General features: G+C 42.7%; 33 protein-coding genes and 1 long non-coding RNA gene across 61 annotated transcripts; 15 read left to right on the top strand and 19 right to left on the bottom strand.

Annotated features, from left to right (window-relative positions):
• Positions 1 to 27,641: 27,641 nt before the first annotated feature.
• Hr4 (Hormone receptor 4) lies at positions 27,642 to 44,600 on the top strand. 5 transcript variants are annotated; one of them, XM_070218154.1, is made up of 7 exons: positions 30,618 to 31,069; positions 32,753 to 33,189; positions 36,430 to 39,232; positions 41,952 to 42,100; positions 42,170 to 43,507; positions 43,576 to 43,697; positions 44,511 to 44,600. In XM_070218154.1, exons 2-7 carry the CDS (start codon positions 32,946 to 32,948, stop codon positions 44,589 to 44,591), a joined length of 4,737 nt encoding a protein of 1,578 aa, XP_070074255.1. In that variant the 5' UTR covers positions 30,618 to 31,069; positions 32,753 to 32,945; the 3' UTR covers positions 44,592 to 44,600. The 5 variants fall into 5 exon arrangements, with proteins under 5 accessions (XP_070074257.1, XP_070074255.1, XP_070074256.1 ...); XM_070218155.1 differs by having other exon boundaries at positions 30,619 to 31,069; positions 43,579 to 43,697; XM_070218156.1 differs by lacking the exons at positions 30,618 to 31,069; positions 32,753 to 33,189 and adding an exon at positions 27,642 to 28,291.
• LOC108056776 (Hormone receptor 4) lies at positions 44,595 to 47,557 on the top strand. The gene is made up of 2 exons (XM_017140754.3): positions 44,595 to 45,429; positions 45,505 to 47,557. Exons 1-2 carry the CDS (start codon positions 44,595 to 44,597, stop codon positions 46,206 to 46,208), a joined length of 1,539 nt encoding a protein of 512 aa, XP_016996243.3. The 3' UTR covers positions 46,209 to 47,557.
• Positions 47,558 to 49,802: 2,245 nt separating this feature from the next.
• Positions 49,803 to 51,795, bottom strand: PIG-K (Phosphatidylinositol glycan anchor biosynthesis class K). Its single transcript, XM_017140755.3, has 5 exons — positions 51,143 to 51,795; positions 50,963 to 51,080; positions 50,251 to 50,361; positions 50,030 to 50,190; positions 49,803 to 49,976 (listed from the first exon to the last, which is right to left on the bottom strand). The coding sequence occupies exons 1-5, from the start codon at positions 51,715 to 51,717 to the stop codon at positions 49,886 to 49,888; spliced, it is 1,056 nt and encodes a 351-aa protein (XP_016996244.2). The 5' UTR covers positions 51,718 to 51,795; the 3' UTR covers positions 49,803 to 49,885.
• Positions 51,796 to 57,095: 5,300 nt separating this feature from the next.
• east (enhanced adult sensory threshold) lies at positions 57,096 to 66,753 on the top strand. The gene is given in 7 exon segments (XM_017140760.3): positions 57,096 to 60,276; positions 60,341 to 60,476; positions 61,218 to 61,451; positions 62,268 to 62,740; positions 62,805 to 62,974; positions 63,038 to 65,603; positions 65,605 to 66,753. Coding segments are annotated over 7 exon segments (6,861 nt in total). The 5' UTR covers positions 57,096 to 57,126; the 3' UTR covers positions 65,737 to 66,753.
• Positions 66,754 to 68,361: 1,608 nt separating this feature from the next.
• Actn (alpha actinin) lies at positions 68,362 to 87,488 on the bottom strand. Of its 6 annotated transcripts, none has more exons than XM_070218328.1 (10): positions 87,344 to 87,488; positions 79,829 to 80,076; positions 75,047 to 75,463; positions 74,828 to 74,981; positions 74,456 to 74,607; positions 72,315 to 72,407; positions 71,897 to 72,247; positions 71,662 to 71,840; positions 69,401 to 70,535; positions 68,362 to 69,329 (listed from the first exon to the last, which is right to left on the bottom strand). In XM_070218328.1, the coding sequence occupies exons 2-10, from the start codon at positions 79,940 to 79,942 to the stop codon at positions 69,171 to 69,173; spliced, it is 2,754 nt and encodes a 917-aa protein (XP_070074429.1). In that variant the 5' UTR covers positions 79,943 to 80,076; positions 87,344 to 87,488; the 3' UTR covers positions 68,362 to 69,170. The 6 variants fall into 6 exon arrangements, with proteins under 6 accessions (XP_070074429.1, XP_070074428.1, XP_016996241.1 ...); XM_070218327.1 differs by having other exon boundaries at positions 87,281 to 87,482; XM_017140752.3 differs by lacking the exons at positions 74,456 to 74,607; positions 87,344 to 87,488 and adding exons at positions 73,238 to 73,323; positions 81,269 to 81,353.
• On the bottom strand, positions 83,985 to 86,561 carry usp (retinoid X receptor ultraspiracle). The gene has a single exon (XM_017140753.3). It carries the CDS (start codon positions 86,106 to 86,108, stop codon positions 84,540 to 84,542), a length of 1,569 nt encoding a protein of 522 aa, XP_016996242.2. The 5' UTR covers positions 86,109 to 86,561; the 3' UTR covers positions 83,985 to 84,539.
• A 13,862-nt stretch (positions 87,489 to 101,350) lies between the features above and the next one.
• On the bottom strand, positions 101,351 to 106,573 carry LOC108068604 (uncharacterized). The gene is made up of 3 exons (XM_017158270.3): positions 106,321 to 106,573; positions 104,008 to 104,943; positions 101,351 to 102,731 (listed from the first exon to the last, which is right to left on the bottom strand). Exons 2-3 carry the CDS (start codon positions 104,873 to 104,875, stop codon positions 101,815 to 101,817), a joined length of 1,785 nt encoding a protein of 594 aa, XP_017013759.2. The 5' UTR covers positions 104,876 to 104,943; positions 106,321 to 106,573; the 3' UTR covers positions 101,351 to 101,814.
• A 1,418-nt stretch (positions 106,574 to 107,991) lies between these two features.
• Lint-1 (l(3)mbt interacting protein 1) lies at positions 107,992 to 112,325 on the top strand. The gene is made up of 4 exons (XM_017158342.3): positions 107,992 to 108,433; positions 108,513 to 108,548; positions 109,754 to 111,191; positions 111,863 to 112,325. The coding sequence occupies exons 1-4, from the start codon at positions 108,296 to 108,298 to the stop codon at positions 111,997 to 111,999; spliced, it is 1,749 nt and encodes a 582-aa protein (XP_017013831.3). The 5' UTR covers positions 107,992 to 108,295; the 3' UTR covers positions 112,000 to 112,325.
• A 417-nt stretch (positions 112,326 to 112,742) lies between these two features.
• On the bottom strand, positions 112,743 to 114,343 carry rtv (QVR superfamily protein rtv). The gene is made up of 2 exons (XM_017158315.3): positions 114,190 to 114,343; positions 112,743 to 113,252 (listed from the first exon to the last, which is right to left on the bottom strand). Exons 1-2 carry the CDS (start codon positions 114,248 to 114,250, stop codon positions 112,861 to 112,863), a joined length of 453 nt encoding a protein of 150 aa, XP_017013804.2. The 5' UTR covers positions 114,251 to 114,343; the 3' UTR covers positions 112,743 to 112,860.
• A 167-nt stretch (positions 114,344 to 114,510) lies between these two features.
• Dlic (dynein light intermediate chain) lies at positions 114,511 to 126,205 on the top strand. 7 transcript variants are annotated; one of them, XR_011419851.1, is made up of 10 exons: positions 114,511 to 114,725; positions 115,083 to 115,273; positions 122,096 to 122,286; positions 122,346 to 122,746; positions 122,807 to 123,036; positions 123,098 to 123,209; positions 123,272 to 123,457; positions 123,992 to 124,256; positions 125,356 to 125,565; positions 125,682 to 126,205. XR_011419851.1 is itself a non-coding variant. In XM_070219341.1 (9 exons), the coding sequence occupies exons 2-9, from the start codon at positions 115,182 to 115,184 to the stop codon at positions 125,406 to 125,408; spliced, it is 1,530 nt and encodes a 509-aa protein (XP_070075442.1). In that variant the 5' UTR covers positions 114,511 to 114,821; positions 115,083 to 115,181; the 3' UTR covers positions 125,409 to 126,205. The 7 variants fall into 7 exon arrangements, 5 of the variants coding, with proteins under 5 accessions (XP_070075442.1, XP_070075443.1, XP_070075441.1 ...); XR_011419852.1 differs by having other exon boundaries at positions 125,685 to 126,205; XM_070219341.1 differs by having other exon boundaries at positions 114,511 to 114,821; positions 125,356 to 126,205.
• LOC108068632 (armadillo repeat-containing protein 2) lies at positions 116,785 to 119,962 on the bottom strand. The gene is made up of 7 exons (XM_017158317.3): positions 119,571 to 119,962; positions 119,306 to 119,504; positions 119,013 to 119,150; positions 118,345 to 118,955; positions 118,104 to 118,287; positions 117,786 to 118,016; positions 116,785 to 117,725 (listed from the first exon to the last, which is right to left on the bottom strand). The coding sequence occupies exons 1-7, from the start codon at positions 119,960 to 119,962 to the stop codon at positions 116,901 to 116,903; spliced, it is 2,580 nt and encodes an 859-aa protein (XP_017013806.2). The 3' UTR covers positions 116,785 to 116,900.
• A 60-nt stretch (positions 126,206 to 126,265) lies between the features above and the next one.
• Positions 126,266 to 128,601, bottom strand: CCT6 (chaperonin containing TCP1 subunit 6). The gene is made up of 2 exons (XM_017158343.3): positions 128,342 to 128,601; positions 126,266 to 127,965 (listed from the first exon to the last, which is right to left on the bottom strand). Exons 1-2 carry the CDS (start codon positions 128,476 to 128,478, stop codon positions 126,501 to 126,503), a joined length of 1,602 nt encoding a protein of 533 aa, XP_017013832.1. The 5' UTR covers positions 128,479 to 128,601; the 3' UTR covers positions 126,266 to 126,500.
• Positions 128,602 to 128,962: 361 nt separating this feature from the next.
• LOC108068628 (uncharacterized) lies at positions 128,963 to 133,520 on the top strand. Its single transcript, XM_017158308.3, has 4 exons — positions 128,963 to 129,816; positions 130,008 to 130,364; positions 131,291 to 132,964; positions 133,041 to 133,520. Exons 1-3 carry the CDS (start codon positions 129,154 to 129,156, stop codon positions 132,434 to 132,436), a joined length of 2,166 nt encoding a protein of 721 aa, XP_017013797.2. The 5' UTR covers positions 128,963 to 129,153; the 3' UTR covers positions 132,437 to 132,964; positions 133,041 to 133,520.
• Positions 133,521 to 135,753: 2,233 nt separating this feature from the next.
• Positions 135,754 to 136,821, bottom strand: LOC108068629 (DNL-type zinc finger protein). The gene has a single exon (XM_017158309.3). It carries the CDS (start codon positions 136,623 to 136,625, stop codon positions 136,047 to 136,049), a length of 579 nt encoding a protein of 192 aa, XP_017013798.1. The 5' UTR covers positions 136,626 to 136,821; the 3' UTR covers positions 135,754 to 136,046.
• A 412-nt stretch (positions 136,822 to 137,233) lies between these two features.
• LOC108068601 (required for meiotic nuclear division protein 1 homolog) lies at positions 137,234 to 138,772 on the top strand. Its single transcript, XM_017158267.3, has 2 exons — positions 137,234 to 137,304; positions 137,361 to 138,772. The coding sequence occupies exon 2, from the start codon at positions 137,411 to 137,413 to the stop codon at positions 138,662 to 138,664; it is 1,254 nt and encodes a 417-aa protein (XP_017013756.2). The 5' UTR covers positions 137,234 to 137,304; positions 137,361 to 137,410; the 3' UTR covers positions 138,665 to 138,772.
• Positions 138,773 to 139,189: 417 nt separating this feature from the next.
• Arp6 (Actin-related protein 6) lies at positions 139,190 to 140,556 on the top strand. Its single transcript, XM_017158333.3, has one exon. The coding sequence runs from the start codon at positions 139,311 to 139,313 to the stop codon at positions 140,505 to 140,507; it is 1,197 nt and encodes a 398-aa protein (XP_017013822.1). The 5' UTR covers positions 139,190 to 139,310; the 3' UTR covers positions 140,508 to 140,556.
• On the bottom strand, positions 140,546 to 142,308 carry MagR (Iron-sulfur cluster assembly 1 homolog MagR). Of its 2 annotated transcripts, none has more exons than XM_017158338.3 (5): positions 142,126 to 142,308; positions 141,955 to 142,008; positions 141,103 to 141,178; positions 140,964 to 141,038; positions 140,546 to 140,905 (listed from the first exon to the last, which is right to left on the bottom strand). In XM_017158338.3, the coding sequence occupies exons 1-5, from the start codon at positions 142,207 to 142,209 to the stop codon at positions 140,802 to 140,804; spliced, it is 393 nt and encodes a 130-aa protein (XP_017013827.1). In that variant the 5' UTR covers positions 142,210 to 142,308; the 3' UTR covers positions 140,546 to 140,801. The 2 variants fall into 2 exon arrangements, with proteins under 2 accessions (XP_017013827.1, XP_017013826.1); XM_017158337.3 differs by having other exon boundaries at positions 140,964 to 141,041.
• A 396-nt stretch (positions 142,309 to 142,704) lies between these two features.
• Positions 142,705 to 143,769, top strand: LOC108068645 (uncharacterized). The gene is made up of 2 exons (XM_017158335.3): positions 142,705 to 142,999; positions 143,458 to 143,769. The coding sequence occupies exons 1-2, from the start codon at positions 142,706 to 142,708 to the stop codon at positions 143,767 to 143,769; spliced, it is 606 nt and encodes a 201-aa protein (XP_017013824.3). The 5' UTR covers position 142,705.
• LOC108068644 (uncharacterized) lies at positions 143,768 to 144,833 on the bottom strand. The gene has a single exon (XM_017158334.3). The coding sequence runs from the start codon at positions 144,812 to 144,814 to the stop codon at positions 143,777 to 143,779; it is 1,038 nt and encodes a 345-aa protein (XP_017013823.2). The 5' UTR covers positions 144,815 to 144,833; the 3' UTR covers positions 143,768 to 143,776.
• Positions 144,834 to 145,020: 187 nt separating this feature from the next.
• HUWE1 (HECT, UBA and WWE domain containing E3 ubiquitin protein ligase 1) lies at positions 145,021 to 169,171 on the bottom strand. 6 transcript variants are annotated; one of them, XM_070219003.1, is made up of 19 exons: positions 168,930 to 169,171; positions 167,450 to 167,941; positions 166,436 to 166,675; positions 166,161 to 166,382; positions 165,821 to 166,092; positions 165,235 to 165,728; positions 159,444 to 164,449; positions 155,776 to 158,614; positions 153,739 to 154,224; positions 153,102 to 153,460; positions 151,909 to 153,033; positions 151,707 to 151,842; positions 148,474 to 150,999; positions 148,008 to 148,412; positions 146,985 to 147,173; positions 146,596 to 146,917; positions 146,368 to 146,533; positions 146,102 to 146,292; positions 145,021 to 145,887 (listed from the first exon to the last, which is right to left on the bottom strand). In XM_070219003.1, the coding sequence occupies exons 2-19, from the start codon at positions 167,714 to 167,716 to the stop codon at positions 145,785 to 145,787; spliced, it is 15,348 nt and encodes a 5,115-aa protein (XP_070075104.1). In that variant the 5' UTR covers positions 167,717 to 167,941; positions 168,930 to 169,171; the 3' UTR covers positions 145,021 to 145,784. The 6 variants fall into 6 exon arrangements, with proteins under 6 accessions (XP_070075104.1, XP_070075103.1, XP_017013786.2 ...); XM_070219002.1 differs by having other exon boundaries at positions 155,776 to 158,632; XM_017158297.3 differs by having other exon boundaries at positions 165,235 to 165,731.
• Positions 169,172 to 169,488: 317 nt separating this feature from the next.
• LOC108068607 (uncharacterized) lies at positions 169,489 to 170,729 on the bottom strand. The gene is made up of 2 exons (XM_017158274.3): positions 170,276 to 170,729; positions 169,489 to 170,214 (listed from the first exon to the last, which is right to left on the bottom strand). The coding sequence occupies exons 1-2, from the start codon at positions 170,606 to 170,608 to the stop codon at positions 169,663 to 169,665; spliced, it is 885 nt and encodes a 294-aa protein (XP_017013763.2). The 5' UTR covers positions 170,609 to 170,729; the 3' UTR covers positions 169,489 to 169,662.
• Positions 170,730 to 171,681: 952 nt separating this feature from the next.
• Positions 171,682 to 176,771, top strand: LOC108068639 (ATP-binding cassette sub-family F member 2). The gene is made up of 5 exons (XM_017158326.3): positions 171,682 to 171,920; positions 173,439 to 174,107; positions 174,169 to 174,674; positions 175,282 to 175,818; positions 175,879 to 176,771. Exons 2-5 carry the CDS (start codon positions 173,447 to 173,449, stop codon positions 176,008 to 176,010), a joined length of 1,836 nt encoding a protein of 611 aa, XP_017013815.2. The 5' UTR covers positions 171,682 to 171,920; positions 173,439 to 173,446; the 3' UTR covers positions 176,011 to 176,771.
• A 325-nt stretch (positions 176,772 to 177,096) lies between these two features.
• Positions 177,097 to 179,225, bottom strand: Hap40 (Huntingtin-associated protein 40 kDa). The gene is made up of 2 exons (XM_017158268.3): positions 178,917 to 179,225; positions 177,097 to 178,189 (listed from the first exon to the last, which is right to left on the bottom strand). The coding sequence occupies exons 1-2, from the start codon at positions 179,075 to 179,077 to the stop codon at positions 177,331 to 177,333; spliced, it is 1,020 nt and encodes a 339-aa protein (XP_017013757.2). The 5' UTR covers positions 179,078 to 179,225; the 3' UTR covers positions 177,097 to 177,330.
• A 252-nt stretch (positions 179,226 to 179,477) lies between these two features.
• Pis (phosphatidylinositol synthase) lies at positions 179,478 to 182,218 on the top strand. Its single transcript, XM_017158321.3, has 5 exons — positions 179,478 to 179,663; positions 179,908 to 180,042; positions 181,041 to 181,194; positions 181,250 to 181,401; positions 181,468 to 182,218. The coding sequence occupies exons 1-5, from the start codon at positions 179,612 to 179,614 to the stop codon at positions 181,647 to 181,649; spliced, it is 675 nt and encodes a 224-aa protein (XP_017013810.2). The 5' UTR covers positions 179,478 to 179,611; the 3' UTR covers positions 181,650 to 182,218.
• A 250-nt stretch (positions 182,219 to 182,468) lies between these two features.
• LOC108068636 (mitochondrial inner membrane protease subunit 1) lies at positions 182,469 to 184,450 on the top strand. Its single transcript, XM_017158322.3, has 2 exons — positions 182,469 to 182,671; positions 183,723 to 184,450. The coding sequence occupies exons 1-2, from the start codon at positions 182,573 to 182,575 to the stop codon at positions 184,131 to 184,133; spliced, it is 510 nt and encodes a 169-aa protein (XP_017013811.2). The 5' UTR covers positions 182,469 to 182,572; the 3' UTR covers positions 184,134 to 184,450.
• A 211-nt stretch (positions 184,451 to 184,661) lies between these two features.
• LOC108068633 (uncharacterized) lies at positions 184,662 to 188,202 on the bottom strand. Its single transcript, XM_017158318.3, has 4 exons — positions 188,047 to 188,202; positions 186,802 to 187,147; positions 186,611 to 186,732; positions 184,662 to 185,809 (listed from the first exon to the last, which is right to left on the bottom strand). Exons 2-4 carry the CDS (start codon positions 186,969 to 186,971, stop codon positions 185,127 to 185,129), a joined length of 975 nt encoding a protein of 324 aa, XP_017013807.2. The 5' UTR covers positions 186,972 to 187,147; positions 188,047 to 188,202; the 3' UTR covers positions 184,662 to 185,126.
• Positions 188,203 to 188,674: 472 nt separating this feature from the next.
• On the bottom strand, positions 188,675 to 193,536 carry LOC108068606 (SRSF protein kinase 3-like). 2 transcript variants are annotated; one of them, XM_070218789.1, is made up of 4 exons: positions 193,331 to 193,536; positions 191,637 to 192,768; positions 190,289 to 190,913; positions 188,675 to 189,596 (listed from the first exon to the last, which is right to left on the bottom strand). In XM_070218789.1, the coding sequence occupies exons 2-4, from the start codon at positions 192,482 to 192,484 to the stop codon at positions 188,784 to 188,786; spliced, it is 2,286 nt and encodes a 761-aa protein (XP_070074890.1). In that variant the 5' UTR covers positions 192,485 to 192,768; positions 193,331 to 193,536; the 3' UTR covers positions 188,675 to 188,783. The 2 variants fall into 2 exon arrangements, with proteins under 2 accessions (XP_070074890.1, XP_017013761.2); XM_017158272.3 differs by having other exon boundaries at positions 188,676 to 189,596; positions 190,274 to 190,913; positions 193,331 to 193,535.
• Positions 193,537 to 201,772: 8,236 nt separating this feature from the next.
• LOC108068597 (eukaryotic translation initiation factor 4 gamma) lies at positions 201,773 to 205,965 on the top strand. Its single transcript, XM_070218940.1, has 5 exons — positions 201,773 to 201,911; positions 201,974 to 202,873; positions 203,119 to 203,907; positions 203,973 to 204,113; positions 204,177 to 205,965. Exons 1-5 carry the CDS (start codon positions 201,888 to 201,890, stop codon positions 205,758 to 205,760), a joined length of 3,438 nt encoding a protein of 1,145 aa, XP_070075041.1. The 5' UTR covers positions 201,773 to 201,887; the 3' UTR covers positions 205,761 to 205,965.
• Positions 205,966 to 206,229: 264 nt separating this feature from the next.
• On the top strand, positions 206,230 to 213,010 carry LOC138913861 (uncharacterized). Of its 2 annotated transcripts, none has more exons than XR_011419730.1 (5): positions 206,230 to 206,498; positions 210,537 to 210,823; positions 211,207 to 211,623; positions 212,433 to 212,564; positions 212,623 to 213,010. XR_011419730.1 is itself a non-coding variant. In XM_070218941.1 (5 exons), the coding sequence occupies exons 3-5, from the start codon at positions 211,599 to 211,601 to the stop codon at positions 212,633 to 212,635; spliced, it is 180 nt and encodes a 59-aa protein (XP_070075042.1). In that variant the 5' UTR covers positions 206,230 to 206,498; positions 210,537 to 210,823; positions 211,207 to 211,598; the 3' UTR covers positions 212,636 to 213,006. The 2 variants fall into 2 exon arrangements, 1 of the variants encoding a protein (XP_070075042.1); XM_070218941.1 differs by having other exon boundaries at positions 212,613 to 213,006.
• Positions 213,011 to 214,398: 1,388 nt separating this feature from the next.
• Positions 214,399 to 216,314, bottom strand: LOC108068612 (uncharacterized). Its single transcript, XM_017158280.3, has 2 exons — positions 216,198 to 216,314; positions 214,399 to 215,693 (listed from the first exon to the last, which is right to left on the bottom strand). Exon 2 carries the CDS (start codon positions 215,636 to 215,638, stop codon positions 214,460 to 214,462), a length of 1,179 nt encoding a protein of 392 aa, XP_017013769.2. The 5' UTR covers positions 215,639 to 215,693; positions 216,198 to 216,314; the 3' UTR covers positions 214,399 to 214,459.
• A 3,482-nt stretch (positions 216,315 to 219,796) lies between these two features.
• LOC108068611 (uncharacterized) lies at positions 219,797 to 224,502 on the top strand. 2 transcript variants are annotated; one of them, XM_070219058.1, is made up of 2 exons: positions 219,797 to 219,880; positions 223,296 to 224,502. In XM_070219058.1, the coding sequence occupies exon 2, from the start codon at positions 223,351 to 223,353 to the stop codon at positions 224,500 to 224,502; it is 1,152 nt and encodes a 383-aa protein (XP_070075159.1). In that variant the 5' UTR covers positions 219,797 to 219,880; positions 223,296 to 223,350. The 2 variants fall into 2 exon arrangements, with proteins under 2 accessions (XP_070075159.1, XP_017013768.2); XM_017158279.2 differs by lacking the exon at positions 219,797 to 219,880 and adding an exon at positions 221,593 to 221,814.
• Positions 224,503 to 228,920: 4,418 nt separating this feature from the next.
• On the bottom strand, positions 228,921 to 229,780 carry LOC108068616 (uncharacterized). The gene has a single exon (XM_017158285.3). The coding sequence runs from the start codon at positions 229,676 to 229,678 to the stop codon at positions 229,001 to 229,003; it is 678 nt and encodes a 225-aa protein (XP_017013774.3). The 5' UTR covers positions 229,679 to 229,780; the 3' UTR covers positions 228,921 to 229,000.
• Positions 229,781 to 231,146: 1,366 nt separating this feature from the next.
• On the bottom strand, positions 231,147 to 232,270 carry LOC138913925 (uncharacterized). 4 transcript variants are annotated; one of them, XR_011419807.1, is made up of 3 exons: positions 232,015 to 232,270; positions 231,391 to 231,649; positions 231,147 to 231,322 (listed from the first exon to the last, which is right to left on the bottom strand). It is a non-coding gene; the product is annotated as an uncharacterized lncRNA (long non-coding RNA). The 4 variants fall into 4 exon arrangements; XR_011419808.1 differs by having other exon boundaries at positions 231,147 to 231,489; XR_011419806.1 differs by having other exon boundaries at positions 231,147 to 231,517.
• A 15,977-nt stretch (positions 232,271 to 248,247) lies between these two features.
• Positions 248,248 to 248,970, bottom strand: LOC108068618 (transcription elongation factor S-II). Its single transcript, XM_017158289.3, has one exon. The coding sequence runs from the start codon at positions 248,856 to 248,858 to the stop codon at positions 248,370 to 248,372; it is 489 nt and encodes a 162-aa protein (XP_017013778.1). The 5' UTR covers positions 248,859 to 248,970; the 3' UTR covers positions 248,248 to 248,369.
• Positions 248,971 to 257,738: the final 8,768 nt, after the last annotated feature.

Here is a 257,738-nt window from a genome sequence, read left to right on the forward strand (position 1 = left end):
CGCGCATATGGAAAAGGTGCCGACAGGAGTTAGACTCCTAACCTCCCACCAGAGTTCTTGAGAGTTTGGAGTGGGAAATGGGGACAGTGCTACAAAACGTGGTTAAAGCAATACGTTTATAGGAAGTGTCCTTGCGGTTTGGCCTATAACCCATTCAGAACTGAAGATTTTTGAATAATTACCATATTGTTTAGTATGATCGTTTTGTAGTCCACTTATGTTAGATATTGTTAAAAACTGAAGAGTAGGGTAGTTCCAGTTCGTGGCAACTCTAATTTAAATCCCTCACCTCACCGATGCTGCTTTGGCTATTTTCGTTGCGCGTTGGATTTTCTCACGAACTGCATTCGTGATGCGATGCGAATTGAATCGGTTTTTGGGGATCGGATCGGTAATATTGTTTATGCCTTTTTTCTAGTTTCGGTGGCTGTTCGGGCGCCATTGACTCGTTGACCGAGCGACTCAAATACCAGCACCAATGTATCATTCTGTGAGCGAAATCGAAGGTTCAATAAACTTTGATGTAATCTGTGAGATACGTTTTTCAGAAGCTTTTATGATCTGGGGGGAGATCTTTACCATGGGCAACGGTATATGCGATATAACTCTGATTATTTTTGCCTCTTTCGCGGGCAAAGAAAGTGAATGGTAGAAAAGGGCAAGTACCATAGAGAAAGAAAGAAAGAAAGACAAAAATGAAATGAAATGAAAAGAAATTACATAAAAGTAACAACGAACTGTTTGCGCATGAACAAATCCCACAACAACAACAGCAACGACAGAAACAACATTAACATGGAATGCCAATCAACAAAAGCAACAACAACAACACACTGTTAGAAGCAACGAAAGCGGCAAGGAGCGAGAGCGAGCGGGACAGAGCGATCGCTCGGTGAACTTGCATTATGCTGCGTTCTGCTTAGCTGCTCTATAGCCATCTCCCTCTCTTGGCTTTCACAACACACATAACACAACAAGAACAACAACAACAACCACACACGATTCCCGTTCGTTTTGATGACTCCACTTCTCTCGCTCCCTCTCTCTCTTCTCTTCTTGGCCCCCTCTCTTTCACGCTTTTGTGGATGAAAAATTGGGTCAGCCATTGAACCCGTTGCGTTGACGCCGACTGCGCTGCCTCAGTCGACTGCGCTGCCGTTCTGCCGGCGCTTTTTCTCTGCCTTTGCTTGTGCTTCTGCTTCCTCACGTGTTCTTCCTCTTCTTTATCACCGATCAGCCTCCCAAAAAAAAAAAACAGCTGCGATCCCGCTCTCTCTTCGCCTCCCCCCGCCCCCGAAAACGAACAAAAAAGACGAAAAAAAAAAACTTAAGGTTATGGTCAACTCGTAATGACCGTCAGATTTTGACCCCTGTCCGAAAAGCCGAAAAAGAAAAGAGTGAAAAGTAAAGTGACGAACGAAATAAGCCAAAAACAAACCGAACAAAATTTCACTTTCACATCAATTACGTTGAAACTCAGACGGCTGAAAGGCTTTTTTGTTGTAGGTACTGTACTTACGAAAACGAAATTAATACACATCATACGGTATAATACCATCCAAAAAAAGGGGGGTTTACTTGGTTATTCTCAAGCGTAGGGTTGACTAATTTCAGACCAGCACCTTTTCGTGATCTATAAAAGATATTTTTCTATTTATACCCGTTACTCGTAGAGTAAAAGGGTATATTAGATTCGTGCAAAAGTATGTAACAGGTTGAAGGAAGCGTTTCCGACCCTATAAACTATATATATTCTTGATCAGGATCACTAGCCGAGTCGATCTAGCCATGTCCGTCTGTCCGTCTGTCCGTCTGTCTGTCTGTATGAACGCTGAGATCTCGGAAACTACAAAAGCTAAAAGGTTGAGATTTTCCACGCATATTCTTGGGCTTCCTACGCAGCGCAAGTTTATTTTAGCCGAGTGCCACGCCCCCTCTAACGCCCACAATCGCCCACTAACGATTTTAAAATGTGTCTGGCGCCCACACCTTTTAAGATTTCCGAGAAGTATAAATGCAATTTTGTTGTGCATATTTATACCTATCGAAATGTAGAAGACATTTTTCAAATCGGACCATTCATTAAAAAGTTATACGCAATCAAAATTTCTATATCTATCTCTCTCGCACTCCCTTTAGCTGAGTTAGGATTATTAGTCGGGACACCAACCTGACTAGTGAGTGACGGGTATTAGATAGTCGGGACACGAACCCGACTATAGCGTTCTCTCTTGTTTAGTTTAATATTTTATGCACTTTCCTTATGGGAATATCTCTAGAATCCTCAGGATTCATATTTAGCTTAGGGAAATAAATTTACAAGGTTCAAGTACATACATAAGTATTTTTCATTTAAAACTATTTTTATTGGGGGGCATTGAACAATTACCGTTAACTGCGATCGTTAACTCTTTGGCGCTAATCAAGAAATCGATTATATGTGCCGCTCTTTTCCCTTTTTTACGGCCCTGCAATTGCTGCCAAAAACAAAAATCGGTGGAAAGATCTTCCACTGGCACTTTGGAAACGCTTTTTGACCAGCTCGTACATTCGACGGTGTCAACGAACGTTTAATGGCCCAACAACAACAACAACAACGACGAAAACTCGTCGCCCTTTTTGCAACAACAACGGGGCAAACATCGAGTTTACCCAAAAACTGGTAGACAACCAAAATGTCAAGGGAAAGAGACAGAGACAGAGTGAGATAAAAGTGATGGGTGAGGGTGAGGGGGTTGGTGAAAGGAGGGGAGCTAGTCAAGTCATGGTCTGCATACTCTTTCTGGTTATAATAATATAATATAACTTTAGAATCACTTTAAAGAATAATTCGAAAATCCTACAATTCAACATGGAATGCTTTGATATGGTATAAAAGTATTATAGTAAAAGCCTCTAACTAGATGAATTTTAAATGCTTTTGATGAAACAAAGAATCGATTCCAAGAACTAGGTTGTTCTACTAGTATTTCTTATAGACTAAAAACTTTGTGGAGAGTAAATAGAGGCACCAACTTTTCCTTTGGGACCATCAATTATTTAAAGCAAATGCCTTGGGTTAATGATAGATCCTAGCTGAAAGCAGTTTGCTCTAAACCGTGTCAGCATTTAAATATTTAAATAGAGTACTCAGGAGTTGAGTCGTCGCAGACTGTCTGTTTTCTGATGGCTTTTCTAGGGGCCACCTACCACCTACCACCTCCCACCTTTACCAACTAGACAGAAAAACCGGTTACAGTTACAGTTCAAACATCTTTGGCTTCGTCTCATTTCGGTTTTTTCGGGGGTCAAGCCCAAGCTCGCACACACACACGAGATGATGACTTGCCACACCTTGGGGCTCCCTCCCCCCTCAAACCCCCCCCCATTTTTATCTCTGTTTCTGTCACCCTCTCTCGCTTTCTCCCTTTCTCTTTCTGGCCCCCCCTTTTTTCGTCATTCTGACGCCCTTTATTTGTTTCTTATTTTTTTTCGGGTAGCTTAATTTTTGTGCGTTGTTGTTTCTCCAGAAAATAAACTTGAACTTGCCCGTTCACTTTTACTCCAAAAAACTTGGGGAGTGTGTGCGTGTGTGTTATTGTTTCCCATCACAGTTAAATGGTAGCCCCCCCTTAAAACCCCACCCCCTTTGAAGACACACCGTCCATGCGCTTGCAGATGCTTCAGCTTGATTACTAAACGGATGAGTCTCCTCTTTGTTGTTTCTGTTTTCTGATTTTTTTTATTTTTCGGGGCCTCATCATGGCCGTTGATCATGAAAATTTTCAATTCAAGTTTAGGTGAAATTTAATGCGTCACCAGAAGAAGAAGAGGAAGACAGAAAGAGCGAGAGAAAGAAAGAGGGAAGCCAAGATCAGAGCGAGGAAAGTTTTGAAGAATTGAACCATCGCTTATTCTGAATCTTCTTAAGATTTAGGAACTCGTATTTTCTAGCTACCATATGGTAATCATTTTACTTAAATGCCTAATAGAATGGCCCCCACAGGGTGCAATATGTTCTCCTACAGTTGGGAAACGAAAATCCCATTTGTCCCGATATTAATTTCCTTGAAAGCTAAATTTGGCCTTAACGCATCATTCACTTTGCATTGAAACTGAAGTTGTAATTGCATATTGCCATTACCACATGCGGTTAAGTTACCGATATTGAGTGGGTTGCCCTCTTAGAGTTGCCACCCCATGGCGACTGCATATGGGTTCTCCCCCTTCGGATGGATGAAAGTAAAGTTTATTACTTTTCTAGTCCAAATGTGCGGAAGCAATATTTGGCAGTGAATAAACACGGTAGAATTGCTTTTGCTTTTGCATTTGCTGTGACCCACTGAAGTTATGAGGCAACTTGCCAGTGTTGTCGCTACATCATTACATGTCTTTGCCCCCAGAGTTACCACCCACATGTGGTAAACATTAGGCCCAGTGGGGTTGCCATCACCCCGCCTCCTCGGGAGTGTATATGCACATATGCTTTATAGAGTTGCCACCACATGGTGTCTGCATATTTCGCATTTGTAGCAATTTATTGGGTTTCTGTTTGCACTGCTTCGCTGCTCCCCGACGACTTTCATCCCCATACCCTGAACATATAGGCAGCGAAAGTTTACTGGGACTATGACCGCTTAGAATGTCTACACAAATACACCCACGTCCGCACAAACACAGACATGTGTACATATGGGCATTTCCAGGGTGACGGACGCGACATTTTTTCAACTTAAACTCTAAAAATAAGAGTGACGCAGTGTACATTTATTACTTTTTAATTTTTTGTTGGATAGCTTAGACGCTCTTGTATTTATGCTAAAAAAAATTAAGATTATCTGTCCAGCCAGTTCTTAGAAATAAAATTAAATAAGTGAAATACGGACGCGACAAAAATAGAACTGCAATTTTGAAAACTTTCGAAAAACCATAAATTCTGAGAAACTAGAGGGCGAATTTTTTTGAATTTTTTTTCCAGTATACCTGCTGAGTAACCACGCACATCAAAGCAAGTTCGGTGGCAAAACATTCAGCGGTTTTTTTTTCTAAAACTAGTGCAAGAATACGGACGCGACAATTACGGACGCGACATGTTGCTACTTAACAAAATATTGCAACTTTTTATTTTGTCAAAATGTTGCAGAGCTATTTTACGTGTTACTAAAGTCCCTACTTTAAAGTTTGGTTAAAATATTTTAGCGTTATCCACCTCTTTTTAATTGAAACATAGTTTTTATATAGCTCGTTCTATGAAAGCTATGTGACTAAGTGGTTAGAATTAAATTAAATTTTTCTAGTAAACGCAGAAATTTAATCAAAATACACCTGCTAAAGAATATATACCTATCTTTAAATAATAAGTTTATTTACGAATTATGTTGCACGTTTAGTATATTATATTAAATTTTGTTTTTTGTTGAAAAGGCTGTGACACCCACAAAAATGTCTAATTCTCTGTTACTGGATGCATAGTGTATTTTTCTTATTCCTGGAATCTGTGCAACATTTTTCCATTTTTCTTGTAGTGGTAGTGAAAATTCCTCCACTTCCTTGGCGCCAATGTAGATAAGGTTTATTCCGTGTAAATTTTCCTGAGCGCATTGAAAAAATTCAAAGGGACTTGATAATATTTTATTTTGGGACTTAGTTACTTGCCAAACTTTTCTTTTAATGACTGCTCCTACGCCATCCACTGCTCCTTTTCCATGGGACGTGGCAAAATAGTTCCATTCAATTTTGACGCATCCAAAATAGTAAACAAAATCTACCAAACTACGGACTATAAATTTATTTTTAAATTGCGAGCTGCTACCATCAGAAAATATAAATATATTTTCGAATGTGCCGGCTTTCTCCTTGATCACTTTTAAAAGTTTGCTTAAGAAGCAGACAACGTCAAATTTATTGTGGCTTAAATTTTCACTAATTATTCCAAATGATAAAGTTTTGTCGCAAAGCCAAGCTACGCAAGTAAATATCGTAACCTGTTTATAGTTAAAATGTGCGCTTTGGACTTCGTTTTGAGAGATCAGCCTGTAATTTTCGGCAAAATCAATTTGGATGACTACTTCCCTTGAATCTATATTCGCTTTCTTAGCCTCAAAATAGCTTTGCTGAGATCGTTTTATATAAAAGTGGGTTTTAAACTGAGGTAGAAGCGCTTGAAACTCATCCAACAGAACCGAAAAAGGAGCAGTTGTCATTGTTAATGCTAACCTGTCGTCTACTTTACGCCACTTTTTCCACACTATATCTTCATCTATTTTTTTGAGATAGCTAATCGGAATAAGTTCCTCGACAATATCTTTTACACATCTCAGGCATTTGTTGAGCATGCATTCTTCATTCTTTATGTTACAGCAAATAGATTCCAGTAACGATTCAAAGACACGAGGGAAGGAAGGTATAACTTTAGTACATCCCTCCAACAAAAATCCAATGTTAGCATGATACATACACACGCACATATTATGAGGCAGCTTTGATATTAGTTGAACTTCCGGTGGTCTGTGCTGGAAAAATGTTGATTTACTCACTAAATCTGGGGACTTCGATTCTTTTTTATAAATTTCGTATGCTTCCGACACGGTCAAAATCATGAAACGTTTTGCGACAAATTTCCCATTAAGGTTTAAGGTATGCTTTCTGCCCGCAGCTTGAACACTAATGTCGTCTTTCAGGTAAAAGTCTCTAAGCATTGAAAATTTCTGAAAATCAGCAGACGTCTGAGCTCGATCTTCAATCCTGTTGCAACTTAAATACTTTTTCCCTACCGCTTCTAAAACAGCCTTCTTCTTTTCCATGTCGTTTGGCAACGATTTTTCCATTTTCTTTACTGCCTTTCCCAAGGACTGCTTACTCCTATACGCTGTATGAAAGTCGATTGCCATATTTTTTTTCTTCTCACGAAGTTTTCTTTGGCGGAGTTTATCCTTTTCCTTTTTTTTTAAGTGCAACTCAGGGTCCGTCTCCATCATTTTCTTTAGTTTCAGTCGGTATTCTCTCTTCCGGGATTTATCTTTTTCTTTGAATTTTTCCAAACGATCGGGATTTAAAGACAATTTCTCCCTGTACTTTCTCGCGCTAGCTCTATTTTTTTCTTTTTTTTCCATCTTAAAAATCTTAAAAGTATCTAAAAGAAGTGCTTTCTCTTCGATAGCAAAATTTGTTGTGAATAATACAAATATTATTATATAAAGTAAATGACAAGGAAAAGCAAGGCCATCGACGTTTTTCATAGCAGCAAATAAAACAATTAGCTACACAAAAATTATGATCAATTGTTTTTTGGAAATACAAAATATAAATTACGGACGCGACAGACTTTAAAATTTCTTTAAAAATATCAACGCGCTAATTTTTTTTTCAAAAAATTATAATTAATTTGTTCCAACTATCCTTGCTTTAGGCATAAGAGCTGGTTTATAGGTGTCGCAAATTGATCGAGTGAAAAGAAAAAATTTGGTTTTTTGATTACGGACGCGACATTAAAAATGTTAAAAAACAAACTTCAATTAAGACATATAATCCATTAATATTAAAGAAGTCTTAATTTTTTCCTGATAGCATTTGCCTTAAACTAATTTATAGTATTGGTTGCTTGATCTTTAGACTTCCACAGAAGGCGTAGCAATATTACAAAAACGCAACAAAATGTTGCTGAGATATACAGTATGTGTTGCTCGTGTTTGAAAGCCGCATATCTTCGTGTAAAAAATTAATTTGGAAGGAAATGTTATTGATTTACAAAATATAGATACCAATGCTATTTTTAAACCAAAAAAGAAAATTTTCCGCCAACATTTAATATTTGGGGTTTGGTTGACTTTTTCCTGGAAATGCCCATATGTATATGTGTGCAGGAACCAGAGTCTGGAACTTGAAAGCACCATGTTTTTTTTTTTTTACGTTTGTGTGCTTTGCCCCCCAACATTTGGATGCCCCACAGAAGTGTCTGCCAGTTGAATGGCAGTGGCAGTTGCGTTGCACCACCCACCCACTTCCCACTGCCCCACCCCCTGTGCGAGTGTGTGTGTGTGTGTGTGAGTGTGTGTGCTTATCTCAGAGTCGTTGCCTTGAATATAGGGCAGTAGTCGGCACTCGACAGTTGCAGTTGCTGCAGTTGTTGTTGCCAGTTGCTAGTTGCAGTTGCAGACGGCAGAGGGCAATGCAACGCAACAGAATGCATTGCAATGCAGGCCCCAGACACACACAAATACACAAATACAACAACACACACACACCCCACCCCTAATCGCATGAAAAATGCATGCAACCGCACTTAATGATACCCTGCACTCCCAATACCCTGCAATTACAATGAAGGATAGCCAGTGGTTATTTCTCACCATGAAACATGAATATTTCTACGCTGAAATCTGAAGGAAGAATATAAGTATCACATCGTAGAGATACAGATAATACTTGACATTCAATGTCCAACTTTTCGTATACACGATCTCTAAGTTTCAAGTGAGAAATTATAGAATAGATAAGAATAGTCCATTATGAACGGAAAAGAAGTTAGGAACTATTTGGGGTATTATTAGTTGTTTTTCCACCAAAAACTGTAGGTTGTTTTCACTTGAGTTTTACTAGTGTTCTCTAAATTTATGAAAAGCGATAAATAAGTGAGCAAGAGGAAAGAGAGTTTAAGATAAGGTTGAAGTGCAATGGCGCGATTATTATCGTAAAGTTAAATAAGATAATTTTTTTTAATTATACATTTTAGGAGAGCGAGAATTTAAAGTTTTAACTATAAGTTTAAATTCTTTTTTTTAAGGAATATATATATTTTTTTTTTTTTATAAATTCATAAGTGACTACAAAAGTCTTGCTAGCCCATCCAGTCGCGAATATAGTAGTTCTTGTTAATTATTTTGTTATTTTCTGCGCTCTTCTTTGATAACCACTCCAAGGAACTTGACACGAAGGCTTATATTCAAAATGATTTATTGAGTTGCCCACATATATATTTCCCATTAGAGGATTGTGCCATATATTACAAAGCCGTTAAGGAGCTTACATTTTCCAATGGTTTTAAAAATTTCCTTTGCCATTTTTAAGCTCTTTTTCGCTTTCATAATTTTTCATCCGCAAAATGTCAGTTTCTCCTCCTTTTTTGTTTCTATTCCCTTGGCCATATCTTCTGCTCGTTTGGGCTGCAGTTAAAAATACAAAATTAATGGAGAAAGAAAAGCACTTCGAACTGCATCGAGCCACATAAATAACAAGCGCCAAAAGTATTTTCAGACGGGTGGGGGGAAAAACGGAGCGGAAAAGCGGTGGAAGTAGCCACAAGAAAAAGAGGAGGGCATGAAAATAAAGTCATCGCCGTCTGTGTAAATAAGGCACAAGAATTGGGTTAAAAGTTTATAGAGCAATGCGGTGATTTGTCGCTATAGCTATCTCTCTCTCTATCTCCATTTCTATCGCTATCGCTATCTCTATCGCCCGTCCACTGGCTCCCTCTGCCCGTCTCTTTCTGCTCTTCTGCTTTGGAATTCTAAAGAGCGTGTGTGTGGTGTGTGTTTGGTGTGTGTGTCATATCAGTTGAAGTGGTTACATGGTCGAAGGCTGCGCCAGTTTCAAATGGCCGAGACAAGTCAACGTGCTTCACCTGCCTCGCCTTCCCCTCCCACCCCCTTTTCCCCTTCACCTGACACCCACGACCGGCGCTTAACCCGTGAACAGGAGAGGGGTTAAGTGTGACCCACCTGGCCATTTACCTTCTTTTAGGGGGGGTTAAGCCAACAAACTAGCAGGCAAACAGGAAGAATGCGGCTCTGCTTTATGCCCAACAGCTCAGAGGAGGAGAAGGGGGTTTTTGGGGCTAATTCAGAAATGCAAACAGGCCAAAGAAAAGGGAAGAAAGGCAGGCTGAGACAAAGCAGGAGCCGCCAGAAGACGGAAGAAGGAACCAGCTGGGTGTGCAAACTAACCCAGATCCCGAAACCGAACCCAAAACGACAATAAAGGAATAAAATAGTAAAAATGTAGAGACCTCACAAAAAGTTCCTGATAAAAAAGATATTCTGATGATGAAGATTAAATATACCTACCATAGAGAACAGACAAAATAGATATATCTGCCTTAAAAATATTGAATAAAACAAGGATTCTAAAAAATGTAGAATATTACAAATGAAGTACAGTTATATTTATGGTTATGTTTAGTGCTAAAGTGGCTTCCATATAGAAAATAAGATCAGAAAACAGGCGTTTTTTTATGAAAAAGTATGGTTACCTAGATAACATAGAAAAATATATTGACTAAGAAACTTACGGAGATTAGTGATAAATTCAAAAAAAATATATCATGAAAAACCCGGAAGTGCGACCACCCACACAACACCCACCCACGGACCCCAAAAGAAACCGGAGAAGCCCGAGGATCACACAGATGGCCAGTGGACCACCCAACCACTCGGCCGAAAATCCATTTTCCACACATGAAAAACGGAAAATGGAAAACCGAAAACTGAAAACCGAAAAGCCAAGGAATTTGTGCCTGAAAAGCGAAGAAAACCCCGAAAAAGACACATCAATAGAAAATGCAAGTGGAGAAATGAAAATGGAGAGAGAAACGGAGAGAGGAGGAGAGCCAATAGCAAGGCAATAAAAAGCAACAACAGCTGAGGGAAATAATAACAACGTGCAAATGAAAAGCTGAACGTCAGAAAGGGATGGCTAGAAGGGGGGTGGTGCGAGAGCGGAGAGAGCGGGAGCGAGAGAGAGAGCGCTCAGCAGTGGGTCAAAGACCTGTAGGAGGTCGTTTCAGCCGTTGCAGTGGCAATAGGCAACGTACAATACCATGGCAAAAGCCCCATGTGCTTGTTGTTTTTGTTGCGATGGCGGCAGATACACACACAAGCACACAGATCTATTGAATAACCCAGCGACGTCAGCAGCGCTGCATTTGCAGAGCTTTTCGCTCTCACGCTCTCTCGCTCTCCCTCTCTCTCTATTGCAAGCCAGCTGTAGCTGCTTCTTCTTCCTGCACGAAACACGACCGTCGCACGAAGTTCAGCCGAAGCAAAAACGAAATCAAGAGTGAAATGCAATTCTAGAAAAAAAATAAAAAAAACGAAAGAAATAGGAGAAGAGCGGAGGGGGTGGGGGTGGGGGGATTAACTGCATATGGCACGTAAACATGCATTTCAATACAGCCATCCGTCTCTTTCGCTCTCATTGCAGACATGCCAGGCGGAGGAAGGACAAAGTTCAGCAGGATCACACTATACAGGTGAGTCGATGAAGGACCTTTTCCCTTCCATCTGGTATCAAATATTTGGGTATTTCACACGCCTATATCGATTACTTTCATTACAATGCATTATTATTCATATTTAAGGTTTTATATAATACGATTAGGTTCAAAAGTATGTTACTTTATTCATTTCCCTTTGATATTTCTTTACATTCGTTAGCATAATATCATATGTATCTTGGGTTACTAATGAGGGTTTTAAAAAAGAAATTACTCATACGACGCGTTGCACCGAAAGTTAACCACTTTCAAAGGAACTTCTAGTCGTCCGTTCCAAAGTATAAAAACATGAAAAAAAACACCTTTTTTATATAACAACCTACATATAAAATATTTTAAGCAATGACCACACTGCGTATGATTGTTGTGCAGAGCTGTGAGAAAATTATTGATATTTATTTAGAACTACAGTGATTTTTCGTTGATAACCTTACATAAGGAAGTTATTCTCTTTTAAAGGTTAGGTTAGCAAATATGATTTATTGTGAACTAAATTGAACAATATTTACATGCACAGCTTTTCCTTTTCATTGAAAATCCAGGAAACTTATGCTGAATCTGCCTGCCCACATATCGTTTTCATTTCGGTAACCTCCTCCAATCAAATGCTCGTGGGCTTTTCTTCTTTTTTTTTCTCCATTTTTTTTCTCTGTCGGCATATCATTTTCCTTTCGCGGCGAATGCTTTATGTGCCACAAGAGCTGCTGCAAAACTTTTCCGCTTTTCACGTTCAACGACGACGATCGCCGTCACCCAATGCCCCTGCCCCAACCCCCCTTCCCCTTCCCCCTTCCCCTTGCCACCCCTCTTGCCACCACATCCCTGATATCTTGTCGTCGATGTTGTTTTCCTTGTTTTCCCGCCGCAGTCGTTTTTCCACAGCTCGTTTTCTTGCCTGACTCCATTTGCGCAACACATTTTGCGGTGTGGCAAGGGGCATGGGCGGGGGGGTGGAGAGGGGGCTGCACCGGAGGCAGAGGGGGGTGCATCATATGATTTGCAATTTCCATTGCATTGCTGCATGGGCTGGTTGCGTAACCCAAAAGTTAATGCCACATAATCATGGCTGAAGTTGCAACAAACGCTGGCCGCAATGGGAAATGGGGAAATTGTTGGCGGAGACGGGGGGTTTTGTGGGGGGCGAAAGGGGGTTTTGCGACTAACACGCCATCTTGCCGATCGTCGCTTGCAGTTTTTTTATTTCTCCTGTTTTTTTTTTTTCGAATGCAACGCTATTTTCCTGCCACTTTCTCTCTATTCGCGGCGATGAAGTAATCGACTGCCCCAGCAGCAGTACCGCTCCCTCCTCGCGATTCCAGTTGCACTTTGCTGTTGCTTTTTCGCATTTTTTTTTTTGCCGGTGACTTAATTTTTGTTTTGCCTTGCTTTCCATGGAAAACGGGTTTCGCATTTCGCATTTCGCATTTTCCTCCCTGCTGCCATGCCAAATGTTAATGATGCTCGATGTCTGGTGCAGTTTTTCGGTTTTTCACTTTTTTTCTTTAAGATCGGCTGGGACTTTTGGCCAAACTTGGCTTACAAGGTGATTACGTCGGCAGGCAGCTGGTTACGACTCGGATTCGCATTCGGGGTAAATGGTCATGATTAGCGTCGACTTTGGGAGCCCTAGACCTCTTGGGGGTTGGCCAGGCAATAGATGGCGCTTTTCCATGCAATTGGGGGATGTTAGAAGAGGGTTTCGGTTCTCTATTATTAAGTGAAACTACTTTACTTCACATCCAAGGATCGATTCATGACTGGTAGAAACTTCTTCTATATTATTATTCTATTTAAAGTTTTAATATCCATTTATGCTCCTTTTATTTACTAAATCTTAAAAGTACTCTTTTTTGATGCCTGTTCTTAAAAGAATTTGTTTGTAACCAAACGAATATATATTAAGCTGACTTTTTTCAAAAAATACTCAAAAAATATTACAAAATTATTTTAGAATTATTTTTAATGAAACTAAAAATATTTTTTTATATTTACTTAATGTTAAAAGTATTGTTTTTTGATGCCTGTTCTTAAAAGAAATTGTTTGTAAGCAAACGAAAATATATTAAGCAGACTTTTTTCAAAAAATACAAAAGAAACATAACAAAATTATTTTTAATTTCTTTTAAATGAAACTAAATAAATACATTTCTAAAATTCTTGGTTATAACCTATGTTATTAAGATCCATTTTCAAAGGTGGCCTTATTCTTAGAAATATTTACTTGCAGGAGATCGTCAATCGTATTTTCGTCATTAGAGGTTTTCATGTTAAAATACTATTACTAGGTTTTACGTTTTTTATGCATTTTTAAGAGATTCAAATAATGAAATATTAACCATAAGCAAAAGTAGGATGTTCATTGATGGTAATATCATTTTAATTGGCCTAGCACGATTGAGGAAATGCGAAAATGCGATTGCAGCGAGCGATCTTCGATTCATGGCATCAATTTACGTATTTGTGACTGTGGCTGTTTCGAGCTGTTTTCCCCCACGCTTTTCCCCATTTTCCGCTGCCTTATGTGGCGTGGAAAAGCCGAGTTGAAGGGGGAGCGGGGAGGGGGGAAGTTGATCGTGGCGCTTCCTGCTTCGCTGGCTTGCAACCATTCGAATTTGATCGCCATGCAACAGTTGCAACTCCTGCTTTTCCGCCCCTCTTCTTCACCCTCCCCCTCCGCTTTTCTGTTTGGCTTGTAACGGTAACATTGCCTGCTAACACCATTTTCCTTTTGCTGCTGTTACGTGAGGAAAAACGAAAGTAAAACTCGCAATTTGCAGTTGCCGTTGCCGTTGCCGCGAACGATGACGATGACTTTGGTGCAACGTTGCAATGTGCTTTTGCTGTTGCTGTTGCAATTGCAGTTGGCATTGTTAGTTTTCATTTTCACATTATACTCTTTTGCCAGACGGCGCAAAAAAAGCGAAGCCCACTCGACCAATTGTTGACTTGGTCATGGTTCGGAAATAGTTTTGTACTTTGTGTTGAATTAATCATGGGATGTGGGCATCATTAAAACGGCATCAACGTTTAGTGATCACAAAAAAAATAGTACTGAAATCCTAAATCAGTAGGGAAATTTAAAACCAATTAAATCATTAGGAACTTGTGCTTACTGGGAAAATATCTTATAATAGATACTTCACCATTGTATTGGTATTGGAATTTATTTTTTATTATTTATTGCTTTATTTAAAATTTAAATTTAAATTTAAAACCAATTAAATCCTTAGGAACTTGTGCTTACTGGGAAAATTTCTTATAATAGATACAATAATAGAAAAGGTATTGGAATTTATTTTGTATTATTTATTTAGTTTTTTTTTGTATTTTTATTAAACACTAATATGAAAAATCAAAGGGATATAAATAATAATTAAAATATTTTAAAGATCCTTTTCCTTTTAGCCTCTTCCATATTCCTGATATTCCTCCTAACTTTAACGATCCTTAGAGTATATGGGCTTTCGGCCTTAATTTATCACCCGTTTTTCCCCCCTCACAGTTTTTTTTTGTTTCTTTCCTTTTGATTTTCCATTTTCATTACGCCGCCTGATCGAATCAGTGAATGGGAAAAACGGGATTTTCCAGCCAAAAGCTAGCAAAAAACTGGAATGTGGCACAAACACTGGCCCAGTCGGTTGGGCTTGGGAGGGGGGAAAGGGGGATGCAGGGGCGTAGAGGGGGGCTTACACCTCGCTCTATTCGTGGAGGTAAAGATCGCCTCCGTTTCTCCGTCCCGCCGCTCTCTGCTTTTCTGCTTTTCTGCCTTTCTGCCCACCAGTTGGCTTGGGTTAGGCGATTGTTATGTCATACAAGGAAGCGAATGATGGCCAACAATGGGTGGTTAGAGGGGGGTTAGCGGGGGGTTGCCTTAACGTTGGACATTGGGAAATCGCTGTAGCAGCTGGAGTTTGGGTCTTGAGACTGAAGACTGGAGTCTTGAGGACTTGCAATTGGCACATGGAGAAAAGAGGAAAAATATGGTAGCTTATTTTATAGATTATATATATTTCTCATTTCCAATATCGATGGTGTATAAACTAAATATTACAAAATAAGAAAATAACACTACAAAAATAAATAAGATCTTAATTTATTTTTTTTTATGTTATTTTATTTTCTATATTTTTCGAGTGCAGATATTTCTCCCCTCCCTCGGGTTGTCCTCTCATCGATGCAGCATAAACTTCGTGATGTTTTCACATTTTCATTTTGTTTTCGTTTCGCTGGCTTCGTTTTTCTAGGTTTCCTGCTGCTTTTAGCGTTAGTGGGTAAATGTTACATAATCTTAGCTGGCTCCCAAAAAGCCAGAAAAAAAAAAGTAAAGAGCCGGGCCCATGTGACAACCCATCACCCCCCGTATTATTACCTTGCTGTCCCTGCAAGTCAATGAACTTTGCTGGAGGTGAAACGGTTTTTTTTTTTTGTCAGAAATTGTTGTGATATTCAATTCGATTTTCGGTTTTATTTTTTTGCGTTTTTCCCTCTTTTTAGAGGGAGTTTTCGGGAGTGTTGCTAGTTTTTTTGGTTTTTGGAGGTTGGGCCTTTGTTGCCTTTGTCTTCGGGGGATCTCTTCGTACTTGTAACCCCTGCATCCCCTCCCCCGCCATCGCCCTCTTCCGGATAATGGGCAAAAAGCAATTAAAATGTCAAAAGCGTGCACAAAAGGAGAAAGTGAGAAAAAAAGTGCAAAAAGTGTTGTGCTGAGCGTAAGTTTTATTATTTTTGCTGTTTGCATTTTAACAATTACATTTTTAAAATGCGAGACAGCCGAGCAGAGGGCAGCTGGAAAAAAAGGCAACAAATAAAAATAAAGTTATACACAAAGTGACCATGGCAATGGGTAAAAAAAAGCAATGGGGAAAAAAAAAGAGTTCGCTTGGTCTCCGGCTGTTAAGTAGGGATTTGATTCCTTTCCGCCTCTCAAATAAATTATATGGCCAATGAGGTTCATCGTCGTGTACATATATATCGTACAACTGTATGTACATCACACCCTGTAATAGCAGAAACAAAAACACTGCATAAATAGGAAAAAATAAAATAAAGTAAAGCAAATAGCAACAATAACAGCGAGTACCTACAACAATAATCATAATAAACATTTGAACAACTTTCACTTGGCGCTTGAATTCAACGCACGACAAATTCAAACGACAACGATCAAAGCCCATTGTGCGTGTGAGTGTGTGGGTGTGGGTGTATGTCTGTGCCGCACACACACACACACACACACACCCCCGCAAATTCATCGAGAAAGAGGCGAAAATGCGAAAATGGGAAAGACTCCGAAATTCGCCCATGCAAAAAGCTTGAAAACGGCGGTGAATCGAAATTGAATGCGAATTGATTTGATTTGATTCATAAAAGTGTTAAGTGCATTTCGAATGATTCGATAACTCGATTAAGTTAAGCTCGATAAATCGATTATTTTGTATTTTTCAATTTTGAATTTTTTTTATAAATTTGAATTTTTTCTTTATGTTTTTTTGCTGTAACTTGGCCAAAAATGGTCCTACACCAAAAACATATACTGTTTTGAACAGATAACAAAATAATAAATAAATCCATGACACTTTCCGGGTGATTTTATAAAAATAAATTTTTTGTCAATTTTCAATTTTTTTATAAGGGGGTACATCATGACTTTTTACAAAAATTGGCAAAAAAATAAAATCTCCAGGTTTAAATGCCAATCGATTGGAAATTTAACAACGAGTTCAGAAAGGTATGACAATCCACATTTGGATCAATATTTCCATTGTTATGGTCAAAAAACGAATATTTTTTTTGTGAAAAATTTGGATATGGGTTTATGGTACAAATAGGAACTTTATAATAAGTAGAATGAAATTAACATTACAGAGTACACACTTTTTTTATTTGTTTCATTATTTTTTATACAAACACAATTGGAGGAATTTTACTTATGAAAACATAAAATATATTAGTTTTCTGTGGCAATGAGATGCCCCAAGCTGGTTAATTCGAAACCTTTCTTTTTTAAGATATCTTCCAAGGGAGTTTGAATAAAAGTAGATTCGATCACGACTCCCATCTTCGCCCACGAGGAAACCGTGGATGTGGATGGTGGATGGTGGACCGGTCCTAGCCAGACTTCCTTTCACCTGGAGACTGGATGTTGGATGCTGGATGTTGGATTTCGGAGATTGGCGACTGGAGTCGCGACTTCCGCCCGGGCAGGTAACCGCCTTCAAGAAGAGGGGGCGGTATTTTCAGTGGGCAGATGTATGTTTTTCTTGGCATTTCGCCTGAAAGAAGGGAGGGGGACTTGGATCCATGGATCCGTTTGCGGACTTGGTGCCTGTCAATGCCAGTGACACACTTACGCCAACAGCGTAATCACATGTGCAGCCTTTTGGCATATGGCATATACAGATATACAGATATATATATATTCGTTATAATACATACGATTATGGCCAGGACCCGACTCGGCTGGCCTGTCATGTGCAGCAGGCATTGTCGGAGGAGCCAGCGTATCGATGTCCTTGGCGGTGCGTTGAACCTTTTGCCTTTGCTTACGTGTTGCCTTGGAATGGCCTGCACAAAAGTGGGTGGTTGGGTTGCTTTTGCGGCACCTGCGCAGTGGCAAAATCAGCCGAAAACTTGGACAACGCTCGAATCGTTGCGGCAGGTCAGTTGGCAGTTTTCAGCGAGCTTTTCCTCCTGACCTGACCTACCCCAGTTGATTTTCGCTTGTGCAGACTGCGCTGCAAAGTGGCGTCACCTTGCCAGCGAGCCACCCACTTTGCAACGCCCCTTTAACTCCCCCTTTCCGCTCCCCCTCCCCCTTCGAATGCTGCCGCTGCATCCGCAGCTGCGTGTATATGTGTTTGTTTTGCGCCCAAGTGCAAGTTCAATCTATAAATTTGAACGGATTCTGCTCTCGGCCCCGACCCTGCTGCTTTTGATGCTGCTGCTGCCTCCCAGCCACCCCCTTTCATCCCTCCCCCTTTCGCGCCACCCCCTTGCAGCGGCGTGTCCTTGCCAAATTGTAAAGTTCATGCCTCGCTGGGAGGAGCAAACATCCTGCATGCATATATGTATATACCATGCGAATGGATTATATTTCATTGCCTTGCGTTAAGTACATAGTATTTCAAAATCGCAATATTATTTATATTTATATTTATTATTTATATTAAATAAGTCTACGAGTGCTAGAACAAAATGAATATATTTTTAAAATAAAATACTGAACTCAAATTGGTAAAATCATTGAGAAAAAGAAAACATTCCACTCACTTAAAACTTTAACAATACTTTCGTGATGTGCGGCACACGGCGTATGAGTAATAAACAAAAAAATTAAATAAAAGCCAATCAAGAAAATGTCATAGGAACTTGCGAGCGATTGAATCCTGTAGTAAGATATATTTTATTTAAGGTCGCATCGCATCGTTAATAACACAACTATGTTTCATTTAACGATTTCAGCTCTTAATTGTATTTTCATTGGGCTGCGAAATGCCTATTGTTTTCGAATGGTGAAACATAAATCTGGCATTAAAACGAGAAATGCCAAGGATATTATAGCATAACAGTGCCTTGAAAATGTGCATGTGGTACAACGCCCAATAAAAAAAAGAGATCATTTTCATGTGATCATTTTGGAAACATTCACTGTTAGTTTTAATAAAAATTAAGAAAAATAGGAAATTATTCTAGGTGTTTTCTGGTCGCATTTTGGCTACATTTTTCTGAGTACAATCTTTGTTGAAAATTATTCAAAAAGTATGCCACAAAATCGAAATCCTGACTCCAATAGACTTATTGTTTTTAAGAGGAGCTCTTCTTTCCGCTGACCTTTAACTTGGGACTATCCCCACTTCTATCGCATGAAGTCCAAACCAAAGCAGCCACGCGGCAAAAAGAAAAATAGGGAACACATAAGTAGGAACCAGATCAAGATCAAGATTCGAAGCGAATCAAGTTGAAATTCTTGCGGGGATTTGTCTGGCTGGCCAGTTGGCTAGGTCTAGGCCATAGTTACTACACAACCGTGCCCACAGAGCCATAATTGCAGCCACGATCGTACACTGTGGGAAAAATCTATACCTAACTAATCTAACTTAATTTTTTATTAACTATTGTAGTGTTCTTCTTTTGAAATCGTTTTTAAAGCTTTAAGTATTTCCTATATAATTTTTAGAAAATTTGTTAAATATATAAAATTAATAATTTCTTTCTGTGCATCCAGAGGCTTGCCTTTCGCCAGCTGTTCTTGTTGTTCTTGGGCGACTTTTGTTTTTGTCTACCTGTCTGGCATTCCCGCCGTAAATATCAGTTTCCCACTCAATAGATATCCCCCCCCCCCCTCGCTTGCTACCAACTCTGCGGTTCGATGTTAAGTTCAATGCTGAAATTAGCATAAACTACCGTTAATTGCATTAGCATTAGTCTGGCCCGGAATCGCCCCCGTCGTCTCTACGAGAATTTATATATATATCTTACATTTACCCGCCACATACTCCCCCGATCTAAAGCGATCTAACCGATCTAACCGATTCCATACGATCGGCAATAGCCGGCTGTTCTCGGCACTCGATTGCACTTTTTATGGCGCATTCTTGGCGCATATGTCACGGCATATCGGCGACAGCAGTTATCCTTGAGCGGCGAACAGCCGACATTGCATTGCGCATACGCTCCGTTGGCCGTCGCTTGGATCGGTTGCAGTTTCCAGGTATTCACGCGGTGAAAAAACCATAGAAAAAAAAACCAAATAGATAAATGAATACGGAGAAGCAACTCTAAATTAAAAATGGCCCATTAGAAGATGGTATTTGGTTTATTTGTTCGAACGAGAGAGTTACTCATCAAAGAAAAATATTAAATATGAAGTATGATTAAATATGTTAAACATTTTAAATATATATTTCATATAAATTAAAAATAACACTGAAATATATGTGAAATATTTTCGTTTTTCCTTTCATTTCCGACCAGTATACTAACTATAAGAAAGCTCTATAGACTATCGGATCGAACAAGAGAGTTACTCATCAAGGAAAAAATATTAAATATGGAGTATGATTAAATATGTTAAATATTTTAAATATATATTTCATATAAATTCAAAATAACACTGAAATATATGTGAAATATTTCCGTTTTTGCTTTCATTTCCGAACAATATACCCCGACTAAATTATAGACGATCGATCGGCGATCATAAAATATGGTTATGGTTGCCGTTCTTGTTGTTCCTATTGTCGCTGCGAGTAGTTCCGTTATGCGCAGTTTAAGATATATATATAACAACGCAGATCGGAGTGCATATAGAACTTAGAACCCGGCGATAGCCAAGCAGAGTTTGCTTAACATTGACTTGGAAGCTTTAGCCCTGACCAGAGAGAAATACACCATGGATTATGGATAAGAGTATTAGCTACCCGAAAGATAACTAGGATAGTATTAACGAATAATAATTTAATTATTAAATAATTTCTAGAATAAAATAAATGGAAATCTAAAGAAGTACAAATAAGGCTGTTGTACTCTCTCTTCAGAATTAGAAAGACTCTCGAGCAATTATGGTTAATAATAGCGGGGAGTACGGACGTAGACTGTAGACTGTAGACCGTAGACCGTAGACTGGGGACTGAAGAGCGAAGAACGCGTAGAGATAGCTACGCAAATACACGTAAAAAAGTTTGACCCAGATTCCGAGAACGGTGTCTGTATTGGTACTTATTTGTCTATAAGTATACTTTTTGTTATTTCCCTCTATCGCTGAAAAATATGTATTATTATTTGGTGCGTGCGGGTGTGCGTACGTCTGTGTGGGGGCCTATATGTATGGCGGCACACTCTCTCTTCCCGTCGATCGGGAATATCAACTGCTGGAAGCCACTTGATCATTATAATAATATATCATATCATATATTTAAGTTCTTGACATGCAAACAAAAGGTTTTGATATTATTTCGACTTTTAAAAGTATTTTAAAACCCTATAAAATTCGTATACCAAAAAAATCTGCTGAAAGAGAATTGGAAATTCGTCTTTCCACTCCTTTCCTTCTTTCTTCTATTTTCTTCTTTCTCCGTAGATGTTTTATGCCGGGTGCGAAGAATATGAACAAACATACACAAAAAACGAAGAAATAATTTTTTGTTTAAACATTGTGAGTTTTTTTTTTGGTTTTTTTCGGGGGGGAATAGAACTCAAAAACCGATGACTACCGATAAGATAAAGCCAAAAGAACTACAAGGAGGGGGAAGAAGGGGGGAAGGGGGACCTGAGAAGAAAGGAAAAAAAGTGGAAACAACTTTTTTCCTCTATTTCGAAATGCTGGCGACCTACTTGTTGGATGTGCGGGCGTAGATCGAGGGGGTGGTGCGGTGGAAACGGAGGGGGAGGGGGAGGGGGAGGGGCAGCGGTACAACGGCCGTGTGCTGCTTTCGTTTGTGTTGTTTTTGTGCTCCGCTCATTGTTAGAAAAAAGCAGCAACAACAAAATAAACCGAAAAAAAAATGATTGTAAACAAAAATAAACCTTCAACTTGATACGCGTCCAGGGATGTGTTGAAGGTGTCGCCCGATAGAGATAAATAGTGGGGGCTGTGCTAGGGGGTGGGGTGGGGTGGAGAGGGTGGTGGGTGGTTCTCAAGTGTATGTGTGTGCTTGTGCAGGGCTAACAAGCATAGAAACTGACGCAGGCATTAAGATCTTTCAATGCCTCATATCTACATACATACCTGTACGCAATTAAGGGAGCGGTTCGGGGGCTTCGAGAAAGTAGGGGACTTTTCAGGGGGGGAGAAACATATATAGGTCACCAGCTAAACATAAATAGAGCCGGCCGAAAGCATGACGAACATTGCCACAGTCTCCCAGGCGAAAGATCGATGGCTTCCACCTCTCTTTCTCTCTCTCTGGGGAAAATTCGGGATCAAGGGAATTTGGATTATTGGTTTTCGGAAATGGTCTAAAAATAGCAGCATTACCAAACAGCTTTGGGCCATTAATGAGCCATTAAGTTGTATCTAAAATATATGGTAATTTTTTAATCAAATAAAAACACCTCTTAACGAGGTAAAAAACTAGTGACGACCGCACCTTCAACATACAAAAGTTCTGATATCAACATTTGTGACGAAAAATTATTACACTCGTCATTAAATAGACTTTCTAATATTTTCTCATTCGGCCCGCCCTAGCAAACTATTCCAACCTTTTTCCCTTCACAGGCATTTTCTATTGCAGCGTGCCGAATGAGAAAATATTAGAAAGTCTATTTAATGACGAGTGTAATAATTTTTCGTCACAAATGTTGATATCAGAACTTTTGTATGTTGAAGGTGCGGTCGTCACTAGTTTTTTACCTCGTTAAGAGGTGTTTTTATTTGATATCAGAAGTTTTTGTTTGTTTACTTTTGCTCTCATAGGAGCTAATATATACATTTAAATTTAAATTGGTCAATCATAATTTTTAAACTATTGTATTTTAACAAATTGAGTTAAAAAGGCGTTGAAGTATTTCAAAATACCTTTTAAACGAGGTATAGCACATGTCTGTACCTTTAGTAGTGTAGAACTTACAAACTAACGAAATTTAGCTATTTTTAGCTCTTTCCCGCTAAAGTAGCGGCTTTTTCCAAAAGTCGTAGAACAAAAGATTCCTATATGGAACTCTTAAGTGCAAATTTACTGATTCCATGACCCTAAAATACAGTTCGGATACCCTCCCACAAAATTCAATACTCAGGGAGCGTTAATTGTTCGAGCTGGCAACAGTGGCTATTTTCGTATAAAAATAACTATTAAACGTGACTTTTTACAGTAATGTGTTATATACCAAAATTTAAGGAATCTCAAGGGCTATACAGTTTAAGGTTTTAAAGAAAATCGTTAGAGCCGTTTTTGAGAAAAATAAAAAAAAGCTAAAAAAAAAGTTTTAAAAAATTGTCTTTTGTTCATATTTTTTTAACTATTACATTTACACAAATTGCATATAGAAGGCGTTTATAGCATTTCAAAATACCTTTCAAACGAGATGCAGCACAAGTCTGTAGCTTTAGTAGTATAGAAGTTACGGCTTTCCGAATTTTAGCTATTTATAGCTGTTTTCCCGCTAAACTAGCGAGTTTTTCCAAAAGTGGTAGAACAAAAGTTTTTTATATCGATGTGATGAACGTCATATCAAATTTTCAGAACTTAAAAAACATGTTTTGGACAAGTGGACAAGTGGACAAGTGGACAAGTGGACAAACTGACAAACAGAATTAAATTTTCATTTTGGGAAGAAGAAGAAAATCTTATTTTGGCTATAACTTTTGAACGGAGCGTCGGATTTTGACAAATGACCCCTCATTCGACGGGTATTTTCAAAAGGAATACAAGTAAATCATTGCGAGGGGGCACTTATCCCCACCGGCCCCAACAGCTCCAAATTTCTAAATTTTTACTTTTTCACTTTCACCGCTCTCTCTCCCAATCCAATTGATTTTCTTAAAGTCTTGGTATGCAATCCTTTAAGTTTTTGCAATACCTTTCGATTGGTGTATTACTCATTACGATCTGACTATCACAGCAGATTTTCATTTCTTCGTGTATATATAGTAGTCGCCTTCGCACACTCTCCTGGTGCGCTTCGTCACTACATGGACTGCCGTCCATAGTGATGACTATCAGAACTAGCAAAATAATCATATTGATTATTTTAATTGTGTTTTTTAGGAGAGGTAAACTATTATCTCATTTAATTGTTACAGTTACAAAGAAGTTTAATTATTATCTTTATTTATTATCTTTAGTTTTAACCTATAACCGATAAAATATTATTCATTTTCCTTCTTAAAAAAAATGCATATCGATTATATTAATTGTGTTCTTTGAAAAGGAACTCCATTTACAAAGGAGTTAAGTTTGTTTGTAACTGGGTAATATAATTTTTAGCACCCGGTTAAATTACTTTTTCATTTCCCTTCTTAAAGAGGGCAGTTCTCCCTTAAAATCTAGAAATATTCAAATGTGGAGCACATAGATTCATCCAAAAGCACAGCCCACACAGATTTTCAAGTTCTTGGCCCAGCGCCCGTCGTCCATCAAATCCGTGGAGGTTCAAGGGGCGTGGAAGAGGAAGAGTGGGAAAAACCAATGCGGGGGAGTGGAAAATCATCGATGCTCAGTCAAATTGTGACCGCCTCAAATCGATCCCCGGCCAACAACTGCAGTTGTTGTTGCGCCGCCTGTCACTTACTGTCAAAATTGACCTAAAAAACAAAACCGAAAGAACGAAGAAGAAGAAAAAACAGTAAAATAAAATAAATACCCAAGAAGAAGAATAAGAAAATCTAAAGCGAAATGAGAATTTGAAAAGCGGTTTGGGAAAAAGGGGGCTACTGGGGGAGGGGTAATTTGATACACCCCACACCCCCTTTTTTTTTGGGGGGAAATCCGAGATAATGGGTATCGCTGTGCTGCCCGTGCTGCCATATAGAACACACTTCACTTGACCGACAAACGCTCACCCAGTTTGCCCGAAAGACTATATAGAATATCTGCCTTATGCAAGACTATCGTCTCGAAACAGAAACAGAATCGGAACTAGAACAATCTATGGAACATATCTTGAGATGTACTGAAAAACCCTTTAATATAGCTAAGATTTTATACTTATTACTCATTATAATCTTACGTGAGATACCTAAAATATTAATGATAATCTAAAAATTATTACTGATTCTTTATTTTATCTATTAGGATATATTTTTAATACTAATTACCTATTTTATTTCCAATTACAGTTCTTAGAGGGAATGACGCAGGCATTTCTTTTGCAGCGTTGGACTTTCGTTTTATAAGGTGAGTGCATTTGCAAAGGAGCAGCTTGATTTATGTGCCCCATAGATGGCTTTGATTTATGGCCAAAATGCAGGAAGTACGACGATTATACGGGATTTTGTGGGCCGCCAACAGGTGAATTCGATGCGTCTTTTTCGAGTCTCGAGTTCTCTGTAGGGCACCGAATGTATAACTAGATATGTATTTATTTGCATACGAGCGCATATAGAGATATATGTATGTACGTGTGACCCAGAAACATTATGCGAGTAAAACAGAAGCAAACAAACAACAGCGAAAATATTGTCAGCATTTTGCACTTTTCCAGACAGACTTTTCTCACTAGCCCCCTCTCTGTCTATCGCGGTGCAGCCCTCTCTTTCCATCCCCCATCCCCCGTCCCGTTCTGCGCTTGGCTTCTCATGAACTCTGTGTTCACTTGACATTCGTTGCCACAATATATGTTTGCTCAATTAAATCAGAACAAATAAATCGAGTAAACTAATCATATGGAAAAGTGAGAAATAAATAGCGAAATCTAAGAAATTCTAATAAAATAAAATAATAGAATATAACTATTCATAAATAATTCTAGAAATTCTTCTAAAATAAGTAGAAAAAAATAAATACAAGAATGAAGAACGTGCACGGGTACAGGTAAATAATCAAGTGCCATTAACTTTGCCCTCAATAGTTCGTTTTTCAGTTCACAAAAAAAAGCAGAAAACAAAACTATAAACTTTTGTTGCTGCCCAAGTCCTCGTCCTCTCCCTCTCTCTCTATTTCCATCTCCCTCGTCTGTTGCAATGGTGGCGTATACGTAATCTCGTTGTTTGCTTCGCGCCTCCGTTGTTATTCTTGTTATTATTATTATTATTTTTGTTGTTGCTCAGCTTGCAGTTGGGGTTTTTATGCAAATGGCGTTCAAGGATTTTTGTGTGAAAGTTGTTGAACCTCATGACTGGCAATTAGAGTACGGCACTCCATATAGCTCGATATAGGCGCACACTTGTAGATACTCATAGTTGGTTTACTGGTTAGTAAAGCCCATAAATGGTAAAAATGGCGCACAAGGAAGTGGTTAGAAATTATGAAAAAATATAGCAGAATATTCCAGTAACCAGTACACAAAAATAGAATTGCCTGGTAAATGTAATTGATACAGAGTTCTAATTAATCAAAGGACTTTGGGACTTTATAATAATCTCTGTTTGTAGTGAACTGAAACTAATACGTAAAATTCCTGGCTAATTGGCAGGGCACAAATGTACGCAATTAGACAGGATAGCCAGGATATTGCAGGAAGATGGAAGGCAATGTATGTATTATGAGTTTCATTCCTCCTGCAGCGAACAGCTTCTCGTTTATTCCCTGGCATCTACTTACATGGTATCCATGACGATGCTAACAAGGTGCACTGAAAACCCCCTGAAAACCCCTTAAAACCCCTCCCCACATAATAAACCTGGACAATTGGCCCAAGTCGATTCCTGTAAATAAACTGCATAGAAAGTGCACGCAATCCACGAATGCCAAACAAATAAACAAACGAACGAGTGTGCATATAAGCTATACGCTATATGCTATACGCTATATATGCTATATGCTATATGCATTTCCAATATCAGCCAAGGATATTCGGCTGCGCTAAGTCCACATGACCTTCTAAAGTTGGTTGACTCTAGATGCCATGCAGGCACCAGGCGTCTGCAAAAGGGGGTGTGCTTTTTTCGGGGTGTGAAAGAGGGGGTGGCGTTTATTTTTTTTTTTTGTTTTTTTTTTTCTTTTGATTAAGCAACTGCGAACTGCAAAAATTGTGCAGTGCGGATTGTGAAGAGCCTATGATGCAAGCGTTTCAGCGACACGGAGAGAAACTCTCAGCGAGAGCAAAAGAGAGGGGTAGCGAGAGAGAGACGGAGAGAGCAAAGCTCTGAGCCATGTGCACTTGATGCACAAGTGTTAGATGCCATTCGTGGGCCAAGAGCAGCCGAAGCAGCAGCAACACTCGTAAAAACGGCAGCAACATCGCAAGACAGGAGCAACATGAGCAACAAAGTGTTGCAACATTAAACCAAATGTAGCTTAAAATTATGAAATACCTTTTATGTACTTTACTTTTACTTTAAAAATAGAAACAGAATATTCGGAAAATTAAAAAAATCGAATTCTTTTTAATATTTTACTATTATTTTAATAAAATTAAGTATTCTATCCCAAAGGCTTGTTTTATATTACCATAAAATTTCCCAAAGATTAGGCCCCATTGTTTTTCCGAGTGCCGAGACAGTAAGCTTTTAAAGGCAGCCAGGAAAACCCACATAACAATCTATATGCTGCCGATGTTGCTGCCGTTTTTGCAGAGCTCGTGGGCTCTTGTTTTCGATTTCTGTTGCAGTTTCTGTTTCAGTTTCGATTAGTGTGTTAGTTGGGTTTCTGTTTCTTGAGCAGTGGCTCTCTTTTAAGCTCTCCGCTGTTCTCAGGGTCCCAGTTCTCGATTCTCAGTTCTCTGGGTCTGCTTGACAATTTTGCTACGCGGCTGTTTTGGTGGCTGCCAGTTGCACATTTCCGTTATATCCGTCAGCCAGCCAAAGCGCACACACTGCGTATGAGTAATATTCGCACTACGAAACCAAACAACCAAGCCAAAAAAAAAATCAAACAAAAAATCTAGCAAAAAATCCCCAATTAATCACGCAACAAGAGTAAAAAAAAAAGAAACAAATTGCAATAATCAAAGAAAAGTCAAAGCCAAGTCAAAAAATTAAATAAATAAAATAAGAAAGAAAAAAAAGAGCAAGGTGAGAGGGGAGAGGGGAGCAAGTGCAGCGCTGCCAACGGCGACGGCGACGCGGGCAGCGGTACGGGCTTTGTTTTGGCTTCAGTTTTGGCCCAGCAGCTTCGACTTCAGTTCGATTCGTGATTCGTGGTTCGTAGCTCTTAAGGCGCGCAAAGAAAATCCCAAATCGAAAATCGAGAAAAACTGCAGTACAATAGATCTAAATATTTTTTTGGAGTGAGTTCTAGACTTGAGTGTTGAAAACGAAACAATGTTGCACTTGCAATTACCACCCGCAGTGGGGGGAAATTGAAAAAAAAAAAAGAGTTCAACACCGGGGGTGAACAAAAAAAGTTGACAACAAAAAAAAAACACCGAAAAAAAAAACAGGAGCCCCCAAGACGTCACGCAAACAACAACAACCAGCTATGCCTGGCCCGGCTTTGTGGTCCGGTGAGTGTTTTCCTACTTTTGTTGTTTGTTTTTTGTTTTTTTGTTGCAAAAAAGTATAAATCTCATTTTAAGCCAATAAGCAGGGAGAGTAACCGCTCTCTCTCTCTCTCTCTATATCTGTCGATCTCTAGCGATCGCTTGCCGTCTCTTTCGGGAGAGAGATCGGCGAGAAGAGAGCCAAAGCGAGTCACTCTGCAAATTGCAAGTTGCAGCATTGCATTTCCGCATGCCGTCTCTCTCTCGCCGCCGCGATCCATGAATCAAGAACCCAGCAGCAGCAGCAGCAGCAGCAGCGGCGGCGGCAGCAACAACAATAAACTTTCACTTTAGCAGAGCGCGAAAAGAAAGAGAAAGAGAAGAAAGAGAAAGAGACGGGTGCCATAAGCCGTTGGCCAAAGGCTTCCTGGCATTGCAACTTGCAGCAGCAACTTCAGGTCTTAACACATTTGTTGCTGCTGCTTTTGCCGCTGCCTTTGCTCATTATAAAGTCGTAAGCCATTTACGTTGTCTGAGTGCGCAGTAGTGTGAGTGCGAGGCAAAATGTCAGTGAGCAATAAGGAAATGAAATGTGCGCCAAACAATTATTGTGTGTTGTTGTTGCCTAGCTGCTTTGCTGCCTTACTGCCGCTGGCAGCGGTTGAAATCGAAAGTGCTTTCAGACAATGGTCAACGAACGTATGGAAAGGGCATTAGAGAAATGCTGCTGTATGTGTGGGTGCAAATGCAATGCGAATGGCACAGCGGAGTGAAGAGCAAAGCCGCATTTCTTTTTGGCCATTTCGCAATTCATGACATTGCTTCTGGTTTCGAAGTTAAGCTCCGTCTGGCGTTTTGTCCGCCAAACTTTTGTCCGTTTGTCCGCTCAATTAATTATGTAGTTGTCCGTTTGTCCGCGAAACTCTTGTCCGTAACATAGTAGTTGCTTTAGGGAAACTCTTGTCCGTACTCTGGGTTTTTTATTCCTTTTCCCTTCAATAGATTTGTCCGTTAATCCTTTGTCCGTTTAACCTGTACTTCCTTGTCCGGTTTTTTGAAGCAATTGATCAGCATGTTGCTATTACTTCTCATGTTGCTGCTTTGCTTTTCCCCTGCTTTGCTGTGTTGCTGCTGTGCTTTTTGCTCTCGACGTTGCGCAATCGCTTGTCATTGTCCATTGTTGAGTTGCTGTCGTTGTCGTTGCTCTAATTCAAATTAACTTTTACCTTTCCACACACATTTTCACACCCTCTCTCCGTCTTCTTCTGCCGCCGATCGTAGAACTCCATTGTCAGAGAGAGATGGCGAGAAATAGATAGACAGAGAGAGAGAGGGAGAGGGAGCGAGCAGGAAGCAACAATCTATGCTGCAACTGCAACGACTGATGTTGCTACAGTTACTCAGGAAAGTGTCTGCTGGGAAAGAGCTTTTGCTCAGCAACCCCTCTCTCTGGACTCCTGCCCCACAGACCGCCACCCCACCCCCTCCCCTCCCCCTTTGGTGGGAAGTGCAATGGCACAGTTTTGCTTCAAAAGCAAGGAAGAAAAGAAAAGAGAAGAAGGGTGGCAGCCCCGCCTCTTCACAAAATGGGAGTTGAAAGTTTGGGAGCTTTTTTGAGGGGTGGTAGGGGGAGGGAGAAAGCTTTTCACTAATGCCCCCAGCCTACCCCTCCCCCTGCTAACCCTCCCCTAAGCTCGCCGGTCAACGTCCACACCAATACACCCACACGCAAACACAAACACACCGACAACATATGCAACTGTGAATTCTAATTTGAATGCATATGCAGTGCTTAGATAAGGGAGCGACAGAGATGGAGCTAGCAAGGCGAAGGGGAGAGAGGGAGAAGGAGAGAGTGAAGTTTAGTTGCAGCTAGAATTTAGTTGCAGTTGCAATTGCAATTGCAATGAACTCCAGCTGGTGGGTGGTAGTTGGGGGGTGAAAGGGGTGCAAGTGAGTGGGGGAGAGTGAGAAAGAAAGAGAGGTGGACAACAAAAAACGAGCCTAGTGGCTCTGCCGACGTCGACGTCGCAGCCAAAGCATAACTATGACGTCGCTGCTCGCTGGTGAGTGTGTTAGTATGTGTGTGAGTGTGTGCTTTTTTTTGTACGTTTTGTCTATTGGTTTTCATTTTCGTTCGCTGCCGACGTCGACGCTGCTAATGCCCCGATCGCGATAGACAGAGCGAGAGAGAGAGAGAGAGAGCAAGAGCGGTGGAGCTGTGGAGCATTAGAAGCGTAGAGAGAGGGGAGGGGGGAGTCCACGCCTGCGCCGACAGCGACGCCGGCAGCAACAGCAGCAGCGTTTCGTGGCTGCTGCTTTCTTTCGCTCGCTTACTCCTTTCATTTCACTTTATTTCGTTCGCATGTACGCACGTTGGCCGCGGAGCAACATCTCCCCGAAACAAGCAACAAAAAAAAAAACAGAAAACAGAAAAAAGAAACAAACAGAAAATAAAACAAAACCAAAGGCACTGAAATTAAACAACAGCAACAACAAACACGGCAGCAGCCGTCGCTCAGACGCGGAAACTTGGCTCGAACTTTAGTTTGGTTTCAGTTGCCAAATGGATAGTGGCTAGAGTGCGGCGGTATCGGTTGAATCGGTTGAATCGGTTGAATCGTCTGAATCGGTTGAATCGTCTGAATCGGTGGAATCGCCTGTATCGGTTAGGCACGCGCCAAAAACCCTTTTTTTTAAGTTTCTTCAAGTTGTTAGTGGTACTCAAAAAACAAAACAAAAACAGCATACATTATACATGTGTTTATGTAAAGTATAGGCAAGAATCGAAAGCCAAGAGTGGTATGTGCCCTTAGTTTTGACCCAAGACCAAGACCCAAGATCTAAAAATAAAGACCCCTGACACACACACACATGCTACATGCTACACCCATTACACCCACCCACCCACACACAGTCTCATTTCTCAATCTCAATCTCAATCTCATTTCGAGGATCAGAAAAGCAGGAGCAACATCAATCGATTCATTATGTTTATGTGCATTTTTTTTGTTCGAGTGACCTAACTTTTTTGGCAATGGACGCAGACTTCTTTTTCTAAACATCGCAATCGAAATCGAAATCATAATCATAGTGTTAGAAGAAGAAGTCCACGAAAAAAGAAATGACAAATGGTTGTTGTGATCGAAAGTGTGTTTTCTAATTGTTCGATGAAATGTGCTTGATGAGAATCTGTATCGATATCGGTGTTTGCCAGCCAGCCACAAAGATGGCCAACCATCATCACTCGTTTATCCGTCTGTATCTGCCCACCTAGAGGAGATTAGCCCCGATTTGCCGCCCAAATGAATGCCCAGCAGCCGCTGATCCTGGAGCAGCCAAAGGCCAGCAGTGTTGTTGTTGTTGCTGCATCGCCAGCTGCGGAAATTGAGGCGGCAACGAGCACGGAAGCGGTGGCAAGTGCATCTGCAACATCGCCGGAATCGATTTCGAATACCCAAAATGGTAGCGGAATTAATGGCAATAATCATGGCTGCCGACGGATCAGCCAGGAGGAGCAGGATCAGCAGGATCAGAAGGATCACAATGACCAGGTCAAGGATGTGGTGGCCAATAAGCTGACCATTATCAAGACGCCGTTGAACAAGACGCTGCTGAAGAAGTGCAACAGCAATGGCAGCCTGCAACTGCAACTGCAACCGCACAATAATGGTAACAGCAACCTCAGTAGCAACAACAACAATAGCACTCGCAACAGCAACAACAGTGCGAATAGCGACAACATCGAGATTGGCGCCTGCGATTCCGGTTTGCAAAGCGGAAATAGCAATGAACAAGAACCATTTGCCAACAACAATAATGATCGCCATCATCACATTTACCACCACCACCATCATCACTATCATCATCATCATGGCGGCGGCGGCGGCGGCGATGATAAGGGCGAAACAACGAGCGGCGATGTTGCATCCTCATCCTCGGCGGACTTGAGGCAGGTCAAGGAGGAGCCATCGCTGCAGGATAATGACAATCATGTGAAGGCAACAGCAGGAGAAGAAGAAGCTGATAAAGGAGGAGCAGCAGCAGAGGGAGCAATTGGAGGAGCAACTGCAACTGCAACAGCAGCAGCAACAGCAGCAACACCTTGCAATCCCAGCAAGTGCAACAAGTGCAATTCGCACAACAACAACAGCAACTGCAACAACAACAATAATACCATCAGCAATAATAATAACAATACCAACAACAACAACAACATCAACAACAATAACCATTACAACAATTACAATAACTATTATAAGAAAAAGTCTCGTATGCCGCCCATTTGCCGTTAGTATTGCATCCATCTATATATATATACTCTATATATCCCCCAAAAATCATACTTAATCATAAATGCGTAAGAACACCAAACCGAAACCGAAACCACCAGGCACCACCCCCTCACCCCCTGCTACCCTCTTGGTATACCACCCACCCCTTATCACACCCCTTACTTATGATTTACTACCCCTTCCCCTCCAGAAAATTCCAGTCAAACGTAAAAGTGCAACCAACAATTGGCCAAGACTATTGAAAAAACGAAAAAAGACAGAACAAAACAGAACCCCCACCCCTAAAAAAAAACACAAACAAAAAAACCAACCCTACAAACCCACTGGAATGCATGCTGCCACTGCCACTCTGCTCTGCAGCAGAACCAAAAAAAGCAGTCTAGATGCTTCCCGAACGAGTCACAATAATACCAAAAATCCAAAAACATACTAAATCCAAAGCCAAATCAAATGAAAAAGCAAAAACAAAGAAACCACAGGCAAACACACACAAAAGCAAGGCAAGAAAAGCAACGACAGCAACAGCAAAAGCAAAAACAACGATCGGCAAACAAGAGAATTTTTTGTTTTTATCAAAATTTGAACAATCGGCAAAGACAAGAAAAAACGAAATTATGACATCCATAGGTAAATTTGTGACTATATCCCAAAATCAAAATTTAAATTATAATCAAAACAAAAAAAAAACACTAACACACACACACATCCAATTGTGAGACCCATCCGCTCGAAAGGATATCTTTGGAAGTCTAAGAATCGGGGAGTTTCCAACCCCTAGTTCTTAAGACCTCCAAATTATCCTTGCGACAACCGCTTTCCCCACTTCCCAAAATCACCATAATCGATTAATACTGAATCTATCTATCTAACCACCTAATAAAATAGTTACGAATAATACAAATCTTAGATATAGATACTATAGTACTTACAACTGCTTATCTCACCACTTTCAATGGCTTATCTTCAGATCATTTTTCTTTTTTAACTACTTGGGGCTTTCGGATTTTAAATTAATCTCTGTATCAATTTAAAATAATTTCTCAGTTTACATACTCATTAAGTATTTGTTTTATTCGAAATCTTAAGATTATTGAAGGTTAATCAAATGTTAAAGCTTTAGATAAGCTTTTCAAGCAATTGCATTGATAGCTTATTGGATTCCAATGATTCTTCTTTTTAAGTCTACTCTTGGTACCAGAATTATATTATCTTCTATGAGGGGTCATAAAAGTCTATCAATAAATTTTAAAATCGGGTATTTAACAAATGTTGTATTTAGGCTATCCTTATTAGCAGCTCTCTGGAATTCCAGTTGATTCCAGATCAAAATTTACACGCACACACTTGCAGCTTTCCATCAAGTCAAGAACTCTTTCCGAAACTTTCTCTCACTCGCTTTATTTTTCTACTACATATCCCCACTTCGATCATGACTTAATCGCTATTTAGTTAGCCCAGAGTTAAGATTAGATGCGAATCTGGTTGAAACTATCGTAAATTCTGGCTTGTTTTTGTTTGCCTCGAATGCAGTCTCCTTTTGACTCTGTTGATCTGGGATCTGCGAACAGAACAGGTACATCATGCCTCCACCTTTATATATCTGTATCTGAACTCTAGTATGTATACAGTTGCGTGTAGAAAAGTCGGCTCCACGCGCCCACACACACACACACGCCCCCACGCACACAGAGGCCAAAAGATATAGACGCAGAGAGGCACGCATGGTTTTATTGTTTAGAATAATCTTGCGCTTGATAATGAAAATAGGTCAAATTTTAAAAATACACACACAAACGACATTGTCGTCGCTGCTGCCGAGTGAGTCGAATGAGTCGTACACTCGTACGAGTCGCCCGCCGACGAGAGAACTTTTGCCGCTATATAGTTTATCTCTCGGCTTCAGTGTGTGCGTGTGAGTGCGTAAAGAGATCGCCATTGGATAGATAGAGAAAAAATGGGGAGTTGGGAATGGGAATGGGAATGGGTATGATCGGAGGGGCATGGGAATGGGAATCGAAATGAGAGATGGAAAAGTCGTTGCTGGGCCAACGCACCAAGTGACCGAATCGGTCAGATAGAGAGGGAGATAGCGAAAGGGACGGAGGGAGAGGAGGTGGGAGAGGGACAGGGAGATATAGAATAGAATGGGCAATCGAAAGTTCAACTATCGCAACTAAACTGAGAGAAATTATTCATGTTTTCAAAATGTTTTTTCACTATTACTAATATTAAGATTAAACTTAGAATGAAGATATGTCCGTATTATAAAAAAATCAATAAAATATAAAATATACTATGGCGAATAAAAAAACCAACAACTTGGTGAAACATTTACAATAGTTTAAATGTAACAAGTCGAGAACTCATTTTTATATAATGTTTTTAATCTTTTAAAAATAGATGGAGGATCCAGGATGCACTGAACAATTTTGTAGCATACTTTTTTAGAGCGCATTAAAGCGCAAATAGTTAATAGTTAGGCAAAAAAAATTCTTTTTAATTTGATTTCACCGTCTAAGATATTTACCGATTTTTACAAATTACGATCATATTTTTTTCTGTGTACCAAAAACGCCTTGCAACATGTACTTATTGCATTGTAATCTGTTGATCGCAAAGCAACTTTAGCCGACAGCAGCAACATCAATACCCAACAGCAACATCTGCAAAAGGCAAAGAAAAGAGTAGCGAGCAAAGAAGAAGCTTTGACCCATTTCGGTGAAAGAGTTCTGCTTTTGGGGGAAGCGACCATATATCATTTATCATACCCCTCAGATCTGAGAGTGCTGATCGATCGAGCTCATGTAATTAACCGAATTCCTCACATCTCGGCTTCGTTTTCGACCAAATCTTTGGCTTTTTGCTCGCTTTAACCAGTTATTCGCTTCTTTCCGTTTATTTTTTTTTTTTGGTTTCTTACCATTTAGCCGCTGTTGCTCAGTGGGGAAGTAAATGCAAATTGATCGGTTATTTGTTTATATTCCATCAGCGAATCAATGCAAAGGCAAAAACAAAATTCGGAAAGAAAAGAAACTTCCGCAACAAATTTATGCGAACTTATGTATTTATGCATACGTAGTATCCACCCATGCGGCGTCTGAGAATTTCTCAAGATGTAGGAATTTATTGTTCATCTTATTATCTATCTGATTTTTGACTTTACAAGCCACTCCGTCTCTTTGGGGAAAACAGTCGTACTTAAAAACTATTTATTGGCAAAAATTTACTGCTACACTAAAAAAATGTAGTATGGAGATAAGTTCGTTCCCAACTGGAATTTGTTTACCATTTTTCGGTCGAAACAATGGTAATAATGATCCAAATATGGATTGTCATACCTTTCTGAACTCGTTATGAAAATTCCAATCGATTGGCATTCAAACCTGGACATTTTATTTTTTTTGCCATTTTTCGCAAAAAATCATGGTGTACCCCCTTATAAAAAAATTGATAATTTGCGAAAATTTTATTTTTTTAAGATCACCCGGAAAGTGTCATGTATTTTTTTATTATTTTGTTATCTGTTCAAAGCAGTATGTATTTTTGGTGTAGGACCATTTTTGGCCAAGTTACAGCAAAAAAACAAAAAGAAAAAACTCAAATTTTTACCAAAAATCCAAACCCCCATTTTTCACGAAAATATAATTCGTGTTTTGACCGTAACAATGGAAATATGGATCCAAATATGGATTTGCAGCTTTTCTTTATATCAGTGTACAGAAGATTTAATATTTAAAATATATATTGGGATATTTAAACCGGACTTTTAGTTACTTAGTTACTTAGTTAATCTCGCACCTGTTGGCCAATAACTTAACCTGATCCCTGGGATCTTCTCCCCTCTCCTCTCGCCCCTTTCTTCCGCAGGAATTATGACACTGAGCCGTGGCCCGTACAGCGAGCTCGATAAAATGAGCCTTTTTCAAGACCTCAAACTCAAACGGCGGAAAATCGATTCGCGATGCAGCAGTGACGGCGAGTCCATAGCGGACACGTCCACCTCGTCGCCGGATCTGCTGGCGCCCATGTCGCCGAAGCTCTGCGACGGCGGATTGGGCCCAGGGGCATCGTCGGTGGGGGTGGGGGGTGTGTCCCTGAACCTGCCCCTGCCGCTGCCCATGTCGCTGCCCCTGCCCCTGCCCTTGCCACTGACTTCGGCCTCTTCGGCGACGGCGGCGGTCACCGTTTCGCTGGCAGCGGTGGTGGCGGCAGTGGCCGAGGGATCCGGTGGAGGATCGGTAGCCGGGACGACAGTGGTGACGGCCTCGGTGGCGGGACCCTGCGTCTCCACCTCCTCGACGACGACGGCGGCGGCGGCCAGCTCCTCGACCCCCTCCTCGCTATCGTCCTCGCTATCCTCCTCCTCCTCGTCATCGTCGACCAACTCCTCCAGCAGCAGCAGCACCTCCACCACCGCAGGAGCCACCTCCTCCACCACGGCCACCTGTCCAGCCAGCAGCAGCAGCAGTAGCAATAAAAGCGGAGGCAGCATCAAGCAGGAGCTCCACACGGAGATCCACTCCTCGAGCAGCGCGATTTCGGCGGCAGCCGCCTCCACGGTGATGTCACCGCCGCCCGCAGAGCCGGCGAGATCGAGTCCAGAAACGCCCACAAACGAATCGGGATCGGGAGGAGCAACAGGAGGATCAGGAGGATCAGCAACTGGAGGATCTGCAATCAATGAACACCAAAACAATGGCAACGGAAGCGGGGGCAGCAGTCGCGCCTCGCCCGATTCGCTGGAGGAGAAGCCCTCGACCACGACGACGCCCACGAATGGGGTGATGTCATCCGGAGGAGGAGCAGGAAATGGAGGAGGAGCCACCGGAAGCAGCGCCAAGCTGAGCGAGGCGGGAATGAGTGTGATACGCTCCGTTAAAGAGGAGCGTCTGCTCAGCGTCTCCAGCAAGATGATGGCCTTCCACCAGCAGCGGGAGCAGGAGAGCAAGGCGGCGGGACATGTGACGGTTCTAGTGACGCCCTCGAGGATCAAATCGGAGCCACCGCCACCCGCCTCGCCCTCCTCCACATCCAGCACTCTAAGGGAAAGGGAAAGGGAGAGGGAAAGGGAGAGAGAAAGGGAAAGGGAACGAGATAGAGAGCGGGACATCAGCTCCTCGCAGCAGCATCTGAGCAGCAGGATCTCGGCCAGCGGTTCGCCGCCCACTCAGCTGGGACACGGACAGGGCGCCATGGGAGCCACCATCGTCCAGACGCACCATCTCCACCAGCAACTCACCCAGCCACTGACTTTGCGCAAGAGCAGCCCGCCCACGGAGCATTTGCTCAGCCAGTCGATGCAGCATCTCACCCAGCAGCAGGCCCTCCACCTGCACCACCTGCTCGGCCAGCAGCAGCAGCAGCAGGCGTCGCATCCCCAGCAGCAACAGCAACAGCAGCAACAGCAACAGCAGCAACAGCAGCAGCAGCAGCAACACTCGCCGCACTCCTTGGTGCGCGTGAAGAAGGAACCGAATGTGGGCCAGCGGCACTTATCGCCCCATCACCAGCAGCAATCGCCGCACCTGCAACAGCAACAGCAGCAGCAACACCTACACCAGCAGCAGCAGCAACACCTACACCAGCAGCAACACCACCAGCAGCAGCAGCAACCACAGGCGCTGGCCCTCATGCATCCCGCCTCGTTGGCGCTGAGGAACAGCAACCGGGATGCGGCCATTCTGTTTCGGGTGAAGAGCGAGGTGCACCAGCAGGTGGCCGCCGGGCTGCCGCATCTGATGCAGTCCGCCGGCGGAGCAGCGGCGGCAGCAGCGGCGGCAGTGGCCGCCCAGCGGATGGTCTGCTTCAGCAATGCGCGGATCAACGGGGTCAAGCCGGAGGTGATTGGCGGACCGCTGGGCAATTTGCGACCGGTGGGTGGAGGTGGCAACGGAGGAGGCGGTTTGAGTGGCGGCGGAGGAGGAGGGGGCTCATCCGTGCAATGCCCCTCGCCGCATCCCTCCTCCTCCTCCTCCTCGTCGCAGCTGTCGCCGCAGACGCCCTCGCAGACGCCGCCCCGCGGCACGCCCACCGTCATCATGGGCGAGAGCTGCGGGGTGCGGACCATGGTCTGGGGCTACGAGCCACCGCCGCCAACGGTGGGTCAGTCGGTGGGGGGACAGCAGCAACAGCAGCAGCATCCCCAGCAGCAACAGCAGCAACAGTCGCCGCACCACCAGCCGCAACAGCAGCAGCAGCAGCAACACTGCCTCTCCTCGCCCTCCGCCGGCTCCCTGACGCCCTCCTCCTCCGGCGGCGGCTCGGTGGGCGGACCCCTGACGCCCTCGTCCTCGGTGACGCCGCAGAACAACGAGGAGGCCGCCCAGCTGCTGCTCTCCCTGGGACAGACGCGCATCCAGGACATGCGGGCCAGGCCGCATCCCTTCCGCACGCCGCATGCCCTCAACATGGAACGCCTGTGGGCGGGCGACTACTCGCAACTGCCGCCCGGTCAACTGCAGGCCCTCAATCTGAGTGCCCAGCAGCAGCAGTGGGGCAGCAGCAACTCGGGCGGCGGACTGGGCGGCGGAGTGGGCGGAGGACTGGGCGGAAGGGGCGGAGGCCTGGAGGCGCCGCACGAGCCAACCGACGAGGACGAACAGCCGCTCGTCTGCATGATCTGCGAGGACAAGGCCACTGGGCTGCACTACGGCATCATCACGTGCGAGGGGTGAGTTTCTAGGATCATTAATATGGGATTTTTAATATATTTTAATACTTTAGCCGAAGTAAAACTTAGGCTTTTAAATTATACAAATTTATTTGTTTTTTTTAACGGGTCACCAACTTAAAGTACATAATTATATAGATAATTACTACATTAGATCGATTTGACATCTAAGATCAATTTTAATTTGATATGTGGCCAGGTAAATTTGACTTGGTCGAAAATAGTATTTCATGTAAAAGTGATATGGGTTTTTTGTTGTGTGTAGTAAAAGTAATAATAATTTTAAATATAAATAAAAAATAATTGTATAATTAGCTGTCTAAATATTAGTAAACGTTCGCTTACAATTTATTCATAATTCAATTCCCTTGATTAAATTCACTTTTAAAAAAACATAAAAAAAAGAAAAATATATATAGAATTATTGTTAGCACGAGAAATACATTTATTTTCCTTTAAAAATGAAATAATCTCTAGAACCTTAATTAATTACACTATGCAGCATCAAAAATTAACCTCGATGAATGCTATTTTTTTGGATTCGTTACGAATTCCCAAGTTAAACTGCGTTTTCCAAAGAGTTCCCCGACGCAAGGATTCTTAGCAAAAGGACCTCAAAGTTCGAAAAATGCTGAATTTGACCAACTTTGCGGAGCTCTCAGAGGCAAATGGATGCATGGCTTGGTTCGAAGTTAAAGTTTTTTAAAAGATACACCCTTTATCTTTTAAACCCCATACATAAAATAATTTTAGGATTTTTTTTAAGGCAGAAATAAATTCCAAAAATCATAGTCAAAAAACTGAAAAACATACAGCTGCGGTCAAAATAGTAGCAGTGTTGCCGCCTTGTGTTTTTAAAAGTTTGATGTTGTAATTTTTGCTTATCCAATTAGTCTAATAGTAAAATTATAATCAATACAATATTACGAGGAAAAGATCAATTACAACAACAAACTTTTAAATACACAGGGCGGCAACACTACTACCATTTTGACCGCTGCTGTATACTTTTATGTTTTTTGACTATGTTTTCTAGAATTTGTTTCTGCCTTAAAAAAAATCTTAAAAATTTTTTAAGTATGGGGTTTAAAAGATAAAGGGTGTATCTTTTAAAAAACTTTAACATCGAATCAAACCATGCATCCATTTGCCTCTGAGAGCTCCGCAAAGTTGGCCAATTTCAGCATTTTTCGAACTTTGAGGTCCTTTTGCTTAGAATCCTTGCGTCGGGGAACTTTTTTGAAAACGCAGTTTAACTTGGGAATTCGTAACGAATCCAAAAATATAGCATCCATCGAGGTAAATTTAAAAAGCACTAAAAATGCTGCACAGTGTTATTTAGCGATATTTTTAAAATAACATAACTAAGAACTAAGGCCATTTCTTCATGCTGGGATTTCTATAAAAAACAAAAATAAAAAAAAATAAAAAAAATGGAGAAAATAGGTTTAGAATATTATGGATTATGCGTAGCTTAAAGTTAGGATTATAAAAGTGCCATAGATAACAGGGAGATTAAAAAAAAATATATTAAATAAGAAATAAATAAAAAACAAGAAAGGAAGCTAGCTTCGGCCAGCCGAAGCTTATATACCCTTGCAGATCATTCCTATTAATTAACAAATCGCAAAAATGTTAATTTTCTAATATTTCTCATTTATTTTCCGATCGTTCCTATGGCAGCTATATGATATAGTCGTCCGATTTTGATCAAATTAAAATTGAAATTCGGAAATATTTAAAAAGAGTCATATCCTAGAGTAGAAGATAATACAATAAAAATCAAAGAAGCTAGAATTTATTTCCTATTACTTTTCCATTAATTTTCCGATCGTTCCTATGGCAGCTATATGATATAGTAGTCCGATTTTTTAAATAATTAATTCGAAATTCAGAAATATTTAAAAAATAACATCCCCAAAAGTAGAAGGTAATATTTCAAAAAACACCGAAGCTAGAATTTTTTAAAGTTTTTTTCTTCCGATCCTTCCTATGGGAGCTATAAGATATAGTTGTCCGATCCGGTCGGCTCCGACATATATACTACCTGCAATAGAAAGAAGACTTTTGCGAAAGTTTCGTCCCGATAGCTCAAAAACTGAGAGACTAGTTTGCGTAGAAACAGACAGACGGACAGACGGACAGACGGACAGACGGACAGACAGACAGACGGACAGACGGACAGACGGACATGGCTAGATCGACTCGTCTTGTGATGCTGATCAAGAATATATATACTTTATGGGGTCGGAAACGTCTCCTTCACTGCGTTGCAAACTTCTGACTGAAATCATAATACCCTCTGCAAGGGTATAAATATAAAAAATAATTAAAATAAATAAGTGGAACAAATAGGTTTCGAATATAATGGATTATGCATGATTTAAAGTTAGGATTATAAAAGTGCCATAGGTAACAAGGAGATAAAAAAATAAAATAATAAAAAAATAAATAAAAAAAAAAATAATAAATTAAAAAATAAACAAAAATTTCAAAAAATGGAGCAAATAGGTTTCGAATATTATGGATTATGAATAATTTAAAGTTGGGATTTTAAAAAGCCATAGGTAAAAGGGAGTTAAAAAAAATATAGTAAATTATTTAAATTGAAGAGAAGTAAAAGTAAATGTTGATAAGTTCAGATTAGACACTTAGACACTTGACAATGCTTCGCAGTTTCTAATCTTCTATCCCTATCCTATCCTATCCCATCCACCAGGTGCAAGGGCTTCTTCAAGCGGACGGTGCAGAACCGACGCGTCTACACCTGCGTGGCGGACGGCACCTGCGAGATAACCAAAGCACAGCGCAACCGTTGTCAGTATTGTCGATTTAAGAAGTGCATCGAGCAGGGCATGGTGCTGCAAGGTGAGTGGTCTTACTAGGGACTTGTCGTAGATCAGCCCCTCCTAACCAGGATTCCTTCTCTCCCTTTAGCCGTTCGCGAGGATCGCATGCCGGGCGGTCGCAACAGCGGCGCCGTCTACAATTTGTACAAGGTGAAGTACAAGAAGCACAAGAAGACCAACCAGAAGCAGCAGCAGCAGGCCGCCCAGCAGCAGCAGCAGCAGCAACAGGCGGCGGCGCAGCAGCAACACCAGCAGCAGCAACACCAGCAGCAGCAGCAACATCAGCAGCACCAGCAGCTGCACTCGCCGCTGCACCATCACCACCACCAGGTGGGTCACCAGTCGCACCACCCGCAGCAGCAGCACCACCCGCAGCTGTCGCCGCACCACCTGTTGTCGCCGCAACAGCAGCAACTGGCCGCCGCGGTGGCCGCAGCTGCGCAGCACCAACAGCAGCAGCAGCAACAGCAACAGCAGCAGCAGGCCAAGCTGATGGACATGAAGCCCATGTTCCTGGGACCGGTGCTCAAACCGGAGCTTCTCCAGGCACCGCCCATGCACAGTCCGGCGCAGCAGCAGCAACAGTCGTCGCCGCATCTCTCGCTCAGCTCGCCGCACCAGCAGCAGCAGCAGCAACAGAATCACCACCAGCAACAGCAACCAGGTGGAGTATCTGGGGCACAACTGCCGCCGCATCTCGTAAACGGAACGATACTGAAAACGGCGCTGACCAATCCCAGCGAGATTGTGCATCTGCGCCACCGCCTCGACTCGGCGGTGAGCTCCTCGAAGGACCGGCAGATCTCCTACGAGCACGCCGTGGCCATGATCCAAACGCTGATCGACTGCGATGCCATGGAGGACATCGCCACGCTGCCGCACTTCAGCGAGTTCCTCGAGGACAAGTCGGAGATCAGCGAGAAGCTGTGCAACATCGGCGACTCGATTGTGCACAAGCTGGTGTCGTGGACCAAGAAGCTGCCCTTCTATCTGGAGATCCCCGTGGAGATACACACCAAGTTGCTGACGGACAAGTGGCATGAGATACTCATCCTGACGACGGCCGCCTATCAGGCGTTGCATGGCAAGCGGCGGAGCGGCGACAGCGGCAGCAGCAGGCACAGTTCACCAGCCTCGACGCCCTCGACGCTGGTTACCTCGCCACCGGGAACGCCCAATGCCTCGCCCGCCGCCCAGCCGCTGCACAAGGACGATCCGGAGTTCGTGAGCGAGGTGAACTCGCATCTGAGCACCCTGCAGACCTGCCTGACCACGCTGATGGGTCAACCGATTGCCATGGAGCAGCTGAAGCTGGACGTTGGCCATATGGTGGATAAGATGACCCAGATCACGATCATGTTCCGGCGCATTAAGCTCAAGATGGAGGAGTACGTTTGCCTGAAGGTCTACATACTGCTGAACAAAGGTACGTGGTTTGCCGCTCTATACAATCTATACTTTATATATATTATATTATATATCTTTACAATCCAGCAGAAGTGGAACTGGAGAGCATCCAGGAGCGGTATGTCCAGGTGCTGCGCTCCTACCTGCAGAACTCCTCGCCGCAGAATCCGCAGGCGAGGCTCAGCGAGCTGCTCTCCCACATACCAGAGGTAGGTTCTTGGATCTACACTAGTGCACACGGCATAATTATTTTGACAGATTTGAATGTTAGCTGTACTCACCAGGGACCGTAAATAATCATTATTTGAGATTTTTATTTTAAAAAGACTACTGTGATATTTTGTTTTAAACGTCAAAATTAACGTTCCTTTTACTCTTGTCCACAAAGTATATGTATTTCAACAAATATGGAAAGCAAATTAACTATTATTTGTTCATGTCTATAAAGTGCATAAAAACCAGTTAAATTGTTGATTAAAACTTGTAAAAACCTCAGTAAGCCTTTTAAAATAAAAATCTCAAATAATGAATAATTACGGTCCCTGATAGAAAGAGCACTTCAATTCCGTTTAAATGACACAAAAGTGTTCTTAACCCATTAAGACCCCTTTGAAAAGTGAGCAAATTTTGTGAAAGTCAAAAATGTTTTGATGCAAACTTTTTCCCCAATCAAAATTGATTATAACTGCAAAAAAAAATATTTCAAAATATTTTTCCTTGTATTTTTTATGATTTTTTGAATGGAACGATCTCAGTAAAATGTTGTATGAAAAGTTGGAAAAAGCGGCTAAAATTTTCATTTTTAAAAATATTTTGAATTTTTTCTTTTTTGTTCAGTTATTATTAATTTTGATTGGGGAAAAACTTTGCATCAAAACATTTTTGGTGCCAAAATGTTTCTTTTATAAATTCAAAATATGAGAAGATTTAACTTAAAAATTTGTCAAAATAATTATGCCGACCAGTGTAGAGGATCACCCTTCACCCCTAAAACTCTCCCCATTCCTTAACCCACCTTTTAGATCCAGGCTGCCGCCAGTCTGCTGCTCGAGAGCAAGATGTTCTATGTGCCCTTCGTGCTCAACTCGGCGAGCATAAGGTAGCAGATGCTTGAGCACGGCCTGCTGCCAGATCCTCCGGGTTCTCCGGGTTCTCCGGTTTCTCCGCTGCAGGAGCGCCGGCGGCTGAGGCAGCAGCAGCAGCAGCAGCAACAGTTGCTGCGCGATCTGCCCAAGATTAAGATCGAGATTGGGCAGGCACAGGAGCAGCCAGAGGAGGAGGAGCAGCCAGAGGAGGAGCAACAGGAGGAGCCATCCCGATCCACGTCCATTTTAAAGACTTCGCTGCTCAGTGGAGCGGCGGCCACTTTGGCCACCTTGACGGCGGCTGCCGAGCAGATAGCCCGATCCTCCCACAGCAGCAGCAGCAACAACAGCAGCAGCAACAGTTTAGAAGAGAGCAAAAGACTTGAGCATCAACAACAACAACAGCAACCACAACAGCATCAGCAGCAACAATATACATCAATACTACACACGGCCTTAATGTCACAGCGTTCGATGCCAGCAGCAGCAACATCAACAGCAGCAACAACAGCAGCAACATCAACAGCAGCAACTACATCGCCCACGCCTGCGCATGTGCTGAAAACAGCGGTGACCTTGGCCAGTCTAAGTGAGATAGCCACTGCACGCCAGCAGCAGCAGCAGCAATTGCTGGCGTTGCAGCAGCAACAGCAACAGAAACTGCCCAGAAGGATAATCAACTTTGGCAGCAGCACTGCCACCAAAGGATTGGGAGCAGGAGCAGCAGCAGCAGCAGCAGCAGCAGCAGCAGCAGCATCAGTGGGCATGGCAACAGCAACAGCAACACTTGGACGCAGCAGCAACAGCAACAATCGCCAGCAACTGGTCCCCAGTCAAGTGGGCCAAGTGGCGAATGGTAAGCAGAAAGACTTGTGAGCCCTGTGTTTGCGATAACGTTTGTGTACCCCTTGTGTTACCCTCGCAACAACAGCAACAGCGCGTCTGCTCAACGGCAACTGTTGCGGCCGATTGCAGGCGACCGGCAGCAGCAACAGCAGCAGCAACAACAGCAACAACAGCAACACGGTCAACATGGAAACCCAGACCGACGAGGAGTTGCTGCCACAGCTGCTAGCCATGCCCCCACAAGCAGCAACATTATCATTATCGCCATCAAAATCACCATCACCATCAGCAACATCAACGATTTCATTAGCAATGCAGCAGCAGCAGCAGCAGCAGCAACAACAATGGACTGCCGTGTCGACGACGCCGGCAACAGGAGTGATGATGACGACGACGACGACACAATCACAAGCAACATTAGCACCACAACAACAGCAACAACCACTGCCACAACCACAACAATTGAATACAGAAATCAACAGAAAAACAAAAAGAACAACCAAAACCAAAACAACAACCAGAACAACACACAAAATCAGCAACAACAACTTCAACTTCAACAATAACTATAACAATATGAATAACAACAATAATATAAACAACACTGCCAGAGAATCTGCCTCTGCCTTCGCCTCCGCCTCCGCCTCAGCCACTGCCACGCCCACTGCCAGAATAGCGCGACACCAGCGACCGACAGCCACGCCCCCAACGCCCACGCCCACGCCCACAGCCACCACCTCAGCTTCTGTTACTGTAGTTGTGTTCAAAACAATGTTACCTGATGACTGAATTATTTTAGAATCGTACACGTAGAGCATGTTTTATTATGATTACCACACTATGATTACCACTTACGATTTACAATTTACGATTTACAATTTACGATTTACGATTATGATTACGATTATGATTACGATTACGATATGAGTATGTCTGGATATCATTACCTATTAACTATTCATTAGTTATGGCTTATCGATTATTACTATTATTACTATTTACTATTTACTATTGCTACATGCATAATGTAGAGCCTAATTGATCTATCGTGTATTTTAGTTTGTCTAATTGTTGGATCCCTGTACTATATCCCACACACACATAACACATAAACACATAACATATAAACACCATATTTGATCCTCACCCCCAAACACACACACAAACTCACACACAATCATTACTAAGGAAGGATACGCATATATGTGCAAAGTTGAAACATTTTAACCATGTAATTCTTTTGTGTTCTCGCTGAATGGAGAAGGAGCGATTAACAGAGAGAGAGTGTTAAACGAGTAGGATTATGAGTATGTAGCGAGTACGTAGCGAGTACGTAGCGAGTATGTAACGAGTATGTAATGAGTATGTAATGTTTACGTAGCCACAATGCCACTTACAGCTATAGCAAGCATTTAGGATGCGTGCATATGTCAGTTATCTATTTTTTTTTTTTTAACTAAAGATCTAAAAATCTATATAGAGTAACGAGGAGGAGGAGAGCGAAGCAGGGCGGGAGATTCAACCACATAAAGTATAAATAGTAGAGTCCAAGTAGCTAGCTTAGTGTACATCCGTTTTTCGGGGCAGAGGAGTAGAGCAATTTGTCAATGAGAAAGGGGGTGGTGGGGTGAGCGGAATAGGAAACGGAAACGGAAACTGGACTGCCAGATCGGAATCACACATCAACCATTAAGAGAACTTCGCTCGCAACTATTGCAGAATTATACTGTTAGATACTGTTAATTATCGAACCCAAAAGCCCCAAAACCCCAACCCCCCCCCCACACACACACACACTATACCTAAGTTAAGAACGCATAATCACATACTACACATAAATTACGCATAGTACATACAAGAAACAGAGATAAGAAAATGAAAAAAACAAAGATAAGAAATGAAAGAAACGAAAGGATTTTTTTTTTTTGTGTAAGCCCGATTGCGCAATTGTATATCGTAATCGTGTTGTCGTCGCAACCCCAAACGCCTATCGCCCATGGCGGTATTGATGCCCGGATTGTTATCGATATCGTCGTACTACGTTTTATTTTGTAAATGTATTAATTTTGTTGATTTTTTTGCTGTCTGTATACATTTTTTTTAACAACATTTTTGAATAAATGTAATTCTTGAATATGCTTTATGTTTTTCATTTATTTTTATCCCCCCCTCCGCCATCTTGTGCTCCAAAACTTTTCAGTTTCAATTGGTTTGTATAAAGAACAGAGAGGAGTCCTTTCATTTGTTGAGGTTACGTTAAGGGAGTTTTCCATTTTTTGTTTTCAGACTAAAAACTTTAAGTTGTTAAACACTATCCGTAGTTAAGCAGGATATATATTTTTTGTTGGAAAAAACCTAATATAGAATCGAATATAAACTCGCCCTCAAGCTAAATTTCTACACGAATTTTACGCGCTTCTGTTTTTCTACTTGGAAATTCCTCAGTGGCGCCACCTGCATTTAGAGGCCCGAAAATGTATGCACCGGAAATGGCAAATTGGTTTTTAAATCGGCTTGAAAGGAAATCGAAGAGGACCTCTTGTGAGTAGCGAAACCCGATCACAAGGTCCTCGAATCCCCAGTCCTGTAACTCAAACCCTCCCGATTCGCGCTCTTTCGAACAAGGGGCGAAAACGGAAATAGAGAAAGTAAGCTAAATAACAAAAAAAAAGAAGAACACGAAAACAATGTTTTTCGATCAAAATCGAAGAACAGAAGATGAGAAATAAGCAAGAGTCTGACATCAAATTGCCTTCAAAGTGTTATTTTCGATTTTTTTTCCGTAGAGAGTTTTTTTACGAGAAAACGATGCAAAAACCAATACGAAATACCAAATAGCAAGCAAATATTTAAAGTACATATATATATGTGGATTTATATAAGCGATGACATATAATAATCATATGAATATGAATATGAATGTGGAGAAAAAAAAAAGAGAAACACAACAGACGGCAACAGACGGACGGCTAAAAGGATTAACATTTTTTGTAGAGTAAAAGCGGAAGAAACAGCATCTGGAGGGAAAGAGTCAAAATAAAATATTTTTGCACAGCGTGTTATCGAATAAGTGTTAGACTTTAAACGTAACTGTAATCGAGATTCAAATCAATCAAAGCAACCCTTCCTTAACCTCCTTCCTATCCTTCCTATCCATCCTTATAGATATCCGGTAGCCCCCAAAACCCAAACCCGCCCATTTGATTATTAAGGCTAGGGTCAGATGGAGGATGGCTCCCGCTCCAGCAGGAAAAGCAGAAGAAGTGTCTTTGTAAATACATGAGAATAGAGAGTGGGACTAACCCGACCCAACCATCTGGCGGCGTCTCGAGATATAACATTAGTTAGCTAATTTTAACGACTTACACACTCCCGGATTAATCACCTAACCAGCTACGCCTTGCCGTAGATAAAACTGTTGTAGCCCCAAAACCCAAGCAAAGCAAGTACTTAAATGCTCAACTCCAACACTTCAACCACTGGAACCACTTGACCCACTCACCCACAACCACAACCAACTCACTCCGCTTGCCTAGATCCATTTGCATCCCGGGCAGACCCATGTCCACTGTCCACTGTCCACCATGTCCCCATAGTGTATAGCGTGGATGCAAATGCAATATGAACTTCTTATGGTGCTTAATCTGGATCTTGATCTTGAGGACAACCCAAGCCTACAACTCAAATTATGGGACTGATGCAATGAAACAAAAAGTAAACAAAAATTATGAATAACAAACGGGAAGGGAGGAAATCTAATTAAACCCATATATGTATACTAGGTGTATATGTGTATCGAGATTTAACGATTCAATAATTAAAACGAAGTAGATCCTTCCATATGATAAAAAGCAAAAAGCAAAAAAATAAGACGAAGAGTAAAGATCTCGCTTCTGAGGTTATTGTTATACTCTTTGAATTTGTGTATACCCCAAATTAGAAAATTGTGAAACCAAATCCAAAGAAAACCGAGGAAACATAACGAATCGCCGTGGAAAATTATAGAAATAATGTTTTTTTTTGTGCATTTCTAATTCTACATAGCGGTCGCCAGCGACTTTTACCTTTTATATAATTGTATACAATATGGTTTTTGTTTCGTTTTGGATTTGATATGAATGTTACACGATGGATTGATATTGATTGATTGATTAGTGAACGTTTGATGTAGTGGTAACCAAAAAGTATAATTTAACTGGTACATTGATGTAATGCATAAGAGATGGAAAAACAAACGGCAGCAGAACCGAAAAATGATAATTTAATGAAAATGAAATGTTAGCAAATATATAAAACAGATAACTAAGACGAACTAAGCCCGTAATTGAGAATTTTTAAAGCACGATTCGAGATCACATATAAATTTAATAAATTACACATGTATTAATAATGAAATGATGTATTTACGAATAAAATTAATATTATCACATGAATCATATACATCTATATATAAATAGTCGGCCAGTCTATTTGAAAAGCTCGGACGGAAACTGTGACTCCATCACGATTTTGAAGGGCTTCTTGGCCACCATCTCGTCCTTGTCGCCAATGAAATCGCTGTAAGAACCAAGAGTAAGAAGGGGTCCGCTTTTTCCGAGCCAAGTACTTACTCCTCGTTGGCCAGGGTCACGTTGATGCGATCGGTGGAGACGCGGGTGGGTCGTATGGCCCCGAAGAAGTCGGTGATGGGCACCTTGTGCGGATCTCGGCGGTACAGATCCTTGCGCACTCCCACCGTCGAAATGCACACCCGCTTGGGGCAAACTTGCAGCTGTGTGGGCGGTGTTTAGAATTATTAATTTGTTTGCAAATTTTAAAAGGGAACACTTACGAATTCCCCTATGGTCCGTTTGCTGAACGGCTGCACCTTCTCCAGGAACTCCAAGGCGTAGTATGTGTAGCGATCGATCATGTAGACGCCAATCGAGGGATCCACATGGTGCTGTGGATAGGATATGAATGATGAAATTTCAATTTTACTACATTTTTTCCAGGATTCGATTGAGAACTTAACTACTTTAGACCAAAATTAGGGTTTTTTTTGGTTTTTCAGTCGTAATTTGAACAAATCAAGTCCGACAGCTAAGCGACCGGCTGTTTTGAGCAGCTAACAACCTAAACTAACGATCCCCATCACTTTTGGGAAAATTACATTTTTCACCAATTTTCGCATGTTTGATAAGGGGTACCATCATAATTTTTTTGCAAAAATAATGGCAAAAAAAAAAAAAATTTCCAGACTTGAACGCAAATATATTCAGAATTAAGCTACGAGTTCAACAAGGTATGACATTCCATATTTAGGCAATTATTTCCCTTGTTTCGGGAAAAGAAACTGATATTTTAGGGACTTGAAATTTTAGACCAAAATAAAGGTTTTTTTTTTGGTTTTTCAGTCTTAATTTGAACAAATCAAGTCCGACAGCTAAGCGACCTACTGTTTTGAACAGCTAACAACCTAAACATTTTGTGAAAAGTTAAGATTCTTCAAGTTTTTTTGATGTACCAAGCAAGGACTATTTACAGACTTTAGAATGGCTTACCGATAGGGAATCCTCGCCCACCAGGCTACTGGCCACCGCCAGGACATTCGGCGAGGTGAATTTCTCGTACAGCGAGGCCGCTTGGCAAGTGTCCACCATGAAGAAGAGCTCATTGTAGCTGGAAGAGCAGGTTAGATCCATTATGACTAAAACAGAGATTATGAGGATCAACTGACGCACCGCTTCTTCTCCCACATCTGCTGGATGCCGTCGGCCAGCTCCTGGCTGGTGATCTCCTCCGAGTCCTGGAACTTCAAGAACCCATCGCCGCCGTGTCCGGTGAGGTAGATGAGCACATTGCTGCCCGCGTCCGACAGCAGCTTCTTGGACCGCGCCGTGCCGTTCTGGGTGCGGCCGGTCAGCAGGCGCACGAAGTTCTCCACGGTCACCTCGTAGCCCCGGTAGTCCACCTCCACGTCGTCGCCATAGACATTGATGTGCTGGTTGGCATTGTTGTAGACCTGGCCGGGACGCGGGTTTCGCGCATTGCAGGCCATGTCGTCGGCTATCATCAGGATGATCTGCGAGTCGGGGATGCCCAGGCGCTTCACCGAGCGGTAGATGGACAGCACATTGGCCACATGCCGGTAGTTGAACCAGAATCGCGAGGCGTCCACCAGCACCGCCCAGTTGTTCGTGTGCGTCGACCGCTGGGCGGCGTCCACGAAGCCCTCCGGCAGCACCGAGGTGTCCTCCGCCTGCGCACGACAGCTGGCGAGGATTAGGGCCACGGTGACAGCGAATTTAACCAACATCTTGCGGCCGAATATTAATCACCAATATCGAAAATATAACGCCTCCTGATATCGACTGCTCCGCCCGATAGCACAAAAACAGCTGTGCAGTGTGACCGCGCTCAAAAATATACTACACATACCACTTTCAAATATACCATGTAAATGGAAGCCTTTGTTTTTATAATTATAATTTATTAATAGTGCAAAAAACAAGGAATTAAATATTCAATATTAAATAGTGATATTTTAGTTATTTACAGTCAACAAATAAGCCAACTTACTGAAGCCTTTTGCCCTTTCCTAATACATAAGCTGGTTAATTCTTAAAGATCAATTAATTTCTTTTATTTATTTATTGTAAAGCAAAAAAGAAGTAAGAAATAAATAAAATTAATGTATTTTGTAATGTTTATAATTACATAAATTAAATTGTTTTGCACAAAAGTTCTTTTAAGCATACATAAATAGAATTTTGAATTTCAGAAGACTAGCACTATGCTTATGAAATGGAGTGTACTAAATAATTAAAGAAATATACCAAATATACCGAAAGTATACCAAACGGTCATACACAATGCGAAGCATGCCCAGACGGGGTGGATAGAATGAGGGGGAGAGGGAGAGAGAGGGGGGCATGCCAATGCCAATGGGCCAATTTTCCACCTCGATTTTCTCCCCCTAAACCCCACGAAACGCCATATTTCAAACATAAAACAGTTAGTACCCGGCGAGTACGATCGAATGCAGCCGAAAAATCGGGGGTTTAAGGGGCGCCTGTGGGTGAAAAAAGCGTCCGAAAATGGCTACAAAAGCAATATGGCGGCCGTTCGTAACGAAACGAATGACGCTGCAATGACGAAGAGCGAGGCACAGGCGGACGGCGCAAATGTGCCATGTGTGTGTGTGCGCTGGTGTGCGTGTGCGGGGCCGCAAAAGCCTTGTTTGCGTGTGGAATTTAACTGTTTTCTCGCCGTCTGCGAATTGGGGGGCACACACACAGACGCGCACACACAGCCGCACACCTGGGAAAATGGGGAAAATCGTGGCAAGACGACCACAAATGCGGGGCTTCTGAAAACTCTGCCAATTCGCCGCGATCTTCTCTCTCTCTCTCGCTCTCCGCTGCCGCCGCTCTCTGATTCACGTGGGTTTTCATATTCACATGTGTATGTGTTGCGTGCTTCATTTTACCGTACTTGCACTTGTAGTTGTAGTTGTAGTCGTTCTTTTTGTGAAGCTTTGGGGCTGCTGCCGGAAGTTTTCTTTTTATCCACATATCGCCGATTGCGCTTTGCGCACTTCGTCTATCGCTGCTTCTGCTTTGCTGCGTGGCGTTTTCGTTTTGTCGGCCATTACGTTTTCCAATTGCCTTTGGCGCACCAACACACACATTCGGAACGAAAACACACAAAGCGTGTGTGTGTTCGCATGTAAATGTGGGGTCGCACAGAAAAAAACGTTTTCTAGGTGAAATTAATCGAGTGGGCGTACTGCGAAAGCGTTTTCCTGGCCCCAAACTGGTTTGGGAGTGGGAAAATGCCTTCGATTGCGGCCAGGATCAAAGGGGAAGGCCGAGAAAGGGGCAATTAACTAGGATAATCGATCGAAGTGGCCTTCGATAGCGAAACCAATTGCGATGATGTCAATGGCGACGGAAATGGAATCCTGGCCACTCACTTGACCCAGTTCGCGGAAAATCGCCTTTCCAGGCCCTCAAATGGAAGGCGAGCGCAGAAGCGATGCGAAAAGCTATTGATTTTCCCTCATTTTCATTTTCATTTTCATAGCAATTAAGGCTTTTTTGCCTGTAACCCAGTTACACGTAATCGCATTGGTCCTTGGGCGGGTGGGAAAACAGCGGGAAAACTCTCGGCTGTTGGGGGGTGCGGGCATTGGGCTAAGGACGCCGCCTGACACTTGCAGGATTCAGCAGGATTTCATCCCCCTTCCTTGGGGGGAGGTGGGAAAACATGCAACAACCTACGCCACAGCATCGCAGGTTGAGGGAAAACTGGGAAAATCCGCAGGACAACCGAAAAGGAGTTGTGTTGTTGCTCCTGCTCTCGTTGCTTCTGCCCCTTCCCTCATCCCAATTACCACCCCCGATGCCGAGTCCTTTTTCGCTTTTTGCCGACGCAACAAAAGACGCATCAACAGCAGCAGCAGCAACAACAACAACAAGCGACGTCGCGGCGAAAAGAGCGAACAAACATTTGCCAAAAACAACACGTACACCGGGCGAAAAACGCACGTCGACCTGTGAGTTACCCTACAAAAGCGAACAGATGTTCCAAGTGGAAGAACAACGGGATCTAATTTATTCGAAACGTATACTTGTTGTGTTATTTTAGTTGATATAAAGTTCCTTTTTTAAATTATAATTCTAAGCTGGTTAAAAAAATTGTGGATTAGTTATAAGACAGTGTCAAAATAATCTAAGATTGCCGTTATCGAATATGAAAACGAAATTACTTGATATTTTGTAATATTTTGGTAGCTTAGTGGACATATTTTTGAACAAATAGTATTGTTTAAAAAACTATATTAATTTGGCGAAATTCTACAGAAATATATATGAAGCAAAGTGCACAATTCATAAATTCTTTGTTCAAATATTATGAAATTTAAAGTGGAAAATTATATTGTGGTTGTAGTATATTAAAGGTAACATTCCCCACCTGAACATTCGAAATATCATTCAATAAAAATCGAAATGTACCCTATTTCCATTTAAAGTAAAAATTTTATTATGGTTGTAGTATATTAAAGGTAATATTCCACACCTGAATATTTGAAATATCATTCAATAAAAATCGAAATTATACCAACAATATATGACCTCGCTTAGAGAGGACACCTAATCCTGGCAGCAGGACTGCCACCCCTCCCGGGCGCCCACAAGCAGGGTTGCACCAAAGGCAGAGACATACCGGGTGCGATAGTGCAGTATATCGGGCGGCGAAGAGTCGCGGCGAGCGGCGGCGAATTCACACTTTTCGCCGTCGGGCCGAGCGTCGCTCTTTTGCTCTCCATTTTGGCTCGTTATTTCGCTTCGCACCGTGTTTGCGTTCACAACTCTTGTTCGGGTTCTGCATTTTATTTTATTATTATTTTTTATTTTTGTTTGTTGCTATTCGGTGAGTACCTGCGGAAAGGAAAGGCAAGGATGGAAAGGGTTTTCCTCGCCCGCCCGCGTCTGTGTGCGTGTGCGTGTGTGTGCCAGGTGCTTGGTGAAAAGCTGTACTCGTTGTACTGCCAAATGGAAAAGACACAGGCATTCGTTTATTAATGCTCGCGTTCGTATTTTTTGCGAAAACCTAGTGAAAAAGAAATTTTCTGCGCTCGCTGTCTGCATGTGTGTGTGTGTGTGTGCGCGCTGGTCGTGTCTGTGAGCGCTCGCTTTGGGTGTGCTTGTACGTCACTGCCACCCATTTTTTGTGTGTGTGCCCCACTGTTCTGGTTCTTCGTCTCGCCTCGCTTTTCCCCCCGCCCCCTGCCGCTGCCCCATGGCCCCCGTTCGGTTTTTGTTGCAACCTAACGCTGCCGAAGACGGTAGTTTCCACCGGATTTTCCTTTTTGCCGAACGAACGAACGAACAGGCGAGCGAGCGGCCGAGAACGGGCGATGTTGGCAACTCTGCCAATTCTTTGGCAACTTTTCCGCTTTGTGAAAATTGTGCGGCCCGTTTCCGTTCGCTTCTGCTTGCTCCGTCTGTCCGCTGTCCGTGTTTACAATCGCGGCGTTTTTGCACACTGTGCCGCCCGTGTGTGTGTGTGTGTTCTACTTGGTGGTGTATATACACACATCGATACAAATACAAATCTTCATTTTGTTATTCGCCATTCTCTTTCACTTCCTTTATTCGTCTGTTTTGTTGCCGTCGCCGTGACAGTTGCGCTTGGTGTGCGTGTGTCCGTGTGAGTTTTCCGCTTTTCTTTGCCGGTGCAAACTGCAATTTGAAATCTCGCAGCGCTCGCGCTCTGGTCACACTAAAATGGCGCCTGTCAAAAATCAAAAGCAAATTCAAAAGCAAAAGCCATCGAAATCAGACGAAGCAGAATAAGAAGAGGAGACAGGATACTTTACTTCGAAATTTGAGGATTATTCAACATCAATTCTTCAGCTCCTCCTCGCCGCTCTCCTCTGCTTCTTCTGCTTGTTTTCGAGCTCCTCTCTCTCTCTCCCGCTCTTCTCGTTTCGCTTTCCTCGCATTCTCGCAGCTCCCAGCTGCTGCCAAAACTTGTTTTTCAGAATCGATCAAAGGGGAGAGGGGGAAGAGGGGGAAAGGGGAGCGGGAATGGGCTTTCTGGCAACCGCAAAAGCATGTTTAATGTTCTAGTCGCATTTTACTGGAGTCGGATTGTCCTGGGAATTGGATTGGATTAGCCGAAAGAAGCTAAGAGAGCGGTTTGCCAGGTGAAAGCCAGGGCCATAAAACTGCGCTTGGAATTTCGCTTCGGTTCGGATTATAATAATTATGATCTATCAGTCCTGTGAAAATCTCAAAAATCTCCTTGGTTTTATACCTGTGCTACCTGTTAATAGATGATAAACAAAGCAAAACTTAAAGTATACCAATATTTTATAGTTGCTAATTGGTTAACGATAAATTAAATTCCAATCATAGAGGTATTTTTCACAATTTTCATTAGTTTTTATCAGAGCGAACATAATCTTTTGAGAATGCTTATCAATTAGTGCATTTCCAAGCACTTATCAGCGTTTTCCAAATGGTTGGGAAATTTTCCGAATTTAAATTTAGAAGATAACAAATTTATTTAAATTTAAATTCCTAGCACTACAAGTTAAACTTATATATTAATGTGCTCGTCACGTGTATTACAATACTTTTTTTTTTTTATCAGAATAATTTGGAAAATAATTAAAAAAAAAAGAGTTATTTTAAAGACAGTTACAAAGTAAAGACACAAAATAAATAAAAAGACTATATATAACATACAAAAAATCAAATAAAGAAAATTAACAAAATGGGATACAAATTTTGATTGAAACATGTAGTTTTTACAAATTTAAACTGATGTTGGGGTACTTAAACTAATTTAAACTAATTTCTCTCAATAAAACTAAACTAATGTAAACTAATTTCTCTCATTAAATTTGTTTAAATTAGTTTACGTACACCAATATCAGTTTGGGTATAATTATATTATTTTATTATTTTCGGGAAAGGGTTTACTTATTATATTTTTCCCACACGGCGGATTAGTAATGTTCATTTTTCCGCCTTTCAGGTAATCCTTCACATCACAGTCAACCAATGGGACCAAATCACTGCGACTCGAACTGGACACAATCAGCATCGGATCGCAGGGAGCAGCAGCAGCAGCAGGAGCATCAGAAGGCGACGGGGGAGCGGCCAACATAGGAGCAGCAACGTCGGCAGCAGCTGCCCAGGGCCCCTCGAGGATGTCTAGCCGGAAGCCGCCAGGAGGCTCTGGAGGAGCTGATGAGGCCACAATAATAACAGCCTCCTCCCTGGACGACAATGCCAATGCCAGCGTGGAGATTCCGGCCAGCAGCGAGGAGCCATCAGCGGGCGAAGGCGAAGGAGCAGGAGCAGGAGAGCTGGCCATCAGTATCAAGGCGAGCACTCCAACGCCGCCAGTGGAGGCGGCTGAGGAGTCGCCAGCAACAGAGGGGGAAGCTGAAAAGGAGCTGGAAGCCAAGGATATCCAAGCCAAGACGCCCACGTCCAGCACCAGTGATGCAGTGGCGGCCAAGAGCCTGAGGGTCACCCGGCTCTCGTCGCCGCTGCTCCTGCCCAGCTCGCCCACGACCAGCAGGCGTGAGGCCGGCGACGCAGCACTGGACATAGGCGAGGAGCAAACATCATCGTCGGCCGGCCAAAGGAAGAGCTCTGTGGAGCGATCCATGGCGCCGGTCATACGCGGACGCAAGTCCATCAAGGATCTAAAAGAAGCCAAAGAAGTCAAGTCCGAGGAGGCGCCGCCAGCAGAAGCAGCAGAGGAGCTAGTCGGCGAGGGCAACGAGTCCCTGGAATCCCCGCCAGCCACGGACAAAAAAGACCACAAAGACACAAAAGACAAGGAGGAGGATAAGCAAAAGGATGTCCAAGATGCAGGAATAAAATCTGCAGAGAAGGAGAAATCTGTGGAGAAGGAAAAGGAGGCAGATAAAGATAAGGAGAAGGACAAAGAGAAGCCCAAGGAGGCAGTAACTCCAGTAACTCCAGTGACTCCCACTTGCAACCGCGTCACCCGCAAATCGCATGCCCAGGAGCAGCTGGTGGTCAACACGCGGGTCACGCGCAACCGTCGCCAATCCGCCACGGCGGCCGCCTCCTTGGCAGCCACATCCTTGGCGGCCACAGTCGCCGAGCAACTGCCTCCCGCCCGCGGTCGCCGGAAGAAGCCAGTGGCTCCGCCAGTGGAGCCTGCGGTGAAACGAAAGCGATCCCAGGACGCAGACGCCGATCCGGAGGCCACCAGCAGCGCCAAGTTCAGCAAGGTGGAGCAGCTGGTGAAGCTGGAGGAGGTGGAGGCGCCAGCCGACGAGGATCCAGTGACCATCAAGCAGGAGCCCCTGGATGCGAGCGAGGTGGGCCTATCCCTATCGCCATCAGTCACGCCCGCTCCGATTTCGGGCAGCCGACGGGGACGCGGGCGGCCGCAGAACAGGAACTCCTCCTCGCCGGCGGCCACCACGCGAGCCACGCGGCTCAGCAAGGCGGGATCGCCGGGCATCCTGGCCCAGGCTCCCGAACCGGCGCCTCCAAAGCGACGACGAGTGGGCTCCAGCACGCGGAAAACCGCCTCGGCCAGCTCGCTGGGCGGCGCCGCCGGGGACGAGGACTCCAAGGACAGCATGGCCTCGTCCATGGACGACCTGCTGATGGCCGCCGCGGACATTAAGCAGGAGAAGCTGACGCCGGACTTTGAAGACAGCCAGCTGCTGGTGGCAGAGGGCCTGCCCTCCACTTCTGGTGCCTCTAATGCCTCCGCCAATGGTCATTCCTGCATCGAACCGCTCACCGTGGACACGGAGAGCGTGGAGAAGCCCGCTGAGCCCGAGGCGAAGCCCAAGGAGTCGCCGGCGGCGGCCGCAGTTGATGAATCCGCATCCGCAGCGGCGGAGAAGGCGCCTTCCCTCAGTCCCGAGATGATCAGCGAGGGCGTGAGTGCGGTGAGTGTGCGCAAGTTCTACAAGAAGCCCGAGTTCCTCGAGAACAACCTGGGCATCGAGAAGGATCCGGAGCTGGGCGAGATTGTCCAGACGGTCAGCAGCAACGATGTGGAATCGGTAACTCCGCAAACCGAAGAGCACAATGAAAAGGAGGTGGATCAGAAGGAAGAAAAGGAGGAGGAGCAGCCAGAAAAGCCAGAAATTGTAACCGAAGATGTCTCCGAAGTTCTGGCCGAAGTTCCACCCGAAATTCCACCCGAAATTCCCCTCGAAATTCCAGTGGAAATCACAAGAGAAGCCGCCGAGGAAGAGACCTGTTCGAATTCCTCCCTGAAGGCAGGGGAACTCCGGCTGGAGGAGAGCACGGAGGAGCCCGAGCTGCTGCTGGACGATGGCCTCGTGGTCAATGGCGATGAGATCGCCTTGGAGCAGCAGCAGCAGCAGCAGCAGCCGCCGGCGGAGGAGGAGGTGCGCATCTTCCACTCGGAGGAGTACGATGACTTCGAGCACGAGATTATGGAGGAGCTGGCCAAGGAGGGTGTGCTGGACGCCAGTGGCAATGCGCTGAGCCAGCAGCAGGCCGAATCCAAGGAGGCTCCCTCGCCCGCCGACGAAATGGTGGCCATGGAGGTGGAGGAATCCTACGTGGACATCAAGCAGCCGACGGATCAACTGGAGGAGGAGCCCGAGGACAACAAGGAGAACCTGTCGGCGGTCAGCACGGCGGCCGAGGCTCTGGACATCCAAATAGAACTCAAGGAGAACGTCGACGACGAGGAGGAGAAGCCGCTGGCCGAGCTGATGGAGGTGTCCAAGGAGGCGGATGGCGTGGACGAGAAGCCGCCCAATGGCAAGCAGGAGGAGGAGGAGGAGGAGCCGGAAAACCAGCTGCAGAGTCTGCGGCAGGAGCAGGAGATTCACCTGCAGAACCTGGGCCTGCTCACCCACCAGGCGGCCGAGCAGAGGCGCAAGATTCTGCTGGAGGCGCAGGCTAGACAGGCGCAAATGCAACTGCAGCTGCAGCAGCACAATCAGCACAAGCGACAGGGAGCGAGGGGAGGAGGAGGCAGCGGAGGAGGCAGTGCCACTCATGTCGAGTCCAGCGGCACTCTGAAGACGGTCATCAAGCTGAACAGGAGCAGCAACGGCGGCGTGGGCACAGTGATCCACGGCGGCAGTGGCTCCTCCTCCGCCTCCGCCGCCTCCTCGACGTCCTCCTCCTCGGTGGGCAGTGCCACGCGCAAGTCGAGCGGCGTCCTAAGCTCGGCAGCGGTAGCGGGAGCGGGAGTGCGCCGCCAGTCGCTCAAGATGACATTCCAGAAGGGTCGGGCTCGTGGTCACGGAGCCGCAGACCGATCCGCCGATCAGTATGGCGCCCACGCCGAGGACTCGTACTACACGATTCAGAACGAGGTGGGTTTTTGAGCTACGCCTTCTTTAAATAGATTACTAACTTAATTTTCCCTCCTCTTTACAGAACGAAGGTGCGAGAAAGCTTTATGTGAGCTCGGGTAATCCCGGCCGCAAGACCAATAACCGTTTCAGCTCGACTAACAACCAACAATCCTCGGTAGCAAGCAACCTGCACGGTAGCAACTCGGCGCTCCAGTACTGTGCGTATAGATTAGAGCCCTGCGTGAATCATTCAGTTCTTGTTTTATCATTTCATGGCATGAAATTTCTGGGTTGTTCAATTCAATTCTATGTTAAATTAGTTGAAGGTTTTTCTAATTCATTTTTTAAATTTGCCTGATTTTCTTTGTGCTTTCTTTTGAGAACAAAAACTGCATAGTAAATAAAATTCAGGCAGATTTAATCACAATTATTTCGGAATTCAATTCAATAGAATTGAATGAATGAATGATTTGTATACATTTTTTTAATTTGCCTGATTTTCTTAGTGCTTTCTTTTGAAATCAACAAGTGGAAAATGTTAAATGTTAAATGATTAGTAACTAAAATTCAGGCAGATTTAATCACAATTATTTTGAAAATCATGCCATTTATTCATTCAATTCTATTAAACTCAAAATTCGAATTAATTCATTCATATAAAACAAAGAATTCAAAATAATTCATTGAATCCATTCATGCAGGGCTTTAGTTTTCACTCCATAGCATCAAACCGAACGAATGGAGCCCAGATTAATTCTTTATTTAGTTAATTTATGCAACACAGCAGCTTTGAGCTGCTTTAGAAGATTCTTCCTTATCGGAAAAGTGGTTCGGTTTGATGGCACATTCATCTTCTCCATGTTCCTGCACTCTGTACATAAGGCATTCCCATTAACCACACCCATCCCTCATTCCCCTGTACACAAAAAGCCATCAACTCACCCAAGGATCTTCCGCAGATTCCTCGCATTCGGAGAGCCAGGGACAAACGGAGCACGGCTTCTACCAGACGGTCAAGAAGGACGAGAAGGAGAAGATCCTCATTCCGGAGAAGGCCTCCTCGTTCAAGTTCCACCCGGGGCGGCTGTGCGAGGACCAGTGCTACTACTGCAGCGGCAAGTTCGGGCTCTACGACACGCCCTGCCATGTGGGCCAGATCAAGTCTGTGGAGCGCCAGCAGAAGATCCTAGCCAGTGAGTACAATGCATAATATTTATACCCTTGCAGAGGGTATAATGATTTCAGTCAGAAGTTTGCAACGCAGTGAAGGAGACGTCTCCGAGCCCATACAGTATATATATTCTTGATCAGCATTACTAGACGAGTCGTTTGTTTGTCCGTTTGTCTGTCCGTATGTCTGTCCGTCCGTTTCTACGCAAACTAGTCTCTCAGTTTCTAAGCTATCGGAAAGATCGGAAAAGAAAACGTTAAAAAAATTCTAGCTTCGGTTTTTTTTTAATATTACCTTCTACTCTTGGGGATATTATTTTTTTAATATTTCTGAATTTCGAATAAAATATTTAAAAAATCGGACGACTATTTCATATAGCTGCCATAGGAACGATCGGAAATTAAATGGGAAAGTAATAGAAAATGAATTTTAGCTTCTTTGGTTTTTATTGTATTCTCTTCTACTCTAGGATATGCTCTTTTTAGATATTTCCGAATTTCAATTTTACTTTTATCAAAATTGGAAGACTATATCATATAGCTGCCATAGGAAAGATCGAAAAATTAATGGGAAATTAATTGGAAACAAATTATAGTTCCGTTGGTTTTTATTGTACTCTCTTCTACTCTAGGATATGATTTTTGTTTAATATTTCCGAATTTGGAATTAAATTTAACAAAAATTGGACGACTATATTATTATAGCTGCCATAGGGAACGTGATAAAATTTACGTTACGTTGTCTATATATATATATGTTCGCTGGAACTTTACTGATACCGCCACCATCATCTCTCTCTGCCTCCTCTGATGTTCGCTAGTTTCCTTATCATTCGCAGACGAGGAGAAGCTGACGGTGGACAACTGCCTGTGCGACGCCTGCTTCCGCCACGTGGATCGCCGGGCGAATGCGCCCTCCTACAAGAAGCGCCTCTCCGCGCCGGGTCATTTGGAGACGGGCGTGGGCAGCTCGGCGGCGGCGGCTGCTTTAGAGAAGCACTTTGACTCCGTAATTCCGGAGGCAAGCGGAGAGACAGCGGCGGTTTCAGCGGGAGAGGCATCCGCTTCCGGATCCGCTGGCCCGCATCATCGCTCCTGTGCGGTCAAGGAATGCTTGGAGGCGGCCGGACACTCGCTGCGGCGCAAGTGCATCCGCAAGAGCGTGAAGAAGTTCCAGCTCAGCCTGGAGATTCCCGCCGGCTCCTCGATCGTGTGGCTCTGCGAGGCGCACTACAACACGGTCATCCAGTTCTCCGGCTGCGTTCTCTGCAAGCGGCGGCTGGGCAAGAACCACATGTACAACATAACCACGGTGAGTTGATTGGGAGTTCACATTTCATCCGAAGAGAGCGTGTGCTAATTGATATCCTTTTTAGCAGGACACCGATCGGCTGGAGAAGGCGCTCGCCGAGATGGGCATCCCGGTGCAGCTGGGCATGGGCACTGCCGTCTGCAAGCTGTGCCGCTACTTTGCCAATCTGCTGATGAAGCCGCCGGACAGCACCAAGTCCCAGAAGGCGGAGTTTGTCAAGAACTACAGGAAGAGGTGAGTGTTTAATTAGATTTTGCCATTAAAATGTTACTCATTTATTATTTTTGTAATTAACAGGCTTCTCAAGGTGCACAATCTGCAGGACGGCAGCCACGAGATGTCCGAGGCGGACGAGGAGGAGGCCCCCAAGGCGACCGCCGAGGGGCAGGAGGAAGAGGATGCCGAGATGCCCCTGGTCGTGGACTATGACGGGCCAACCGACTCCAATTCGAGCAGTTCTTCTTCCACTAAGCAGATGTCCAAGCTGCAGGCCATCCTGCAGCAGAATCTGGGAGCAGAGGGAGCGACAGCAGGATCAGGAGCAGCTCCTCCAACCGGAGCCAGCGGATCAAGCGCAACTGGAGCTGATATCTCGAACGTGCTGCGCGGCAATCCAAACATCTCGATGCGCGAACTCTTCCACGGCGAGGAGGAGCTGGGCGTGCACTTCAAGGTGCCGTTCGGATGCAGCAGCAGCCAGCGGACGCCGGAGGGCTGGACGCGGGTGCAGACCTTCCTGCAGTACGACGAGCCGACGCGACGCCTCTGGGAGGAGCTGCAGAAGCCGTACGGCAACCAGAGCTCCTTCCTGCGCCACCTGATCCTGCTGGAGAAGTACTACCGCAACGGGGATCTCGTCCTGGCGCCGCACGCCTCCTCGAATGCCACCGTTTACACGGAGACTGTTAGCCAGCGACTGAATTCTTTCGATCACGGCCACTGCGGCGGATTGGGCAATCCTTCGGCGGCCCCTTCTTCCTCCTCCAGCAGCAAGCGCAGCGGAATTCCGCAGCCCGCGGGAGCCAGTGTGCTGGCCACCGCCCTCACAACGCCCTCCTCATCCTCATCCTCCGGATGCCTTTCAGCCGAACAGCAGGCATCGGTGGTGGATCCCGTCATTCCGCTGGTGGAGCTAAACGATGACGATGATGGCGAGGAGGGAGCGACAGCAGGAAAAGCGGTCGATGGAGAGGAGTCTTCGGTGGACAAGCTGACCAAGCAGCTCAGCTCGAATGCGGTGACGATTATTGCCCGCCCGAAGGATAAATCGCAGCTCTCCTCGAACAGCGGATCCTCGACATCCCTTTCTAGTTCCTCCTCGGCCATTTCTTCGCCCGAGGAAGTGGCCGCCGCCGCTGCACCCGCACCACAGTCCAAGGAGGCACCGCCACTGGTGCCCGCTGCCGGCGGCAACAGTCGCAGCATCCTGAAGACCAATCTCCTGGGCATCGGCAAGGCCGTGGAAATTGTGCCGCTGACCCCCGCCGCCGCCGCCTCAGCCCCCTCGGCCTCCTCAGCCCCAGTCAATGTGGAGTCCATGCTCACATCCATCATCTCGAAGACCAGCAAGTCGACGGCCTGCCATATACCCGAGATTCTCGAGGCGGCCAACTTGGCCAGCGACTTTGCCAAGCTGCAGGGCCTCCAGGCGGCCATCAGGCTGCAGTCCAAGCTGAAGCCTCCCATGGGAGCGGGAACTAGTGCCCCACAGAAGCCTCCGAATCTGGCCCAATTGCAAAGCTCGCCGCCGGAGCTAATCAGCCTGCATCGACGGCGGACGAGCGGAGCGGCAGCGGCGCCGCCGGCAAACAGTCTGCTTGGAAATCCTCCCGGCAAGCGACTGCAACTGGCACGAACTGGAGCAGGGCCTTCAGCGGGAACGGGAACGGGAACGAGCGCCGCAGGAGGACGCGCACCGCCGCCCAATGTGGTCATACTGCCGGACACGCTAACGCCCCAGGAGCGGCACGAGAGCAAGAGCTGGAAGCCCACGCTGATACCGCTGGAGGATCAGCACAAGGTGCCGAACAAGTCGCACGCCCTCTACCAGACCGCCGACGGCCGCAGGCTGCCCGCCTTGGTGCAGGTTCAGTCCGGCGGCAAGCCATACCTCATCTCCATCTTCGACTACAACCGCATGTGCATTTTGCGGCGGGAGAAGCTGCTGCGCGACCAGATGCTCAAGGCCAACGCCAAGCAGAAGCCGCAGCAGCAGCAGCAGGCGGCTCAGGGATCGGGATCAGGATCAGGGTCGCATCACTCGGCCGCATCGGCGGCTGCCTTCTCCAACATGGTGAAGCTCGCCCAGCAGCACACGGCTCGCCAGCAGTTACAGCAGCTGCAGCAGAAGCAGCAGCATCAGCAGCAGCAAATGCCCACTTTGCAGCCAGGTGGCGGAGGAGGAGGAGGAGCCGCCGGAGGAGCAGCGGGCGTCAGGCTGGCACGGCTGGCGCCCAAGCCAATGCCGCCGCTGACCAATCCGCAGATTGGCAGCCAGGCGCCCAGCTTCCAGCCGCTGCTGCCCAGTCCGCTGGACAACAGCAACAGCTCCTGGCTGTGGAAGAACTTTCCCGATCCCAATCAGTACCTGCTCAATGGAAACGGAGGAGGCGGAGGAGGAGGAGGGACTTCCGCCGCCAGCAAGTTGCCACATCTCACGGCCAAACCGGCCACGGCGACGAGCAGCAGCAGCGGAGGAGGAGGAGGCAGCAAGTCGGCAGGCAGCCTGTTCGCCCTCAAGCAGCAGCAGCACCAGCAGAAGCTCATCGAGAATGCCATCATGTCGAAGATACCCAAGAGTCTGACCGTGATACCACAGCAGATGGGCAGCAATGCAGGTGGCGAGATGGGCGGCGGCGGCAGTTCCTCCGGCAAGGACTGATGACGGCGGAGGAGGCCGTGGCCAGGAGGAGCAGCGGTGGCCACCCGGCGGAGCAGCAGGCTCAACAAGAGGTGACATGGATATCACAAACTCCACAATTCCATGGCTGCACTAGAATAAGTGATACACTAAAAAAAACAGAACAGAACAGACGGACAGAGAGATGAGAAACCAAGATAATTGTAAGGATTACATAACGTTGTTTGTGTATAAACGAGATACGGTTACGAATACGACTACACTATAAGTAAACCCCACTAGTTAGGCCCGTGAGCCGAAACCACAGATGCATGAAATGATGGAACAGATGGAGATGATTAAGTTCAGATACAGATACCGATGCCGATGCGAATGCGAATAAGGATACGGATATGGATAGTTAGAGATACCGATACACCCTACTCTAAACTATGCTACTCTATTATCGTAGACTTAAACTATATTTTTTTAATTAGATGTACGGGCATATTAACTTGCGATTCGTGTATTATAGATACCAAAATTGCTAGAGCTAAACGGTTTATAGATTTATAAGCGACCCCAAATCACACACACACAAACACTCCTCCTGCTACACCAACACACTCACACACACTCTACTTTAAGAGAGAATGCAGCACAAACAGAAATTGTGGCCAGGAAGATATACCAACCTCAGGCTGCTGCTGATCCCAGGACCGGAAACTGAATCCCGGATCCCGAAGCCCCAGTTTTTTTTTGCATAAGCCCCACAAGTCACCAGCCCAGGAGCATTTTCAGCACACTTCACAATCCAATCCCGCACATAGAATACGATTCGTTTGATGTAGCCTCCTAATTTATAACCATTTTGTATTTCCATTTATACATCAACTCGCTACAGATACAAATAGAGAAACAGAAACCGAAACAGATATATTAACTCTTAAACTGTAAATATTTCGATGGAAAGAACAGATAAATACAAAAACTATAATACAAAAAATACAAACTAAAATGCTAATTTAAAAAGTGGCCTCTGTTCCATTCCAAGGAATTCTAAAACCCAGATCGTTGGTAGTGAGGGGCAATTAATTTGCAAATTTCAAATGACAAATTGAAAAGCTTTCTCCACAAAAATATACCAATAAAAATATACTTAACACCCAGCATACATACGCATACATATATGGATTTATATATACACACACGATATAGATATTTTAGAGCGATGGCGAGAGATACAATTGTAAATTAGTCCGTTAAGCATAGATATATTTATACACATATGAGAATTCAATTGTTGTTGTTGAACATTGAAAATGTATTTATAAAGCGGAAGTTGATTGATACCATACAAACCTACAAGAAGCGCGAAAGGAAAACAGACTTTGGCCAGCCGAAGACTATGTACCCTTGCAGTGACCATGAAAATTTAATCCCGATCCCTAGGAATAGTCAGCAAACAGTGTACAAAACTCCAGGAAAGACGACAATCTTTTGTTTCACATACGATACCTTAATACAAAGAAGTTAAGTCAGCTATACGGTCTTCCGAACTTCACACGATGCACACGATCTCCCAATAGCCGTTCCAAACGACAACCTATCAAGTTTCATGTGATGAACTTTAAAAGCAGTTGCTGTAGTCTTAGGATATAGTTGTCCGATTTCAATCTTACAGATAAACCATCAAGTTCCAGTAGTTATCTTAAAAAACGAATGTAGCAGTCTCAGTCTTATGAATGATATTCGATAATATAATTATAAATGCCTCTGCAAGGGTATATAAAAAGAATGCTTCGTTGGTGCGGATGCGAATCGGAGCTGGATGAGGAGTAGAGCAGTTCCCAGGACTTCTCTCCGATGACCATGATGAACATAGATTGCCTTGATCGAACCTGGCTTTGTGAAGCCGCATGGAAAATCGTGTGCCTGTGGGTGAATCAGCGCGTGCGTGTGTTTGTGCTGTGTTTATGTAGTACTTTGTAGCTGATAGATCATTCGATCCAAACACATCTTACGATTACAACTTATTTATGCAATTATTTTTAAAAGTTTAACAAGAATCAAAATTTCAACGAATCAAGAAATAAATTTCCCCATGTCCAGCTAAAACATCCGATGGTTTTATTTATTCCTTATCCGCACAGTGAAGTCTCGCCATGCGCGGATTCACGTGGGGTGATATGGGTGATGTATCACCACCACTAAAAAAGAAGAGAATTTAGCTATCTGCTATGCAAAAAAATGTTGTATGATATCACCCCCACAACAAAATTCTAGATCCGCCACTGATGAAACCCCTTAAAATAAATTGAAAATTGGCGAAATTTCAAGATCACCGGAAAGTGGAAATGGATTTATTTATTATTTTGTTATCTGTTCAAAACAGTATGTATTTTTGGTGTAGGACCATTTTTGGCCAAGTTACATCAAAAAAACAAACAGAAAAAAAATTCAAATTTTACCAAAAACCCAGATCCCAATTTGTCACAAAAAAATAATTCGTTTTTTGACTGTAACAATGCAAATGTTGATCGAAATATGGATTGTCATACCTTTCTGAACTCGTTGTTTAATTATCAATCGATTGGCATTTAATCCTGGACTTTTTTTTTTTTGCCATTTTTCGAAAAAAATTATGATGTACTCCTTATAAAAAAATTGAAAATTGGCGAAAATTTCATTTTTTCAAAATCACCCGCCACTGGGTCGCACAGTGGGCATTGGAGACCCCAAGTCGACAGAATCGTGGCAATAGCTCTACGAAAACACAATGTCACCAAGAAATCGCTTTATTCATCATTCGTTATCTGAGTTGTGTAAAATGTTCTGAAAATGTGAATATATTCGAGATAAGCGAAAGCTAATGTTCTGAAATTGTCGATGAATAAATAGCTATAGTAATTGTGTGAATATAGAACAGAACTCTTTCTTTCGTGTAGTGGTCTCTCTCTATCTCTCTCTGTCTCTAGCAGTATTGCCGTCTCTGTCTATCTGGTTCTTGAAGGTTCGTAAACGGAAGCGGAAGTAGTCTCAAGTTTCGCCACTTTGTTTGGCTATCTCCCTCCCCCTCAGTATTTATGTTTTTATTTCAAAGAAAGTAATCTCTTTCGGATTTGGCGATTTCATTTGTTTTTGGTTTTTATGTATGGATTTTGTTTTTATTAACATAAATTTCAAAAAATAATGTTTTTAGCGTTTTGTTGATGTTTTTGTTTGTTTGTTTTGTTTTGGACTTGGTGTTTAGAATTAGATTTAAATATTCGATATGCACTTGATGGTTGCCTTGCTGTTTTACAAATGTATTTGATGTACGTGTGTGTTTCATTTCATAATTTCTTGTTTTTCACTTTTGTTTTTTGTTGTATGTTGTATGTGTGGGTCGCATACATCGGCTCGAGACGGAAATTAATAAATATATTCATCCTCACATGATGCTCTGAAGTTCTTCTGCAGCTACCGTTACGAGTGTAGGTATAATAAATCTATGTTTATTAATATTATTATTATTAAAGGTTATCATTATTATATGATCTGGCTCTGCTCGGATCCGGGTGGTGCCTCGATGCCCAGGCCCAGGTGCTCCTACAAGTCGGTCTCGCCGTAGAGAGCTGTGCTGAAGGACATGTAGTCCAGGGCGCCGGGCACTCCGTTGGGTCCCTTGTAGGGCGGCATGCGCTGGATGCAGTACTCGGCCTGGTCTGGGGGCAACTCGCGGCGCAGTTCGTCGGGCAAAATGTATGGCTAAAATAGGAGGGAAGTGATTAGACTCTGCAGGTAATTAATATCCCTTCATAAGTAGCTAAATAACCCACCTTATCGGCTGCCAGGATTCGGAACGAGTCGATCACTTGTTCGGCAGTGTCGGTATCGGTGCTCTCGCGGGTCATGAAGTCGAGGAAGGCGTCGAAGTGCACGTAGCCAGTGTTGTTCGGATCGACGACCGCGAGGATGCGCTGGAAGTCGAGGTCGCCCTGGCGATCCTTGCCGATCGAGTAGCCCAGCGAGACGAGGCACGACTTGAACTCCTCGGGCGACAGGCGGCCGGTGCGGTTCTTGTCGAAGTGATTGAAGCTGCTGCGGAACTCGTTCAGCTGCTCCTGGCTAATGCCCTTGGAGTCGCGGGTGAGGATCTGGTTCTCCACCTCGTTGATGTTGCGGTTGATCGAGGTGAGCAGCTGCTCCCAGCCGACGCGCAGCGTCTCCATCGTGTAGTTGGTGTAACGGTTCTCGAAGATCATCGACTCCTGCACCGCCTGGTGGATCTTCTCCAGCTCCTCGATGTTCGGCTTGTAGGCATAGACGGCCTGCTCGTACTCCTTGAGCCGGTGCAGCTGGTCCTCCAGCGATCCCTGCAGTCCCATGCCGATGGCCGTCACCGCGTCCATCTGCCGCTCGATCCAGGGGCCGACAATGTTGGCCTTCTCGGCGAACTGGCGGCGCAGCATCTCGTTGTTCTGCTGCTTGCGCAGCTCGTTGGCCAGCGTCTGGTCGCGCTGAGGGACCAGCTGGCGGACGTCGCTCCACTTGCGCGTCATATCGTTGGCGGTCAGCGTGGTGTAGGGGTTCTCCAGGCCGCCGGGGATCTGGTGCTGCTTCACAATCGACTCCACCTCGCGGACCAGGTTCACGATCAGGTTGAACTCCTTGTCGGCCTCGCCCAGCGTCGCCTTGAACTGGTCGTGCGCCTGGATCAGGCCCTGGATCTCCTCCATGGTGTGCACGATGAACATGTCGACCAGATCCTCGCGCGTCCCGTCCAGCCAGTTGTTGAACGGCGCCGCCCGCTTCGCGAACTCCAAATGCAAGATGTCGATCTTCTCCAGAATGCGCTCGGCCTCGTCCAAAGCGGTGCGCCTGCGCTGGGTGAGGGCGCCCAGGCGGTCCCACTGGTCGCAGATGCGCTGGCACCTGGCGTTCACCGACACGCAGTCATGGTACTCCAGGGTGCTGTGAAGGTAGGTAATCGGGGATTAGTTGGGGGTCTCTCATGCTCGCTTACAGGAGTGAAAGAAATGTGATGGGATGGGATGGTCGATTGGAGGGTGTTGCCAGTTAGTCTACTTTAAGTCGGAGATTCCATAATAGTAACTAGTAATAACCTGAACTAGAGAATATCTTCTGATATTGTAATATCTTCTACATAGGAATTATTTTATTTTATTTATTTATTTTTTTTTTTTTTTGGCTTATTGAAACTAGTATAGATTCCATAATAGTAACTAGTAATAACCTGAACTAGAGAAACACCTTGATATTGTAATATCATCTACAGAGGAATTATTTTATTTTATTTTTTTTTATTTATTTATTTTTTTTTCGTCTAATTAAAACTAGTATAGATTCCATAATAGTAACTAGTAATAACCTGAACTAAAGAAACACCTTGATATTGTAGCATCTTCTACAGAGGAATTTTTATTTTTTATTTTTTTTTTAATTTGGCTAATTAAAACTAGTATTCAATACTACATTTAATGGAAAGAAAATGGCACTGGAAACAGAGGCTAGTGTTTCAGAATTTATATAGAATTTACTCTTACAATGATCATCAATTCTTCGGAAGATGATTTATATATTTCCTCATCTAACATCATCATTAAATGCGTTTTATCATTATTAAATCAGAGATTCCATAAAAGTAACTGGTAATAACCTTAACTAAAGAAACACCTTGATATTGTAATATCTTCTACAGAGGAATTATTATTATTATTTTTTTTTTTATCCATTTAATGGAAAGAAAATGGCACTGGAAACTGAAGTCCTTCTGCCGGACAGAAGCTAGTTCTTCAGAATTTATATAGAATTTACTCTTACAATGATCATCAATTCTTCGGAAGATGATGCCCATTTATATATTCCCTCATCTAACATTTATATCTACTTGTCTCTGGCAAACACCGGTGTCTAGATGACTAGATGACTGATCGAGGAGGTGGAGTTCTACCTAACCTCACGCTGGATCACGCAGATCGGGGATTATATAGATCGTATCGACCGTATCGGTGGCAGCAGGCGGGATAATCGGATAAATCGAGATTAGCTAATGGGCTCGCTCGGGGCGGACACTTACTTCAGCTCCTGGGCGATGGCGGCGATCTGCTCGACGCGATCCTGGTGGGCGGCCAGGTCAGACTCAAAGGCTTCGTGCTTCTTCTTGAGGGCCTTCAGCTCGTTGAGCTTGCACTGGCGGAAGTCCTGCGACTGCAGCATCTCCTCCTTGCCGCGCGTCCAGTCCTCGTGGGCATCGGCCTGTGCATCATGATATTTAATATATATATATAGATGTAGCCATAGCTTGTGCTCACCTTGTGCTTGAACTTCTGGGCCAGATGCTCGAGGCGCTCCAGGCGCATGGTCTCGGCGAGCAGCCACTCCTCGAAGGCCTTCTCGGCCAGCTCGAGGCCCTTCCACGAGTTGGAGATGTCCGAGACGGTCTTGCCCTCGGTGGGCAGGTAGGCGGGCCGGTTGGACAGGCGCAGCTTGGTCTGCAGCGTGTTGAAGTTCGTCTCCAGCTTGGCCTTCTGCTCGACGCGTGGCGGCTTGTGCTTGCGCCGGTAGGTGCGGTACTCCTCCAGCTTCTTCTGCACGCCCGCCAGCGAGTTGTCCGCCTGGCGGGAGTTCAGCCACGGCATGGTGCGGCGGATCCACTCCAGCAACTATATGGGATTTGGGGGTATATATTAGTATACGTTATCTATCCTATATATAATCTGGTTTACTCACATCACTGGCCAGACGCTCGTACTCCTCCATGAGGCGCTCGTTCTCCTGGTTGACCTTGAGCACCTTGCAGATGCGGTTGGCAGCGGTTTCCGCCTGGTTACATGGTTGGATGGGGGTGGAAAAGGAGGTTGCACATTAGAAGGCTTCAATCGTTTCGCTCTGAGTGTGCGTGTGTGTGTGGGCACGGAACGAACTCAGATTTGGAAAAGCGAGAACAAGACGAACAGGAAACGGAAACAGGAACAGGAACACCGGGCGCCGCGGCTCAGTCCAACTCAGCTCCATGCCAGCGATTCGATTCCGATTCGAACTGAACTGAACTGAACTGTGTGCCCTATATATATATTCGTATATAGAGAACGTTGCAGAAAGTAAAAGAAACGGAAACGGAGGAAGCAACAGAAAACGGGGCAAACAGATGCCATTTCAGTTAAGCGGTCTAGGGATTAGGATGCTCTGGCAAATCTGCAGTTAGCATAGCGATCTGTGTTCTTTGTAGGTGTTTATGGTATGATATGATGTGGCCAGGAGAATCAGTCAGTCGAATCTTGGAGATTTCAATTGGAAAAGGTGAGAGATGGTATTTAAAGTGTAATAATTTAATGAGAAAGAAGGATAGAAGGACAGTTTGGATAGACCGACTGATAGGAGTGTGATCTATTATGATCACTTGATACATATTAAGGATCCCTGTTCGGGCGCCATGTGTATGAAATGTGGAATGGTATTTAAAGTATAATAATTTAACGAGAAAGAAGGATAGAACGAAAGTTTGGATTGACCGACTGATAGGAGTGTGATCTATTATGATCACATATTAAGGATACCTGTTCGGGCGCCATGTGTATGAAATGTGGAATGGGTGTAGTGTTCTGCTTTTTTCTTTTTTTTTTTTGGGTGACTGGATGGGTTGTATAACAGACCTTTTGGGCGCCACTGAAGCAGTGATAGTACGAGGACACATAGGTCATCACCGCCCGCTCATCGGGCAAAGCTGTATTCTGCAGATCTGTGATCGAGTGTGTGTGTTTGATTTAGCATTTTTGATTTTGATTTTTTTCAGGAGGGTTGTTGTTGTTGTTGTAGTTGTTGTTGTTGTGGCGATTGCAGTTGCAGATTGGTTAATGGCAGTTGTTGGTTTGTTTGTTTTGATGAGCGGAGCGAGCGCGCACACAGAGAGATAATCAAAAAGAGAGAAAGAGAAAGAAAGCAACAAACATACAAATGGTGGTTAGTCTCAACAGGCATCGAACGGTATTACAGATATTCTGGGCTTAAACTAAGTTAGTTAATCATCTTAAAACATGCCGGCGCTCAAAACTCGATCACTTATTTTCTGGGAAATATATCAGGGATCGAGTTTCGGTTGCAGGCGCCAAATTAAACACTTATAAATATGGCAAGCTCAACATGGCAGCATTGCAGATTATTGGCAGAACATGCAGGGCGCACGGAACGGAGATATGTGGAACCTACCAACTGGAAATAGGCTAACCTGGGGTTAGAGACTCGGTTATTAAGGGGTTAAGGTTGTTAGAGGAAGGAAGCTTTCTTCTGCGTTATAAACGCTTTCTGAACAGTTGGGATCGAATAATAGATCAAGTATCCCGGCTTTATCGGAAACCCTAGCGAGTTTCGAAGTTAGCTTCATCATAATCTCCGATATCTTTGCGAGCGCAGTTAGTGGGGCAATAGTTAGCATCTGGCGGATGCGGATGCGAATGCATATGCGGATGCAAATGCGGATGCGGAATACAGGCCAATGCAAATCGAATCAAGACAAATCCAGGCGATTCAAATTTGATATAGGAGAGGGCGCAATTTCGTGGCGATTCAGATTCCCGCTGCCCTTCTGGTTGCTGTGTGACTCAGCCAGTGATTTTGGTTTGACCTTGGCTCGACCTTGGCCCCATACCGCTGCGACCTTGGCGCTTTCACGCGGCGCATTTGGTCAAGGTCTCCGCGGCGGCTAAAAACGGAAGCAACATCAGCAGCAGCAGCAGCGGCAACATCGCAAAATCGCATAAAAATATACTTAGAACGAGGAAGGCATATGGCTCATATATAGATATAGAGATATATGTATATCGATATGCCGCTAGAGCTAGATATTTAAGTGTATCGTGGTGAAGTTTAGTCACATTGTAATTATTCGGGACGTAGGTGTATTGTCTTGTGGGTTCGGGTACATGCGTCACATTTCCAACCTGTTGGGCTCCCTGGAAGGCGTGGTAGTAGCAGGAGACGTACGTCATGATGGCACGTTCATCCGGTTTCGGAGTGTTGATCAAATCTGTCGTTGTTCACCAATCGCAGTGATTAGAGCCGGAGCCCAGTAAATGGCTTATTAACTACGCTATCATCTCGAGTAGTGGGAGGAGTTGGAGTGATAATATCATTACTTTACCAATTATTAATTACTCGAAACTTTCCAAGGATCTCCTCCCATTACTGAGCCCATTACTGAACCCATTACCACCCATCTTCAGGCAATCAGTCCCCGGCAGACTTACCATCTGGATCCAACATGCGCGGAATATCCAGATACTTCTCGGCCACATCGAAGGCAGTGTTAAGATTCTCCAGAGGATTGTCTTTGGACAGCTTGGCGTAGTCGATAAGATCTGGACGATGGCGATGGATGAGGGCGCAGAAGGCCAGACCATCCTACAAAATAAAACATGGTTATTTAGGCCAGGCAATTAAAGGCTTAACCCATCCAGTTAACCCACCTTGAACGACAGATGGAAGTTCTGTACGTTGACGTTCTTGTAAGGAGCCGTCTTGCGCTGGCACCACAGCAGCAGACCCTCCTTGGCGGTCATCTCCTCCACGGAGATGTCCTGGATGGCGAAGCGCAGGATGATCGTCCAGATCATGCCCAGGGTCATCTTCAGGTTGCCATCGACGATCTCCTCGGCGCCAATGGACACCAGGTGGACGCCCTTGGAGGCGATGAAGTCGAGAGCCTTGTTCACGTTGGCGATCTTGTGGAAGCGCATCTTGCCGCGATCGGGCTTGGGCAGCGTCTCGCCGGAGATCACCTCCAGCAGCAGCATCAGCTTGAGGCCGTTGCGGAAGTCCTCCTCGATGTTGTCGATGGCGGTGCCGGCTTTGCGCAGATGACTGTTACACCAGGCGGTAAATGTCTGTGGATATGGGATATGTTTAATTTGTTAATGTTTTTAAAAGGGTTAAATATAAATATTAGTGGTTCTGTTTGAGGAAATAAGATTTAATGGAGAGTTAAGGGAAGGTATATAGCTTTTTCTTTATTATATATTATTATTATATATTTATTTCTAATAATACTAACATGTTAAACACTTGTATTAAGAAAGTATTGTATTTTGCTTTGGTATGAGTGGAATATATTTAAAAAGAAAACAAAATCGGAATTAATTAAAGAAATACCAAGATCGTAAAGTACCTAAAGAGGCCCCTTTTTGTGGGCGTGACACCCTGTATGGGGAAGGAATATTGCTTTTTCTTTATTATATATTTATTCTTTTACTAACATGTTAAACACTTGTATTAAAAAAGTATTGTATTTTGCTTTGGCATGATAAATATATACTCAAAAAGAAACAAAATCTCAATTGAATGGAGAAACACCAAGATCGTAAAGTACCTAAAGAGGGCCTTTTTTGGGGGCGTGACACCCTGTATGGGGGACAGCTGATCGCCGCCAGCTGTCCCCGAGTCGCAGTTCCTGTTTTTGTTTCGCCACCCATTTAGGGCAGTCCCAGCCCAGAGATCTCCCCCCTCCCCCTCCCCTTTTTTTCGCGACCCACTGTTGTTGCAACTGCGGCTGACAGTTGCAGTTATTTTTCACCGAATGGGGACAGACAGAACAAAGAGAAAACAAGAAAAGACAGCGGGCACATGTGTATGTATGGGTATAAACCAGTTCTTTTTTGCGCACACTTCATTATTTTGGAGGCCCCACCCCCTCCTCCTCCTCCTCCACCCACCCAATGGGTATATGGGTGTTGCTTACAACTCGGAATAGGTGTTCAGTTGCCTGGGAATATGCAGATCACTCATAAAATGGGCTTTATTGATTGGGCAGACCGGAACAATCGAAAAGGAAAGGAAGAGAAGGAGGAGGAGGAGGAGGAGTGGACCTAATCGATTGACAAATGGGCTGCATTTACGGCCTTATATGCATCACAATGGATCACCGCTAGAACGGGATCAAACATGCATAGCTTGTATAGAATATCGGGGGGACTCCACTTTATTGGCCATTAGCTTACAGTTAGGTGCGTGAGATCAGAGCGAGACAGAGAAAGGAGATAGAAAGGAGATAGAAAAGAGAGAAGATCTAAGCTGAGAACAAGAAATGCAACTGTTAATGCAAATGCCCCTCTCACGTAACGATCAAAACGGTTGCCGGGGACAGATTACACATTACCCACTCGAACAATAACAACTTGAACTAGGCCAGCAGCCGGAGAGCGCCAAAACAAGTCGCTCCGGCTTACCGCTAGGCTGCAGCTCGAGTCTCCATCTCGAGTCTCTGCCATGCAGCATCCAGTGTTGCCAGCAGAATGCAGGCATTCCCGTTAGATCTAGCTCTTTTCTAATAATACGTAATACCCATTTCCATAAATCTCTTTTATTTGTTTTTAAAAACATTCGAAAGCGGAAGTGAGTGCTATTTTTGACATTTATCGTCTTTCTCACACTCAAGTGTCATTTAATTGGGGAGATAGACAAACAGACGTCATTAAAGCGGCCTCAAAAGGACGCACTTAAGTGGGTCATCAAAACATAATTTAATTATAATTTTTGTTAAGGGATTTTTTTAAAACTGTTTACATTTTGGAGTTTTCCCACCGCCTTTTCCCCCTGAAAATCTAAAAATCTGGCAGCTCTGATTGTCGCAGCCTCTCCCTCCTTCTCTCTCTCTCACTGTTGCATTCCGGTAACCCGTTTTCGCCTCTGATCAATTACCGTTATCGGGCAGCGGCGGCGGCGGCAGAGGCCAGTGGCCTGCGCTTGCAGCGAAGCGCCAGAGTTGCCTGGACCAGCTTGCAGTCTCCATCTTCCAGATCTATGATTGAGCAATCTTTTTGGCCGGTCAAGGCGCACGCGCCAAGATCGAGAAAAAAAAGCAGCCAAACGAACGACGTCTCTTCCTTAGTTTTGTTTTTCTTTTTTTTTTTCTTAAAAAAAGCTTTTTTGGGGAAAGCTCTCTATTGGCAGAGCAGCAGAAGAATCAGCAACGCACTCGCTCTTGCACACCCATTTTTAGCCGAGTGTAATTTGAGCGGCCCCATAGCATGGACTCATTCGCACATGGCCAGGCGACCAAGCAGCCAAGCAGCCAGGCGGATGAGAATGGAGGAGGGTGGCAACCCTGGCCGATGATCCTCCTCATTCATTCACACCTTTCGCACACCCATGACTCATGAGCCCCACCACCCACACCCATGCAAATGCCCATCCCCTCTCTTTACACCTTTTGTTGCGCTGTTGCGATCAATGTAAACACAAAACAGAAACAATTTTATTTCAGTGGCTGTTTTCTTTCTTTTTTCGGCACTCATTATTCAGCAGCTGACGAATTCCGTTCGGTAATTTACGGTTACGAAATACATATATAGAGAAAGATAGAGAGAGAAAGAGAGATGCCACGCATACATGTCCGAGCATGTCAAGCTCAAGTCATCTGGCGACCGCCAAAAATCTTCATATTTTCGCTTTATTTTGCATTTATGTATTTTTCGACTTTTTTTCGATCTGTGTTAATTATTTTCAGTTTCGTTTGTGCGCCAGCGATTTGTCATTGCATTTTCGCCATGCTTTACGAGTGTGGGTGGCTGATGAATTTCGGATGCTCGGCCACAGATACAGCTACAGATACAGCAACAGCTACAGATACAGCCACTGAAGAGATATTCTGAATCCGAATCGCGTGGAAATGTGGTGCATAGGAATGCTGTCTATTTATAATTGTCAATTTCATTTCACCACCTAGGCGGCGTGTCAAAAACACAGCCTTGCACTAAATTTTGGCTGGCAATTTATAGAATTATGTATATAAATAATATATCTGTGCGGTTGCAGGTCTCTAGGTTAGAGCTCTTGGGGACGCAATGGGATGGGATCTGATAGGATGGAGTGGTTCTTTGGTCTCTGGGATAGTCACTTTTCACTATCTTTCGTTCTTTTTGGCCTTCTGGCTCTTATCGAGCACGACCTTCAGGTTTTTCTAGTTGTCCCCACCTCAATTGCCACCTACTTATGGATCGATGTTTCCAGCTTTATCTAAACAGTGGCAATTAGTTGCTGTTCTTCTTTTGACGCCACAGGTATAACGGTATGCTTCCGCTGGCTGCCAGACAGCGACAATCGACAATCGACAACCGACAGACAACAAACAAACAAACTAAGCGATGAAAAAGTGAAGATCAAAGGGATGCCAGGGGGTAATTGAGTGGAAACTGTATGGAAAATGGGTAGCCCAATGGAATGTAACCTTCGATTTCGATAGGGTTGGGTTGGGGGTTGGGTATCTTTCCCATGACGATCAGAGCAACCTGTTGGGTGGCTGGTGGATCGAAGACCATCAATTGGCATCCAATTGGATCTTCGATTTTCATAATCATAAGAGATCGAAGGCTCTTGGATATACGTTCTATATATGCCATCCTATATGTATAGTTCCTGAACAGCAACAAACTATTTTCGTGCTATCTTCAAACATTGCTCGAACAACAAGAGCCATGAAAATCAAGAAAGAAGAATTCTATTTTTAAAACGGCCCGCTGAGCTTTTTTTTGTAGTTTTTGTTCTGGCTTTTTTTTGTGTTAGTCCTATGTTGTTGTTGTTGCGGTGGTGGTGGTGTTGGTGTTGGCTCGGTAAAATATTGAAACATAATCGAAAAATATAGAACCCAGCCAGACCAAAGAGCATATATCCAATACATACGAACTACGGATACAGTAGTCATTCGAAAAATTGGGCTACAATATTCGAGAAGTTTTACAAAAATATGACAGAGTGAATCATTTTTGACCCCTTTGAACTCAATTGCAATATCACTATTTTACGTTTAGCTTAATTAATTCCTTGTAAAGTTTTGAATAGGAAATTTATGCTTTAAAAATGATAGGTAAATCCTGAAGAACTTTTATATTCTGACCTAGGGGGTGGGTATATTGTATGATATTTATGAAGTGTTGAATATAAAGACTTGAAGACTTAAGCTTCTTCGGCATAAATTTGCCATGACCCAGAATGCGATGGCATCGATTCCAGAATGTCTGACTGAGGGTTTTAGATTTGAATTGAAAATGGTTTCTGGTATTCGGTTTTAGGCAGGATTACTGGTGTTATAGATCAAAATAGTAAGGCTAGTTGGTTATAAAGATCTGATAGCTCATGAAAGGTAAGATTATCGGTAATTTAGAACAATATCCAAGGTTTCTTTGGGAGGCGGAACTGTAGTTCCCAGGATTACTAGTATTTGTGGGTTGCCTAGCACTATCTCCCCTCTCACTCACCTTCTTCTGTTGCTTCTCCCACGCAGGGTCGAGAAGGCCCTCGCGCTCCCACTCCTCCTCCTGCTCCATGTACCCATCTCCGTACTCCATGGAGAGTCCGTTCTCCATCATCATCTTGTGGCGCTCTCAGAAGTCCCGCTCGCTCGTTGTATATATCTAGCTCGTTCCCTGTCCCGCTGCACTCTCTCTCGCTCTCGCTGCTTCTGGTGGTGGTGCTGCTGTTGTTGCTGGTGATCCAGTTGCTGCTGCTGCCGAAGGAAAACGGAGGTTGTAGGTTGTTCGGTTGTTCTTTTTGCCGCGGCTCAAGTCGTTCGATTAGAATTGGTTTGGTTGGGTTTGCTTTTGCTTTTGCTATTGGTTCAGATTCTGGACAGTCTCTATATAACTGTGCCTGTGTGTGTGTGACTGAGTGCTGACTGACTGACAGACTGATTGATTGATTGATCGATCGATGGCGCAAAGCTGGCCCGAGTGAGTCCTGAAAGCTCTCCTCGAGAGACACAACAACGACGACAACAACAACCTGCCACAACAGGTGGTTGCCTTGCCGCCTTACCCGATCAACCCGATTAACCCGATTAACCCGCTAACCCCGCTAACCGTTTCCCGCTAATATTCCGAGTTGAAAAAACAATCGTATTGAATCATGAATTTGGACTGGCTAAATCGTTGTATAACACGTTAATTTGCTGCTTAATTATTTTCGCGTTTGCTTTGCTCGTTCTTTTGTGTGTTTTCCGCGCTCGTTCCGTTTCGTATCGTATCGTATCGGTTAAAAATAGTATGTTTTGAAAAAGTTTTATTTTCGGCGTCAACGTCAACGCAGCGAAGGGAAGTGGGCGGGGCCGCGGGCGGGGGCGGTAGCGGAGAAGGACGGTTCGGGATTGGTACATATTTGAAATAATTTTGAGAAATAGCGCGAATTCGGATCGGAAATCGGAACTGATCCGGTAAATATAGATCGATATACTCGCGCGGTGGGTTGCTCTCGTTCCCTTTTTTAAATTGTGTGTCTTATTTTTTATTGGTAGCACTTTGACTCTCTATATAGATCATATATATGCACATATTGTTCGGATATATATAGAGATATATGTGGTTAGGCATATATAACCATCGCACGCACACACACACACACACACCTTACACACATGCACAGTTTTCGTTACTTTTTTTTTTTTGCTTCGCTCATTTGAATTATTTTTTGAATTTTTTGTATTTATATTTATTTTTCAACGAGTACCAAAAAAAAAAAACCAAAAAAAAAGAAAATAGAGTATAGCGAAAGCAAGTGAGTCGGTTAGCCAGAGATATATATATGCACATATATAGATATATATATAGTATATATCTATATCTATTCGTGTGTGTGTATTGGAACCAAACAAAAACAAAAACAACAAAACAATCTGTGTGGACAGCAATTGGAGCAATATCTACGTGTGTCGCTTGCGAAGAGAAAGACCCGCTCGCGTTGATAGCCAACTCAAAACTGATGTCGCGCCAGCCAGCTGCCAACTCTGAATACCGTCGCAGTCGCAGTCGTCGTCGCAGTCGCCGCTGCTGCTGCTGCTGCCACCCGCACCCCTTGCCCCCATCCAACCGATCCGCCGCCCCACCTGGCCCACATCACATCGCCCACCGCACCACATCCACATCCACTACATCCACCACATCCACAGCAGCCGAAGAAGAAAAGTCTGGCGTGCAGCGGGAGCATCGGATCGAATCGGATCGGTTTGGATCGGTTGCTTTGGCTTTGGCTTTGAATAGCCGAAGATCCAAATTATCCGAAGATCCCAACATCCGAACATCCGAAGACCCGAACCTCCAACGACCCAGAGACGCAGAGTGTAGAAGGCAGAGAGTGGGAGTGGGTGGCAAAAGAAAGTATGAATTCGGCCAGCATAAGCGTACGAGTGGTGGGACCCTATAGTTTTGATCATGATATAGGGGTATGCTGTGCGCTGGTTATCTAGTAATTATCTGGTAATCTATGTTTTTCCAAAAAAAAAAATTCCCGTAAATAGGTTTATTTGTTCGTTCACGAGGTATCCTGAAGATAGGGTTCGGGGACCCAAAAATATTATTGTAAAGCTGTGGAAATATGTGTTATAATTAGCTAAATATTTCACTTACATTATAATTATATAATTAGAATTAACCTTTTCAAGTTTCGAAGACCTATTATGTTGTACTTCTTAATCCATTAATTTTTTTAGTTATGTGAGTTATTTAAGATCCTCAGACTAAGGGGTATCGCAAATATTTTACTTGGATTATAATTACAATTATATAATTATTACAAAAACATTTTTCAAGTTTCGAAGACCTCTTCTGTTGTAACTCTTAATATATTTATTTTTTTAAACAATTTTTTAGTTATGTGAGTCATTTAAGATCCCCAGACTAAGGGGTATCGCCAAGTCCACACTCTTTAGCCGGCGATCTTTCTTGTTTTTGCTCATTTGCAGCTGCGGCTTGCAGCCTGCTCCCTGTTTCGTTTTTTTTTTGCTTGGTCTGCGGCGAAGAAGAGAGCTCTTGGACCCCCATTAGTGAAATTGGTAGGAAAATGCAGTTGCAGGCGACACACGAGGAAAGTAAGTGGGGTCTGGGGGAAGGGGAAGGGGCACCCTGTATGCGATACATGCGAATGCGAATGCGAGACGACAACAACTTGTTGGCCCCCACGTCAGCTTGTCTGTCTCTCTGTCTCCCCACCTCCTCCACTCCCCCCGGGACCCTCCTGGTTTTTAGTTTTCAGTTTTCCGTTTTTCTCCTCGTCTGTCAGCGAGTCAGCATCAGACATCCACCAATAACCCCCCTTCCTGGGTCTTCGGAAAACGCCCCCGCATAACTACGAAAATAGCAAATTGTTAATTTCGCTTCGAAAACTCTTTTCCAATACACACACGCACGCAAATCGCGAATCGGCGAAGGAGAAGGGTTTTTTTTTGTTGGGGGGGAGCACATGATTTTATTGGCATGCTTTCATGGTTTTTCCGTGCGAAACATTTCATTTTTCATTCCACATTTCACATTTTTCAACACGCTGCTACATAGGTTTGCCTTTTTAGCGGGGCGAACGAGAGAGATGATATTTATGAAATTTATTAAATATGCTCGCAAGCCACAAAATCAAGGATAGCGATTAGCTAGACCAATAAAAACCACCCACAATAAGTGTGGACATTCGGCCGTCTCCCTCGCACACTACATGCATCTCGCTCGCTCCGAGTGGGAGCTTTCGAAAGCTCCAGATGTAGGATCCTAAGATCTCTAGATTCGATTTGAATGGAGAATCTGGGAAAACGTTTATTCCAAGAGAATAAAGGATTCCAGCAAGGATTCCCGAGAACACGTCGCTTTGTCCCAATTTTAAGCTATTCCTTGGCCTGAGATATAGCGATAAGATAGAGAGAGATATATAGACAGAGATAGAACCCAAATTCGGCTATTTATAGATCATAATGTGCGTCGTCAGCAACGAGTTTTGTTCTTTTTTCGAAAACAATATCTATTCTTAGTCGCTGCTTGTGCGTTAATACCATATTTTTGTAAATACATACTAACATACATTCCCGCTGAGACATAAATTGTATAAAAATTGACCAAATGCCATTTGAAAGGCAGCCACATCAAGGTGAGGAGTGGGGCAAGCACGACACCCGAATACGCATGCAACAGGTACAGTGCGGTTCGCGAAGAGCAGGCGATCCTTTCAAGGACCAGAACTCTGGTTTCATTTTGAAATTTGAAAGGAAAGTTTAACGGATCTCAAGATCTTTCTAACTGTATTAAGTACAACCTAAAAAAGAACTACTACTATCATGCATTTAGGAGACTTGAAGGATTCGATTACTGGTGGGTAAAAATCGGGCTTTAAATAGAGCGTCTATTTTTGAACAGTTTGCACTGTGAAATTTATTTATTACCTCCATCTAATTATATCACACATATATTTGGAAGAAAGCCAACTATTGAAAGGCCTTTAGAATAAATCAATTAACTATTAATACAAAAATTTTATTAGCAAACGAAAAGATTCTTATAATTCGAATTCGACTTACAGTCCCGAAACGCACCGCTCGTGTGGACAATTGGATTAATCGCAGATCCCGCGATCCGAATATATCCAAGATAAAACGACAATATATCTTGTTATGCAGTTTATATTTTATACATAGATAATTTTTGTTGCTTTTCGTCTGTTTTGTATCTCGCATGTAATTAATAACGCCTGGGTACAATTATGTTAAAAAGTAATTACAATTGATTTAGAACGGGGCCAGCACCGCAGAAATGCGCCTGCCGACATATATGCATATGTATACCGAACTTGTATGTTTACATACGTCTGTAGATCGTAACTATTCATTAATTTTAACCTTTATATATTTAGCTTTAGTTTAACTTTTACTTTTAACTTTTACTTTTACTTGCTTGTGTGCTTCTTCTCTTTTTTCGTGTTTTGTGTTCTTTTCAAGTTTTGGATTTTGTTTGTTTTTCGTTTACGGGGACATAAACGTCGAGGAGGCTAATCTTCATCTTAAGGAAAACATTTTCTACATCAATAATAATAATATTAGGTAATAAAAAAAAATAAACAATTACATACACATTTAGCGTAATATTAGAGGGGCTTTTGGAGGATATCGTGGGGGGGAGAGGATATAGAGAGGAGAAATGCCAACAAACGCAATCACAATGCCTACTCCAGTTTCATTGCCAGCCCAGGCGGCGGCGGCGCCTCCAGCTGCTCGAGGAAGAGCTCCTCCAGCGGCCGGTCGCTGGTGATGCGGAAGAGGAACAGGTGGTCCTGGCACTTCAAACTGATCGAGCGCAGCGCGGGCAGGCGCAGCAGCAGCTGCGCGAAGCGTCCGTCGTCGCCGGGGTGCTCCAGACGACAGTGCTCGTCCAGGCAGGCGTACACCTTCTCGCGGCACATCTCGATCTCCGCCCGGTTCTTGATGCCGCGTATGTCCGGGTTGTACAGTATGATCGCCTTCAGGCAGGCCAGCTCGCGTCGGTCCAGATTCAGGCGCTTCATCTTCACGCTCAGCTCGGAGAGGATGCGGTCGAAGATGGCCGAGACGCCGGCCTTGATGGCGCTGTTGCGATGGTACGAGAAGCTCTGGTTGAGGAACAGCTGCTGCGGCTGCAGCCCCGGCGAGCGCCGCTCGAAGGAGCCGTCGTGGCCGCCGCCTCCTCCTCCTCCTCCTCCTCCACCGCCATCGTCCAGCGAGACGATGCTGCACCAGGCCACGTTCGCGATGAGCAGCTCGATCCAGGCGGCCTTCAGCAGGATCACCTGGTCGTCCAGCGGCACCTGGGCGAAATGGGGCATCAGGCGCGCGTACTCGACCATCTGGAAGAGCTGCTTGTTGACCACCTGGCACAGGGCGGACACGGCGCCCTTGTAGTCCGGCTGCACGGTGGAGTAGGGGCCGACGCGCAGGAAGGTCAGCGCCCGGTCGCCGCTCTGCGTCTCGGCGCGCTGCTCGGCCTCCAGGATGCGCTCGATGGAGAAGTCCCTGGCCACGCCGCTGTTGCCCATGAAGTCGGCCTCGGAGCCGTTGCCGCTGCCAGGGGGCATCCCGGATCCTCCGCCGCCAGCTCCTCCTCCTCCTCCTCCACCGCCACCTCCGCTGGAGCCGCCCAGGGAGCCGGTACCGCTGCCCCCGCCGCCTCCTCCGCTGGCCGCCAGCCTGCCTGCCGCATTGCGGGCGCCACGCTGACGCTCCTCCTGCACCGCCTCGCGCTTCATGCCGCAGGTGAGGCACTTCTGGTAGCGGCAGTACTGGCAGCGGTTCCGCTGCCGCTTGTCGATGATGCAGTTGCGGTTCTCGCGGCACGCGTATGTGAGATCCTTGCGCACCGTGCGCTTGAAGAAGCCCTTGCAGCCCTCGCAGCTGTACACGCCGTAGTGCTTGCCGCTGGCCCGGTCGCCGCAGATGGAGCACAGGTGCTTGCTGCCGCTCAGCGGATGGTTGGGCGGATACTGCTGCTGCACTGCAGCGGCTGCAGCGGCGGCGGAATTGGGCGCCTGCGCCATCTGCGAGTCACCGCCGCCACTGTTGTTATTGCTGGAGCCTGAGCCTGAGCCTGAGTTGGGCAGGACGTGGACCATGGACATGGCCTGCATGAAGGGACCGGGACTCTCGGCCTTCGGCGAGAAGCTGCTGTTGTTGCTGTCGTTCAGCTGCGAGATGTCCGGCTTGACCTCCTCCTTGATGTGGCTCAGCCGGAAGCTGGCGTCCTGGTCGCAGTTGTTGTCCATCGTGGGATGCGGATGCTCCTCCTCGGGGTTTCTCTTTTGCTAGCGCTCTTCTTCGCTTGCGAGTGCGAGTGTGTGTGTGCTTTCACCTCCCTCTCTCTCTCTTTCTCTCTCCGTGTGGGGGTTTCACTTTGCCAACGCCACCGTGTCCGTTCCGTCCGTCCGTCCGCTCGCTTTTTCGACCAAGTGGATGGGGCCAAGTGGAGCAGAGCAGCTCGCTTTGCTTGCTGTTTATTTGCAGTTCGCCGCTGGGGCCACGGGCTGCATTTACATAATCTTGGGCCGCTGGAGCCGCGCACTGGTCTCGCTCGCCGCCAAAATGCCAAACAATTGCGCTTTTTAGTTTTAGCAACAAACTAAGAATGCCAGACTTTCTGACTAATGCATTAAAACCTTTTTTCGCGTCGACATTTTTTCTCAACAAAGACTAACTCACCACGGCGGAGCAACTCACCATCGTGGAGATGGGCGCGTGACACAGGTTGCGCAGTCACGGTCACGACTTTGGCCATTTGTGATAGGATGAATGGCATTATCTCGTGGTTAGTAAAGGGGAAAATATTAATATTACAAGTTATTAAAAATTAGAGTTACTATCTTTAACACTATCTTAATTGGGATAATATATTATCTGCCTAAAATGTAAACATTCCCGTATGACGACTCGCGCATCTCTATTTCACCAAAACAGTGGATAGAGTTGTCCGCTCACCTGCTTAAACTCATTTCAGTAGGCGTCTGTGCCCCAATTAAGGCGCCAATTACCATTGAAGCTGCCCAAAATGAATCATCTTGGCTTTCTTAGCCCCCAAGTAATGCTTATCAATCAGTCAATCAATCGAGTTGAATATGCGACAGCCCTGGCAGCCATTGCAAAACTCACCACACGAATGCAACACTGCGTCTGTCTGGCTCCCCACACCCCTGCTCACCACCCCACCCCGCCAACCACCCACACACTGCCACAGTGCAAATAATTTTGCCCCGCTGCAATTATGGGGAAATGCGAAATGGAAACGCGACTGTGCGCCAATTTCACCGCTGCCGGCGGCAGCCTCGACCCCAAATCGCCGTCGCCGAGAATCGAGCGGTTTGGCCACTGAACTGGAACCGCGAAGCCGACGGCAAGCCAAACCAAAACCAACCGAATTAGGCGAAATGCAAATGCAACTTACTTGCAGCCAGTGGCTTTGGATGCGCCGCAAGGTGACGCTCAGCGCTCACGGTTGTTTATTTACCTTTTTGTTTGGCTATCGGCTATCAGTGCTCGCGGGCACACACACACACACGTTTACGGACACGGACGCACGACGCTGATTTAATTTGTTGCAATCGCTATTGTAATTGTAGTAATTGAGTCCATCATCACAAAGAGACGCGGTAATTGGCGAATGCGAAACAACAGCTGACGAGTGGTGAGAAAGCCCGTTTGAAGGCGGGGTGAATAACTGGTTTGTCCGTGGTGAAGAAGATGAATTTGAGATGGGCAAAGAATCGTTTCTTCCAACGGCCGGTGACTGTCTCCGGTATCGCGGTACGGTGTATTCGCTAGGGTGGTGGGTTAGACTTGGGTTGTGAGCTCGGCTAGATGTTTAAACTACGCGCCGATTTCGATGCGCATGGCAAGATGCAAATTTAACAATTTTAAAATTTTAGTAAATTAATTACAGTATAAAAAATGAATGTTACAGCAAAAAACAAAAAAAAAATTCATATTTTTGTCAAAAACCCAAATTCCTAATCTCCAAAAAAAAACAAAACGGGTTTTTTCGCTAAAACAAACCAAATACTGATTCAAAGTATGGATTGTCATACCTTTTTAAAATCTCTATTAAATTTCCTAAAGGTTGGCATTTAAACCTTGACATTTTATTTATTTTTAATTTTTCGAAAAAAATCATGGGGTACCCCCTTATAAAAAAATTAAAAATTGGCGAAAATTTTATTTTTCCAAAATCATACGGAAAGTTTTATGGATTTATAGCAAATTTTGTTATCTGTTCAAAACAGTATGAATTTTTGGTGTAGGACCATTTTTGGCCAAGTTACAGCAAAAAAACCAAAAGAAAAATTCGAATTTTTTTCAAAAACTGAAATCCCGAATTTCCAAAAAAAAACCAAACCCGTTTTTTCGCTAAAACGAACCAGTTTTTTCGCTATAACAAAGCAAATACTGATTGAAAGGATGGATTGTCATACCTTTCTGAACTCGTCATTAAATTTCCTAACGATTGGCATTTAAACCTTGACAATTTATTTATTTTTAATTTTTCGAAAAAAATCATGGGGTACCCCCTTATAAAAAAATTAAAAATTGGCGAAAATTTTATTTTTCCAAAATCATACGGAAAGTTTTATGGATTTATAGCAAATTTTGTTATCTGTTCAAAACAGTATGAATTTTTGGTGTAGGACCATTTTTGGCCAAGTTACAGCAAAAAAACCAAAAGAAAAAATTCCAATTTTTGTCAAAAACTGAAATCCCGAATTTCCAAAAAAAAACCAAACCCGTTTTTTCGCTAAAACGAACCAGTTTTTTCGCTATAACAAAGCAAATACTGATTCAAAGTATGGATTGTCATACCTTTCTGAACTCGTCATTAAATTTCCTAACGATTGGCATTTAAACCTTAACAATTTATTTATTTTTAATTTTTCGAAAAAAATCATGGGGTACCCCCTTATAAAAAAATTAAAAATTGGCGAAAATTTTATTTTTCCAAAATCATACGGAAAGTTTTATGGATTTATAGCAAATTTTGTTATCTGTTCAAAACAGTATGAATTTTTGGTGTAGGACCATTTTTGGCCAAGTTACAGCAAAAAAACCAAAAGAAAAAATTCCAATTTTTGTCAAAAACTGAAATCCCGAATTTCCAAAAAAAAACCAAACCCGTTTTTTCGCTAAAACGAACCAGTTTTTTCGCTATAACAAAGCAAATACTGATTGAAAGGATGGATTGTCATACCTTTCTGAACTCGTCATTAAATTTCCTAACGATTGGCATTTAAACCTTGACAATTTATTTATTTTTAATTTTTCGAAAAAAATCATGGGGTACCCCCTTATAAAAAAATTTAAAATTGGCGAAAATTTTATTTTTCCAAAATCATACGGAAAGTTTAATGGATTTATAGCAAATTTTGTTATCTGTTCAAAACAGTATGAATTTTTGGTGTAGGACCATTTTTGGCCAAGTTACAGCAAAAAAACCAAAAGAAAAAATTCCAATTTTTGTCAAAAACTGAAATCCCGAATTTCCAAAAAAAAACCAAACCCGTTTTTTCGCTAAAACGAACCAGTTTTTTCGCTATAACAAAGCAAATACTGATTGAAAGGATGGATTGTCATACCTTTCTGAACTCGTCATTAAATTTCCTAACGATTGGCATTTAAACCTTGACAATTTATTTATTTTTAATTTTTCGAAAAAAATCATGGGGTACCCCCTTATAAAAAAATTAAAAATTGGCGAAAATTTTATTTTTCCAAAATCATACGGAAAGTTTTATGGATTTATAGCAAATTTTGTTATCTGTTCAAAACAGTATGAATTTTTGGTGTAGGACCATTTTTGGCCAAGTTACAGCAAAAAAACCAAAAGAAAAAATTCCAATTTTTGTCAAAAACTGAAATCCCGAATTTCCAAAAAAAAACCAAACCCGTTTTTTCGCTAAAACGAACCAGTTTTTTCGCTATAACAAAGCAAATACTGATTCAAAGTATGGATTGTCATACCTTTCTGAACTCGTCATTAAATTTCCTAACGATTGGCATTTAAACCTTGACAATTTATTTATTTTTAATTTTTCGAAAAAAATCATGGGGTACCCCCTTATAAAAAAATTTAAAATTGGCGAAAATTTTATTTTTCCAAAATCATACGGAAAGTTTAATGGATTTATAGCAAATTTTGTTATCTGTTCAAAACAGTATGAATTTTTGGTGTAGGACCATTTTTGGCCAAGTTACAGCAAAAAAACCAAAAGAAAAAATTCCAATTTTTGTCAAAAACTGAAATCCCGAATTTCCAAAAAAAAACCAAACCCGTTTTTTCGCTAAAACGAACCAGTTTTTTCGCTATAACAAAGCAAATACTGATTGAAAGGATGGATTGTCATACCTTTCTGAACTCGTCATTAAATTTCCTAACGATTGGCATTTAAACCTTGACAATTTATTTATTTTTAATTTTTCGAAAAAAATCATGGGGTACCCCCTTATAAAAAAATTAAAAATTGGCGAAAATTTTATTTTTCCAAAATCATACGGAAAGTTTTATGGATTTATAGCAAATTTTGTTATCTGTTCAAAACAGTATGAATTTTTGGTGTAGGACCATTTTTGGCCAAGTTACAGCAAAAAAACCAAAAGAAAAAATTCCAATTTTTGTCAAAAACTGAAATCCCGAATTTCCAAAAAAAAACCAAACCCGTTTTTTCGCTAAAACGAACCAGTTTTTTCGCTATAACAAAGCAAATACTGATTGAAAGGATGGATTGTCATACCTTTCTGAACTCGTCATTAAATTTCCTAACGATTGGCATTTAAACCTTGACAATTTATTTATTTTTAATTTTTCGAAAAAAATCATGGGGTACCCCCTTATAAAAAAATTTAAAATTGGCGAAAATTTTATTTTTCCAAAATCATACGGAAAGTTTAATGGATTTATAGCAAATTTTGTTATCTGTTCAAAACAGTATGAATTTTTGGTGTAGGACCATTTTTGGCCAAGTTACAGCAAAAAAACCAAAAGAAAAAATTCCAATTTTTGTCAAAAACTGAAATCCCGAATTTCCAAAAAAAAACCAAACCCGTTTTTTCGCTAAAACGAACCAGTTTTTTCGCTATAACAAAGCAAATACTGATTCAAAGGATGGATTGTCATACCTTTCTGAACTCGTCATTAAATTTCCTAACGATTGGCATTTAAACCTTGACAATTTATTTATTTTTAATTTTTCGAAAAAAATCATGGGGTACCCCCTTATAAAAAAATTAAAAATTGGCGAAAATTTTATTTTTCCAAAATCATACGGAAAGTTTTATGGATTTATAGCAAATTTTGTTATCTGTTCAAAACAGTATGAATTTTTGGTGTAGGACCATTTTTGGCCAAGTTACAGCAAAAAAACCAAAAGAAAAAATTCCAATTTTTGTCAAAAACTGAAATCCCGAATTTCCAAAAAAAAACCAAACCCGTTTTTTCGCTAAAACGAACCAGTTTTTTCGCTATAACAAAGCAAATACTGATTCAAAGTATGGATTGTCATACCTTTCTGAACTCGTCATTAAATTTCCTAACGATTGGCATTTAAACCTTAACAATTTATTTATTTTTAATTTTTTGAAAAAAATCATGGGGTACCCCCTTATAAAAAAATTAAAAATTGGCGAAAATTTTATTTTTCCAAAATCATACGGAAAGTTTTATGGATTTATAGCAAATTTTGTTATCTGTTCAAAACAGTATGAATTTTTGGTGTAGGACCATTTTTGGCCAAGTTACAGCAAAAAAACCAAAAGAAAAAATTCCAATTTTTGTCAAAAACTGAAATCCCGAATTTCCAAAAAAAAACCAAACCCGTTTTTTCGCTAAAACGAACCAGTTTTTTCGCTATAACAAAGCAAATACTGATTCAAAGTATGGATTGTCATACCTTTCTGAACTCGTCATTAAATTTCCTAACGATTGGCATTTAAACCTTGACAATTTATTTATTTTTAATTTTTCGAAAAAAATCATGGGGTACCCCCTTATAAAAAAATTTAAAATTGGCGAAAATTTTATTTTTCCAAAATCATACGGAAAGTTTTATGGATTTATAGCAAATTTTGTTATCTGTTCAAAACAGTATGAATTTTTGGTGTAGGACCATTTTTGGCCAAGTTACAGCAAAAAAACCAAAAGAAAAAATTCCAATTTTTGTCAAAAACTGAAATCCCGAATTTCCAAAAAAAAACCAAACCCGTTTTTTCGCTAAAACGAACCAGTTTTTTCGCTATAACAAAGCAAATACTGATTCAAAGTATGGATTGTCATACCTTTCTGAACTCGTCATTAAATTTCCTAACGATTGGCATTTAAACCTTAACAATTTATTTATTTTTAATTTTTTGAAAAAAATCATGGGGTACCCCCTTATAAAAAAATTAAAAATTGGCGAAAATTTTATTTTTCCAAAATCATACGGAAAGTTTTATGGATTTATAGCAAATTTTGTTATCTGTTCAAAACAGTATGAATTTTTGGTGTAGGACCATTTTTGGCCAAGTTACAGCAAAAAAACCAAAAGAAAAAATTCCAATTTTTGTCAAAAACTGAAATCCCGAATTTCCAAAAAAAAACCAAACCCGTTTTTTCGCTAAAACGAACCAGTTTTTTCGCTATAACAAAGCAAATACTGATTCAAAGTATGGATTGTCATACCTTTCTGAACTCGTCATTAAATTTCCTAACGATTGGCATTTAAACCTTGACAATTTATTTATTTTTAATTTTTCGAAAAAAATCATGGGGTACCCCCTTATAAAAAAATTTAAAATTGGCGAAAATTTTATTTTTCCAAAATCATACGGAAAGTTTAATGGATTTATAGCAAATTTTGTTATCTGTTCAAAACAGTATGAATTTTTGGTGTAGGACCATTTTTGGCCAAGTTACAGCAAAAAAACCAAAAGAAAAAATTCCAATTTTTGTCAAAAACTGAAATCCCGAATTTCCAAAAAAAAAACCAAACCCGTTTTTTCGCTAAAACGAACCAGTTTTTTCGCTATAACAAAGCAAATACTGATTCAAAGGATGAATTGTCATAACTTTCTGAACTCGTCATTAAATTTCCTAACGATTGGCATTTAAACCTTGACAATTTATTTATTTTTAATTTTTCGAAAAAAATCATGGGGTACCCCCTTATAAAAAAATTTAAAATTGGCGAAAATTTTATTTTTCCAAAATCATACGGAAAGTTTAATGGATTTATAGCAAATTTTGTTATCTGTTCAAAACAGTATGAATTTTTGGTGTAGGACCATTTTTGGCCAAGTTACAGCAAAAAAACCAAAAGAAAAAATTCCAATTTTTGTCAAAAACTGAAATCCCGAATTTCCAAAAAAAAACCAAACCCGTTTTTTCGCTAAAACGAACCAGTTTTTTCGCTATAACAAAGCAAATACTGATTGAAAGGATGGATTGTCATACCTTTCTGAACTCGTCATTAAATTTCCTAACGATTGGCATTTAAACCTTGACAATTTATTTATTTTTAATTTTTCGAAAAAAATCATGGGGTACCCCCTTATAAAAAAATTAAAAATTGGCGAAAATTTTATTTTTCCAAAATCATACGGAAAGTTTTATGGATTTATAGCAAATTTTGTTATCTGTTCAAAACAGTATGAATTTTTGGTGTAGGACCATTTTTGGCCAAGTTACAGCAAAAAAACCAAAAGAAAAAATTCCAATTTTTGTCAAAAACTGAAATCCCGAATTTCCAAAAAAAAAACCAAACCCGTTTTTTCGCTAAAACGAACCAGTTTTTTCGCTATAACAAAGCAAATACTGATTCAAAGTATGGATTGTCATACCTTTCTGAACTCGTCATTAAATTTCCTAACGATTGGCATTTAAACCTTGACAATTTATTTATTTTTAATTTTTCGAAAAAAATCATGGGGTACCCCCTTATAAAAAAATTTAAAATTGGCGAAAATTTTATTTTTCCAAAATCATACGGAAAGTTTAATGGATTTATAGCAAATTTTGTTATCTGTTCAAAACAGTATGAATTTTTGGTGTAGGACCATTTTTGGCCAAGTTACAGCAAAAAAACCAAAAGAAAAAATTCCAATTTTTGTCAAAAACTGAAATCCCGAATTTCCAAAAAAAAACCAAACCCGTTTTTTCGCTAAAACGAACCAGTTTTTTCGCTATAACAAAGCAAATACTGATTCAAAGGATGGATTGTCATACCTTTCTGAACTCGTCATTAAATTTCCTAACGATTGGCATTTAAACCTTGACAATTTATTTATTTTTAATTTTTCGAAAAAAATCATGGGGTACCCCCTTATAAAAAAATTAAAAATTGGCGAAAATTTTATTTTTCCAAAATCATACGGAAAGTTTTATGGATTTATAGCAAATTTTGTTATCTGTTCAAAACAGTATGAATTTTTGGTGTAGGACCATTTTTGGCCAAGTTACAGCAAAAAAACCAAAAGAAAAAATTCCAATTTTTGTCAAAAACTGAAATCCCGAATTTCCAAAAAAAAACCAAACCCGTTTTTTCGCTAAAACGAACCAGTTTTTTCGCTATAACAAAGCAAATACTGATTCAAAGTATGGATTGTCATACCTTTCTGAACTCGTCATTAAATTTCCTAACGATTGGCATTTAAACCTTGACAATTTATTTATTTTTAATTTTTCGAAAAAAATCATGGGGTACCCCCTTATAAAAAAATTTAAAATTGGCGAAAATTTTATTTTTCCAAAATCATACGGAAAGTTTAATGGATTTATAGCAAATTTTGTTATCTGTTCAAAACAGTATGAATTTTTGGTGTAGGACCATTTTTGGCCAAGTTACAGCAAAAAAACCAAAAGAAAAAATTCCAATTTTTGTCAAAAACTGAAATCCCGAATTTCCAAAAAAAAACCAAACCCGTTTTTTTAGCTAAAACGAACCAGTTTTTTCGCTATAACAAAGCAAATACTGATTCAAAGGATGGATTGTCATACCTTTCTGAACTCGTCATTAAATTTCCTAACGATTGGCATTTAAACCTTGACAATTTATTTATTTTTAATTTTTCGAAAAAAATCATGGGGTACCCCCTTATAAAAAAATTAAAAATTGGCGAAAATTTTATTTTTCCAAAATCATACGGAAAGTTTTATGGATTTATAGCAAATTTTGTTATCTGTTCAAAACAGTATGAATTTTTGGTGTAGGACCATTTTTGGCCAAGTTACAGCAAAAAAACCAAAAGAAAAAATTCCAATTTTTGTCAAAAACTGAAATCCCGAATTTCCAAAAAAAAACCAAACCCGTTTTTTCGCTAAAACGAACCAGTTTTTTCGCTATAACAAAGCAAATACTGATTCAAAGTATGGATTGTCATACCTTTCTGAACTCGTCATTAAATTTCCTAACGATTGGCATTTAAACCTTAACAATTTATTTATTTTTAATTTTTCGAAAAAAATCATGGGGTACCCCCTTATAAAAAAATTAAAAATTGGCGAAAATTTTATTTTTCCAAAATCATACGGAAAGTTTTATGGATTTATAGCAAATTTTGTTATCTGTTCAAAACAGTATGAATTTTTGGTGTAGGACCATTTTTGGCCAAGTTACAGCAAAAAAACCAAAAGAAAAAATTCTAATTTTTGTCAAAAACTGAAATCCCGAATTTCCAAAAAAAAACCAAACCCGTTTTTTCGCTAAAACGAACCAGTTTTTTCGCTATAACAAAGCAAATACTGATTCAAAGTATGGATTGTCATACCTTTCTGAACTCGTCATTAAATTTCCTAACGATTGGCATTTAAACCTTGACAATTTATTTATTTTTAATTTTTCGAAAAAAATCATGGGGTACCCCCTTATAAAAAAATTTAAAATTGGCGAAAATTTTATTTTTCCAAAATCATACGGAAAGTTTAATGGATTTATAGCAAATTTTGTTATCTGTTCAAAACAGTATGAATTTTTGGTGTAGGACCATTTTTGGCCAAGTTACAGCAAAAAAACCAAAAGAAAAAATTCCAATTTTTGTCAAAAACTGAAATCCCGAATTTCCAAAAAAAAACCAAACCCGTTTTTTCGCTAAAACGAACCAGTTTTTTCGCTATAACAAAGCAAATACTGATTCAAAGTATGGATTGTCATACCTTTCTGAACTCGTCATTAAATTTCCTAACGATTGGCATTTAAACCTTAACAATTTATTTATTTTTAATTTTTTGAAAAAAATCATGGGGTACCCCCTTATAAAAAAATTAAAAATTGGCGAAAATTTTATTTTTCCAAAATCATACGGAAAGTTTTATGGATTTATAGCAAATTTTGTTATCTGTTCAAAACAGTATGAATTTTTGGTGTAGGACCATTTTTGGCCAAGTTACAGCAAAAAAACCAAAAGAAAAAATTCCAATTTTTGTCAAAAACTGAAATCCCGAATTTCCAAAAAAAAACCAAACCCGTTTTTTCGCTAAAACGAACCAGTTTTTTCGCTATAACAAAGCAAATACTGATTCAAAGTATGGATTGTCATACCTTTCTGAACTCGTCATTAAATTTCCTAACGATTGGCATTTAAACCTTGACAATTTATTTATTTTTAATTTTTCGAAAAAAATCATGGGGTACCCCCTTATAAAAAAATTAAAAATTGGCGAAAATTTTATTTTTCCAAAATCATACGGAAAGTTTTATGGATTTATAGCAAATTTTGTTATCTGTTCAAAACAGTATGAATTTTTGGTGTAGGACCATTTTTGGCCAAGTTACAGCAAAAAAACCAAAAGAAAAAATTCCAATTTTTGTCAAAAACTGAAATCCCGAATTTCCAAAAAAAAACCAAACCCGTTTTTTCGCTAAAACGAACCAGTTTTTTCGCTATAACAAAGCAAATACTGATTCAAAGTATGGATTGTCATACCTTTCTGAACTCGTCATTAAATTTCCTAACGATTGGCATTTAAACCTTGACAATTTATTTATTTTTAATTTTTCGAAAAAAATCATGGGGTACCCCCTTATAAAAAAATTTAAAATTGGCGAAAATTTTATTTTTCCAAAATCATACGGAAAGTTTAATGGATTTATAGCAAATTTTGTTATCTGTTCAAAACAGTATGAATTTTTGGTGTAGGACCATTTTTGGCCAAGTTACAGCAAAAAAACCAAAAGAAAAAATTCCAATTTTTGTCAAAAACTGAAATCCCGAATTTCCAAAAAAAAACCAAACCCGTTTTTTCGCTAAAACGAACCAGTTTTTTCGCTATAACAAAGCAAATACTGATTCAAAGGATGGATTGTCATACCTTTCTGAACTCGTCATTAAATTTCCTAACGATTGGCATTTAAACCTTGACAATTTATTTATTTTTAATTTTTCGAAAAAAATCATGGGGTACCCCCTTATAAAAAAATTAAAAATTGGCGAAAATTTTATTTTTCCAAAATCATACGGAAAGTTTTATGGATTTATAGCAAATTTTGTTATCTGTTCAAAACAGTATGAATTTTTGGTGTAGGACCATTTTTGGCCAAGTTACAGCAAAAAAACCAAAAGAAAAAATTCCAATTTTTGTCAAAAACTGAAATCCCGAATTTCCAAAAAAAAACCAAACCCGTTTTTTCGCTAAAACGAACCAGTTTTTTCGCTATAACAAAGCAAATACTGATTCAAAGTATGGATTGTCATACCTTTCTGAACTCGTCATTAAATTTCCTAACGATTGGCATTTAAACCTTAACAATTTATTTATTTTTAATTTTTCGAAAAAAATCATGGGGTACCCCCTTATAAAAAAATTAAAAATTGGCGAAAATTTTATTTTTCCAAAATCATACGGAAAGTTTTATGGATTTATAGCAAATTTTGTTATCTGTTCAAAACAGTATGAATTTTTGGTGTAGGACCATTTTTGGCCAAGTTACAGCAAAAAAACCAAAAGAAAAAATTCTAATTTTTGTCAAAAACTGAAATCCCGAATTTCCAAAAAAAAACCAAACCCGTTTTTTCGCTAAAACGAACCAGTTTTTTCGCTATAACAAAGCAAATACTGATTCAAAGTATGGATTGTCATACCTTTCTGAACTCGTCATTAAATTTCCTAACGATTGGCATTTAAACCTTGACAATTTATTTATTTTTAATTTTTCGAAAAAAATCATGGGGTACCCCCTTATAAAAAAATTTAAAATTGGCGAAAATTTTATTTTTCCAAAATCATACGGAAAGTTTAATGGATTTATAGCAAATTTTGTTATCTGTTCAAAACAGTATGAATTTTTGGTGTAGGACCATTTTTGGCCAAGTTACAGCAAAAAAACCAAAAGAAAAAATTCCAATTTTTGTCAAAAACTGAAATCCCGAATTTCCAAAAAAAAACCAAACCCGTTTTTTCGCTAAAACGAACCAGTTTTTTCGCTATAACAAAGCAAATACTGATTCAAAGGATGGATTGTCATACCTTTCTGAACTCGTCATTAAATTTCCTAACGATTGGCATTTAAACCTTGACAATTTATTTATTTTTAATTTTTCGAAAAAAATCATGGGGTACCCCCTTATAAAAAAATTTAAAATTGGCGAAAATTTTATTTTTCCAAAATCATACGGAAAGTTTTATGGATTTATAGCAAATTTTGTTATCTGTTCAAAACAGTATGAATTTTTGGTGTAGGACCATTTTTGGCCAAGTTACAGCAAAAAAACCAAAAGAAAAAATTCCAATTTTTGTCAAAAACTGAAATCCCGAATTTCCAAAAAAAAACCAAACCCGTTTTTTTCGCTAAAACGAACCAGTTTTTTCGCTATAACAAAGCAAATACTGATTCAAAGTATGGATTGTCATACCTTTCTGAACTCGTCATTAAATTTCCTAACGATTGGCATTTAAACCTTGACAATTTATTTATTTTTAATTTTTCGAAAAAAATCATGGGGTACCCCCTTATAAAAAAATTAAAAATTGGCAAAAATTTAATTTTTTTAAAATCACACGGAAAGTTGTATGGATTTATTGCAAATTTTGTTATCTGTTCAAAACAGTTTGTATTTTTGGTGTAGGACCATTTTTGGCCAAGTTACAGCAAAAAAACCAAAAGAAAAATTCGAATTTTTTTCAAAAACTGAAATCCCGAATTTCCAAAAAAAAACCAAACCCGTTTTTTCGCTAAAACGAACCAGTTTTTTCGCTATAACAAAGCAAATACTGATTCAAAGGATGGATTGTCATACCTTTCTGAACTCGTCATTAAATTTCCTAACGATTGGCATTTAAACCTTGACAATTTATTTATTTTTAATTTTTCGAAAAAAATCATGGGGTACCCCCTAATAAAAAAATTAAAAATTGGCGAAAATTTTATTTTTCCAAAATCATACGGAAAGTTTTATGGATTTATAGCAAATTTTGTTATCTGTTCAAAACAGTATGAATTTTTGGTGTAGGACCATTTTTGGCCAAGTTACAGCAAAAAAACCAAAAGAAAAGATTCCAATTTTTGTCAAAAACTGAAATCCCGAATTTCCAAAAAAAAACCAAACCCGTTTTTTCGCTAAAACGAACCAGTTTTTTCGCTATAACAAAGCAAATACTGATTCAAAGTATGGATTGTCATACCTTTCTGAACTCGTCATTAAATTTCCTAACGATTGGCATTTAAACCTTGACAATTTATTTATTTTTAATTTGTCGAAAAAAATCATGGGGTACCCCCTTATAAAAAAATTAAAAATTGGCAAAAATTTAATTTTTTCAAAATCACACGGAAAGTTGTATGGATTTATTGCAAATTTTGTTATCTGTTCAAAACAGTATGAATTTTTGGTGTAAATTTCCTAACGAGTGGCATTTAAACCTTGACAATTTATTTATTTTTAATTTTTCGAAAAAAATCATGGGGTACCCCCTTATAAAAAAATTTAAAATTGGCGAAAATTTTATTTTTCCAAAATCATACGGAAAGTTTTATGGATTTATAGCAAATTTTGTTATCTGTTCAAAGCAGTATGAATTTTTGGTGTAGGACCATTTTTGGCCAAGTTACAGCAAAAAAACCAAAAGAAAAAATTCCAATTTTTGTCAAAAACTGAAATCCCGAATTTCCAAAAAAAAACCAAACCCGTTTTTTCGCTAAAACGAACCAGTTTTTTCGCTATAACAAAGCAAATACTGATTCAAAGTATGGATTGTCATACCTTTCTGAACTCGTCATTAAATTTCCTAACGATTGGCATTTAAACCTTGACAATTTATTTATTTTTAATTTTTCGAAAAAAATCATGGGGTACCCCCTTATAAAAAAATTAAAAATTGGCGAAAATTTTATTTTTCCAAAATCATACGGAAAGTTTTATGGATTTATAGCAAATTTTGTTATCTGTTCAAAACAGTATGAATTTTTGGTGTAGGACCATTTTTGGCCAAGTTACAGCAAAAAAACCAAAAGAAAAGATTCCAATTTTTGTCAAAAACTGAAATCCCGAATTTCCAAAAAAAAACCAAACCCGTTTTTTCGCTAAAACGAACCAGTTTTTTCGCTATAACAAAGCAAATACTGATTCAAAGTATGGATTGTCATACCTTTCTGAACTCGTCATTAAATTTCCTAACGATTGGCATTTAAACCTTGACAATTTATTTATTTTTAATTTGTCGAAAAAAATCATGGGGTACCCCCTTATAAAAAAATTAAAAATTGGCAAAAATTTAATTTTTTCAAAATCACACGGAAAGTTGTATGGATTTATTGCAAATTTTGTTATCTGTTCAAAACAGTATGAATTTTTGGTGTAAATTTCCTAACGAGTGGCATTTAAACCTTGACAATTTATTTATTTTTAATTTTTCGAAAAAAATCATGGGGTACCCCCTTATAAAAAAATTTAAAATTGGCGAAAATTTTATTTTTCCAAAATCATACGGAAAGTTTTATGGATTTATAGCAAATTTTGTTATCTGTTCAAAGCAGTATGAATTTTTGGTGTAGGACCATTTTTGGCCAAGTTACAGCAAAAAAACCAAAAGAAAAAATTCCAATTTTTGTCAAAAACTGAAATCCCGAATTTCCAAAAAAAAACCAAACCCGTTTTTTCGCTAAAACGAACCAGTTTTTTCGCTATAACAAAGCAAATACTGATTCAAAGTATGGATTGTCATACCTTTCTGAACTCGTCATTAAATTTCCTAACGATTGGCATTTAAACCTTGACAATTTATTTATTTTTAATTTTTCGAAAAAAATCATGGGGTACCCCCTTATAAAAAAATTAAAAATTGGCAAAAATTTAATTTTTTCAAAATCACACGGAAAGTTGTATGGATTTATTGCAAATTTTGTTATCTGTTCAAAACAGTTTGTATTTTTGGTGTAGGACCATTTTTGGCCAAGTTACAGCAAAAAAAAAAAACAAAATAAAAAATTCCATTTTTGTCAAAAACTAAAATCCCGAATTTCCAAAAAAAAACCAAAACCGGTCCGAGTAAATTTTGCCGCCAAACGGTAAATTTAATTGAATTAAAATGGCAATGCGGTCGCATTTTACTTTAGCTTACAATGTATGTTATTCGTTCGATAGTCGGGAGGAGGCATATGTACAGATATTTACAAGAGCCGTTCTTAGGGCTACAATTCGGCAAGTCGAGGGCGTTGGGCGGTGGATATCGTCTAACTAGAAGTCTACGCTAGGTCTACTTAGTAGGTGTCTAGGGTCTAGGATCTAGAACAGGGGTGCTCAAAATTGGCTCACGCAAGTAACTACTCACACACAATCATGAAAAAGACAACAGCACTTTGCACAAAAAAAAAGTTCAATGAAATTTGTTGTTGGCTTGGCTCGATCTTATCTATTACGGACAGCGACACAAAGAGGACTCGGGGTGTGCATAGGCAAGCATTGCGAGTGCACTGCCGTATGCTTATAGGAATGAGCACCTCTGATCTAGAAGCTGGAATTTCGAGTCTAGACGAGTGTGGATAGCTCGTGCAGCAGGACGGTGATGTTGCTCATGTCCAGCGTCGGCGGGATCCCGGGACTGACCGATCCGCTGGCCTCGCGGCCCGTCGTCAGGCAGCTGCTGTTCGCCAGTGTCCTCGGCGTGGGCGTGGGGGGCGTGGCCGTGGCGGGACGCACCAAGAAGGATGAGTTGACGGCTCCTGCTCCTCCTCCTCCTCCTCCTCCTCCTCCGCCGCAGCAGCCATTTCCTCCTCCTCCGAGGAGCAGCGGATTGAAGCTGCCATGCGAATGATTGGGTGAGACCGCCGTCACGCTGGGCGGCACCAGGTGACCGCCGCCCTGGTGATACCCATGGTACGGACCCCCCGGCGGTGGCAGTGGCAAGGGCATAGGCATAGTCATAGTCATAGGCATGGGCAGCTGGGCGGCCGAGATCACCGACAGGCTGTGGGCCGCTCCACCCCGATAGCTGATGGTCTTCTCGCGCTGCCACACAAAGACGTTGTGCACCATGGCGCCGCCGCAGAAGACGATGCCCACGCCGATCAGCAGGCTGGTCACGATCGCCGGCGTCGAGTGGAAGTGGCTGAAGGTGTAGAGGATGAGGCCGGTGAGGAAGACCGGTATCGAGATGAAGAACCCGCTGACGGCGCACGTCCGGCTGGCACTCGACTTGGCCAGGTACTGGTTCTCCCGCCCCTCGAACGCGGGTTCGCGCAGCTTCACGGCGAACAGGAACTGGATGGCGCAGACCAGCAGGCAGCAAAGGTTCAGCGACAGCGACAGGGCGCCCAGGGCCAAGGTCACGTCGTAGACGACAATGAAGTCCTCGCCGCCAGCGCCACGACCCACGGCGTCCTCGCGTCCATTCGGCGAGATCCTCAGCAGGAAGATCAGCGAGAGCAGCGCCAGGAGCAGGGAAACTGCAGGGAAGGACCAGAAACAATGGTTACTAGATGATCTTTCATCTTTTCTATTTATATGTAATTTATGGGTATTTCCTATAGAAAATATCTTAACAATCTCCAAAACAAGAAATCTACTTTCCTTTAAAAACTAATAACTAAAATATATAACTTCAAAAAAACTGTAGTAAATCCATTCCTCTCATTTTCATTGTTTTTAGAAAATCTTAAATATGAAAATATTACATTTAACTATTTGAGTTAGTTTGAGTATTTTACATTTTTATTTTTAAATCAAATTTTTTTTACAAAAAAATTAGTTTTTTTGTACTTACAAAATTGTTAACGTTCTTATTAATATTTTGTATCTTGAATTAAATATTTTTAAATTGAGTTATGGAACTATTTAATTATATTTATATAAAAATAGACTTTATTTTTTAGTTAACAAATTGTAAAAATTGTAATAAACATTTCCACTTTGATTTAAATAGTTTTTAATGAAATCAGGGAATTTAATATGTTTTCGATATTAAATAAAAGGTATTAAAAAGGATTTATAGGCCATCCATTATCACTAGAAACTGGATGTTAATACAATGACTTTCCATATAAACCTTACTCAAAAAACTGTTAAAGTATTAATAATTATTTTTTACCTTGACTTAAATATTTTTTAAAAAAATCAGGCAATTTAATATGTTTTTAATATTAAATATTTAGTAAAATGTTATAAAAAGGATTTATAGGCCATCCATTATCACTAGAAACTAGATGTTAATACAATGACTTTCCATATAAACCTTACTTAAAAAACTGTTAAAGTATTAATAATTATTTTTTACCTTGACTTAAATATTTTTTAAAAAAATCAGGCAATTTAATATGTTTTTAATATTAAATATTTAGTAAAATGTTATAAAAAGGATTTATAGGCAATCCATTATCACTAGAAACTAGATGTTAATACAATGACTTTCCATATAAACCTTACTTAAAAAACTGTTAAAGTATTAATAATTATTTTTTACCTTGACTTAAATATTTTTTAAAAAAATCAGGCAATTTAATATGTTTTTAATATTAAATATTTAGTAAAATGTTATAAAAAGGATTTATAGGCAATCCATTATCATTAGAAACTGGATTTTAATACAGTGACTTTCCATTTAAACCTTACTTAAAAAATTGTTTAAGTATTAATGCTTATTTTGTACCTCGATTTAAATATTTTTTAATGAAATCAGGGAATTTAATATGTTTTTAATATTAAATATAGATAGATAATACTTACTCAGACATAGCAATCCCAGGCTGGTGAGGGCCTCGCGGGGCGAAGGACCCGACTTGGGCAGCTTGTGGCGCGCAGGATTGGGCGTCAGGTGGCTGTAGTTCCTGCTGTAGTTGGGCGCCACTTGGCTGAGACTGTGCGCATGCGCCGGCGCATGTGGCAGCTGTTGCTGCTGTTGCTGCTGCTGCTGCGGCTGCTGTTGCGTCTGCTGTTGCTGGCCACCAGCACCACCGCTGCTGGCCAGGATGTGCTGGTTGGTGTAGGTGTGGTGGTGCACACTCCCGTTGCCCAGAAAGTGTCCGTTGGGCGTCAGCTGGGTGAGCGGCGTGAGCGGGGTGAGCGGGGTGAGCGGCTTGAGCGGCGTGCTGGGCGTGGCGATATTCAGCAGCGTGGAGGAGTTGCCCCTGTGACCTCCTCCTCCTCCTCCACCTCCTCCTCCCTCGTTGAGCAGCGTGCTCGAGGCGGAGGCATTCAGGGCGGATATATTCAGCGGCTGCGGCGGTCGCAGGTGGATGTTGCGCGCGGTACTTGCCACCGCAGCTGCTGCGGGTGTCGGTGAGCCGCCATTGGTGGTTGCACTTCCATTTCCAATTCCACTTCCAATTCCCGCTTCCGCTTCCACCAGCGGAACTGGGGGTGTGTTGTGGCCACTGCCGCCGCTTCCAGTTTGGTTGTTGCTGCTGCTGCTGTTGGTGTTGCTGTTGCTATTGCAATTGCTGTTGCTGTTGCCATTGCAATTGATGTTGCTGCTGCTGTTGGCGGCGGTGCGCAGCAGCTGGCCGCCCAGCAAAGTGGACAGCGGGTTGATGGCCACCGCTGCCGTGGCGACGGCCGCAGCGGTACTGCTCGTCGTCGAGGCGTGCTTCAGCATTTCCGGTCCGGCGCTCCGGTCACATTCTGCACTGGCTGCCCAGGACCAAGTGCTATTGCTGAATCAATCTGCGAATTACAAAAGAAAATTATTATACATATTTATTTCATGGATTAAAAAGGAATTAAATGCTAGGGTGGGGTGAAATCGCCCTACAAATAAGAAATTTATGCATTTAAAAATTATCAGAAGAACGTAAAGCTGAAATAAAATTAAGATTTCCTGGCATTTTATATAACTATAGATACTAAAACAAAAAATAAAAATTTAATAGCTATTCCTTAAACAGAACTAATCGACCTGCGAATTTGTGGGCTACCCTATGGGTTATATACAATTAAATGCTAGTATGGTATATAAAAAAGAATAATAGATCAAAAGATCATAAAAAATATATGATTTTTTGCATTATTGATGATTTGATCTTTTTGTTAGAACTAAACAAAGGAGTTTTAATTTTTTAGGTAGTATTTATAGGTAAGTTTCTAACGCACATTAAGAAATAAAAAAACCGATGATCAGATCATCAGTACTGTATATTGACTAACTGCTAAGTGCAACGGTAGTTGACTGTTAAAATCTAAAAAAAAAAACACCGCCTCATGGGCACTTTCATTTCGCCACTGGCCGCTGCGCATGCGCAAAAGAAAACTTTCCCATCAATTATGAGTATTTCGCCTCGCATGCATTGTGTAATTAGCGGATGGTGAAGAACTTTTCACCAGAATATGGGGATAAAAGCAAAAGCAACTGAAGAGTAGATAGTGAGTTCAGGCTTAAGCAAGAAAGATTTGCATTTTACATATATTTTTGTGAAATTATAGGATTATTCCCACAAAAAAGTTTTAGGATCGGTAGATATATGCATTCTTAAGTAAAAAAAAAAACTAAAATAATGAGAGTTTTGTTGAACATAATATTGTTTTTGTTAATTTTCTTCATACAAACGGTTAATCCTTATCTTCATCTAATTTATTTTATAGGAAAACGATTCTATACTATACTTTCTTCAATAGAATCTAGTTTATATAGTGTATCATATACATTTTCAAGGACCCAAAGTACGATAGCTTGGTTCCCATGGTCCCAGACAAATTCCTCGGAAATCTTTCGGTTGCTTGGAAACTCTTTTTTCGCTGAGCCAACGGTTTTTCACAGCACAAACAAAATTAAAGTCAAAAGGTGTCAACCAATTAAAAATGATTCTTTGATGTTTCAACATTAATGACAAACTTGACCTGGTTTCAGTCCACTTTAAGGGAACGGTATCTATATTTTCTGGGTTTTCAATGCACTTCCCTTGCAATCTTAATGTTTCTGATATACAAATATCAAAAAAAAAAAAAACACCTGGCTTTGCCGCGCATTCCAACCAAAAGCCAATAAACCGAAACCGAAAAAAACGAAAGACAAATTGCAATTGGCAGGTTGTAAAACGGGTTTACCTCCGGATTCTTTTTCGGTACTTTAATTTCCGTTCTTGACCTGTGACCTTTACATGGTCGTCGTGAGATCGATAAAGATCGATAATTGGCGGATCAATGGGGCGGCAGCTCCTTCCTCCTCCTCCTCCTGCTCCCCAGCCTCATCCGCACTGGACGAGTCCAGCTCCCAAGTTCCAAGCAATCCAATCCAATCCGATCTCAGAGAGAGCGGGCGACAAGTGGACGCGATGACCGATCGAGTGACAAAATACGACTAATACTATATCGGATCTCGAACCTCGGTTTCGGATACTGGCGGTTCGTTCGGTTCGTTCGGTTCTGGCCGCCGGCCAACCAGTTAGCAAGTGAAGGGATCCTCTCTCTCTCACTCTCTTCACCCATCTCTTTCTCCTTTTCCCGCTCTCACCCACTCAGGTGGGACAGGTGAGCGAGCTGAGGAACGAGCCAATTCCCATTCCAAACGCCACTTGCCACAGTGGAACTGCAAAGGGCCAAAAAATCGAAAACGATCGATTTTGACCAGGTTAAATAGATACCTTGTTTATAAGGGGATTATAAACTACTAAGATACTATAGTCATATCATTTTAAGTTGACCGGATAAGGAAAATCATCAAAATAAAAAACAGGGAAATTTCATTCAATTATTTCTCAAGTAAAACTAAATTTTGGGTTTATAGAAAATAAAATTCAGAACTAAAAATACTTTCTAATATTTATTATATTGCAAATTATAATAGTAATAGTCTCCTACAGAAACCTCCAGATTCGATATTTTTTCTCGCTTTTATAGTAAACTAAAAGTAGGTTTTGAACTTTGAAATCGTATGTGTATTTAAACTTCATAACTTACTTTTAGTTTAACATAAGGACAAGTAAAAGGTTCTACAAATTATAAGGATAAATGCCGAAAGATGATACTAACTCATTTTCAAGAATTTTAGAACCTCAAAAGATTTGCATTTTTTTTTGTAGGTTGATTTTTTGATCCTGCCACCGATTTTGCTAAGAAAGCAAGCGATGCAACCCACTGTGCCGCAAACCTGCTCAACTCACAAGCACACGCAACACACGCGATGCGGCGGCTGCTGCTGCTGCTCCTGCCTCACTCCACAAGATACAAAACCACAACAACACACAGGTAAAGAATGGAAATGGAGGCAACTTCAACGGCAACGGCTCCAACTTGCTGAGCCGCATTCCACGAGCTCCGAACTGGAAGGTTGTTGTCGATCGTCGATCGTCGACTGGCGGTTATTGCTATTTGCCTCGATGCTATGGGGCTGCTGTTTCGACACTGGGCCAGCGAAATTGGCCAGAGATTACGAAGGAGTTAGCATTTCGCCTTTCCCGAGTCGCGATTTAATTCAACCTTATTTAATTCGAATTGGCGCTTGTCGACTTGCAATTTCCTTCGGTTGGAATTCAAAAATAAAAAAGGCGGCCAGTGCTGCCAGACTGGTTTGAACAATTAGCCAGTGTGGGTAAACTATGGGAATGTGTGAATTACAGCATATCGATACAGCAAACTTTAATAATCGATAAAACAAAACAAAGTTAGCACACATATTTAAAGTTAGTAGATGTTTTAACTTTATTTATTTTATATTTGGCGCTTGTCGTTGGCAATTTCCTTCGGTTAGAATTCAAAAATAAGAATGGCGATATTATTCATATCGATATCTTAATATCGAGGTTCTTGCATCGCAGATCTTAACACATTTGTTTTGAATATTAAATTTCGAGTGATTCCCACGACCCCAGGCGTGGTGCAGTGCCGAGAGATCGGCCAGAAATACGTAATACCCATAGTTTGACCCCGCACCCAGTTGGGGTAGGATTTTCCCCTCCGGAATCGCAGCCAATGAAATCCCACAAGTGAATCGCGACGAGTCCGACAGTCGCGTGCGTGATTCGTTCGACATCGGTCGTTATATCTTTTATATAGCCATATAATCGGGAGGGGACTGGCCAAGATGAGCGCAACTGGGACGCACAAGGAGTACGCCAAGTTCAAGTACTACATGGAGAAGTGCTACGTGCTGCCGCTGGAGCTCAAGAACGACATTATCTACTGCCAGCGTGCGATGCGCGACTTCCTCAAGGTCCACGGCGTAAGTTTCGATTTGGGGGCCTTTACCTCAGCGCAACCTAATTCCTTTGTCTTCTTTTATTCTTCATCTCCATCTCCAGTTGGTCTCGGACGTCTTCAAGGAGCAGGCGGATGCGGTGGGTTAACGACCAGAGTCCTTTGTTCCGCGGCGGGAGCAGGGTTGCCTAGCCACCTGGTGGACCCATGGGCTTGTATAGGAATTAACCCCTTAGTAGCCCCAGAGTTCCATTTCCCATTGAACACAAAGAGCTGTATGTAGAACGTATTTCTAGATGCCTGATGGGAGGATATTCAGTTGGAGGGTTCGGAATTTAAAAGAAATTTAAGCAGGGTTGCCATCGCCACTTAGCCTAGCCCCTGGTGGACCCATAGGCTTGTATAGGAATTAACCCTTTAGAAGCCCCAGAGTTCCATTTCCCTTTGAACACAAAGAGCTGTTTGTAAAACTTATTTCTAGAACGCGTTACTGAAAAAGCTCTATTACAATTTATGTAGTATTACCCATCCTGAGATCCCTGATGGGAAGATAAAATAGATATAATCAATATATTATTGCCAGTAATTTAGTCAGAGATATCGGTTTCCGAGGGAAGCACATGTCTTTAGTAGAAACCTACAATACTTTTCATATGTAGTAAATTTTCATTGTCTCATGTAAACACTTTTTAAAGAATATATGTATTGCACATATTTAGTATAACAAGCAGATCCACATACTTCACAAGGAACCACGTTTCCAATTTTCAGCACTTTGTCTTACTTTCACTTTTAACCTGTTTTTTTTTTTAATTTAAAAATAAAAAATGCAGGGTATTTATATATTTTTATATAATATACATTTTATATATTAATTAATTTTTAAAATATATTAATATATATAAATAAATATGAAATACATATATTAATATACTTTAGAAATACATGAGATTAAAGATAAATATTTCCCAACTATTTGCTAACTTTTGCTCAGTGTTTTTGGCCATGACATGTACATACTTAGTATTACAATCCACTTAATTTACAAGGAACCACGTTTCTAATTTTCTACATTTTGTATTACTTTCACTTTTAACCTGTTTTTTTGTAACGCAGATTATTAATATATTTATTTATATATATTATATTTTATATATTAATAAATTTTTAAAATATATTAATATATATAAATAAATATGAAATACATATATTAATATATTTTAGAAATACATGAGGTTAAAGATAAATATTTCGCAACTAGTTGCCAACTTTTGCTCAGTGTTTTTGGCCCATTAGCACCTGCAATACTCTTAATGTAAAACTCATCCAACCATCCACCCCCCAGGATCCCGTGCAGATGCGCCGCATCCTGGACGAGCTGGAGGAGGAGGTGTACGAGATCAACGCCGAGCAGCAGTTCCTGCTGCTGCGCCTGAACGACGACCTGGAGGGCTTCTGCCTGAAGCTGAAGGAGAACAACATCGCCACGCAGCCGGACCTGGCCAACGAGTTCGTCTCCGGCCAGATAGTGCCCCTGATCGCGGACCCCAACTACAAGATCTGTCCGCAGTCGGTGATGAGTCGCGACAACGAGGAGATGCTCATCCGCAAGCACTTCCTGCTGAGCCAGGACGACGAGGCGGGCGTGCCGCCGCTGAAGCTGAGCGACCTGGACGAGAACATCCCGCTGATGCTGGCTCCGCCGGTCAGGGGACTGGGTCAGCAGATCGCAGCCGTGCATCCGCAGGTCAAGTGGCCGCTTAAATCCGAGGAGCCACTGCAGTCGCAGCTGGAGATGATGAAGCGCTCGCTGGATGCCCAAGCGATGCCGCCCAAGCGCAAGAACATCACCTGCAGTTCGCCGCCGCCGCTGGCGCCCATAACGCAAACCCAAACCCAAACGGTGGTGGCCGCCGCACCGCCGCAACCAGCGAATCCGCCGCCAGACTTTGAGGTGGTGGCCCAGAGCAGGAAGAACCTGCATCAGGCGCTGAAGCGGGCCCGCAAGACGAAGCAGCAGCCGCGCCTGTGCGACGAGGAGGAGGATTTGGAGATCAGCGGTCTGGAGAACAGCCGCAAGAGCAAGTGCAGCGAGGGCAGGAAGACTCCGCCGCCGCCACCGCCGCTGGAGCCAACGAATGCTGCCGCCTTGAACAAGGGGCCGTCGGAGAAGAAGAACAGTTCGCAGAAGACCAGAAACACGCGCCGGAAGTCCTCGCCGACGCCCCCATCGAATTCCCAGCCGCAGCCGCAGCCAGCGGGTTCGCCAGGTTCCGGCGGCAGCTCAGATGATTCCAGCGCGGAGCTGCAGCAGGAGCAGCAGCGGCTCTGCGCATCCGCCGCCCAGTGGCGCGACGAGCCGCGCGAGAGCCGCATCCTGCCGGCGGAGTACGGCCAGGAGACCTTCCTCGGCCTCTTCGGCCTCTACACGCCCGAGGTGCTCAAGAAGCTCAACCAGCGGCATTCGAAGCGCAAGCGGCGCACCGTCCAGAATGCCAGCGGCGTGGACTTTCACTACGGCCAGCAGCTGAATGCCATGGACACGCTGGTCCTCGGCGTTCGCGGGCACAAGAAGGCCAAGGACAAGCCCGAGTTCCTGCTGTCGCCCAAGGAGAAGCGGCTGCAGGCCAACTCGAAGAGGGCCTACACGCGCAAGAGCAAATCGCCGGACAAGATTACGGATAAGGGTGCTGGATCTGCAGCTTCACCCTGCCAGCATGGCGAGGGCGGCGCCTCAAAGTGCCGAAAGTGCCGCGAGTGCAGGGAATGCAAACGCCGCGTGGGTGAGTCAGCGTCCCAGTATTTTTATGACCTCAATTTCGTAAGATCATTTATGGAGAGGCGAGCGAAACTGATGACGAAATCACTGGCTAATCGGAGTTCGTAGTCTTGAGTTTAAAGTCGTTTTAAATGTATTTAAGTGACTCAGATGAGCATAAAACCAGAAAGAACGATTTAGTTACTCAGTTAAAGGGAGTGCGAGGGAGATGGGGATATGCTATGGTATGATATACTAGCGCCACCTAGCGACTGTTTCAATTTTTGCTAATAACTTTTCAATGATTTGTCCGATCTTACAAATTTTCTTTCACATTTCAAAAGTTATTAATAGTATTTAATACACACGACAAAATGACATTTACACTTTTTCAAAATCGGTAAAAGTTTATTTTTAATATATTTTAAAGCGATTGTGGGTGTTAGAGTGGGTGTGGATCTTGGCTGAAACAGCAGTGCGCTGCGTAGGAAGCTCAAGAATATGTGTGGTTAATCCCAACTGAAAAACTTTTGTAGTTTCCGAGATCTCAGCGTTCAAGAATCCTTTTGCCCGAATGCAATATACCCTTTTATGTACGACTAACGGGTATAAATAGAAAGCATTAATATAGGCTATTTAAATATATTTAATTTTGCCTTTAAAACCTTTTCTAATTCCCTGCTTTCGCTTTTTCAGAGCCCGAAGCGATGTACTGCCATTTCTGCAGTGGCCTCTACCACCTCGACTGCCACGAGGCCACCAAAAACCGCCAGCAAATGCAGCTCCAGAACTCCCGCTGCCCGCCGTGTTTGCGCGAGCAAATGGATAAGTAGCGTCGTGATACGAAGTCAACGGACATTGGATACTTATCTTACTATTTTCGCCTGTTTTCCAAAGGACACCAAAAGTTGTTGGATGAATTGTTTGCCTCCTCAGTCCAATGGACATGGGCACTTACTTCCCTTCGTTTCTTTCTTGGCTCCGCTGTTTTAAGGGTCCTGAACCCATTTTTTTTTTCTATTTTGGAGCAAGGGCGGGGGATAACATTGATTTAAACTTGATTTCCTACATTTTCGCATTAAAGAAAGTTCTCTTAGTTAAGTTTGTATGTAAATGTGCATACGCAAAAGTGATTAAAATAAATATATATGAATATTGAGTGGCTTCTTTGGGAGAATAAACGGGCACAAGGCATTTCCTTTGGCGATTCGCTGATAGCTGATAGCCGATCGACCCTCATTTGGAACTTGGGGTGGGGGTTTGATTACGTTTATAAAGCGTGGTTTCAAGTTGTTCCCATTATCAACCTTTTCAATGTCGATAGGCGTGGTTTTCTTTTTCATTTCTGCTATATTAAAGGTAATTACATATGTAAGTAGGTAGAAATAATAAAAATACTACCTATATAATATATTATTTTGTTGTTTTAATGAGCGAAAAAATATAGAAAATTACTAATTGTCGAATAAGAAATTCTTTTTTTTACTTTATATTTTAAAAATATTTTTATCCAAAAGGAAAACCTTTCAAGTGCCCTTAAAATATAACAAATAAATTCTAAAGCGAAGCCAGAAAATACATTTTAAATATTAACAAAAAAAGGTTTTTATTTTCGAATTGAAAGTATTGCATTTCGTGTTGATTGAGTATTATAAAATGTATATACATTGCAGGCCAAAGGCCAAAAAAGCAGTCTAGGCTCGGAAACACTTAATCAATCCGCCGATTAAAGGCAGCATTAGGAGGAGGATCATCGGAGGCGCACTGGACCAGCTGCTCGTTCCGTTGCACAGGTCGCCCTGGCAGAAGCACATGTACACCTTCTTGTAGTTGTAGATGGTGTCCGCGCAGCGGTCCATGTTGTCGTCCGGACCGCGCTGCACGCACATCCGCTGGATGGCCAGGTCGTAGTCGTCGATGGCATAGGTGCCGCCGCCCTCGATCACCTTGCCGCACCAGCCGCTGGCGCAGGGAATGGCCGCCACCCCGGGCTCCTGCTCCACGTCCGTCGCGTTGAAGGCGAACGGGTCCTTGCAGCTGCCCAGATCCCCGCGGGATCGGCACTGGTAGCAGCGACGCAGGAGGCCTGAAAGCGGATAGGAAATCAAACAAACTTTAATAAATAATATGATATGATAGGTTAGAAAATAAACGTTTTAAATAACGAATATCTAAATAAAAAATTACACATTTCCAAAGAAAAATAAATATATTTTAATTAAAATATGTTATATTAAAAAAACTGGATTTTATTGGTATTGTGAAAGGATTATATAAATCAGTGTCGTAGCTATTCGATTTTGTGTGCGGAGGTTAAATATATAAAACTTTTTAAACAATGGGTGATAAGTTAGAAACTAAACGTTTTAAATAAATAATATCTAAATAAAAAATTACACATTTCCAAAGAAAAAGGAACATGTTTTACTTAATATATTTAATATTAAAAAAAAACTGTAATTTATTGTAATTGTGAAAGGATTATATAAATCAATATCGTAGCTATTCGATTTTGTGTGCGGTGTAAATTATATTTAATTACATAAAAACAAAAAATAAATATATGATATGTTATGTTAGTAGTTATTTTAGAAACACATGAGAGCGTTCCTTTTCCTTATATAAAATTAAATTGATATTATTTATAAAAGAAATGTAATTATAATTAAATTGCGATTATAATTGGAGAAAATAATCCATGTTTGTTTACTTGAATGTATTTTTAAGAGAGCAATCCGATTCATTTTTACACTGAGTCATTAAGTTTTTAGTTTTACTTTTTTCATACCAAAAAGAAATACAAAAAATTATATAAAAGCTAAAATTAAATGAATACATACAAAATAAGAATTTCTTAAAATAAGCTAAAAATGCAGATTTGCACAGAAAATAAGTCAATTTATAATCAATTTGACCGCTTTATTTTGTTAACTGATTTTGGCCGTTTTCCCCGTGTGAAAGCACGCACACCAATGCAAAACACACAACTGAAACAAAAGACTTCAACGGGAACACGAACTCACCATCGATTTGGACAAAACTTATAAGGAAAATCACAGCCAGAAAAAGGCTAGTGGATTGCATGTTCCCGACTTTAAATATTAACTATATACAAAACAACTGGTGGTAAAGTAAAAAATATAAATGTTAAGATCAAGGCAGACCGTAAATAAAATACCGTGAGATAGTATTACCAGGCGATAGTATTCCAGTTGGAAACTAGAGATGGCCAAAAAAACAAGCGATAGGTGTGTGTACTCTCTAATTTGGTATGACCGTTTATGGGATGGGGATGGCCGATTAATCGATAGGCGATCAAACACCGATGACCCCAAAACATCGATCCATCGCTGCTCCACCACTACCGCACGGTCACACTGCTCCTGTCGTACAAAATATTTTTTCCCAGCGAAAAAACTGAATTTCCTCGCTCGCGTTGATATTTTTTTGTTATTTTTTGTCGGCCACAATTGGAGCGATCGAAAGGAGGCCCAGCGGACGTGCGTGAAAATCCAGGGCCGCGAGTTTTCACCGGAGAGCGAAGAGCGTGAGAAACTGCGTACGTACGAAAGGAAAAAAGTGGGCAACCCAAAAAAGAAAGACGGAAAAGAGAGAGAAGAGAAAAAAATTTGCGAATTCGAATTTGTCAGCAGCTGTGCGTCGTAACTAAAGCAACAAAAAGCGAGAAAGACGGACAGAGCGAGAGCGAGAGAGCGGTGACACACGCAGGGAAAAACAAAAAAATAAGAAGAAAAGTGCAACCTTGCAGCGCCATAAACAAATAAAGTAAAATTATTTAAATAGACTGCAAAATCATATGCAGCCGACACCTGGCAGCCGTCTCGCTCTGTCGCGCATGTGTTTGTTTTTGTTTGCCAACTGTTTCTCATCTCCCGTCTCCCTCCCTCGCACGCAGCGCAGCACATCCCGATTCCCAATTGGACCCGAGCAGGAGTGGAGAGCGTTCCAATAGGAGTACTGCAGCAGCAACAACAACAACAACAACAACAACAACATGGCACTGGACAGTGGGACGCAAACGAATGCGCTGACATCATCCTTCACCACCAAGAAAAAGGATGCGGCCGCGGAAAAGGAGAACCTATGGTGAGTGCACCGGCAGTCTCAAGAATTAATGCTAAGAAAAAGCCCTCAAAAAATATAGAAATCAATGGAAACACAAATATTGGGGTCCCTAAAATATAGTTTAAAGAGCTTCAATAGGTAGAAAAATCACAAATATATTATATTATTTAGAGCACCTTAAAAGATGCAAAGTGCACTGTAATTAGACCACACAAAAAGAGAATCCGAAAAGTTAACTTTTTTGATAACTTTCTATAGATGACGTTTGCTAGCTGATTTTTGCCACCACTGTTATCTATAATTTCTAGCCGTTGGTAACTAATATTTTTATTCCATTTGTTGTCCGAATATTTCAATATATTATTTATTAATATTTTTTACCTGCCGGCAACTCCCTGATTTTTTTTTCTAGAGCCAAAAACCAGCTGATTTCATTCGCATGTTGTCATTTCTTTTTTTCTACCCATATTTCCGTACTTAACCTCAAATTATTAACCAACTATTTGAGAGCTTTTGCCAATATACATTAATAAACAAAATGCGTAGATAAGTAATATTACAAAAACACGAAAAAGAGAATGAGGAAAGAGGGATAAAGACGCCCAGAGGGAAAAACAGAGAGGAAAATAGCTAGGGAGAGGGCGAAAAAAGAGCAACAATGTGCGGGGATGATTCATAAATTCACCAAACAAAAAAGAAACAAATCGAGGGCACCTTTTTCTGGCTTTATCAATTTTCTAGACTCATACTTATGAATAAAGCCCAGCTTAATGGGCTGCCAATTGGAATCCAAACTTGGCTTTAAGACCTGCGTGTATTGGTTTCCGCTGGTGTGTGTGTGTGTGTGTGCCAACGATGTTGTCATCACTTGAATATGTCGTTTGGTTTAAACGGCACTAGTTAACACAATTCGGGGAAAACACCTGCAAAAGTAATAACAGCTGTTTTAAAAAAAAAAATTCACACCTTGAATTCCCCTAAAATATATCACTAAATGGGTATTTTCTTAAAATGAATAGACTTATCATCTAAAAGTTTTCTATTTAGTATTCGAAATTTAAATATTTTTAAAAATCAAGTATATAAATTTTACTGGAATAAGGCGCTATGATTAATTCGCCATATTTCAGAGAATCAGGTGAAAGCGGAATGAAATCCCACCTGGACAATAAAAACTTGTTCAACAAAGCATTATTGATATCCAATCGGTAATACCGATTCGGTATATAGGATTTCACAAATGTTTTTCTGCACATAATCACTAATAATTATTTTTTAAAAACGTATATAATCCGTAATATAATCTAGTATTATATTCTGACCCAGTTCAATCCAAATCCAAAGTTTGTAGCTTAGTGTCTTGAAACAGCAGGAACTTGTTCGCTTTTACAGTTCTTTTTTGAACAGAAATCGTCATCATTGTTTATGTTTTAGGGGGTCATTACCAAACGATATTGATATTTTCGAATCATAAAACTGTCGGCATTTAATGTTTGTAATTTTAGCATTAATCGGAAATAATATCCCCCGTATCAAGAGTATTTTCAAACATTTTTAATTGGCTCTGATTATTTGGTTAAAGATATTTATCGAATAATAGATAGGTAAACACATAGAAACACTATAAACTATCGAACGAACTCTGTTACTACATTTCCTCGATGAATACGTCGTTATCGTCTTCGTTATCGACAACCAATGTCTGCGATTGCTGCTGTCTATCAAAGTTGTTTTGGATGCGTTCCAGCAAATCGGTGGCCACCAGGGCGAAATCCTCCCACAAAGCATCGTGGGCCTCAGGATCTGGATCTGGATCTGTTTCCGTTTCCGTCGCCTCCACATTCTCCTGTTCCCTCTCCGGATCGTCCTCTTCGTTATCGTTATCGCCGGGCAGTAATCGCTCCTCATCGAGATAATCGGCCAGCAAATCGCTCACTTCATCGAGGATATTGCCGCTCTGGCAGAGATTGGCCGCACACTGGCCGTCGATGAGGAGATTCCAGAGGGCCTGGCAAACGATATTGGCCAGGAACCAATCCTCCTGCTCCAGGGCTCCGCGCAGCAGCAGGGACAGCAGTTCCGCCCCTCGGAGCTGCAGAAAAGGACCTCGCTGCTCACCATCGCCCAGCAGATTGACCAGGACCCCAATGGCACAGGTGCGCAGCTCGTAATCCTGGCCAGACGCCTGCTTCGTCAGTTGCTGCACCATCAGCGGCAATCCTCCGGCGGCACAGAAGCAGCGACGAGCTCGCTCGTTCCTCGTCAGATTGCCCAGCACGCGGGACAACTCCACTTTGGTCACTGACGCCGCACAGTTGCTTAAAACACTGGCCAACGAAGCGGACAGGTCGTCAATGAGGCTCTGAAGGGATCCCTCGGCCAAAGGATGCACCACTGCCTGTTTGTCCTGATAGAAACACAGATTGTGCAGGGCTCCCAAGGTGGCGTGCAGCAGCTCCTGTTGTTCCGCCGTCTAAAACGAAAGCAGCATGAGTTTCTGGAGAGGATTAGGGGTTAAGGGTTAAGAACCCACCTTCTTCTTGGCCAACTCTGCGCTGGTTTTGCTCAGCAGCTGCAGGAGAACGGCGCCCAGGGAACGGACATTGCCCAAACCGGCGCCCACCTCGGGATTCACACTCATATTGGCCACCACGCGTATCAACTTGATTTGGGCATCCAAGAGAGCCACACTAACGGGCGAACGTTCGTTGAGCTGCTCCAGGACATTCAGCAGATACTCCATGGCCACATCGTTGTGAAAGTACTGGGAAAATAACATAAGTATATCATTTAAATTTAAAAAAGCTAATATTCAAACCAAACTATTGGTTATTCTTGTCAAGGAACCCACCTGAATGCGCGCCGATTCGTGTTTGGCCAGTATATTGCCCAGCATATAGCCCAGGCGACTGAGCACCGCCAGGAGACGCTCACCGCACTGCCCGCCGCCGGCGCAGGAAGGACCCAGGAGCAGGCCAATCCTGGCCGCATAGTTGTGCAGCGTCTCACAGCAATCGGAGTCCTCGGAAAGAACGCTGGGAATGGATAAGATTAATGAAAGCCAGAAAGAATTCCTTAACTTATATAGCCACCTCAGCGTGCGCACCACATTGGCCTGCACCTCCAGTTCGCCCATGGAGACCTCGGCCGCCCGGATGAGATGCGGACAGGCCAGCTGCAACTGGAGCTGCAGGCTCTGCTGCTGCTGCTGCTGTTGGGAAACATCCGCCAAAGCTCTCATGGCGGCCGACAGTTGATAGAGCGTGTGAAGCGGCGGCCCCTGGAGCCTCTTGGTGGCCCCCGCCTCGTTCAGCATCTGCAGGTGCAGGATCATCAGCTCCACGGCGCCGTGGCGAGCCAGGCGGGAAACCAACGTCTGCTGGCCCGTCAGTTTCCGCGGGGAAAGCGCCGACGAAATGGCCGATAGGGCGGGAATAGACAGCTCGCCAGTGCCCTCCAGACCAATCCAATTGCGGTTGAGGGCATCGTCGCGCTCCTGGGCACTGCTGGCGGTCAGGAAGCGTATGCAGCCGTAGGCATAAATGCAGGCCTCCGGCTCGTCCAAGGGCGACGCGTGTCCCAGGCCATCGATGAGCAGCTCGAGGACGTCGTGTTCGTGGAACAGAGCATCATGCTGCTCGTGCCTGGCCACCTTGAAGATCAGCTTGCAGGCACCTGTGAGGTTGCTGCCCGTGACTCGGAGCTAGAAAATAAATAAGGGAAAATAGAAAGTATATTTCACAGGAGGATGATAACTCACGGCCAAGACCACACGAGCCACGGCCAAGAGAACACGTGGCGAACTGCATTCCACCAAACCATAGAGTCCGCCCAGGATGAAGCCACGCTTGAAGCTGCGCTCCTGCTTTCTCACGCGCGTGTAGAGCTCCTGGAGGATCTGAAATTGAGGAAATGGCGTTTATTAGAACTGATTTGAATGGAATGTTAAGACACCAAGCTATAATTTCACTAACTATTGAGCAAAATGGTGAAATGCAGATGGAAAAACATTTAAATGGAAGAATTAAAACCCATGAAATGACCACAACTTGCCGCATTTATGTGCTGCACTGTCTCATCGCTGCAATCCTTTAGGCCACGATGCTGCTTGAGCAGCTCAATCAGGGTCTCAGTGCTGGACTGGCAGAGCAGAGCTCCGTTCCTGGTGGGCATGGGTGCGGCGGGTCCGGAGCCAGACAAAGCCGGCAGCTGGCGGGGCGTGGATGGTTTCTCGTTCTGCAGATACCGCATGCTGTAAGGGAATGAAATAAATTTAAATCCCTTCATATGTATACAAGGAACTCTAAGGATAACCTACGAGAAAGCGCTCGGTGGGCGTCCTGCGAGGGCCACTTTGCCGTACAAAACCCTGCCGGATTCGCGGGGCGTAATGGGTCGACGGGTGCTGACCAAACGAGCTCCACCGGTGGCCATCATGGGAGCGGCGCCCACGGATTCGCCCAGGAACAGCTTGGCCTCGCTTATCAGCTCTGCCGATGTCTTGCGCCTGCCCATTCCGCCAGTGGAGCCACTAGAACTAGAAACCAGGCCCAATTTGTTCAGATTCTGCTCACTGGCATGCGGATAATGATGGCGCACTTGGTGCTGCTTCGCCTGCTGTCTCTCCGCCTCCGGCTGCTTGGCCTTCTCCGCGGGAATCTCCTGAGGACGCGTCTCGCTGCGTGAACGTCGCCTCAAAAGCAAACTCATCTTTGATAGCCGTGTGCTGCAATTTTTTCTAATATTTGGAAAATATTCAGCTCTCAACCAGCGCGACCAATTGTTCTCTGCGGACTCCTCGATGGCAGCCAGGAGTTTGCCTGGAAAATTTACCTTTCGTTTGGCTTTTTCGCGTGCACCATGCCAACGGGGAACCACTCCTCCTCCTCCTGCACCATCGCCGCCCCTTCGAAGGAGTCCGCCAGCCAACTAGCCACCACCAAATGGAGAACGTTAAAACGTTCGTTTACCACCGCACAGTGGGGCGCAGGTGGATTTTCCCTTGAAGTGGGTCAACGCATAGGGAAAGGTTGGAAAAATTATATGGAAAAGTATTGGAAATTTAATGGGTTTTTAGGGGATTTTTTTTTTTTGATTTATTAATTAGAAGTATTTTTAAGGACAGATGATAGCCATAAAAGAAAACTGTTTTTTTTAATACATTTCCATTATTTAAAGGTTAGGAAAATTATATGGAAATGGATGTGAAGTTTAATGGGTTGTTAAGGGGAATTGTAAAAATAGAGAGGGAAGTTTATTTTTCATTAGGAATAAGTCGATTTTTTTTTTTGATTTATTATTTAGAAGTATTTTTAAGGACAGATAATAGCCATAAAAGAAAACTGATTTTTGTTTAATACATTTCCATTACTTAAAGGTTAGGAAAATTATATAAAAAAAGGATGTGAAATTTAATGGCTTAGGGGAATCGGTAACAGAAAATTGATTTTTGGTAAACACATTTCCATTATTTAATTTCCATTATTTAATTACTTTTATAAGCTAAAATAATGTGAAACAAAATGGTAAAAGGGCAAGATTTTGAAAATGACCACAAAACGAAAAGTAAAAAACTTAATACAAAAATCTTAAAAAGTTATTAAGAATAATTTTTACCAATCTGAACAAGTCATATTTTTGTGGCACTCCGAACCACTGTGCCTTTTTCACAGGCAAATGAGAAAGCGCCGCATTCAATAAAGGAACCGACCAAAACAAAACAATCGAAAAGAACTGGAAAGTGCCTGGCAATCGATATTCCCCATAGTCCCATGGAGAACTCTGGAGATGAGGGGTGCGGAGGGGTGCGGGGTGCGGGACCTGTGGGTCAATTTGCATGTCCTGGCTGCCAGGACGGACATTCTGTCCGAGCTGTCTGTCCGCCAGGATGATTTTTTTTTTTTGGACGAGCACAACTATTCCATTCCACATCAATTGAAAATTATTTAATTGGTCTAATTGAATTGCAGACATTGCTGCGACGTTTGAAAATCGCATGCAAAACCATATCAAATATTGACGCAGTTCCAAAACACTAAAATTGAGCACGAACCGTGGGCTGGGAAATATGAGAGGCGTTTCTATATATACTATATAGGGGGGTCCGCCAATTAACTTGATGGCGGAATGTTGCGAAAAGGGAAATGTGGATGAATGACGGAGCTCTGACCTGAATTCGATTTCGGTGTGTCAGCGGAAAAGCTATATAATGCGTATAATTCGCACAGCTCCAAGAAGTCGGAAGTTAGGATCTAAGCCCATTGAAATAATTTTAATACTGTTCTAGGTTTTATTTGTCTCAAATATTTATACAATTCAAAAAAGTATGACATTTTTTAGCTAAATATATATTACATATTTCTTATAACTCCCTTAAAAAGAATCGAAAAAATATTTAATTTGAGGTTTTTTGACCTATAACCTCCTACGCTTGGGAATAACATTTTTTCCATAATTCGGAATTTCGAATTTAATTTTATCAAATGATCTAAAAATGAATGGGAAGTTAATAGGTAACATATTATAACTCCTTTGGTTTTTATTGCATTATCTCCTATTTTGGGATATGACTTTTTTTTAATATTTCAGGAATATTTCAGGAATATAAGCTTCCCTTCTTGTTCCTCGTTTATCTGGCTTTTACTAATCACCTGTTTTCCTTGCCTTAGGAACGATTGAAAAATGAATGGGAAGCTAATAGCTAAAAAATTATAACTCCGTTGGTTTTTATTGTATTCTTCTACTCTGAGATATTACTTTTTTTAATATTACAGAATTTCAAATTAAATTCCTTTCTTGTTCCCAGTATATCTACCGTCAACTAACCACCTTTTTTCCCTACAGGTCGGCGATATTGAATGAAGTACAAACACAGGGCAGCACAAAACTTCCATCAAACAAATCTGTACTAGTATTAGGCGACAATGCCACCGGAAAGACCACACTCATAGCCAAACTGCAGGGCGTCGAGGATCCGAAGAAGGGTTCCGGCCTGGAGTATGCCTACATCGATGTGAAGGACGAGTACAGAGACGGTAAATGATCAGATGCGGCATTTGCATGAATTATATTATATATATTTATTATCTTTCAGACATGACGCGTTTGGGCGTTTGGGTCCTGGACGGCGATCCAGGACACACAAACCTGCTGCACTATGCGCTCAATGAAACGAACTATGCACACACCCTCGTCATCCTCACCGTTTCGATGACGCAGCCGTGGGGCTGGCTGGAGCAGCTGAATCACTGGATCAAGGTACTCGGCCAGCACATCGAGAGCCTGCAGCTGGAGGCCAAAGAGAAGGAGGCGGCCCGCCAGCGGCTGGCCACCACGTGGCAGAGCTACTGCGAGGTGGGCGACGACCTGGATCCGGGCTCCCCGGTCAAGCGGACGATGCGCAACAACTCGATCGACGAGGACGACCTGCTGCCGCTGACGGAGGACGCACTAATTACAAATCTGGGCCTGGACATCGTGGTGGTGGTCACAAAGGTTAGTTATATATTTTATTTTAATTTAATTTAAAGCTAATAATTTAATTTTCACCCACAGACGGACTACATGACCACTTTGGAGAAGGAGTACGAGTATCGCGACGAGCACTTCGACTTCATCCAGCAGTGGATACGCAACTTCTGCCTGCGGCACGGCACCTCGCTCTTCTACACGAGCGTCAAAGAAGACAAAAACTGTGATCTCCTCTACAAATATCTGACGCATCGAATTTATGGTCTGCCATTCCGTACGCCAGCGCTAGTCGTTGAGAAGGATGCGGTACTCATGTGGGTGTTTTCTGCTCTCTCTGTTTGAAAGAATATACCTATAACCTATGTCTACTTTCAGTCCGGCTGGCTGGGATAGCCTGAAAAAGATTAGTATTCTGTACGAGAACATGCACGGAGTCAAGGCCGAGAATCCCTACACAGACATCATCAAATCGCCGCCAACTAGAAAGGTATGTCTATCTAAAGACCCTTTTAAGGATCCAGAGTAATCGAGGTGGTTTCCATTCCCCAGGCGGTTTCCAATCGCGAGGCAGAAGTGCAGACGGAGGACGAGCAGGCCTTCCTGGCTCGCCAGCAGGAGATCCTCAAGCAGGGCGACCAGGTGCGCGGGGAATCGCCGCTGCGATCGCAGGGCGTGGGCAGCAACAAGAGCGGACCCCGAACGCCCGGCACCACGGGACAGAGTTCGCCCAAGAAGGTGGGTTAAATATATTAAAAAACAGGGATCGAAAATAACTATTATTGTATATTTTTCTTAACCTTACTTAGAAGGGTCCTGACATTTTTTTAAATACACCACTATTTTTATTAGCCATTGTAGTTTACAAATCCGTCATGATTTTTATTTTTTGATTTTTATGTATAACAGTTATTGCCTTGACATTTTTGAAAAAATTTAATAATTGAAAAAAAACATGCTAACCGTGTTTTATATAACTTACTAAAAATTTGTTAAAAAAGGCTATCGCGCATATTTTATAACTACATTTTTTGTAAATTTATTTTACCCACAAAATTGCCATAAATCAAGTTTGAGTTTTATTTTTGATCACGAGGAATAACTGTTATTTGTCAACTTTTATTATAAAACTCAAGAAATAACAGATATTCTTTGAGTTTTACTTTACAAATCAGAAAATAACTGTTAAAGTGTGATTTTAAAAAATTAAAATATTTAAAAAATTAAAAAATAAAACAAATCAATTCTAACTCTGTCGTAACCCCTCTCCAGATTGATCCCAAACTGACGCCAGCCACGCCCGGCGCCGAGGGCGTTCTGGCCAACTTCTTCAACTCGCTGCTACACAAAAAGTCCGGCAGTCCGGCGGGCGGCGGCCCCGGCGGAGCTGGCAGTCCGGCGGGACCGGGAGGCCGCACGGCCAACGGCGGAACGGATGCAATGATGACGCCCGAGAAGCTGGCCGTGCGCACGGATGCGGCCGCCGAGCTGGATCGATTGTCGCGCAGCGTGAAGAAGGAGATCGACATGTCGCAGAGTGAGTGTTGAGCCGTAGTCAGCAGTCAGCAGCCACACAGACACCACAGCGAAACACCAGCGGCGGCGGCAGCAGCAGCAACAACAGAACCAGAACATCATGAAAACGTTATTTAAGCATCAAGCGAAGGGCAGGGACTCGTAGAGAACGCAGGACCAGTGGGAGACCACAATTTGGAGCAGCTGTGGGATCATTCAATGGTCTGCAAGTTGCTGTGCAGGCTAATATCAGTTTTTATCAGGGGCATTAGTATTTATAAGGAGAAGGAAGCTCTTGAATTGTTAGGCCAGAAATGCGATTATTTACCAAGAGAACTTTTGTAAATGATTCAAATCCCCGTTGAGCTTAGAAATTCCATTTTCCAGCGCCCCCAAAAACTGTTCAAGGCCCAGAGATTTTTCATAAACTTCTAAAATCTTCCTGGAACTCATGTGATGAGTTCTTTTTACGAGCCTCCTGCGGCATACTCAAAAACTTTCGATAGGAAATGAAACAAAAGGAAAACAAAACGAAAACGAAAACTAGAAATGAGAAATGATAAATGATAAAGAGACATTCGCCACTTAATGGCTTAGCTTAGCAAAAAGGTTTTCTATTTGAGGAAAAGATCTGCGAGGCATACTGTACTCCTCTCCCTGCGCAGCTGCATGTGTGTAAAGGGTCCTGGCGAGCGAGAGGATAATAAGGATAAGGATAATGTGAAGTAGCTTCTTTTTTTTTTTCGTTCGCGGGTCCACAGACACATTTGTATAATAAATTATTTAAAGCGCCGTAAAGTGTAATTAACAAACGGCAGGCAAACGAGAGATTCAAACAGTCCAAGCTCCCCGCAATGAGGATGGTATTCGCCTAGCTTGTATGTACTTTTTAATTATATTAATTAACTACACACCCACTCACACTTGTGTTGATTCGGCAGGCGAAACGTTTATATTAGTATTTATGCCGGGAGAAATCGAGGAGCTCCCTTGTCGTGTGTTCATTTTTAGTTAACCCACGATTTGCGTTTTTTGCTTTTGTTCACCAACCAACCAACCAACCAACCAACGAAACCCATTGTAATTAATTTTAAATCCTAATCCCCTCGATTTTAATGTAGACCTCCGTCGTTATCCGCTCAAGAAACGAGACAGCTGTACGTCTCCATTTTAAAGGAAGTTTTTATTTAAGCCATTTTAATACCGAGCGTGTCTGAATCAAGAAATCAAGATAATAGAGCTGTTCGGCCCAGGCGATTTATATTCTATTTTATTATGATTTATTCGAATCGAGAAGACGCTTTCTTTTTGCCATATGTATTCCACCAAATGTATGTATGCTCTTCTCATCGGGAGATTTAATTTCCACAGCTTTCTTAAACCCCTAATCTATTTCTTTTCTTTCTGTCCCACTCTTTGCCTCTCGCTCTTTGCCGTGTGTCGTCAGAAGCAACCACAAAAATTTGATAAACCAGAAAATAAAAACGAAAAATTAAAATGTGCTACAGAAACTATTTTTATGTATAAATACAAAATAATTATATGAAATATATTGTATAACATTATATATATATTTAAATCAGAGCAAATTAAAAATATTGTGCAAGCGAATTATTTAAACAAATTGATCGGTATTCGAAAACTCCCAACAAAGAACAAAGCTGAAAAACACACACAAATATAAATTAATGTAAATTAAAACCCAAAAAAATATAGGCATCAAATCAGCGTCAAAAACTGCAACAAAAAAGTGAAATAATTTAAATAAAATTTTCCAAAAACACAAAAAAAATTAAATTACTGAAACAGTTGTTTTATTTTGAAGGGGGATTGGATTAGAAATAACTGAAGTTTAAATTTTTCAACGAAATTGTTTGTTTAAATTTAATTTCATTCTTTCGGAAAACATAAAAAAAAAAAAATTAAGTCAGAAATTGACGGGGATTAACTTATTAGTTTAGCTGTGAAAAATCAAGTTACAGAAACCCCCGAATCGGATTTTCGACCGAAAAACATCATTTTAAATTGGAGTTAAGTTTCGATTTTAGTTTTTATTTTTAAACCAATGGTTTGTAGTAAGTAAACATTAGTGGCAATAAAAATAGAAAATACATTAGCGATAATTATAGGGCTGTGTATGATTTTAGATTTGTTTGTGAATACTCGCAGCCGCAACTATTCCGAGTGTGTTTCTTCCAGTTGTGGTGTTTTAGGAGACGCGGGTGCATTAACTTGGTTATAGCGAATGAATCGGGTGAAACAAGGTCTAACCCTTGAGGCTCGTCATGCCCGCACGCATGACCTCGTCGACAAGGAGCAGGTTGCTGGCGATGATCGAGCACGAGTTGAGGATCTGCTTCTTGACGATGTAGTTGTCGTAGACGCCCAGATCGACGGGCTTCATGGGCTCGCCGGTGGCGAGGTCGAGGCCGACCAGTTCGGGACTGAGGCGATCCTCGACGGTCAGCTTGACGATGGTGTCCTGGGCATCGTAGCCGCTGTTGACGGCCAGCGTCTTGGGGATGACCAGCAGGGCATCGGCAAAGGCCTGCACGGCCAGGCGGGACTTGCCCTTGATGGTCTCCTTGAAGGCGACCAGCTCGTTGTAGGCGCGCACCTCAAAGGCCCCAGCTCCGGGCACCAGAGCCTTGTCCGCAATGGTGTTGTTAATGGCCCTTAGACCGTCCCGAATGGCGTCCTTGATCTGGGTGATCGTGTGCTTGTTGGGACCCTTAATCAGAATCGTCACCGAGAGCGGATTCTTGCAGTCCTCCACGAAGGTGTACTTGTTCTCGCCCAGCACATGCTCGTAGACCACGCCGGCGTAGCCCAGGTGCTCCTCCTGCAGGTCGTCGAAGGAGTTCATGGCTGTGCCGCCGCAGGCCAAGGCCAAACGCTCCATGTTGCGCCGCTTGGCGCGACGCAGGGCCAGAATGCCCTCCTTGGCCAAAGCGTCCAGGGAGATGGGGTCGATGCCCTTCTGGTTGATCAGCACGAAGCTCTTGTCGGTGCCATCGCACACAGAGCGCTTCAGCTCGATGACCTTCTTCACGCGCTGGTCAATGAAGTCGCGCTCGGCGCGCACAAAGGCCTCGCGCTCCTCGGCGGTCTTGTAGAAGAAGCCCGAGTTGACCTCGGCCTTCTCGTACTCCAGCGACACGTTGGCCGTCAGGATGTAGGCGTTCTCCAGGCGCTTGGGCATGTCCGGATGGCGGGCACCGTGGTCCATGACCAGGCCGCGCACCAGCTGCGTATCGGTGTCCGTCTTGTGCTGCATCTCCATCAGCTCCACCATGTGCAGATCCACGGGCTTGGACTTGTCCGCACTGGCAATGGTCAGCACGGCGTCCACGCAAACGTCGGTGAGCAGATCGGCCAGGGCGGGATGCACCTTGGTCTTCAGGCTCGTGTTGGCCACCTCCACCAGGCTCTTCTTGTTGATCTCCACGGGCACCTTGACCTGGTCGAGCACCTCCAGCGCCTTGTCGCGGGCCTTCTCGAAGCCCTCGGTCATGATGCGCGGATGCAGGCCCTCGGACAGATAGATGTCCGCCTGCTTGAGCAGCTCGCCGATGAGCATCACCGTGGTGGTGGTCCCGTCGCCAGTGGAGTCATCCTGGGCAGTGCTGGCCCTGGCGATCATGGAGGCGGTGGGGTGCTGGATCTGCATCTCGTGGAGCAGCACGTTGCCGTCCTTGGTGATCTTGATGTCGCCGGCGCCGGAGACCAACCTGCAAAGAAGTTTCTGGAATTTAGTACATATTCACGTGAGTGGCGAGTCACGCCTGTTTTTCTCTCGCTTGCTGAATCACTCAGAGGTTGATATATATCTTTCTCACTAAAATAATAACTATTATTTAACATCCTACTTTTAATTCCTTATAAAAATTAGAAATAACTGTAATTGCAAGCTTTTCTTGCAACATTCCCTCTCTTTCCCTCTCTTGCGATGACGCATGCCGCTTAGGCTCGGCCCTAACCTCAAACTTGCCATAGCCGCAGCTGTGGCCAAAATGCATGTTTTTATGCCTATTAACTCACAGTTTGACTAAAACTGGGCTCGCAAACTATATTAAAGACCAATAGAGGCCCGGTTCAGTCACTTACATCTTCACTGTGCCCTTGGGTCCCAAATTGGTGCGCATCACATCCTGCAGGCCCTTGGCCGCACTGATGTTGATGGCCAGGGCCTGGGCGGCGCGGGCGAACTCGGCCTTGGGGTTCAACAAGCTAATCGAAGCCATCGCGTCTCTCGGTTAAACACTGGTATTACTTATTGGGCGAATTAAATCAAAAAATCGGCACAAACGAAACACGCTGAGCCAAAAGCCGAAAATCAGATGACAAGAGTTGCCGGACCAGCGAAAACTAAGCTCTGCTCTTCGAGTTGACACAAACTATCGATGTATCGATATGGGGGAGTCCGGCCGATTGTTTTTTTAATAAGGGTATTCCCCAATTTGTTTATTGCTTGATATTTTCCAAACAATTTCAATTGTCAGGCATTGCTGATGAGTTTTGAAACAAATCAACAGTTAAATTTTAATAAAGGTATCTTAAATATAAATATTCAATATTTTATTATACATATTAGATATTTTGCAAATGTTTATTGTTTTCCCTTTTCGATTTTTTCTAAATTTAAAAAGATTTCCCGCCAGAAACGGCTATTTTCCCGTTAAAACATACAACAAAACAAGCCGGACGGTCATCGATTGGTGGGCCAGCGCCGATTCCGATAAGCAAACAAAATGCCACCGTGCGCCAACACCAACACTAAAAATTTTTTATTGGCAAAATCGGAGTAAAGTAAAAATAAAGCAGGATTTTCGAGAGCGCCGACCGCAGCGCAGCGTACCGAGAGCCCCAACTGAATCGCGAGCTTTCACCGGACCGGCCGAGGATCCGCAGGCGGCGCGATGAGTGTCCTGGCGTATCCACGCACCAACGACGAGGAGGTTTTCCGTCACTGCACCAAGGACTGCGGCGTGGTGACGGCCACCGAGGACTTCCAGTACTTCGCCCTGCGCTGCATCTTCTGCAGCGAGAAGTTCCTCTACTTCGACTCCTTCATCGGCCACATGCAGACGGCCCACCTGGGCGACCAGTCGGTGGCGAATCCCGGCGACCCGATGTCCCTGTCCAGTCGCAACGGGGATTTGCCCAGCTTCCACGAGATCGAAGACTTGACGGACGCGGACACAGCGCTGCTGGAGCCGCAGATGGTCATCAAGCAGGAGCTGCAGGAGCTGCCCTGCAGCGACGACGAGGTGGCGGCCGACGAGGAGGAGGAGGATCTGCGCGATTCCGAGGACGCCGGCGAGGACGACGACGAGACCATACTGCCCGAGAACGATGCCCCAGTGGTCAGTTCCAAGCCGCGTCCGCGCAAAAAGGTCACCAAGCAGCGGCAGCGGGACATCTCCAGCGAGGCACTCGAGGATTCCTCGCTGGACGACTACGGGGATCCGGAGAACAGCTACATGGACGACAATTCCGGCGAGTACATGGACTACAGCGGCTTCGGGCCCGAGTCGGATTTCCTCAGCTACGACGAGATGGTGGAGGAGTCTCTGCTGGGAGTAAGCCTAGTTAAAATACCCTTTAAACCACTTTCTTTTCCACAAATCCAATTTGAGTTCAATAGGAATGTTTTAAATAATATTTAGGGTCTGCCTAAAAGTTACGCATATAAAATCCCAAATATTTCACCCTTAATACCCGCTAATTTCCATATACCCATTTTGTAATTTATTATTTTCCCAACCCTTAGCGCGACCGGGAGGTTACGATGCACATCAAGGACCGCAAGATGATCCAGTTCCTCATACACTCGTATCAGCGCAACCCCTTTTTGTGGGACCACGGCAACGCACAGTTCCGGGACCGCGTGAAGCGCGCCCGCTTCCTCGACTGGATCGTGCTGGAGTTCAAGAGCCGGTTCAACATCTCGCTGGCCAAGGACGCCATCACCCGCAAGTGGGACAACCTGCGGACGGTCTACAAGCGGGAGTGCAATCGCATGGCCCTGGAGAAGACGAACATCAGTACGCTGTGGTACTTCAAGGAGCTGCACTTCCTCAACGAGGTCTACAGCTACAATGACAAGATGTCCGATGCCGTTGTAAAGGTTAGTGGTTGTCCTTTTAAATCGATGCTGTTTGCTCTTGGCTGGGGGTTGAATTAAATGGACGCGAGCCAGCCGATTAATTTGCATAAACATGGGGGGCGTGCTTCAGTAGCGAGAAACATGTCTGTTAACTCTTGATTTTTTTAATTAAAATGTTGGGCCGCTTTAGCAGCAAATTTACATGGAGAAGATGTGCGTCTGTCCAAAAATTTAAAGTCTTAATTTCTCATACTTGCATTATATATGCGAATTTTGAAGGAAAAACTTGTCTGTCAACTTTTTATTTTATATAATTATATTAGAAAACAATTGTTGGTAATAATAAAACTATAAAACTATACTTTTTTTTATTTTATTAGGTAAAACTTTTTACACTCTTGAAAACTCTTGAAGTGCATTTTATTTTGTTAAAAGTTTTTTTTTTTTAATGTCAACCTTGAGTTAAATTAAACGCCCTACAGGAATTTTTTTATTTTCAACTGTAACATTTTTTTTTCTATAATTTGAAATATGATTTAGATTAACCGTCATACAGAATTTTTTTTACTCACCTCAAATTGCTGTATTCTAAAAAAAGTCATTTAATTATCAGGTAAAAAAAATAATCTTATACACTTTTAAAAAACTTTTGAAATGCATTTTGTTTTGTAAACAATTTTTTTTTAGAGAATCAAACCTTGATTTAAATTAAACGCCATACAGGAATTTTTTTTCTATAATTTTAAATATGATTTAAATTAAACGTCCTACATAATTTTTTTTATGCCCTAAGGATTTTTTTTGTTTTCAACAGTAAACATATGATATCTATAATTTGAAACTTGATTTAAATTAAATTTTTTTATTTACTCACCTCATCTGCATTTTTCAATGCTTGTGCGGTCCAATGTCCAATGGCCAATGAATAACTCTCCTCCTCCCGGCAGGAAACCTCCTACCGCCGCCGCTTCTCGGCCATTTGGAACGACACGTCGACGGCCAAGCTGCTGAGCATGGTGAAGCGGTACCAGTGCTTCTACAACCGCTTCGATCCCGACTACCGCAGCAAGGAGCGGCGCGGCGAGGGCCTCCACCAGATGGCCGTTGAGCTGCAGCAGCTGATCGACGTGACCACCATCCAGATCTCGAAGCGCATCTCCCAGCTGCGCTTCGACTACTCCAGGCAGAAGATGGAGCGCCTCAATTGCGAGCGCCTGGGCAAGAAGTTCATTGCGAACTACACGTACTACGATCAAATGCACTTCATGGACGACGACATACCGCCCTTCAAGTGCCCGCACTGCCCGGAAATTATGCAGACGCTCAGGGAACTGGACCTCCACATGCTCACCCACCAGCCCAGTTTGGGCGGCGGTTACTTCTGCAACATCTGCAGCATTCAGTTCCCCAACGCCGAGGAGTTCGACAGCCACAAGCAGCTGCATTTGGGCGGCGTGGCGGAGGTGAAGTTCAACTGCGAGCTGTGCACGGCCAGCTTCCGCGAGAAGGCCAACTACGAGGAGCACCTGCGGCGGCACAACGAGGAGCTCTTCCTGCCCTCGCTGGCGCTCAATCACAGCATCATGGAGGGCGGTGCCGAGGACGACGAGGAGTCCGGGGGCAGCGGGCAGCGGCGCAGAAAGACGAAGGCCTCCAAGTCGCCCGAGGACGCGGCGGATGATGAGGATCCAATTGCCAAGCCGTACGGCTGCGATGTGTGCCGTCGCAGCTTCGCCACGCCGGGCCACCTGAATGCCCATCGGATTGTCCACCAGGACGAGCGGGAGCGGTGCTACAAATGCGACTATCCGCAGTGCAATAAATCGTTTGTGGCGCGCAACAGCCTGTTCGAGCATCTGAAGCAGCACTACAGCAACGAGGAGTTCAAGTGCGACATCTGCGGCAAGACGTTCAAGTCGACGAAGAACCTGCAGAACCACAAGCAGATCCACGACAAGGTCAAGCGCTACGTCTGCCAGATCTGCGGATCGGCGTTCGCCCAGGCGGCCGGTCTCTATCTGCACAAGCGTCGCCACAATCGGCCCAACGGATCCGTCGGCGCTGTCGGGCGATCGGGGCGCAGCAGTCTGTGAGACAGGGAAAAGGACAAGGGCCGCGGTCGGGGGCGCGGACGTGGCCGTGGGCGTGGTCGCTATGTCAAATAGTTTTACGCGTAATCGAAACTGCAACTGTAACGTCTTTAAATTGCCAGCCAACCCGGCAGCTTAGTTAGCTTTCTTAATATTACTTTTAGACACTCACTCGATGTTCAGCCCCATTAGCAATTCGATTCGGTTAGAGCTTGATTTAAAACAACACTATTTCCCGTACAAATGTTAAACTGAAAGTGGGTTTTAGTTCCCTAAATTTATAACTTAAACCCACTGTCAGTTTAACAAGCCTCCTTAACAATATAAAATTTGTACCTCTAAGTTTGTCTGAATCGAAAACGCCAACAGGGTCTCTTGTATTATTTTGTTTAATATCTTAGTTCCGTGGTAACCTACTATTAATTGTACTTTATATGCATCCACTTACCTGTAGTCGTACTTAAGAGCGAAAAGTATTTAACAACTTTAGTTTTAGGCAAACACTTCCTTCCACTTCCCAATGATTCTTGAGTAAGTTCAAATAGACAGAGGATGTAGAAAGAGTAGAGCGGTACTTATAAACAATAACAAATACTTAACATTTCAGTGCCAATTTCGAGTGCTTCTCCCAGAAAACACACACAACTCAAAGAATGTAATTAACCATGTAAGAATTGTAAACATTCCTCCCCGTCCCCTAAAATCCCCTAAAATCGATGTGAGCCAGTCGATGCATTCCAGAACTAAGTATTTCATTAAGTATTTTATGTACTAACTATATATTTATACGCAAAGCTAAAAGTGCAGACAAACATTTGCCATTAAACCGACGAACAGAAAGAGAAAACCCAGCCACTTGAGCCCATAATTAACAGCAATAACTAAGTTACTAAGCATCTAACAAACCAATTATGTTTAAGCCACTAAAAGCGAAATACACACTCAAATATTATGTACTGACCGCGAACGACTGAATCTGTAATACACTTCGAGGCGCCGCTTCGTCCTGTAATCGTAACTGTAACCGTATTTTGTAATCCTATGTGTAAATATATAACTCGAGCAGGCCGATTAACCATTAACAGCACACATATGTAGCTATAGCCATGGCAATATAGCATACGGAAGAAACGAGAAGCTTCATTTAAGCCTAAGTTCATTTAGCACAATTTACTCATGCGAAATTAACCGAAAATCAAAGACCGCTTATCAAGGTCCGTCGCCGATAACGAATCCACTTGGTTTCCTTCCTTCGGAATCAGTCGAGCGTTCAAACAAATTGTGAAATAGTTAACAGGAAGTTAGGAGCCAGAAGGAGATTAATAATCACAAGAATCGTAACAAAAGTGCGCTTCCAGGAGAATCAGGCGGAAAAAACACACAACCTACAAAAAGCAAAGAGAAACTCATCCGAAAAACGAAAACGAGAGAATATTTTAAAGCATCAGAAGCGTCTGCAAAACATGTAAATTAACTGAGAGATAAAGAAACAAATCACAATTTTATTTATCCTAGTAATATCAAATGAGATTTTAGTACGATACAATATATACACACACATATTCGAAGTATTCTCGAATAAATAGATTTAAATAATTTAAAAACAAGCAACAACTGTGTTTTATTTATCCATGATTTTAGCCCGAAAACGTTGTTTTTGAAGTGTTTCACTTGAACATGCCTCCGTAGATAACCGATGACGTCTCCATCATTATCTTTACAGTTGTTGTCGCACGTCTGGTGACTATATAGCCGCTAAGCCAGACGCCTCAGATGGACCTATACCTTGGAATCGCAGTGCTTGTTTATACCATTTAAATAATATATTTTTAAATGTGTTGACGTCAAAAAAAGTGCAATGTCATGCTTAGTTGGGATTTCGCATTTTGTGCCTGAATAACACCAAACAAAACTGATTGAACTTTTACAAAATTTTAGCATTTTTGTTAAATATTTATAAATAAATAATTTTTTAATTTTGCTTAATATAGTAAAGCAAAATTATTAGAAAAATTGAGATATACAAGAATTGATATATAGATTAATGTGGTTCATCATTTTTAAAGTTCAAAGCAAACTACAGATAGAGAACGAGTTAAATATTTATCAAAATAATCTCTGAAAAAATGTTAAATTATTTTTTTTTTAATTCATTACAATTTTGATTAATTTAGAAAACCAAAATTATTCGAAAAATTAAAATGGACAAGAACTGATATAAGGATTAATGTGGTTCAACATTTTTCAAGTTCTAAATATTTATCAAAATTAATCAGATAATTATTTCTCAAATTCAGTAAATTTGCCTGATATAGAAAAACTAAAATTTGTAGAAAAATTAAGATATACTAGAATTATTACTAACCACATCCAGTTCTTGGTTCAGTGCGATATAGTCACTTGGAGTACATTACAGCCGACGGATGACTCGTATCCCCAGTGGAAATTACAGGCACGTGGGGGTTGAGTTCACCTCCCAAAAACGCTGTTGTTAACCCATTCGGAGGCATATCTTTGTGGGTTAGTGTCATCGCAAGTGGCTGGCTTTCGGCCTCCTAAGACGTAGAAGCGATCACTTGACAGGGGCGTGTTCTATATATATATATATATATATATAGTATGGTCTAGTCTAGCGCCATACCTCCCCGGTAAATTTCACCATTGCGTCGGAGAGGCGGCAGCGTGCCAATTTTTGTTGTTGCGATAATTAGCACCCCGCCTGTGTTTTGATCGATCCGATCAATTAGCAACCTGCCACCAAGCCCCTCGGCTTCTAGGGCTCTCCAGATACGTCGATTTTCGACTGGACGGGATTTCTGGTTTCGGTAAACATTTTAATCAGCGTCTAGTATATATGCGTACGGGTACAGAGAAAGAAAAATAAGTGTAGAATTCTATATATCTTTCTATTAAATCATTCTATTAAATCTTCCTATTATATTTATCAACATCATCTCAAACTCAAACTCTAATTCCTTGAAAAAGCCCAAATTAAATTCAAAATCTAAATTTAAATAATAAATAAAAATGTATCTAATTGGACACCTTGAAAAAGCCCAAATTAAGCTCAAAATCTAAATTCAAATTATAAAAATTAAAGTGTATCTAGCTGCTAGAGCTGTTAATCATAGTTAGCTTATAGTTTTAACTTTAAGTTGGCTTTATATAAATAAATAAATAAATCTTTCTAATATATATCTCTCTATAATAAGGTCACAGCTATTTTTTAAACTTATCAATATGTATCACCACATTGCTCATCATTTTGCTTTCTGTGTACACCGATTAGATAGCCCGAATTTATGGAATATACACATATATGTTTTTAGATTTCGAACTGGACGTTCTTTTAATCACTTTTTAGGCATTACTCACGGCCCGAAACAATCAACAATTACAGTAAAATTATTATTTACAGCCGGCTGAGGTCGGAACAGATTGAGGGATTCCGGTATTCTGGGATTCCGGTTTGTAACTGGGTGCATTTGGGTGCTGGGTTCAATGTGCCCCCCCATGCCGAGTGTGTCCTCCTCGGACACGATTCGCAGGTTGACGACACCAGGTTCTCCTGGCCTGTGTGTACTGTGTACTGATGCCCCCTTGACTAGCGTTCCTAGATGAGCTCGCCGTGCTCGTTCACCTTGATCACCCGGACGCGGGCATGGCGATCGGCCAGCACCTGGTCGATGTTCTTGCTGGTGCTGATGCCCGAACTGATGCTGCTGTCGCCGTCGCTGCCGGTGAAGAGACCGAGGTTGTCCTTGATGAGATGGTCGACGGCACAGCCGTCGCACTGCAGGATCACCACGCCGCTGTAGAAGGCCTCCTCGCTGATGGTCTTCGTGTTGCGGGTGTTGCACAGCTTGCAGCGGTACACGAGCTCCATGCGGCGCTGCATGCGGCCGAAGCGCTTCAGCGTCGTCGGCGACAGGGAGCCATTCCCGGCCTGGCTGCCCGACGCAGTGCGTCCCAGGTCAAAGGGCTTGGCCGTGAATTGGCAGGCATCCAGGATGGAGCGCGGTATGGAGAGCGGAGCGGGACGCGTCGCCTTCAGCTGCTGGTCGGGATCCGCGCCCAGCGGCACCGCGTCCACCGCCTGCTGCTGCTGGGTGGCGTTGAGGATCGCGTTCTGGCCATTCTGCCGCAAATAGTTGAGCGTTCGCGATGTGAAGATGTTGCGCAATGCGTTCATTGTACGTCGCTATCAGTCTGTGTTGCACTTGCAGGTTGCTTCCTGCTCTTATCGCCTGCTGCACTGCGTCCTGGGTTCTGGCGCCGCACGTGCCGAAAGTTGGGTAGTTACTGCGTTTGTTTTCCCCCAAACGGGGAAGAAATTGCGTGAATGGGAGCAAGGCAATCAGCTGTAGGCTATCGTTATCGGCGCTGTGCTGGCGGTGGACTGGAAAAGCTAGCTCTTAAACCGCTATATTCAATCAGCTATTTGGCTATACAAAATTGTTGAATTGCTGAATTGTTGAATTTTGTTCAGCTGTTAATCCATACAAAGTTAACATTCAGATATTTCAGCAATTTCACAGGCTGTTAAAATCTTTTTTAATCCTTATTTTATTAAAAGTCATAACATTTTTAAACAAATAAGAGGTGTTCGAAAATTAAACAGAAACCATTAAGAAATTACTGAATTCAGCAATTTAGTATTTTCAAAAGAAAAACCATATTATTTTTACAGAGTTTATTTTTAATAAAATTTCTTGATATAATTTTAATTTCATTTAATTTTTAGGCAAAAAAAAACATCTAGCTATCATAGAATTTAATGTTATAAAAAATGCCGACAGCTCATCGCCCACAGCGCCTATCGAACTCGATAATCACAACAAAGGACAATCGGAAGGCACCTAACCGGCTAGGCAATTATATATTATATAGCCACCAAATACGATACGTTACCGAACCGATCTCTTAGAAATGGCCAACTAGTCGCTGCTGAAATAACCCGACGTCAAGGAAAACGCCATGAACTTTGCTCGCCTGGGACTCGAGCAGATGGTGCTGCGAGGACTGCGAACTCCGCGCCAGCAGCTCCAGAAACCATGGATGATGATGATGATGAACCGGCGGCTGGCCAGTGGAGCCACCTCTCCTGCCGCCTCCTCTCCCGCCGATCCGGCGCCCAAGAAACAGTCGCAGACGGCGGTGAAACCACTGCCGCTGGCCGAGGAGCGCCTGGAGTCCATCCTCTCGCCCATCCGCACCAGGATCATCCGGAAGAAGCGCCTGGCCATCGACGAGCTGTCCGCCCTGGGCTTCCTCAACACGCGTGGCTACACGACCGCCGAGGAGTACAACCTGGAGGATTTGCAGATCGCCCTCCGCCAACAGAATCTGTACGAAACGAAGCGCTTCTTTTCCACGGACAACCTGGATGTGGAGCAGAACGTGCTCTTTGTGGCGGCCAAGTACCCGACGGGCCAGCAGCCGCGGGAGATATTCTTCTTCCGCGAGGGTTCGGTGGTCTTCTGGAACTGCAGCGACATCGAGACGAACAACGTGCTGAGCTTCCTGCGCTCCTTCGAAAGGGAATCGTATGTCAGCGCTTTGGTGCACGGCGAGAGCGAGGTGATGCCCTACACCTACATCCCGTCGACGGCGGTGGATGTGGAGGGCGATCTGGTGGCGGAGAGCAGCGATTTCAATGTCACGTCGCGCGCCTTCTTCCAGAACGGCAAGTTCTTTGTGACCGCCGACACGGATAGCTTTCTGTACAAGTACACCTTCTCCAATGCGATGGCCCAGTCGATTAAGCTGGGCATTTGGGAGGCCACCCTGGATCGCTACATCGACTCCATAGAGCATCTCACCGAGGATCTGAAGCGGGGTCGCCGCCTGCGCATCTCGCGGGCGGCCATGCTGCGCAAGACCGGCGAACTCTTTGCCCTGCGCCACGTGATCAACCTGTCGTCGGACCTTCTGGACGCCCCCGACTTCTACTGGGACCGCGAGGAGCTGGAGGCGCTCTATCTGCAGGTCTGCTCCTACTTCAGCATCACGCGGCGCACCAAGGTGATGAACGAGAAGATCAACCACTGCGTGGAGCTGGCCGAACTGGTGTCGCACAACCTCAACGACGCCCACCACATCCGGCTGGAGTGGATGATCATCATCCTGATCATGGTCGAGGTGGGCTTCGAGGTGCTGCACTTCGTCAGCGATCACGGTGATGCTCACAAGCTCGAGGTTATGCCATTGGCCGCCTCAATTCCCAAGTAGCACGTAGGCTTAGTCGAGAGTTTTTGTAATATATTCGTATTTGAGCTGAATATAGCATTGTTAGCGTTTGATACCCAACAATTGGCACAAGCGATTTAAAAAACATTGGACAAAGATTTGTTAAGAATTAATTTTTGCAATGGGAAACGGTTAAACCCAATAATACCAAAAGTATTATGTATGTTTAGTCGAGAGGTTTTGTAATATATTCGTATTTGGCCAGAATATAGCATTGTTAGCGATTGATACCCAATAATTGGCACAAACGATTTAAAAACATTGGATAAAGATTTTTAAAGAATTAAATATCTTTTGAAATTGGAAACCGTTAAGTATCATGTAGGCTTAGTCGAGAGTTGGCTAAAATATATCATTGTTAGCCTTTGACTCTACACAATTGGAACAAACGATTTAAAAAACATTGGATAAAGATTTTTCAAAAAAGTGCTTTTGAAATTTAGAACCGTTAAATACTAAATACAAAAAAATACCAAACTTACCCGCTAAAACCGATAGCTCCGATACCCAACGCAGTCGGCCAACACTGGAAACCTATCGAATGCTATCGCCAGCACTAAAGCGAACCGAACCGAATTTGTTGTCATTCCGGAAAATGCTATAAATCCATAAATCGGATCTATAAAGGATGGCCAACGCAGTGGTGGTGCTGGACAACGGGGCGTACACGGCCAAGGTGGGCCTGGCCAGCCAGGAGGAGCCGCAGGTGGTGCCCAACTGCATAATGAAGGCGAAGAGCGAGCGGCGGCGCGCCTTCGTGGGCAACCAGATCGAGGAGTGCCGGGACACCTCGGCGCTCTTCTACATCCTGGCCTTCCAGCGCGGCTACCTGCTGAACTGGGACACCCAGAAGACGGTGTGGGACTACATATTCAGCAAGGACGGCATCGGTTGCACGCTGGAGAACCGCAATATCGTGATCACGGAGCCGCAGATGAATTTCCAGAGCGTCCAGGAGGCGATGATGGAGATGCTGTTCGAGGAATACAGGGCGGCCGGGGTGTACAAGACCACGGCCGCCGATCTGGCCGCCTTTAACTATGTGGCCGACAGCGAGGAGCGCACCACCATGCAAACGCTCAACTGCATCATCATCGATGTGGGCTACAGTTTCACGCACATCGTTCCCTTTGTCCTGGGGCGACGCCTCCTCGAGGGCATACGGCGCATCGACATGGGCGGGAAGGCGCTGACCAATCACCTCAAGGAGCTCATCTCGTACCGCCACCTCAACGTGATGGACGAGAGCCATGTGGTGAATCAGATCAAGGAGGACGTCTGCTTCGTGGCCGAGGACTTCAAGCAGGCCATGCGCGTGCATCAGTCGGAGGAGAGGCGGCGGGAGATATCGCTGGACTATGTCCTGCCGGACTTCACCACCGTGAAGCGCGGCTATGTCCGTGTGCCTGGGCAGCCGCGCGAGGACGAGGATCAGCAGCAGATGGTGCCGCTGTGCAACGAGCGCTTCACGGTGCCCGAGCTGCTCTTCAACCCGTCGGACATCGGGGTGCCGCAGGTGGGCATCCCGGAGGCGGTGGCCGATTGCCTGAAGGCCTGTCCCTGGGAGGCGCATCGCGAGCTGCTGCTCAACATTCTCATCGTGGGCGGCTGCGCCCAGTTTCCCGGCTTCCTGCCGCGCCTCAAGCGGGATTTGCGTGCTTTGGTGCCCGACGACCTGGAGGTCTCGCTCATCTGCCCCGAGGATCCGGTGCGCTACGCCTGGTACGGCGGCAAGGAGGTGGCCACCAGTCCCAACTTCGAGGAGTTCGTCTACACGCGCGACGACTACGAGGAGTACGGCTTCCAGGGAATCAATCAGCGATGAGCTTTCTTCACATAACACACACACAATAAACACAAGAATCGAAGGGTAATCTTTTGTAGAACATTCCTTGTCTATATTTTGAACTAGGGCTAGAAGCGGGTGGGTCACTTACCTAGCGCTACAACTAAAATTTAACTATAGAACACAACTTAACATTTAGAATTCGTTTGCGAAGTGAAATTTACAAAGAAAGAAAAAATGAGATACTAGCTTAGGCCGCGTACTGCATTTAAACTTGGTTAATTTAGGTCTGCGAGGCGGGTGCCGGCGGATCTCCTCCGGATCTCCATCGGTTTACATGCTGAACGATTCGCCGCAGCCGCAGGTGCCCTTGATGTTCGGATTGTTGAACACGAACTCGCTGGACAGCTTCGATTCCACAAAGTCCATCTCGGTGCCTTGGGAATAAATGGGAAATTGGTTTAAATGGGCTTTTGTTACACGGAGGATAATTACCCAACAGCGATAGCTGCGCCTTCTTGTCGATGAACACCTTGACGCCATCCTGGATCACCTCCTCGTCCAACTTGTCTGCTGGTAAATATGAGCAAAAGTTAGTTCTCCCCCGGGAAACTCCAAGTGCAGCGTGGCTTACCTTTTTGACTGGCATAGTCCAGTGTGTAGGAGAGTCCATTGCATCCCCGCTGGCGCACACCCACCTTCAAGCCAACCTGGGGGGAGGAAATACCGAATGATTATTATCTTATCTTGAATTGGAATAAAATTAATTTGATTAAGATGATGGAAAAGGGGTACCCCTTTTAAAGTTAACTAAATTGTATAATTTATTTGTTATTAATGCCATATTTTCCACTTTTAAATGTTTAAATACTCTAATATCTTTGTTCTGCTTTCAAATATTTAAGTCATAAACAAGCTAAATCTTAAATACGATGATAAAAAGGCTTATATCAAGACGTTTGTGCACTCAAGAAAAAGAAGAGATGGTCAAAATCTGCAGAATCTGGGTAGATAATCAGACAAAGACTTGTAAAGATTTTTATGTACATATATTTATTAGCTTATAACCGAAATACAGCATCTATAAAATGTTGCTATCTGAAAAAACGTATTGCAAATGCGCATTTAATTAATAATTTGTACCTCACATGCGGCTCCAAATTATTTTAGTAATTAATGTTATTTTTTTAGATTTTTATGTCAATCCGTTCTGGGTGAAATTCGCTACTGACCGTTTTTTAGAGGTCCAATTTTATAGTAGTTTAGATATGATCTTAGGGGAATTAAATATGCGCTATTTATGAAATGAAATATGACGGTTCGTCAGGACTAATGGACACTTGTAGTACTTAAGCCTTATATAATTATCGGTGGATGCCCTAAGACCCTTTTGGATTGATCTTACCGCTTTTAAGAGCTTAGGTTCTTGGATGGTAAACCTTCAAAGGGGCATTCCTATACCGATCCCCAGTAATCACACACTCACCATGTCCGGTTTGTCCTGCAGCAGGGTCTTGATGCGCAGCACCGCCGCTGGAGTCTGGAAAGGATTAGATTGGATTGGGGGATCAGAATCAGTGGGATTGGTGGAATGTTACTTCATCAGCTCAGCTGGCAGCTGCACGAGCCGATTTCACCAGATTATCGCTGCTCTTACCAACGTCAGAGCGGCCCGCGTCGGGATCAGCTTGCGACCCTTGACCGCCCGCACCGTCGCCGTTGCCACCACACGTGTTGCCATCGCTTCGCGAGCTTTATATAATTTGTTTTCCTCGACAATTTCCACAAAAAAATTCGAAAATACAATAGTTCTATTACCAGACGGTGATGACACTACTGTCGATAGTATCACGTGAGAGTATATCAGCTGCAGCTATCGATATGCCTGAGTCACGGGTTTGGGTGAAAACCGTGACTGGGTTTTTAGAAAATTACCACGATAATTTTGTTAGTTTAATATCTGTGGTAGAGTGGTTAAGTAAGCCATTAAAGTTTGTTATTTAAATAAGTAGTACAATTGATTTAAGTGAAATGACTCTAATTATATGCAAAAGAAAATCTCTGGGATTTTCACTTAATGTGCAAAAGAACGACTGTGTGTAAAGCTCCCTTTCTTTCTCAAATTAGTTTTCTTTTCTTTTAATTCTACATTTTTCTGTTAATTTTAGCTCATTTACGAAATTTGTAGAAGCTCCACTTGTAACTGGACAAGTCACTGTTCACAGTCGTGACATCGCATGGCCAAAAGTGCCATCCCTAAGCGCAACTGTATTTCACACTTCTGGTCGGAATTAAATAATATCAATAAAATCACGAAAATGTGCGCCCTACGGCAAGTGTACAAAACCAGCGTAGGCGTGGCACGACGTACCCTATTCGCGAGTGGCCGAATTACACAAATAGATGCTTTGAATCATCCGCACTTTCCGTTGCAATTGCAATATTTTGCAACCAAAACACAAACAGCTGTTTTGAAGAACAACAACAACTACACGTGCACTTGCCGCAGTTTGCACTGCAGCAAACCGGTGGTAAGTTTGTGAAATTTATATTAAATTCCCCAAGAAGCGCAAAAATACTTAAAAATTATTTCAAAGCTTGACTATCAAATTTTGGTAATATTTCTGTAAACAAAAATCGTTTTGATTTATAAATTTTTCATATTTATTAAAAATCTTTTAATGTATGCTATATGCCACTAAAATTTAATCAACTAAATTTTAAAATTCCATTATAATCATTTTGATAAAACAATTTACATGTAACAACATAAATATAAACAAAATGTATGGCTATTAAAATTAAAGTAACATTTTTCTTGGTGGTTTAATATTAACTACAAAGGCTAAAACGTATCTGACATGTACTATCATTTCAAGGTAAAATTTAAGGTCATCTGTTAAAGTAGAACATGATTTTTGTGGGGTACAAATACCAATCATTATCAAAAAAAAAACTCAACTTATGTATCAATTTTCTGCGCCTCCAGGAAGATGCGGAGAAGACGGTGGCCTCCAGCAGCGTTCCCCTGGCGAAACTAGAGTCCAAGATGCAGCTGATCTACACCTGCAAAGTGTGCCAGACGCGGAACATGAAGACCATTTCGAAGGTGGCCTACCAGCGCGGCGTCGTCATCGTGACCTGCGAGGGCTGCTCCAATCACCACCTGATCGCCGACAATCTCAACTGGTTCACCGATCTGGAGGGCAAGCGCAACATCGAGGAGATCCTGGCGGAGAAGGGCGAGAAGGTGGTTCGCCTGAGCGACGGCAACTGCGAGTTTCTGCCCAAAAGCGATTAAATTGTAATTAACTAAAAACATAGGCCACTTTATTGAGCAGCTCCAGCAGCTGGGCGAATAATTGGGCGGGCAGCTGGGTGCGCAGCTGCTGGGCGAACTGGCGACGAGCCGGAGATCCGGTGGTCAGCATCAGGTGGGTCACAAAGATGGCTTCGTTTAAGGGCAATTCCGGGATAGCCATTACAGGAACCTCTGCGCTCAGTTGCATTTCATCCAGGTCCAAATAAGGCAGCTGACGGCTCCAGTGGCCAGTTAGGTAGCTACTTAGGCTCCCGGCCAGACGCACATGCTCCAGACAGGCGCAGAACCTCATTTCCTGGGCGGGTTGCGCTACAAACAGGTAGATATTGTGCAGGAAGCCGGAACAGGCGGGTGTTCCGCCCTCCGTCAGCGTATCGCAGATCATGTGGCGCACTAGGTGGCAGTCCGAGTGGATCTCGCTTTCCCTGGACTCCCGAAAGAGGTGCAGCCACACCGGGAAGCCCACCAGCTGCATGGCGCGCTGCAGGGCGGTCTCCATGTGCTGGCGGCTGGACAGGCGGCCCAGCCGCTTCACCAAGCGGCGCATCTGCTGGAGATCGGGGCTGATGAGGTCGCTGCAGCAGAGCGACTCCGTCTGGCGCAACTCGCTCCAGTCCAGGTCACGGATCACACTCCAGGCGGGCTGAATCTCGGCGAGAGTGCGGTGCATTAGATGCAGCAGCGGCGCATGGGCCTCCCCTTTCCTTGTCCGCACAATACTCGTGCACAGCTCCCGGATGCACTGCCTCCGATCCTCCGGAGCGGAGCAGCCCGCAAAGAAGCCACTGGAATCGCAGCGATCGGCCAGCGATTCTCCGAAGCGATCGTAGCACTCGAACAGGTAGAGGTAAGCCTTCAGCAAGGATTCTATCAGGGATTGGCTGAGCCGCAGGTGGCGCTGCTGGGAGCGCATCTCCTCCTGGCACCCCTGCAGCCACGTGAGCAGCTTGAGGCACTGCGGCGCCACATCCTCCAGTCCAGTTTCCTTGGCCAAAATCAGCTCCTTCCTGATAAACAAATCCATATGATGTGACCACAATCGATAGCAGCGATCGGTTTGCTAACTCAGGCTATCGATAAATAGTCAACAAATCATCGATACATAAGGATAGTATCGAACTATTTAAAATATGAATTATTAATTAATTATCAATGATTGTATTTAAAATACAGAACCGTATAAATAAAGCTGCTTATCCCCCCCTTCCAATTAAGTCATTTCCGCAAATGTATTTTGATAAATGAGCTTACTCTTACTTTATTCCACATTCTTTAAGTTACATCTGCGGCTCATTATTCCAAAGGTAAACATAAAATGCATAACATAAGGACTTATCTCTTACATCGAAATACTTTAATCCATTTAATTATTTCCGCTGCCTCCCCGTCTCATCTTCGGTAAATTCACTTAAGTAAACAAGAAATCTGTTTATGTGCATTTGCATTTGCGTTCTATAGACTACGTTTAATCCTTTGCTATTCGGTTTCGTGTTTAGGTAAATAAAAATATGTCAAATTGTGTATGTTTTTTTATATAAATCCTTTTGTTTTAATGAAAATGTGCAAAACGACAGGGATAGATTCCGAGAAAATATATAATAGGGATGAGTTACGCAGACAAATTTAAATCGAATATGCTGTTTCGCGTTTGTATCTTATTTTTTTTTTGTAGGTTTCCTTAGACTTTTTTCCGTTTTCTTTTGAAAATTTAAGAAAATATATATTGTATATATATAGGCGCGAAAATTAATAATTAATTCAACATTTTTATATATACTATATAACTATATGTACTGTGTATGTATGCAGTTTCTGTTGCCGCTATCGCAAATTAGCAGTGGCTGTTCTGTTCTGTTCAAATCAATTATGCATTTCTCGTCGTGTCGCCCGTGAATTGGGCGAACTAGGAATAGAGTTGCGTCCATGGGTTCCTGGCTGCTTGGTTGGCTGGCCTCGCTGGAGGCTGGAGGACCGAAAGCCACTGATGTTCCCGCTTAGGCGAAGCCAAAGCCCTCGGAGCACTCGTGTATGGCCTTCAGCAAGCAGCTCCGCAGTTTGTCGTATGACTTGTACATCGGAAGATCCAGTTGGTTGAAGCTGCAGGCAGAAATGGGATTTTTTATTAGTTGAGGTATAAATATAAATGGAGTAATTTAAAATAAGTTTCGAGTTCGAAAGCCTTAGAATAAGAGCTTGAAAATTATCGATATTTTCGATATTTTCACAAAATTTATTCGATAATATCGATAAATTAAAGGAAAAACATATATTAAACATAAAGAAATATCAAACTTTCGATATATTTACTCACCAGGTGTGTGCACAGGGCAATCGATCAGTGGACCGATCGTCCCGATGGATTTGGAACTTCTGAATCCCGTTCATGCCCTCCAGGGAGCCGAAGCCCTGCAGCGGCACCTTCGATGTGCCAGTGACGAACTGCAGGAACTTGGCCCGGTCCGCTTGGTCGAAGCTGCGCAATGCACGCCAGAACCATTGAATCTGTTGGATGGATGGATGGATGGATAAGGCATGGTTTAGAGCGGGATGGCAGGAGGATTAGGCTAAAGATCTCACCTGGGCCGATTTGGAGGTGTACTTGTGGTACTCGGTGTTCGCCTTTAGATCTTCAATGTCAATATCCGGCAGGCCGGATATGAGAAGTTCCAGTTCCTGTTCGTTGAATATCGAAATTAAATGCTTTGGAATAATGTCGTAGAAGCCCTCGAGGAATGCGTCCAATCTGGTGGGGATTCAATGTCACGGTCATAAAAGGAAAATGATTACGGATCTTCGTTAACTTACTGCTGTCGAATGGAGCCGCTCATCTTCAGCTGGCACACCAGCTGCACATACTCGAACTTGTTTTCCTCGGTCACCGCGGTGTCGCGTCCGTTTGGCTTGAGATCACGGATCTGGGTGACACCGAACTCCTGCACCTCCGTGGAGAAGGTCAGCTCGTAGCCCAGGGTGGAGATGTCGTTCTTCATCAGATAGTCGAGGCCCTTGTAGAACTCGTAGTCCTGCGACTCCATGTCCGTGTGCTTCACCTGCTTGCCCAGGATGTGCTTGTAGAAGGATCGGGTGAAGTAGCACTCCAGCAGCTTGTTATCGTGCACGGCCTTGGCTGTTTAGGTGAATCAAAAGGGGTTATTAAACTCTCATGCAAGACGATCATCTGAGAACATGCTCACCAATTACGCGGCCGACGAACTTGAAGTAGCTCAGATGATTCGGATTGGCATGGCTGGAGGGATTGATCATGTAGGTGACGCGATCGCCCGGCGATACGCAGAACAAGGCATACATCGGATTGAAGATCTCGCGCGATATGATCACATACCATTCGCGCAGCAGGCCGCCAGCATCCTGGCCTTCCTCGTCTGCAAAAAAAATCAAAAAGTTAAAAAAAAACATATGTATTTTTACTTAAAATCCTGAGCCCGATTTTCCAGCCAAAAAGAATCAGTATTTTGGCCAAAAGAAATGAAATAATTGCCCAAATTTGGAATGTCATACCTTTCTGAACTCGTTATTAAATTTCCTAACGATTGGCATTTAAACCTGGACATTTTATTTATTTTTAATTTTTCGCAAAAAATCATGGGGTACCCCCTTACAAAAAAATTAAAAATTGGCGAAAATTTTATTTTTCCAAAATCACACGGGAAGTGTTATGATAATAATGATAATTTGGTTATCTGTTCAAAACAGTATGCATTTTTGGTTTAGGACCATTTTTGGCCAAGTTACAGCAAAAAAACCAAAAGAAAAAATTCCAATTTTTGTCAAAAACTGAAATCCCGAATATCCAAAAAAAAAACTAAACGGGTTTTTTCGCTAAAACAAAAAAAATACTGATTCAAAGTATGGATTGTCATACCTTTCTGAACTCGTTATTAAATTTCCAATCGATTGGCATTTAAACCTGGACATTTTATTTTTTGGCCTTTTTTTTGTAAAAAATCATGATGTAAACCCTTATAAAAAATGGGAAAATTGGCGGTTTTCTTAAAAATCACAGTTCATACGGACAAACAACAATGGCTAAAATCCTGATCAAGAATACATGCGTCGAAAACGCTTCCTTCTACCTGTTACATACTTTTTCACGGATACAATATATAAATAATATAGAATAAAGCAAGGTAGCATTCAAATTAGTAGCGTGAACAACCCAACACTAGAAATTCCCCTTCTTTTGGCCCCAAACTCACCCTCGAAGACAATGTAGAAGCGGTTCTTCCACTCCTCCGGTCCCAGGCGGTACAACACGCGGAACGAATCCTCGAAGACGGTCACGCGCCGCACACTGACCGTGTGCTCCTCGCGCCGAATGCCCTCGTCCAGGCGCTCCAGCTCCGTCTGGAAGTACTTCCGCTTGACGTCAAAGTCCAGGATGCGCGTGTGGTCGACGAGAACGGCGAAGGGTCCGTCGGAGAGATGAGTGGGCGACTGGCGCAGTATTTGGTTGAGCACGGTGCGGTGTTTCTCGGCGAACTGCAGGAACTTCTGGCGATCCTGTCGCAGCTGCGCCTCGTGTGCGCTCAGCACAGTGGTGGCGGCGGAGCTGTTGCTCGAAAGCGGCGTGTTTGTGGAGGCGTCCTGCATTCGCGGCTCATCTGAAAAATGATTTATTGTCAGTAAATTACGTATCAATGGATAGAATATCCCCAAACTCACCTTCGAAACTGGCCGAACTAAGGGTATTGGCGCTGCTGGTGTCGTCCATCGATGGACTGTGCTCCTGGGCCGCCGACGCAGCTGCTCCCAATCCTCCAGCTGCCCGCAGTCCGGAGCCCACAACTCCGCCGCGACCCGACTTCTTAGCCCCCGCGCGATGCGAGGCGTGGATGAGGAAGAAGGCCTCCACGGTGGGCTGCAGCACCAGGACGGCGAACTCGTCCTTGGACTCCTCCAGCGCCACCAGGCATTCGCTGAGCGTGTGCCAAAGGACGTCGAGGCAGAGGATCTGGCTGAGCGTGGGCTTGCTTGACTTGCCAGCACTTGCCGCCGCTGGCGATGCCCTGGCCGCATCATCATCGTCCTCCTCCTCCTCCCCATCCTCATCCTCCTCCTCATCGTTAATGTTCTGATTGGTTTCCATCGGTGGCGGCGGCGGCGGAGATATTGTGCTCGCCGAACCGGGCGCCATATCCGAACTGCTGCCGCCCGAAGCTCCGCCATCGCCCTCAATGTCGATGATGTCGTCATCGTTGTCGCCAGCTGCTCCAGCCAAACCACCGCCCGTGGATAAACCATTCTGCGCCTCGTACATGTCGCGCACCTGCATGAAGATCTTCAGGGTGCGCAGGAAGTACGGCTGGGCGGATGAGTTGGACATAAGCTTCTTCATCGACGGCAGCTGGAGTTCGCAGGTGGGCTTGGCGTTCTTCGGCGCCGAAATGATGACATGCTCGGCGGTGAAGCGATCCTGCATGATGCCCTCGTGAACGGCGAGGTTAGGCAGCAGACTGGCTCCTGAAACGGTGGCTCCCGCTGCCGCTGCTCCGGATGTGGAGGCCGTCACTCCATGATGACTGTTGTACATGCGTATCTCATTCAGCAGCATCTGTATCGCCTGGCGCACCTCCTCGGCCAATCCCAGGATGGCAGCGGTCAGGTACTGAATGAAAATCGCATTGGATGCCTGCGAGCACTGCGTTAGATTCACAATCAGCTTGGCCACGTTGTCCAGGCCCTCGGTGGTGCCGCACTGGTGGGTCAGCACCTCGATGACCAGCTGCAGTTGCGAGAAGTTCTTCGAGTAGATCTTGCGCCGCGGCTTCGACGGAGCAACTGGCAGGGCTACACTCAATGTGGGCAGCTGTGTTCGCTTGGCAGCCGCATTGCTGTCACCGGAGGCTGGATTACCGCTGGCCGGCGTGGCTTCCTGCTCCACATTTGCGGCCAGTCCGTCACCAATCTCTGATGGATTCGCTGGGGAATCTGCTGCCGCTGCCGCCGCCTGATTAATGGGTATCAGGGTGGGCATTTGATCGCTCAGCGGCAACTGTTCCTCCTCCTTGGGCAACTCGGTGCTCAGCGAGGCGAGCAACTTGACCAGCATATCGGTGAGATGTGGCGACCGGCAGATGACCTTGTAGGGCAGCATTTCCAGCAGCTGTCCGAAAGGCGAATCGCTGAACGACAGGAAGTCGGCGCTGTTCGCTTGCCATTCCCAAGCTGGCTGCGAGGTGAGTGGAAACTGGGCCACATTGGCCAAACGCACTTGGGTCTGTCGATCGATGTTGAGCACCACATCCCAGAAATTCTTCGCATTCGTTTGATACGGCACCGACTGACTGCTCTGACTCGAAACCTTAGCCGTGGCAGCTGCCTTGGCAGCAGCCGCCTTCGATGTGGAGGGTGCCTCATCCAGGGGAGTTGCACTTTGGGGTTTCGGGGCCGCCGCCGGATGATCGTCGAGTATGCCGCGCAGTCGATTGGCCACCTGGTAGCGGCAGAAACGCGAGCGAAAGTCCAGAGTTCCGCCGGGCGGTGGAAAGTCATCTATATTGCGTGCAGGAGCTCCAGCTCCAGCAGTAGAAGCACCACCCGTGGGCGATGGCATGCCAAATACCGCACTCAGTATGCGCCTGGCCTTCACCTCGCGGTTGAAGGGCACAAAGCTGGACGGATAGTGCTTGGCCAGCACGAAGAGCAGATCCAGACAGTTGCGCACTATCATCTGTGCGGCCTGCGGATTGATGCTGATGCTCCGCGCACTGCCCTCGTACAGCCGATTGATGAGGAAGATGTTGCTCTTGTAGCCAAAGGCGGCGTCCACGCGCAGCTTCAGCCACTCCGGTTTGCCGCCCGCCTGTCCAGCTCCAAAGTTGGCGTTATCCTCGTTGGTCTTTTGGACGATGCTAATCAGAGCGCTGATGATCCAATCGCGCGTGGGTTCGTGGTGGCAAAGGTTGCGAATCACACGATGCAGCCGCATGCTGTTCACCTTCTGATCCTCGACGAACAGGAAGAGCAGCAGGGTGGCCAGCGAGTCCGGATCGAGCAGGATGTTCTCGTCCTCCATCATCAGCAGGGCTAGGGGTTTGCCCATCGTGGGGGCGTGATGTGCGTGGGCATGGTGGTGCACAATCGTGGTGTGCTGGTGGTGCTGCGGCTGGGCATTGCCGCTGGCGTCGTACCAAATGGAGCTGTGCCAGCGGGCCTCGTCCAGGCTCTGCAGCGTCGTCTGGAAGCGGGCTGTTTACGAATAAAGAGAATTATTAAGATACATATTATATATATTTATTTGCGATTTTTTCTATAAAAACTGGTTGGATAGATTTAATTCAAACCTTTTGTATATTATTAGGTGTAATTTAAATAACATTCACTAATTTTTATAGCCGATACTATCGGCTAATATATCGGTGGCAATGCAATTGCTGGAACACAATGAAAAAAAAGCCGTTTTGCGGTGTTCACTGTACCTCCGCTAAAAATGATCGGATTTCCATTTTGTTCTTACATTTCGCTTAAGAATTAAAAGCCCTTTTTTATTTTTAAGAATTTTTTCTATTTTCCAAAGTCAAAAATGCGTTTTTAACCTAAAAAATTTAACTTTCGGCTTTAAAAAAAATATTTAAAGTTAAAAAATAAAAAAAATGCTTGCCAGTGGGCGGGTTTTTTTTAAGCACAAAAATATGCGACCAATTTGAAAACGATCGGTTGAGCCGTTTAGAAATGCCGATGAACACGGACCTTCAAAACGTGGTTTCGAGAAAAACGCACTTAAAGATGCACTTACGTACCTAAAGTTTTAGAGGTTGGGGTACTAATTAAGTTAATAAAGTTTTTGTCCGATTTACTTAAAACTTTTTTTGTATAATCTTAAGATGTTAATCTACAAGAAAAAATGTAAAAAAAAAATCCCACCCCCCTAAGATATTAAAAATTGCAGCACTTACACAACGCATTGCTGGGCGGATGGGCGTCCATGCGGGCGCCATTGCGGGACTCCCAGTCGCGACGCAGGAACTGCGCCTCCGCCGCCAACTCGGGCGGCAAACTGGCTATCTGCGACTCCTCCATGTCGGTGAGTATCTGCAAAATATACGGATTAATTAATTTAGTTCGGGGGAATTCCTTAAATCATTTATAAACTCCCACCGCTTGCCGCAGATTCTCGGGCAGGTTCTGAAAGAAGGCGGCCGTGTCGACGGGATCCTCGGGATTCGCGGTCTGCGCCGCCTGGCGCTGCTGCTCGATCCGCTGCTGCATCAGCACCTCGGACTGAATGTTCAGCGGCAGGGCGGCGAGGAACTCGGGATTCACCTCGACGAGCGAATCGTGCGCAATCTGAATGGCATTCTGCTGCGCCCGCTGGCGAATGCGCTGCATCCGCAGATGCTCCTGGATCACCTCCTCGCGCATCTCGCTGGGCAGGGCGGCCAGGAAGGAGGGATCCACGCCCTCGGGCACCTCCAGATCCCCGAGAGCGGCCCGCACCTCGGGACTCATGTCCGTTACGGTGGCTGCTGTCGTTGTTGCTGTTGCTGTTGTTCCACCTACAGCGGATTCTTCTGCGGTTGCCGGGGTTTGTGTGCTAGCCGAGGCAGCTCCTCCTGCTCCCCCTGCTCCTCCTTCGCCGGATTCTGCTGCTGGGGGAGGAGCCTGCGGGTTCGGGGAAACAGATTCGCTGCTCTCCGGCGTCTGATCCGATTGGTTTGACTCGTTTGCAGCCTCGCTGCTGCCGGCAACTGCCACTGTGGAAGTGGAATCCTCCTCCTCCTCTCTTGTCCCTTGCCACATATCCTCCTCGGTGAGGAGCAAGGGCGCCGTTTCACTGGGCGGCGGCGGAGGTGGCGGTGGTAGCAACAGCTGTTCCTCCTCCTCCTCCTGCTGCTGCGCTTCCTGCTGCTCCTGCTGCTGCTGCGGCAGTATGCGATCCAGTATTCCAGGCAGCACATCCACATCAACCTCCAGGGAAGGTGGCAATGCAAAGTTCCTGTCTGGGCCCACAACATCCGGGCCGGCGGGCGTGACATTCAGCTGCTCCAGCGCCGCACTGGACATGGGCGTGGGCATGGAGACGAGCGTCGGAGCCGGCGTGCTGGCGGCGGATGCATTGATGCGACTGGAAAGGGAGCCATGTGCCTGGACGAGGCGCTGCAGGCGGGCGGGTAGATCGCGATTGGGCCGAGCGTTGATCAGCGCCGATCCCGAGGTGCGCGAGGAATTCGTGTGACCGCTGGACACTTGCAGGCGACTGCGAACAGCCTGGCGATCGGCCAACTAGAGGGTGAAAATGAGGGTTTTAATATATATATTTTGAAATGTGTCAAAATCTGCTCAAGAATTACCTGCAACAGAAGCAGCTCCGCCTCGTCGAGACGCGAGTGAGGTCGCGAAGGCCTTCCACTGGACGGCAGGAGCGGCACCGGTGGATGACGCTGATGCTGAAGGACCGCCCCCTGCGCCAACGAAGGAGCGGAGGAGTTTTGCTGCTGCTGCTGCTGCTGCGGCTGCTGTGCCTGTGATTCCGCTCCATCGTTTGGAGCAGAGCCCGTTGACGTGGCGCCCTGGCTATCCTGTTCGTTGGTCAGATCGATCTCCGCGTAGATGTTGAAGGGCAGCTGGCTGTGCTGGCGCAATCCACCGCGTTGCCGAGGCGCTCGAGTCGTCGTCTGCGACTCCAAGGAGCCACTGCCGCTAATGGATGCTACAAAAATAAATTTATTTATTTATTTATATAAAGCAAACTTAAAGTTAAAACTATAAGCTAACTAAGATTAAGAGCTCTAGCAGCTAAAGCCTTCAGCTCGTCTGAGGTATCGAATTAGTTACATTTTTATTTTATAATTGTGGATTTACTTTTTGAGCTTACAAAAATAAATTAAAATCAGTACATTGTTAATAGAGGTGGAGAAAACATCGATGTTCCCAAAAATTTATATTTCTAATTGTTAAGCTAACGTTTGTGGGAAAGAAAGTACTCACTGGTTGTGTAGGAACTGCTGCTGGTGGTTCCTCCCGTTGTGGCCGTGGCATCGCCAGTGGTTGCACTACCAGGACCGCCGAAGCTCGAGGGAATCAGCACGGGAATCGAGCTGCGCCGGGTGCCTCCCGTGGCGGAGGCTGCCACCGGTGGCACCACCAATCCGCTGCCGCTGCTGCTGCTGCCGCCTGAGCCCGCGGCCACGGCATTCGCCAGTAGACTGGACGCAATGGAGGCCGTCGCTGTTGGGGCCGCTGTGTTCGATAGGATGGAGGTCGCCGGAGCTCCGGCCGAAGACGAAGCCGATGATGCAGGTGTTGTGGTGTTCGTGGCCGTCTGGCGGGCGGCCTCCTCCTGCTTGCGCTGCTGGTGGGCCGTCTTCAGCTCCTTGATGAGATGCGGCAGCAGGAAGTGAGCGGCGTACAGGCAGGCGTCAGTCTGGCTCTCCATATCCAAGACCGTGGCCTCCTCCAGCCACCAATGCAGAGCTACAAGGAAAAAACAAGATCATTAGAAAGCTAGCTTCAATCAGCCGAAGCTTATATACCCTTGCAGATCATTCCTATTAATTTAGAAATCGCAAAAATGTTAAACTTCGTATTATTTTGACATTATTTTTGTATTCTTCCTAATAAAGTCATCCAATTATTGTTTAATTTATTTCGAAATTCGGAAATAATAAAAAAAATAATCATATCCCAGAGTAGAAGAGAATACAATAAAAACCAACGAAGCTATAATTTATTCTCTATTATTTTCCCATTAATGTTTCGATCATTCCTATGGGAGCTTTATGATATATTTGTCCGATTTTAATAAAATTTAATTCGAAATTTAGAATTAGATAAAAAATGGTATTTCCAAAAGTAGGAGGTTATGTCAAAAGACACCGAAGCTTTAATTTTTAAACATTTTTATACCCTTGCAGAGGGTATTATGATTTCAGTCAGAAGTTTGCAACGCAGTGAAGGAGACGTTTCCGACCCCATAAAGTATATATATTCTTGATCAGCATCACAAGACGAGTCGATCTAGCCATGTCCGTCTGTCCGTCTGTCCGTCTGTCCGTCTGTCCGTCTGTCCGTCTGTCCGTCTGTCCGTCCGTCTGTCCGTCTGTCCGTCTGTCCGTCTGTCTGTTTCTACGCAAACTAGTCTCTCAGTTTTTGAGCTATCGGGATGAAACTTTCCCAAAAGTCTTCTTTCTATTGCAGGTAGTATATATGTCGGAGCCGACCGGATCGGACAACTATATCTTATAGCTCCCATAGGAACAATCGGAAAAAAAAACTTTAAAAAATTCTAGCTTCGGTGTTTTTTGAAATATCACCTTCTACTTTTGGGGATGTTATTTTTTAAATATTATTGAATTTCGAATTAATTATTTAAATAATCGGACTACTATATCATATAGCTGCCATAGGAACGATCGGAAAATTAATGGAAAAGTAATAGGAAATAAATTCTAGCTTCTTTGGTTTTTATTGTATTATCTTCTACTCTAGGATATGACTCTTTTTAAATATTTCCGAATTTCAATTTTAATTTAATCAAAATCGGACGACTATATCATATAGCTGCCATAGGAACGATCGGAAAATTAATGAGAAATATTAGAAAATTGAACATTTTTGCGATTTGTTAATTAATAGGAATGATCTGCAAGGGTATATAAGCTTCGGCTGGCCGAAGCTAGCTTCCTTTCTTGTTTTCCGATCATTCCTATGGGAGCTATAAGATATAGTTGTCCGATCCGGCTGATTCCGACTTATATACTACCTGCAACAAAAAGAAGACTTTTGGGAAAGTTTCAAAGCGATAGCTTTAAAACTGAGAGACTAGTTTGCGTAGAAACAGACGGACAAACGGACATACGGACAGATATACGGACAGACGGACGGACATGGCTAGATCGACTGGTTTAATGACGCTAATCAAGAAATATATTCTTTATGGGGTCGGAAACCTCTTCTTCACTTCTGACTGAAATCATTATTATATCCCCTGCAAGGTTATCCAAAAGAAACCCCTCGAATACTCACCATCCTGGGTGAACGTCTCCATCTGGGTCTCTTCCGTGGGATTCTGATGCGTGGGCATGCAGACGCAGTACTGCTGGTCCAAATAGAGCAACCGCCGGCGCACTCCGTTGGCGCAGAGCGTGGCATTCGGATGCTGTCCTGCGGTACCGCCGCCATTGGCTCCTCCTCCACCGCTGACGCCGCCGTTACCAGAGGCGGAACCTCCGCCACTTCCTCCTCCTCCGCCGCCGTTGCCACTGACCGACGGTTGTTCGTCCAGCAGATTGCTCATGTTTTGGCCACTGCCCGAGGCGCCACCACTGCGTTCCAGCTGCGACATGGCGGGCGTGAGGAAGGCGTTCACCTCGCCCCCGTTGGCATTGCTCCCTGAGGCGCCTCCAGAGCCACTGGCTCCTCCACCGCCCGAGACTCCAATGAAATTAAAGTCCGGCGCCATCCAAGAACCGGACGAGGGACGCAAGGCAGCGGAGGCAATGGCTCCAATACTGGCCGTTGTTCCGCCCGACGAGGAGCCTCTTCCGGATCCACCGGCCGTTCCAGTGACGCCTGCTCCGGATCCACCAGATCCACCACCGCCATTTCCGCCATTCACATCAATGTCCAGGGGCTGGGCAATCGAGCTGTTCATGCGGACGCGGAAACCCACCGGTGGCGTGGGCATCAGGCCGCTGCCCAGTCGCTCGTACAGATAGGCCTCCGCCTGGGCAGCCGAGGGGCCGCCAATGGGGTCCACATCGGGATCTCCATCGGGATCGGCGTCCACATCGTCGTCCTCGTCGTCCACCTCCTCGTCGGGATTGGGATCTCGATTGGCGGACGCATCGCCCGAAGCATTAACCGCTGCACTGCGTCGCGGACGATTGTTGGACGAAACCAAGGCGAGGGCAATGTCTATTTGGTTCTCCAACTCGGCATCCATGACACTCTGGCCCTCCTCGCGATCCTCATCGTCGTTATCCTCGTCATCATCATCGTCGTCGTCCACATCGTCCTCATCCTCGTCATCATCGTCGTCGTTATCCACATCCGCATCATTGGAAGCGGTTTCCGAGGATTCCGGTTCGTAGATGTGATCAAAGACCTCGATAAATTGACGTGGCCTTTCCTCATCCACATCCGTTTCGCTATGCTCGTCCACATCTTCATCGGGGGCATCGTCATCCTCGTCCTCGTCCTCCTCATTCCGCTCGTCGTTCTCCGTGGAGGCATCCGAATCGGATTCCGAGGTGCTGACATCGCCCAGCAGCGAGGCATTCAAATCGCGACGTTCGCCGCCCGGAGCTCCAGTGTCCGAGGATGTGGAGGCGCCATCGCTGCCGCCGCCGCCGCCAATTCCATTATCGTTTACCACACCCGAATTGGATGACTGACCACCGCCATTTCCACCGCCGCCCACATCCACATCGGGATTGGTGCGCAGGCGAGGATCTCCGCTGACTGAATTGCTGCCGGAGTTTGCAGAGCCACCAGTGGCATTGCCACCGTTTTGCTGACCCGTTGAGCCTGCTCCTGTGGATCCTGCTCCAGATCCCGCGCCTCCGCCGCTCCGCGAGGCCAATCGCAGTCCCTCGCTCTGCAGGAAGTCGTCCCACAGCTGGTCAAAGTTCAGAACTGGCCGCACGGGACCTCCACTGGTTGAAGATTGAACTGCGCCCGTTCCAGATCCGGAGTTTACATTACCTGGGGGATCGCTGGTATCCCCGCCATTGCTGCGCTCCTCCACCACATCGATGACGGCTGCTCCTGATCCTCCTGCTCCTATTCCGCCTGCTCCCGATCCATTACCACCCACCGCCGGGGCAGCCGAGTCCTCCGAGTCCACGGCCATCTCGTCCGAGTTGAAGATAAACTCAAAGGCGTGCCGCCGATCGGAGAGCACATTGCGTATAATGTCGCGCAGCACATGCTCGCCACCCATCGCATTGGATCGCTCCACGGCCGCACTGACTGCGGTGCGGGCGGCCAAACGAGGATATAGCCGACGATTGATGATGGTTCCATATGTATTGCCCGATCCCGGGCCAGTTCCACTGCCTCCTCCGACAGCACTGTTCCCGCTCCCTGCTCCATTTGCTCCGCCAGCTCCTCCGCCGCCGCCGCCAAAGAGAATCCTCTTCGATCCGAGCGTTGTGGTGGACACACTAAACCTCAGCAAGATCTCCATGGGTCGCAGGATGGCCGCCAGAGTGCTCAGCGTGTTGTGATTGGACAGATCCTTGTACTGGGCCACCTTGGTCAGGTAGGTCATCACTCCCTGGCGCAGCAGCACTCGGTACATGTTGTTGCGATGCATGTGCACCTTATCGTACAGCATCGGCGACTCGATGAGATTGGGAAACAGGCTCATCAGCACCTGGAGTCGCGTGTGCTTCTCCGCCGAGTCCGGTTGGGCCAAAGCCCTGGCCACCGCCGCGTGCAGCTCCTCGGCCACATGGACCTGGACTCCCGGCTGCTGGTAGCAGTCAGAAAGGGAGCAAATGAGCACCCTCGTCATCGTGCTCACCTCGGGCACATGATGCCGCTGCGTGATGGGCAGAAAGCGATCGAGGAGGACGCCCAGGAACGTCTGCTGCGGCGCCGAGATCAGCGGACTGTCGGCGGGCGTGTAAATGTGGGATAGCAGCACGCGGGGCACTAAAGACTGATAGGCCCTCGTTGAATCCGCCAGCAGCTTGAGCAGCGTCGCCCGCGAAATGGTCGGCTTGGCGTGCGTGTGGCCGCTGGTCGGGATGTGCCACGTGCAGCAGCAGGGCTCGAACTTCTCCGTCGTCTGTGGCTGCCCAGCAGATGCTCCTCCTCCTGAGGATTGCTTCTTGCTGCTCGCAGGTGCGGGGGTTTCCTGGAAGCGGAAATACAACTGAATAGAATAATATATAAATAATATATATTAAATTAAAACCGAAAATTCGCAAATTAAATTAAGTTAAGTTATGTATGATCCACAAAAACACATCCTCTTGTTCTTAAGAATTCGCGGTCTTTGAAAAGTCGATATAGAATATATCTTACGGTTTCTTTAATTAAGTTATGTATGATCCACACAAAAAAATCCTCTTGCTCCTAAGAATTCGAGGTTTTATAAAAAAAAACGATAAATATAGGGAGCTTATAAAGATTATATATTGACTATATATTGACTATGCATATATGTATATGCAACCCGCGAATTCTTAAGAGCATGAGAATCTTAAAATAAGAACAATTTTTGTAGTTTTAGGGCGATCTTTGTTTGTCGATATAGAATATATCTTACGGTTTCTTTAATTAACTTATGTATGATCCACACAAATAAATCCTCTTGTTCCTAAGAATTCGCGGTTTAAAGATTATAAAGAAAATATATTGTCTATATATGTATTTTTAACCCGTAAATTCTTAGGAACATGAGGATCTTAAAATAATAACAATTTTTGTAGTTGTAGGGCGATTCTTCAAACCCGCGAATTCTTCAGAACAGAAGGATCTTCAGATTGTTTGGACCGTTCCCTTCTTAGCTGAAGCACTATTTCTTATACTTGGCTCTATAATTATCGATTCTTCAAAAACCGCGAATTCTTAGGATCAAGAGGATTAAAATTGAAAATAAGACTTATTTTCAAATTTTTTTTATAAAAATTATATTATATTTGAAAAATCATAAGAATTACGATCCCTGATATATAACTCACCTCCTCGTCGTGGCCTCCCTGGGCGGCCGTTCCCGGTGGCTGGTCCGGTTGCAGCAGCTCGGCGGCGCCAGGGCCGCGATCCAAGGATCCCGTGCCGCCGTAGTGCCAGCAGGGCTGCACCAATCCATGCAGTAGATCCTTAAGCACAGCCACCGATGACTGAACCTGGGGATCGTCCTTGAGCTGCTCATCCGGCGGCGTGGACGTCTGCGAATTTGGCGTGGCTCCGCCAGCCGCTGCCGTCGGTTGTTGACCAAACTTGGACTTGACCATCACCCGCGCATCGTCCGCCAGCGTCGTGCTGTTCGTGTTCAGGAGGTACTCTCCCTTGAGCATCTCCTTGGCGGCGGCCACAAAGATCTGCGGATTGCGCGAAACCGCTGAGGATACCTGGGTGAGTACATAGATTAGATCCCGATGCCCCACGGGCACAATGCCGGCTGCCCGCATGCCCAGCACTCGTTCCATGGCCTCCTGCAGCACCGGCGGCGCCTCGAGCACGTGACGCAGTATGATATTCGCATAGGTGGGGAAGCCCATGAAGCTGCAGGCCTGCTGCAGATGCAGCAGCATCTTAACGCCGCCCCGCCGGATGAACACCTGGGCATTGTCGTAGTTTCGGGTTAATCTTGCACACAGCCGCAGCAGCGAAAGCTTCGTTTCGTTGAGCATGAGATGCGAAGGCTGCAGGAGATCCACAATGCTGCCAATTATCCGACCGCAGTCGAATTTACTCAGTCCCACCTGCTCCTCGTTGAGTATGATCTTCTGGGTGCGTTTGGGTATGGGCGGTGAGCCATGCGACGAGGATTTCTTCTGGGCAGCGGCTGCAGCGGCGGCGCTCTTTTGCCGCGACTTGCTGCGCGTGGTCATGGCGGCCAGAGGAGATCCACTATCTTCATTTGTTCCCTCTTCATTCGCCGGGTTCTCCTGCGGCTGCTGACCATCCGAAAAGTTGATCAGCTGGCGCAGGGAAATCAATTCGTCGGAATGCACGGTTCCCGAGCCATCGGGTGAGGTTCGCACCACGCGGTTCAGCAGATGCTCCACTTTGTGCAGCGACACGGGACTGTTGAGCGCAGTGATGGCTTCACTGAGCTTGAGAGCCGGACAAACAGGACGATGTGTGCCGGATGCCTCGCTCACCTGCGTCATGCAGTTCAGGCTCACCGTACACCTTTGCCTGCCGATGTTAATGTGCAGCCACCGCTCGCCGGCGGCATAGGCATTCCGAATGAGCTCATTGTTGGCCTCCGAATAGGCATTCCACTTGCCCGTGGAGGCGTCGTACCAGCGCCACACCTCGCTGCTCACCGCCCGCATGTTGGCCTTGCGCTGCAGAATGTGGCTGATGCTGTCGATCGAATCGATTAGATCCACCAGGTTCTGCACCCATCGGGGGACCGTAGCCCTAGAATCCACTGATTGCTCCAGCATCCACTGGCTCATGCAGTCGAGCAGCTTGACCAGCGACACCATGGCATCCTGGGCGGTTATTGCCTCCACCAGCGGACGATGCAAATCACTGTAGTTCTCCTCGAGCAGCCGCGTCGATGTCTTGAGCCGCACAAACAACCGGGTGGCCGTCAATCCCGTCAAGCATTCCTCCAACCGCGAAGCCTTCGACGCTGCCGTTTTCGATGGTTCAAAGAGCTGCAGGGTAAAGTCCACCCACTGGATAATGTTGCGCACAAAGTTGGTCACAAAGACCTGCTTGTTCAGGTGATTGTGGCGTCTATACAGCACGGCTATCAGATCTGCGGCACTGTTCACCGTATCCGGAATGGCCTCCATGAACTCAAAGGCCCGCGAAATGGCCTCGTCGCAGAAGCGATCGAAGATGATCGACGGCATCAGTTTGAGGTGCTTGTAGTCATAGCTGGAGTTCGCCGAACTAGAGCTAGATTTCTCTCCCCCATCCGCTGGCAAATCCATGTCAATGTCCATGGTGGAAGGCGGTGGCGGTGGCGGCGGCGGAGGAGCAGCAGAACCACCAGTCGTTGTGGACAAAGCACTGGCTTCTGGGTTATTCAGCAGATAATCGGTGGCCTCCTCCAGCGAGGCATTCGTGCGGAGAGCCTCAATAACGTGGTAATGCATGAAGCCCATGTCCGTCAGCGTCTTGATGTGATCCGCATTTAGGCCATCGTCCGTGCTGCGGATGTAGAGGTTCTCGAACTTGATCTCCTTCATCCGCGTGTGATAGCGATCGAGCAGCGTTTGATGCGACTTGATCAGATGCTTCAGGATCAGTATCATGGTCTCGAACATACTGGGTCCATAGTTGGGAATCGGGCGACGTGCCCAGATCCTGCGCAGTGCCTGCATGGCCAGCTGGTGGATGTGAATGAGGTAAAAGACCGGCTCGAAGGGCACCGAATCGGGCAGGTAATTCAGCCGCGGACTCATCGTATACGGCGAATCGAGCATGGCACGCGGATTCACCATCTTCTCGAGCAGCTGCAGCCAGGCGTCGAGAAACTCGCCCGTGCCCTCGGGGCAATCGCGCTTGTCGTCCTCGTGCGACTGCATCAGATCCTCCATCGAGGCCCACTGATCGAAATCGAACTTCTGCGAGACATTATCCAGCGACAGCGCCCAGTAGAACATCTCAAAGAAGGCTTTCAATCCATTCTCTGCGCAGAATTGCGATATCATCAGGTGAAAGGCGCTGCGCTTGTCGTCGAACAGCATTGGACCGGTGAATCCCACCGAGCAGATGAGGAAGGTGAGCTTCAACTTGGGCACAGGCTTCGGTAGAATGCTCTCGTGACTGAAGCCATTCACCAGAATCGAGCTGAGGATGCGGGCTATTTCGCGAGCCTCGGGCGTAGGAACTTTGTTGATATTGCTGATCAGATCGTTGATGCGTCGCTGTCGCGTCTGCGGCGAACCCACCGATAGCTTCACCAGCGTGCCCAGCAGCTCGGCGAGCGCCCTGCCGAGCCGAGAGCTCGCCGCCAGCAGGGATTTGATGTACCGGAACTGCTCCTCGGGCGAGTACTTCGTCCGGAATTCCGCCGCACGCTCCAGCTTCCGCGAGAGCTCCGCTTCGGTCAGGGGATCCGCGGTGCCCGCTGCCGCCGACATCTGGGCCGCAATCTCGTCCCAAATGAGATCCGGATGCTGGGTGGGCTCATCCGAGCAGAGATTCAGCAGTATGGTGCTCTCCCACACCAGCGAAATGTACAGCTGGACCAGCTGCTGCAGCAATTGCACTCCAGTCTCGCGATTGACGCCCCAACGCTTGAGCAGAATCGCTCGCATGTCGTTGGAGGCGTTGCGACAGAGATGCACCAGCATCACCACATAGCCGTGCACAAAGCTCATGTTGTGCAGTATCGGTGTGTATTCGGCATTGGCGAAGCCATCCTCCAGCCGCTGACAGCAGACGAGCTCTGCGAGGAGGACACTGCCGCCGGGAAAGGTAAAGTGCTTGATCAGCGGCTTCAGCTGGGCCACAATATCAGCCAGCTGCTTGAGCGCCACATCGAGAACCTTCGTTTCCTGCGCCTGGCTGAGTATGGCCTTGCAGACATTGGCCACCGCCTGTGAGGTGGTGGAAACGGGTGAATCCACCGGCAGATTGGGCAGCGACAGCAGTTGCAGAATGGGCTTTAGTCCGCCGTGGAGGACAAACTCCCGGCAGTGATCGCCATTCGGACTGTTGCTGAAAATCGCCTCGATGAACTTCATCACATTCAAGATATAGTCGATTAGGGGTATTGCCTCTCGTTCCGGGGGCGTCACCACCTTGACGGCCTGCGGGGTGGCTACTCCTCCTCCTGGTTGTTGCGTCCTGGGTGTGGTGGCTCCTCCACTTTGCTGCTGTTGCTGCGAAGCCGAGCTCATTTCATCATCATCGTCGTCATCGTCGCCGCTGCTGTCGTTCGTATCCGCGGCTCCCTGGAGCACCGACGTCGATCCTCCCGAGCCAGCCACCATGACGGCCATGGGCGAGGGTGTGGAGGCCACGTGATGCGAACCGCCGCCGCCATGGCTGCCTGAACCCGAGCCAGAGCCACTGCTCTCCTTGTTGGCCCGCCAGCAAATGAAACTGGGATCGGAACCAAGGCGAACCAGCTCATTCAAAAGCCTCACAATCGCCTCCGTGGCATCGGCTCGCAAATACGGATGATGCTTGATCAGATCGTCCATGGCATTGCCCAAATTGGTGGCCGTATCGCCCAGCGGATCCGAGGAGCGGCGCCTGCGCATGGCCACCAGATAGTCCGGCGAGAGCAGCACCTTCAGCACCTTGTCAAAAGGATCATAGGAGAGGAACTCAAAAAGGCCACGCTCATTCAGGCACAGGGCGGAAAAGACATTCGGCAGGGAGCCCAGCACTTCCCGCGTGGCCGGCACATCCTTCTGGAGCAGCGCCTTCAGCATGACACTCGTGATGCCCAGATCCTGCAGCGAGGAGAGCAGCGAGGGCTCGTTGAACACGTACACGGTGACCACATCGGTGGCCAGCAGGAAGAGCGACGGCCCGTAGTACTCCGCATTGGCTATGATGTGGCGAAGCGACTGCGTTAAGCTGGTCTCCATGATGTTGCGCATGTTGCTAAAGTGCGCATGATCCTGGATGCTCTTCTTCAGGAAATTCAGCATCGACTTGAGCAGCGCCGCCCGCTGGGTGACGCAGGAGGGCTTCTTCGGCGCCAGGCTGCTCGGCAGCTGCGAGGAGAGCTCCGCCTTGCGCTCGGCCAGCGGACGGGCGTAGTAACTGTTTGTGGGGTACATGATGGCCGGCGGACGAGCGGCACTTCCGTCCCGGTTGATTAATCCAATGATCGGTGCGGCTGAAGCACCACCCGATGATCCTCCTCCTGCGCTGCGTGCTCCACCAATGTCCAGGAGTCCCGCTCCTGAGCCCGCTCCTCCTCCACTGTGCTCGTGATAGGCTCTGTAGGCGCTGCTCCCGGCACCGGTGAGCCCGTCACTCGAGTTCTCGCGACGCGGCGATCCACCTCCACTGGCCACGGACGTGTTCTCTCCGGTCTCTGGAATAATATATCGATTTTCCATAGTATTATATTTATATATATTATTTTTCTTTATTATACCCTTGCAGAGATTATTATGATTTCAGTCAGAAGTTTGTCCGTATGTCTGTCCGTCCGTTTCTACGCAAACAAACTAGTCTCTCAGTTGTAAAGCTGGCTAAAACTTTCTTCTCTCTTTTGCATTTAGTATAAAAGTCGGAACGATCTCATAAAGAATATATATATAGTCGATCTAGCCATGTCCGTATGTCTGTCCGTCCGTTTCTACGCAAACTAGTCTCTCAGTTTTACAGCTATCGGGATGAAACTTTTCCAAACGTCTTCTCTCTTTTCTAGGTAGTATATAAGTCGGAACGAGCTGGATCAGACAACTATATCTTATAGCTCCCATAGGAACAGTCGGGGAAAAAATTAAAAAAAAATTATATCTTGTGTGTTTTTCAACATATAACCTCCTAATTTTGGAAATACCATTTTTTATCCAATTCTAAAATCCAAATTAAATTTGATCGAAATCAGAGGACTATATCATATAGCTTCCATAGGAATAATCGGGAAAAAAAGTAGAAAATGTACATCTTGTGTGTTTTTCAACATATAACCTCCTACTTTTGGAAATACCATTTTTTATCCAATTCTAAAATCCAAATTAAATTTTATCAAAATCATATATCTGCTATAGGAAAAATCAGAAAATTAATGAGAAATAAAAGGAAATTTAACATTTTTGCAATTTGTTAATTAACAGAAATGATCTGCAAGGGTATATAAGCTCTACCCACCTTCCACATCATCGTCCACTTGCTCCAGCGAGTTATCCAACTTGTGGTCATCGCGCAGCGTCGACTCCTTCAGCGTGATGCCAATGTCGGCCAGTGCCTTGCAGCAGCTCTTGATCTCCTTCTCCAGACGGTCAATGAACACGTTGAGTCCGTTGTTCTGATGGAACCGTGCGATATCTATGTTGGTTATCAGGTCGATCACCCGCACCGCCCGCGTCACGAACGTAATGTGCTCGAGGTCGACTCCCGGCCAGCTGATGACGCACAGGAGGGACTGCATCATGCCGCTTTTGACCAGAGCAGAGCCGCCCATTTCGTAGCTGGCCAAATGGTAGAGCAGCGAGAAGAGTGACGTGGCCAGGATGAGCGGGTAGCGTTCGGTGAGTCCATGGGTGGTTAAATTATCAATGCAGTCGCGCACCAGCAGTGGCAAAGTGCCGCCCTGCCGCTCGGCTCCTGTGTAGTGAACGATCTTCATCAGTCGCGAACCGGCCCTGCTGCACAGAAAACAAGGAAGGAGCGAAGAAGGCAAGCAATTATCGGGGGATCCAGACAATCCAGACGACGACGGCGACCAATCGCTTACCTGGGCACATTCGGATTGCGGTCAAAGTGCAGCATCGAGGTGAGTGTGCGCAGCACTGCCGCCCGTATCTCCACGAGATGCACGTCCTCCTTGTCGATCAGCTCGCACAGCTCCTCGCCGAAGCCGGCATACAGCACCTTGTCCGTGTTGTCCTGCAGGGCATTCGAGTAGATCAGAATGGAGACGGCCTGCAGGCGAGCCTGGACGAACTGGAGGCGCAGCTTGTAGTTGTTGAAGCCTGAGATCAAGCGCACCCGATGAGCAATGCGCATCTACAGAGGGTATATAGGTATTATAGGTATTTTAGGTATTTTAGGTATTAAACTGAACTTAAACTTACCTTGATTGCCTCGCTGGGCTTTGAGATCTGTCCGGCAATCGTCTTGATCACCTCGGGCGCGGACGCCGTGTGGCAGAGGTCCATCATGTCCGGGATTTCCAGCTGGGCGGCATGACCGTGCTCGTCCACATAGTCGATGCACAGCTGGTAAAGGAATTCCAGCTTCGGCTCGCCAATGCAGCAGTCCTTGAGCGACAGTCCGTAGTTGGGATCGCCCCAGCGCTAAGAAACATTATCGTTAATAAAGAATAAAAGGAAAAGAAGCGATCACCCACCTCGGCTATGTTAAACAGCTTGACAATCAGCAGTTCCTTCTTCTCGAACGGCAGGCGGGGTATGAAGTTGCTGCGCTTGGAGAACATGTACAGCAGATTGAGGACGGCCAGGACGATGTCCATGTTCTGGGAGGAGAGCAGCACCGTCAGGTGTTCGATGGAGTTGTAGAGGTGCCGCGAGAACGAGTGCTCGATCAGCAGTGTGGTGAAGTTAAGAACGTGCAACAGCAGTGTGACATCCTGTGAATTAGATTATGTAGGATTAATTAAATGTGTTTTGAAATGGATAAGAAAAACATATGCTTCGTCTGGCGGTACCCAATATCTACTGTTATAGGAACTAAAACGATTGTCTTGGGTTTCCCATTCACAGAATAAGATCGAATTCGATATAAATAACAACTTTTTGAGCCGCTACAACAAACAAATAGGTTTTAAATTGATTTTAGTTGCGAATTCTGGGAATTCTATGTGAAAAACCCATATAATAAGATCGAATTCCATATAAATAACAACTTTTTAAAGCGCTACACCAAAGAAATAGATTTAAAATGGATTTTAGTAAGGAATTCTGGGAAATCTATGAGAATAAGTTACGAATACTGGGAAATCTATGAGAATAAGTTACGAATACTGGGAAATCTATAAGAATATAAATATATTCCATATAAATAACAACTTTTTGAGGTTCTACAACAGACAAATAGGTTTTAAATGGATTTTAGTTGCGAATTCTGGAAAATCTATGACAATAAACCATAGTATCACATTTACATTCACAGAATAGGATAGAATTCTAAATAAATAACAACTTTTTGAGGCCCTACAACAAACAAATAGACAAATTCACAGAATAAGATCGAATTCGATATAAAAAATTACTCTTTCAGGTCCTACAATAGATTTTAAATGGATTTTAGTTACTAATACTGGAAATTCTGGAAAATCTATGCGAATAAACCATAGTATTGCATACTCTTTGCATCGATAGAAACTTTTAGGGGTAATCCTCACCGTTTCCTGGAAATTGGTGTCGCACTGCAGCACGAACTCGTTGGCGTTGACATGGCGCGACGCCTCCTCGAGGATCTTGTCGAACCGGTCGAGGATCTCGATCCAGTGGTAGAGCTCGCACTTGCCGTAGATCCAGACGTGGATGGTGTCGAGGAACTCGAGCAGCTCGGCCCGCGTCCGCCGCTTGGTGAGCTCGTCGATGAGCTCGCGGCACTCGGCGGTGAGCTCCGAGGAGCCCTTCTTCAGCTTCACCGTGTCCACCTTCATTGTTCGTGGAGCTAGTGGAGCTAATGGAGCAGCAGGTGGCCACCACTTGGGGTGGTGGTGCTCCTCCTCCTTCCTCCTCCTCCTCCTCCTCTTCCTCCGGCTGTTTGTCGAGTGGGCGGCTTGTGTAGATTGGGTGGTTCGTGGTGAAAAGGCGTCGGGCGTCGATTGTTTATAGGTTGGGCATCGAGTTGCGGTTTAAACGTATACGTCAGCGTGTTCAATAAACTGCAAGTGTATTTGTAATTGTTAGTTGTAGTTGTATTCGAAGCGGCTACTTGTTGTGGCATTAAAAATTGTATAAAAAATATATTTGGAAATTAAAACAAAGTGTGTGTGATTGAGATTTTTTCGTATTTTCGTATTTTCGCCAACTAACTGCACTTGTCAGCTGAGAGCCAAGCCAATTGGACAGCGAATTTCCCACTGGCAACAGCGGGAAAAAGCCAAACAGAGCGCGCGCGCATTAACAGAAACAGACTTTTGTTGCTGTTGTTGTTGTTTCTTGGGTTATATAGAAATGAGGTGTACGACTTGGATTTCCGATTCAATTGTTGTTTTGCACTATTTTCTTTCACAAACAGACACCACTCGCACACACACACACACACACTGGCACGAACACACACATGTCAAACGCAACATGTTTGAGCAAAATGTCAAATGAGCGAAAGGTGCATGGCGAAAAGAGAGAAGGGAGAGGGAGTGGGAGAAGGAGAGAAGCGGAGAAAGGAGAGATGCGTAAGTCTCAAGGTTGGGACAACAACAAAACAGGAGACTGCAGTGCAGATGCAGCAAACTAACTCCTTTTTGCCCCAAACATACAAACATACAAGTACAACAGTACTTTTTATGCCAATTTCCCCTTAATTCACAATAAACAAGTGAAAATGAGAAATGTACGTATGTATGTGTCTCCTGCTTCACCGAATTTTCATTATTGCAGCACTAACAACAAGAACTCTCTCCTCTCTCCACTACATTTCTTCTTTCTTTCCTTACTCTCTTTTATTCACACGCGAATTTATAGCGTATATAAGAAATTGAAGAAAAAGTACCGTAGCTGTAATACAACAGAAAAAAGTCAGAACAGAAACAATGCAGTGGGTGAGCGATGCGACTGTATGTGTGCGTGTGCCCGTTTGTGCGAGTGTGTGTGCTCGAACTGGCGTTTGTGTGTCTGTGCGATCTCGGAAATGCGACTGGCGATACTCACAATTATATTTAACTGCAGCATATTGCTGCTATTGTTATTTCGATCTGAAACGCTATAATTTGGTTAATTTAACTATCTCGGTTTTTGTGAAATGAAATTTCCACAGACAAAAAAAATGCAAGCATTAGTGTGACCACGCACCGCTCCAATCCACGGCAACGAAGAATTGCAATCGACTCTGCCTATCGATGGCTATCGATAGGCGCTGGCGTTTATTCTTTTTGGCAAATTGAAGGCAAATGTAAAAACTTATTGAATTTTTGTGGCAGATGTGAGTAAAGTAAGCTAGTATTAGCTCGAATTTAAGTTGTAAGTCGCAGCCTGGTGTCTTTTGAATAAAAGTAGCTTATCGATAGTTATATTCATTTCGGGCGGTACTAGAGACAAAATTAACAAGAATATATTAATTTAAAAAAATCCTTTTTAAGGTATCATTTATTTATTTCAAACAAAAGGTAATAGTAAAGTCAACTTAAAAATATCGATAGACTTTTAAAAATATCGATAACTTTTTCTTAATTTATTTCAAGCCCCGCTTTATTTAAACATTTATCAAGAGTTCGATTGCTTACAAGATATTTATTTTAAAAGGTATATTTACAGTTTCAACTTAATCGTTATTTGGGGAATGATATTTTCTACAAACACTGAACGACAAACATGTTAAAAAAAACGCCCTTTTACAGGAATACTCCTAGAACTGAGCACAAGGACTATAATCTACGCTTAAGGACTAGAAGGTATGCTGGAGCTGCGTGCTGTTCACCTCGGTGCTCTGAAACTGCCCGGTTTCCGCCTCGAACAGCACCTGCTGGATGCGCAGCTTGGCCACGGACCGGGAATACGAGTCCGTGATGGTGCGCAGCTGGGAGGCGATGCTCTGGCCGAAGATCACCAGCTCATCCTCGCCGGCGGAGTCGAGAGCCAGGTTGTACTTCGGTTTTCGCTGCGCCGGCAGCTGCTGTGGGTGACCCTGCTGATGATGCGGTTGCTGCTGCGGCTGATCCACCAAACAAAGCGGGGAATCATCAATGATTAGCTCGGCCTTGCCGCTGCGACTGCTTTCCGTGGCCATGGAAATGATGCAGCTGCTCGGAGGCGGTTTGCTGTGCTCCGGCGGACACTCCGCCTCCGCCTCGCCCTCCGCCTCCTCGTCCTCCTCCTCCAGCGCATCCTCGCTCATGCTGATGTCCGCGGCGGCAGTGAAGAGCAGCTTGCTCGAGGGCGCCAGCGACTCCTCCGTTTTCACGGGCGTTTGGGGGGCACTGGCATGCTTGTTCTTCGCCTGCGGGTGGGTTTTAGCACTCATTTAATTACAATAACCAAAAGACACCATCAAATCTCACCCTTTTGCAGTGGGACAGCGAAACGGAGCGCAGGAAGGAGTCGGCCAGCTTGAACCAGAACAACTTGGGCTCGTAGCTCCTGCCCAGCTCCTTCTCGCGCATCCAAATGCGCAACTCCTTGGAGTAGACGGTGCGCACGCTCTTGATCTTCAGCTTGATGTCCACCACGGTCAGTTGGGGGATCTTCAGGGACCTGATTATCGCCTCGTAGGCCTCCTCCCGGGACGAGCGGTTCTTGTACGAGTCCATCAGCGAGTTGTAGAGGCACGGCTGGCGGCGGTACGCCTCCAGGAACTCCGTGATCGGGATCTTGGTGTCGCTCAGCTTCGACATGGCCTATTGGGGGCCGTTTGGGGCCCTATTCTATCCTATAAACAACAGCACCTCTTTTTTTTGTTTACCCCGTTTGGTGTGACCAGAGGTAAACGGTTTTTGTTTGGTGGTTGTTTTGCCGTGATATATCGTTTACAGTTCAAAAACAGCTACGGCTTATAAAATAACTTATATTTTTCCTGTATTTTTAGATTAATACAAATTAAATCACACAGTTCTCAAAATAAAATATTATAAAAAAAAATAATTTTTAAACGTAAATACCTTTAAATAAAATACCTAATAAAATAAAAGAATTCGATAGTATCGTCAGCGGTGACATCCACCCACATATTTGGAAGGCCGATTATAGCTTTATCCCACAGAGGCTATCCGTGGGATACAGATGGGATTTTTGACAAATGTTAAATATAGCAAAAGCAGAAGATTTTTTTTTTTAAAGTTAAAATAATTCAGTAAAATAGCTGATATATCTCAATCCCGAGAGATACAGTGTTTGGAACTGCAAGGGTATATTAACATCTTTTCTTGGTTTAATTGAATATTGTAAGATCGTAGTTAACAACTTGTTTGAGATTTCTTTTCTGCCAATAAAAAGCAGAAAATAAATAAGTTTTAAGATCTTAAAATATTGTTTTGGCAATGGATTGTTTTCGTTTTCGTAGTGAAAGCTTTAGTTATATTTGTTTATGTTAGCGAAGTTTATAAAACTAATAACTATCAATAGTGTCTTCGATTATAAAAATATTATAGTTCATGTGTATTATTTGGTTTGCTTTTTAAATTACATAAATTGCTATTAGATTTGTAGTTTACAAAGTAAAATATTAAATGAAAAATATTTTGTGAAGTCAAATAGTTTAAATAAAATAACCTACATTACTTATTGTTTTAACCCAAGTCAGCTTTATATAAATAAAGAAACCTACATTACCTTAACCAAGCCGATAGTATCGTCAGCTGCTAGTGTGACCGTTGGCCCAGTGTGACCCTGCCGCACTGGCGACCGAATCCTCTCCCGCTCCGTGCATTCCGCGCAAAACGCCATCGCTCGCCACCACGTGGAGCGTTCAGTCGTCTCTCTCTTTTTCTACCGTACCGCAGCAGGCACTTTTCAGCAGCTGCTCCGTGCGTGCGTGTGTGTGTGCGATCCGAACCGATCTGTTCCGTTACGTTCCGTTACCGCTGGCCGTCGCCGTACCGTTACCGTTATCCTCCGCGAGCCTCCGACTGCAGGATAACCGCCACCGCAACCGCAACTCCTTCGCGCTCCACTCGCTTGTCCCCCACTGCTAGCCAAGTCCACGCCAAGGTGAGTAATTGCCCAGTGTCATCGTGGAAAATTCAATAATGTGCGCAGCGCAACACACATGCAATTTCCCGTTTCTGCGACTACCGAGTGTGTCTGTGTGTAGGTGCGAAGGTGTGAAGGTGTGAAGCCAGGTGTGCTGTGTGCCAGAGGGAGAGGGGGCGATGATGGCAGATCGTGCAATGCAGTTTTCTGCCATTTCCTCAAGTTTCCCGATGCCCCTGGACGATTCCTTGGTAATCCAGGGTATCCCAGTGATTCATCCATTCATTCACATCCCGGCCAGAAGAAGAAGAGGAAGAAGTGTGCCCCTCGGCAACAGAGAGGCAGAGAGAGAGAGAGAGAGAACGCGTGTGTGTGTGGGGGAGGAGAGGGGAGGCAGAGAGCGGCACAGTGGAGCGCAGACAGCACAGTGGAAATTTTTGAGTTTTTGCTGACGCTGTCTAATTTTAAAATTGAGTTCAGATTTTTTGTTGAAACAGTTGGTACACACGATCTGCAAGTGTGGGTGTGGGAGGGGAAAGAAGAGAGAGAGAGGAAGTGGGAAATCCTAATCCAGTGGCCTTGAACGTGATCCTGGCTCTCGCTCTCTCTCTCGAACAGTGCTGCCCATCGAAGTAAGGGCGGCAAAGGGCTAGGAACAGTGGGACGAAAGTCTTACCTTGAATTTCAAGTTGAAAAAGTTCATTCAATAACTTATAAGGGAAAACAATCAACAAATAACGGAACTTTGTGTGCTGGCAAATTTTACATGTGCACTTTTAGCACTTGTCCATGAATATTTAAAAAAGCTGATAAAGTTTGAAGGGCAAGTGAGTTGCTTTTGCCCACAAGCTGGCGAATTCGAAAATTCCACGGTCTTAGTATCCCTAAAACCTTGAAGAAGTGGAGGTGTTTATATTTTTATAACGTTTAAAATTATAGCAGGTACAAAATGCTCTAGAATCTAGATATCAAAATACATAAATTATGTTTTTTAATCCTATTACCACAACTGCTTTGATCGGCAATACTTAATCGTTCTAGACTTTAAGTTCTTTTGTTTTAATCTCCAAAAGGCAATCGGCAGCAAAAAAGAATGAAAAATATATAGAACGTGTCTGGCTTTTGTAGATAAGGAAACCACAACATTACTGGGAACCTGTTCCGGTTTTGCGACCTTGTGGGAAATATCTAACTCCTTTTTCACTGCGTTTTTCTATTGAATCATTTTTAGTAGTAGGAGGCATCCTAAAAAATTTTTTTTTTATTATTTCCTTGTTTTAGTTTTGTAGCACCCCAAGAAATCTATTATTACCTGTCACTGCGTTTTCCTATTAATTAATTTTCGTAGTAGAAAGTATCCTAAATTTAAAAAAAGGAAACAATTTTTTTTCCTTGGTTTAGTTTTGTAGTACTCCAAGAAATCTATTGTTACCTGTCATCACTTTGAAACCTTTGGCACAGAAAGATTGAAATAAACTCCCCCGAAAATAGAACAAAATACCAGTAAACTAAATCGCAATCCCGTTCCACTTTCAGCCGGAAGAATGTCGTCCGCCGCCAAGAAACGTGACGCGCAGAAGAAGAAGGATGCGCGCAACAAGAAGATCCAACAGATACCCTCCACGAAGAAGGCCAACGGCGTTCCGGATCGCGAGCTGACCGAGGAGGAGAAGCTGTGCGCCAAGCTGGAGGAGGAGGCGCGGATCAGTGCGGAGGCCCGATCCTGCACAGGATCGCTGGCTGTGCATCCGCGATCGCGCGACGTCAAGATCGCCAACTACTCGATCACGTTCTTTGGCTCCGAGCTGCTGCAGGACACCATGCTGGAGTTGAACTGTGGGCGTCGCTACGGTCTGATTGGGCTCAACGGATGCGGCAAATCCTCGCTGCTCGCCTGTTTGGGAGGAAGGGAGGTGCCCATACCGCCGCACATCGACATCTTCCATTTGACGCGCGAAATCCCGGCCAGCTCGAAGAGTGCGCTGCAGTGCGTCATGGAGGTGGACGAGGAGCGCATCAAGCTGGAGAAGCTGGCCGAGGAGCTGGCCATGAGCGAGGAGGACGACGCCCAGGAGCAGCTGATCGACATCTACGAGCGTCTGGACGATATGTCCGCCGATCTGGCGGAGGTCAAGGCGGCCCGCATCCTTCACGGTCTCGGCTTCGACAAGGCGATGCAACAGAAACAGGCCAAGGACTTTTCCGGTAAAAATTGGGGGAAAATTAATGCCTAATCCCTTAAGTAATCCTTATATTCTCTCTTTAGGTGGCTGGCGTATGCGCATCGCCTTGGCCCGCGCTTTGTTTGTGAAGCCCCATCTGCTGCTGCTCGACGAGCCGACGAATCATCTGGATCTGGACGCCTGCGTGTGGCTGGAGGAGGAGCTGAAGGAGTACAAACGCATCCTGGTGCTCATCTCGCACTCGCAGGACTTCCTCAACGGCGTCTGCACGAACATCATCCACCTGACGGGCAAGCGACTCAAGTACTACACGGGCAACTACGAGGCCTTCGTGCGCACACGCATGGAGCTGCTGGAGAACCAGATGAAGCAGTACAACTGGGAGCAGGATCAGATATCGCACATGAAGAACTACATTGCGCGCTTCGGTCACGGTTCCGCCAAGTTGGCGCGGCAGGCGCAGTCCAAGGAGAAGACGCTGGCCAAGATGGTGGCCCAGGGACTCACCGAGAAGGTCTCCGATGACAAGGTGCTCAACTTTTACTTCCCGTCGTGCGGCAAGGTGCCGCCGCCAGTGATTATGGTGCAGGTGCGTAAAATCTAAAGGTTTTATTTATTTATTTATTTATATAAAGCTGACTAACAGTGACTACAAGTTGATTATATCATTTCATCAGATCTTCAAATTTTTTCTTACAAAATAAATCACGCACTTCAAAGAGTTCTAACATTTTTTTTAAATACACCACTATTTTTATTAGCCATTGTAGTTTACAAATCCATAATGATTTTTATTTTTTGATTTTTATAATAAATCTCAAAAAGTAACTTATTTGTTGATTTTTATGTATAACATTTTTGAAAAAATGAAATAATTAAAAAAAACATGCTAACCGTGTTTTATATAACATACCAAAAATTTGTTTAAAAAAGACAACCGCGCATATTTTATAACTATATTTTTTTTAAATTTATTTTACCCACAAAATGGCCATAAATCAAGTTTGAGTTTTATTTTTGATCACGACGAAAAACTGTTATTTGCCAACTTTTATTATAAAACTAAAAAAAAACAGTTATTCTTTGAGTTTTACTTTACAAATCAGAAAATACTGTTAAGTGTGATTTTTAAAATAAAACTTATCCCTGGATTATATACAAAACATCACTAATACATTTCCTTTTACCCCCCACAGAATGTGAATTTCCGGTACAACGATGAAACACCTTGGATCTACAAGAATCTGGAGTTCGGCATCGATCTGGACACACGTCTCGCTTTGGTGGGGCCCAACGGAGCCGGCAAGTCGACGCTGCTGAAGCTGCTCTACGGCGATCTGGTGCCCACCTCGGGCATGATCCGCAAGAACTCGCATCTGCGCATCGCCCGCTACCACCAGCATCTGCACGAGCTGCTCGACCTGGACGCCAGTCCGCTGGAGTACATGATGCGCGCCTTCCCAGACGTCAAGGAGAAGGAGGAGATGCGAAAGATCATCGGTCGCTACGGACTGACAGGTCGCCAGCAGGTCTGTCCGATCCGCCAGCTGTCCGATGGCCAGCGGTGTCGCGTGGTCTTCGCCTGGCTGGCCTGGCAGGTGCCGCACCTGCTGCTGCTGGACGAACCCACGAATCACTTGGATATGGAGACCATCGATGCGCTGGCCGATGCGATCAATGATTTCGACGGCGGCATGGTGCTAGTTAGTCACGATTTCCGACTGATCAATCAGGTAATGCTTAGTTATTTTGAGTATTTTATGGAGGTTATAATTATTTGATTTCCTTTCCAGGTGGCCGAGGAGATTTGGGTGTGCGAGAAGGAGACGGTGACCAAGTGGAAGGGCGGCATTCTGGACTACAAGGATCATCTGAAGAACAAGATCACCTCCGAGAACGAGAAGAAGGCCAAGGCGGGAAAGTAGATGCGCAATATCTAGTGGATATCCCACACACCCGCACACACACAGCACCCACATCCAAAACTCACCCACAATCCTTTCTCTTCAATAGGCGGCGGGTGATATCCGCTTATTGGGCTGCCCGCTCGCTCTCGTAATTCATTCTGTGCGAAATTAGTCTTGAGTTTACACTACGCTATAGTCAAGTCATGTAAACGGCAATCTACCATCAGCAATAAACCCAGAACACCCAATCCAAAAACACAACCGTTGAGAGCTCAACAACTCAACAAGAATACACAAATTTTAGCTGAATTTTTTTCTTTTTATGTGTCGAATTAAACTAAATAAAAATTATAAATATTTAAAAATAGAGTGGACAACAAGAACAACTTATAAATACAACCAACCAACTACAAAACAGCTTGTGATCTTGCGCTTATATAATTTCGTTAAATTCTTCGCTAGGTTTCATATAAAAAACATATATATAAAAGTATATTTTATTTTTTGTAATTTATTTACGCCCTAACTATATATTTACATATTAAACAATTAAAACTACAATAACAAAAGTATGTAATTAGAGATCTGATTAAGCGAGTCGAACCAAAATGTGTGAGAAACCAGAGATGTTAAACTGCCCTCCCAAATCCGAACCGTGATTTAGCTGCCCGCGGATTCGACAAAGACGGCGTGTGCTTAGCAATTCAATATTCGATTTAAATTTAAAGAAAACAAATAAACAGACGTTAAAAGGATTAATGGGTATTACATGAAACGTACATACATATACATATATGAAAATTTACAAATTACATAAACAAAAGAAGATATTATAGGTTATTTAACAAATTGGAATTGTAAACTCCAGCGAAAAACACGAAACGTTTTGTATGCAAACACAAAAACAATCTTGGCAGCCGAAATGCGTTGTATTAATTAGCTAACTTAATTGAGAAATTGCTAAGACAAAAACAGAAGTTGCTTGACAAGGTAAATAAACAAATTAAATGACCAAAATAAAGCAAAGTCGTGGTTCCTTTTCAAGTGAATCTTGTTGGAAACATTTGGGTATTTCTTCTTGAAATCAAACAGAAAAACACACTCTTTTTAGTCATCTAATCTCCACTCGCCTTCCTTTATTTATTGTACAAATCTCAAATTTGAATGTTATTACATTTCATTGCGCTTCGCACCTCTTTCTCCTTATTGCTGCATTTATTAATGTGTTTTTTTTTTTAATGCGTGTAGGCACGTTCAAAGGTTAGTTGGTAGACTTGGTTATTCAGTGGTAATGACCCAGTAGTATATAATGTACAGTAAGTTCGTTACGCCTAAAATCTAGTAGCTCTTGGACAGTTCCAAGTGCATCACTGCAAGCAGCTGCCTTTCCACGCTGCTCAGGGCTCCAAATTCCGCTCCAAAGTCGCGTAGCAGGTGCTTAAGATCGCACATCTTGCGCTCCACCCAGGCACACGTGATCTCCGCCAGCGGGTACTGCTGCTGCTGCGGCACAAAGGCACCCGGTCGCTCCACCGATCCGCCATCGTCCGCCGAGCTGGGAGGCGCCTCGAATTGGGCTAGGTTGTAGTAGTACTCGATCAGCTTGATGTGCGCAGGAGACTGACGAGCGGGGGGAAGATTCAAGTGGACCAGGAGCAGCAGACGCAGCACCTCCACGCGTCGCAAGAGTTCCCCGTACATGCGAGCCCCTCGTCGCTCGTAGACATTGTCCACAATGTCGTCGTAGTGCTGCAGGGCACTCCGGAAATCGCCGCGCTGACCGCAGGTCTCCGCGCTCGTCTCCAAATCGCTAATCTGATGGGTGGGCGAGGCGAAGCTGCTGGTGCTCTCCAGCTGGCGCTGCAGCTGCTTCAGCTCCCGCAGAATGGCCGCCTTGAAGACGCAACCGTCCACCGCTCGATCGGCGGCCCGGTGATAGCAGTGGAGCGCTCCCTCCCGGAAGCCCGAGTGGCGGGTGCGCAGATGCAGCTGCCCGGATTCGTTGTGGGCCGCCAGGAAGGATCGCGCCGCACGCAGGTAGGCCTCCGACTCGCGCTGCGGGGCGCCGCCGTAGGACTCGCACTTGGCATAGCCGATGTGGCACATGGCCGCGTACTGCTGGATGCCCGACTCCTCGAAGCTGTAGGCCAGTCGCTGGAAGTCGGCCTGTACGTCGACCACGCTGGGCGCAAAGCGTCTGGGGATTGGAGTTAAAATATATTAATAATCTGGAATTTTAGTGATATTTTAAGGTATATTTTGTATGGTCAAGAACTGTTGGAACAAAATTATTAGACCCGCGAATTCTTAATCATATACAGAAAAAAGATACAACTATTAGATACCCATTACTCAACTAAAGGAAGTGCGAGGGAGATGGAAATATGCAGCAAAGCGACCTTTATTTGACCATAACTTCTTAATGAACAGTCCGATTTGAACATTTTCTTCTACATTTCAATAGGTATTCATAAAACTTTCGAACTGTTTTAAGATTTAACAAATTTTAAGGTCGAAATCTCTACGAGTAACGGGTATAATAATTAGTAAAAAATAGTTAGATGACTGAAATCCTACTTTATGATGAGTTCTATTAAGATTGATTTTAGAAATACTACAATTATGGATGGTTTTTATATGTTATATGATATGTATACGTTATATGACTATATACTTCATAGGGTCGGAAACCCATTACCTTTTACTCTACGAGTAACGGGTATAATAATTATAATTAGTAAAAAATAGTTTAAAGTGAGAACACTGAAATTCTACTTTTATGATGAGTTCTTTTAAGATTGTTCTTAGAAATACTGCAATTATGGATGGTTTTTAAAAAGTATGCATTACCACCCCTATACGTTTGTATGTACTTATCTCCTTGCTAACCCAGAGGGTTATCTATATACTATAGCCATACTAACTTAAAGAAGCCGGCCCGCTCGAACTTCTTGATCTTGCTGGAGGCCCTAAGATATTGCTCGATCAGGTTTTTGGGGTACTGCTCCAGTTGCTGGTGCTCCGGACCAGGATTGCCGCTGGAGGATCCGCCGCCGACCAGGCTGCCGCCGCGGAGTTTGTCCATGCTACAGCATGCGGGGTGGGTCGCCGTCACCGTCTCCGCGCAGGTTGATTCCGATCGCGTTAATAGCGCATTATTTTCGGCTATATTGTATTATTATTATTTGTTTTTCTTTTGTGAGTTTGTCATGGGCGGTGTGACCATTCGCGGAAAATACCGACGGGCGAAAATACTACTTGGCACACACTACTACATCGAAATGGAAGCAATGAGTTGCATTAATAAATGCGGCGAATTATATTTCCTTCTCGCCAATTGGCAAATTAAAACAAGCGAGGAAGTCCAAAAATGGCACTTTCCACGGCCATAGGGGGAAAATTCTATTTATTACTTTGCATCCGGTGATGTGTGTCAGTGGAAACATATGTAAATACCAAGAAGCCAGTATTTCTTGGTATTTCCTAAAGGTCACGCTGCGGTCCCACCAGATACAGCGAAATTGCTTTTTTGCTGCGTTTTTTCGCATTTAATTGGATAAAAACAAACCGAATCGCCAGCAGATCGCCAAATAAACAGTGAAAAGCCAAAAGACACAAAATGGCAATTGCCGAGCACGACAACGTCTTCATCTTTGTGCCAAATTTGATTGGTGAGTGTTGTGTTTTGGGCAAGGTAAACAAATCGCACGATCGATTTATGCGGCGCAGTTAGGTGTTCCCTAATTGGATTTGCATTTATGGGGGATGTTTTGGCAACCTGTGAAATGCAGGGGGCAAGTTCACCGATAAGGGAAGCCGCCTTCCCCTCCGCCGCCCCATTGAATCACCCCCCGCACAAACCCCTTAGATACTGAAACATATGGACTTCGTCACTCATTTATTGACCTTTTCCAGGCTACGCCCGCATCGTTTTGGCCCTGATCGCCTTCTGGTTCATGTCCACCAACTATGTGATCTCCGGCTGGTGTTATGTAACCTCCGCCCTGCTGGACGCCGTCGATGGACACGCCGCCCGGGCCTTCAACCAAAGTGAGCAAGCAGATCGCGATCCCTCCCCCTTTAAAATCTAAGTTAGCCCCAGCTATATCTGTATCTGTATCTGATTTGTGCGCGCACTTTGGCCGCAACGCACCGCCAACACCTGTCTCCAAAATGGTTATCTTCCCTCCGATATTTAGCCATTAAAACCCCTCGATATGGTCACGGCTGGATAGCCAATCGATGGATGACGTGGGGCCACGAATTTAGATGAAGAAGCAGGGCCAATATTGCTTTGAAATCCCTCTGAATATGGCTTACAATCTAGAAGGCCCTCTGAAAACAGATTATAATTTGAATATTTTTAAGAATATGAGTAATTTATGATTAATTTATGATAATCATAGGATTTTAAATCAAAAATGTCCCATAAAATGTAAAATTGTAAATAATACGAGTATTATATGACTGATTTTTGATATTCATAGGATTTCAAATCAACAATATCCCATAAGATATAAAATGTTCAAGAATTTGAGTATTATTTGATATCATAAATTAATATTCATAGGATTTTAAATCAGGAATATCCCATAAAATGTAAAATTTTCAAGAATATAAGTATTACTTGATTAATTTATGATATTTATTAATTTATTCATATTCAAATCAAGAATATCCCATAAAATGCTAAATTTTCAAGAATATATTATATTATATGATATCATAAATTAATATTCATAGGATTTTAAATCAAGAATATCCCATAAAATGCAAAATTTTCAAGAATATATTATATTATATGATATCATAAATTAATAATCATAGGATTTTAAATCGTGAATATCCCATATAATGTAGTTCAAGTCATTTAATATTAACGCAGATTTAGATTTAAGAAAAAAAACTGGCTAAAATCTATGTATTATTGTATATTTATTTAATTTGTTACCAAACTTTTGGCAAAAACTTTACCAGCTTGAAAAGCTTTAAGTATCTGTAAATATAGAACGAATCATTACTAAAGTACCCGCTTCTCCACCTTGCAGGCACTCGCTTTGGGGCCATGCTGGACCAGCTGACCGACCGCTGCGGCACCACCGGCCTGCTGGTCACCCTGGCCTACTTCTATCCCCGGTACATGTTCTGGTTCCAGCTGTCCATCGCCATCGACGTGGCCTGTCACTGGCTCTTCATGCAGACGTAAGTTTATCGGTTTATTGAGATCCCTAAACTAATGATACTTTTGTCCCTTCAGGAGCGTTGTGGTCGGACGCAGCTCGCACAAGGTGAATGAGAACTTTGTTATGCGGCTGTACTACCAGAAGGACATACTCACCTTCATGTGCTGCGTCAACGAGCTGTTCTACGTGTGCTTGTACCTCTTGCATTTCACCTACGGCCCGCTGAGTGAGTATAGCTTTGTCTATAGGCAGGGAAAATTTAATCTAATTGGTATTCACCAAACAATTGCAGTATTCGGCGCCTCGCTCTTCAAGATACTCGCCTTCCTCACGGGTCCCTTCGCCGTGCTCAAGGCCCTGATCTCGGTGATGCACGCCTACGTGGCGGGCATCGATCTGGCCGCCGTGGATGTGCGCGAGCGGCAGGAGAAGCGCCAGAAGTCGGAGCCGTTGGCCGGCAAGAAGCTGGAGTAAATTGGCTCCGCGCTCCAGGAGCTTCCAATTCTATTCAACAAAAGTACTAAAGCGAAACAACTCTTGATTCCAAGCAAAAAAGAAAACATGAAGAGAAAACCTTGAAGGCGGAAAGCGATCAGATGCACTAGGCAACCAACTAGGCCGTAGTAGAATTTAAATTATTTTTATGCGCTATTGCAAGATTGTTGACTTTATTTTTTATTTTTAGTTAGACGGGTGGCCAAATTACCCGACAATTTGTATTTAAATGATTTTTGAATTGAAATTGAAATTGAAATTCAAGCGATTCGTTCCAGTCAGTAGCTGTTGCATATTTATTTTGCCTTTAGTTAAACGTAATTTACAATTTCTGTGACGCTTACACCCAATATACATATATATATTTTACAGACATACGCATATATATGCAGGCCGATATATAAATGAGTGTCTATTTCCAGGATTTACCGACCTAGCGACCTTCTCCCAGCAACTCTCTCAATGTAACTAATGTATTTCTAATCGTAAGTTAAAAGAATGTAATTGGAGACCTGCAAGAAATATATGAAAAATGGATGTTAGATGTATTCGAAAGATATATAAGTATATATATATGTGTATATGCCAGGCCTGGCAGATATAGTCAAAATTATCGATGAAAAGTAGGAATAAATATACGTGGTTTTATGTGCTAAATTGTTGTTTTTCATTTTCCCATTTGAAAATAGCGCCCACCAAATTTATCGTTTCATTTTATCGATTTTTTTGACCGCTCAGCTGGGACGCAGTGCAGCCCTGATTTTTACACAACGTAAACATTCGGCTGGAGGAGCAGCTCGCACTTCCGGGACCATAACAGATAGCAGCGCCAGAGGATTAGGACATCGGGAGATGCTCTGATAACGGGCGGATGTGGATCAGCCAACGCCGGAATCGCCGCCATGAAGATCCTCTCCCGTCTGGGCCGCCTGATGCGGTACACGGTGGCCTATGCGGCCATCACACACTGCACCTTTGAGTACATAGGCGACTTTGTCCTGGTAAGTCATCTGTACCACAGTGGGTACACATACTTTTATGTAAACAAAAATAGGTACTTATTATGCCGGGTAATAAATGTATGTACCTGGGTCGACCATCATATGGTCATCCTTGCTTATCAGCTGTGTACCTACCTCGGGTACTCACATGGTTAAGGTCCTCTGGGCATAGGTACATTTTTCTTTATTCCTTTATTTTGCATCCTAGCATTACAAGTAATAAAACTTTTAATTTAATGTGCTAGTCACTTACAAAAATAATTTTATCTAAACAAAAATAGGTACTTATTATGCCGGGTAATAAATGTATGTACCTGGGTCGACCATCATATGGCCATCCTTGCTTATCAGCTGTGTACCTACTTCGGGTACTCACTTGGTTGAGGTCCTTTGGGCCTAGGTACATTTGTCTTTATTTTTTTTTTTGCATCCTAGCACTACAAGAAATAAAACTCTTAATTTAATGTGCTAGTCACTTTCAAAAATAATTTTATGTAAACAAAAATAGGTACTTATTATACCGGATAATATATGTACCTGGGACGATGTACTTTAGGTACTCACATGGTTGAGGTCCTTAAGATCTGGGTACATTTTGCACTCAAAAAATACTATCATTAATATATATATATAAATGTTACCTATGAATATTACCAGGTACTTTTTTAAAAAATTTCACCAATTTTGGCATTTTTGTTCAATTAAAATGTCTAGATTTAAACACAAATCGATTCAAAATTAAGCTACGATTTCAACAAGGTATGACATTCCAAATTTGGGCTATTATTTCCTTTGTTTTGGTAAAAAATCTGATATTTTATCATCACTTTTGGGACATTTTAAATTTTTACCAATTTTCCGATTTTTGATAATGATCATGATTTTTTGGTAAAAATAAATAAAAGCCCATATAATAAAATTAAAAATGTTACTATCGGTAATAGTTAATCCTTTTGTTTAGCCTTCAAGTTGTAATTATAGTTATAATCCGTTTGCTCCCGTAACTAGTAACTTCTAGTAACCTTTTCCATTTCTTGGAAACCTTTTCCAGTGCAAGGGACCCTCCATGGAGCCCACCCTCTACTCGGACAATGTGCTGCTCACCGAGCGCCTGTCGAAGCACTGGCGAACCTACCAGCCGGGCGACATCGTCATCGCCGTCTCGCCCATCAACGCCGGCCAGTTCATCTGCAAACGGATCGTGGCCGTGTCCGGTGACCAGGTGCTCACCCAGAAGCCGAGCCCCATTGAGGCGGAGTACAGCCGAAGTCAGGATGGCGCCGCCGCCGGCAAGAAGCCCGTGATGACCAAGGACTATGTGCCGCGCAATTACGTTTGGCTCGAGGGCGACAACAAGGGCAACAGCTCGGATTCGCGCTACTATGGACCCATTCCGGTGGGCCTGATCCGGAGTCGGGTGCTCTGCCGCATCTGGCCGATTTCCGAGGCCACCGGGCTGTAGATTGGCTAGCCCAAGAAGAAGTTTTAAATCAATTGGACCTATTTTGTTTTTTATAGCAAATTGTAGTATATCAATCCAATATTTTATAGATCCATTTCGTACCAATGGATGTCATATACTTGAACAACTGCCAATAACATATTTATTCATATATTTATTTACACTTCCGAAAATGGTCTCTTATTGAATTTTAAAATATTCTTGAAATCATCAAATTAAAAACCATGTAAATTGCAAAATTGGCTTTGCTTATACATTTTGTAGATAAAATACGTTGATAAAATATAAAAATACATACTTGTGATTATGAATAGAAATTTGTTATCTCTGGTTTTTATTTGCATCTTGCGAAGAGGTATCAAAATACATATTTAATAGGCTCAACCTAAACATTTAACATTTTAAAACTTCCAAGTTAAAAATCGTATTTTTATTTCTTTTCCATTGATAGTCTGCAATTCTAGCCGAAAACCAATGATTTTCGTTTAAAATGGTTTCAAATAAGTAAAAGACAAAACCAAATCTGACTTAGTTACTAAATATCTATAAAAATCGTATACTTTCTAATTGTTTTGGCACTAGAAATTTATAAATTTGTATAAATCATTTTTGAACTCTACATTTTTTTATTGTCACCTCGACAGCAATTCCCGAATTTGGTCAGGTATTTTAAAAGTTGGTACTATTTACGAAAATTGTTCTTTTCATTTCGGTATAAATACAAATGTTTTTATAATTTCTATGAAAAAAAATGTATAATTACAATATATTTTGCTAAAAATATTGGCTTACCTTCTAAAAAAGGATTACCATAGTTTGTGCGTTATTTTTGGAAATTTTCTATTACAAAGATCGTTTTCTCTTTACATATATAAAAAAATATAGCGTTTATTTAACTACATTCTGAACATTTCAATTGTGCTGCTGCTGGGATGGGGGGAAAAAAACTTAATAGAAATTGCACTAAGGATTTGGCCATTGAACCGCCTAGTCTTATGTATTCTTTTGATCCTCCTCCACGTAATACAGGTTGTACTTCTTCTTGAGCACCTGGTGCACATCGTCGCGACATGTGATGGTCAGGCCGCGCTTCTCGTAGTCCAGAAACGTGCGCACAAACTGCCTGTTCGTTTGGTGCACCTGCGGATGCTGCAGATACTCCGCAATGGGCATCCACTGGAGTCGCGCAATCTCCCGCTCGCACCGCTTAAAGTCCAGATTGAGGGGCTTCAGGGCAATGACCACGTAGAGATCGGAGCAGCCGAAGGTGCCGCCGTGGGCATGCCGCAGACTGACCACCGACCGGAACTCGGTGCGGATTCCCGTCTCCTCGGCCACCTCGCGAATGGCCGCATCGATGAGATTCTCCCGCGGCTCCACATAGCCGCCGGGCAGCTTCCAGCTGTTGGGTATCATCGCATACCGGTCGGACACCACCAGGACCTCGTCCTTCTCGTTGATCACCAGTCCGCCGACGCCCATCAGCGTGTGGGCGAAGTTGGGCAGGTTGCTGGACTCGTCCGCCGGCAGCCAGCGGTACATGGTCACCACTCCGGTCCGGGCATGATGGAAGTCGAAGCCGTTCTCCGCCAGAATGGGCACCCAGTCGGCCTGCTCCTGGTACACTCGGAACCAGATCGCCCGGTTCTTATTCGCTGTCCAAAAGTCCAGGGATTCTGGGAATTGAGATCACAATGACTGGTAAGCTTTAACATATTATTTTTTAACAATTAAACGTTAATAAAAAATACTATTATTAAAACCATCTATCCAAATACTCTAATTAAAATGGAGAACCAAGATTATAACTTTGACTTGATAAGGTTTCAATTAATTGTTGATAGGAATAGGGTTTAGAAGCCGATAGATTATAGGTAAGAAAGTCATTTGTAAGTTATATATAGTACTTTTGTTTGTTAGAGGTTTTACATAAGTCTATTTTACAAATATATTCCCAAACAAGGAGCTTAAAGATATTTCTTTAACTTTTTGGGGTACTAAATATAGGTTTCAATTAAATTCTGATTGAAATAATGTTTAGAAGTCAATAGATTATAGGTGAGAAAATATTTATAAATTATGGTACTTTTGTTTGTTAGAGGTATTTAGAAATATCTTCCTATACAAGGAATTTAAAGATATTTGTTGAAGTTTTTGGGGTACTAACTTGATATTTAAATTAATTTCTGATAGCAATAATGTTGAGAAGTCGATAGATTACAGGTGATAAAGTCACTTATAAGTTTTAGTACTTTTGTTTGTTAGAGGTTTTAAGTTTATTTTTCTAATATATTTCCAAACAATTAGTTTAAAGATATTTGTTTAACTTTTTGGGGCACTAACTTAATGTTTAAATTAATTTCTGATAGAAGTAATGTTTAGAAGTCGATAGACGATACGTGAGAAAGTCATTTGTAAGTTAAATTATATCTGTTATATAGTTTAAAGATATTTGTTTAACTTCTTAGGATACTTACTTTTCAGTTTGTCCCGGAAGCTGTCTTTATCCACCTTCTCCTCGCGACCATCAACAGTGACTCCCGCAAAGCGATCCGTGAGGCCGCGGAAAACATCCGCCGGCGTATCCATTACTTTGGAGCTTTGGGATTATAATATTTATCTTATAAAAATCGTAATAAATTTTAGACTTTATAAAGGTAATACTTACGCAGTGAATCCTCTTGTAAATTGCAGCTGTGGCTGAACCTCTTTGGGTTGAATTTTAGGCGCTGCCGTGGATGATGGGCGGTGTGTTGCGGTCCGGAGGAGCGTCCTCCATGAATTGAACGCCGGCAGGTCTAGAACGTTTCTGCGAGCCAGAAGACTTGCGGCCAACATTAAATAATCTCGCAGTTCGACGGAAACGACGTTGATGACGACGGCGGGCGACCACGTTGGCGTCACTGGCTCGAAACCGGAGATTCTTGGGGCCCCGGAGTGGGCGTGGCGGCGGCTACAACGGCTCGGTGGCTCAGTATTTCCAGAATTCGAGGCGACGGCAATCCCTGGGCACGCTGTGTGTGTTTGGGAGTGGGTGAAACGAGGCAAACGGACAGGTGAAAAAGCCGCATGGCTCCAAACATCGATGCAAATCCGATGGGCAGCCAAGCAAGGTGGAGGAGCAGGCTAGCCACTATCTCGTGGCGGCGCAAGATAAGCGATATGGTCGTTGTTCGTTACGTTCGGATTTCTGTTCTTGACATTTCGAATTTGGCGCTAACGTCAGTATCAAATGCAGGCAATAGAGATGAGCAAAAAAAATACTTTCAAAGTAACTTAATTAAAAAAAAAAAAATTTTAAAGCATAGGTAACAACAAAAATAATTGTTTAATTTTGCCCAAGTTAAATTCAAATTCTATTCAAATATTTTAGGGCAGGATCATTACTTTTCAAATGTAGTTGTACTTGTAAACGTAAGAAATCTATCTAATTTTACAAATTTAAATTTAAGTAAATTATATATATTAGAAATTTGACATAATTATGATAATTGAGCCATTTGAAATGTTAAAAATATGTTAAATATATGAATTAAAAATATTCAAAATTATTAGAATATTTCAAACATTTTAATAGCTCAATAGAGAAGTTGAGCTTTAAAGGTTCGAAGGCGAGTAAAACTGTTACTTGTCACGGTCACAGTCACTGCAATGGTCACCACTTGTTGCTCATCTCTGGCGCAACCTTGAGCAACAACCCAAGGTGCGTGTGGGTGGCGGGTGGTTGGGTGGTGGGGTCGTTTCAATTGTTTCCGCATGGGCTTTGTGTATGTTTATCAGCTGAGTGGAAAGGCTGCTGTTATCAACGCGCCAGAAAATTTATACGCGCTTTACATAACAAACAACGCCAAGCATCGAATTCTCTTGTTTTTTTTTACCATCTAGCGTAGAACAGAACTTTCTTGGAACTCACAGAGAAACCCACTGGTTAATGGCGTCGCTGAGCTAATCCGTCCGGTTCCAGGCGACTAATTGAGCGATCCAGCCATGGACTTTGGCATAAAAACAAGCGAACGAAACAGCGCGCGATTTCAATTCTCTTCCACTTCCAATGGCACGTTAATTTCTAGGGTTGGGAAACCAGCTCAAAAGTCAATCAGCTGTTTCGCCAGCGCTGGCAGCCTAGCCATTTCGTGACACCAAAAGCTGTTTTGGCTTTTTTCTAGCCAGTAAGTTGGTTAAAATGGTCCTACACCAAAAATACATACTGTTTTGAACAGATTACAAAATAATAAATAAATCCATGTCGTTTTCCGGGTCATCTTGGAAAAATAAAATTTTCGCCAATTTTCAATTTTTTTATAAGGGGGTATTTTTTACGAAAAATAGCAAAAAAATAAAATGTCCAGGTTTAAATGTCAATCGATTGGAAATTTAATAACGAGTTCAGAAAGGTATGACAATCCATATTTGGATCAATATTTCCATTGCTACGGTCAAAAAAACAATTTTTTTTGTGAAAAATTGGTATCTGGATCTGGGTCATATACAACGGTTATTTAAAAGAAGACTTCTTAAAAAAGGCTAAACGTTTCTTTTGAATCGTGTGTAAAAATGTTTGATGCTACTGCAGGCGCAATTTATTGGGCTTTTAAACGTGTGTGTGATATAGAATAAACGGAATTGGCCGTTGCATCTGTTGAAGCGGGCCTAGAAAACAATATTGATGTGATTTTGCTGATCGGTGGACCTCGGATCGGGTGTTCCCGGACGTGGCTCCTCCTCGCTGGCCACCATGCGCTCCCCCTCCCGCTCCGGATTCTTACTCGGATTTGGATTCGGATTCTGAGTGTGATTCTCATCTTCATCCTGGCCGCAAGTGCAAGTGCAATGGCAATCGCAGTGGCAATGGCAAGAGCAAGTGCAATTGATGCCGCGACAGAGGCACAACCAACGGTCGTCGATGGCATCGCGGGCAGAGATGCGACGATGGGGATCCGTGTTCAACATGGGCCTCAGGAACCCAGCAAATTCCTTGGCCTCGTAGCGCGACCATCCGTACTTGTTGATGAGGGTGTTGGCCAGATCACGGGACTTCAGGTGGGTGATATGGCGCAACTGGCCATTGGACTTGAAGATATCCGACGAGTACTCGCCGGCCTCCACCAGCTGGCGGGGAATGGGTCCACAGGTCTCGATGATGCTGGCTATGTGGGCCTCATCGAGGCTGGCCTTGCCGCGATTCTCCTTCGGAACGAACAGATAGTCGCCAGTGGCCAGTTCCCAGAACAGACAGGCGGCGCTCCAAATGTCCGCCCGCTCATTGTAGCCCGCCCCGAGGATCACCTCCACGGCGCGGTATTCCCGTGTCTGGATGTCGTCGGTGAAATGGTGATGCAACCAACAGCCATTGCCCATGTCGGCAATCTTCACATTCACCTCGCAATTCTCGTAGGCCGGGTCCTTGATGACGTTGAACAAATTGGCCTCCTTTCGCAACTTCTTGTATGCTTCGTTCTTGGCCTGGAAGGAAAATTATAGTTTAGAAAAATTTGAAAAATTTAGAAAATGTAGTTTTAAGGAATTAAATGTAGTATCTTAAGTACAGAAGTAGGTAAGAATTAAGCAGACACTTTGGGAGGCAGGCAAATTTAAGATGAGTCTAAAATTTACAATCTATTTTCAAGCCGGATATCCGATAAATATTCAGTTGAAATCTAGTTTTAAGCGATTTCTAATAATATTCGATTAAAATTTGTTTGAAACACTGGTATATTTTTCACTTTATCTAGAGAGTTTGATAAAGAGCTTGAAAATTATCGATATTTTCGATATTTTGATCATATAATATACACATTATCTAGAGATTTTGATATAGAGCTTAAAAATTATCGATATTTTCGATATTTTGATAATATAAAATACACATTTTGATAATATTGAGGGGAAAAAATGTATTGAAAGGGAAAAAATTCAGTTGAAAGCGATTTCTAACCAATATTCGATTAAAATTTGATTGAAACTGGTATATTTTTCACATTATCTAGAGAGTTTGATATAGAGCTTAAAAATGATCGATATTTTTTATATTTTGATAATATAATATACACATTTTGAAAACACAAATTAAATATCGAGAAATAGGAAGCTGTAGATATTTTTACAAGCTTAAGTTTGATACTTATCTGCCTTTGCCTTACCGGATTTGGAATTACCGATCCAGATTTCTTTTTCTTCCTGGCGCTCCGCTGCCTCTTGCCCTGATATTGGTCCTCGGAGGCCTGTGCCGCCCGATCCGACTCCTTGACCTTCCTGAGCACATATCGCATAAACTGCTCGGGGCTCTTGAGCAAAAGCTTCAAGGGATCCACGCTGCTCCCCGGCTCCTCGTCGCTGCTGGCGACCTCATCCCTTTCGGCATCCCTAGCCGTCTCAGCTCTGCGGCGTCCTCGCGATGGCCTGTCGCCACTGATGGTCGGATCGCTGTTTAAATTGTCGGCGGGCACATCGCCCACCCGTTCGGCCATGGAACTCTTCAGCCGCTCGACATCGCTATCGTTGAGAATCACCAGACCGTCGAAGTTAAAGGGCATAAAGCCCAGTTGGCCCGTGACGCCCAAGGCGGCGTGGAGCGGAGTAAGTTGGCCGCGATCCGCCAGGACGAGAAGATCATCGATGGCCTGCCGGCGGAGCCAGCGGCGGTGGCACTGGAAGAAGGTCATCACCTTCTTGGCCCGCGCCCGCTTCTTCCTCTTGGCCGTCTTGGTCAACTTGACGCAGTCGGGACAGCGATCCCTTTCATTTTCGCTCTGACTCACGCTTCCGCGTGCGGAGTTGTGTCTGTGGAAGGATTTTGGGTAATTAACAAATTCAAATTAAAAATTTTTTTAATAAATGTAATACACAGTACAAAAATTGACAAACGATTTTATATTTTCGAAAGATCAAGTTATTCATATCATTTTGAAATGAATAAAGATGATGTTTATATTATTTTACATTATTTGTTCAAAAAATACTACATTTGGTATTTTAAGTGATATGATAAAGTATCATGTTGATATGTTGGAGTCATAAATTTGACATTAATCATATCAGCTTTTTATTGCTATGAAATAAGGTAGAATTGAGCCTATTTCATATCGAATTTATTTATACTTACTACATATTTAAGTAAATACCTATTAATAAACCTAAAATGTTGTGTATCACATTATTCTAATATTTTATAAATGTAATACACAGTACAAAAATTGACAAAAGATTTTAAATTTTTTACAGATCATATCATTTTGATATGAATAAAGATGATGCTTATATTATTTTACATTATTTGTTCGACAAAATACTAAATTTGGTATTTTAAATGATATGATAAAATATCATGTTGATATGTTGGAGTCATAAATTTGACATTAATCATATAGGCTTTTTATTGAGATGAAATAAGCTAGAATTGAGCCTATTTCATATCGAATTTATATATATGTAGTAATGAAATTAATTCAAAAATATTTTTTTAGAAAAATTCACCAACGAACATGACGAAGTTATAGTACATACACATTTTTCCTTAGCTTGTCCTGGGCCTTCATGTAGTTGGAGATTGCCCGGTTGGCCAGTCCCCTGACGGTAGCATCGCTGGCACTGATTATCACATTCTCCGGCTTCAGATCGGTGTGAATTATGTGGCACTTGTGGTGCAGATAGTACAGGCCCTCGAGGACCTGCAGGGCTATCTGTTTGACATTATCGAGCGGCAGTCCATGGTAGCGGGATCTCTGGATGAGGGTGAGCAGATTGTCGCCCAGGACCTCGAACACCAGGCAGAGATGGGTGCCATTCGGTTCGGTCATGTAGAAATGATCGATGAACTCGACGATGCGCCTCCTCAGCGGATGACAATGGTACTCGTCGACGGCGCACAGCAAACGGATCTCATCGCGAGCGGTTTCTGTGAAGTGTTCCGCCGACTTGACCACCTTGATGGCGCAATAGCGCTCGGAGGAGCAATCGAAGCACAGCCAGACGGTGGAGAAGTGGCCATAGCCCAGTTTCTTGATCGCATGATAGCGATGGTCGAAGATGTCGCCCACGGACACCGGATCCGGTTCATCGTCGCCCGGAGTGGAATTGTTTGTCGAGCTCCTATACGAATCCATGGAGACATTTATGCTGTAGGTCAAATCATCTAGCTCATCAGGCTCATTAGGATCATTAGGATCATTTATAGGCTCATTTATAGGCTCATCTGGAGGCTTGACTTGTAGATCTCCATCCGAACGATCCTCGGAGGTGCCAGTCCTCGGAAGCGGAGCTAAATAACAGAAGGGAACTTGCGATTCGCTCTTTTTCTTTTTTACATCATCCGGATCGGTTTTCTTAAGTTCCATGTCCAAGTTATCTGTCATTTTAATTGGTAACTCCAAAATGCCAGCGTTTTTCAAATTTACTTTAATTTTAGTTGCAGTAGACTTCGTGGGATATGTTTTAGCGATAGAAAAGGTATACAAATATAGAACGGTGCGCAACGTAACTGTCTCTGCACGAATATTATCAATACAAAGGTATAATAATTTGTGAAATCGTGGATTAAGAAACAAACCGTACGCGTACTGATTAATGCACTTTGGGCTTCCGGTTGACAACCAAATTATACGATTAGCTCTTCCAAAGCAGTGTTTGTAGTGGCATCCTGTTGGATGAGAATGATTAATATTGTATTATTGGAGCTGATCTTAAAAAGACGGCATGCTAAGTATGTCCAATTTTGAACTTACAAATCATTTGACGAAAATAATCTGGGGTGGGCTATGCTTTTAACTTTTTAGAGAGCATGAACAATTTTTGTAAACCAAAAATACGGTGTTGGCACAAAAATTGTGGAGTTCGTGTTAAATTCTTACGTACATCAATGTAATTCTACCCTAATTTAATGCTAAGATATTTATTTCTATTGCAGAAGCACTATACCTTATTGCTCCCATAGAAATACTCGAATAAAATATTAAAATAAATATAACTTTCTTCCTTTTGAAGTAGGCATTTTTATGTTTGACAATTAAAAAACAAAATCTAAAATAGGGCAAAATTATATATGATATAGACTCTTGAAAATTGTCGATGCACAAAGAATTCGGTTTGATACAATGCAAAAACCGTATATATTGAAAAAGATGATACTTTAAAGCTATTGTGTTGATATCTTGGTTTTGTACTTTGTCTCATTGGTTAGTTGTTATGGAATTGGCACTTACATTTGCAATCTCTCCTCGATTCTGAAACCGTTCCTTAAGATGTCCTCTGGATGAAATATTCTCCCGTAGATGTGAAACAAATCTATAAAAGTATAGCTAAAACGTGTTCTTAAGATAAGAAGTAGCTGCCTATTAAAATATAAATGTTTGGCTCTTTATTTTAAATTTTTAGAGCTCTTTGCATGATGCCGACAAAATATTAACTGACTGATGTTCTACCAGTAAGTCATATCTGCCATGACACTTTCAACAGAGCCCACTTTGATCATCAAAATTAAAGATTTTTCTTGAAAATATTCGCCCCAAAAAAATTAGATATAAAATATAAGATTAATTGGTTTAAAACCAATTTTCCAATTGAATCTACAATATTATAAAAATTAATTAAATCATTTAAAAGCCTTTACCCCCAATGCAAAAGGAATTAAAGATATTTTAAATCTTTTTTTAAATAAAAAAAAACATTTCCTAAACTTATACATTTTTCCTACAATTAGGTCAACCTTCTATATAACTTTTTTGTAAATGGTCCAGTTTCGAGTTCTAGCAATTAAACACAATTCTTTTCCTGTGCCCATTTCTGTTCTTTTTTTCTAAATCGAAACTGTTGTGCAATTGAGGGCGAATCCTTTGTGCAGGTCCAGTGATTCGGAAAAGGCTATTTAGAGCAACAAAGCGCCAGTAACCAGGAAGCAGGAACCAGTTACCAGTTTACAGCGCGATTGAAGGGATTATAAAGGATCGTAAATCTGTTGCAAAATGCACATTGGCGAGAGTCAGCATGGGGGATGTCCTTGTTCCATATACTCAGGTGCTTCAGTTGGACAACAATAGCTCCCATTGAGTCGCCCTCGATCCCAAAATGTTTGTATTTTGATTGCCGGCTTAGCAATTTTTTGTTCACAATTTACTGCTTTCTTTTTTTTGGGGGAGAAATTCGTAAAAAAGTTCCCGAAAAATAAAAAGTTACCCTTCTCCAGCGGGCGAATAGCCGATATTTGCTCAGTTGTTTAAACAAATTTTCCGCTTAGGGTTGGATGGGCGACCTCCTGTTTGCACACAATGGATTTCCATGCGCTGGCTTAAGTGAAAATGCCATGTCAAATATTTATTAAAAAATCTATGGCTGGTTGGGGACATCTACTTTCCACCGCCGGCTTATCGAAGACTTCAAAACTTCGAACTCGGTGGAAAATCGGGGTTTTTAGGTTCCCAGGCGCGTTCTCCTTCAACCCTTTTTTATTTATGTTTTTTTCGTTTTTTGCGCGCACCCGGAAAATTCTTGTTTGTAATTAGGGAGTTTTCCTTATCATTTTCCCAATGCCCTCGGCATTCGACATTGTTTCTCCGCCAATTAAGCGTAATTTCAAGTGTCCCGTTCGTGTATTTGTCCAAAACAATTTCAAAACTCAAGGAAAAGGCATCGTCGCGTTTTGAATTTCACTTTCATAACTGGTTGGCTTCCTAATGAACTGCTTATATGCAGACAATGGTTGCAAATGGAAATAAATTAACGTCGATTTTCCCGTTCTAAGTCTGTGGGAGTGCCTTCGGCAGCTGAAGAAGGGATCAAGGTTTTTTTTCGTATATAAGCTCAACTGAAAGCCTTTTTTTGGAGGAGTGATAAGCGGAAAATTAACCATTATTAAGCCATTTTTACACCCCTTTTCCAGCCCATTTTTACGAAACTTTTTCACTTTTCCAGCAACAAGAAGGGGAGTACTTTGAATACTAAAAAACTGGCTTTTGAAAACCTACATTTTCTATGAGTATCATTACAAGAACTTTTTAATTACCTTGATATTTAATATAATAATTAAAAATAGGTTATCTTTAATCCTCTAGCATTATATTTACTATAATAATTATTTTGAAAGGAAATGCATATTGAAGGTGGTCTTTCTATTACAGCATTTAAAAGATCTCGAAAATATTTATGAAGGGAATTTGTTGTGCCCACTGAAGTGAACCTAAATAACTTACAAGTAATAAAAATCCGCTATGGGACAGTAAGTAGATGGCCGCGGGGTTGTTTTCTTAATTAATTTCCCGTGTTTTTCCACGGGCTTGAAAGGGCCATTCCCCGATTGCCAGCAGCATCCGAGGGGTCGAAGGGTCAGAGGGTCAAACGCGGACCTCGGGATGCTGCAAAAGGGTTAAGTGAACCTCCTAATCCAATTACCGCGATTGACCGCGTAACATTTTATATTTAAAAAAAATATATGTTTCAGCTTACAAAGAAAATAATAGTTGATGGATCATAATTTCAAAAAAATATTGTTATTGAGTTTTTGAGCAAGGTTGTAAATACTTGCATGTTTATGATTTCTTTTGCTACTCTAGGCATTTAAATTTGGTTCGCATAATGTGTTAGGATCAAGTTCTTTTCGATCGATCTCCGAGGGTCCTGCCTCTCGTCCTTCTTGCGGGAATCACAAACAGATGGAGACGCAGACAGCTGTCCTTTGGGTGTTGCCTCCGTCGGAGATTTTTCACTTTTCCATTGTTGCGACGCTTCCTTTTTGTCAATGTGCAGTTACGTATATTGCCGACTTGTCCCCGTTTTTTCCTCAACTTCTTCCTTTCGGTCTCCCGATTTCCCATTCTTTAGTTTTTGATTTTTTTCGCCAGAGTGTGGCATGTGCCGCTCCATTGTGTGCCAATTGGCAGAGCAGCTGCTGCCCTCCTTTTGTTCGTCCTTTGAGTTCCTATCGAAATCCTGCAAAATGCGCCAATTACGTTCTTCATTATCTTTGAACTTGGAGGAGGAATTGGAACTATAGGAAGAACACCTCAGATGCTTTTGAGCTTCGCTTTGCCTCTATTGTAACTCCCTAGAAAGAATGTCAAAATAACCATTATTAGATAATTTTATAGGTATTACTGTAAGACTCAAGTGAGCAAGTGCCTTTAAAGCTGTAATTCTATTATTATTTGTAGTTTAAAATTCATTTAAAATAGTACTTGGATTTGCTCTTTATAAAATTTAGCAAGTGCCTTTAAAGCTGTAATTCTACTATTATTTGGAGTTTAAAATGGATTTAAAATAGTACTTGGATTTGCTCTTTATAAAGTTTATACAGAAAATTAATCCAAGGCTGATTATTTTTAGTTTATTATTGATTTAAAATAGTACTTAGTTTTGCTCTTTATGAAGTTTATAGACAATATTAATTCAAGGCTGATTTGGGATTATTTTTAGTTTATCATTGATTTAAAATAGTACTTCGTTTTGCTCTTTATAAAATTTATATAGAATATTAATCCAAAGCTGATTTGGTATTATTTTAGTTTATCATTGATTTAAAATAGTACTTGGTTTTGATCTTTATAAAGTATATATAGAATATTAGTCCAAGGCTGATTATTTTTAGTTTATCCTTGATTTAAAATAGTCCATGGATTTGCTCTTTATAAAATTTATACAGAATATTAATCCAAGGCTGACTTGGCATATATCGTAGTAACAAATAGTATCGCTAGAATTACATTGCAGTGAATTATTCTTTAAAATAAATTTCAATTCATAGCTACCAAATCAAATGGCTTTTCCATCCTGAGCATTGTATCGTTGGGGATTCCCACATTCGTGGGCTGTTTTTCATTAAGAATCACTGAGATCATTCATCACGCCATTCAGCGGCAGGATATGTCGCAGGATATGACGCTGCATAAACTGTCCAGCGATCGGCGATCGGCGATCGTTACACAAACCGCATCCTGCGCAGATCCTGCCGAACAAAACGCCATTGTCCTGCTGCTCCTGCTCCTCCTCCGATGCTCTAGAAAACGTATCGAATGCGATACATCCCGGATCCCAGGATGTGCAGCTGCTGTCCGGCGGGAAGTTATCGCCGCAGTCATCGTGTCACCGTGTCGCCGAAGGACCGCAAAGTTCGCGCCCATGTCGTAATCCTTTAACTGTCGCAAAGCCAAAACAAACAACGCCGGCGGGTCCGGTGGTTCACCGAGTGACCTCTTCATTACACGGCGACAATCTTGGCGGGTCACCGGAATAAAATAAAAGGGCGGTTCAGCGGGTCGGAAAATTATGCAACACGACGCGGGATTAGCGATTCCTGATTTCCGATCCGATCCTCGATTCCCAAGCCGACACAAACTGACCCCTGCGCTTGTTTTTATTGCCTTGTGTCGGACAATTGATTATGTGACATACGTTCGGTGTAAACAGCTTTGGTCAGCTTTGCTACCTGGGGAAGGGAAAGAAATAGAGTTGTCAATGGCAATGGACATAAATCAGTGGACCGTCGCTGGGAATCCTACAATGGTCCGGTGATATATGGCCCACATATAATGGTAATCCATAATAATTACACACATGTGTGTGTTTGCTTACACAGTAATCGAGTACTTTGGCCCAGTTTGAGATTCGCAACAAAAGCTCTATAAGAATGAAAAGACCTATAAATAGAATATAGAATAAATATCAGCAGGGGAGTGAGCAAATTCTGTATCATTTGCTGAATTCCTATTCTGTAGGGTCATATTTATTTGTTTCTTTATATAAAAAGGTTTTTGTATATAAAGTAAATAGATTAAAATGTATAATGGTCTTTAGAAATGTTTTGAAAATTTTTCAATACTCCAGAAAATGTATCAAATGCTGAAACTAAAATTATTAAGACGTCATAAAATTATTTGTGAAAAGCAAGAATTAAAAAAAAATTTAATACAATTTATATATAATAAAATATTTACGAGTAATAGCTTTTATTTTTAGAATTTGTTTATTAAGACGTCATAAAATTATTTGTGAAAAGCAGGAATTAAAAAAAAAAATTTAATATAATTTATATATAATATAATATTTACGAATAATAACTTTTATTTTTAGAATTTGTTTATTAAGACGTCTTAAAATTATTTGTAAAAAGCAGGAATTAAAAAAAAATTTAATATAATTTATATATAATAAAATATTTACGAATAATAACTTTTATTTTTAGAATTTGTTTTTACCAAAATACTCAAACTACAAATCAGATAAATTACCATATTTTGACCGTTATTTGAAGCAGTTATTGAATCTCAACCTCGTTTGGCATATCTCCCTTGGCAACCGGGCAGTAAAAACTTTTGTAATTATGCAAGGACCTGGCTTCCTGACTTCCTGACTTTCCTGACCAGAAAAAAAAACAACATGCCACAAATGCATTAGAACGCGCTCGATATGCAAACATATAATTGAAAACTGTCAACGTCTGACAAATTTCCCGTCGTAAAACCCGGCGGGTAACCCTAAATTAACCCCACACAATGTACAGAAATATGGAAAAAGCGAACCGGGGGCGGGACGAACCCATTTCCAGAAGTCATAAAGTTGTGATCGACAGCAGGTCCTTGATCCTTGGGCCGTGTTAATGTGTTAGGCGCGTGGGTTGCCCTGATCTGGGGTGGTTTTCTCCCGGTGCCTGTGCAATTTGCGTTGATATGATCTGCGCAGTGTAGTTTTGACAGTTTATCATTATGCCGGCGTGATCCTTGACCCTCATGAGTGGTGGTGGGTCATCCGGTCATTGGTCATTACATTGTAAACATTTTGCGTTTTGTATTTAATTGATTTTCTGCACTGACCCAAGTGGCCAGGTTCCGTCATTAGTCGAGGGTTCCAGGTCCAGATAAGTCGGTTGCGATAGCAGCGGTATGATTAATGCATCTATGTTTATAAGGAAAATGAAATTTTTAGCTTAACATTTACATTTATAGTGGCAGGGTTGTGCACTTAATTTTTCTAGGATTAAAGAAAGGTAAGGTTTCTTGAAAACATTAAACTATTTATAATATTTAAGCATAAGTACAGCATTTTAATATTTGTTTTAAGTATGGGTAATTATATATTTCCTTTTTTAAACCTATATACATACCTTATATCGATCATCTGATTTCTTTGCCCTCTGATTTTGGTCCTTTCTCACGTCTTCCCTTCGAGATCTTTGATCCTTTGTGTTTTTCCTTATCGCTGCACACGGCGCGCCAAAAAATTCGCACACTCTCCGCAGATTTATTATTTGGCAAACATGCACACACATAAATCTCAATCTGTCTGAAAATGTGAAATCGAAAATGAAATCATTGTGCCAAAATCAAAATTTAACCGCAAATTAGGCAATAAACAATGGCTAAAGCGGTCATGGGTTAATACGTTTAGCATCAGCAGACAACCGCCGGGGTCGCAACCACCTCGATCGAAAGGGTTAAAGCGAGGGGTTAAGGATTGCGATATATCGAAGCCGCAGTTTTAAACGTGCGAAAAAATATGCAGTGATCTGTGTTTGTGCTCCAGTTTTTTTTTTTGCCTGCTGGCCCCTTTCATTATTGCAAAAAATTCGGCAATAAAAGGATAGCCTTTTTGAAAATGTTGCTGTTATGATTTGCGCCATTTTGTGCCTACAAAAATTCGAAAAACCTGTGCGGCTAAATAAGAGTTTAAAAAGTGAATGTTTTATTCAGCTTGTAAGCAGCAAATAATTGAAGAATTAATGAATAAAAATAGTTAAAGATCATGGAAAGCCGGTCTCGAAAGTAAAAAAGTTAAGCAATTGGAGCCGGAGAATCGGGAGGGTCGTCATGGGAGTTATCGGCATAGTTCTCATCATAGTAATTGGCATAGTTATCGTAGTAATCATCTTCGTACGAATCGTCATCGTCGTCCGACCAATCTTCTTCCGGTTCGGGCTCCGGAACTGGGTCTCCATCGATGACCCGGTTAACCACTATGGAAATGGAAAGTTAGCCATGCATTATACTATTATATTATAATAATATAGGACTAACCGGGAAAAGTACGGGAGTTGTCCTGTTCTAACCACTGCATTTTCATCTAGTCTTCTTCTTTTGCGTTTCTGAAATAAAAATTTAAGGAAAAGTAATATTATATTTCTTAAGTTTATTTTTCTATTTATTTTCGTGGGCAGCACCGATGCAGTTTTTAGCTAAACAAACATATAGCGGCTCGATCCACCATATGGAGATGGGTATTTGGGTTCTTGACCGAGGGTCGGTGGTAATTTACCATAATTGGGCTTGGGTCACAATTAGCAACGCCTGGACATGGGTCACTGGAATGTTCGCACAAGGAGACCCCGAAATGGAAAATGGGAAAATCCCGCCAGTGCCGCGGGCTAATCAATTACGCAACCTTTAAGAAAACGTCACTGGGTTGTTGGGGTTGTGTTTTCCTTTTCTTTTTTAGCCCGATAACTTTAACATTTTATTCACATTTAATTGCCGGCCATGCATTAATTTCGGAACCTGATCGCGTCGCTGTCAAACGTTTGACAAACTTCCCGGGGTGACATGTGATGTGAGGATCCCGGATCCCAGATCCCGCGTTCCGATCCCATTCCCATTACGGAATCTACATAATTTGCATTTTAACCCTTTTCTTTGTCTAATGATGCAAGTCGCGACCGTCTTCGCCGCCTTGCGGTCACAGTGCCGTCTCGCTCGCACAACTTTTGACGGCTCTCGCTCCGTCTCACTCTCGCCTTCGCGCTGCGCCGCAGATTTATGGAGAAACGCCACGGTTTTTTGAGTCGCTTTTCACCGGAATTGATTGCCTTTCCCCGGATTTATTTGGGTAATTTTCTTTACAATTAAATATGCAAATGCGAGCGTTAAACGTTTACTCTTTAAGGCGTTTGTTGTCCTCATTTGGGCGTGCCAGTCGAAATTAAAGCCCAAGAAGTTTCTTACTAAGAATCGCGTTTATCAAAGAAAATCCGAGATACCGAGAGGAAATGCAAATGTAATTACACTTACTTTTAAGTTAAGGAATCCTTACACTTGCTTGAAGCACAACAAATCAGCAGACTTCTCTTGATAACTGTCGAAATCAATTGAAAAAGCCTAGAACAATTTTTTTCTGAGGAAAAAAAAGAAGACGTCACTACACGAGCAGACTTTATAATCCCAAGAATATGGTCCTTTAATACGGGGCGATTAATACCACTTTACAGTGTTGCCACTTGGCTAATTAGGGAGCACTGCACGAGCTGAAGTGGATTCCTTATGGTTTGGGGACTATCGCTTAAAAATAGGGGAACGTCGTGTTTAAAGAATTCCTGTAAATAGTTATTTTTATAACAATTAATAGAAATAATCATTGTTAATAGACAACTAATATTTTATTTGATACAAGTATAAGGCCAACAACTCAAATGGCTAATTGCGCCATGCTTAGATCGATTTTTACTTTCAGATAAAGCTCAAATTTTATTGTGCTGTTGGTTTTATTATTTAAATTTAGTTAATCAAAAGTATTTAAAAGTCAAATGTATAATGAGAAAATAGCAAAATTTAAAAAAAAATTTAAAAATAAACCTAAATATGGTAAATTGGTATTAAATTTGAATACTCGATAACCAATTGGACTGCGTGTGACGCAAATAAAGCTTCCACACTGCACGGTGTTGCCACCTGTCGTTTGACAACGTGGCCACGCCAATCGAATGGCACCTCGCTTCCTTTTCCCCATCAGCGGCGCTTGCGCAAAGTTCACTACCGGAGAGAGAGATCCCGAAAATCTGCGAAAATCATGGCTTATCATCAGAACCCGAACGTAATTACCTAATTAGTTGTTTTCAGGGCAAATGGTAGAAAACGATGGTGATTCCATTTCAGGGAAACCATTACATGCAGCTTAATCCAAACCAAGTGGTGTACGGAAATGGGCAGCGTTACCAGCCGTGCGTGCAGAATTTTGGAACGGAGCCTAGCTATCCGAACTTCCCACCAAACTATCCACTGAACTGTCCACTAAACTATCCCCCGAACTATCAACATAACCCTCAACCCAACCCCCAACCAAACTACCCACTGAACCATCAATATAACCTCCAAACGAACAACCCACCAAACTACCCACTAAACTACCAACATAACCCCGAAACGCACTACCCACAATACTACTCGTCGAACGCCTATCCGCCTAACTCGCCCCAACCACCGAATCCGTACTCTTCACGCCCACCGATTCGCCGGGAGATCATACATTTCGGGAACACGCCCGGCTATTACTGGCACGGCTGTTGGTACAACTGCGGATTGCCTCGTCCCAGGACCCCTGCTCCCCAGCAGGTCGTGCAACAACCGGAATCCTATGTAATGGGGATGCAACCGCCGGTGGCGCCACCACCACCACCTCAACCTATCTATCAGATTAGAGAGCCAGTAGCGCCACCTCAGCCACCGCCTCAATCCATGGCCCACGATCCCCGACTACAGGGTGTCTACATGATGACAGGGCCACCGCAGATGCCACGCCCACAACTTCCAACCACACAGCAGGTGCCACTCAGCTACTGTGTCATGCAGCCCCAGCCTGGTCCACGAAAACTTCCTCCTGAACTCCAGGCACCTCAGGTGGTGGAGATCGTGTTGGGACCCTCAATTGACGTCACCCGAACCGACGATAAGTTAATCCTGGACTTTCGAGGGCTGCATCCTCCCCGTCCAGTGCCAGCAACGCCTAATCAAGTCAACGAATCGGAACAGATATCGGAAGATATCGGGTTTCAACCTGTATGTACCTATTAATTTAATCATATAATATAACCCTTTATCGGGTTGAGTAAGAAATCAGATTTTATATACATTTTATCATCAGATGTGTTCAAAAGCTTAAAACTATTTTTCCAAAGATAAATTTGGAATTATTCGAAAATTAAAAAAAAAGTTTTTATTATTTACAAGATTTTTATAACAACTATAAAATAACTCTGATAGAACGATGGATAATTTTCTAACTAATATAAGAAATTTTTCAGAGTCCACCTGCCGAGTCTAAATCGCCTCTTCCATCAGGATCTAGTAACACAATGCCTTCTACAAATGAATCAGCTGAAGATGGATCTCAAAATAGTGCAGTAAATGCTGAAAAACAACTGGAAATTATTCAATGTCTCAATAATGTAGCCCAGGATGTGGTATTAATCGCTGAGCATGTTGAGCAGAGTGTTCATAACCCGGCAGAAAACTTGGACATGGTAGAGCAAAAAGTTATCCAAGGCCATCCGAATATGGTTGAGAATCCCAGATTTATTCCTGCTCAGTGTTTAGATTTACCTACGAGCCAGCCAGAAAATGAGCCAATTCCGGTTCCGGTTCCGAACTTGGTCGCAGAACAGCAGGAAACCGAACAATCTTCCAATGCGACCTCAAACGAAGTGAAGAAGCCGAACGAATCTGAAACTTTTTACGAAGATCTTAGCGTAAATAAAGCTACCGAATTGGAGAAGCAATTCGAAGTCACTCAGGTAATACAAGAAAACTTTGATCTCAAATCCCATGACATTGCGGACATTGAGAAGGGAATGGATCAGTTGCATATCGCAGATCCACTGCCCGATCTGGTAACTCAGGCAGGAGAAACTCCTGTCCAAAATGAAAGAATCGATGATTCGAAAATGACTTGTACACTGCCGATAACGATCCCACCGGCCAAGTCCATCGGATCATCCCTTTTGAAAGTTATTAAGCAGGAAAATATCACTAGCAACATATTACAACCCATTAAAAAATCGGATCGGAATATTTCTGTAACGCACAAGAAAAAGGTGAGCAAGATTAATTTTTTCCAACCTAAATTTAGCATTTAAAATAATTTGTAAATTTTTTTTAGCTTCCTGTGCCTCGGAAACCACAGCACAAGTCCATCGGTGCATCCCTTTTACAAGTTATCGAAAAGGAAAACATCACCAGCACCATTCAAAAACCAGACGTGACCTCAAATACAAATATTTCTGAACCGCAAAAGAAAAACGTGAGCCATTTTAATTGTTTCCAACCTAAAATTAAATTAAAATATTTTTTTCTTTATTTTCAGCTTTCTGTGCCTCAGAAACCCTTGAATCAGTGGCCACCTTTGGAGACACGTCCACGAACTAGACTTGCGCCAATTAAGAAACCTTTGGCTCCGGGGATCAAGCTACAAAAGACAGGATCTGTAAATTCGCTACGGTCAACGCGCAGTTCCTTTGGGAGCCGGAAGATCTTCAAATCTGTGGAGCAAAAAGTACCACCGGCAGTCGAGCTAAAAATCAATGTACCAGAAGCTAAAACGGCCCCAATTTCGCCAGCAAAGAGGATCGAAGGAAATATTCAACAGGGTGTAAGGAAAAACTCGGCAAAACCCAAGGTAAATGAAAATGGACCTCAATTAGCACAGGCTGATAAGGAAAAAATCATAAGGGATAACTCGACAAAGCTCAGAGTGCCTCAAACTGAGTCACAATCAACGAAAAGCTCTTCGCCTGATAAAAAACCCTTGGTCAATACCAAAAATACTACTATTCATACCTCGCAGGTCAAAAAGAGTCCGGAAATTAAATCACCGCCCACGAAAAAGCCAATGGTGATATTGGAGAAGAGAGAAGCCCCAAAGCCAGTGACAGATTCCTTGGTCACAATATCAAATATGTTCGAGCTGCTCCTTGATGAGCCGGAAACGCAGTTATCAGAAGTCGATGATGACGAAAGTTTTCAACCAGAGGCCCAAAAAACTGGTAAACTGGTTCCGCAAAAGGCGGTTAATTCCAAAAAGGAAAAGAGGCGCCTGAAGAAAATTAGTACGGCCCAAAAGAAGCTGGAATTATCTGAGAAAAAGGCAGCCAAAGAAGCCTTAAGGGCTAAGAAAGCAGCAGATAAGGCCAAAGACTTGGAGTCAAGCCAAACATTCGAAAAATGCTTAGCGAGCATAAAGAAAAATGAGGTGGCCTATTGGCAGCTAACCGATCTCATGAGGAAGTCCTCGATGAAACCCATTGGACCCCCGCCTCCACCAGGAGCACCACAGCCTCCACCGCCTGCACCTGAACCACCTGCACCTGCTGGAGTTCCGGAGAGGAAGAGAAAGAGCCCCGGGCTAAGTAAGTTCCTCAGTGCGGTTAATGTGGCCGCGTTGAAACAAGTGGTTGCAAAGCGAAGGGAACTGTTTGAGAAGAGAAAGCCGGCTAGCAATGATTTGGATATTAATCCAACCCTTCGACTGCGTCCTTTGATTCCAGCTGGGGATGCCAAGGAACCAACTCAAAGTACTCCATCGGTGGTTCCTCCACCAAAAGTGATGAAATACGAAAGCCCTTTGCCAATGTCGTTCAAACCCATGCCAAAAAAAACTATTGATCCCGTTCCAAATATAATTGAACTTCCGAATTCTGCAGCTCCAGAGAATAGATGGTTAAAACAAAATAAGAGCATCAACGAACTTTTTCTCATACCTCAACAAGTTCCAGCCTCATATGCACCCCTTTCACCGGTATATGAAGTGCCACCGCGATCTGATTTGAAAGACCGCCGATCCCTGGATCGAAAAGAGTGGCGACAGAAGGATAAAGTAACAAGGAGGTATTTTCCCTTCATAACTTTCGAGGAACTAAAAGAAAATCGCATCCGAATTTTAGGCAAATAATTAAATTGCAAAGGTTAATTGACAATTTATGTGAATCATTCTGGAATAATTCTGGTATGATATGGTTTTCATTTATGTCATGGTTTAGGTGATACTTTAAAACTAGTCTTCCATTATTCTGACTCATAATCATAATAGCTATCTAACATTATTTCATGGCCTTATATAATAACACTTGTAAAATATCTATGTCTCCACTAATAAAATAAAATAAAAATGTAACGCAACCCCGTCTACTAATCCTTTAAAATACCCCCTGCTGATCCTGTAAGTTTATCCCTCACAACTTGGTATTTGGAAACTGGAACTTTGAGTATTTATTTCAGCCGGAACCTGTGAATTTCCACAACTAGGATTAGGTAAGATAATGCACCCTGTGAACTGCTTTATGATCTCATTCCGTTTGGCGATAATCTCTTCCAGATCCGATCTCTACCAGCAATCCAGCTTCATCCAAGACGAATGCCGATTTCTATGGTTCTCAGGCTCGAGACTTAGCCACAGTTTGGACTAATTAAGTGTCGAAGGGATTACCAACGCCTACCCAGGGTGTGTTGTGATTTACGACGGAGTACCTGAGCTACCTGTCGGCAGATCCTCATTAGCATCGGCCGACGGACGGATCGGATCGGATCGGATGCACCGGAGGAGGTGGCATCTAATGCGCTTGAGTCCCGAGGAGCGCGTGTGCCATTCATCGGGTCGCCTCCATTCATCTCCATTTATCTCCATTCACATGTACGTATTTCAGCCCATCTCGTGCTATTCTAATTTGTAAATCCCGTTTTTCCTTCCGACTGTGTGGAACTCATTTGGCTTAGCCCTCTGTGGCAATTGCTTTCGTATTGCAGGCGAATCCTGCAATGTCCTGTTTGTCCCCAGATCGAAATCCTTTCGCCCGTTGCACAATGTCCTTTGGGATCTGCTGGCAGCTGCAGCTCAGGTCTCGTGTGGGTGCCCGCTCCCAAACATTTGCATCTGGCTTAAGACGACGAACCTTAAGACGCTCTAAGCCAAATGGATGGGCTCATTGTGTATTTTTTGTTTTCTTTTTTTTTTGTCCATACATCCAGCTGTCCCTTGACAGAGATTGACAATCCAAGTGCACCCATTCTGTATTAAAAAAGGTTCTTATCTGTAACAAAAAATCTGAACCTTACCTTAAACACATTGAAATAATTATGGTGTAATTCGATTTTTATTTATGCCATCGTAATGATAGGAAAAATTTATATGTATTTAATTTAATTTTATATTAGATCAATACTTGCCGAAATTGTATATTCATTTTTAAAGTCTTAAAATTAAATATAACTAACGTTTCCATATCTTTTATTTTATTTTTATTTTAGTACAATAGGTTTTTTGATTTTTGAATTTCCAGGTAGATACTTGCCAAAATTATATATTTATTTTTAAAGTCATAAAATTAAATTTAACTGTAACGTTTCAATAACTTATTTTATTTCTTATTTTAGTACTATAGGTTTTTTGATTTTTGAATTTCGAGGTAGATCAATACTTGCCAAAATTATATATTCATTTTTAAAGTCAAATCACATATACTACTCCCATAAAATAAAATAAAACTGTAACGTTTCCTTATGTTTTCTTTTATTTTTTATTATAGCAAACAGGTTTTTGATTTTTGAATTTCCATAAATACTTGCAAAAATTATATATTCATTTTTAAAGTCAAATCACATATAATACTCCCATAAAATAAAAGAAAACTAACGTTTTCATATCTTTTTTTTATTTTTTATTTTAGTACAATAGATATTTTGATTTTTTAATATTTTAACACTTGATCTTCATGTTATAGAGCCCAACTTTTATAAAGAAATAACGTCTTAAGAAATTCTTCAGACTTTCTTTTCCACTTTCTTTCGAGCCACTTCCGTAACATCTTCATTTGCGATGGGCGAACTTGCACCGCGCCTGTCAGCTGCACGTGGTCACGTGGTCACCTCAATTTGGTCCCATCAAACGGGCGACTAACTCGTCTAATTGGCCTGCTCCCGCTCTCCATAGCCACTTGGCCAACGGAGTGGAGTGCCTATCGTAATTGGATCTGGCTTTTGCTTTTCCGACTGCGTCATGTCACATGTTGTACATTGGGTTGGGAAAAGGACTCACGCGTATCGATGTCCCCGCGGACAGCGTTCATGTGTCGTTGTTGTGATGTCCCGATTTCGGAATCGATTCGGATGCGGCGACCCTTGAACAATTTATTGCTCAATTTATATTTGCTTAGACTGCCAATAGTTCAATAATTCAGAAAAAACGCCGCGAAGCTATCGTGTGTCCTGGGAATTTGCATAAACATGATTTGCATAAGGCAGCTGCCTTCTGGGAGTAGGCATCTCCATCTCCATCTCGTGTCGATCCTGCCTCCTTGGCGCGGCAAAAGGTGTGAGCTGATGTAATGGGTCTGAATGTGACTCTACCTGGACCTTCCTTTCCTCCTTACTTCCTTGCACGTAGTACCTTTCATTTCCATTCCGTTCTGTTGTTGTTTGCCATCCGTTGTTTTGATATGTAAGTTGATATATGATATTTGATTTCTTGGAGAGACTTCTGGGTGTCGCCGGGGTCTCAACTTCAATTACGGCAAATGGCAAGCACGAAGCTAGTTAGGCGTAGTTATGGGTTTTCGTCTCCATCTGCCCTTTTTTTCTATCCACGTTTTCCCACTTCTGTTGGAAAATCCTTACATTAATCTTAAAGGTTAATGTTACGTGGTAAACTTGTCTTTAATGTTTTAACCTTATGATTTAGTAATTAGTATTCTATAAATAATGAAATTACATTTAATATTTTCATTATTTTCTTTGAAGTTAGTATCACAGGGGTATATACTTTTGGTCCTATGAAGATAAATTCCCTAGCAATAAACTAAAATTGGCTTTAGTAATTAGTATTCTATAAATGATGAAATTATATTAAATATTTATTAATGTATACATTTAATTGTTTGAAAATAAGTGATTTGTTGATATTCCATTATTTTCTATGAACTACAATTTTCTTTAGTGACTAATATTCTATACATAATTAAATTACATTAAATGTTAAGGTATACATTTAATTGTTTAAAAATAGGAAAATTCTACATTTTTTGTTTTTTTTATTATTTTCTATGAGTGTTAGGATCACCAGGTTACAAATATCTGCAGCGGTATATTCTAAGTTTTCTGGTCCTATGAAATTAAATTCCCTTGCAATAAATAAAATTTCCTTTAGTAATTAGTATTCTATAAATAATACATTTAATGGTTTAATGGTTAAAAATAAATTCTACGATTTTTGGCTATTCTATGATTTTAATTAAAGTTAGGATCACAAGGTTTCGAATAACTGCAGGGTTATATGCTAAGTTTTCTAGTCCTTTCATGTTTTGCTTAATATATTTCTTTCTTTTTGTACATTTTGCATAGTCTCACAGCTGCCGCTGCTGCTGGAATGGAATTCTATGCAAAATAGTCGAAGCCGGGCGACTTTTAGTCGCGCCTGTCAAGTCGAGTCCATATGGCCACATGGCAGGGCAGTGCAGCGAGGATCGCTGTAGCGGAACACACGCTACCTACCTGTGCAGGATGCACCCCCTACCCTGGACTACCGACTACCGACTGGAGTCGCACCAAAAACCCGACCTTTGCTGAAGTGCGTTTGTAAATTTGTTTGCCAAATCAGTTGGAGAGTGCGCGCGCGAAAAAAGAAAAAAGGATATAGGGAAGTAAGGATCCCGATCCCACCATTTGGCATTTGTCACCCTCCGATGAACAGCCCTTTATTCCCTATCGACGCCTTGGGATTTCCCCCGACTTTCCTTTCATTAGTGCAATGCGGAAAATTGCAAATGATTCAATTCTAATCCGATGCCGCGTCGCATTTAAATTTTTGCACACTTCAAGTGCAGGGAATCGAATCTCACGATTCGAACCCAACGGGTTACTCTATAAAGTAAAGGGTTCGGATTCTCGAGGATGATTTTGTCACATCCCGAGACTCCTGTCAAGTGAGCCGCACTTAATGAAGTAGCAAAGGGAAGATGGCAACAAAGATTGCCGAAAAAGATCGGGCAAAGTTTCGCACAAGATCTCCGCTGTGCCGGCAATTGTTATAATAATATTTTCAATGACATGACAGTCCCATAGATTTGCATTAATGATATGCGGCCCGATGATGTGCAACATTTGTTCGTCCCTGCCCCTAAGAAGATGGTAAAGGGTTGCTCTTATTCCTGAGTGAATCTTGATGGGTTTCCATTTTTTGTACAAGAGTCTTGGGTTCCTTGAGGAATATTGGCAATTATAGCAGTCGCCCTGGACGATGATGCATGGCGATATTATGCAGAGCATATGCAAAGCAGGCTGGGGGGAGTCTAATCCAGATCTAAGAACTCCTAAGATTGATTATGTCGAGGGGCCTGCGACTAGGCCAGGTTGAATATTTATGGAAACATCCGCAATCTGCCACAGAAAATTTGGATTTTGGAATTCCCGAGTTCGGATCTTCGACAAAAAAGAAATTGATTGATTATTTCCGTGGCTCGAAAGGATTATATTGAAATTATGCTTTTTTCGATGCATCTTCTTTGGGGGTTTCTAAAGATAGAGATTCCCACACTTCTTTTTAAATATCTAAAATATGGGAAGAGCAATTTTTAAGAATTTTAAGTTCTATATAAAACTTTATTAATTGGTTTTATTTATTTTAATTTTAAAATCTTCTAGATTTTCTAATTTCCTTCTTGTTCAACGTTTTTTACAGATAGTGACGACTTGCACCAATATTATTTTGGACTCTCCAACAACTTGGTCTGGATTTTCAGCTGTGACCGCAGGACAAGGACCTCAAAGTCCTTTACACCTGTCTTTGACCCAGTGTGCTTGATGATGTGCGGTTTGGCAGCCCAAATAACATGTTATGTGCGGCATAATTAAACCGAAAAAAATTGAGGATGAGTCGAAAAGTCAAGGGCGGCGCATCGGCAGCAGCAGCAGCACCAGGAACTTCAAGGACCCGAAGCAACCGAAGGACATTGCCCTGGCCAACAGGTGAAATTTGGTGTTGCGAGGGACACGGCTTGTTAGAACCTCGATAGAAGTCCTTCGACTGCCCGTTTCTCGATCGCATTTAGCGCCTTCCACTCCACCCGCATTTTTACTACACCGCGAGAATGGTATTATAATTATCTAGAAATAATCTTGTAACATTTGTCACTATATAAATAAGTATAGTTAGTATACTACAGTATATTATATAAGTATTTATATGGTTTTGTATGGATTAATATAAATGTTAGTAATTTTAAATTACCGATATGAAGTTTAAAAACACTATTCAAAATTCCAAGGAGCGGATATACATATAAAAAATATTGTTTAGATATTCTACACGCATACACATAATATAATAAATACTTTTACTTATTTTTTAGATAGAAGGCCATATGAAAATGAAATAATACCGCACTGATGACCAATTTTGGCAGCATTTTTCCTCCGAAATGAGGGGAACTGAGGGGCAGGGGCGCCCGCAGGATCCAGTAACAACATAACTGTTACGCGCTAAATGTCCTTTGTCCTGGTCTCCTGTTTTTGCACATGCTGACACATTTGCACACACGTTGTCGACGTTGGCGAGTGACATTGACTTCCTGACAGGACATGCAGGAACCGGGAAAACTCAACCCGCCCTCTGGTCCTTTGGTCCTCTGGGTTTTTCGGGCTGTTTTTGCAACTGTTCGCGCCGATCGATCAGATCGCCAGGCGATAATGGAGGAGGCACGCGTGCGTGGCCAGCGGTTCTCAAGCGGATCTCAAGCGGGCAATGGCAACAAAGTGCGGGTCGAAAGGTGCGTTAAATATTGTCAATTCAATCGGTTCGGTAGTCCATCCATCCCCCTCTCCATTTCCATTTCCCGATCCCAAAACACCGATACGATACTTTTGTCCCTGTCCCAAAATTAAGCGGGCGCCTGTGCGCTGGTGTTTCCATTTTCGCCACTCGATAAACGTTTAAATCGCAATTAGAGTTTTGGAGTGTGCCCGCCTTTAATGGGCGATTTTTCACAATTTTCTCAATTTCCCAAAATGGGTTTTCAATTGAGTGCAGATCGCCGGATTTCATTGTTTTGCCCAGGGAACATCTCTTTCTGTCTGTTAAAGTTGGAATTGGAGACATTTCAATTAAATTTTATTATTCCTTATTTTTCTATAGGGATTTTTAAAAAATAAGTAGTAGTTAATAACAAGTGGTTCCCTATAAAGAACATTTTCAGATTTTATCTTATAATATAATTGTATCATATGATAGTGGTACATACCTTTTTAAAATACTTTTTAACAAACCTAAGAAGTGTAATTTATTTTTCTTAACCTTTTCCACAGATAATAATAATAACAATAATATTTTTACATACCTTTCTAACAAACCTAAGAAGTGTAATTTATTTTTCTTAACCTTTTGCACAGATAATAATAATAACAATAATATTTTTAGATAATATCTGATAAAAGTATACTCTATAAAAAAGTATAAAATAATAATTTTTAGATTTTATCTGATACTAGTATCCTACTATCCCATGATAATAGTAAAAACCTTTTTAAAACACTTTTTAATAAACCTAAGAAAAGTAATTTATTTTTCTTACCCTTTCAGATTTTCCATATCTACGTTATGGAAGCTTGCCTCAACTAACGCTCGACTCATTACTCGTCAGCCATCCGAAACCAGAAGATAGCGTAGATTCCGAGGTTCCCAAGTGCATGGCACATCCGGATTTTGGACTGCGTAAGTATCCGTTTCACTTTCAATCAAAACGAAATTAAAGAAACGTAGGTTTAATGAGACGGCAAGTCTAAAACTGGACAGGGGCAATTCAGAGCGGGAAAAATGGAAATGAAAATGAAAATTCGGGAGCGGTCATTAGCCGGACGGACAAGAAGAAGAACAAGAACAAGAACCAGATAATAAGAGCAATAATAATAATGGGCAACAGCCCAAAACAGCGCGGTGGAAAAGTGAAGAAAAGCGAGAGTAATAAAAAAGCAGCGGCGTGAACCTTCTTTTCTTTCTGTTTTGGGAAATTGGAAAGTTCAGGACGCGGACGCGAACGACGAGGGTATGACAAGGGACCTGCCCTGATTTCGGCGGGTTATATGTTATATATACAGACATATAGATCCTTTGGCCAGGCTGCTTGACCGCTCGACCGCTCGACCTTCCTGCGATCGAAACTTGAAGGGAGTTCGTCGGGTATCACATAATAAAGTATTTTACTTTGTTTTGCCTGTCACAGTGCACAATGTATTCTGCACGAGATGATGGTCAACCCATCATCTGCATATGAAAGTTTCACGCTCTACTGAACATTGCCATGGGAAGTGGAAGTGGAAGTGGTTAAGGAAGTGGATAAGGAATTTCCTTGCCAGACGTGTTAACGCTTCTGGCTTAACCCACTCCTTTCCCCTTCGTCTCAGGGGTTGGACAAAATGTTATGACAGCTCATTTAACGCCATCGATAGCTTGACATCCATCTGGCCATCCATCCAGTTCGGGCTAATGAGGATCGGACTCCTTGGGGAGCTGTGGGAATTGCCCAGGCTATAACCCATCTATGCCCTGCAGGATGTCTGTATACTTGATTGCTGCTTATCCTAATTTTGTAACGAGTTACAGCTAATAGTTTTCCTAGAATCCTCAAGATTAAGTTTACTAAGCTCTGCAGGCGGTCAACTCATTAGAAAATTATTTGAGTTTATATTTTTCATTTCTGGAACGCAAGTTTTTCCTACACCCAAAAAAATCGATATAAAACGTAGATCGATTTTACATTATTTAAGATCTATTTTAATTTGAAAAGAGAGACAAAAGAGCATGTAAAAACGATATGGGTTTGCATGACCTGAAACTTACATTGCCATATCGATTTTAGCTTAGTTTACATCGAAACTAACCCTAAGAAAACTGATTTAATAAGTACCTACATATTTTTAAAGATAAATCTTTAAATTATGATTTCATGGAACAAGAAGAAATTATAGCTTTCGTTTCTTTAAAAATATTATTGTGCTTCATAAGGCCATTAATATAATTTTACTGCCCTTTTATTAACTACGTTCCAAAGAAGCAATTTCCAAATAAGAGTAAGCCACTTCCTCAACTAAGATCCGTTTTGAGTTAATGTCACCTTATAGCCACTACCTGTTGTATTTCCAGGTAGACATTATCATCTAAGATCCCACATATCTTGGCTGCTTACCCACCGAATTCGTTAATAATAATTCCTAGCGACAATTGTCGCTCAACCCCTTTGGCCCTCATTACAGTCTATAGTCTATAGTCCACAGTCCAAGTTTCAGACTTCTGGAATCCCCTATAGCTCGCTATCAGAGCATTAAAACGCCCATTAACCCGGTCGCCGGGTTCTCACAGAAAGTGGTCTTCTGGCCCTCAGAAGAATTCCTCTCCACGCACCGCTGAGCTTCGAGAGGTGTTTTGCATAAACTGCTGGTTCCTTGTGGTTTCATCCGAATTATGACAGCCCCTCCAACTTCCCCTTCCCCGCAATTCTATTAGTCCAGGTAAATTTTTGCATTAAAAATGATTTATTCCGACAAAAAAACGTTCTTAGGGCTATAAAAAAAAAGTGTGTTGTAAAAAAAAAGTAGGAATATCCTTGAGGATTAGCTCTGTTCCGCCAGGGAGAAGCTGAGTCGTCTCTTGGTGGCATCCCTGGCCTGCACCTGCAGCCACATGGCGTCCAGCTGGCAGGCCTCCTCCAGCTCCTCGCCGCCCAGTCCCCGATTCAGCTGGCAGTGCTCCTCCTCCTCCAGTTCGCAGTCGCTGGTGGAGTTGTGCCCGCTGTCCGGGCTGATGTGGCGCCTCTTCTGGCTGCTCCGGTGGCTGGGCACTCCGGATCCCGACCTGGCCGCCGCCAGCAGCTTCTGCGCCGACTGCCTGACGCTGGAGGAGATCTTGGTGGTGATCTTGCGCTTGCGCCGCACCACCCGCTGCCTGCGCAGCTGCAGGGAGTGTCTCTTTCCCAGGCTCTGGCTGGGATTGGGATGGGGATTCAGATTGGAGGCGGGGGAGCACACCTCCCGCTCCTCGAAGCCATCGGCGGGAAGGGAGTCCCTGCGCGAGGGCGACTTCCAGTACTCGCACAGATCGCTGGCCGGATCGAAGGCAGGTCGATAGGTGGGCGAGTGGGTCTGGATGGCTGACTGGCTGTGGCTGCTCCGGAGCACCTGTTGCCTGTGCCGCTGGCGGAGATGCTGCCTGGGCTGGCGCAGATGCCCCTTGCGGTTGCTCTCCAGGATGGCATCGATCATGCGCTCCAGGGTGACATCCCCCATCTGGCTGGAGCTCAGAGTGGTCTGTGCGGAAACGGGGGCAGGAACAGCGGGATGGGGCAGAGGCTTCTGCTCCAGATAGCGGGGCTTCTCGAAGTAGCTGTCCGGGATGCCCACGCCACGCAGGGCGATCAGGGAGCCAGGGATGACGGCGGCATTGGGCGAGTACTCCGCCTCGAAGGTGGGCAGGGTGCAGGCGAACTTGAGAGGAGCAGCTGCTGCTGTTGGAACTCCTGATGCTCCTGATGGCGGTGGTGGCGTGGCCAGGATGTTGCTGAGGTCCTTGAGCAGTGGAGTGCGGGTGCCGAGGGTCAGGGAGCTCGGCAGCGGAGTGGAGGTCAGCTGGTTCTCCTTGCCCTGCGTCAAACCGAGCGACTTCCTCTTCAGCTTGCCGCGCAGGGCGTGGAACTCGCTGTAGCTGGAACCCACCGCCTCCTGGTGGCTGGTGGCCATCAGCTCATCCCTGGCCAAGTACGAGGGTCTCGGCTGGTTGACGGCCCACTTGAGCATCTTCTTTGTCTCGTTTGGACTTCTGACTCTTTGTATTTGTACTTTGTAGTGGGTGCTGCAAGAAAGGAGCAAGGAGAAGGGGTTAGGGAGGTGCTTTATTTCTGGTTCTCGCATTCCAGAACTTGACTTTTTGAAGGAGCAAACACAAAAAAAAAGGGCAGCAGCAAAGTTGCCGGGTGAGTTTTCGGCAATTTTGGCGCGCTTTTTCCGCGATATATGTACATATATATATATATAAATGCACATATCGATTTGGCGAAATCAGCCAAGCGGCAAAAATGAAATCAAAAACGAAATCAACCACTCCTCACGAGCAATTAACTGGACCACGGGCAGCCTTTTTGGCTGGACCTTAATAATTTAATTGACTTTCAACTTGATATGGTCAATTATTTTTCGGAATTTTTAAATACTAATGGATTGTGTTTTTTTCGGCATTCAAATTGCATAGTTGAGTGAATCTCGAAAAATCACAACCTATCCAAAAATTGTACTCCTCTTAACGATTTTTTTTTAGTTATTAAGTTAAGATCACTTAAGTTCAATCACTTGAATTTACCTTTTTCAGTAGGTTTTTTTTGGGGCACTGATTTTTTTCTTTCAACAGCAAAAAAATTAAGTTTCACAGATTTATTTTCGATATTTTTTTGGATTGTTAATTGTATAGTGCGCGATTGGTGAATTTTTTTTAAGTGTAGCCTTTATTATGTCGCGTTTTTCTGGGAGAGATCGACTGTGTGCGTTCCCTTCGCCGTTCGCTGGTTGAATGACTGTCGCCTTAACCCGCAGAACCCTTAGCTGCCCGAGGTGAGACATGGGTTAACGGGAGAGCGGGAGAGTGGCAGAACGGGAGAGCGGAAGAACGGAAGAAAGGGAGAGAGTGGAGGTGAGAGAACGGACATGTTGCGCATGCGCAGACGGCAGGAGAGAGCAACAGTTTCAATTGAAATGGCAGGCCTTTCAACCAGCGGCATTGAAAATGTGGGTGGTAGGAGGCTTTTCATAGACAATTTTTGTAAAATAAATATATCATATAGATGGGTCATGTTTTATGAAGATATAATTTTTTAATATAATTTTATATTTTTCTAATTACAGAATTTTATTGTCAATATTTTTATGACATTGAATTTAGTTTACTTCATATGCATGGATATTGCTTTATTGCCTATTAATAAGGTAAAAGTTATAATGATATGTGAATAATTGCTCAAGTTTAATAAAATAAGTGTAAAAAATTTCAAATATTAAAAAAAATTTTAAAGGGAATTTACAATGGTTTTGAAAGGTTTCTTAAAGATTTTTAATATGCATCTAAAATATATTCAGAACATATTTTCCCATGGAGTTCTAAATGTAAAACCGAAACCAACTCCCTAATCTCTTTCCAGATAACCATTATGTAGTACAAATTGGAAACCAATATCTTATCAATTTCATAGTTCAGAATGGGCTACGCTTTGATCCACATTAACTTATCTTGACGATCGGTTTTTATAACCGTTTACCGATCGATTTACGATCCGGCAACAGCTGTGCGAATCTTCTATGATCGTGAGATTTTTTAATGGCCACCGAGGATCATCAGTTGGCCAAGTTGTGTTATGAGAAAGAGATGGTGATAGAGGTAGAGCGAGTGGGACAGGACACAGCTGGCCAGCTGTTCTCATCGCCGCTTACGCCACAAAACATAATTTTCAATTACCTTTCTCGCAGCGTGTGGCTCCTTTCACCTTGGTTTCCTTATTATACCCTGTTTTTTTATCTTAAGAGTATACTTAATATCGAAGGATTTGGGGAGCAGGAAGTTAAAAATAATATGAACCCAATGTGTGCTATAGATTATTTATAATAAAGTTTATAAGAAAAATTGTAATATTATATTTTATAATTTAAATAGATGTACGAAAATATTTATGTAAGTTTATTTTAAAACAAATATGGTTAAATGCTTTAAGTATGATGTTGTTTTTTTAAAATGCTCTTCTCATTAATAACTTTTAATATATTACTTTGTCCCCCGAATAATAATAATTATCTAAACTTTAAATTTAAATTCACATAAGGTAGACTTATAATACCAGGTATCTCACAGTCGTTATAATCAACCATACTTATTCTTCTTGTTTTTTTTTCTTCCTTCTTTTTCGATTTTCGCCAAGAAAAGGACAACACACAATCGGCGGCACAGGAACTTGGGCATTGTACAATTTTGGCCCATTGTTTATGGGACAAGCAGCGCTGCCGACTTCGCTGTCCGGGGAAAAATGTTGTGGAAAATTGTGCAATTGTTTTGCAATTTATTGGTTAAAGGGCTCCTGCTCCTCCTTTTACTTTCCATCCTGCTTTCTCCCCTGAGCGCAAATTTATGATATTTTCGCAGCCGCCGAGTGTCCGCCGGAGGAAAAGAGAATTAAATCTCTCTGCTAAGAAGCGGTACATCTGTCCATCCTTGGAATTTTCACCATTTCTTTTTCCCAACTGCTTGCCTAATTTATTTGACAGTTTTGTGCAAACACTAAACAAATTTGTTGTTACGATTTTCGATAGGAAGTTGATTGAAGCAGGTCCTTGGGAGATTTCCGGACCACCGAGTGGAATTCAATTTATGGTGCAATTAAAGATGTTCAAGTGATGTGTGTTCATTGGGGACCAAACAATAGGGTCAGGTCCCATGGGAATACCCAAAGGACAAGACATCTTCATAGAGCAACATTTGTGAGACGAGATATTTTGATGGACAGAAAAAATTGAGTGCACAAAATTTGTATTCCAATTAATACCTAGAAATTATTTAATTAATTTTAAAAATTTCCCTAAGCATTTGCAAAATTTTTTGTCTAACTTTAACTGAAAATACCCCAAATCTTGAACCAATTTCGATTCTTGATTGCTTTTCCCACAACCGTTTATTCAAATAAATCTTAAACCTTCGTTTCGCAAAATTGACATCCGAGAGGCGCTTTCCCAGACCAAAATTGAACTGAGCCCTAATTTGCTGCCCCATTGAGGGTGAAAAAAAATGGAAATTATGGTGCATAGTACTTCGGACACCGATCAGCTGCCCGGCAACGTTGAGTGACCAACGATAAATCTCGGGAAAAAACGAAGCAAATTGAAATAAATCAATAATATTGGGCGGAGATCATCGAAGATGGCCAGCAGCTGCCGTTCCTTTGCCTCGAGTTGTGCGATCTTCCCAATAATCCGTGCCAGTCCTTTTGAATCAAAGGCAATTTTACGCATTGGTCACTGGCCGAAGACCGAAGGATAAAGCCGAAGGATCGAGGAGAGAGAGGGTGACAAGGAAGATAAATTAGGGCAGAAGGAGTCGGAGCCTCTCGCCGCTCCCTTCGATTTATTTTCCAGTTCCTCCTCCAGCCCTGCCGCTAATAAATTGCCCAACAATTGTGCAATTTTTCATAGATGGAGATGGGGAATTGCACCGCGACCTTGACGCAAAGACTTCACGCTCTCGGATTTGCTACCGTTTTCCTTCCGCATTTTGTTCCCTTTCCAATCGCTTTCCCAATCAATGGAGTTTTCTTCTACACGTGGAGAAAAGAAAGAGGGAAACTGGAGGGAAGTTTAGGGCCTTCAATTAGCCTGAAGAAATTTTTAAGAGATTTATTAAATTGTTAGAATTTAAGTCCGGCTATAAAATGTTTCCCAAATGAATTAATTTATTTAAACATTAAAGATTTCGAAAAAGTATAAATGCCACATTGGTGTTCTTATTAATACCTATAAAACTGCAGAAGAAATTTTTCAAATCAAATGATTCATTAAAAAGTTATGAGCAAATAATGAAATTCAAGCAATGCAAGCAGTCGCTTTATAATCTATTGGTTGCTTTAAATTTAACCCGTTAAAATGTTAATATTTCTTTTGAATTACTACCGTTGGTGTCCTTATTAATACCTATAAAACTGCAGAAGAAATTTTTTAAAACGAATCATTCATTAAAAAGTTATGAGCAAATAATGAAATTCAAGCAGTGCAAGCAGTCGCTTTATAATCTATTGGTTGCATTAAATTAAACCCGTTAAAATGTTAATATTTCTTTTGAATTACTACCATTTAGATTTTTTTACATGTATTTATTTGTAAGTTTCTTAAAAATCTACTATTACTGATATGGTCTTCTTCTCTGTGCAGGATCGCTGCTGTTGGGCCGCCCCATTCCGTTCGCCATCGCCGGGGAAAACGTGCGGCGGCAAGGACATCTAGATAAAGTGGAAGGTAGGCAGGGGAAAGGAGTCGGGGAGGAGTAATCTTGAATCACACGCCGCACACTGATAGGAAACCCGGGGAACCTCAGGAGGACCCACAATCCCTGGCCGGACAGCTGTTCGGGGATTAACCGAGGCCAGCCGAGCTCCTTCTCCCTCACCTTTTGCTTTCTCCCATCTATGTACTTTCTCCTTCGGGGCGCGCAAAATTATTAAAACCTGGCCCTGAATTATGGGCCATAATTTAGAATTTCAACGAGAGCTCCCTGCGATCGCCGTATATTTGTATTTGCTCGGAGCTTCCCTCTGGCTCCTTCTTCCTTCTTCATCACGTTTCTTTTTCTTCTTTTTTCCCTGGCCGATAAGGCTGGCGGGCAAAAAAAGAGGGTGGGCTGTGTTCACAGGACCCAGATCCTTTGATTGATTTGGGATCGCTGTGAAAAGCTGGCATTGGCATCCATTGACAGGCAGGCACTTCAAGATCGGGTTATTTGCGCAGGATCAGGCGAAATCGCAAGAAAGGATCTGCAGATCAATAGGTGATGCAGAACACAGCGAATAATTGGATCTGGCTAAGGAAAAACTAAAGGGAAAAGGATATAGAAAGCGGACAAGGGAGATGAAGGTATTGTTAGAGCAGACACTTTTATATTTCTTTAATATAATTATTTTTCCAATTTTAATCGGCAAACTTAAAATAAATCCTTTTTATTAAAGACTTCTAAAAACGTTCTCTTAATTTTAAAAACATCTTTTAACATTTTTTTCGATCAATCGTAGAAATATTTCCGGCTATCACCTCGACACAAATCAAAATAAAATCTCAATCAACCTTTTTCAATTATTCCTTGGAAGCGATCAATTTTCGAATATGTATATCAATCGCACAATTTATGTCCCAATGGCAAGTCCCTTGCCAGCCATTATTATAATATATGCTGATCGTAACCGGGGCATTTGTCAGAGATTATTCGATGGAAATCCGAACTTGACAAATGCCAAGTGAAATGGGCTGGGAGATGGAATGCAAAGCATTCGATTTCAATATCAACCCGTTCACTCCAGGGGGCGGGACGAGTTGACATTTCCAGGGGGTTTTCAAGTTCAGTCCAAGGGAATGTCCTCCCGAAATCGCATAGGAATTCCTCAACAAAAAGGAAGAGAGAGAGAGCAATCTCACCTTCAATATTGAAAGGTGCTGCCCAAAGGTGGTTGTTCAATCGGTACACAGCAAGAAGTAAGATTTAATTTAATCTTAGCTGGTATATTATATGGAATGCAAATGAAATGTGAACAACTTGTAATTTGCTAAAGATTTTAAAAAATCTGCGGTGAATATAGATTTTCTTCGAAATGGCATAACATTAATTAAGATAGATTTTTGGAAAAGAGCCAGCGAAAAAAATGCCAATATAAAATGTTTAAAGCTCATTAATAAATACAATTTTAGTTAAAAATGTAATACTTAAATGGGTACACTTTCGCTGTTATCCTTAGAATTGTATTTTCATTTACCCACATGGAATATAAATTTCCTGGGGGATTTACAGATGGGTTGTTCAGCTAAAAATCATTTTAAAATAATAATTAATAGGAATAGAATTTTTTCCAGTGATCTGGGAGAGGTTACCCTCCAGAGAGCGAGAGTTCTTCAGCGAGGTGAGCACGCAACGTTGCGTGCGAGGGGAGAATCAGTCACTTTTCGTCTGCTGCAACGACAGGACGTGTTTTTCCCTGCAATCGCGAGCAGGAGAATTTTTCAAAATTACAATTTTGATTTGCCCAACAACCGTCTCGTTACGCCTTCATTTTTTTACCGTGCAAAAAAAAAACCAAAATTATATACGACATTTTTTGATTGTGAAACGATGCAACTCTGCTGAACTTTGGATAAACAAAAAAGAACGCGAAGTTATTCGCTCGCCAGAAAATACAAATAAAAAGGTAAAGATAAGTGAAGTGTCTGAACTGGAATATGAAAAACATGTGTGCATATTTTTCGGCTAAATGTTCATTAAAAATGCATTAAAGCAGAAGTGTCTGGGAAGCGGGCTTTAATTAAAAACACCCCATAAAAATCGCCAGAAATTGTATAAATTGTGCGCGTGCGATTTTGGGTTATGTGAGTTGGGCTCTCGTTTGGGTTTGGGTTTGGGCTATGGGTTAATGGGTTTTCGAACTCGGGGTTCTCGGCCAAGTGCTCGAGTGCTCTTCAGACCAAAACGAGAGCGGCGGCTGCAAAATGCGCAAAAATGCTAGCACGCATCCTATCCCGAAACCCATCCCCTCCTCCGGATTCGGATCCCGATCCCCCTCATCGGCACATTCACTCGAGTGGCCAGAGATCGACACCACTGGAGGATGGGGCAGCGGAATAGGCAGAGTGTGCCGGCACCACCATTTTGCTTTGACCCACACAGGGAAAAATATCTCTTTTGGATACAATCCATTTTTAACGGTCCTGTAAATACTTTTTATAAATATCATTAAAAAAAATTTTTTTTGTTTGTTTTTTGGGAATTAGAATATAATAACGAATTAATTGTTAAGGTTAGTACTTTCATATCATGTATACATTCAAGTAAATACTCTTGAGGGAAGTACATTGGCAGGATTTAACTTCCTAAGAGGGATCCAACCAAACTTAGTGCTAAAAAATTTTTTTGTTTTTGTTTTTTGCGAATATCCAATTATTTTTTAAGGCCACTACTTTCATATCAAATACACGTTTTTATAAATACTTTAGAGGAAAGTAGATTGGCAGGATTTAAATTTTTAAGAGGGGTCCAACAAATAAACGCCAAAATTTAGTAATAAAAAAAAAATTTTTTTTTTTTTTGGGGAATTAAAGTATAATGTTGAATTAATTGTTAAGGTTAGTTCTTTCCCATCATATATACATTTTTATAAATACTCTAAAGGGAAGTATATTGGCAGGATCTCGATTTCTAAGAGGTTTTCAACTTTGTAGGTTGCAAATAAAGGCCGAAATTTAAAGCTAATTTGGTGGATATTTTCTCCCTGTGCCGGCGCACCACCCGAGCACACGGTGCCAGGTTCGAGGCGAAACCTTGGGCTGAATCGCAGCTGGAGGGCAGGGCGATGAGAAACCAGAGGCCGAGAAATCCGAATTCGCGAAGCTTTAGCGCGCTTTTCCTTTGTTTCCGGGGCTCTTTGTGCCTGCTCAATTGTTCGCAAGGACAAGCGGAACCAGAAACTCCTTGCGGAAATCAGGAGGCTGCCCTTCAGCTGTGCAAATCGAATCAAATCCTTGCCGAAATCCCGAAGGAAACCCCTGCGAAACTCGTTTCGCGACAAGTTAGTCGGGTTTTCGCTGCTTGCTTTTTTTCTTCAGTCCCCTTAAGAAGTTTTGCAAATAGACAATCGCAATCGCTAACTAGCCCTATATTTTTGCCACTTTCCAGATATCCAGGTATCTTGACGTAGCCACCGAAGGAGCGACAGACAGCAGCTGGCAAGATGCTTAAGTGGGCTGTCAACCAGCCGCGAAACTCGTATTTGGCCAAGGAGCTGGTCCTGGGAAAGGGATTGGAAACGGGATCGGAAACAGGACCAAAACCCGAGGTCGTAAGCTCCAGCTACAGCGAGTTCCACGCCCTGCGCGGCAAGCTGAAGAGGAAGTCGCTCGGTTTGACGCAGGGCAAGGAGAACCAGCTGACCTCCACTCCGCTGCCGAGCTCCCTGACCCTCGGCACCCGCACTCCACTGCTCAAGGACCTCAGCAACATCCTGGCCACGCCACCACCGCCATCAGGAGCATCAGGAGTTCCAACAGCAGCAGCTGCTCCTCTCAAGTTCGCCTGCACCCTGCCCACCTTCGAGGCGGAGTACTCGCCCAATGCCGCCGTCATCCCTGGCTCCCTGATCGCCCTGCGTGGCGTGGGCATCCCGGACAGCTACTTCGAGAAGCCCCGCTACCTGGAGCAGAAGCCTCTGCCCCATCCCGTTGTTCCTGCCCCCGCACAGACCACTCTGAGCTCCAGCCAGATGGGCGATGTCACCCTGGAGCGCATGATCGATGCCATCCTGGAGAGCAACCGCAAGGGGCATCTGCGCCAGCCCAGGCAGCATCTCCGCCAGCGGCACAGGCAACAGGTGCTCCGGAGCAGCCACAGCCAGTCAGCCATCCAGACCCACTCGCCCACCTATCGACCTGCCTTCGATCCGGCCAGCGATCTGTGCGAGTACTGGAAGTCGCCCTCGCGCAGGGACTCCCTTCCCGCCGATGGCTTCGAGGAGCGGGAGGTGTGCTCCCCCGCCTCCAATCTGAATCCCCATCCCAATCCCAGCCAGAGCCTGGGAAAGAGACACTCCCTGCAGCTGCGCAGGCAGCGGGTGGTGCGGCGCAAGCGCAAGATCACCACCAAGATCTCCTCCAGCGTCAGGCAGTCGGCGCAGAAGCTGCTGGCGGCAGCCAGGTCGGGATCCGGAGTGCCCAGCCACCGGAGCAGCCAGAAGAGGCGCCACATCAGCCCGGACAGCGGGCACAACTCCACCAGCGACTTCGAGGAGGAGCTGGTGGCCATGGGATCCTTCGGCGGGCGGGCGGAGGCGGGCACCAAGCGGCGACTGAGCTTCTCCTTCGCCGAGGATCTGTTCGTGGACAAGTGATGGTGTTACTTTTTGACTATTGTTCGGTTACAACTAAATCCATTTTTTTTGAGGGGCTAAAAGCGCAGCATTGCCTTGGAATCCGTATGCTAAAACAGATCCTATAATTATCTAAGAATCCTTTTTTTTTGAGTAATAAAAAACTGATTTGAAAAACAAGTTTGTACTTTTTCTAATTTTTTATTGGGCGAACATAACATTCGTTTTTATAAGGTACCTATAAAAACTGAAGGTATGACACACAAACAAAACTGTTTCCTTGTTAGCGTTAGATAAGTACAACCATTAATTAGGGATAAACGGCCCTTCTTGGACTACTTCTTTGCCGGGGATTACTTGGCAATATTTCAGCTATCTTTTGGGGTAAAAACTGGATTCTCACGGATCCCAGTTACGCGTTCCGCCCTTGAATTCATCATCGTGACTGGGACATTGGCGGACGGCGACTTTTGAGCTGCGACTGGGTAATGGCAGGGTATACAGGGTGCACAGGATATGTCGAGGGTGGCAGTAAAAATGTTGCGGCATATCCTGTGCGTCCTTTTACACGGCACTTATCACGCACCTGTGCACCACCAAATGGCGAACCACCGACAGGCTACAAAACGGTGGGCATTTGCATAAATTTGCATAGAATCGACCAAATTCTACGCTCGAATTGTATCGCAGGCTTACGGCCAGGATTCGAGGTCCTTGTTAACTGTACCCGGGATCTAGGAGAGCGACCCACCGATCCATAACTGCACGGAGAGAAAAAGCACTCTAAAATAAGAATTCGAATCTTTAATTCAATTCAAGTCTGTGGAGAAACATACATAGAATTTCTTAAAATTTTTAAATATTTTTAAAAGTATTAATTGTAAAATTCTACTAGTAAGAAATCGATCTTCTGTGGAGAAACATTGACACTAATTTTAATTTCCACCATTTCATGGAATTTATTGAAATTTTAATATATTTTTATAGGTATTAATTGTAATATTTTTTCCAGTGCATCTAAGAACTGTGACTCGGCGACTTACCGACCCATAACTAAGTTATGCCAGTTATATGTTAGCCGATCATGAATGGGTGGAAAAGTACATACAGACATATATAAATATATGGTTTGATCCTGCAAAGCCATCTGGCGGAAAAGCGGAATGTAGAATTGGAACAAGGATTTCTGTAGAGGACCCAAGACCATTAAATCATGTATAACTAGGCAACGATTAGATCCTAAAGCATTTCAAAGTAACGAAAGAAATAAAATCTCTTTTCATAATAATATATTTAAAAATATATATTTTTCTTTGTCATTTAAAATCTTTACATAATTTTTAAAAATTTTATTAGACCTTATATAATTTCCCTCTGCCGTAGGTATTAGTATGCTTGTAAGATGCCCATTAAATAGTTCTATGAAAATACAAGGATTTCTGTAGAGGACCCAAGACCATTAAATCATGTATAACTATGCAACGATTAGATTCTTAGGCATTTCATAGTAACGAAATGGATAAAATCTCTTTAGATAATAATATTTATCTTTCTTTGCCATTAAAAATCTTTACATAATTTTTAAAAATTTTATTAGACCGTATATAATTTTCCTCCGCCGTAGGTATTAGTATGCTTGTTAGATGACCATTAAATAGTTCTATGAAAATACCTTGCACCATTGTTTAGTCCTGTTCCTGTTGGCGATCCTTGTTTTCGTTTCTGTCGCAGCTCGGATGCTATGCATTGATCCATTGTCGGGCTGCTGCCTCCGTTTTTCATTTTCTCTGCTCAATTGAGTTCAGCCAGCTGCCCAAGAAACTGAATCGCATCCCGGCCTGAACTCGAGTTGAAGATGAATTGAGAGTGGAGGTGGAGGAGTACTCTGATTCTCTCCCTACCTCTCTTGCCAAATGTCACATAAGAACAGGATCAGGATCGGGATCGGCATAAGGATCTGGATCGGGATCTCGAGCAGGCGGAGGCGGAGGCGCAAAAACACCTTTCCGAAAAGTGCGCCAAAAGGGAATATGCGAGAATACCGAGCACGAGTCAATGGCAAACACAAAAGGAGGAATGGGGAATGGGAATCGGAATAAGGACGAGAACAAGGAGCAGGCCCAAGAAAAAGGACACAAAATCGCATCGTGGCATGCGTCGGCGGATGAGGAGGGCGGGGAGGGGGAGTCCTCGGGGACAGCTGTCGTCGCAAACACCAACGCAAATATGCACTGAAATTTATGCCATTTTTTACGATCACTTTCTATATTATGGGGTAAAAAAGTGTCCATAAACTGCATACAAAATAAATCAAACAATAACAATTGATAAGATATAAAATGACTTCGTAAAAGGATTCCCCATATAATATAGAGATTATATTATGTGTTGTAATATACTAAAAAAAGTAGTATACATTTTTGTTGATTTCTTTTGATTTTTTTAAATTATTAATGAATTATAATTATGATTACTACGTAGGCTACAAACAAGTTTTTTACTCCCTGTGTTAATTTTGATTTTAAATTCCACCTTACTTTTCTTTCAGTGCAAACAGCGTTTAGCGGGGGAGAAGCGCCGCCGTCTAAGGATCTAAGGAGGCAAGGATAAATAGAAGCAGGGAAAAGAAGTTCAAGGAGTTGCTCAAGTGCTGCCACATGTTGCCGTTGTAAATTGGACAACAATTGACGGCCTAATAGGGTTAAGTGCCGGAAATTACGCGAACCAAAAGTGGCAGAAACTGCGAATTCAAGCAGGCTACTCTAGACTTTATAAAATGTGATCTAATTTATACTCTTATTGCCTCTACAAAAACATAATTTTGATACTTTCTTAAATGTATGTATTCCAACTTAAAGATCTATTTTAAATAATAATTCAAATTTCTACCATAAGAAACCCAATCCTTTATAAACATTCTAGAGTTCTGAACTCTAAATTAATTATAGAGGGTAAAATTGTGCAATTCCCTTGGTAAATGAAATAAAATGATCTCTAATGGAGTGAATTGGAAAGATTCTCATCTCTGGAGAGTGCCTAAAACTGATAACGATCATTAGCGAAGCTGTGAGATGACAAGGTTCAAGATGCCGAGCGAACTCAATCAACGTCAGGGGAATGGATATGGGATATAGACGGGAGGATATTCAGGAAGGGAAGGAAAGCAGAATGAATCGCAACTGTCAATAAATGGAGCACTCTGGAGGGGAAGAGTCCTGCGAGATACAAAGCCTCTAATCCCATATGACGTGAGCAATAAGTAATAAGTGGAAGTGGCCCAAAAACCAGACCAGATCAGGGGAGGATCGGCGAGGAAATTGCCAACTATTTGTATTTGTCAAAGGCTCTGATTTCACGGCACCAAGAAAATCCAGATCCTCGACGATTAATCAATGTGACGTGAGTGCCGCTCTCTCTTTCTCGCTCGCTCTTTTCAGGACAACATCTTGAGTTGGTTTGCGCGCCAAACGAATGTCCTGTAAAATTCCTTTTTGGGCTGAGATTTTCAAGTCATCTTGGGGATCCCAATTCAAACCAAAATACTCGCACTTTCTTCGGGGATGAGAGAGGTCAGGATCAGGATCAGGAGTCGGGCCACACCGCAGGATCAAACAATCCAATCGATTTGCATAGCCCGGCAGCCAAAGGGTTGTCCTCGATCTACAGATCTCCTGATCTCCAGATTGCGATACCGATTGCTTATGTAAATGTTGTTTGCCCGACAAACTTTAGCTCTCGGCACAATGCCAAATGCAAACTAATAGATACATTCTTATTGCCGTCCATTCCGGGGGTAATTAAGAATCTTTACGGTCAGCCAAAAGGATCAGGATCAGGATGCTGCCGTGAAAGGACCGAAAGGAGTGAAGGGAGGGGCCTGGACTTTCGGTAAGCACTTAAGCCAATTTGATGTGAACTGAACTTTTGCGGCTTTGTTTACCTTGAGGTTTAGTTCTAACGCCTCGAGCCGGAATTTAAAATGAAATTTATTCATTTAAGTACTTCAGAAGCTGTTGACTAGACTATTAAATGGCCTCAACGCTTGTAAAATTATCCAGCATGCCAGTAAATCTGGAAAATATTTTAAAACTTATTAATATTATTTAGAAAAATAAGTTGCATGAAGCAAGAAATTACACGAAAAATATTAAATAAATAAATATAGTGTTTTGTTTTAAAAAAAGGCGATTAATAGTATTAATAATTATTTAATAAATTTTAAGTATTAACTCTCCTCCATTTTAGACCATTTTGTTAGACATAGAAAGCCATCAATCCAATACTTACTAAGTACAAAACTAAAAATCTCTAAATTACCATTTCCAAACTAGTACCTACATAATTAAATTGGTTCTTTCTTTGGGCTAATTTAAAAGATACTTATCTGAATCCATGCTGCGATTTGAATATATGTACGCCAAACATTACGTTCTAAAAGAAATAAAAATCGTTTTATAAAATCAGTTGTTTCAGGTACAATTTAGCGAATGTTAAATGATTGTGTCTTCTGATTCCAATGCTATTCCCCCTGCTGATTTTCGGTCATCACTCGCCCAAGCAGATCCCTTGCCAGGATGCGGAAACGCTGCCGTGACTGCTGGCTTAGGGATTGGACGAAGGGCACCAGTTCCCTTACGTAGATTAAGTCAGGATCGTTGGAATTCAAATCCGGATATGGGGGAATATCCATTGATGGCGCTGCAGGCGGAAAGGGAGGAAGATCCGCCCCCAGGGTCAGGGCAAGTTCCACCTTGGGGTCCCACAACCAGTTCTCGGAGCCCAACTGCCTGGCCATCTCCTCGTCCATATCCAGACCGGTTTCCATACTGTCCAGCACCACAAATAGATGCTCCGCCACCTCAAAGTGGAGACCACCAGAGTGGCAGAGCACCGGCGCCACTTCCTTTTCCTTTGGCCTCAAGAAGACCTCGCGCATGAACTCCATTTCCTCGAAGTACCGCCAACGGCATCCTCCCACGCGGCGGCGCACCTCGGTGCGATAATTCCCGCGGAGACCCTTCCACAGGCGCTTGCACTCCTCCACGCAGCACCTCATCGCCTGGCCCACCGCTGGCCAATCGAGGAGCATCTTGGGACGCCGGACGGCAAAGTTAATGCGGGTGTCCCAGATCGACGGGCGCTTGGAGATCTCCGCGAGGAGACGGCTCTTGTCCACTCTGCAGCGTTTGGAGGGCATCACAGGTGTCTTCTCAGATCAAAAAGTTGGAACGCCTGTTCGATATTTCCTAAGTTTATTATTTTTTTAGCTCAACATATGTTTTTTGACGTGACTTATCTGCCTTATCGATAGCTTTTTGGCAACAATGCTGCCCATAATAATCGGTTTAAAAATGCTGCCAAAGCGTCAAGTGGTCAAGTTTAATTTATACTTCCAATTAGAAGAACATTCTAATTGTATTTGATTGAAATTAAAACTACGTTAAACAAATTGTGTATTAATTAAGAGGCATACAAGGAACACCTATAAAAATAATATTCCATCTAAATGCATTCTAATCAGCATTGCCAATCTCATAAAGCAATGTAATGTCCCACATAAAGAGTCCTCACTCCTTGAAAACCCGGAAGATAGCTATTGTCCTGGCTACACACAATGTTTGTCCACAAAAGACGGATCGTAAAACGTGTAAAAAGTTTCGAATTATTATATGTGCTTAATGAATTGTTTGTACCCCAAATCCAAGTCGTAAAACACGGGAAATTTCTTGGGCCGGGCTGCCAGCGAATAAAAGTGCAGTAAAAGTGCACTAAAATGTACCGATCAATTGTTTGCCTTCAGGGATTTACCATCGAGCATTTACGAGCGGGATGGAAATTTTAATGATCGCACTTCAATCGTCGCCAGAGAGACTTTATCAAATTGCCATTAGAATCGGAAACCTTCGGGGCGTGTGGCAGCGGAAGAGAAAGGACTATTGTGATTAGCCCGTGATCGGCAACAGGATCGCATCCTAGCGGAGTCATAAAATTGCACCTTGGCATCGCGGCATCGGCAGCTGATGATGCGGGCTTCTCTTCCTGCCCCAACCCACCTAAATTCCCATGTCATTGTCATTGTGCAGTCACTGGGACATGTGCGAAATCCCTATCCCTATCCCATTCCGATCCTGAGTTATATATCGGCAAATCGGAAATTAGCGTATTCGCTGGCGAAATTAGCCGCTGATTATGCTGGTTGACGGTGTTCGGATGCAAATGGAGTGTCCTGCATAACGAGAGTCTAGTTTTTCAACCTGCCTCTGTATTTATTATGGGGGTACGAACACATCCCTACACTGGCCAAAACATGCCACAACAAATTGAGTAATGCGGGTGAAGAAAGAAAGAAAGATACTATATTTCAGAATATTGGTTTCTTGAATTCTTATCATATTTTTCCGATATAGTTTCCAAACCCTTAATACCTGATTTTTTTAGTTTTCTAGAACCATATTCAAAGATTATTTTAGCCAAGAGTATTAAAATATATTGATTGATATTGATTTCTTAAATTCTTAGTCCTCAATATAATTATCATATTTTTCCAGTTTATTTTCCCAAAACTAATAACTGAATTTTTAAGATTTCTTGAACCATATTCAAAGATTATTTTAGCCAAGAGTTTTAAAAATATTTTAAAATATTTAAGTTATTAAGTTAAGAACTTGTATTTAATATTTAATTTCCATTTAATAAATACCAATAAGGAACACAGTTTTTGAGCAGTGCAAACACTAAATATTTATGCGTTTTCTTGAAGGGGCTCCAGTGTGTTTTCGGGCCTGTTATCCTGTGTCCTGTTGCCCCGTGGCACCTGTCTTCATTAGTTGGCCGTCATTTCCTCGATAAGCAATCAATAGAGTGAGAGAGAGACAGGGCCAGAAAGAGAGAAAGACAATAGGCACTTACAGGTGCAAATGCTTGCTCCAATTTGTTTGGCGGCCTGTTCAGGCGACTCCATTCTGCCTTTGCATATTGATGAGACCCAATTTATGGCTCCCAACTCACCTGCCGAACGATAAACGGAGAAAACCAACTGGAGAGTAGAAAGTTGAAAGGCTTATGTGGCCACATGCTGGGCACATCGAATCGGGAATGGAAAGCGGAAAACTCAAACAGTAGCGGGAAAATGCTTTCTCGATAATCGACAGGTAATTTCGAGAGAGTTCTGTTAGGTTTGCAGGAGAAGAATAATTGTTAGAAATAAGAATATAGATTTTTCAATTAAAAATAAGACTCATTTTTCTAAGGTAATTTTTATATGTTTCTTATATCCAAAGGTTTTCAATATGTAATAATAACTAAATAATAATAACTAATCTAATCTAATTTTGTTTTTACTAATTAAAATCTACATTAATATAAGCACTGAACCCTATGGGCACACCTATCCCGATCTGTTAAAATGTTCGCCTTCTAACGAGGTTCCATCATTTGGCCATTTGTTATTCCTAAAGGATCTCGCTCCGAACTCTCTCGATTCTCAACTATCGTTTCTCATTTGTAAGTTCTGGTTCCTATTCCTCCGCATACCTGACTCGACTGTTAATCCTGGCGCAGGATTCTTTCGTAGTCCTGTGTCGAATGCGAACCAGTTTTCCGCTTCGCTGCAACTGACGCATAAATTGCGGCACTTTCCAGACCCATTTGCCGGCGGGACAGGACGAAACAGGACTCCGTCGATTATACACGCGGAGAAATGAAACCTCGAAATATTTGAAAGTTAAATTATTATTTTTTTTTCGTAATTTTTGAATTAAAAAAATATTTTAAAAATGAATGAATTTAATGATTGAAAATACAAAGTATATGTACTCCGTCTTAATATCATAAAATAGTTTTTTCCTGATAATCATTAAAAAATCGTTGTTAGATTTATAATAATCTAAAATCTCTTATGTATTTTTTAAGTTCAGGAAACACAAATATAAATCTATCAAATCGATCTCCAAATTCTCACAGTGTTAGGGTTCCAGTTGATTTTCCTTCAGCCAACATTTGCGCTCGCCAAGAAGTGCGTTGAGCTTCCCTATTCAAATTGTTTAAACTGGAAATGCGGCACGGTGATTTTTCATTTCCCCGGTCGAGGAATTAAGGATAGGTTTTTCGGGGATAGGGTAGTATGCCGGCCACATCGATCAGTTTATGGCTTTTCAAAGAGCTGTGCACCTGTTTTTCCTCCTGCCCGCGATTTTTCCACAGCAGCAGCAGGTGCCAATCGAATTTTCCCCCCACCGATGATGACATTTACATATTACTATCTTGTCTGTGGCTCCAGGATGCGAAGAACACAGGAGCAGCCTGCTGTTCTTCGGGGATCCCTATAGGATCTATAGCTATTTCGATCGTGATCCCCGCATGACAATGCTAAGTGGAGGTCCCCACCTCCTCCTGTCGTCGACCCTCATCAAACGAGTCGATTTTATGTTTCCTTTCCAATTTTTCACGCTGCATTTTCCGCTGCTGCTGCTGCTGCCCATGCTGCTGACCAGCGGGAAACTCAGGCAAGGGTTGCAAAGGTCCGAGTTTTCCCCTTCCCTTTCCATTTCCATTTCCTCAAGACATTGGCACGCGCTTTTGGTCAGTTGGTCAGCGATTGTTTTCCACCCTTTGACAATGGTGTTGTGACAACGGAAAACGGACAATGGAAAATGGAAAATAGCCAGTGGAAATGCAATTCGAGTCCTTGGACAATTGAGACAAAACCGCGATATGACAGCCCGCGAACGCCCCAAACTCCTTGGAACTTGTTGATTAATTATTTTGATTTCAATGAACTGGAAGCTTAGGGGTTATAGATTATGTTCTAATTTTTAAATACCTAAATTATTTTCATATTTCACCCGAGTGTGGAGGAATATTAATCTTAAATATTGTTTATATTTAAATGAGTTTCTTGTTCGAATTTTTCAACAAAAAGTTGACCTTCCTTTTCCATAGTCACATTTAAATACTTTTAATCTAATTTAAAAATATTCTTTATCTTCTTTGGTATTTTAATTAATAAAATTTTTTTAAATCACGCAGCTGCTAGAGGAACCCATCCTTTCAGGTTCCAGAGAGTTCCCATTTCTCCTCCTTTTCGAATCCCGATTTCCGCTGCACGGGCAATTAGTTAATTAAGCGCAACTTCAAGTGTCCCACTTGGAAATATATCACACGAGAATCGCTCCTTGTTGACATTTCTGCAGCATCATCCAGATAATTTGCATATTTAATTGAAGAATCCCATGAGCCCAAGGAGAAAAAACCGATGTTTTTTTTTAAATAAAAACTACGAAAATTTCAAGCGACATTTTTGGAAGGCAAGGAAAAGAGAAGAAAAAGGACGAAATCGAATGGAGAATCTCTGGATGGTGACGAACGAGTGGAAACCCCGCGGCGGCCATCAAGGAAAAGGGTTAAATGCAAATTAAAACAGAGTTCCTTTGAGAGAGAGAGCGAAAGAAAGAGGCGATCCCGGAACAGGACACACGGACTCGGACTCGAAACTCCAACCCCTGAGTCCCGAATCCCAAATTCCGAATTCCGAATCCCAATTCCCGGGCAGTTGTCAAACGCGCTTGACAGATCTCCTCCTTGCCCGAAACTGGATTTTTGGCATTGCGTACATGGGGCCTGCTCAACAAATTAATTTTCCTTCAACTTGATTCGGGACTACCCCTTCCCTTTCCACAGGAACTCATATATATGTACCTATGGTATCTGAGAATACAGGAGAACGGGATACTAGGTGGACTCGAGGTGAAAAGGTGTAGCCTATTCCTTTTTTTTACAGTCAAGAAATATTTATATTTTAATGGAATTGCTTTAGTTAAAGGGTGTGTTGTTTTTACATTTTGTAAGACAACATTGAAATTATAAGCTGAACAATTTTTAGTGCAATGCATTCTTTTGTATAAATATGATTTATAAGAAAATGTTTCATTTAAGTATACATAAATATTTATTTAGTTTCTTGCTCCTCAAAGTAAATGAATACTTTTTAGATTTAACAAGAAGTCATCATTAGACATCGGATTTTAGGTGAAATCGTTTTTTTAATATGATTTGATTTGATTGGATAAAAATTTTTAACAAAAACCTCAATGAAGTTTGGCCTAAATCTAATTATACCTTAATAAATAAAATTTGTAACTATTCAATTGTGGCTTTAAATCCTATTTAAAAAAAACGATTTCACCTAAAATCATATATATAATGACTCATCATATATTTTTTACAGCTGTTTAGAAATTTTTCCAGTGCATCCCCGGGGTGCAATGTTCTTTTCTTGAAAGCAGCAGCTTTTCCTCAGCCCACGAAGCTCTGTAATTTTATTAATCAAAACAAAAACAGCAACACGCAAGGGGGGCCACCCATCTGAAAAGTACGAATAACGAATTGTGAGTCCCAAACTGAGAGCTGCGAACTCTAGAGCTCTAGAACTCCCGAATTCCGATCCAAATCCGGATCCGAATCCGTTGTAACGCCCATCGCGGCGCCGTGTCGATAATTTAGAAATTAAATGTAGTTCGCCCAACTGTGAACCGAGGAAAGGGAATGAAAAGGAAAGAAATGCCGCAAACACACAAATCAAATCTAATCAAGCAAAGAAAGCGCACTTTCCCAAGGACGAAGGCAAGGGGTAGCAGCCCGATCTCCCACCCCTCCCAAAGAAAAAGGGATCACCCCTCACGAAGGACTAGAAAAAAGACCAAGAAAAAAACACCAAGGTATTGGTCTAGTTTTTTGTTCTTTCCTTGTCGCAACTGCAATTACATTTCATTTTTGGGATTTCAATTTCGTTTTCGGTTTCGTTTGGACCCAGGACTCACGCCACATCCACATCCTTATCCACATCCTCGGACGGGGTGTCCTTTTGCCATGGGTGTCAGGATCTGTCCGACCGGCTATTATTATTATTGTTGTTGTTTTTTTTTGTTGTTTTGCCCTAGACCGGCGGGCCTTGTAATTATTTAGTTTACGTTCCTTTCGTCCTTGCTCCTTGCAGCCTCCTGGTTTTTTCCTTGATTGCATCGGCGAATCGGCTCAGTGGCTCGGAAACTTTCAATTTCATGCTTAGTTTTTCTCCAGAATCAAAGAAAATGGCGGAATGGCCAAGTAACTAGAGGATTTATCCCGGGCTTATACAAATCTTGCTGGGAAAATCGATTGGAAATTACGAAATTGGATCAAATTTCAAGTAATTATATTTTATTTAAATTTTAAATTCAATAATTTGTTTTCCTGAAAAATATCACAAAAAACAAAAACATATTAAAATGTTTACCCATTTTAAAAACGTTCGTTTAGTATTAAATTTCAACAATATATGTGAACACATGATCGGCACTTGGTACCCACGTCAATCTCTTTTTCCTGCCGGGTAATGAGGCAATTTAAATGCTAATACTTTGCCCGACAAAATATCAAATTATAATCCTTCGACGCTCTGGAGGGTTGGGATTTGTAATTATGGAATATGAATATGAATTGTGTATTAGTTGGGAATTGGCTTTCAGCTTTTATCATTTAAATAGAAGTCGCCTAATAAGATTGCCGACTAATGGGTGCATATGAAAAAGGGAAAACTTTAAATTTTACTGTTTCACAATGGCATATTTCGTATAACAATATTTTCAATTAATTTAATTTCAGTTTTCATTTTCTTCTGGCTAATTAATATATTAAAATATTATATTAAAATCGATTAAACCTTTTCAATTTTATCCAAGGTAGATTTTATATTTTAGATTCCAGCGAGGACCGTTAAAGTCAGTTTTTGGAAAGTTTGTTTTGCCGTTCGGTTGACCGGAAACCGAGGACACACCTAAACAAACAAAAGCTGCAGCCACCACAATTTAAACAATGGGATCGAAATCGGGAATCGGGGATCGCTAAGCTGATGGACCTGCTGGCCGCAGGATGACCGCGCAGGCGCGTGTGTCGAGGTCAAAGGCCACGCTGCCCTTCGCATCCGCATCCACAGACTTTCAGCAGCTGACTTTCCCGCCGCCAAACAATGGAAAAGCCAACACCGCGCTCTTTGTTTTCCTATTTTTTAATAAATTAAACAAATAGAGGAAAATGCGCGCGCGCGCTTTTCATATTTTCTTATTTGCTTTTCGATAATTTCGAATGTGCGCACGCTCCCCGAAAAGCGAAAAAAAAATGACAAACGATGTCGCTAAGCCGCGACAATATGAGGCTATTAGGGTAATAATTTGTGGGATTAGAGATGAAGTTCAGCGGACCCGGAGTTGGGAGTCAGACCTCCACCATCCACCAACCGTAAAAGGATTGCAGGTTTATGGGTTGTTTTGACTCGAAAAATGTGTTTTTAAAATAAGCCAAGAAGCTCTTAAATATTACCATTGACCAAAAAATTCTTTATAATTCTTCAAGTATTAATTAATATTAAATGTTATCTATAAAATTGCGGCGATAAATTAAATATATTATTTTTAGCATTTGTTGGCAATAGTTTGACTTTTGTTTGAAGATGTTATATTTGTAGGGAAAAAATATTCAAATAATCAAATACATAATATCTGTGAGTTTCCATAAACTTCTGGCATATATTAAAGTCTGAAAATATAAATATATTATAAATGTATGAAAGGCTATTTGAAAAGAAATCGTTAAGTGTCGAAATTCAAGAGGTGCTTTGACCAACGTATTTGTTTTCTCGGTGTCTAGCTTTGCATTTCCGTTGGCCCAGCGGGTCCTGGTGCCAGGTCCTTGTCGTCCTTCGGCCCCTCGGTGTGAACTACTTGCCCTTGCGGTTTTGGGAAATTATTTCGAATTATGACATATTAAGATTTATGCTCCGGGGAGGGAGTAAATCGCCGGGGCGCGGGGATAAAGCGTTTGCCAAAATGTGCGAGCACAGGAGGCGACCGCAGGATGCTGCTCCTTGGTCTGCTGCATTGGTCCTTGGATCGCCCGAGTGCCCGATCGGGTTTCAACCGATCGCACAATGGGCGCTCCGTGACTTACATACAGCTGTTCTCAAAGGAGGAATCCCTCGTCCTCGTCCTCGTCCTTAAACTCGACTCGTGTATCATCCTGGGCCGCGGGCAACGCAACGAACACGGTATTATTATTTCATATTTTGATTTATTGTTTTGCTTATTGTTTTGCCGCACATTCAGCGCGATGGCGCCGTAATTTTTGGCAAATGCCTTTACCTTCAGCACCGCCTTATCCTTTTGTTTATTCGTCCTGCGGTCTTTGGTTTTTTGGCAAACGATTTATGTTAATTTTTCCCCAGCTGAAATTTCGCGTCGTCCTTTGTTGGCTTACTTTCAGACAAAGGACATCAATAATTCACATTTCCAGCAGTCTGATAGGTAAGATTTATTAGGTCCGGAGGCTAAGATAAATATCTTGCAAATTATTTATTTGGAAAAAAACTACTTATATTTAGTAGAATTTTTACTTCACATATATATTTTTTTAAAACTCAATTAATTTAAAAATTCTCAGTTTTATTCATCAATTTGAAAAACTTTCAACGTTTTTAATTTTAGGTGGCGCCATCTATGCAAGTTAAGTCAGTGGCGACCACTAGTGCCGTGAATTATTACTGCGATTGGTGGTTCGGCTAATGAACGGTAGGTGGCTCTTAACTATGTTGTCTGTAGGAGGATAGGTAAAATGATGTAGATATACATGTTACATACATTTATCTGTCAATAATAGATTGTTAAAGAAATTATCTGATTTTAGAAAGCATAATATAACTTTTTAAATTAAATTAAATTCAACTTGTGGAACAAAAAAAATTAGAAAAAAAAAAATGCTATTTATTTAACTAATTTATATAAACAAATTATTAAAACACTTTCCCGAAAATTTCTTAAATGTTCTCTTATGTTTGTCTTTTTGCTCGAAGGCGTTAAATTTAAACAAATCGGATTTGCTTGCGAAACACTCATATATTTATGAATAAAATTACCCGGAATTAATTATTAGCATTAGCAGATTGAAGTGGCGATAATTGACGAGCATTAATTTTATTTGGACTACTCATTGGTTGAGTGTTTCAATATTGATGGATTTTATGAGCTACTAGATGAGGTCTCGATGCTGAGTGGGATGTTGATCGATGTTGGCCGAAATAAATACACAGAAATTAGTGCCGGCACTGGAAGAAAAAAGGGGTTTAAAGTGCTAGGTTCCTATTCTTATTGAACTAGAAAAGCATTCATTTTAAATAAATCTATGATGATCTATATTTAATTCAAAATTTAAGTATTATATGGTTACATTTTATAAAATAGATGCACCTAAGGTATACAATTAAGTGACATTTTAACATTATATGGAATCGAATAACATTTAACTAATGAAGAACTCTAGCCCATGTTTATAGTCTGGTTTTTTTCCCCTGTGTGGCATTTTCCAGATCGATCCGATTGTTTAGAAAATTCGCAGGCATTGCTCACCCGCTCACCCGGGGATCTCATCCGGAGATCGCCACCAGCTGCATGACATCATTTTCAGCCTGCGTTGTCGGCATTGTGAATGAAATCCATCGCATGAATGACCTAATAAATACAACAATGAGCGCCATGAATCAACGGCAATGAATTTTCCACAATGGGGAAATTGCAGTCGCATCCAGTGCAATTGCCACCCCCGAATGCCGAATGCCATCGAGAGCGTTGCATTTCACCAGAAACAGACGCGGTGTCGCCAGCACCACCCACTGCCACCCACTTCCACCCAGCGCCACCCACCCCGACCCACTGATCTCCATCCCCACTCTCAATTAACCGCTCGGCATCGAGTGACGTTGAGGAGCCCGAGCCCCTGTTAATTAATTAATTAATGGAAAACGCCGTTTCACTCTTAATCACTCTTAAATGGTCGCTCATAAGGAACCCACTTACACCCACTGACCCACCCACTCGGCCAGCACCACCCCAACCACCTCACCCACCCATCCAACCGATCACGGATTACGCATTCTATGGAATCCATTGAAATTTGTTTAATGTATGTAGTTCACAACTCATCGCGAGGAAAAAGAGTGGGCAATGCGAAGGTGGGCACATAATGGCTTCTTCCGCACAGGAAATAAACGTGTGAAGATAAATAAATATTACGATGAGTAATTTTAATGTTTTTGTATTATAATATCAAGGGTGTTATTTAAAAATGTGGTTTTGAAATTTATAAATGAAGATAAATAAATATTACCATGAGTTATTTTATGATTTTGTATTATAATTATATTATTTGGTTATATAATTATATAATTATATTATTTGGTATATTTGGTTATTTAAATATATATATGGTTTTGAAATTTGAGGATTTTTTCGGTTTTTTTTGCTGTAACTTGGCCAAAAATGGTCCCACACCAAAAATACATACTGTTTTGAACAGATAACAAAATTATCAATAAATCCATAACACTTTCCGTGTGATTTTGGAGAAATAAAATTTTCGGCCATTTTTGATTTTTTTATAAGGGGTTACCCCATGATTTTTTGCGAAAAATTAAAAATAAATAAAATGTCAAGGTTTAATTGCCAATCGCTAGGAAATTTAATAACGAGTTCAGAAAGGTATGACAATCCATATTTGGATCAATATTACGGTCAAAAATCGAATTATTTATTTGTGAAATATTGGGATTTGGGCTTTTGGTAAAAATCAAAATGTTTCCTTTTGGTTTTTTTGCTGTATTTTGGCCAAAAATGGTCCTACACCAAAAATACATAATGTTTTTTCAATTTTCACTTCATACATATGTATGTATATATGTGATTTAATTGGCCATATTGAATGTTCACTTTCGCCATCTTCCTCGTTTCACTTACATCACCTCGGCCACAAAACCATTAATTGGCGATTCCCATTTCCATCACCTAATTACAAACGCCGTTCCCTGGCCACTTTTTTGGTTAATTAGCCAATGTTTATTTGTTAATTGGCAGATGGCAGCCTACGCGGCGATCGCGGTCGATAATTTCGGGGGATATAACACTTTCGGGCAGATTACTCATACGCCACGTCGTCCACTTGCTGTTACAAACGTGTAAAAGCGCCGGCGGCGAAACGAGTTTCCCCCTCCAAATCCCCGGGCTCCCAGGTCTTTTTATGCTTTTTTGATGATGTGTGATATATGGACACGCAATGAAATGGCAACAATTATTATGCAAATGCGACGTTTTGTTTTACGAGCCATAAAAAAAGAGGCAAGGCAGCAAACATTGTGTGTGTGCGTCTGAGTTTTGCAAATAGAAATGGCTGGCAAATTAATTGAAGCTAATTACAAGGAGGAGGAGGAGAAGGCGGAGGAGTTGGAGGCGCTTGAGGATAGGGAGGCCAAGATTACGCCAGCATGGACCACACGTGCTGACGATGCTGGCGATGCACCCGGAAGATGATGCCGCAGATTTGCCTCGGCAGCTTTTCAGCTTTTCAGCGTTGATTAAAGCAAGTTGCAACAATAAATGCAGTTTCATTGGAGTTAATCAGCCAAGGCAGTCGCTGAACTCGCTGAGCAGTCAAATAAAATACAGTCGAGCTTCTGTAAGTTTAATTAAAAAAAAATACAGATGAATTAGGAAAATGAAGTGAATAAAATGGAATATAAGAATCTATAGAACAAATAGGACAACTCGGTACTTTTGAAGTAATATTAAAATGTTTTATTTTCTTTTTTTTAATAATATTATGTTAACAAACTATAAAACTATATATCCCCATAACCCCCGCGGATCCGCGGATGAATTTCTATACCAAAAAGTTAATTTTAACATTCCAAAAGTATTAATTGAATATTTATTCTATTAAGATATTTTTGAAACTCAATAGTTTAGAGTTAATGTACAAATAGTTTAGTTTCTATTATCTTTTTTTCGGTGATTCGTCATCCGACTTTACTTACTTTTCAGTTTCAAGTATTAATTTTCATTTTATTTCATTTCATTTCATTTCATTTATTTATTATTTGCTAAGGAACTTTGGCCTTTAGAAGTTCAGGCAAAGAAGGTTCGAGTTATGGAAGTTGGACTGTGGAAAATAAATTAGCAAATGGAGTGAAGCGTGAGCAAGGGAGATGGCAAGCAGGAGAAAGAGGAAGGGGGAGATTGCGTCTTGTGGCAGGGTCAACTTGTGGCATGTGTCTTCTGTTCGCTCGCTGACCATTTGATTGGAATTTATAGCTCGCCGGTTGCATATTTATGCTCTTGTCAAGCGGCACCACATCGCCACCCCCACAGCACCACCCTGCACCACCTATGGGCTGTAGCCACCCTGCATCCAACATCCAACAGCAGCAGCAACTGCATTAAGATGAGACGGACCGATAATGACATTTGTGCCGCATCTTCGCCAGCCACTTGAGTTGAATACTGCATTCTGCATTTTTCCGCCCGCCTTTGGCATTTGAATTGCGATTGGAATTGAAATGACTTTGTTGCAATGTCGTTCTCAGGCGGTGCCAATAAATAAAGTCACATTTTCAGCCAAGCGGCCCAAGAACAATGGAGGAGCAGCACTCGATGATGTGGATTTACTCGATCCACCAAGACAGTCGATAAATAGGCGAATCAGGCCGATTGATCTTCCCGATCGAAGATATGTGTGTACTTTGGAGTCGAAAAATAATCAAGATACTCGGCAGTTTCGTATATTTTATAGCATATCTATTTTACAAATAAAAATCATAGTTTAACAAATTGTATTATCTGTAGTTTAATTTCTATACACAAATATACTTGAAATGTAAACAGTTTAAACTAAGTTATTACTAAGAAATTTTTAAAAACTCAATAGTTTAGAATTTATGTACGAATAGTTTAGTTTGTATTATCATTTTTTTGTTCGGTTTAAATACAAAGATCTTGCCGCCTGTCAACTTATCAAAAATATATTACTAATTATGTTGGATACTGGCAACTTTTCTGCAATCCTTCTTATTTGATTACTCAATGACTTGGCAACCGATTCGAACTGGTTCGGCCGATTGCCTGAATGAAAATTCCATAGTGCGCAACCCGAAAATGTTTTATTGGCCCCAGAGAGTGCCAATAATAAATTCTATAAATATGCAAATATGCAGCGGCCCAAACGATGCCAATGGCCTTAAGTGTTTCGAGACCATCCACCCACCGCACAACGCACATAGCACATCGCACATCGATCTTGGTCTTTCCGCTTTTCAGCTTTTCAGCTTTTCCACTTTTCCCCCTTTTCCAGTGGCTCTTCGACTTCACTTTTCGATCGCTGATTGGCAGCGTACGTGCGCTTTTCCCATTGTGCCAAGGGGCAAAAGGAAAAGCAGGGAAAAGAACTGCCGGGCAGCTGCAACATTTGGCCAAGTGCCGATTGGCAATAATTTATGCACCGCTGCAAATATGCGCACACGGCGACCATCAATCCAATCCAATCTAATCCAAGCCAAGCCATCGCACCCCTGCCAAACTATCGATCACCGGGGAGCTGGCCAACCCGAAGAAATGTCAAATAAATAACGCCAACTGGCCATAAAAATGGATGACACCGGGAGCAGCCAAATCGAGCGGAGGTGCAAATGTGGGCACTTTAATGAAAACAATAAATCTTCATCACTTCCAAGTGAATCGAAATGAATCGAATCGAAATGCAAAGCAATCGAATGAAAATGCCAGTGCAAAGGCCAGGGGCGTGGTCGTAAATAAAGGGGGTGATTTGTTCTTAAGCCCTTCTAATACATTTTCTTTTACTTACTTCCTTACCGCTAAAGAACGAGTAGCTTTGTTGAATTCGCGCTTATCAATAATGTTTATTAAATTTTATATCTGTCTAAATTTACATTACAACCTAAAAATGTGAATTCGATATGAAATAAGTTCAATGGTACCTTATTTCATTTTAATAAAAAGCCGATATGATTCATGTCAAATTTATGATTCAATCATATCAACTTGACATTTTATTATTTCATTAAAGTTATAAAAATACAATTTAAAATACCAAAATAAAATAAGATAAACGTAATCTTTAAAGGTATACACTTGATCTGCACATATCAATCTGATAAACTAGGTAGGTGACCCCAAAAAACACTTTTACAGCCCGTAACTTAATTAAAACACATTTAAAAAGTGACCTTTGTTTTATGTCTCATTTCTCCACTTATTTTGATTGTAATATCAGTACCTATCTAATTTCAATTTAACGAAACTTAGAAACCAACCCCTTTTTTTAACCAACTATGGACCTGATCGCGTTGATAATTTATTGAGATAGAAGTGCACTTGTAAATTTACACAAACCGAAGCTCGTCAATTAATGAAGCTCTCGCCTCCCGCTGCTTCCTGTCCCGCCGCCCAGGGCAAAAAATTGAAACGGAAGCGCAAATTTTGATTAATTGAAATGAAAATACGAAACAACAAAAATAAGTGGGGGAAAAACAAAGGCCGAGTCGGAGGGGGGAAAATGGGCAGCCGCAAGGGGGGAGTGGCACTCGCGTAATTGGCCAAGGGTGGGTGTGTCCATGTCCACCAACGATCCACCGATCTACCGATCCGCTAAACCACCGAACCACCATTGGCGTCATCGCCACTGACGCATAAAAAAAAATAAATAAAATTGCGGAATGAAAGGGGGAAGGCTGGTGGCTGATGGCTGATGGCTCTTCTGTTCGATTCTCTAGTTGTCAGCCAACGATTATGCAATTTATTTTCATAAGTGCGGGCACAGCACACAGAACACAACCCACTTAAACACCACCACCCACCCAAGGTCGCTGCCGAATGCAAATTTATCGATACCCATTCGAGCATTTATCGCCCCGATCGTTTGTCAATCAAGGAAAATGACGAAGCCCCCGCCGCAGTTTTTCCCACTATTGCCATCCCCAATCGAAGACACTTTGAGTTATGCATCGATCGTTCCCCTCGATGTTTATCGATGAGATCGGATGGGATGAGATCACTGGCTGAAAGACTTCCGGCAAGGTGGATAGATGTTATACACCCAAAGAAAACTTGATATGAAACAATGATCGATTTGATCTTATGTGCTATCAATTTTAACTTGAAATGTAAGCAACATTTTCGAAGTCAGAGAATCTCCGAAAGAAAGAAGTTAAAAACGATATGCGTATAAATACCCGAAATTTACCAGGCGCATATCGATTTGATCCCGGCGTGTTTTTTCTTCTTTAAATAGGATTAAGAATGAATAAAATTTAGTAATTCAGATTATAGAACTAAGGATAGGCATGTAATTGGGATCCAGTCAAAACCCATAATTTCATATTCATATTATTTACCATCAGTGTCAAAACTTGAGAAGGGGAGATCATATTATTAAGGCCGATGATCGTAATCGATCGCCGAAAGCCCAAGTTGCACAGGTCAACTGGGTAATCCACATTCCTGAGATCAAAGGTATTCCAAGCGAAGCATTCCCGCGGTGCTTTGGAGGAGCAGCTGGCGGAGGAGGGCAATCGGAATCCCGGGGCGTGGCCACACGTGATTTACATGTTTTAGCCGGCTAATTTGTTGATGCAAATGCGGGTGTGGCCTGTTCTCGGATCGGAGTCCCCGCAGCACGCGCCCACAAATAAATGGCTGGAGATGGAAATGGAGACCGGTGACTGGCAAATGGCAACTGGCAAGCGAGGATTGGGGGGCTTTGGCTGCGGACCGAGATCGAAGCCAATGGCGACAATTGGCATTCACCGTCGCAATTAATCATCATCACCGTCCGATTGACAATCGGACCACAAATAAATCAAAATCAAGACCATAAAAAGTGAATACGGCGTCGCCACTCAACTGCACTGAAACAAAAGTTATATAAATGAGATGTAAATAAAAGCACGGACATGCCAAAAAATGTTCTTAAAAAATATTTTTTAAAAATGTAATCATACACCATTTTTAATTGTTCAAATTTACCAGAAATTACCCTTATTCTTCTTGGTGTGTTTTCAAAAAAATATTTTATAGTGTACGGTTATATTTCTTTAAAATGAAATCTTTACAAAAAACATTAAACGTATTTAAGAAATAATTTAGTCCTTTTACAATATTTCCCAAGATTTGTATGTTCTTGCAAATTAGGCACACGTTTATACAATAATTTCTATAAGAATTCTTAATCAAAGTATAAATACAATTTACAAATTCGAAATTGTTGCGAATCCCGGAATATCTATTTCTTTTTTTCGAATTTCCAAGAATTGGCATAGTGTAGTTCCCAATCATCGGGACAATTCATCAAGTATGCAAACACACACGCGGGCGAATCAATCAATGGCCAGGAGAGGTTCAGAGATCGCCTCGGCGATTCTCCGATTCTGCCGTTCTGCCCTCGGCAATTCCACAGAAGGTGCTATGTGCTGTCGTAATCCTGGACGGGGTGGGAGGGGGTGGGGTGTGGTGCAAGGGGCAAGTGCGTCCTGCCACCAGATGACGCACGATGTGGCCGGAAAAACCCGCTTCTCGAACAGTTCTCGAAAACCGAGGACCGGCGAATAACAATAACCCGATTGTTAGCGAGGACCCACGATGATCTAGAATCGGACGGAGCATTCTCACGCATCCGTGGCCATATGGGTTAGGATCGTCCTGGGAATTCCCAGGGCAGGTAGATGTAGGTGGTCCTCGTCCTGGTTCTATTTCGGGACAGCCAGGTCGAAACGCCCGCCAAGAAGCCAATTTAAATAAGCAGCATAAACAAAAGCGACAGCGTTTTATGATCCCTCTTCGCCTTATCCTTGCACAAGGATATGTGTAGGTATGGCTAGGTATATCCATATATAGATAGGTATAAGGCCAATGATGCGCCAACCGCACAGGTTCGTCCTGTTGGCTGGTTTTTGGGCTTTTCCCACGCAACCGCGACCTTATCTGCGCCCCTTTTATGAGGCTGCATCTGTTTTCGCACCATCGGTTATATCGGTTATATGGTGGGAATTTCCGCCTGATTCGGCCATCCTACCTGTCGCAAATTCGGAATTCTGAACTCCAGCCAGCGGGATCTGGGTTTCTTGGCCTGGTGCTGCAATAAAAGTATAATAATCAATTATACACTTTATGATCTTCCGATATAAACCAGATTGACTTTGATTTTATGTGCTCAGCTGTTAGAAAATCAAAATTTACTTTAGATTATATTTATAATATATCCCAAACAGGATAAGAGATAATCCCATAATCCTAGTATATCTCTGGCTTCACCTGATATTTGGCTGATCCCCCCAAAGATCTCTTATTTGATGCCAAACACAAGAAAGATTCTCTTGGATCTTATTTATTTTATAGCGCACTTGCATCCCTTTGAACTGATCTGGTTTTTGGCGATCGCATTTTATGATCGATACCAATGTCCATGTCAGCCATCCATTTTTGTGCTCGGCTGCTAATGCCTTAAGGCCAAAATCCATTTCGTCGTTTGGCCATATAATCCAACAATATACATCAAATATGGCACTTGAAAGCACCGCACGTCTGCATGCCAATCTAGAGACCCCCCTCTCCTAGCCCCCCTGCCCATTAGTTTTTCCGATTTTCCAATTTTCCACCACCTTTGTGGTCGCACTTGTCGCTGGCGCCGGCGCCTTCAGGGTCGTCAATTTTGAGCGACATTTCGAACTGGTGGCTAAAACACACAAAAGCCAACAGGCAAACAAAAAATATACAAATAAATAAATAAAATCCGAAAAAAGCAGCGAAACCGAATAACAAATAAGCGATTTTGTTTGGGGAAAATGATGATCGGCGCCAGACGGACATTAAAAAAAAAAAGAAGGCGAAAAGGAAGCCTGGGAAAGGCGCATTTCCACTTTGTTTATTCGGGGGCTCGGAGCTCTTTTTAATGGTTTTTTGGCCAAATGGCCAATTAATGCGATTTACTTGATCCGCTTTTGCATTTTGCGCTGTGTTTACGACGGCGGATATTAATTAATTTGGCTATCTCTGGAGGGAGACCCACCTAAATGCCATCGCCATCCCAGAATCTAAATCTAAATCCGAATCCCAATCCCATTACCAATCCCATCCAATCCGAGTCAATGCCATTAATGTGGCCATAAACCAAATGCTTTAACGTCTATAATTTGTCTGCACTCCGGAACGGCCCACGCTCTATATACCCCATATCCCATACCCCAACCGATCTCATCTCGTTCTCACCCACTCCCGAGATCATCCTACCGCATGATTCATTAAAGTCTAAAGAGCTAACTAATAGTCGAAAATTTCATTAAATTTACGCTTCTCGTTTTTTATACAAGCACATATTTATGAATGTTTATAAAACCGAAATTTCTTTCTTTCTTCGCTATATTATCTGCTTTCCAAGGCGAACAAAGAAGGATTACCAGCTAGGCAAATGATGGACGCGACGATACTCTATAAAATATAATGGTATTTTATCGTATTTAGTTAGAATACTACAATTTGAGTCACTAAGAATCTACTCTATGAATTTATTTTATTATTGCTCTTTTCTTTATTTGCAATAAATTAAAAAAAAAAATTGCATTCCATTTTTATCACTGAAAAGTATTGGAAAAAGTTATCTGTTTACAGACCTAAATATATATCCAAAGTTGTTGATATTAAAAAAGTATTTTTATTTGAATTTTATTTTATTAAAATAATTAACAATTTAGATACTATTAACACATTTTCCTAATTCTTTAAATTTTATTTCTATTAGTTATCTAAAAATTAATAATAATATCTAAGCTCTTCTTATTCCTTATCTAATTATATTTTTAACCTTTAAAGGTAATTGAAAAATCTAATATTGTTGGCTTTAAGCTTTAGATGCAAGGTTTATATTTTATTCAGCATAAGTGTTGAGATTTCTTGTGTGGGGGTTTTGTTAAAAAAGGGAGTTCCTCCATGTGTACTGGGATTTATTATTCAGAGTCCCCAGTTCGTTCCCTAGTTCTTCCAGCGGTTGCCGCACTCGTCGCACATGACGAAGGTCACCATGGGCTCGTCGCCGTCCTGGGTGTGCAGCTGGATGCAGTTGCGCTTGTGGCAGCGATCGCACTTGAACTGGTCCGTCTTGGTGCCCTGGACCTTGGCCAGCTGGGCCTGGTTGATCGACTCCTGGACGAACTTCTGGCGCATCTGCTTGAGGTCGTCGCTGGCCATCTCCTCGGGCGACATGGTGGCCAGCTGCTTCGGGGTCACCAGGCCGCGCAGGAACCTTTCGCGCAGTTGCGGATTCTTCGGGTCGCGCAGATTGGAGAGCCGCGAACGGATGCGATTTTTGTACTTGATGTCCGAGCCCCTTAGCTCCTCGTGAATGGCCTGCTCCAGCTGGGCGGCCATGTCGTCGGGATCGCCGCATCCTTCCGCCAGCTGGCCAATCCGGAGGACATCCGCCAGCAGCTCGCGGCACTTCATGCGCACTTCAAAGGACATCGCTGCAAGGGGGAAAAGACAGAGCTTTGTTAGTCACCAAAAAGCAGGTTTCAATTGTTACACTTCCTGAGCTAGTGAAAAGTACAGGAATGAATAATTGATTTGATGTCTGTCAACCACTGCAAGAAAAATCGAAGGTCTGACTTTGATAGAAATGAAATACATTTTTTAATAAAATAAATAATCTATTATAATCAGAAATTAATGGTACAATTACGCATTTCGTTTTTAGGGGTATAATATTTTGCGGTGATTTTGATACAATTTGGGAAATAGAAATTAAATATATATTTACGATATAGTAATAATAAATAATTTATTTAAATCAGAAATTCATGGTACATTTACTCATTTCGTTTTTAGGGGTATAATATTCTGTGGTGAGCATTTCCCCATCTGATTTTGATACAATTTGGGAAATAGAAATTAAATATATATTTACAATAATAAATAATTAAATAATTATTTATTTAAATCAGAAATTCATGGTACATTTACTCATTTTGTTTTTAGGGGTATAATATTTTTTGGAACCCCTGGGACAATCATTATTCCATGACACCCATTGTGCGCCCTAATGGACGATGGGTGCAAAAAATAGGCACTGAAAGGAAAACAAAGCACAAATTGAACTGAAATTTCCCATATAGTCTATATGTTTGTGTTTGTCGTTCCGCTTTCTTTGTGGGCTGATGCCTTTTGATTTCGCTAATCGTCTACAACAACCAGCGCGGAGATGATCTAATTATTGACGCACGAATCCCACAGAAACAGCAGCAACATCACAAAAAATAAATAAATAAATAAAAAAAAAAGAAAATTGAAAACTGAAATATTGAAAAGGCAAACAACAGCGACGAGGCAGCAGACAAAAAACAAAAAAAAAGAGCCAAACGATCGAAATTGAAAACGAAATCGAAATCATTATCCGAGTCATTAGCTCTTTAGCAAGTCTTTTCGTTTGTTCTTGTTGTTGTCGCCTTGTTCTTTTTATTGTTGCCGGATATAAATCTGCTAATGTACTTATCCCCCCCAACCCACCGCCACTCGCATTCGGATTCCGATTCGTCCCACTGTGCGTGCGCGTTTTCCCAGCGATTTAAAACGCCCCCGCCTCCGCTTCTGCCGCCGACCTTCAACTGTTAAACTTGACGACCTCACCGCAACGTAAACAGCCGCCAACCGCCAACCGCCAACCGCCGGCCGCCAAGATACAAATGTATCTATCAATGGTCCAGCGAATTGGTTCATGGCCGAGTTGCTTGGCCTTGGCGGCCTTTTGTCTTTCGTCTTTCGGCCACCGAAATCTTCAACTCTTTCGGTAAACAGGCCGCAGAACAATGGGAAAAGCTTGAACCTTAGGAGTCGAAATTCTATTTATTTATATCAATAAAAGGAAATTATAACCAGAGAAAATCTTTCCCGAAATCTTTAAAGATGAAGGCGCATAACAGCACCTTTTAATATCTTTTAGCTTTTATAGTTTCCGAGATCTTAGCGTTCATACGGACGGACAGACAAACGGACAAAAATATTTATGATATAGGGTCATGCTTTTGCTTAAATACGAGTAACGGGTATAAAAATAAAATAAAGTGTGCCATGAACATATATTAAAAATTTATTCAAAAAGGATTACCAGAACATTTTCTACATAGTAATTCAATGGAAAGTAATACAAATTAAATGCATAGAAAATTATGTTAATATGTAAGTTATCAATGACGAAAGCCCCAACGATTTCCCAATTATTTACATCCATCGATTTGAATTTTCCCAGTTATTAGAGTCCAATTGCCGTTTGGGGTCGTTGGATGGATGGTTGGATGGATGGATGGACGTTTCCCATCCGCGGAGTGCAGTTACATTTGCTGCCTATTTGTCTCCCGCTCAAAGCTGCCGTGCCCCGCCCCCTGGCACACCCCCCGCCCCCGCCCCCGCCCGCTACGCCCCTGGCGTGGCCTTCTTTCACCTTGGCTACGTGATGCCATGGCGTGATCGTGTAACAATGCGAGTGATTAGTACGCGCCGGCGTTCAAAATGCACAATCCGCCGATGGCAGCGAACTTTACCTTTTTTCGTTTCGTTCTTCCTGTTGTTGTTTTTGTTGTAGCTGCAGTTTTGGATACCGATTGCCAGCCCATTTCGGGGATATAGTCGGTTTCAGGGATACTATGGCAATATAAGCTTTAAACTAAAAGATAAAATGCAAGAATTAACATTTGAGAAAAAGTTTACTTGCCTATGAGTCAAAATCTGCCAAGTGGGCCACCCCTGTTCCGAAGGTCCGATTTTCATCGAACTTTTTTACTTTTCCGGTTCACAACGAAAATATAAGAACTTCATTTGAACGGTTTTGCGAAATTTTGAGTTTTACCGGAGTTATAGGGGTCAAAACATGGCATTTTTGACACTTTTTCGAAAAAGTTGCACTCAGTCAAAAATTCATAACTTCGGAACGGTAAGAGATATCTTTATGATGTTTTCACTAATCGCTCAAGAATTATTATGGCTTTCCATAAAAAAATTTAAAAAAAAATTAAAAATTTTTTTTCTTAAAAATAAATCAACATTTTTTTTTAGTTTTTATTTTTTTCAGTGTTCTTCACCAGCTATAGAGTTTAAAACCATTTGAAAATGAAGTTTGATTCATTACGAAAAAGATCAAAAAAAAAAAAAGAGGGGCCCGGACAAAGGTTTTTCGCAATATCGATTTGAAGAAGGGCGCACAGCGGTTTTCCATACAAAACGACAAGAAGTGCCTCATTGACAGCTGCAGTCGGCTGACGCTACGCGCGCAACGGCATGTGTTGACCAGCCAATTTTCAAGAGCAAGCCGTTTTTGTATGGAAAACCGCTGTGCGCCCTTCTTCAAATCGATATTGCGAAAAACCTTTGTCCGGGCCCCTCTTTTTTTTTTTTTGATCTTTTTCGTAATGAATCAAACTTCATTTTCAAATGGTTTTAAACTCTATAGCTGGTGAAGAACACTGAAAAAAATAAAAACTAAAAAAAAATGTTGATTTATTTTTAAGAAAAAAAATTTTTAATTTTTTTTTAAATTTTTTTATGGAAAGCCATAATAATTCTTGAGCGATTAGTGAAAACATCATAAAGATATCTCTTACCGTTCCGAAGTTATGAATTTTTGACTGAGTGCAACTTTTTCGAAAAAGTGTCAAAAATGCCATGTTTTGACCCCTATAACTCCGGTAAAACTCAAAATTTCGCAAAACCGTTCAAATGAAGTTCTTATATTTTCGTTGTGAACCGGAAAAGTAAAAAAGTTCGATGAAAATCGGACCTTCGGAACAGGGGTGGCCCACTTGGCAGATTTTGACTCCTATACTAAATAGAAAAAAATATAAAAATGCAAATCAATATCTTAATATTATAGTTTAATTTAATTTTATTTTATTTAGTAAATAGCGTACAGCCTTTTTACATAATCTAATCATTTTTTAAATATTATAGGTAAATTTATTTTATTTTGTTCAATTTAATAATATTTTACTTATTTCTTAACGTACAGCCTTTTTATACTCTCTTTCAAAGGACCTTTTCGAAATATCGATTTTCATGGAGCTTAATTGACTTGTTTCAAAAAATCTACTGGTTAATGAAGAACTTTCTGTTTTATCATTATTTAAATATAGAAATTACCAGCAATTATAAAATTACATTTATAAATAAATAGACAATTTCATATGGGAACATTTTCAAACATTTTTAATTTAGTCTTATATTAATTGCATTATCATGATTGGCGTTTTGAGTATCGATAAAACTGGGTATTTTAAAGTTGGCACGCACTGTCCGATGAGTTTCTGGGCGTTTTATTTTGTTGTATTTTGCAGCTTTTGCAGTGGCCTTTGTTACTGCTGTCTGGCCGACTGTCTGACTGTCTGTCTGCCGCTTTCAGCTTTCAGCTCTCCGGTCGACGATCGCCAGTCGCAAGTTGCAAGTCGCGAATGCATTGCGGCATTGCAGCATGCGCGCATGCGCCGTGCACTGCAACTGGCGGTCGAGTGAAATGATTTAGTGTGATTTATCTGCGAATTCCTTCTTTCAATCTCTTCTCACGCCACAGATCGGTTCGGGAAGGGCCTCTGGCCTCGAGGAGGAGCCCATCCACTATCCACCATCCAGACATGAGGCATGAGGCATGGAGTCCAGGCCAAACCCGGGTTAAGCCCTGCTAAATGCGGCGGGGCCACGCCCCCCGTGTGTCGACTCTCTGGCGGAAGGTGTTATAAAAGCGATAATAAAAAATTATAAGCTATGCCCCATAAATTGGCATTTAATAGTTGAAATTTACACTGAATTGACAGTGGCTCGCAAAAGTCTGCGACGGAGTGTGTACGAATACTAAATTATCACGGGATGTTCAGGTAGGTCTCCGCATTTATCCAGATGAACATCCACCCGCCGCAAACAATCTGGGGAGGATCAGAACAAGAATCAGACGATCCCCATTCCGACGATCCTCTGCCGCGGGCAATCGGCGCGATTTATGATGCATCATAATAACAATTTTTATTATGCTTATATTTTGATACGCACGCCAGTGAAATCATCACCATTTACGAGAACGCATATAAGTATATATGTAATATATATATGAAATACAGTGCTTGCAGATTATTAACGCAATTGCTTAAAGTTTTGGATATACTTTATAAAGTCATATTTACTTTTCTCAAAAGGAAGTAATTAAATACTAAACCTTAATATAATATGTTTTTTTATAAACAAACAAATATAATCTATTAATAACTTTAAATGAGTCTATTATATCAATAATTAACTTCCCACAAAAACATATATATCTTATCTTATCTTTGAAAACAAAATACACACCCTCAATTCAATGCAATGACATAATTTCATTATTGCCAACTACATTCGTTTGAATAGCGATTATTTTATTAATGGTGACAAGCCAAAATAAATAACAAACGCAACTGATTAATGAATTAATTAAAGCATTACCATAAATCAAATCAATACAATACTGTTTTGTTTTGTTAAACGCTTTGTGGGTTGTTGACTATTAATGTGTGTTAAAAATATAGCCCACGGCGACCTTGAGTTTGATGAAAATGTTCTTAAAGTGTTAATATTATTACAAATAGAGAAATAATACATTTAAAAAACTCTCGATTTCAATTCGATTGACTAGAATAGCCCTTATAAAAATTGCAAATTGGCGAAAATTTTATTTTTTTAAGATTATCCGGAAAGTGTCATGTATTTATTTATCATTTTGTTATCTGTTTTTGGTGTAAGACCATTTTTGGCCAAGTAAAAACCAGAGGAAAAATTCAAATTTTTACTAAAAACCCAGATTGCAATTTTCCACAAAAAAACTCGTTTTTTTACCGAAACAATAAAAATATTGATCCAAATATTTCCAAGGGATTACTCGGACGGACATGCCTAGATCTATAAATTAACTTAGTTTATTTGTTTAAATTTCCTAATGACTTACAGTTTCGACCTGCACCGTACGCGATGAGTGTATTCATTTTGCCACGGTTTCGCCTTCGTTTTGGGGGAGATCTTATCAGCCGGTTCCGTCGCCAGTCTTTTGGCCATTTTATCTGGCACACTCATACGCTCCGATCATCGTAATCATCCCCATTACAGCTGATAGTGCCAACAACAACTTTATCTGATTCGTGTTGCAATTCTGACCTCGCTTTTCAGTGCTCTTCGCTCTGCGCTCCACGTCGTCTTGATTTTTCCCAGTTATTTTAGTTGTTTTCTTTTTCTTTCGGGGGCTCCAACATACGGCTCCATTTCCTTGAAGAAATTTCCAAAAAAAATAAAAAACGAAAAAAAACATTTTCAGAGGTTTCTCGGGTTATCGGGACCTGTTGTTTATCTTGTTTTATGGCTGGCCATCAAAGTCTTAACACATTTTCGGGTCTGTTTGTTCTTGGTTTGTCATATTTGCCGGGTTCTCAAATATTTCCTCTGATCTGCTCGCACATATAGAGAGTATTTAGGTATAAACCAACCTACATAGAGAGTGCACATCTCCGTTTTGTGGGAGTTCGAGTGTCAATTAGCGCGGCATTCGCTAATAGAGTACTTAGGGCCGATTACCGGGGCGATTGGGCAAGCAGCCGGTGAATCGGTGAATCGGTTAAGGCCCAGTTAATCGCAGTGGGCCCAGTGACGTGATCGTCGCGTTTTGGACCCCCCTTTCATGTGTCTGTTGCAGACAACAGACAACAGACAAACAGGCAATGTGTATGTACATATGGGCACACACAAAGTGGAGTGCATGTTGTTGGATGTATTAAAATTCCAACAATTAGGGAACATTTCACATGCCTTTCTAATAGCCAACAACGTGCTTGGCAACCCAGAGGGATCGGATCGGTGGATCGGCGGACCGGTGGATGGGTGGCGTGGTGTTTTGTGCACTCAGATGCAACAAGTTGATAGCCGGAGCTAGTCAAACCGCTTTGCTGTTCACTCACTATGCAATTTCGCACAGCAGCAGCGGCAGTGGAAAAAAGGAGCAACTGCGGCAACAAAGGAACAGCAACTGGAAGCAGAACAACAGCATGTTGGCATGTCAATAATCTTGTACTAGTCGAGTTGGAGGAGTCCCAGGTGCACGGGGAGAAAAACGGGGTGACTTCAGAGCCAAAATCTAAATCAATTGTGAAAAGAGGTAAAAACGTAGAAATTATGTTATGGTTTGAATCAAATCAATTGAAAAATCAAGAAATAAAAAATAAATATTATTCTACATTTAAATTCTGTATTTAATAGTCAACCTAATCTTTTTATAGCATTTCTTAAAATAATTTTCTTTGCAAAATTTTTAAGTCAATTGTAAAAAAAGGCAAAAACCGTAGAGATTAAATTATAGCTTGAATCAAAACTATTGAAAAATCAATAAATTAAAACAATTATTATTTCAAATTTGAATTCGGTATTTAATAGACATTTATAGACATTTTTTAAATATTTTCCTTTAATTTACTATTATTTTTTTTTGTGAAAATGTATCCAAAGAGCCAGTTGGAGTTGGGGAAAGCCGAGGCAAAAGCAAAAGTGGCAACAAAAGCAAGACAAGTTGCAAGTCAGGCTGATTCAGGCGGACTCTCGTCGATCGAGAGATCCCTGTCGCAAAGTCATACTCTTGTGGTACCCGGTACCGAGATATCGATCTCAGTCTCAATTCCTATTACTATTCCGAATCCGAATACGAATACGAATCCGAATCATTCGCCATTGGACGTGACTTGCCACTTCCGTTTCCAGTTTGCCACGCATTGAATTGAATTGAATTGCGTTCGATTCGATTGAAAACGAAATCAGATTTGCGGCATTCGGAGCGTCGTCGTCGATCCATCAATTATTTTCGCACTCTCCCACAATGATCGTCCTGCTCCTTCCACTTCCACTTCCACTTCCCCTTCCCCATTTCCGATCTTCTCCTTGTTGTGTCACGCTCTCTACAGGCAACACCCTGCGGCGCGATCGCACCCACACGCGTGTACGTGATCGGTACAGTGGGCACGCATCTTAATAGAATCTGCTGCGAAGGAAAACCGGGGTTTCTTTTTCTATTTGGGAATTTTTTCTTACCTTTACGTGGCTATATAAAAAAAGGAAATTTTCAAGAAAATGAACTGTGATTTTAATTTAAATTTATTTTATAACTTTCTAACCAAAAATATTTTACAATTTATATTTTCATTGTTTAAATACAAAATATATTAGTTCAAATCTATTGCCATTGAATCAAAGACCTCGTCCCTGGGACTCCGAGTTGGAGACTCCAAAGTTTCCATGCTGCCAGCGAGACATTTTGGGACGTGGCCAGCGAAGTGACGCGAAGGTGGCCAGCGCAATAGCCATAGCCACTGTCAAAAGCAAAGCCCGAGCACCGTGCCAACCAGCAACCACTGAGCACCAAGGCACTAAGCACTGACACCACATATAGCATATAGCATACAGCATATACCATATAGCAACCACCGACATCGGCCCTCGCACGTTCCACGCTCCATTGACAGAAAACAAATTTGCATTTGCCAGCCAGTCAGTCCGCATGAAGCGGCGCACACAGAAAACAATTTCTGCCATTTCATATAAATAAAAAGCCGATAGATTAATGTCAAATTTATGATTCAAACATGTCAAGTTGATATTTTATTAAAGTTATAAAAATACTGTTTTCAAATACCAAATGTAGTATTTTTTGAACAAATATTATAAAATAAGATAAACATAATATTTATTCATATCAAAATTAACCTGCACATATCAATTTGATCTTTTGTCAAATGGATTACCTTTTCAGTCCAGTAACTTTCCTTGAAGAATGAAGGAAACTAAATCGGAAATTAAAATGAAACATAAATAAAAAATTAGTATTCTGATTAAATATGATCCCGAAAGTTACAATTAATGGGATAATACAAATAATTTACAGAGAAAATATAATTTTTTAGCTGTGTATTTAAGAGTAAGAGCCAATTAGAGAGCTGAAAACTACAGGGTAAGACACCAGTCCAGAGGGAATTTTCCAAGACGTTTTCCTGCCCAATCATTGACAAAGAATCCCATTAGCAAAGGTCGAAAATAATTCGCAAATTATTTGTGTTAAGCTGAAGATTATATACTAGAAATTAATAACGCGCTGAGTCAAACGTGCGAATGGCAACATAAATCTTAAGACTATGTGGTGATTTTAAAAAGATTTGCATATACGTAGATCCCTCTCAGGCTTATTACTCATTTAAACATTTTCATTTTCGTGTTTAAAAAATTGCAATATGTTCTTTGATATTTAATTAAGAGCAGACAAAATTCTACACAATTTAAAAACTATTTCAAGGCATTTTTTTATTC

Source organism: Drosophila takahashii, chromosome X (genome assembly GCF_030179915.1).
Source record: "Drosophila takahashii strain IR98-3 E-12201 chromosome X, DtakHiC1v2, whole genome shotgun sequence".
In the NCBI taxonomy this organism is placed as follows: Eukaryota; Metazoa; Arthropoda; class Insecta; order Diptera; family Drosophilidae; genus Drosophila; species Drosophila takahashii.

Bases quoted from the DNA above. Each gene is read 5' to 3' on its own strand.
- Hr4 (XM_070218157.1), top strand. From the start codon at position 31,573: ATGAATGCCCAGCAGCCGCTGATCCTGGAGCAGCCAAAGGCCAGCAGT. The intron at 43,508-43,575 runs GTACGTGGTTTG...TTTACAATCCAG, and splicing joins CTACATACTGCTGAACAAAG to CAGAAGTGGAACTGGAGAGC. The intron at 43,698-44,510 runs GTAGGTTCTTGG...CCCACCTTTTAG, and splicing joins TGCTCTCCCACATACCAGAG to ATCCAGGCTGCCGCCAGTCT.
- LOC108056776 (XM_017140754.3), top strand. From the start codon at position 44,595: ATGCTTGAGCACGGCCTGCTGCCAGATCCTCCGGGTTCTCCGGGTTCT. The intron at 45,430-45,504 runs GTAAGCAGAAAG...TCGCAACAACAG, and splicing joins AGTGGGCCAAGTGGCGAATG to CAACAGCGCGTCTGCTCAAC.
- PIG-K (XM_017140755.3), bottom strand. From the start codon at position 51,717: ATGTTGGTTAAATTCGCTGTCACCGTGGCCCTAATCCTCGCCAGCTGT. The intron at 50,191-50,250 runs GTAAGTGTTCCC...CCGCCCACACAG, and splicing joins AACGGACCATAGGGGAATTC to CTGCAAGTTTGCCCCAAGCG. The intron at 49,977-50,029 runs GTAAGTACTTGG...TGGTTCTTACAG, and splicing joins GTGACCCTGGCCAACGAGGA to CGATTTCATTGGCGACAAGG.
- Actn (XM_070218328.1), bottom strand. From the start codon at position 79,942: ATGATGATGGAGAACGGACTCTCCATGGAGTACGGAGATGGGTACATG. The intron at 72,248-72,314 runs GTGAGTAAACCA...AATCCCATATAG, and splicing joins ACGAGCGTCTGGCCAGTGAT to TTGCTGGAGTGGATCCGCCG. The intron at 71,841-71,896 runs GTGAGCACAAGC...CATGATGCACAG, and splicing joins CCCAGAAGTTCAAGCACAAG to GCCGATGCCCACGAGGACTG.
- usp (XM_017140753.3), bottom strand. From the start codon at position 86,108: ATGGACAACAACTGCGACCAGGACGCCAGCTTCCGGCTGAGCCACATC.
- LOC108068604 (XM_017158270.3), bottom strand. From the start codon at position 104,875: ATGCTGAAGCACGCCTCGACGACGAGCAGTACCGCTGCGGCCGTCGCC. The intron at 102,732-104,007 runs GTAAGTATTATC...CCTTCCCTGCAG, and splicing joins CCTGGGATTGCTATGTCTGA to TTTCCCTGCTCCTGGCGCTG.
- Lint-1 (XM_017158342.3), top strand. From the start codon at position 108,296: ATGAGCGCAACTGGGACGCACAAGGAGTACGCCAAGTTCAAGTACTAC. The intron at 108,434-108,512 runs GTAAGTTTCGAT...CTCCATCTCCAG, and splicing joins ACTTCCTCAAGGTCCACGGC to TTGGTCTCGGACGTCTTCAA. The intron at 108,549-109,753 runs GTGGGTTAACGA...TCCACCCCCCAG, and splicing joins TCAAGGAGCAGGCGGATGCG to GATCCCGTGCAGATGCGCCG.
- rtv (XM_017158315.3), bottom strand. From the start codon at position 114,250: ATGCAATCCACTAGCCTTTTTCTGGCTGTGATTTTCCTTATAAGTTTT. The intron at 113,253-114,189 runs GTGAGTTCGTGT...ATCCGCTTTCAG, and splicing joins AAGTTTTGTCCAAATCGATG to GCCTCCTGCGTCGCTGCTAC.
- Dlic (XM_070219341.1), top strand. From the start codon at position 115,182: ATGGCACTGGACAGTGGGACGCAAACGAATGCGCTGACATCATCCTTC. The intron at 123,037-123,097 runs GTGGGTGTTTTC...GTCTACTTTCAG, and splicing joins GAGAAGGATGCGGTACTCAT to TCCGGCTGGCTGGGATAGCC. The intron at 124,257-125,355 runs GTGAGTGTTGAG...ATTTTAATGTAG, and splicing joins GGAGATCGACATGTCGCAGA to ACCTCCGTCGTTATCCGCTC.
- LOC108068632 (XM_017158317.3), bottom strand. From the start codon at position 119,962: ATGAGTTTGCTTTTGAGGCGACGTTCACGCAGCGAGACGCGTCCTCAG. The intron at 119,505-119,570 runs GTAGGTTATCCT...ATTCCCTTACAG, and splicing joins CGCCCACCGAGCGCTTTCTC to CATGCGGTATCTGCAGAACG. The intron at 118,017-118,103 runs GTGGGTTCCTTG...TTATTTTCCCAG, and splicing joins ACGAATCGGCGCGCATTCAG to TACTTTCACAACGATGTGGC.
- CCT6 (XM_017158343.3), bottom strand. From the start codon at position 128,478: ATGGCTTCGATTAGCTTGTTGAACCCCAAGGCCGAGTTCGCCCGCGCC. The intron at 127,966-128,341 runs GTAAGTGACTGA...ACTTCTTTGCAG, and splicing joins CCCAAGGGCACAGTGAAGAT to GTTGGTCTCCGGCGCCGGCG.
- LOC108068628 (XM_017158308.3), top strand. From the start codon at position 129,154: ATGAGTGTCCTGGCGTATCCACGCACCAACGACGAGGAGGTTTTCCGT. The intron at 129,817-130,007 runs GTAAGCCTAGTT...CCCAACCCTTAG, and splicing joins TGGAGGAGTCTCTGCTGGGA to CGCGACCGGGAGGTTACGAT. The intron at 130,365-131,290 runs GTTAGTGGTTGT...TCCTCCCGGCAG, and splicing joins TGTCCGATGCCGTTGTAAAG to GAAACCTCCTACCGCCGCCG.
- LOC108068629 (XM_017158309.3), bottom strand. From the start codon at position 136,625: ATGAACGCATTGCGCAACATCTTCACATCGCGAACGCTCAACTATTTG.
- LOC108068601 (XM_017158267.3), top strand. From the start codon at position 137,411: ATGAACTTTGCTCGCCTGGGACTCGAGCAGATGGTGCTGCGAGGACTG.
- Arp6 (XM_017158333.3), top strand. From the start codon at position 139,311: ATGGCCAACGCAGTGGTGGTGCTGGACAACGGGGCGTACACGGCCAAG.
- MagR (XM_017158337.3), bottom strand. From the start codon at position 142,209: ATGGCAACACGTGTGGTGGCAACGGCGACGGTGCGGGCGGTCAAGGGT. The intron at 142,009-142,125 runs GTAAGAGCAGCG...AATCCTTTCCAG, and splicing joins CGCGGGCCGCTCTGACGTTG to ACTCCAGCGGCGGTGCTGCG. The intron at 140,906-140,963 runs GTAATTATCCTC...TTTATTCCCAAG, and splicing joins GGCGCAGCTATCGCTGTTGG to GCACCGAGATGGACTTTGTG.
- LOC108068645 (XM_017158335.3), top strand. From the start codon at position 142,706: ATGGCCAAAAGTGCCATCCCTAAGCGCAACTGTATTTCACACTTCTGG. The intron at 143,000-143,457 runs GTAAGTTTGTGA...CTGCGCCTCCAG, and splicing joins TGCACTGCAGCAAACCGGTG to GAAGATGCGGAGAAGACGGT.
- LOC108068644 (XM_017158334.3), bottom strand. From the start codon at position 144,814: ATGGATTTGTTTATCAGGAAGGAGCTGATTTTGGCCAAGGAAACTGGA.
- HUWE1 (XM_070218998.1), bottom strand. From the start codon at position 167,716: ATGAAGGTGGACACGGTGAAGCTGAAGAAGGGCTCCTCGGAGCTCACC. The intron at 158,633-159,443 runs GTGAGTTATATA...TATTCTATTCAG, and splicing joins AGGGAGGCCACGACGAGGAG to TTGTATTTCCGCTTCCAGGA. The intron at 146,534-146,595 runs GTAAGTTAACGA...AATCCCCACCAG, and splicing joins AGCGGCTCCATTCGACAGCA to ATTGGACGCATTCCTCGAGG.
- LOC108068607 (XM_017158274.3), bottom strand. From the start codon at position 170,608: ATGTCGAAGCTGAGCGACACCAAGATCCCGATCACGGAGTTCCTGGAG. The intron at 170,215-170,275 runs GTGAGATTTGAT...ACCCACCCGCAG, and splicing joins CGCTGTCCCACTGCAAAAGG to GCGAAGAACAAGCATGCCAG.
- LOC108068639 (XM_017158326.3), top strand. From the start codon at position 173,447: ATGTCGTCCGCCGCCAAGAAACGTGACGCGCAGAAGAAGAAGGATGCG. The intron at 174,675-175,281 runs GTGCGTAAAATC...TACCCCCCACAG, and splicing joins CGCCAGTGATTATGGTGCAG to AATGTGAATTTCCGGTACAA. The intron at 175,819-175,878 runs GTAATGCTTAGT...TTTCCTTTCCAG, and splicing joins ATTTCCGACTGATCAATCAG to GTGGCCGAGGAGATTTGGGT.
- Hap40 (XM_017158268.3), bottom strand. From the start codon at position 179,077: ATGGACAAACTCCGCGGCGGCAGCCTGGTCGGCGGCGGATCCTCCAGC. The intron at 178,190-178,916 runs GTTAGTATGGCT...TCCAATCCCCAG, and splicing joins GAGCGGGCCGGCTTCTTTAA to ACGCTTTGCGCCCAGCGTGG.
- Pis (XM_017158321.3), top strand. From the start codon at position 179,612: ATGGCAATTGCCGAGCACGACAACGTCTTCATCTTTGTGCCAAATTTG. The intron at 179,664-179,907 runs GTGAGTGTTGTG...GACCTTTTCCAG, and splicing joins CTTTGTGCCAAATTTGATTG to GCTACGCCCGCATCGTTTTG. The intron at 181,195-181,249 runs GTAAGTTTATCG...TTGTCCCTTCAG, and splicing joins CACTGGCTCTTCATGCAGAC to GAGCGTTGTGGTCGGACGCA.
- LOC108068636 (XM_017158322.3), top strand. From the start codon at position 182,573: ATGAAGATCCTCTCCCGTCTGGGCCGCCTGATGCGGTACACGGTGGCC. The intron at 182,672-183,722 runs GTAAGTCATCTG...AACCTTTTCCAG, and splicing joins ACATAGGCGACTTTGTCCTG to TGCAAGGGACCCTCCATGGA.
- LOC108068633 (XM_017158318.3), bottom strand. From the start codon at position 186,971: ATGTTGGCCGCAAGTCTTCTGGCTCGCAGAAACGTTCTAGACCTGCCG. The intron at 186,733-186,801 runs GTAAGTATTACC...ATAATCCCAAAG, and splicing joins TTTACAAGAGGATTCACTGC to CTCCAAAGTAATGGATACGC. The intron at 185,810-186,610 runs GTAAGTATCCTA...CTCAATTCCCAG, and splicing joins CTTCCGGGACAAACTGAAAA to AATCCCTGGACTTTTGGACA.
- LOC108068606 (XM_017158272.3), bottom strand. From the start codon at position 192,484: ATGACAGATAACTTGGACATGGAACTTAAGAAAACCGATCCGGATGAT. The intron at 190,914-191,636 runs GTATGTACTATA...ATCCTTCCACAG, and splicing joins GACAAGCTAAGGAAAAATGT to ACACAACTCCGCACGCGGAA. The intron at 189,597-190,273 runs GTAAGGCAAAGG...TTTTCCTTCCAG, and splicing joins GATCGGTAATTCCAAATCCG to GCCAAGAACGAAGCATACAA.
- LOC108068597 (XM_070218940.1), top strand. From the start codon at position 201,888: ATGGCTTATCATCAGAACCCGAAC. The intron at 203,908-203,972 runs GTGAGCAAGATT...AATTTTTTTTAG, and splicing joins CTGTAACGCACAAGAAAAAG to CTTCCTGTGCCTCGGAAACC. The intron at 204,114-204,176 runs GTGAGCCATTTT...CTTTATTTTCAG, and splicing joins CTGAACCGCAAAAGAAAAAC to CTTTCTGTGCCTCAGAAACC.
- LOC138913861 (XM_070218941.1), top strand. From the start codon at position 211,599: ATGGCAACAAAGTGCGGGTCGAAAG. The intron at 211,624-212,432 runs GTGCGTTAAATA...TTACCCTTTCAG, and splicing joins AACAAAGTGCGGGTCGAAAG to ATTTTCCATATCTACGTTAT. The intron at 212,565-212,612 runs GTAAGTATCCGT...AAAGAAACGTAG, and splicing joins ACATCCGGATTTTGGACTGC to GTTTAATGAGACGGCAAGTC.
- LOC108068612 (XM_017158280.3), bottom strand. From the start codon at position 215,638: ATGCTCAAGTGGGCCGTCAACCAGCCGAGACCCTCGTACTTGGCCAGG.
- LOC108068611 (XM_070219058.1), top strand. From the start codon at position 223,351: ATGCTTAAGTGGGCTGTCAACCAGCCGCGAAACTCGTATTTGGCCAAG.
- LOC108068616 (XM_017158285.3), bottom strand. From the start codon at position 229,678: ATGCCCTCCAAACGCTGCAGAGTGGACAAGAGCCGTCTCCTCGCGGAG.
- LOC108068618 (XM_017158289.3), bottom strand. From the start codon at position 248,858: ATGTCCTTTGAAGTGCGCATGAAGTGCCGCGAGCTGCTGGCGGATGTC.